The 288,358-nt window shown below is 47.8% G+C and overlaps 1 protein-coding gene across 11 annotated transcripts; it reads left to right on the top strand.

Annotated features, from left to right (window-relative positions):
• Positions 1 to 81,925: 81,925 nt before the first annotated feature.
• Positions 81,926 to 286,064, top strand: ARHGEF9 (Cdc42 guanine nucleotide exchange factor 9). Of its 11 annotated transcripts, none has more exons than XM_053273654.1 (11): positions 81,991 to 82,013; positions 213,251 to 213,430; positions 232,532 to 232,726; positions 236,424 to 236,603; positions 243,956 to 244,188; positions 255,705 to 255,834; positions 266,239 to 266,370; positions 274,966 to 275,209; positions 275,671 to 275,739; positions 281,569 to 281,728; positions 284,582 to 286,064. In XM_053273654.1, the coding sequence occupies exons 2-11, from the start codon at positions 213,305 to 213,307 to the stop codon at positions 284,592 to 284,594; spliced, it is 1,482 nt and encodes a 493-aa protein (XP_053129629.1). In that variant the 5' UTR covers positions 81,991 to 82,013; positions 213,251 to 213,304; the 3' UTR covers positions 284,595 to 286,064. The 11 variants fall into 11 exon arrangements, with proteins under 11 accessions (XP_053129630.1, XP_053129631.1, XP_053129628.1 ...); XM_053273658.1 differs by lacking the exon at positions 81,991 to 82,013 and adding exons at positions 160,215 to 160,455; positions 165,239 to 165,300 and having other exon boundaries at positions 281,569 to 286,064; XM_053273657.1 differs by lacking the exon at positions 81,991 to 82,013 and adding exons at positions 160,215 to 160,469; positions 165,239 to 165,300 and having other exon boundaries at positions 281,569 to 286,064.
• Positions 286,065 to 288,358: the final 2,294 nt, after the last annotated feature.

Here is a 288,358-nt window from a genome sequence, read left to right as displayed (position 1 = left end):
AGATCCAAAGCTGAGCAGCCCTGCACTAGAGGGGAAAACATTGGAATGGGAGAGCTGATCTTGCGGTAGCACGCAGTGGTAGTGGTCTCACTTGCCAGTCAGTGTGGACAACACTGAGCTAGTTGGAGCAATGATCTAGCTTCGTGCAAGGCAGCTTCCTGTGTTCCTGGTCTTGGGGTAGCAAGCATGAATTGTCCCCTTTGCTAAGCAGGGTCCACCCTGGTTTGCAGTTGGATGCCTAACTGTATGAGACGATTGTCTGCTGCATGATACTCCTCGTAGGGGATGGGGCTGTAACTCCGTGGTAGAGTGTCTGCTTGCAGGCAGAAGGTCTCGGGTTCGATCTCGGGCAACATCTCCAGGAAGGGCTGGGAAAGGCTCCCACCTGAAACTTTGGAGAGCCCAGTCAGTCATTCGACCAGTGGACCAGCAGAAGGCCACTTTCCATGTTCCTGTGTATGGCACAAAAGGGGCGAAGTGAGGATCGAGGCTCTGACCATATGTTAGATTTCTGAAAGGAAATTCCAGGGCCCGACATGATGAGGAAAATTACTCAAAGTAGTCCCATTGAAATGAAAGGACCAGTTAGGCATGGCGTTGCCTCACTTGTCCATTAATTTCCGTGGGGCTACCTTGAGTAATTTCCCCTACGTAGGGCAGTGCATACTGTATTGATGCTCTCTTCCTAAACAAAAACATGAGTGAATCCATAGATGTTCTTCATGTGAGGTATACAGATATATATGTAATTGATTATATGTTGAGCTTTCCATCAAGTTATCCACCAATGGGGAGCTCCTTGCTGGGGGATGCTTGCCCACCTCAAATCCCCAGCACCAGCTAGGTGAGAAATCTTCCCTTCTTATTCCTGACGGGCACAGGCAATGCGTTTTCGATTTCTCAACCTGCCTGGAGCGTCGGCCACAGTATTGATAACCCTTCCAGCAGGCGTCTTTCATAAACCTCTCTTTGTCTCTCTATCAAAGCACAGAGGAGCAGAACTGAAATTGCTATAGCAACCGTATCTCCCAACATCTTCTATTGCTTCCTCTCGAAAGCGGGCTGGCTGTTCCTTGCCTGCCTCTAGAGGACAACAGCAAAGGCCCCATGGCTGCCTCTGATTTAGAATTAAAATTCATGGCATTCTCCAGGTTTATTTTTAATCTCTGTCTTTGAGAAAAGAAAGTAACTCCGGGAGAGTGCTAGAGGGTGGGTTTTTGGGGTGTGTGTGCGTGTGTTTTTTAATGCCCATCTGCAAGGCATTTTTGGAATGAGAACAAAGAACAAATTTCTGTCTAGAGCAGGGGTGGGCAAAATTGGCCTTCCAGCTGTTGCTGAACTACAACTCCCATCACCCCCAGCCACAATTTATTATTATAAACATTTTTTGTTTGCCCCTAGAGCTTGGAGAATCTCCCTGTGCCTTTTCTCCCCACAGCATTTCAACCATATGATTGCCCTTGCAAATATTTCTGCATTTAGGGACATAGGAAGCTGCCATGTACTGAGTCAGACCCTTGGTCTATCTAGCTCAGTATTGTCTTCACAGACTGGCAGTGGCTTCTCCAAGGTTGCAGGCAGGAGTCTCTCTCAGCCCTATCTGGGAGATTCTGCCAGGGAGGAGGGAACTGGGAACCTTCTGCATGCAATGCTCTTCCCAGAGTGGTCCCACCCCGTAAGGGGAATATCTTACAGTGCTCACACATGCGGTCTCTCATGCAAATGCAAACCAGGGCAGACCCTGCTTAGCAAAGGGGACAGGGGCATAGTTAGGGGAAGGGGGGGCTGTTCACCTCTTCTCTCCTGCTGCCCCTTGGAGTGAGGGAGATAGTGAAGAAAATAGGGGTGGAACCTGGGGGGACTTCTCAGGAGCTGGGGTGTGTGTGGGGGGGGGACACGGGTTCTTTGAACCCATTTGCTCAATTATAGCTACACCCCTGGAAGAGGACAATTCATGTTTGCTATCCCAAGACCAGGCACATAGGAAGCTGCCTTACACCAAGTGAGACCATTGGTCCATCTAGCTCAGTATTGTTGACACTGACTGGCAGCGGCTTCTCCAAGGTTTCGGGCAGGAGTCTTTCCCAGCCCGACCTGGAGATGCCGCCAGGGATTGAACCCGGGACCTTCAGCATGCAAACCAGATGCTCTGCCACAAAGCTGTGGCCCCCTCCCCTTTATATGATAAGCCACATCTCACCTTAAAGTGGAGGCACTCAAGGTAGCTCACATATTATATTAAATACAACTTTAAAAAACTAAGCTCAAACAATAACACATATGTCGTTGAAAGCTGTGATGAATTCGCAGGCCAGGCGGTGGAGCAGAATCGGGAATGAGAAAATGGCAGGAGGGATAAGTGGCAAGCACCCCCCTCGCCTTCAATTACTCCCTCCCAAAACTGCTTTGCTTAAAAAAAAAATTGTGTCACTTGTAGCTTGTCCTTTTTATTTATGAAAGCAGCCCGCATTATGAGTTGTGGTTGCGAACCATTTTGTTTAGGGGGGGAACTTGCTCCTTTCTACCGGGATCCTGCTTGGTGTTAGTGTGACACCTTGTGTCGACTAGGGTGCTCTACATTTCCTGGATTTGCAGCTGGAAAACGTTTCCCCTTCCCTGGCTGCTGGAAAACAGTGAAGTGGGTGGTAAGCATCCTTGCTGAACAGGAAGACGCTTTGTTTTAACTGAATTTAAAAGACACAGCAATTACTTCATATAAAGAAACGACAAATAGGATAAGCACCTTGTCCCTTCTCCCAAAAAGGTAAAACAGAAAGGAAAAACCTTCCCATGTGTTAACTTCCCCCACTTCTAAAAGCCACTCAGCCACCTAATGGCACAGCGAGGAAACGACTTGACTAGCGAGCCAGAGGTTGCTGGTTCGAATCCCTGTTGGTGTGTTTCCCAGATTATGGGAAACACCAATATTGGGCAGTAGTGATATAGGAAGATGCTGAAAGGCATCATCTCTTACTGCGCAGGAGATGGCCATGGTCAACCCTTCCTGTATTCTACCAAAGGCAGCCACAGGGCTCTGTGGGCGCCCGGAGTTGACACCGACTTGTGCCAGGAGTCGGCACGAACTTGTTCCAGTGTGGTCGCTCGGAGTCAGCACACTTTAACTTTAAAAGCCACCCACTTGAAAACATTGACATAAAGCATCTTAAAGGCCTTACTCTAGATCAGGGCTGCTCAGCTTCAGCCATCCTGCAGATGTTGGCTTAAAGGACAGTGTGCCGTCAAGTCGATTTCAACTCCTGGGCCTACAACTCCCATAATCCCCGGCTATTGGCCACTGTGGCTGGGGATTATGGGAGTTGTAGTCCAAATACAGCTAGTTGGCCTAAGTTGAGCAGGCTTGCTATATATCATGGGTTCTCAGGCTTGGGTCCCCAGATGTTACTGGACTTCAACTCCCATAATCCCCAACCAAAGGCCATTGGGGCTGGGGGTTATGGAAGCAGAAGTCCAGTAACATCTGGGGACCTGGTAGGGAATCCCTGCTCTACATCAGTGGTTTCCAGCCGGGTGGGTGGGCTCCAGACATTGCTGAACTACAACTCCCATCATCCCCAGCCACAGTAAATTGTAGCTGGGGCTGATGGGAGTTTTTGTTCAGCAACATTTGGAGGCCCCCAGATCTCTGCTCTAGATCACTGGATCCAATTAAACTCACACTGTGCATTATCGTTAATGGACACTTCAACAAGAAGTAACAGAGACTGCAATTAATTAAGCTAACATGACTTCTTTGTTACGGCTGAACGGAGTGCCCCATTTCTCAGAAGAACAATGACATCTCGCAGGAAGTTTAACAATGTTTTTCCGCTTGCTACTTGGGATTTTAAGTCACAGAGAAGGCTTTTCCAATCAAGCTTTGAAATCTGGGCGATCTGTCTCCTCCCCCCATCCCCTGCATTGTAAAGAACAAAGAGTTTGCATGCAAAGAACAGAGTTTGCATCCAACTGGACCTGGGAGTGAAGACACACACAACTGCCTTGCTCCTGGCTGCACTAGTAAACCACGATGCTGTGCTTCATGGAGCAGGGGTGTAGCAAGGTTGGAGTGGGCCCAGAGACAAGATTTTAACATGCCCCCCCTCACTGAAGCTCAGCTCATGAAGTAAAGAAATCTTAAATGAGGCTGAATAGTGCTAACAAAAAGCAGAGTAAAGTAAGTAAGGTGTGTGTGTGTGTGTGTGTGTGTGTGTGTGTGTGTGTGTGTGTGTGTGAAAATAACCTATGTGCCACAAGAGAACATCACCCTAAATTATTTTTTACAAGGTTTTGTAAATTGTGGACGATGCAAGTCATTGATTGGTCCTAGAGAAAGACATGCTGTTCTGGGAGCTCCAGGTCTTGACACTCACATCAGTTTCAGAGGATGAATACAACTGAAGGAAGCCCGGGCGGGTGCGCGGCTGGGGGAGTCAGTCATGTGATTTGCCACTGGGGGGGCAAGGCAGTGGGCCCCCAGACAACTGTCTCCCCTTGCCCTATTCTAGTTACGCCCCCTGACAATGTAGTTTGCTCCTTTACTCCCTTGCTTGAAAACTGGTACAGAGGTTGAGCCGTTTTGGACTCTGAATGGGGAATCATGAATGAATCAAGTTTCATTGGGATCTTTGTACAGCGAAGGCTGCACCATGGTGGCTGTGGGGCAAGGGGAAAGAAAGCCCCCCCCCCTTTAGCCATGCCGCTGTGCAGGCAGTGAGTGAGAGCTCCTTCCATCTCCCCCCTCCCTCTCAAATGACTGCACGCCCCCCGAAAAGCCCACAATGGACTCTTCTTCACTGACCTTATCTTGCCGTGCACAGCAGTGATTTTTAAGGAGGAAAAAGGGAGGGTTCCCCCTCGCTCCCAGAGAGGGGCGGCAAAATTTGAGGAGCGGCAAAGTTCCGCTCCTTAAATTTTTCCGCCGTAGGCAAGTGCCTGCTTTGCCTCTGCTTAAATCCGCCACTGGAGGAAATATTGGCTGCATTGCCTCTTGCAGGGGCATTGACAATTAAACTCAAAGGGAGTTAGTTGGAGGAGACCAGTGCTGTATTGGGGGCGAGAGTGTCTGCTTTTGTCTCTTAGGTTGGAGGCAGAGAAGAGAAGCTGGTCTTGTGGCAGCAAGCATGAATTGCCCCCTTGGCTAAACAGGGGCCGCCCTGGGCTGCATTGGAATGGGAGGCTGCATATGCGAGCACAGTAAGATACTCCCCTTAGGGGACGGGGCCGCTCTGGGAAGACCACCTGCCTGCCTGCTTGCATGCATGCAGAAGGTTCCCTCCCAGGCAGCATCTCCAAGATAGGGCTGAGAGAGACTCCTGATTGCAACCTTGGAAAAGCTGCTGCCAGTCTGGGTAGCTAATACTGCGCTAGATGGATCTATGGTCTGACTCAGTAGAAGGCAGCTTCCTATGCTGCTGGAGGAGCAGCAGAGGTGACTGCCACCCTCCAATCAAAAAGGAGGCAGCTCTGAGCTATTTGTTGGGGGCCTCAGGCCCATGGGCCAGCCCCTAAGAATGCCCCGGCAGCATGCTTTTCATCTTGGAATCTGCCGAATTTGTGACGGGGTTATGATGGTAGTAGTTCAGGATACATATGTGCCTGGCTCACCATGCTTAGTGGTCTCTAGGCCACGGGTGGGCAAACCTGGCCCTGCAGCTGTATAAACTGGCTGGGGATGATGGGAGTTGTAGTTCAATGACAGCTAGGCAACTACAGGAGGGAGTGGCAATCTATGGCTGCTCAGGGTCTTTGGGACCGAGGGGGCTTTCATCGGGGCCAAGGGTCTCGGCTGGGGTGTGTTCATCTTCCTCAGAGGGTAGCCTTGCCATCTCCCCCGGAATTTAGGGTAGTCCCCGGATTTTGGCTCCGCCACCCGGCTGCTAAATTCCACCTGGATTTACATGGATTTCAAATGCGCTTCCCGGATTTCCTGGATTTTACTCTGGATCTGGTCACATGGGAGGGCAGAGGAGGCGGGGAAAGTGTACAAATCGGCCAAATAAATAAATAAATGCAAATTAGTTGCCGCGTGATTTGCATAATATGCAAATTAGGCCACCTGGATTTGGGGAACTTGAATATGGCGACCCTATCAGAGAGGGTCTTCTCTGGAGCGGAGTCTGGGTGGGTTCTGAGAGATGCCCGTGGATGGGTGCCTTATGCTGAAGCTGGCCCTGATCCTCTGCATCCTCTGCTTGGAGAAGTGGCTTCAGTTCTGGGTAGCTATAATGGGGAAGTGCTGGCAATGCCAGGAGACTTGCTGCAAGTGCCACACGAGAGCCGTGTTCCTTGTAACAGGGACTCCCCGATGGTGACTACAACTCCCAGCATCCCCAGCTGCAGTGGCCTCTGGCTGGAGATTACGAGAGATGTAGTCAACATCTGGAAATCCCTATCACAGGACGCATTGCACAGGAGTCCCTGTTTTTATCTGTGGAATGATGGAACAACAACAAATATTTATATACTGCTTTTCAAGAAAAGTGTCCAAAGCAGTTTACAGAGAGAGAGAGAGAGAGAGAGAGAAACAAACAAACAAACAAATAAATAAATAAGCTGTCCCCCTGTCCCCAAAGGGCTCACTATCTCATAAGAAACATAAGACGGACCCCAGCAACAGTCACTGGAGGGATGCTGTGCCGGGGATGGATAGGGCCAGTTACTCTCCCCCTGCTCAATAAAGAGAATCACTACATTAAAAGGGGGCCTCTTAGCCCAGTTAGCAGGGTGAGAGAGTTTCTCAGAAATGCAGTTGTGCTTCCAGGCTAGAAACAAGCCCTTTCAGGAACAGCTGAGGGCCTCAGAGCAAGGCCATCCTTTAAAATGTGGGGCCGTGCCCCTAAAAGTCCTCCCGAGTGATGCTTTCAGACCTCCAGCTTCTCATGAGGGGCAGCGTGCAGGAGGCCAGCAGCCGGCCATAAAGCATCGAGGACGAGATGGTTATTTGGATACGAATGCGTAAGGAAAAGGGCCGCCCAAAGAACAGCACTAAGGCCGCGAGGCCCTGCCCAGAGAGCCTTTTCCTATTATTTTTTCCTCTTAATATTCCTATTGCAGGATGTAAACTAATCCACTGTGCTGAGCAAGAGAGAGAGACTCGCTCATTGCTTTCTGACTCACTTCCACTCATACAACAATGGACTTGGAAGAAACTCAAAATGGCGTCATGGAGGCCACTGCCTCAGTGCCCATTGCCTCTGCTTACGAATTCAGAAGCTGAACATAAGAGCAGCCCTGCTGGATCAGGCCCAAGAAGGCCCATCTCTTCCAGTGCCCGGCTTCACACAGTGGCCCACCAGATGCCCCTGGGGAGCCCACAGGCAAGAAGAGGTGAAGGCAGGCCCTCTCCCCTCCGGCTGCGCCCCTGCCACTGGTATTCCGAGGCATCCTGCCTCTGAGCCGGGAGGTGAGATAAGCCAGCATCATCTGCTCTGCCTCGGCCCTTCCATCTGCAGGAGGGGGCTCCTGTGCGTCGCCTCCCTGACAAGGTAATTGCAGCATTGCTGAGATCAGAGCCAGCCTGGTGGTTAGAGAGTTTGGACTAGGGACGCCTGGACGACGCAAGCCTCCACTCGGCCCTGAATCGCACTGGGTGACTTTGGGACGCTTCCTGCTTCTCAGCCTGACCTCCCTTGCTGTAGTGGTGTAGCGTTGAGCAAGACAGAGGGAGGGGTACAAATGTCCCCGGGCCCCTGAGGGCGGGGTGACAGCTTGCTCGTTGCTCTCCGGAGAAGAAAGCAGGGGACAGGGGCCCATCTTCCCTCTTGGTCCCAGGGCCCCCGCCAACCTTGCTACGCCCCGCCTTGCAGGGTTCTTGTGAGGGGAAGGTAGGGCAGAGCTCCCCCTCCAGTCTGGCCATGAGATTCTGCTCAAGAGCCTGCAGGCGGCGTTAGCAAGTTGGGAACGGCTTGCCTGTCCCATCGGCCGGATCCCTCGCTGCCATCCTATCCGAGTCTCCCGAGGTGGGGGAAGCTTCCCTTCAAGGCCAGGGTGGAGGGGTAGGGGGTGACCCTGGCAGATGCTCTCTGCAAGGCTGGCCACTGGTGAGGGGGCCCGCCAGGCCAGCCGGGTGGACACCTCACTGCCTGCCTGCCTGCCCGGCCAGGGAGTGCTCCGAGAGTGAAGGGGGGCTGCGGATAGCTTGCCTTGCTCAGCAGAACTGAGGCGAGGGGCTTTAGTTCTCTTCGATTCTTTCTCTGTTCCACTAAGTTTTGAATCTGTAAGTCTGATTTCAACTTGGTCTCGTTTTTAACTGGGTTGTGTTTTTTTTTTAAATTAACTTTCTATTTTATTTTTTCTTCTTCTTAGTTTGTTTTATTGCTTGCTGATATGCCCTGAGCAGTGCTGTACTGGACGGGTGGGTGGGAGGGAGAAAGAACACAGGCACGGCCCTGCTGGATCAGGCCCAAGGAGGCCCATCTAGTCCAGCACTCTCTTTCACGCCGTGGCCCGGCAGATGCCTCCAAGAAGCCCACAGGCAAGAGCTGAGGAGAGAGAGAGAAGCCGCCCCCCCGTCCCAGTTCTGCTTCTGATCGTTCAAGTTCTTCTTCTCTTTTTTAAAACACCCTGACAATTACATTAGCCTCGCCCCCACCTCTGCATGTGTGGCCGTCCCTAGAAGAAGAGGAAGGTCCCCCCACTTTCCTTGATGGCGCCAGAGATCAGAGCCTCTGTGAGGGGTCCAGGTGGTGTCAAAGGGGACAGGCCAGCTGACAGGAAGAGGATGGGGCCAAGGGGCCTCTGTTTTCTGGGACTGCAGGGACGGGAGGTGAATCCCACTGAAAAATGCTGGAGGATCGCCTGTGGGACGAGGCAGTCAACATCCACGTCTCTCTTCTAAAAAGGGCTTCCTTTGATCAGACCCCTGGGGACAGCAGACGCCAGAACGGAACAAGGACAGAGGTTGCTGTCTCTTAGGCACCGGCTTTTTAAGTATTTCCTCCAGCTTACCCTTTAGAAAACTAAAATAACCCCCAAAAAAAGCAAAAGGAAAAAAAGCAAACCTTAATTAGGAATTGGGAGATGGAGCCTTTCTCCTCCAAGACCTGAGTTCAGAGCCTGGGGTGAGAGTTCAGTTCCCGTGGTGTTTTTAACTCTGCCAAGATGAACTAAGGGAGCATGGATCCAGTGTTTGGCTGGTGGCTTCTCTGACTAGTCATTCTCTAGGGTGCTCCCTGGAGGAATGGGGTCTGCATCACAGCTGCCTCTGGAGCCACAAATGGGCCATTTGTTAGCACTGGCCTCGGCTGTGAGAGGGGTCCACATTGCTCTTGGCAAAGGAAAGACAAGCTGGGCCGATGCTGCAGGCAAACTGACTCCGGTGTGATGCGCTCTAGGAGCAAAGGAGGCAGAATTGTGTGCACTGGTTCAATTGGCGCTGCTGTCTGCATTCTGACGCAGGTACGGAAATACAATCGGCCAGGTAGGTATGCGCAGAAGACGTGGACATCAAGAACAAGCTGATTTCTTTGAAGAGGTGGCGAGATTCTGAGAAGAGGACCCAGACGTACAGAGCCCCCGGGCCCTTAACACGCAGTTACCATGGTGAGCAATCTCTACTAAGTGAAAACAGAGGTGTTATAGTTCATAGGCACATAGGAAGCGACCCACACCCTGGGCCCGGTTGTCTACACTGACTGGCAGCAGTTGCCCAAGGTATCAGGCAGGAGTCTTTCCCAGGCCTGTCTAGAGATGCTGTCAGGGACTGAACCGGGACCTTTATGCAGACAAAGCAGATGCCATACCACTGAGCTATAAAGGTAAAGTGTGCTGTCATTCGGTGTCGAGTCAGTTGTCTTTGGTAGAATACAGGAGGGGTTGACCATTGCCTCCTCCCGTGCAGTCTGAGATGATGCCTTTCTGCATCTTCCTAGATCGCTGCTGCCCAATATAGGTGCTTCCCATAGTCTGGGAAACATACCAGCGGGGATTCGAACTGGCAACCTCTGGCTTGCTAATCAAGCCATTTCCCTGCTGCACCATTAGGTGGCTTGTAAACATGGCAACACAAGCAAAATTGAATCCAGACAAGACAGAGGTACTGTTGGTCATTAGGAGAGCCAATCGGGATGAGGAGGTTTTACCAGTTCTGGATGGGGTTGCACTCCCCTTGAAGGAGCAAGCATGCAGCTTGGGGGTACTACTGGACCCGGCTCTGCGTTTGGAAGCTCAGGTGGAGGCGGTGGCCAGGGGTACCTTTGCATGGCTTCGGCTGGTGCGCCAGCTGCGTCCCTTTCTCGAGAAGGCAGATATGGCCACAGTTACCCATGCTTTAGTCACGTCAAGGCTGGATTACTGTAACGCACTCTATGTGGGGCTGCCCTTGAAGAACATCCAGAAACTGCAGCTAGTGCAAAATGTGGCAGCTAGGGTTTTATCCGGAGCTGCCCGGTGGGAGCACATCACACCCATTTTGAAAGAGCTGCACTGGCTACCAGTTTGTTTCCGGGTCCAATTCAAGGTGCTGGTTTTGACCTTTAAAGCCCTAAACGGTTGGGGCCCGGAATACCTGAGGGACCGCCTGCTTCCAAGGGTTGCTGCCCGCTTGACAAGGTCATCTGAGGGGGCACTCGGGACAGGGCCTTCTCTGTTGCTGCCCCCAGACTCTGGAATGCTCTCCCAGTGGCTATTCGCTCCATGGTCTCCCTCACAGCTTTTAGAAAAAGTGTAAAATATTGGCTTTTTGCCCAGGCATTTATTTGATTCTCTGCAGCTGCTCTTTATAGTTTTTATTGCTTTTATGCTTTTGTTTTAAATTTTTTAAAAATCAGATTTGTTTAATATTTTTCCCCACTTAATATTTTAATTGTAACTTTTTTACCATCCTGTGTTAAATTTTTTTGCTGTAAACCGCCTTGGGATTGCTTTAATGAAAGGCGGTATATAAATTTAACAATAAATAATAAATAAATTTAAAAAATGAAACTCTTCCACACATAGACATATCCTGGCACAGAAAAACCAACTGACAACATTAATATATCATCATAATAAATGCATTAAACACCCATAACACTTAAATCCTGCACAGATATATATTCACACTGCACAAAAATGTGCTATCTTAAGAGCAGGATCCTTCCCATTTGAGCCACTGCCCCCAATGCTGGACAGGACCCATGTGAACTGTTGGGAATTCTCTCTGGTAGAGAAACCCTTTTTTCATTATAGCAGAGTGCACAGAGGCACAACACAGCGGAATTTGCTTAGGCATGCACGTATTCTCAGAGTAAAGTAATTTGGAGCCAGTTCATAGTTTCAAATCAATATATATGGCATTTATTAGAGAACTCCATTCTGGATAGGAAAGTGAGGAGTTAGGATCGCTAATCTAGCTAGTTAGCTGGATGCAGATGGATTCTGCATCTCTGCACACATGGCGCAGGGAGAGGAGCTTGCTTGCATGTTGCAAGGTAGAAGGAACAGGAAGAGAAGAGAGAGAGGAAGGAGGAAGTGTCCCTAAGATTAGCAATCTACATTCCAAAGGGATAGTGTCAGAGCAGTAGAGAAGGGATAACCAATGTCTTGACCCTCTAGCCCTCTGACTCACTAGTCTGTCCTCCTATGTCACTGAAACAAGAGACAGCGCAAAGTCCTTCACTTCCAACACCCCCTCTCGATGTCTCGTGACTCAGTTCACAAGATTCATTTTCTCTCGCAGATTTTCAAAGCAGGATCTTGGTAGTAGCTTAGTGAGTAGATCAGCTTGATTAGTCCATCCTTTTGTAGACTTCTCACTACATGGTACTTCACATCAATATGCTTGGTACGCCTCTTTACATCTTCTTGTTTGGAGAGTTGAATGCAGCTTTGGTTGTCTTCATACACTGGTATGGGCTGTGGTACATCTATACCTAGATCTTTCCGTAGTTGACACAGCCATTGTATCTCATGACAGCCCTGTGCAGCTGATACATATTCCGCTTCAGTGGTTGATGATGCTACTATGTCTTGCTTTGTGCTTGACCAGCTTATGGCTCCATCTCCATAGAAAATTATGTGACCGCTGGTGGATTTCCTTTCTGTTAGGTCTCCACCCCAGTCTGCATCTACATGTGCTTCTAGTTTTAGTTCACTGTTTGCTGGCAGCTTGAGCTTAAAGTATGCAGTACCCTTTAGGTACCTAACAATTGCATTGTCTCTTAATTACAATTGTCTCTTAATTGCATTCCAGTCCTTGACTGTTGGTGATGCAGTCTTTCTGCAAAGTAAGCCAACTGCTGTACTAATACCTGGCCTAGTGAGTGTACTAATGTATAGAAGCTTACCCAATGCTTCACGATATCTGTGGTTGTCAGATAGTGGCTCAGTTTGATCTTCTTGCTTTATGTAGTTCATTTCCATTGGAGTTGGTGTAGGATTTGCATTTTCCAGTCTGAGCAGGTTTATCAAGTCTTTAATTTTCTGTTCTTGCTTGATGAGGAAACTTCCAGCTTTTTCTCTTTGTACTTGAATGCCCAAGTAGTGTGCAATGTTGCCAAGTTCCTTGACTTCCACATCTCTGTTCAGATGATGCATTATTTCCTTGCTGTCATCTGGATTTTCATAGACAAGAATCAAATCATCAACATATGCCAAAATGTAAGTCCACTTGCCATCTCTGAATTTCGTGTACAGGCAGGGATCCGCTTCACTTCTTTTGAAGTTTGCTTGAAGCAGCATATCATTTAGTTTGTGTTCCATGCTCTGGCAGCCTGTTTTAAACCATAAATGCTCTTTTACAGTTTGCATACACAGTCCTCTTTGCCTTTCTCCAAGAAACCTGGTGGTTGTTGCATGTAAATGTCCTCTTCTAGTTCGCCATGCAAGAATGCAGTTTTCACGTCTAGGTGTTCAACATGCATTCCTTTGCTAGCAGCAATACTTAAGAGTCCTTACTGTGGTATGTTTAACCACTGGTGCAAAGGTTTCATCATAATCTTCTCCATATTTCTGTGAATATCCTTTTGCTACTAATCTGGCTTTGTAGCGCTGAATCTCACCATCAGCATCATGTTTGAGTTTGAAAACCCATTTGCAGCCTATAACTTTCCTCCCTTGAGGTAACTTAGTAAGAGTCCAGGTTTTGTTTTTCTGTAGAGCCTCAAGCTCTTCAATTGCAGCCTGTTTCCACTTCTGGGCTTCTGGTTGTGGTAGCTGGGATATTTCCTCCCATGATGAAGGTTCTGGTTGTTCTGCCATTCTTGTGCGTTAGGACAGTCTCAGGGCTGGAACACCTCTGTTTGAGCGCGTTGATTGCCTCACCTCATCCTCTGTGGCCTCTCCCATTATCTCAGGTGCATCTGGTGGACCACTGGGGGTCTCTGTGTCGAGCGTGGTTGGATCTGGATCTGCTGTCTCCTCCGCCTCAATTCCGCTGAGATCAGGAAGCATATTCCAGTCATCAGGGTGTTTGATCTGGTTGCTTGCTTCGGTGTAGGCCCCCTCTGAAGACGTAGCTCTTTCATTCTCATCACGGCGTCACCCTCCTGCCAGGTCTTTAAAGGAAACAGTGCACTGCTGCCCGAGCATAAACAGGGCGCATGGATAAGTCATTGAAATGATGCCCTCAGTGTGCACCCAGACAGTTATTAAAATCAGCTGTAGGTAGAGAACCAGCATTTAAGAGCTCAGCCCCAGAGAGGAAAAGGTCCATTTGTACCCAGCACAAAAGTACTTAAAAACTAGCCCTGCTGCTACAGCCTCCCATTGTGGCTGGTCTCCCAGAGCATGGTCTAAGGGCACATGGTACATCCACCTTGCTGAAGCTAAGCAGGTCTTGTTATGGTCAGTGCCTGGATGGGTGACCCATTATGCCACCTTTGGGGTAAGGCTGTTGCTCAGGGGTACAGTATCAGCTCTGCATGCAGAAGGCATCACCTGGAGGACTGGGAAAGACCTCCGCCTGCAACCTTGGAGAAGCCACTGCCAGTCTGTGTAGACAATACTGAGCTAGATGGACCAAGGGTCTGACTCGGTAGAAGGCAGCTTCCTACATTTCTAGACGGAACATGGGAGCTGCAGTCCAAATGCAATCTGCATATATACATACATACCAGTTCAATCAGGCTTTTAGTTTATAGGTTAAAAAAGTTTTAAGCTTTAGAGTTCTGATCTATATTTTAAATTGCTTTCATTGATTTAATGTTTTAATTGTTGGGCTTTTAAAATCATGTGTGTCTCATCGAGAGAGAGAGAGAGAGAGAGAGAAGGCAAGATTTAAACGAAGGACTTGCTGTTTCACAGGTTAGCCCTGTGGCCAGCAGACTAAGCTGTTGTGCCTCTGCTAAAGTTGTGCCGTCGGGTTGGTGTTGACTCTTGGTGACCACAGAGCCATGTGGTTTTCTTTGGTAGAAAATGCCGTAACCTGGTTTTTCAGGGTTATAAAATTGTTCTGATTGTTTAATTGTTGTTTTATGATGTTTTGATTGTTTAATTGTTGTTTTATGCCGTTTTATGGTTGTTGTTTTAATTGCTAATTGATTTTAATGGTTTTGTTTTAATTGTAAACTGCCCTGAGCCATTTTTGGAACGGTGGTATAAAATTTGAATAAATAAATAAATAGTAAATAAATAAATACAGGAGAGGTTTACCATTGTTATCTCCCGCACAGTGGGAGATGATGCCTTTCAGCATCTTCCTATATCGCTGCTGCCCGATCTAGGCGTTTCCCACAGTCTGGGAAACAGACCAGCGAGGATTGCGACCAGCAACCTCTTGCTCCCTAGGCAAGTTGCTTCCCTGCTGTGCCGTTATGTGGCTTCTGCCTCTGCCACCTACTGCAAAAAGACGATGTCGGAGGAAACAGGGGAAATAAGACCCCCTCGCTATTCCCTGCTCCTTCCTCCCCCAGGGAACAGGCCGGCAACTGGGAAGAAGAGCAGCTGATCTGTCTCCTTGACAGATGGTTGTAACCTGGCGCTGTTATTCTTTATGCAGCTCCGATGCAGGGTGGCCATCCATCTGTGCTAATGAGCAAAACAAGCATGAGCCATTAGGGGCCCTGGTGGACTATACAAAGTGGCCTTGGATCAGGGTGTCTCAGGGACCCTCTCCTTCCATGTGAACCTGCTGAAGAACTTCGGAGGCCCCTCTCTCTGCCTGCCCCATCAGAATTCCAGCACGTGGGGGGACAAGGAGGGTGGGTTGTGCTTGTGGCACCCAAAGTATGGTAATGGGTTTCCAAAGCAGACCAGACATTTCAGGCAGGTTTATAGGTTTTGCAGTCCGTCCAGTCCCCAGGTCTCATACCAGGTCTCTCAGAAAGCTACCGGAGATGGTCTTGTGGTAGCAAATATGAATTCTTCCCTTTGCTAAGCAGGGTCGACCCTGGTTTGCATTTCAGTGGGAGACGACATGTATGAGCACTGTCAGATATTCCCCTTAGGGCAGGGGTTCCCAAACTGGGAGCCTCCAGATCAACATCTCACACTGCGCGGGAGGAGGCAATGGTAACCCTTTCCTGTCTTCTACCAAAGACAACCATTGGGCTCTGTGGACTCCAGAAGTCGACAACGACTCGAGGGCAGACTTTACCTTTCCTTTACTATGTTTACTCTTTTTAGCATCTGGAATTTGTATTTCCACAATTCTGCTGTAGATGGCAGAATTTGTAGTTGCAGAATTCCGCCATAGATGGCCGGATTTGTAGTTGCCGAGAGCACAGAAAGAGTGGCGCAAAACTGTGTATTTAACAGTTACCTGTTAGAAAGAAGCTTTAGTTTACCCTGGATAAAGACTTTCCCCTGAAGAAGAGGTCTTGTCACCTTGAAACGTGTTGAGATTTGTTTTGCACCATTCTTTCTCTGCTCTCCAGTCTTTGCTGGTGTGGTGCCTCTCCCTTTTGCTACAGCTGCTACAGAATTTGTAGTTGCATAATTCTGCTGTAGATGGCTTATACTCATGCATATTATCCTTTTTGGCCTCTTGCAACATCCATGCCTGTGATATCTGCATATGTTTGGGCGGTTTTGTGGGGGGACGGGCAGGGGGGGGACTTCTGATCAGAAGTATTCTGCATCAACGGATCCTTATTGCTCTCTGGAGTTGACTGTACATGCGACTCAGGCTGTTTGTCTCTCCCCTCCGCACCCCTTCAGTGGATTTCTCACCACCACTACTACCAGATTTCTCCTGGTTTCTGAAGGAAACCTGGGCCTCCGCTCTGCCACGCTTGTGTTCTTTAGTGAGCAATTTGGCCAAACTTGTTTTATTTCTGCCAGTGTGAAAGCATCTTTGGAATGTTCCTGGGGCTTAAGCGGTATAATGATGTTATCCGCCACAGCTGGGAAATGCTGCAGTTGTCAGACCGCCTGGCAGAGAAGCCCTGTTCTCCGAAGCCATTGGGAAGCCCTGCTCTGATGCTGGAGGTGAGCATCCTCTTTCCAGCGGATGTTGCTGACGAGAGGCACCCACAAGTGCCAAGCCTATGATTTGGGGAGCACTCTCAGGCAAGTCGCCCTCAGCCCTGCAACCCGTGGAGTGCACAAACTGAGAACTCTCCTGTGCGCCCTCTTGGGTGCTCAGTGCACATTGAGGAGAGCAGTGCAGGGGTGGTGAGCCCTTTGACACGGAATTTCCCCGGGCTCCCAACCATGGGACCCAGGGAAATTCCTCACTTCCCATGGGCACCAACCTAGAGTTCTTTTTTCCAGGGGTTGGTGGGAGAAGCTGTGCTGTAATCCTATACCCACTTACCTGTGAGTATGCTTCATTGAATTCAGTGGGAATTTCTCAATCAGGGGGTGGGGAACTTACCCTCACGCCCTGTCCCCTGATGCCCATGCAAGTCTGTCACCAACCCTGGACAGCAGAGTGGTGCGGTGAGACTGATCTATCTATCTATCTATCTCTCTATCTCTCTATCTATCTATCTATCTATCTATCTATCATCAGCAGTTTCTCCAAGGTTGCAGGCAAGAGTCTCTTTCAGCCCTATTTGTAGGAACTTGGAACCTTCTGATGCTCTTTGCAGAGCATCTCCATCCCCTGTGGGGAATATCTTACAGTGCTCACAGGTAGTCTCCCGTTCAAATGCAAACCAAGGCAGGCCCTGGTTTGCATTTTATCCCACTCTTTTCTTTACCATCCCGTACCATTTTCTTTCTATCCCACTCTTCCTCCAAGGAGCACAGAGAGCAGTGCACATGATTCAGTTTATCCCCACAACAATCCTGTGAGGTAGGTTAGCTGAGAGATAAGTGACTGGCCCAGGGTAGGGATTTGAACTCAGGTCTCCCTGGTTCTAGACCAACACTCTAACTTCTGCACTATGCTGGCCCTCTGGCTGCACCACCAGTGGGCTACTTATATCTCACGCCAATGTTGAATTCTACTGTGATGGTTCCAGGAACGTTTAAGAGGAGAGTGAGTGACTAGGCTTACCATTTGGAACTGTTGTGGAAATGACGAAGCTAAGCTGGTAGAAACTAGAGGGTGGAGGATTCAGAGACGTTTTCTTTTATTCCTGTTTGTAGCGAATTATAGCCTTTGTCTCAGAGCAAGCTCTCAGAGGGGAAGGAAAAATGCTGAATCCCTGCTGAGGTTTCTGGCAAAAGCAACTCTTAAAACTTTTCTGTATTTTTGGTAGGTTCAAAAATGGCTGCCACCACGGCCGCCCCTCTTTTCAACAGAGCTTGACCCTCCCTGGGCATGAGGTAGAATCTCAGGGAAAACTCTCTTTATTCTGCTATTAAAGTTGTGCTGTCGAGTTAGTGTCGACTCCTGGAAACCACAAAGCCATGTGGTTTTCTTGGTAGAATACAGGAGTGGTTTACCATTGCCTCCTCCTGCGCAGTATGATGATGATGCCTTTCAGCATCTTCCTATATCGCTGCTGCCCAATATAGTTCTTTCCCATAGTTTGGGAAACATACCAGTGAGGATTCGAACCAGCAACCTCTTGCTCCCTAGGCAAGTTACTTCCACGCTGTGCCATTAGGTGGCTTTTATTTGTTTATTTATTTATTTAATTTCTATACCGCCCTTCCAAAAATGGCTCAGGGCGGTTTACACAGAGAAATAATGAATAAGATGGATCCCTGTCCCCAAAGGGCTCACAATCTATAAAGAAACATAAGATAGACACTAGCAACAGTCACTGGAGGTACTGTGCTGAGGGTGGATAAGGCCAGTTATTCTCCCCCTGCTAAATAAAGAGAATCACCACGTTAAAAGGTGCCTCTTTGCCAAGTTAGTAGGGATTAGATCAGTACAAAAACTTTGCACCTGTATGCCTGCATGTGGTGAGAAAACTGATAGCTGCTGAATGCCTGAGGAGATGTGTTTCCACCAGAGGAAACACCTTTCAGCCCCCACTTTCTCCTGAGTTAAAAACAAACTCAGAGAGGCTTGTAAAAGAAAAGAACAAAAAGAAAAACAGTTTTATTCAAATGCTACAGACTGCTTCCGTCTGAGGCTTTTTCGGCTTTCAGTTACAGTTAAAAATACTCAGTAGGTTACAGTAATATTTCAAATGATTTTGGGGTGGCACGCTTTAAAAATCGTGGTTACCCAGTTTCAAGGAACAGGTATGCAGGAAAATATAAAAGCACCTTAAAAAGCTTACAGTCTTTTGCAACGCCCTGGCTGGGTGGACGAAGGCCACCCACTTAGTTTAGTTATGTTACAGGTAAACAACAATAGACCAGTATCAGGGATATAGAAAGCACACAGCAACAAAACAGAAAGTCTAACACAAAATCTGACTAAACAAACTTTCCCTAGACTAAACTTCCCGAAGCCAAAGCTTTGGCTTCCTTTTTCTTGAACTCACCCAAATCCTGGTTGAGAGTTCAAGCCACTGCAGTCATCTTCCTGCAGCCATCCTCTATGGCCACCTACACCTCCAGCCCAGCTTCTTCTAACAAATAAATTCTCCTTCCTCCCAACGACTCTCTAGGTCCCTCCCTGCTGGTGTGCTGATTGCCTGAACCCTGGAGTTCACCAGCCTGTCAGTCATGACAGGGTTCATTTCCGGTTAACTCTTTAGGGGAGAGGTGGCTGATCACTACACTGTTAGATTGCAAGGTTATGCCTCCTCCTCCCTCGTCACACCCAGTTCAGTTCCTGCCCAGCAGCCATTAACCTAGTTTTAGGCAACGCTTGCACCAGTACAGACTTGCTGCTCATCTTCAGCGTATCATCCCAAACCCTTTCATCTAAGCGGGTGATTCTGGAAATGGGAATTGATTGCAGCACTATAGAACTGGCTCTCCGAAATCGTGGGACCTTTTGGCAATTTGGACAATTTTTTTGCCAGTGCAGCTTTGCAAGAGGTCAAGGCAACCTAGAGAACCTGCTCTCAGTAGGGGGTGCTGGCATTTTTGACGTTGATTGGTATAAATATATGCTCCCTCCATCTTAGGATTCTTACTTTAAAAAAAAAATTCAGACCTACTAAATATATTCCGCCTTCTTTCATTTATTGTAAATATCTGGGGCATTGCTTGACTTATTAAATACCTTATTATATACTTGACATTAAATATCTGGGGCATTGCTTGACTTGTCAATGCTTGTGTTTTTGAATGTCTTGTGAATTTTTGTGTCATTGTTTTAACTCGCTAATTTTGAGTTAAATATCTTTGTTCTGGCTATGGTTAAAAAAACCTGATTGATTGATGAGTGTGTGTGTGTGAGAGAGAGAGAGAGGGAGAGAGAGAGAGAGAGAGAGAGAGAAGATTTTTCCTGTTGGACTTCTCTGGGAGGCAAAGTTTTGAAAAAGTGAGAGAAATCAGGCTGAAAGCATTGCCCTTGCTAACACATTGTGTCATCATACCTATTTTTAAGCTGCTGCCTTCCGATAACATTTTGCGGAAGGAAAGGGAACCTAAAGAGCAGACGGTCCTGCTGGAGGAACTTTTCAGGCCCACTGAGACGGAGCAAAAGAAACTGCTCTCCACTCCCAGTTACTCCACACGGCCCAAAGGAAGGGGCCGATATTTTCCTGGCTCTTGCTTCTGAATCACTTCCTGATGAAAGGCAGGCGGGGGTGGGGGGATAGATTGCATTTAATCTGAGTAAGGCAGGGCTTCTCAGGCTGGGGACCTCCCCACCAGCAACAGCCACTGGAGGGGTGCTGTGCTGGGGATGGAGAAGGCCAGTTGCTCTCCTCCTGCTCAATAAAGAGAATCACCACTTTTAAAAGGTGCATTTTGCTCACTTAGCAGGGGACAGTTTAGATGGTGTACCTCATAGATCTATCTATCTATCTATCTATCTATCTATCTATCTCTACTTACTTCCATTACATAGGAAGCTGCCATATACTGAGTCAGACCATTGGTCTATCTAGCTCAGTATTGTCTTCACAGACTGGCAGCGGCTTCTCCAAGGTTGCAGGCAGGAATCTTTCTCAGCCCTGTCTTGGAGATGCTGCTCTTCCCAGAGTGGCTCCATCCCCTGAGGGAAATATCTTTCAGTGCTCACACAACAAGTCTCCCATTCATATGCAACCAGGGTGGACCCTGCTTAGCTAAGGGGACAAGTCATGCTTGCTACCACAAGACCGGCTCTCCTCTGCCTCATAGGTGCCAGTGAGGCAGCCTTTCAGTTGCAGGACTCGGTATCCCCCCCTCATGCTAGGAAAAGGTTCACCTGTCCTGTGGATCTCTGCTGCTGTGCAGCTGTAAAAAAGCACGGACTGAGCTTGTGTTCATCAAGAGTGGGGCAAGACACCCGCTGGCCACATCAACAACCCCTCCCCGCTCCTGTGTGGCCATATGAGAGCTAGCAAGCCTCAGAATCGTGCAGTTGTCAAGAGAAGCACTCCCTCTGTCTGCACAGGCCCACAGAGGACAGACCCGCATTGCCAGCCTGGTGGTGCTTTTGCTGAGCCCTTAGCCGGAAATGTGGTGGTGGGAGCGGTGAGGAGTATAGAGCAGACACACAATCTGTCCATTACTCAAAGTGGCTGCCCTGAATGTCGTCTTCTTCTTGAGCGGATTCAGAGCCGGAGGAGACCATCTGCCTATAGAACGTTACATGCCCTCTACTTTGAATTCTGTTCTCTGGCTGTTTTGGCCACCTCATATTGTTCTCAGGGTATGCCGCTTTGCATCTTTTTAAAAAAACAACAACGAAATGCTGCCTGAAAATAAATACAATACATGTGAATTTGGGGTATACATGCATACGCTCTGCTCATGAGATCCACCCACTCCATGCAGGGGCGTAGCAAGGTTGGAGTGGGCCCAGAGACAAAGTTTGAAAATGGGCTCGGTTTTGTAAATTGTGGACAATGCCAGGCATTGACTGGTCCTAGAGTAAGACATGCTGTTCTGGTAGCTCCAGGTTTCGAGGTTTGATCGTGGACTGAACCAGGGGTGGTTTGGTCCATGATTGAACAGGGCCTGAACCTGTTTGGAACTGTACAGGCAACTGGGTGGGGGTGGCAAAAAAAGTCCTTACCTGGCCAGTGTGATCACTACCATCATGAGTAGTAGGCAGGTATTTTTTATTATTATTATTCTCTAAGGAACACGGTTGCCTTTATGGCTGGCTCAATATTATCTCCATAAGTGTAATGGTCAAGTTGGGGTTTGAATCCAGGGCTCCCTAACTGGAGGTATAACACTTTAACTCAGAGGTGTCAAGCTGCAGCCACCCCCCGAACCTGTTGCTGGACTACAACACCCATCATCCACAACTACTGTGACTGGTGATGATGGGAGTTGTAGGGAAATAGCAGCTGGATGCGGGGGCGTAGCAAGGTTGGATTGGGCCCAGAGACAGGAATTCCCCCGCTCACTGAAGTAAAATTTATACACACACACACACACACACACACGTTTGTGCCACAATAGAACATCATCCTAAATTAGTTTTTAAAGGTTTTGTAAATTGTGGACGATGCAAGTCATTTAATGGTACTGGAGAAAGACATGCTGTTCTGGTAGTTCCAGGTCTTAACACTCACATCAATTTCGGAGGATGATTACAACTGAAGGAACCCCGGGCGGGTGCGCAGCTGGGGGAGCCAGTCATGTGACTTGCCTCTGGGGGGGGGCCAAGGCAGTGGGCCCCCAGAGAACTGTCTCCCCGTGCCCTATTATAGTTACGCCCCTGACTCCGTGGCATTCCATCCGCAGCTGGAGTTCAGGCACTTACTCCCAGGTAGACATGCCTTGGGCTGTCCCCTGGCAGGACGTAATGTACTGTACAGCACACCCTACCATGGCTCTGTCCGTCATGTTCAGACTTGCTGCATGCTTCTGGCTGGTCCCCAAGGGCTAGGATGGGACAGTGGTTAGAGCAGGGACATCCAGCCAGGGGCATAATAGGTCAAGGGTAGACCGTTGCCTGGGGGCCCACTGCCTTGGGGGGCCCCCCAGAGGCAAGTCACATGACTGGCTCCCCCAGCCGTGCACCCGCCCGGGCTTCCTTCAGTTGTATTCCTCCTCCGAAACTGATATGAGTGTTAAGACCTGGAGCTACCAGAACAGCATGTCTTTCTCTAGTACCATGAAATGACTTGCATCATCCACAATTTACAAAACCTTAAAAAAAAAAATTAGGATGATGTTCTATTGTGGCACAAAGGTGTGTGTGTGTGTGTGTGTGTGTGTGTATAAATTTTACTTCAGTGAGGGGGGGGATTCCTGTCTCTGGGCTCAATCCAACCTTTCTAAGCCCCCGCATCCAGCTGCTATTTCCCTACAACTCCCATCATCACCAGTCACAGTAGTTGTGGATGATGGGTGTTGTAGTCCAGCAACAGGTTCGGGGGGTGGCTGCAGCTTGACACCTCTGAGTTAAAGTGTTATACCTCCAGTTAGGGAGCCCTGGATTCAAACCCCAGCTTGACCATTACACTTATGGAGATAACATTGAGCCAGCCATAAAGGCAACCGTGTTCCTTAGATAATAATAATAAAAAAAAATACCTGCCTACTACTCATGATGGTAGTGATCACACTGGCCAGGTAAGGACTTTTTTTGCCACCCCCACCCAGTTGCCCTTACAGTTCCAAACAGGTTTGGGCCCTATTCAATTGCGGACCAAACCACCCCGGTTCAGTCCATGATCAAACCTCGAAACCAGCCCCGGTTCAAGGAATCGGTTCGGAACAAATGGTTCGTGCACACCCCTAAGTGTTGTTTTTCTCTTAGGATGATCATTCACTCTGAGTAGGACTGCTGCTTATGATCTGGTAATACTTAAGTGATTAACTTTAGTAACTCCCGAGAGCCGCACCCTCAATCTGCTTTGCTTCCAGCCGCTCCCCTCAGGACTTTCCCCAAAGCATTTCTGCGCTCCTGACCCACTTTCATTCTTTTGGCAGAAGGAAACGCTTCGCTATCCCTTGGGGCAGGTATTACAAGTTCAGCCTTCCACACCCTAAGAATCCAATCGCAAAATCAGCTGGAGCAAGAGATGCCTGGTAGTTGTGCAGCTGCTGAGCCACAAACCGCTCAAGGCAGTGCTTAGGAGCACGTGCAGAGTGCATGCAGAGAGGAAGAGAGCTGGAAAGAAGGAAAGCTGGTCTTGGTGGTAAAGGTAAAGTGTGCCATCAAGTCGATTTTGACTCCTGGTGCCCACAGAGCCCTGTGGTTTTCTTTGGTAGAATCCAGGAGGGGCTGACCATTGCCTCCTCCCTTGCAGTCTGAGATGATGCCTTTCAGCATCTTCCTATATCGCTGCTGCCCAATATAGTACCAGCGGGGATTCGAACTGGCAACCTTCTGCTTGTTAGTCAAGCATTTCCCCGCTGTGCCACTTAAGATGACCTAGCAAGAATGAATTGTCCCCTTTACTAAGCAGAGTCTGCCCTAGTTTGCATTTGAATGGGAGACTACATGTGAGCACTGTCAGATATTCCCCTTAGGGAATGGAATCACTCTGGGAAGAGCACCATCCATGCTTGCCTGCAGAAAGCTCCAAGTTCCTTCCTTGGTATCTCCAAGACAGGCCTGAGAGAGACTCCTGCCTGCAACCTTGCAGAAGCTGCTGCCAGTCTGTGTAAACAATACTGAACTAGATGGACCAACGGTCTGACTCAGTATATGGCAGGCAGCTGCCCATGTTCCTATGCATTTCCTTGCCCTCTGACCACGTCTGCACATATCTAGGATGGGGGAGTGAGCAGTAGAGGCTTCTGAGTGGGGGGAAACTTTGCTGCTTCCCCTGTCTTGTAATCCACCCCCCCCCTCTAAAAATCAAGCATTATTAACCTGGAATCATGGATCTGCCAGGCAAAATTATTCTTTTTCTTGTTTACACACAAAACATAACAACGTGAGTCCTGGTTCCTCCATTATGCATAGGCACTGGACAGTTTCATGGGCTTCTAAAGTACTCAAGCCTGTCACCCGGTGTACACCTATTAGGGCAGAAGTCTCTGCAACCTTAGTGGGACTTTCCTCTACCATGCCGGCATGGTGGTGTGGTTAGAATGCTGGACTAGGACCAGGGAGACGGGAGTTCAAATCCCCCTTCAGCCATGAATCTCACTGGGTGATTCTGGGCCAGTCACTTCTCTCTCAGCCTAACCTACCTCACAGGGTTGTTGTGGGTTGAAACATAACCATACACACTGCTCTGGGCTCCTGGGAGAAAGAGCAGGATAGAAATGTATGTACATACATACTGTACATACATACATATTGTACATACTGTACATACATACATACAAGGGACTGATTGATTGATTAAGTGCCATCAAGTCAGTGTCGACTCTTAGCGACCACACAGATAGATTATCTCCAGGATGATCCGTCTTCCACTTGGCCTTGAAGGACTCTCTGTGGTGCATTCATTGCTGTCGTAATTGAGTCCATCCACCTGGCTGCTGGTCGTCCTCTTCTCCTTCCTTCAACTTTCCCCAGTGTTATGGACTTCTCAGGGGAGCTGGGTCTTCGCATTATGTGTCCAAAGTGTGATAGTTTGAGCCTGGTCATTTGTGCCTTGAGTGGAAATTCTGGATTGATTTGTTCTATGATCCATTTGTTTGTTTTTCTGGCTGTCCATGGTATCCTCAAAAGTCTTCTCCAGCACCAAAGTTCAAAAGCGTTAATACTTTTTCTGTCCAGCTTCTTCAAAGTCCAGCTTTCGCATCCATGGAGTGTCATGGGAAAAACCATTGTCCAGACTATTCTAATCTTTTTAGGTGTAGACACGTCACGGCATCTAAATATCCTTTCCAAGGCCTTCACTGCAACCCTACCAAGTGCTAGTCTGCGGCATATTTCTTGACTGCTAGATCCTTTGCTGTTGACGGTCGATCCTAAAAGGCAGACGCTATCCACCACTTCAATGTCTTCATTATCAATTCCGAGGCTGGTTGCTGTACCCGTTGTCAATAGTTTAGTGTTCTTGACATTTAGTCGTATCCCAATTCTTCACTGTGCTCCTTGACTTTCGTTACTAGTGCCAGGATTTTGGACTAGAAATACAAGGTATATCTTGTCCAAAATCCGGTTTCCGGTGAGCCAGCTGCATGCTTAGAAGGGCATCACAACTGCCCTGCCCAAGGTTGCCTCTACAGTAACAGTGCTCAGAGTTAAACTGCCTCTGGATCAGCTTTGGCCCTCCTGCAGCTGTGGCCTACATCTCCCATAAACCTTTGCTGTTGGCCACTGTGGTAGGGGTGTGCGCAAAACTGGAAATCCCATTTTGGTCTGAGTGGAACTGGACTCAAACCAAACCAGGTCCAGTCCGGTTCTGTGCACACTAGAGCTGGGCCCGGTCCGGCTCTAGTCCGAACTGTTTTGGGCCCGGCTCGGTGGAGGGACAAAAAAATTATGGTGGTGGGGGCGGAGAATGGTGGACTTACCGCCATGGGCTGGACAAGTCAGATTATAAAGATAGCTTGCCGGAGCAACAATTGTGGTGACCCACCAGTTCTTAGTGCAGTTAGGGAGTTTGCTTCTCTCTTCTTGTGCTTTGATATCGAGAAGATGTTGTTCTAAAGGGGATGAGATGTTGTTCTAGAGAGGGGAGCTGGTCTTGTGGTAGCAAGCATGACTTGTCCCCTTAGCAAAGCAGGGTCTGCCCTGGTTGCATATGAATGGAAGACTTGATGTGTGAGCACTGGAAGTTATTCCCCTCAGGAGATGGAGCTGCTCTGGGAAGAGCAGAAGGTTCCAAGTTCCCTCCCTGGCGGCATCTCCCAGATAGGGCTGAGAGAGATTCCTGCCTGCAACCTTGGAGAAGCCGCTGCCAGAATCTGTGTAGACAATACTGAGCTAGACAGACCAATGGTCTGACACAGTATAGGGCAGCTTCCTATGTTCTTATGTTCTAGAATTCTATTGGCTTGATCAAGCCCCATAGCAGTTCAAGATTCAGAAGAGAGTCCAACCATCTGGAGTTTCCCCATCAACTTAGATAAGCACTTAGAGGGGGTCTGATCCTCCAGAACTAGCGAGGCCAATCTACTTGGCTGAATTTTTCGCTTTAGCCAATATTTGAAGCTTGCCAACCACCCGTGTTCTCTCTAATTTTTTTCATCTCTGTGAGTTTTGTTCTGGGCAGCAGGATCAAGGCCATGTGTGCGCACATATATTCAGAGCGGGGCCTTCCTGATTCAACCTGAGCAAGATCTAAAAATGACTGAGTGGACATCAAAAAAACATGAGCGCACACGCATGCCTTAGAAGGAACACTGCCGACCACACTCTGGTCTCCACCTTCTTCTCCCCAGCCTCCAGCCTCAAGGCTGAGTTGAGCTGGTCTTGTGTAGCAAGTATCAGTTGTCTCCTTTGCTAAGCAGAGTCTGCCCTGGTTTGCCTTTGAATGGGAGACTACATGAGTGAGCTCTGTAGGATATGCTCAGTGGGAAAGCACCTGCATGCAGAAGGTTCCATGTTCCCTGCCTAGCATCTCCAGAAAGGGCTGAGAGAGACTCCCACCTACAACCTTGGAGTAGCTGCTGCCAGTCTGGGTAGACAACCCTGAGCTAGATGGGCCAAGGGTCTGACTCAGTAGAAGGCCGCTTCCTATGTTCCTAGTGTTTCTCACTCTGACCTGGAGCAGTTGCCAGGGATTGGACCTAAGAGTTTCTGCATGCCAAGCAGACTCTCCCACTGAGTTCCAGCCCCAGGTTGATTTCAACATGAGTGGGGCCTAACAGTATCTCTTTTTATAAGGCACTGTGAGAACTTAAGTAGGCTGAATGGCTTTAAATGAATAGACAAAACCTTCAGAAATGAAGTTTGTCCCTGGACAAGTATGGTGAAAACGCAGCCAGCTTCTCTAATCTGTCGCCGGGTCCTTGTGTTTCTGACACCAGAAATCTGTGAACTGCGATACTTTTAAACTCTTGCGTGATTTGTTTAGCCAGGATCCGTCCCTGCCCTTTCCTCTGGCGCTTTCCCCCCTTTCTCCAGTTAGTTTTTTTCCCAGGCAGAAAACGTCTCTTAAAATTCCATTGCAGGAAGTAACTTTTTTTCTGGGGCTGGCAAAACACCGTCCCTTTGATATCCCAGAAGCAAGAGGAACATATCAAGGAGATAAAGGGGGAATTTAGGGGCTTTTAGAATCACAAACAAGCTTTCTGGAGAAGCTCAGGAGGCCGGTGGCCAAGGTTCTACAAGGAAAGAACTTTGCCAGTTCCTTTTGTGTTGCTAGAGCATCTATAGGAAGGCTGGCCGGGCCCTCTGGTAGCAGTAAAGCTCCTCTGCTTAGCCAATGAAGGCATTTATGCCTAGGCTGGTGCCAAGAGGGTATCTGATCTGGAATCAAACACTCCGAATCTTCAAGGGAACTTCGCCCTTGGAGCTCTGAATTTCAACATGTCCTCACCTGAAATTGAACCTTCTCCCATTTTCTTTTTCAAATGGCCACATGTTATTCTAAATCCCAGCTGGCTTTGAGAAGCTATGTCTTCTCTGGCAATCGTGAGACAAGATTGTTTAGCTGAGTTTCACTCTCCACATTAATACATGGAGCTGCTGCATACTGAATCATGTAGGTCACAGACCTCTTCTGCCCAATGTCAGTCCTTTCATGTGGCCTCTCTCATCCTGAAGCCTTCTAGTCTTGGCTCTTTCACACGGCCCCTCTCATCCTGAAGCCTTCTAGTCTTGGCTCTTTCACATGGCCCCTCTCATCCTGAAGCCTTCTAGTCTTGGCTCTTTCACACGGCCCCTCTCATCCTGAAGCCTTCTAGTCTTGGCTCTTTCACATGGCCCCTCTCATCCTGAAGCCTTCTAGTCTTGGCTCTTTCACATGGCCTCTCTCATCCAGAGGCCTTCTAGTCTTGGCTCTTTCACACAGCCCCTCTCATCCTGAAGCCTTCTAGTCTTGGCTCTTTCACATGGCCTCTCTCATCCAGAGGCCTTCTAGTCTTGGTTTTTAAAGAAGCAGTGCACAACTTTGTGGCTAAATAGCAGTGTCAGAAAGGCAATTTAGCTCCGGTTCATGGCACAGGAGCACTACTACTACAACAAATATTTATATACTGCTCTTCAACCAGAGTTCTCAAAGTGGTTTACATAGAAAAGTAAATAATACATAAATAAGATGGTTCCCGGTCCCCAGGGATCACAATCTAAAAAGAAACATAAGGCAGATACCAGTACAGCTCCTGGAGGGACGCTGTGCTGGGGGTTGGATAGGGCCAGTTGCTCTCCCCCTGCTAAATATAAAAGAATCACCACTTTAAAAGGTGTCTCTTTGCTCAGTTAGCAGGGTTGGACCTTCTTTCCTGGGGTCCCAATCTAAACCATGGTCCCAATCTTAACCCACCCCCTGCACATGGCTGCCTTTTGAGGGGAAAAATATGTTGGGCCTTTTAATTGCAGAACTCCAACATCAAATATGGTTTGACCCCTAGATGACCACTTTTCCCATCAGCCTGAAGGGCACAAGCAATGACCTCCCTTGCTTTCCAGCAGGCTGTTTCCATGACTCACCCCCCAGTGGTAAGATGGGAATCAAGCATCACCTCTAAAGCAGCACGTAAGAAAAATATAGCGTGAGCCGTAAAAAGAGGTCTACACACTGTAGTCAGGCTGGGTCGAATGGCAGAAGCCTGAGCCGCAGAATTCCACCCTGGAGCTCAGAATAGTTGGAATAGTTCCTTTCCTCACTGCCTCTGTAAACCACTACCTGCATGTAGTGATCAAGGACACTGGGGAGAAAAAGGTTGGAGCAGCAGCCTTTATTTCAATTTATTTATTTATTTATTTTTATTTATTGTTAAATGTATACCGTGCCTTTCATTAAGAAAATCCCAAGGCGGCGACTATGTTTACGGGTGGGGGGCACGTTTTATGCAGGAAAGCTCCTAAAGGACAGCTGGGGCATTTTCCCCCTTCCTTTTGTTAATCAGCAAAGCAATGTGGCCCAGTCGTTGTTGTTGTTGTTGTTATTTACATTTATATCCCGCTCTTCCTCCAAGGAGCCAAGAGCGGTGTACTACATACTTAGGTTTCTCCACACAACAACCCTGTGAAGTAGGTTAGGCTGAGAGAGAAATGACTGGCCCAGAGCCACCCAGCTAGTATCATGGCTGAAGAGGGATTTGAACTCGGGTCTCTAGTCCAGCACTCTAACCACTACACCACGCTGGCTCACGTTCAAGCTTCCTTCTTTCCAGGTCCACATCTTGCCTCCTGTGCTGCGTGGCAAACGCAGAGTCTCACTTGCCTGCCTTTTGTTTTTGACAAGACTGTTTCCAGCATCTCAGGAGCCTCTTGCGTCTTTCCTTCTGCCTTTCTCCTGACTTGCTTCCCGGCTCACCCAGAATCATCGGCTGTTTCTGCTGCCACGGTTGCATTTTGCTCTTCAGACCATCCAAAAGAGCTGTGGCCACAGCAGCGGGCATCTTTTGCCACAGTCCCCTTGTTGGGGTGTTACGGTTTTCCATTGGGACACAGGAACCTAGGAAGCTGCCTTAGGCTGAGTCAGACCATCGATCTGTCCAGCTCAGGATTATCTGCACTGACTGGCAGCAACTTTTCCAAGGTTCCAGCCAGGAGTCTTTCCCAGTCCGATCTGGAGACACCAGCAATTGAACCTGGAACCTTCTGGATGCAAAGCATGTGCTCTACCGCTAAACTGCACCCCCCTCACCCACAAACAATGCTTCTTCCAGCTTTCCAAAAAGCATCAGCCCCTGGCCTGCAATGCCTTGCTCATGTGGCTTATGCTTCATCTGCATTCCACCAAGAATTTCAGGGCACCCTACAAGGCCGCTATCCCACGTGATCCTCACAACAACCCTGTGAGGTAGGTTACGGCGATTCATCCACAGGCAGGCACCAAGCCTGCCAACCTGGACCAAAGCTATCTCTGGAGATTCCCTGCCCACTCCCACCCCCCATTTTTCACAAGATCGCTCCATTAATCCCCTGCTGCTGACTGAGCGAAGAGGCACTTTTAAAAAGTGGTGATTCTCTTTATTTAGCAGCGAGAGAGTAACTGGCCCTATCCACCCTCAGCACAGGACCTCCTGTGACTGTTGCTGGTGTCTATCTTATGTTTCTTTTTAGATTGTGAGCCCTTTGGGGACAGGGATCCGTTTTATTTATTTATTATTTCCCTGAGCTATTTTTGGAAGGGTGGTATAGAAATCGAATGAATGAATATCTCCTTGGTGCTTTCCAGATTACACGCTGTTCAGCAGTGAAATGCTTCGCTTTGCCGGGATCGTTTTGAAGACGTAAATAGCTTGTGCAACCAACCCTCCCACAATGGGGGGAAACAGATTTTTGGGGGTGTTTTTGTTTTTTTTTGTTTTGGCAATGCACAGCACCTGCAATGTTGTAGGACTAAAATGCCAGGATAAAATCCGAAAGGCGGCATCGGATCTGTGAACGACACCTTACTGACAGCCTAGGGATGGCAATGTTGAAACACAGGCTGTATGGAAACATGCTTAACGGACACGTAGTGATGTTGTTGTGGCGGGTAATCGGGAAAGGGCCCTGGATTGCTTTTGAGAGTCACCTGCAGGTTCCTGGAGACGCCAGGCTTATCCTCACCGGTTCAGAACCTAAACAGCTGCCCAGTGGGCTGGTTTCTGTGACCAGAGTCCAGGAAAGAGGAGCATGTGTGCCCTCTTGAGAAACAGTCGTCGGCTCAGGAGGAGGGGAAGCGATCATGTGCTAGCCGCAGTCTGGGAAGGACGGGGCGGGACATGCTTCTCCTCCAGCCTCACGACAGTGCTGGGTCCACCAGGGAGTGATCTGCACAGGGCTTCGTGCTGCGGGGTAAATGTTGAGCCGAGCCACTTCGAATCACACTCGTGGCATTGAGGGAAGCAGCCCCTCCCTCTGCTCTCAGGTTTTGTTTGGATGCAAGTTCAAATCCTTCCAGCCACTTGTGGAGGAGGAAATTACTAAAGAGCTACATCTGCATTTTGAAAGAGAGTATCCCTCTTATCATGCTAATGATTCTACGTCAGTGCCTCTCCCTACTTGCTCCAAAAGTCGCTTAAAACCAGCAGTTCAAAAACCCGGAAGTAACTCCAGATAAGCCAGGATTCTCAAGACAAAGCCCGACTTGTGTGTGGAGTGAGTCTGAGGACCTTGAAGGGACTCCGGGGTATGTTTGGCTGGTGTATGAATGCACACACTCTCTCCAGAAGGAGATTCCGGGTAGAAGCCCTGTCTGTCAAGCCTCCAGCCCCTCCTCCAGCCACACCTTCTGCAGAGACACATGATCATTTCTCAAGAGCACACACAGGGCTCGGAGGCTGGCTGGCTGGCTGCTCTTCTGACCTGGATTTTGACCGCGAGAAGCAATCCAATGAGTGTCCTGCCCATTGGGACCCCACACAGGCCCTGCAGCAGCAGCACTTCACATGGGCTCCAGAAGTCAGTTTGTGCCCCAAGGGAGCTGGAATTGGCGCCTCTGTCCACTTTGAAAAAGCTGGGCTCATTAAAAAGAAAAGAAAAGAGAGAAAGGACAAATGTTGTTGGCAGAGGTAGGGGCGCTGTGGGGAGCTGGGAGAAGCACCTGTGGGCAGACATGAGTCAGGAGAGCCACCCTCCTCCCCCTCCCGTAGTCATCAGGCTGAGTCACCCCAGCCTCTTTCTCACAGAGAGGAAGAAGGCATCTGAGCTGTCCCACACGGAAGGAGCAGGTGGAGGAGGAGACGCACGCCGCTGGAGGCTCTTCCGTGCAAGAAGGTCCCTGCTCAGGGCTAGTCAGCACAAAGCACCCCAGAGCAGATGCAGAGAGCCCTGCATCCACTGTGTGTGTGTGTGTGTGTGTGTGTGTGTTGCACTGCAGGATCGGCTTGGGCTCCCAGTAAGGGTTAGGGCCAGCCAACTATTGGTGCCCTCTGGATGGACACCCACCCACTCCTCTTAGTGGATGGTCTGGTGGTAGCAAGCATGAATTGCCCCATTTGCTAAGCAGGGTCCACCCTGGTTTGCATTTGAGTGGGAGATGACATGTGAGCTCCCTCAGACATTCACCTTCGGAGATAGAGCCTCTCTGGGAAGAGCATCTAGGTTCCAGGTTTGCTCTCTGGCAGCATCTCCAAGGTAGGGCTGAGAGAGGCTCCTGCCTGCAACTTTGGAGAAGCTGCTGCCAGTCGGGGTAGGTAAGGCTGAGCTAGATGGACCAATGGTCTGACTCGGTAGAAGGCAGCTTCCTATGTTTCTCCTAGGTTCATGTAGTCACTCATCCAAATGCAAACCAGGGCAGACCCTGCTTAGCAAAGGGTTACACCCTGCTAACTTGGCAAAGAGGCACCTTTTAACGTGGTGATTCTCTTTATTTAGCAGAGGGAGAGTAACCGGCCCTGTCCACCCCCAGCACAGTACTTCCGGTGACTGTGGCTGTTGTCCTTATCTTTTTAGATTGTGAGCCCTTTGGGGACAGGGATCCATCTTATTTATTAATTATCTCTGTGTAAACTGCCCTGAGCCATTTTCGGAAGGGCGGTATAGGAATTGAATGGATAATAATAATAGGGGACAATTCATGCTCACTACCATGAGACCATGTTTATTTCTATATAAACTGCTTTGGAAACTTTTGTTCAAAAGCAGTATATAAATATTCGTCACAGTCATAAACAAAGCTGGCTGAATTCAGCGGGGAAGTGCACCATCCCTGCTTACGCTCTCCCACTGAAACCAGTAGGGCTTTCGAGTGTCCATGCAAAATGTGGTATGTGCAGGTCAGGGGGAAGTATCTTATTCAGAATTCCTTCTAAACATACAAAAAGAAAATTCCCGCTTTTCCTGAGCATGTTCTGGTGCAAAACAGGTGTGGGGGCGTGAAGATACGGCAAGAGGGGGCACCTCCTCCAGTGCTATGGGGGGAACCGGCAGAGAAAGAAAGACGGGAACCCGAGTGAATGGCGCCCTGGCCTGCTGTAGTCCCCAGAGCCACCTTCCCCATCCTATCAGAGGCCGCCAAAAGGTGTCCGGAGCGAGCCCGGCCAGGCGAGCCAAGTGCCAGGAAGGAAGAAGTGTCTCGGCAGCTCGCGAGGCGCTCCGGGCCGCATCCGGACTTGGCCGGCCGGCCTGCCTGCCTTCCGAGGGGGCCCTGGACGGCTGCTGCCCCCAAGCACCCAGCCGCGCGCCCACCAGGCTCGTTGCTGGCGGCGCCCTCCTCGTGCAGGCGTCGCTCCCACGTGCGCGCTCCCTCAGCCACCGCCGCCACTTGCGGGGGATCTCCGGACAAGCAGCCGCGGGCGGCGGGAGCGGTGCGCCTCTTCCTCGACGTGTCTCCACAAGCCCAGGAGAGCAGCCGCCGCCAGAGATTCTCGCTCCTCTCCGCGCAACTTCACCAGCCCGGGTTGCGGCCGCGTCCTGCGTGCTCGGGCGTCCGCTTGGCCGGGGAAGAGAGCGTGCAGAGCACCGAGGGCGCGGAGCCGGAGGTGGCCGAGCCTTGGGCTTTGCGGACTGCCGCTACGGAGACCTTTCCGGCGGCTTGGCTGCCTCTTGGCGCCGACTGGGGACCAGCCGCGCTTGGAGAGCCCAGAACCCTGGCCGCGCCGCGCCGAGGAAACCCGACGGCCGCGGCCGGCGCCGCCAGAACTGCCGCTGGGCCCGGCAGGAGAGGACGCAGCTGGCGCCTGCCTTGACCCCCGCCTGGGCAGAGCCGGCCGCGGGGGCCGCGCGGAGGAGGAGCGGCGGCGCAGCACACTTTGGCCAGGTGAGCCGGGCAGCGCGCCGCGTCGGTCCGCCTCTCCCGGCTGCCTGGGAGGTTGACAGCGAACGGCCGAGCCTCCGCTTCCCAACTTCCCGTCTTGGCTCGGCTCATTTCGTCCGAGTTGCCCTGCTCTGAAGGGGGCCGCGTGGGGAGTTGGTGCCCGTGGAGCAGGAGGGCAGCCCGGCGAGGGCCCGGAGCGCGCCCGCTCCCCGCGGGGCTCGGCAACAACAAGGCGTACTTCGGAGCCAAGCTGCCGGGGGGGAGCAGCGGTGCCGCCGAGACTCCGCGGCCGTCTCCAAGTCAACTTGCTAGCTTCGCGCTGCAGCCAGCGGCATTGCAAGCGGCCCTCCTCGGCAGGTTTCCTCGCGCCCCCCCCCCGTAGGCTGCGTGTGCTTCCAAGGAGCCGAGTCCGGCTTCAAGAAGCACGTCCTGGGCTGCCAGCCGGTGCCTGTTTACTCGGAAGTAAGCGCTACTGAGTTGAGTTTCGTGCGGCGGCTGGCGTGGTTCCCCAGTCCCCACCTGCACGGAGCTGCTGGGAAGCTGTGCAGCGCACGCAGGTGAGAGCCGCAGGCTGCGATCCGAGGCACGTGCTTGCCTGGGAGTAAACCGTGTTGGGCTTGGTGAGAGTGACTCGCAAGCACGTGTCAGACGCAGCCCGACTGACTGGGTTGCGGCTTCGTAGGGCGTCCCCTGCACACTAATTAGGGAGTCAAGTCTATTGAACACGGTGGTGGCGTTTACTTCTGAGGAAAGAGGGCTGTGCTGTCTGTTTGTCTGCATACAAGTTCCCGCCCCCATCTCCTCCTCCTCCTTCTTTAGAGCTGGCCGAGGTTTCATAGGAACCTAGGAATCTGCCATATACGAGTCAGAGCATTGGTCCATCTAGCTCAGTATGGTCTACCCAGGCTGGCAGCAGCTTCTCCAAGGTTGCAGGCAGGAATCTCTCCCAGCCCTATCTTGGAGATGCTGCCAGGGAGGGAACTTGGGACCTCCGATGCTCTTCCCAGAGTTCTACATACTCACACATGTAGTCAAAGGGGCCACCACGAGGGATGTTCATTATCCAATTTTTGCCTTTGGTCAAGCAGGTCCTGCAGGATTTCCTGCTCACTGAACAAAGAGGCGTCTTTCAAAGTGGTGATGCTGTAATATTTTATAGTGGTTAGAGTGCTGGACTAGGACCGGGGAGACCCGAGTTCAAATCCCCCTTCAGCCATGAAACTAGCTGGGTGACTCTGGGCCAGTCACTTCTCTCTCAGCCTAACCTACTTCACAGGGTTGTTGTGAAAGAGAAACTCAAGTATGTAGTACACCGCTCTGGGCTCCTTGGAGGAAGAGTGGGATATAAATGTAATAATAATAATAATAATAAATAAAAATAATAATATCCTGCTCTTCCCCCCGACCCTGTGAGGTAGGTTAGAGTGAGAGATCAGCGACTGGCCCAGAGTCACCCAGCTAGTTTTCATGGCTGAATGCGGATTTGAACTCAGCTCCACTCAGACTTAGTCCAGCGCTCCATCTTGGAGATGCTGCCTGGGCGGAAACTTGGAAGGTTCTGCTCTTCCTAGAGCGGCTCCATCCCCTAAGGGGAATCTCTGACAGTGCTTACACTCCAGTGACTGTTGATGGTGTATACTTTTTTTCAGTTTTTAGACTGAATACTTTGGGGACAGGGAACCATTTTATTTTATCCCCCCCCCCCATGTAAACCACTTTGAGAGCTATGTTGAAAAGTGGAATATTACTAATGCAAAATATCTTCAGAGGGGACAGTGAGACGCAAGGGTGTGTGTGTGTGTGTGTGTGTACACAACACTGGAACTGATGCCTCTCACAAACTCTTCTTGGCTCTCTCAAAAGCCCTTGTGTTCCTTGCAGCGAAACCAGCAGAGAAACCAGCAGCACACCTCCCAACCCCTTTATTATGGGTTCCCAGTTTCAGTTTGTGTTTGTTTCATTTCTTCCTTTCTTTTTTAAACCCCGCTTTGCAAATCGCCTGACAGCAAGTTCAGGGCGGACAAAAGAAAGTACATCTTTGTACAGCATGTTATTAACCATATGGAATTTGCTGCCACAGGATGCGGGGATGCCTGCTGGCTTAGGTGGCTTTCAGAAGGGGATTAGAGCGATTCATGGCAGGGTTGGCCTAAACACGGCTACTTGCCAGGACTCCTAGCTGGGCTCTCTGTGTTCCAGCCAGCCTCCCCCTGGATATGAGGTGCGGAGAGTGAGCAATGCAGCTGGTGTCTTCTTGCCTGCCTTGTGGCCTTCCCCAGAAGCTTCTGACCGGCCACAGATGCTGGATTGCTGGACCCCTTCTATCCTGCCCTCCCTTGGAGGAGCCCAGGGTGATGGATACAGATGGGGTTGCCCCAGTGTATCCTCACAACAACCCCATAAGATAGGTTAGGCCAGGGGTTCTCACATTTGGACCCCTAGATGCTATTGAACTACAACTCCCATCATTCTCGGCCACAGTGACCTTCAACCTAAAGCCACTGTGCTTAGGAATGATGGGAGTTGTAGTTCAGCAGCAACTGATGAAGACCCAAGTTGGCAATCTCCTGGGTTAGGCTGGGAGAGCAGGATGGATCCAAGGTCACCCAGGGAATTTCATGGGCCAAGTGGGGATCTGAACATGGGTCTCCCTGGTCTACACACTAGACCACACTGACTCAATGGTGTGTGTGTGTGTGTGTGTGTGTGTGTGTGTGTGTGTGTGTGTGTGATACAGCGAAGATGATGCATGATTCTGTCCGTCTTCACTGTCCACTTCATCCAATGAAGGCTCTTACTCACTGGAGTACACGTCACAATACATCTGTAAGTCTTTAAACCCATCTGTCTCTTTGTGGATTTTCATATGCTTAGATAAGGGGGTCATTCACACAATCAAAAACTGTGTTCTACCCGGGTTTGGGAGTTGTATGTGCTCCCAATTTTGGGTTGTATGGAAGCAAGGTAGGAGGATAACTTGGGTAGCATTTCTTCCTACCGTCCACACAACCGAAAATTGGGAGCACACACAGCTCCCAAACCTGGGTAGAACACTTTGTGTGAATGACCCCATTATTTATTTTTAAAAAGAAGGATGTTTGTTGGGAGGGCAACTTGCAGCGGTGGGGGGGGAGTTGTTCATCTCCGGTGTAGTGATCTTTCTTGGGTACAGGCATACTGTTTTAAGAACCGATTTCCCACAAAACCCAGTCTGTGTTTCTGTACCGTTTTCTGAATTATATTTAATGGCTTTCTCCTTTTGCTAATTCTTTCATAAGCTTTCAAGTGCAAAATATGAAATCTTGTTCCAAATAAAGGTCAGTGTTGAAAATGGATCTTTAGCTGTTTCCTGCATGGTGCTATTAAAGGTAGTATTTGCATTGCCTATTTGAAGGTTGTTGGTTTTTTATTTTTTTTTAAGGTGCTGTATGTACATTTTTTTGATTCTGTATTCATGACTTTCTCATGTGTGTTTGAATGTTGAACTGCATGAGAGAGGCGCAATGAGATTTTAGTTTCTGACTTATGCATAATCCTGGTTCTAAAACATTTTTTATTCCTTCTGGTCCTCATGGAGGAAACTTCTAACCTACTAATGCAATGTACCTAAGCCCTTGTTGATCAGATGATGAAAACACACAGTGAAGACTGGTTAAATGACGTCTCTTGCTTTGCAACAGTATGATTAATAGCTGTGGAGGTTTTTGTGGTTACCCTCCTCCAAGTATAACAAATCGGTGATTTGTGGTTTTTCCAGTACAGTGAGAATAAGCCTTTCGGGGTCATTTACAACATAGATATTTATGTCAGTGCGTCTCCGCTAGCCAATCGGTGGAAGTGCTTTGAAAGGCATTTCATAATGGACTGCTCAGGTGAAGGAGGTCTGTCAGTTTAGGCTGGTGGAGGACGCTTCCTACAAGAACGCACCACACATTTGCAAGTGTGTGCCGGTCTCCATTCTCTTCCTGAGTCAATTTGTTGGAGTGGGTGAGGGAGTTATCACCGGAGCTCTGAGAGGAAGGTAAAAGTAGCATGCTTTGGGGGAACCTCCAGTTCTTCACCTGGGACAGGAGCCCCAAATGTCTCTTCTGCTAAAGTGCTGCAATGGATATTCTTGCTGCTTCGGCTTTTAGAAAACCATTGGTGCTGCTGTCATGGCATTGGCTGCCATTAGGTGCTTTTAGGAGTCAGACCCTTGGCTTTCTACTGAGTCCGACCCTTGGTCCATCTGGCTCAGTAATGTCTACACTGACTGGCAGCAGCCCTCCCAAGTTTCAGGCAGGAGTTTTCCCCAGCCCTTCCTGGAGATGCTGTTCCACTGAGCTACGATCCTTCTCAAATCCTCAGCTCCATCTCAGCTCTGTCTGCACGCTTATTGTTCAACACCTCTAAAACAAAGGAAAGGAGCAAAGATTGTCATGTTTAGCAAGCCCAGATGTGAAGGATCCACAGTGAGTGTCGGAATACAGAAATGAAAGCCAATTAACATAGCCACTGCCTGGAAACTAGGCTTGCCATATGTAACTGATTGGTTAGATAACTCAGTTTCAGAAAGCTTATTTATTTATTTAAGACATTAGTATACCGCCCAAAAGCAAGTCTCTGGGTGGTTTACAACAAAACAATAAAAACAACAAATAAAGGTTAACACATTACAACAATTTAAAATTTAAAACAACATTAAAATGATTAAAGACACAATTAAAACAGTACCTAATTAAAAGCCTGGGTGAACAAATGTGTCTTGACTGCCTTTTTAAATGTTGCCAGAGATGGGGAGGCTCTTATCTCAACACGGAGCATGTTCCAAAGCCTCGGGGCAGCAATGGAGAAGGCCTGTCCCCAAGTAGCCACCATACGAGCCAGTGGTAACTGCAGATGGACCTCTCCTGATCATCCCAATGGGCAGTGTGGTTCATAGCAAAGAAGACATTCTTTTAAATACCCATGGCCCAAGCTGTTTAGGGCTTTATAGATTATAACCAAGACCTTGTATTTTGCCCGGAAACCTATCGGCAACCAGTGTAGATCTTTTAAGATAGGAGTGATATGGTCTCTCCGAGATGACCTGGAGACCAACCTGGTTTTTATAACTAGAAAGGTGCCCTCAATTAAATCATGCGGCATTTGTAAAAGAAACCTATTTTTAATATGAGTACTTATAAAAAACAGTGTTTGGAACAGGGCTAGACAGCTTTGGCCCTCCAGCTGATGTTGGACTACAACTCCCATCATCCACAGCCATGGTGACCAATAGGGATGATGGGAGTTGTAGTCCAACAACAGCTGGAGCGCCAACGTTGTGCTCTCCAGGTTTAGAATCGCAGAATGTTTGAGTTGGAAGGGACCTCGGAGGTCTTCTGGTCTAGCTCGTCGCTCAGTGCTGGAATTTGCGACAGCATTTTTGGCAGGTGGCCATTTAGACTTTGTTTCCAAGACTCTAGCAAAGGGGCGAGCAAGCTCTTAACAACCAGGGTATTCCTCCTAATGTCTACTTTAAATCTGTTTCTATTTTTAAATTAAATTTTTATTTTTATATATATTCAACATTTATAAATATGACATTTCAATAATTTTCAATACCTCAAAACATTTTCTAAACCATCATTGCCGTAAATGTCCACATAGCCATCAAGGGTTAAGAAAATGCTACCACATTCATAATACCAACTTAATATAAACATTCAAGTCCACACCACATTTTTTCTTCCAAAAGTGGACTCCACTGAGTAAAGAAAAATGATCTTATTTATTTCAGTCTTATCAATCTTGTTAGTTTCATCATTTGAACCACCTCCCAAACTTTCCCCCACCATTCAGTGGCAGGGAGAGAACCGGAGTCCATAAAAACGTCTTGTCATTATCATTTTAGCAGCATTTAATAGGTTATAAGAGTTCTTGATATGAGTTCTCAATCTAAAGGGGATGTTTACAAAACATCCAAACAAAACTACTCAGTTTCCTTGTTATTTCAACTCACCGGTTCTAGGTCTGCCTTCAGGGACAGCAGAGAACACACCTGCTTCTCCTGTATGACAGCCCTTTAATTGCCGAAGACAATGATCATATCTCCCCGTAGTCTTCTCCTTTCCAGTCTAAACATACCCAACTCCTTCAATGGTTCCTCTTAGAATCTGGATTCCAGACCATCATCTTTGTTGACCTCCTCTGAACGATCTCCTTAAAATATGGTGCGCAGAACTGGATAGAATGCTGGACATGCAGCCTCAGAGAGGATGCCCCCGCCCCTAAAGGGAGCCTCTCTTCCTGTATTTTCACAACACTTTAGAAAGATATCTTATTTATATTTATATACTACCCTTCATCCTAAGATTCCACGATGGTTAACAAGATAAAAACGATTCAATAAAACCAGAACAAATTCAGCTACAAAATTAAAAAGCAAGGGTCAGCTCATTAGTAGAGATGTACACGAAATTCACCCAAATTAGATTCAAATTGGTTGAAGCGAATTAGACCAGATTTGAATCACTTTGAACAAACTGTTCAGTGGCTCCAAATCAGATTGATTCAAATTCAGTTTGAATTGAATTTGGGCAAATTCCATGCACATCCCTACTCATTGGCCAAAAGCCAGAATAAAAAGAGCAGTGTTCACTTTCCTCCTAAAGGCTGGGAGAGAGGGAGCCATGCAGGTCTCGGGTGAGAGCAGGTTCCACAGCCTGAGGGCAACCACAGAGAAGGCCCTGTCCCACGTGCTCAACAAACAGGCTTTGGCAGATATTAATTTTATTTTTCTGAAATTTATTTAAAACATGCAAAGCCTGTGAGAAGCAAGAGGGCTGTTCTCACAATCATTAATAGGATAGTAGGAGACGCACAGAGGTGCTCTAACCCCTGGACCTTGGGGACTTGGACCAGTCCTCCGAGGCCGGGGGGGTGGGGGGGTGGAAGGGCAGCCATTCCCCCAAACCTCCGTGACATCACAGGCTTGCGACAATCTCTAAATTGTGCAGGCGCGCCTTGCAGCTGGTAAAAGACGCTGGCCCAAATGGACAAGCCCAGCGTTCCTCCGGTCTCTGCCGCTGGCAGAGGTTTGGTGGGGCAGGCCCCCAAAGGAGGTGTAGGGGGCCTCGCATGGGGTGCCCCACTGCTGGGCTGTCTGGGCACCCAAATAACCTAGATGCGCCCCTGGAGATGCGTCCCACCCAAGTTTGGGAGATGTGCATGCTCCTGTTTTCTGCTTGCGTGTAAGTAAAAAAACAAGGTTGGAGATGCCAACATTGATTGTTAAAGGAGGACTTTTCCTCCTACCTTTTAAAAAGAGCTGGGTACAGCTGCTGGGTAGGATGCAAAGCCCTCTGGCCCAGCTGCTGCCTAGCAGACAATCGCTTCCTTCCCTTCCTCCCTTGCCACTTACTCGCAGACAATCACAAAATGGGAATGCACACACCTCCCAGACTTCGGCAGGAAGCGTCTCCTACCCTCATAATAATTGTGTGAACCAGCTTACTGTTGAGGTTCCCCCACCCCCACCCCCACCTTTGGGGGAGGATGGATCAGATTTTCCTACCTGGGTTTGTTTGTTTGCTTCTCTCTGAGTAAATTAAACGGCCTAGCCTGCAGTGCAAATATTAGTGCTAGATGTTGGCTTAGCTGATTCCAGGCTGTTTTTTTGGTTTTTTTTTAAAGCCTGACTGCTTAAGGAGGTCTAAACTTGCTCAGGCAGCCTAGTTCTCCTCTTTTTGGAATGTCGGTCCCTCCCTTCCTTGTTCCTTGAATGACTGGCTTTGGGGGAAGGAGAGCCGTGCCAGATTAATCTCAGCAAAACTTCTGCTACAGCATGGAAATTGGCCGCGGCTCCTCATTGGATGCCGTGATCTGCACAGTGTGGTGGTAGTTGGTTTTTTGGCTGACGTTCCTCAGAGGGTTGTGTCCTAAGGAAGGGAGTCATGACAAAGCACCCTTGACATCAGTGAGACAAGTTGGCTGATGTTTCCTACTTGAGTCCCTTCAGTTTCAGTGGGACTTAAGAATCCTGATCTGCTAAGCAGACAGCCCAGTGATAGTGGGGAAAGTGGTCTGTCCCAACCTGAGAGGTAGTATAGGTAAGCTGCCTAAGGTAGTTTCCACATAACTAGAAACATCCTCTAGCACTGGGAAGGACCCCACACTTTCTAGCAATCTGTGCACACCTTCCAAGATGACACAGGGGCACAAGAGGGCTCAGTTTCCCTCCATTGCCCCCTCACCCATCCCTGGGCACAGCACAGCATTGCACGGTGAGAATATTCCTCTCTGCATGGTGCTGGGGGGTCTGTTCAGAGCCCTCAGCTTCACCCTCTAAGCAGGGAGCCATACTTCTTGATTTCCCCCCCTTTTTATTATGTATGGTTCAATTTTTATACCGTCTTTCATAATGCCTCTCAAGGCAGTTTACAAAAGTTTACAATGAAATTCCATAAAAGTTGCATTTGAAACCTTAAAACCAATCAAACTTTAAAACCATAAAAATGGCAACAAACAATCAGAAACAAACACAAGGAAGCGGAGAAACCTGGAGCCCCTAGGGAGTAAAAGCCGGAGGAGTTTTTTTTAAAAAAAAGTCTTTTGTTTTTAAAAAGCAGCCCCAGTTATCCCAGAGCGAATGTTTACTGGGAGGGCATTCCAGAGTCTGGGGGCTGGCTGCCTCTGGTCCTAGGGCCTGACAGTCTCATTGGTGGCTTGGTCTCTTAGCTGCTGCCCTAGACCCACTTCCCCCCAACAGGATCTGCCTTCGCCTGCTGTTTCAGGTGCTACTCCTGTTCTGAGTTTTTAGTGGGGTGGTTGTGATGAGCTGTATGAAGATGTGTTAATTCTGTTTGTCAGCTGCCGTGAGTGCTTTTTTTGGTAAACGGGCGGAGTTTAATTATTCTTTACATTGAAGAAGAAGAATTGGTGGGTAAGCAGGTTTCCAACATCTTTCATTAGCTCATCAAATGCTTTTTAAAAAAAAAATTTGAGAGGGAAGTGGCGGGTTGCCGGGCCGGGGGGAGGGGTGCGCTTGCATTGCTAACACACTGTTTTGAAAGTCCCAGCGCCAGGGCGCCAGCCGAGAGCAAATTATGTCGGCTTTTGCATCCGTGGTTTGAATGGAAGCATGGATGGTTGAGCTCAGCTTTCCCATCCAAAGAGACAAGAGCGCCCACCCGGCGGCGGCTGCCCTATTATCTCTCGCAAAGTTGTGCTGTGTCTGGTTGAGCTCCTGCATGTGGACACCGGGCTGGAATCGCCAGGCTGTCTGTGTAAGGCAGGGCAAGAATAACACAGCAGGACAGAGTCTCTGACTCTCTCCGGAAGGAAGATCTTTGATGGGAGGAGCCTCATCTGTCAGATGCTGATGTGAATGAAATCGGTGGGAAGTGGTCAAGGGGCCGGGGCAGGGTTTGAGCTGAACAGAAGAACAGCCCTGCTGGATCAGGCTCAAGGCCTGTCTAGTCCAGCATCCTGTTTCTCACAGTGGCCCACCAGATCCCTCTGGGAAGCAGAAGATAAAGACCTGCCCCCTCTCCTGCTGTTGCTCCCCTGAAACTGGTGTTTAGAGGCATCCTGCCTCTGAACTAGCTAGAGATCACCATAAGAACAGCCCTGATCTATCTAGTCCAGCATCCTGTTTTTTCTTGCCTCTTAGGTGGCCTATAGCCCTCAGACAAGTAGCCATTGATAGACCTGTTCTCCGTGAATGTATCTAAGCCTTTCTTAAAGCCATCCAGGCTGTTGGCTGTCACCACATCTTGTGGCAGAGAATTCCATAGGTTAATTATGTGTTGTGTGAAATAGTACTTCCTTTTCTTGGCCCTAGATTTCTTGGCAATCAGTTTCACAGGATGACCCTAGGTTCTAGTGTTATGCAAGAGGGATACATTTCTCTCTCTCTCCACACCATGCATAATTTGATAGACCTCTATCATGTCGCCCTGCAGTCCTCTTTTTTGCCTACTTTCCAGTAGGCTTATGAGATTACCCAGCATTCCGTATGTCTGCCCGCCCCCGCATCAACTTCGCAATGCCTGCACCAATATGAACCAAATCGGGTACAGTTGTAGGGACACTTCAACGGCGTAGTTGGTGATGATGTCATCCACCCCGATCCAAGATGGCGGATGCATAAACTTTTGAGTTGCAAGTGGGCTAACTTGAAAACCACTTAACCTATTTGAACCAAATCTGCAGCAGCTGTAGGGGCACATGTGGAAACCTCAATACCATTGTTTGTGATGACGTTATCCACCCCAATCCAAGGTGGCAGACTTGTGAACTTTTGAGGCCCAAGTGTGCTAACTTGAGGGCTGTCTAACTGATTTGTACCAAATTTGGTACAGTTGTAGAGAGTGACACATGGGGGCACCCCAATGGTGTAGTTTGTAATGATGCCCTCCACCCCAATCCAAGATGGTGGACGCATGAACATTTGAGGTGCAAGAGATCTAAATTGTGGACCTTGATTTGAACCAAATTTAGTCCAGTTGTAGAGATAGTGAAAGGAAAGTAGGCAGATTAGTTCTAACTAGAACAACTTGTTTCTAAACTAAAAAGCCCCAGATGTTGTCGCCCTACCTTGTAATAATTCCTTTCACTCCCTCTTCAACTATCGGTCAGTTCCCATTTCACTCCTTGGCACCTTTAGTCAGTGTACACAATACTGAGTTAGATGGACCAATGTCTGATTCGGTATACGGCAGCTTCCTATGTTCCTTGTATATTAATAGAATCAGAATTTTAGAGTTGGTAATCCATCCCCCTGTTCAGTTCTGACGCAGATTTTTAAATACTGTTTTTAGAAAGCTATGGGGTTAATGGTGGAATGACTGGCTAAAACTGGGGCAAATCAGGGAGTGAGCTTGTGCATTTGATTAAATGGCCCCGTCTCTCCCCAACCAATAACCCGACCACTGATCTGGAGCCATCTTGGATAACTGTATGCCGGTTTCCTTTCGTTTATTGGGAGTGAGTTGGGGGTGGAGATGATTTAACCCCAAAGAACATGGGGTGACATACATGGTCCCCATCATTTTATTCTAACAACCACCCTGTCAGGTAGGTTAGGCTGAGAGTGGGTGAGCAGCTGGTCTGAGGTCACCCAGTGAGTTTCATGGCTGAGTGGGGATTTGAACCTGGGTCTCCCAAGTCCTCACCTGATACTGTACACAGGAAACTGCCATATTCAGAGTCAGACCCCTCGTCCATCTAGCTAAGAATTGTCTGCACTGGCTCACCAAGTCAACACCTTTCCCAGCCCTACCTGGAGATGCTGTCAGGGATTGAACCTGGGACCTTCTGCATGCAAGTATGTGCAGATGCTCTTCCACTGAGCTACAGCCCCGTCTCCTAAGGGAAATAATTTACATCCAACAGCACTCTCATGTAATCACCCATCTTAACTGCTACACTGGGTTGCTAGGTCCAGATGGTGAAAAACGTCAATATCCATTAACAAAAAAGTGGAGATAGAGGACCCTTTTCACCAAAAAAACCTCTCCACTTTGCATAAAATTTGCATGGATTGAGCCCTGCTCAATCCATTTAAGAGAACGTCTTCTTCATTATGAGCCCCACCGCCATTGAGGTCGTCTGGAGAGGTCCATCTCCAGTTGGTGCCAGCTCAGCTGGTGACCACATGGGGATGGGCCTTCTCGGTTGCTGCCTCAAGATTGTGGAATGCGCTCCCTACTGGAATATGATCTTCCCCATCTCTGTCAATTTCTGAAAAGCATTTGAAAACCTGCCTCTTCACCCAAGCCTTTTCAGCTTTTTAAATGTTTAGGTTTTAATCTGTGTTTGACTTTTAAATTGTTTAAGTTATTTTAAGTTTAGTATATGTTTTTAACTTGTCTTATGTTATTGTTAACCGCCCAGAGATGAAAGTTTGGGGTGGTGTACAGATTTGATAAATCCTCTCTAATAAAAGGCTTGGTGTCCGTCCGTGGACAACCAAGCGTGTGTCCGTGCCTCCCTCGGCCATTCTGCGCATGCGTGGAGTGCATGCGCAGAACGGCCGAGTCAGAAACGAAAAAAGGGAACAGGCGGCCATGTTGGGCGGCCAGAAGCAGCCGCTGTGAAGAAGCCGGTGAAGCCCGGCCGAGGTGGCGGCGCCAACAAGGACGGGCGGCTGGGAGACCTTGGGGCCCTTGCCCCACATGTTTCCCGCCCAGCCCTCCCAGCTGCCCGAATTTTCCTTCCCCGCACCCCCCCGCAAATGGTCAAGGGCCAAAATGGCCCATGAGAATGCCTCCGCGGCCGCTGCCACAGCCGACGACTGCCCTCCCGCCCTCCCAGCTGCCCGAGCCCTCCTTACCCGATCCAGCCCGCAACAGTTGGGCGAAGTAAAAGCATATTTTGCAAAGAAGAAGAGAGGAGCTTGCGAACAGAGCTCCTCTCTGTGCTAAGCCTGTTCCCGAACTGGTGCTTTGGGCGCAAAGGACGCCTATTGCGTCCTTTGCATCCATAGTGGCAGTTTGGGCAGTGGCTTAGCACAGAGAGGAGCTCTGTTCGCGAGCTCCTCTCTTCTTCTTTGCAAAATATGCTTTTACTTCGCCCGACTGTTGCGGGCTGGATCGGGGGCGGTGGGACCAGACCACCCGCAGACGGCATTCAGAGAAGCGGCTGCAGCAGCCGCTGAAAGGCTGAGGTGGCAGCGGCAACAAAGCACCCACGGGCAGCATTTTCCAAAAAAACCCAACCCGAAACAAGGGAGAGGGAAGAGGGGGAAAAATGGTGCAGGAAAACAAAAACAAAGAGAAAAAGAGGAAGAGACAGAGAGAGAAAGAAACAGACAGACAGGTTAAAAAGAAGAAGAAGAAGAAGCTAGCGCCCGTTATTATAACGGGTTTAAACATACTAGTAGAGAAATAAAGAAATATATTTATTGGTATTATAAGCATATTTTGATAAAAATTGGATAATTTGAGAATAAATACAGCTCACCACTGTGAAGCTGATGACCAGGTGAGCTGCTTGTCTGCTCACTCTGCTGTCCAGGTGCTGAGTTCTCAAGGCCCCGGCTGGCTTCTTCATGGTGAATTCACCTCCTGGTTAGGTTTACCAGACACTCACAGTCCTCTGCCCTCCTCCACCATGGGTCACCCAGCCTGCTCTCCCCAGCCAGGCCAGCAACGTCACCTCTTGGCTGGAGGCAGGGCAGACAGCTACCTTCCAAGCCAGCCTCGGTGCCTGCAAGGTCCCCAACTCGCCTGCTGTTCTCTACGACTACAAACATTTATAGACCATTTTTCAACAGAGGGCTTCACAGTGGCTTTCAAAGAAAAATAAATAATAAGATGCTCCACTGTCCCCTAAAAAGAAATGCAAGGTAACACCAGCATCAGCCACTGGAGGAATGCTGTGCTGGGTTGGAGAAGGCCAACTGGCTCTCCCCATGATAAGCAGGAGTAGCTGCTAACTGAGTCAAGTTGGTTAGCTCACGGCTGGCTTCTCACTGCCTCCACCACGTGCAGGAAGCCAGCGGCACCTGCCGGCCCGTGCTCCTGCATCACGTGATTCTGCACCCGGCCACTGAAGCAGAACCTCCCTTCTGGCTTCCCCGTTGGATGGATGGTCAGTAGGAAGGGAAGGAGATGTTAGAGTGCTGGACTAGGACCGAGGAGACCCAAGTTCAAATCCCCATTCAGCCCTGATACTAGCTGGGTGGCTCTGGGCCAGTCACTTCTCTCTCAGTCTAACCTACTTCACAGGGTTGTTGTGAAAGAGAAACTTAAGTATGTAGTACATGCTCTGGGCTCCTTGGAGGAAGAGCGGCATATAATAGTAGTAATAATAATAATAATGATGATGATGATGATGATAATGAAGAGAAGCTGCTCACGAGAATGTGTTCTGAGTGAACAAAATGTTCCAGCTGCTCCCCAGAACTTCAGACATCACAACACATGCACCAAAAAGAAAAAAGAAGAAAGTCATTTGTTCCCCACAAATAGTTGCATGTCCTCTATAAAGTTCCCTAGTTGCCAACTCTACTGCTACACCCCGGTTGCTCCATTCCTGGCTAATATCTGTGGATAGATCTCATCTCTCCTATGAACTGGTCTAATTCCTTTTTTAAGCTAATGAGAAGATGAATGTGGTTGGTCTACCCGTGATGGGCCTAATGTTGTTTCCCAAGAGAAATGAAAGCAATGCTTCTGAGGTGCCCTCAGGGCCTCATTACTAAAACTTACCAACTCAAATAAGCAGATGCATGAAGATCAAGAGCAAAAATCCAATAGGATGGAGGTCTGGTTCATACAGGTGTCTGGTTCTCAGGCTCCTGGGTGAACCTACCAACCTTCCTTCAGTGGCACCAAGAGATCGCTTTACATTTGGGGTTTGTGTGAGGCCACCCGCTGTATTCCAACTTTGCACCCTGTGGGTTGTTTCAGAGGCGATGTTTCTCTAATCTCATTTAAGAGCAATATTTATATACTGCTTTTCAACTAATGTCCCCCAAAGTGATTTACATAGAGAAATATAAATTTTAAAAAATGAAGATGGATCCCTGTCCCCAAAGGGCTCACGACAGAAAATGTTGGGCAAGAGGTCTTGTTCTGAGAGTTCCTCCTGAGCTGGAGATGTTTCTGCAACTTAAAACGTGAGACATTTGTGCATGCAGGATATCTGCCCTGCCTCTAAGCTATGCTCACACTTGGGATTTCCCACGTTGCAAAATGCAGATCTGTGGCTGGTTTCTGGCTGCTGTCCTGGGTGAGTTTTGCAAAATGTGTGTAGTGCATCATGGCACTGAACTGAATTTGAGAGTTGGCGATTCTTAAGCAAATCCTATTTTCTCTTAATCTGTGTTCTCCACCCCACCCCCACCCCCCATCCATACTATGGATATGTTATAATTAAATATATATGGTTGGCATTGAGGTGAGAGTTCCTAGTTTTTCCATGCCTGGCCTCCAGCCTCAGAGGCACGATGCCTCTGAATCCCAGTTGCAGGGGAGCAACTGCAAGTGAGAGGGCCTGCTCTCACCTCTTGCCTGAGGGCTTCCCAGAGGTATTGGTAGGTTACTGTGTGGAACAGGATGCTGGACTAGATAGGCCATGGGCCTGCTGGCAGAGCTGTTCTTATGTATCACAAACATCATACAACTTGATGTATGATGTTTGATGTTGAATTTGCATGGCTATCATGCTACAGTTAAAGACATAGTGATCTGGCCAGAATAAAAAAGGTGGCAATCCTCATCAACATGCACAGGGCTGCCTTTTTATCTGTCTTGTGCACAGGGGCGTAGCAAGGTTGGAGGGGGCCCAGAGACAAGATTTTAAAATGGGCCCCTCGCTGATATACACACACAAACACACTTCACAATCTAGGTTTTTTTACTCTCTGCTCCTGCCAATCTCCAAGAGACTCAACATAATTCATAGGGGGTGCAACATGTGATGTGCCTCTGGGGGGCCCCTCAAGGCAGTGGGGCCTCAAGACGACTGCCTCCCCTTGCCTAATGGTAGTTATGCTCCTGCTTGTGCATATTGACTTCCTTATGTTATTCACTACCCAGAAGAAAAAAATCTGCAAATTTTTAGCAGCACATAGAGATGAAAACTAAATCCCAATTTAAATAGAATCTTGAGTTCCACTTTTAACTCTGAGGAGACTGTGATCCTAACCATATCTGTATGAATGCAAATCCATCTTGTTAAAGTCAATGGAACTGGTTTTAAAACAAATGTGTTTAGAACTGAGGGTATTAACAAGAAATCTAGAGGGGTTTTGTTTGGGGAAGATGTTAATATGTGAGCTGGAGCTTGCCTTTTTCAAAATCTACACATTTCGCTGGTGCTACCATTGTGTGTTTGCAGAGCTTATACTGATGCGTATAAGTCTCCTGCAGCAAGAATCAACTCCATTGCAGTCCCTCCTGGCCGGTCCTCGGAATGTATCCCTTAAGCCGGCTGGAGGATTGGGGGATGCAAAAAAGACAGCATGCCGGATGTCTTTGCGAGGACTCTGTAAAACAACGGACTGTGCGTGAGAGAGAGAGAGAGAGATGCCCAGATGTTTCCTAGTCCTCGGCTCAATAATGAATTAGCCACACATGTTTTTCCAGTAGTATGGCTTTTCATCCCATTCTGCCAGAGAAGTTTGGCTGGGCCACTCTTCATCCTGAAATCCCTCTGATCATCTGACTGGAGGGAAAGAGGCTCATTTTCCTTGTGGGGCACCCCAACTGTGCTGCTTTAGGGATTTTCCATGGCCAGAGGTTTTCACTGCTGCTGAGAAACAGCACTCTGGACACAGGGCTGGCTGAACTCTATTATGTGGAAGACATGTTTGAGAACAAGGTACATGCTTTTCTTGTTTTGCTGGCAGCAAAAGAGTTTTGTTTTGTTTTTTAAGGGATGACTGCCAATTAGTTTTAAGATCAAAATGGGCTCAAGTGGCAAAGCTTATTCTTTCCTCCAATTCTAGCCATAACAATTTGATGCTTGAAATAAACAACAGATAAAGCCCCCCGACGCCTTTCCTCTTCTTTTTTTGGTTTCTATTAAATTATATATACTTACAGTTCCTTTTTTAAAAAAAATTACGAATATTTATATACCACTTTTCAATTAAAAGAAAGATCTGAAAGCAATTTGAGAAGAAATAATGTCATGGATGAATGGATATTTGGACTGATCCAGCCTTCATACTCGTCACGAGAGTTGCCCTTTTGCCCTTCATTGCTTGGGTTTGTGGGTGCTGAGCTCACCATCCATCTTTTGTTCCGTGTGTGTGTGTGTGTGTGTGTGTGTGTGTGTGTGTGTGTGTTCCATGGAAACAATGGAAGGAAGCCAGCTGCACACAGTTGAGGATGAAAAGTTTGCTTTAAAAAGATACACACATACACTGAAAATACACAAAAAAGCCAACAAAGTAGTCAGCTTTGTAGGAACAGATGAGGAATATATTTCTAAATTAAGAGACAAAATGGGAAATGTAGTTAGTACTCAGGGCCTGGTGGCGGCTGCTGGTCACATCTGGGATGGAGAGAAGCACATCTGGAAAACCTGAAATATCATGTTAACTTCTTAAAAGCATTGGTCAGTCAGGGAGAGGATATTACATGGTGATTGTGTGTGTGAGAGAGAGCACGTGCGAGCGAGCGACCGACTGCATTCACACGTAACATTTAACTGGAGGTTGCCAAACCCATGGTTAATTTTTCTAACCGTGAATCTCTACACACTTTGCAACCGCAGTCCAGCAATCTCTACATTCGGGGCAGGGGAACCCCTCCCTCTTCCTGGTCCGCCGAGGGTGCTACCCAGCAAGCTCCGTATCGCCCACATCACCAGACTATGGGCAAGGGATCAGCATGTCTCCCGGGCGACAGCCGCTGCCCACAATCTTCAAGGGGGCATGCCAAGCACGACTGTGCCTTTTCGGAATGGCTCACCACCCTCGGCAGGGAAAGGGCATTTACACCCCTTTAAATGCCATGCCATGCAAGACTTTCTTCTGACAACGATTGCAGCCTCCCCACCCCTTTTAAGAGCCCCACGACTAAACAGTCTTGCACAAGCACAATTTCTGTGGGAGGGGGGGATGCTGATGGGCACTGTTTTCCTGTTACTCGGGAAAGAGAAGGGAACATGACGACTCCCTAGGAGGGGATATGTATATGAGGGAGGGCAAAGGATCCTGGAAGGTTCTGCCCGCTGTGACCAAGGATGCTCTTGCAATGGATCACCCTGGCAAAGCAGCCCATGGAGACCAAACCACACTCCTGCCGACATGGTGGCTTGCCGCCAGGGGACTGGCACTCTCATGAGAGGCTGAGCTCCTCTTCCCCAACATCATTGTGCAAAAAATAGAGCAGAGCAATTCAGTAATTCCTGGTTGGGGCTGCCCTTTAAACCCATCCCCGGGTATCACCACCTTGCCATATATTGCCGTCCCTGCAGTCTCATGGGGTTGCCCTGTTCCTTCATTGGCCTTGGAAGAGCACTGAGGGCCCTGATGCTGCACTGGAGGGAGGACTGCCTGGAAATCAACTATCACAAAAGTAAAATCATGGCCTTCGCCAGGAGACCCAAGATCCACTCTTGGCAGACTGAGGGGCATAAGATCGAGCAAGTTGCACACTTCAAATGCTTGGGAGTGGTGTTTCATTCTGGTGGCTCTAGGAAAGCTCATGGGGAACACGTGGCTTTAAATGCCCAAAGAAGCTACTCTGCCATTCTCAAATTCCTACTGACAAAAGGAGGCCATTATGTACCTGGGGCTCTTGAACTGTTCGCAGCCAAGTTGCTAGCTCAGCTCGTCTGTGGTGCTCAACTGGGCCCCTTCCCCAACATTGTGATTCTGAACTGGAACTTGTACAATCTAAATTCCTGCAGGCAGTGCTCCAAGTACCGAGAAGTGTCTCCAGTGCCACTCTGAGCCTGGAGACAGGCCTGATCAAGCTGGAGGCTAGGGTGTGGATGGCCACCCTCTGTTATTGGCTCAGACTATCCTTTTGCCCAATTGGTCTCCCCCCCCCCAACCCTATGTGATGATTACCCATCTAGCTGGATTCGGACAACTGAGACAAAAATAGCTACCCTGGGCCTTTCCCCCTTGACCTTTCTCAGCATGGGTTACGACTAGGCAAAAGCAACCATCAAGCAGCACATTATAGACATTGGGTGCCAAACTGATCTCACCAGGGTCCCAAAATCTCCTATTAGTGACGGGCTTAGTTATTCTGCCTCTCCAGCAGCAGACCTCACCCAACTGGAGGTTCCAAAGCACAGAAGGGCGTTCACTCTGGCTCGCTGTCATGGCCTCCCTTCAGCAGTTCTAGAAGGCCATTATAGAAGGACTCCATTTGCAGAGCGACTATGCCCCTGTGGCTTAGGGCAGATGGAAACTACTGAGCATGTTCTCCTCTACTGCTTCTTCTAGAGAGACATTTGTGCCTCCCTCATCCTTCCATTGCTCAGCAAGTCTCCAGGTCGTTTGAGCCAATTCTACAGCTCCTTGCTGCTCTCTGACTCCAAGTCTGTCGTCACATATAGCGTCGCCAAGTACTGTGTGGCTGTGATCAGCATTCGTTGGCGATTGGTAGGCAGTGAGTCCTAACAGCCATAATCTGATCCTGGGTGACTCAGGGCAGGCTCTGCAATTGCTCAATCAGTACTGATTCAACAGAAAGACTTATGCTCCTCCCTTTTTTTTACTGCTCCTTATAGCCTTTAGGTCTGGCTGTTATCCAGTTTTATTACTCAGGCTTTTATGTATTTCTGTCCTCTCATGTCTTTTAATCTTTTTACATCCATTTTAATACACCCCCCACCCCATTTTATGCCTTTTATATGCCTTTTATTACTTTTTGGGTTTTTTGCCCTCATGCTTCTGGTGTGCTTTTTACTATTTTTACTATTATTATGTACCAAGGGCGCAACTATAATAGGGCAAGGGGAGACAGTTGTCTGGGGGCCCATTGCCTTGGGGGGCCCCCAGAGGCAGGCCACATGACTGACTCCCCCCGCCACGCACCCGCCCGGGCTTCCTTCACTTGTATCCATCCTCCAAAATGGATGTGAGTGTGAAGACCTGGAGCTACCAGAACAGCATGTCTTACCATTAAATGACTTGCATCGTCCACAATTTACAAAACCTTTTAAAAAATAATTTAGGATGATGTTCTGTTGTGGCATATAGGTGTGATATATATATATAAAATTTTTACTGTGCTTTTTGTTAGCACTATTCAGCCTCATTTAAGATTTCTTTACTTCATGAGCTGAGCTTCAGTGGGGGGGGGCATGTTAAAATCTTGTCTCTGGGCCCACTCCAACCTTGCTACGCCCCTGTTATGTACCTTAAGTACTGTTCACTTTTAATCACTTTTTATCTGCTCTCACTTTTAACATGTAACCGCCCTTATACTTTATGCTGGTCTATGACCGTAATGAAGACTGATTGCCCTGTTTATGTCACCACTGCAAATGCTTGTGCTTGTGCTTGTGAACAGCCATCTTGATCGCCTCATTTTTGGAGAGCATAGTGCCCATCTTGCCATTCCGTTCCCTTTCTTAAGATGAGTCGCCCTCTCTTTGCGCTCTTTGCGCTCCAGTCGTCTTTCCTGCCGCTTCAGCTCCCATAGCTCTGCCGTATACCATGGAGCTGATTTTGAAGCAGGTCAGAGAGGATGCTAAGGAGCGATCATCTCTACTGGCCTGGTAAGTTCCCTGCTCCAGGTATCCACCAGGGCATTGGCAGCATCACCAGCAGGATCAACTCCACCTCTCCAAGGCCCTTTAGAATCCTACTGGATTCAGCCTTCTCAAGCAGACCATTCTAATAGGTCCACCACCCCTGCAGGGGTCAGACTTAACCAGGAAGTGGCCCATGACAATGGGGAAACTACAGGAGACCCCCACCCATGGAACATCCCCCCCCCCATCCAAGCAAAAGACCAAATCCAGCATGTGACTGATTGGGATAGGCCCATAGTTGTCATGGCCTCTATTAACTCCTGAGCAGCACCAGACAAGCCAGTTCCAATGTGGTCATTGAAATCACCCAGCACCAAAAGCCTGGGTAACTCCAACACCAACTCAGCGACCAGCTTCATCAGCTCAATTTGGGAGCCTGTTAGGCAGCGGGGTGGATGATACACCAACCGAATCCACAATCTATCCTGCGTCCCCAACTTAAGGTACACACACTCAGTATAAATCAATTCTCTCATGGGGATCCTAGCAAGGGAGATGTTATTTTTATGGACCACAGCCATTCCACACACACACCCGCCCACTTCCCCTAACCTGCTCAGCTACAGAGTACCCTGTGGGAAGAAATTAGGCCTACGCAGGACCCCTAGCCTCCCACAACCAGGTCTCTGTTCTACTCGAGTGGAATATATCTATATCTATATCTATATCTATATCTATATCTATATCTATATCTATATCTATATCTATATATCTTTAGAGAGGAGAGCTGGTCTTGTGGTAGCCAGCATGACTTGTCCCCTTAGCTAAGCAGGGTCTGCCCTGGTTGCATATGAATGGGAGACTTGTTGTGTGAGCACTGCAAGATATTCCCCTCAGGGGATGGAGCTGCTCTGGGAAGAGCAGAAGATTCCAAGTTCCCTCCCTGGCAGCATCTCCAAGATAGGGCTGAGAGAGATTCCTGCCTGCAACCTTGTAGAAGCCGCTGCCAGTCTGTGAAGACAATACTGAGCTAGATAGACCAATGGTCAGGCTCAGTATATGGCAGTTTCCTATGTTCCTATGTTCCTATCACTGTTATTTTGCCATTATGTTATATGTGGATTTTTGCATGTGTCCCCTTCTGACTTGCATTTCTAGTGGTCAAATGTGTGGCTTGTGAGGCACAGCGAAGGAAAAACAGTGTTATCGTCACATCCTCACCTGTGCTCCCTCCAGTAATTGCCCGTTGCTTGGAAGCCAGAAAAGCCTCCTTTTGATTGCATGTGCAGACGTTTCCTCCGCTTACTAACTTTCAGATTTTTCCTGTGCTTCTTTGCAATGCTCACTCAAGGCCTTGAACTTGGCTAATTAGGCTGAGTGCTTTCTGGTGTGAATTAATGGCCTGGTAACTTTTTGTCGTTTAGGATGTTTGTAGCCCTTTTCAGGAAGGAAAGTGATCTTTGGATATTCATTTGACCACATCGGGAGTCCGGGCAGGGGGCGGGTTCATGCATGGCTTGTGGTGCCATTCATCCAAGCACAACTCCATAGCTCAGGTCATAGTCAATGCCTATCATTACAGTGGAACCAAGATACATTCACCCCCTGCAATTTAGGGATCTGATTTCTGAAGGGGCAGAGCAGAAATCCGGTGACTATTATTGCCTTCTTTTTAAAAAAGGCACTTCCCAAATCAACCCCCCTCCCTCCAGGAGAGCTGGTCTTGTGGTAGCAAGCATGACTTGTCCCCTTAGCTAAGCAGGGTCCGCCCTGGTTGCATATGAATGGGAGACTAGAAGTGTGAGCACTGTAAGATATTCCCCTCAGGGGATGGAGTTGCTCTGGGAAGAGAAGAAGGTTCCAAGTTCCCTCACTAGCATCTCCAAGATAGGGCTGAGAGAGATTCCTGCCTGAAACCTTGGAGAAGCCGCTGCCAGTCTGTGAAGACAATACTGAGCTAGATGGACCAATGGTCTGACTCAGTATATGGCAGCTTCCTATGTCCCTATGTCCCTCCCTCCCTCACCAAAATGGGTATTTATTGTTGTTATTATTTTTACATTTATATCCCGCTCTTCCTCCAAGGAGCTCAGAGTACTACATACTTGAGTTTCTCTTTCACAACAACCCTGTGAAGTAGGTTAGGCTGAGAGAGACGTGACTGGCCCAGAGTCACCCAGCTAGTTTTCATGGCTGAATGGGGATTTGAACTCGGGTCTCCCCGGTCCTAGTCCAGCACTCTAACCACTACACCACGCTGGCTCTCACCAGCGGGTAAAGATCTCCCATGGGATGTAGCACTGTTAGAGCACCAGTTTGGGATGCAGACGGTCCCAGGTTCAATCCCTGGCAGCATCTCCAGGTAGGGCTGGGAGAGACTCCTGCCTGAAACCTTGGAGAGCTGCTGCCAGTCAGTGTAGACAGTACTGAGCTAGATGGACCAAGGGTCTGCTTCGGTAAAAAGCAGGCTTCCTGTGTTCCTGTAGGTGAAATGTCTGGAATGTCTGTGACTGTGGATACAGATTCTGGAGGGTTTTCAATATAGAAAGTGAGACTTGTTTTCCTGATTGAACCTCTGTTGTCCATTTCTGTAAAATGAGCATGATTTGGTAGAGTCACTGTGGGTGGTTTCCGAACCTCCAGCAATCCCAGCCATTCTAGGTTTGGCAGAGGCAGGCAGTGAGATGGTGGCGTTGCTATTTTTTCCTCCTCCTTTTGTGTCTTCATTTCCCCCAGTAGTAATTCCACATTGCAAAGGAAGTGCAAAACAAATAAACTCACCCCAAAAAACAAAAGGCGTAAGGAAAAAACAAGCCTTTCAAATGCTTGAGCAGGAACAATAGGCTTGGATGCGCATTCTCTGGGGAACGGCTTGGGCTGAAAGAAAGAGGACCAAGCTGCCAGCCCTGTGCTTGAAATGATTGTCTGTGAGCTGTTTTGCCTAAGGGCCACCCCTGATGGAAAGGATGGTCTTCTGCCTGGTTTTGTTGAGCCAAGAAATTGGGCAATTTGCAGTCTAATCAGGATTGAGAGTTTGTCTGCAGTTCATGAAATTTGAAGCAGCAAAGGCTGCAATCCTGTGCGTATTTGATCGATTGATGAAGTGCCGTCAAGTCGGTGTCGACTCTTAGCAACCACATAGATAGATTCTCTCCAGGATGATCTGTCTTCAACTTGGCCTGTAAGGTCTCTCCATTGTGCATTCATTGCTGTCGTCCTCGAGTCCATCCACTTTGCTGCTGGTCGTCCTCTTCTTCTCTTTCCTTCAACTTTCACCAGCATTGTGGACTTCTCAAGGTTGCTGGATCATCGCATAATGTGTCCAAAGTATGATAGTTTGAGCCTGGTCATTTGTGCCTCAAGTAAACATTCCGTATTGATTTGTTCTATGATCCATTGGTTTGTTTTCCTGGCTGTCCATGGTATCCTTTCTGTGGTTTTTGTGGCTGTCCATGGTGCGTGTTTAAAGGTCAAGGTAAAGTGTGCCGGCAAGTCGATTTCAACTCCTGGTGCCCACAGAGCCCTGTGGAGTTTTTTTTGCTAAAATACAGGAGGGGGTTTACCATTGCCTCCTCCTGCACAGTATGATGCCTTTCAGCATCTTCCTATATCGCTGCTGCCCTGATATAGGTGTTTCCCATAGTCTGGGAAACATACCATTGGGAATTCAAACCAGCAACCTTCTGCTTGTTAGTCGAGCATTTCCCCACTGCACCATTAGGTGCATGTTTACCTGGGAGTAAATTGCATGGAACTAGTGGAATTTGCTTCCAGCCAATTACATTAATTAATTTAATTAAGCTAAATTAAATTTGCATCCAAATAAAATTAAAAGCGGGGTTTACTTGTTTGAAAAGCAAATCCAAATGGCATTCCACTACAGCTGTGAAAATTTAATAACAAATGAGGCAATTGGTTTCCCTCAACCGAGTCTCCAAAGTGGCTGTTCTGTAGAGACCGGAGAAGGATGTTTGCAGTTGTGGCTCCTGTGAGTGGTGTGCTCATTGCCACTAGTGTTACCAGCCCTCCAGGACTGGTCTGGATCTATCCCCAAGCAGCTATCAAGTACAGTCCTGGAGATTGTAATGGCTTTATGTTGTGAACCATATTGTGGGTGAATATCTCCAGGAATAGCTTAAGTCAGACTTGGCAACCTTAAGGGCTACTTGTTTCCCCAGAGGGCCAGATATCCTCCACTGCTACGCCGAGGGAGAAAAGGGTCTTCCTCCAACCCACCCATAGCGGGCTTCAGAGCTGAGTGGGGATTTGAACCCAGGCCTAGTCCCACACTCTTCCCACCGTACCTCACTGACTCTCAACTGTCTACAGAAACACAAACAAGAAAAAGTCCCCACTATTGACTTGGTCCAGTTGCATTTGGTGTGTGGAGATGTACATTAAAGAGATCTTCCTGTTGCTATATGACCAAACATCTGTTTCCTCCCATTTTGGGGGGTGGCAATGCATAGCAGAGGAAATCCCGGACTGTGAGGGGTGTGTGTGTTGGGAGGGGGGGGGTCGCTTTCCTTTCCTTTCCTATGCAAGGAGGAAGCAGCACACTCTGGATCTAAAGAACCTCTTCAGCAGAGAGGTTTTTCTCCAGGCTTACGTGGTGGTTTGTTCCCTGATTGCTCTGTCCCTTCTGCTTTCTGGAGGGGAATGGATATGGCTCTGTGGAAGCCAGGCAGAGCTTCCTTCGCTTGCTCAGTGCCTTGGTGAGGCGGGGAGGGAAGACTCTGCTGCACTCTCTGCTTCATCTTATGCCCCCTCCCACTCCAATAGAACCACTCATGACCCAGGGCTCCAGTCTTCTGTTTTTGTATTCCATTGTGAAAGCATGGATGGGAGGGGAGCATTTTGTCTCCAGGAGCCAAACTTGCCTGTGGTGATAGTCTGCAGCAGAGACCCCCAAATTTGGGTCACCCCTTTGGCTATCATGGCTGGGGTTGATGGGAGTTGTAGTCCAGCAACATGGACTAATGGGAGGAGAGCTGGTCTTGTGGTAGCAAGCATGACTGGTCCCCTTAGCTAAGCAGGGTCTGCCCTGGTTGCATATGAATGGGAGACTTGATGTGTGAGCACGGCAAGAGATTCCCCTTAGGGGGATGTAGCCACTCTGGGAAGAGCAGAAGGTTCCAAGTTTCCTCCCTGGCAGCATCTTCAAGATAGGGTTTCCTGCCTGCAACCTTGGAGAAGCCGCTGCCAGTCTGGGTAGATAATATTGAGCCAGATGGACCAAGGGTCTGACTTGGTATTTGTTTGTTTGTTTTATGATATTTCTATACCTCCTGATACCATCTCTAGGCAGTGTACAAAATTTAAAATATTTAAAAGTTACAGATTAAAATGCATGACAATAAAAACAATAGAATAAAATAGATATTAAAACAAGTTTTTAAAATTATGAAAATCAATTGTAATTAAAAGCCTGCAAAAACAGGAGAGTCTTGAGGTTCTTCCTGAAAACAAACAGAGAAGGAGATGCTCTTATTTCAGCAGGGTGCATGTTCCAAAGCCCCGGGGCAGCCACAGAGAAAGCCCAGGCCTGGGTCGCCTCCAAACAAGCTGGTGGCATCCGTAACTAGACCTCTCCAGAAGATCGTAACAGACGGCAGGGTTTATGACAAAGGAGGCACTCTCTTAAATAGCCTGGACCCAAGCCATTAAGGGCTTTATAGGTAAGAACCAGCACTTTGTATTTTCACCCAGAAACATATCGGCATCCAGTGCAGTTCTTTCAAAACTGGTGTTATGTGGTCCCTTTGTGTTATTCCAGAGACCAATCTGGATGCCACATTCTGTATCAATTGTAGTTTCTGGACTATATACAAAGGCAGCCCCACGTAGAGTGCATTATAGTAATCAAGCCTGGAGGTTACCAGCATATGTTCCACTGTTTTAAAGTCATTCGCCTCCAGAAATGGATGTAGCTGACATGTCAGCCAAAGTTGATAAAAACCGCTCCTGGCCACTGCCTCAACCTGAGAAACCAGGGAGAGCTTTGGGTCCAGGAGCACTCCCAAGCTACGTACCTGATCTTTCAGGAAGTGTGTAACCCCATCCAGAACAGGCAGATGTAAACTATCTCTCAGGTCCTCCCCCCCCCACCCCGCCCCCACAAGACAGTACCTCCATCTTATTTGGATTCTACTCCAATTTGTTATCCCACATCCAGCCCGTTACTCCAGGAAGGCATTTAGGGAAGAGATGCCATTTCCTGATGAGGTTGGCATGGAGAAGTAGATCTGGGTGTCATCAGCATATTGATAACACCCAGCACCAAACCTCCTGATGCGCTCTCCCAGCTGTTTCATGTAGATGTTAAAGAGCATTGGAGACAGTATGGAGCCTTGTGGAACTCCACACTTCCCTGCTATAAAGCAACTTCCTAAGTTCCTAACATCTAGTTTGAGAAACCCTGTTCTACAGGTTCACAAAGATTTTGTATCTATTTAAATGCAGTCTCTGACTTTGCTGTGCAAAATTGCATGCGCCTGTATATAACCATCTCTCTTGGTCGGGACAATCCCGATCTTCGGGTCATGGTCTCTGGTAAGCCACAATCTCGCTCTTGTCCTTATTTCTCTCTTTGGGTGATGCCTTTAAGACTCACCCTTTTTAAATGCATGCCAGACTAGACATAATATGGGTCTTCCAGGACTGGAGCTCCCAAAATCTCCCCCCTCCTACTCATGGCTTTCTTAAATATTTATGTAAGTATTTTCAGGGTTGCAGGTCTGAAATCCCTCATGAACATTCTGTACAGTTACATTAAGCTCTTATTTTTGAGCTTATGTTTTCCAAAGAGTGACAGATTAAAAATAATCTTTCTTGAAGTAAAGGGGCCCATATCCAGGTCTTTCTCATCCTAATGAGAGCCAGTGTGGTGTAGTGGTTACAGTATTGGACTAGGACCAGGGAGACCCGAGTTCAAATCCCCATTCAACCATGAAACTCACGGGGGTGACTCTGGGCCAGCCATTTATCTCTCAGCCTAACCTACCTCACAGGGTTGTTGTGAGGATAAAAATAACCATGTGCACCACTCTGGACTCGACAGAGGGAGAGTGGAATAAAAATGTAAAAATAATATAATGTGCTTCCATTATGGCAATATCCCATTCATTGGATCAGGCCATGCTTTGACCTCAGGGACTGCAGATTCTTTCCAAACCCATGCAAGACATTTTTTGCTGGTAGTCTTCTGATCCATATTTGGAATGCAGCACATGGAGGGTCTTTGCCTCTGTGCTGACTTCCCACTGGAACACTCCCGCCACCCTCTGCAAAAGCTTCTGCTTGCTTCTGAAGAATCTACTTGTTACCATGAGGGTGGGTTTTTTAAATAGCTGCTTCCCTCTTACACTCAAAGAGGAAATCTTATGTAGATTTAACTAAAGGTTTATTCAGCAACAACTCCTTTTTCTTCTTCTCCTCCTCCCTTTTCCTTTCTGACTCCTTCCACACACTCTACAAGATCTTCCCTAGGATAAATGTCCCAAACAAATGAACTGATGAACTGTGGACCCAGAAGTGGCAATGTGCATTTGTGGAGGGGTGAGGGTATTTGTATCCAACATGGTAGATAGATCTATCTATCTATCTATCTATCTATCTATCTATCTATCTATCTATCTATCTATCTATCTATGTAGGTGAGTGTGTTTAGGTGTAGCCTGTGGGGGAAATAGCAGCTTAGGGGGTGATTTTGGGTAGGCGATTGGTTTGGAGGGATAGGAATATTATGCCTGTGTGGGCCATGGTTCTTCGAATGCCACCACCACAAATATCTATATACCGCTCTTCAACCAAAGTTCTCAAAGTGGTTTACATAGAAACATAAATAACTCATGAATAAGATGGCCCCCTGTCCCCAAAGGGCTCACAATCTAAAAAAAGAAACATGAGGCAGATCCCAGCAACAGCCACTGGAGGGATGTTCTGCTGGGGTTGGAGAGGGCCAGTTGCTCTCCCCCTGCTAAATATAAGAGAACCACCACTTTGAGAAGGTGAAGAGGAGGCAGTTTCTGCAAAGAGAAGAGAATCTCTTTGAGAAGGCTTCTCTTTGCTGAGTTAGCAGGTTCTGCTATGGACCAGCCTCTCTCCCTCCACCTGCTTTTGGTTACAGAAGAGCAGTTGTCTGTCTCAAGTGTGTCCCTAAAAGATGCTATGAATGTAACATGTAGCTTTATAAGTAGGTGAATGCATGCACAGAATTGCGACGGCACCGAGCAGCTCCTGGCCTGCCCTTTCATGCACTGTGCAGTTAGTGCTGCGTGTCTTAGTAGCAATTAAGAGAGGCCATATAACTCCAGTATTGAAGGAGCTACACCGGTTGCTGATAAGTTTCCGTGCAAAATACAAAGTGTTGATTATAACCTATAAAGCCCTAAACAGCTTGGGCCCTGGGTATTTAAGAGAACGTCTTCTTTGTCATGAACCCCACCACCCACTGAGATCTGCTGGAGAGGTCCTTCTGCATTTGCCACCGGCTGGTCTGGTGGCCACTCAGGGACGGGCCTTCTCCGCTGCTGCCCCGAGGCTTTGGAATGCACTCCCTAGTGAAATAAGAGCCTCCCCATCTCTGACAGCTTTTAAAAAGTCTTTAAAGAGGCATCTGTTCACCCAGGCTTTTAATTAATATTGTTTTAATGGTTTTAATGCTGTTTTAAAATATTCTTTTTTAAAAAATTAAATTGTTGTAATGTTTTAAACTTTTTGTTTTTGTTTTAACGAATGTTTTACTTTCTGTTTTTATTTTGCTGTCAACCGCCCAGAGACGTAAATTTTGGGTGGTATGAAAATATGTTTAAAATAAAATAAAATAAAATAAAATAAATATTAAGTAATATTCAGAATAATGATGATGATTACTCATGGCTGTTACCATTAGTTAGAATAGTCACACAGCACTCTTCAACATACAGTTCAAAAAGCAGTTTACGTAGCCAAAGGAACAAGAAGGTGGTTCCTTGTCCTAAAGGGATGCACAGTCTAAAAAGAAACACAAGGAGGACCACCCCACCAGCCACAACCACTGGCAAGGGCTGAACAGGGACAGTTGTTCTGGGCAGTGCCCCTCTGAACGGGGCAGTCTTCGGCCAAACAGGGGCAGTTGTTCTGCCCCAGCGAAATGGAAGAGAGCCGCCATTTTGAAAAGGGGCCCCTTGGCCCAGCCAGCAGCAGGTGCTTAACGAGGCCGACCCTGGCCTGAGGGGGCCGCTCATTCATTATTCATGGCACAGCTGTCCACTCTGCTTCCCCACCGAAAAGGTTCCCGAGGCCGTTTCCATAGCAGAAGGGATGAGAAGACGGTTCTCTGCCCCAAGGAGCTCCAGAGTCTAAAAAGAAATATATGGGACCTCAGCAACAGCTGCTGGGAAGGACACTGTGGTGGGTTGAGTTGGGAACAGTTACTTTCCCCCTGCTAAATATAAGAGAACCACCACTTTAAATGTCCCTCTTTGTTTAGTTAGCAAGGTGTGTTGGTGTGTATGTATAACACAGGTTTTGTTAAATTCTTGATAACCTAAGCCCTATTCATACCTTATGTTCAATACATGTATAATCTGTGTGTACTGGGAGGAGAGCTGATCTTGTGGTTGCAAGCATGACTTGTCCCCTTAGCTAAGCAGGGTCCACCCTGGTTGCATATGAATGGGAGACTAAAAGTGTGAGCACTGGAAGACATTCCCCTCAGGGGATGGAGCTGCTCTGGGAAGAGCAGAAGGTTTCAAGTTCCCTCCCTGGCAGCATCTCCAAGATAGGGCTGAGAGAGACTCCTGCCTGCAACCTGGGAGAAGCTGCTGCCAGTCTGTGAAGACAATACTGAGCTAGATAGACCAGTGGTCTGACTCAGTATATGGCAGCTTCCTATGTTCCTATGTACTGTATATGCCCAACAGATCTGTGGGTATGTGCAACTTTTAACAGATTATCCTCAATGTATGTGCAGTGCTACTCTTCCTATCTGTATCCTTCATTTGAGGAGGCCGGTATCCAGGTTCACTTTTCAGTTGACCAAATGGGGAGTCATTTTCACCCAAGCCTGTAACGTCTGAACAGGACTCAGTTATAGGAACATAGGAAGCTGCTGTATACTGAGTCAGACCTTTGGTCCATCTGGCTCAGTATTGTCCACACAGACTGGCAGCAGCTTCTCCAATGTTGCAGGCAGGAATCTCTCTCAGCCCTATCTTGGAGATGCTGCTAGGGAGGGAGCTTGGAACCTCCAATGCTCTTCTCAGAACGGCCCCATCCCCTAAGGGGAACATAAGAACATAGGAAGCTGCCTTATACCGAGTCAGACTGCTGGTCCATCTAGGTCCGTATTGTCTACACAGACTGGCAGCGGCTTCTCCAAGGTTACAGGCAGGAATCTCTCTCAGCCCTATCTTGGAGATGCTGCCAGGGAGGGAACTTGGAACCTAGATGCTCTTCCAAGAATGACTCCATCCGCTAATAAGGGGAATATCTTACAGTGCTCACAGGGATGCTGCCAGGGAGGAAACCTGGAACCCTCATGCAAGCACTCTTCCCAGAGTGGCCCCATCTTCTTAGATATTCTCTAAGGGGAATATAATACAGTGCTCACACATGTAGTCTCCCATTCATATGCAACCAGGGTGGACCCTGCTTCGCAAAGAGGACCATTCGTGCTTGCTCCCACAAGACCAGCTCTCCTGTCTTATTGTAGAAGTGTATGTTTCTACTATTTAGAGCATATATGCCTACTTTTGAGTTTTGTACTGGCACTATTGCAGAGTAAATGTGGAGTAAATGCAATACTGCAGAGTAAAGGCAAGGTAACGGCTTCAACAATATATAACGGTGTGTCTGTGTCTCTCTCTCCTCGGTCAGCCCCTCTTGGTGTTAGAATTGGGGTGCTCCAAGCACATCCCTGTTTTCATCTGCAGAATGTTGGAGGGTGTGGAATAATTACGGTATATATAGCCACACGTGCACAGAACTATATAGTAGAACCGCTTATTTTAAAAGAATATCCTGTATGAACTGAATGGCAAGCTGAAGGAATTGATTAGCAGGGTGTTATGCTGGATGATGGTGCATGGGCATTGTGTGGGTGCGTGCTGAAGTGTGTGTGAAACTGCATCCCAGAATGGAAGTAAAATGTTAAGCAGAAGTATGAGAACCATTTCTGTGAGTTTCCTAGGGAAAAGGGAGATTCTTTGACTAGGGCAAACATTTTGCGTTCAGAAGGCCCCAGGAAGTTTTTCATACCTGGCTTTTAGTTCGCATCCCCTCCGGAATGGAGGGGGTACATCCATGTATCGGCCAAATTTTCTCCGAAGTTCCTGTGAGCTATCAGGGTGAACTTCACACACGATTCAGGTTTTTCACCAAGCGTTAGTGTGTAGCCCGATTTGTATTAGGGGTTTTTAAAAAATCCACTTTTTGCATCTTTTTGTTGTTGTTGTTTGGCAACTTCAGACTCACAATAAAGCCTCGCAGAAAACTTATGGTAATGCCTGCTGTCTGGGAAAGCTGCTGGTACAATCTCGCTGTACTGTATTTACCCAAATAGTAGGTGACTCTGAATGTAAGATGATGCCTTACAAGATAGAGGTTAAACACAGGTTGTACCTGTATATACTTAAAAGAAAGAGGACTCTGAATCTAAGGTGACACACACCCCCACTGCCGCCACCACCTTTCCCATATTTAATAGGAAAGAACTGTTCAGGGGGGAATTCATCTTAGATTTGGGTAGATGTGGTATTTCCAGGTAGGGCTGAGAAAGACCCTTTTCTGAAACTGAGAAGCTCTGTCAGGGAAGGCAATACTGAGCTACATGGGCCAATCATCGGATTCAGAAGGGAGCTTCATCTGTCTACCAAGAACATCCATAGTTCAGTGGCAGAGCCCGAATGTTTCATGCTGGAGTTTCGAGGTTCCTTCCCCAAGTCAAGGACCTCTTTCCCTGGGGAAGGGCTCCTGTTAAGTCCCAGGTGAACAGATCATTCTGGGCTGACTCCCACTGAAGAAGAGCAAAAGTACAATATACAAAACATATCTATTTATCAAATAATATTAATATATATTAATATAGAATCCTCAATCAATAAAAGATATGCTCAGTAATGATTCAAAATCCAATATTTATTTATTTATATTTATTTTTTACCTTTATATCCCACTCTTCCTCCAAGGAGCCCAGAGTGGTGTACTACATACTTGAGTTTCTCCTCACAACAACCCTCTGAAGTAGGTTAGGCTGAGAGAGAAGTGACTGGCCCAGAGTCACCCAGCAAGTCTCATGGCTGAATGAGGATTTGAACTCGGGTCTCCCTGGTCCTAGTCCAGCACTCTAACCACTACACCATGCTGGCTTCACGACCCCATTATTATTCACAATATATAATCACTGGTTTTAATACAGTCCCTTAATAATTTGAATATGTGGCCATTTTTGAGTTTTTATGCATTATTATTATTATTATTATTATTATTATTATTATTATTATTATTAATTCGATTTCTGTACTGCCCTTCCAAAAATGACTCAGGGCGGTTTAAACAGAGAGATAATAAATAAATAAGATGGCTCCCTGTCCCCAAAGGGCTCACATTCTAAAAAAATTATGAAGAGACTTTGTTAAAAACATTTGTTGTATATTGTGAATAATGTTGTATTTTGTATTCTGGATAATCATTGAGCATACTGTTTACTGACCGAGGTTTCTAGATTACTATATTAATATTAATTAATAAATGCTTTGTATACTGTTCCTTTGATCTTCTTTTATGTATATAGCCTTTAGATCAAGTACACACCCTGTTATTTGTCTGCTTAAACAGTAAACAGCTTGGTCCATGTTACTTCTGCTAACTTGGCAAAGAGGCACCTTTTAACGTGGTGATTCTCTTTATTTAGCAGGGCCAGAGTAACTGGCCCTCTCCACCCCCAGTACAGGACCTCCAGTGACTGACGCTGGTGTCTATCTTGTGTTTCTTTTTAGATTGTGAGCCCTTTGGGGACAGGGATCCATCTTATTTATTTATTTATTATTTCTCTTTGTAAACCGCCCTGAGCCATTTTTGGAAGGGCGGTATAGAAATCAAATTATTATTATTATTTTATTAATAATAATAATAATAATAATAATAATAATAAGAAGAAGAAGAAGAAGAAGAAGAAGAAGAAGCAGCAGCAGCAGCAGCAGCAGCAGCAGCAGCAGCTATCCCAGGTCCTTGGGAAGGACTCGATGTCTGGATAAAACAAACCAGTCAATAACACCTGTCTGACTGTGTAAATAAATAATAAATAATAAATTTGATGGTGGACATCAGGCTGTCTATTTGATGTCCACCATCTTCATCCAGTGCCACATGGACCACCATTGGCCAAGTGGTTCCTTTCTTATTCTGTATGCTCTTTGGACTTTTGCATTCCCTAGGAACTTCTGGGCAGAGCTGACTATCCCCCTCTTTCACTGCCCATCTCTTTTCTCTCCTTGGAAATGCATTCTGAATTATTCCTAAGTACCAGTGCAGGCAATTAGCTGGAAGTTCAGGGTGCTCACAGGTGAGCCGTTGGCATCGTTCCCTCTCCTCACTCCACCCGTGGAGAACTTGGGCACACAGAGAGTGCCTCAAAGTGGTGATGGGTGGAGAGCTGGCACCGCAAAGGCTATCGTGGTTTACAACTGGTTTGGAAGCCCTTGGCACTCCCACACTCACTGGGTGCCACCCAGGATCTGGCCCTGTTGCAACTTGTTCTTTTCAGATGAAGAGAAGAGCTCAGGGTTCCTTCTTATTGTTATGAAATAGAAACATCTTCTTAGAGTGAATGCTTCCTGTTGAGTCCCTCTCTCTCTCTCCCTCTCCCTCTCCCCACAGATAGTTGAAGCCCTATGCTTTAGATGCTCTACCACTAAGCTACGATCCCAGCTTCAGTAAGAAACTTTAAAGTAATTTAGTCTGTGAGCCAGGCCCAAAATTTTGGCCACTGGTACCATTCCAGGGGATGAATGCTCATAGTAATTTTTGGCAACATCAAACCCCCTAGAGATAGCATGGTTGCACTTACAGCTTTCTCTGAGTTATCAGCCCTTCTCTATCCCTACTCCCAAATGATTGGGGGGGGGGTCTCCACAGAGGAAAGTGGAGTGTTGGGGTAACAATGAACAAATGTTTGTGCTCTCTCCATGTTGATACAACTTTGTAATTGTTTTTGTATTTTTAAAACTTTTAAAAGCTTTAAAAAACAGAATTGTAAATTTGGCCTCTGCGGGCCCACCGGTCAGGGCAATAAAAACACAAAGACTAAAGTCTTCATTAAGAGACCTAAAGCTTTTCATGGAAAGCCTCACAATGCTGTCAGCTCTTTTCCATCTCTAGGGGTGTAGACCTTGTCAATAGGGATGTGCAAATTAATTCAAATTTGATTTGATTCAGTTCGAATCTGGGTGATTTGAGTGATTCAAATCCAAATCAAATCACCCCTTAAAGGGGCAATTCAAATTCAAATCTAATTTTTGAAATTCGGTTCAAATTTCATTTGAGAGCCGTTTGGCACCTTTAAAAAAAAACATTCAGGCCCTCTGAGTGGTTAAAAGGTACCAAAATGGGGCCAAATCAATTCAAATTCAATTCAAATTGGATTTTCAGACCAGATTCTAATTTGATTCAAATTCAAAATGAATTTTAGGAATTTGATTCAAAATGAATCAAAAAATTCATGTCATGCACATTTCTACTTGTCAAAACTCACAATGAGCATTCATTCCCCCAGATGGTACCCACCACGTAGCTGGCTCATGTACTTATTCTGCCACAAACACATCAAGCTGGAGAATTCCTTGTAATTTTAAAAAGAAAAACTGATTGATCAGCAGATCAGAAGTCTCTTTTTTACTACTGTCTTATTGTGTGGTTAGGGCTTTGGGTTTTTTGGTCTGTCTTATGTGGTGCTCTGCCATGGTTTCCTATGTTCTCTTTCTTTTGTCTTACTTTTGATGTTACCCACTTCAATTTCTCTCCGAAGATAAAGCAAGATAAGCTTGTATGGAGTCAGTAAAAGAAATTGATTTTCTCTTTCTCTTTCAGCTCTGCAGAAGAAAAGCATCTGGGGAAATGGAGCAGAGGCTGCACTGACGACTGGACCTACAATTAATCAATTGGAAGTATGGAACTTGTAGACAATTACCAGCATGCTTGTCCTAGGCCAGTTCCAAATGGATACACAAACAAGATTTGCCAAGCAAGCCCTAAGGAAAAGTTCACCAATCTTAAATGCTCTCATTCAGGTGCCTTCAGTGACGATGAAAGGGAGGATGCAGCCAAATGTAAAAAGAAGGCCAAGGGCAACCGTATTTGGAATTTTGTTAGCCGAAGGAAAGGATCCTCCATGAATACCAAAAGACCCCAATCCATGATTCTCTTTGCAGATAACCTGGAGATCTTGGAGCAAAATGGCAAGATGTCCTTCATGGAAAGGATGAGGTCTTTAAAGAAGCTGAGGTCCTCTGGCGTCTCCAAGAATGCGTCCAAAGCCAAGGCAGCTGCTGCCTATGTGGAAACTCTGGAGGAGCTGGAGCAAAAAGCACTCCACAGAATTAAGAACCTAAGTGACAGTCAACGGCCTTTCCGGCATTCCTATGCAGGCTACATTGAGGATTTGGATTCTTCGTTCGAAGATGTGGAGTTAAATAGCTGTGTGCTGGATATTGACACCAGTGACAATAAATGGCCCAGGAGTATTGGTGCTGGAATCAGCAATGAAGGGATTGGTAACGACCGCCACGAAACGTTGGCACAGGGGAGTGTGGCTAATGTGTGTGAACATGCTCAGGAGCCTGGGGTGGTGCATGCGGGCGCTCAAAGGAGATGTACTGTGGTTGGTTATGAGGGTAGAAAAGGCAAAAGTTCGGAGGTCTGGAGTTACCTGAAAGGGATTTCGTTAACTAGCAAAGACAGTTCAAAGCTGCAAGACCAAACTGTGGAAACCAGTTTTCTGGATTTAGAGAACACAACTGATAGCGCTCCTCCTTATTTTGACTTGGAGATGAGGTGTGAGGAGAATTTCAGTCTGCCTAAAAGGCCAAGCAATGCAGCGAAGGGTGGTCATTTTGGTGGGGTCCTTAGATTCTTTAACAGCGTCGCTGAAGCCGCTAGGAAGTGGCGAGGTTCTTCAAAGACCTTTGTGCAGGAAGATCAAAGGCCAAAGGCCGGGTCCAGGCACCAGAAGCAAGCGCACCAGCCCCATCGGCAGCCTTTGGTCATTGCGAATGATAATGTTGCAGGTTTTGATCCCACAGGATTGTCTTCAGATTCTGGGATCTGGGAAAACCATAGTTTGAAAAGCTTAGCGAGTAAAGAGCGGCCCCAAGGAAAGGTGACTGCAGAGATTTCCCAAGAGGTCTTCAGTGAGCATGATAGTTTCAATGAAACATCCTTTTCGCCCCCTGGCACGGGTTTGCCCACTTTCCCCCTCTCCCAATTTCCTGATGACTGTTGTACATTTCTCAGTGTGAATAGACTAGCTATGAATCTGTCACAGGTAAAAGATCCACTTTCGAATAAAGTGGATGATTGTGGCTTAGGTACCACTCCGGTAGATGCCTGGATATTAGCTTCTTGGGGCCAGGGTAATACTCAAGGCCTGTGTGATACGCCCGGAGGTCCCCCGAGTTCAGACACAACTGGCTTCATGCCTCAGGAGTTTACTGATAGTAAGACTGATAAAATGGAGATGGGAAATGCTCCTTCCCTGGATTACAAAGACTGGTGTGACACTGAATCAGATTCAGAAACTTTGTGCAAGACTGATAGGGACACTCTGGGCAAGGATCTTCGAAATGTACCAGATTGTACAGCTGATTCTCAGGGTTTGGACAGAAGGACTCTCTGTAGGAATGGGGCAGATATGAAGGACCTGGACAGCAGTTCCCAGGACAACACAGATCTAGAACTGACACCAGCAGGTATTTCAGACTTGGAGACGATACCAGCAGGGAGTAACCAGATCCTGGAGATGACTCCAGGAAATACTCATCACCAGGACAGTATACCAGCAGGCAGCCGGGATCTAGAGAGCATTCCAACAGATCCTCCCAATTCAGGAAAATCTCCAGCAGATGCCGCAAACATTAGCATTGCACCATCAGATCCCCAGGGTTTAGGTTGCATTCCAGAGGATGCCCACAGCCCTTGCATATCTGCCCCTAAGTTCACGTTAATGAACTGCCCGAGCCGTGACAAGCACAAGAACTATCCCACTGAAGTGCATGGGAACACTTTGCCATCCAAACATGGGGTCAAATCTCGCAAAGCAGACCGACTGCAGTACAGGGCAATGTGCCAGCCGTTCCAAATGAGCCTCTGTACCATCGTCTCCTTCAACGAATTCAACAGTGGAAAGGTAGGACACGGGGGACTCTCAAACAGTGAGCCTGGGGGAGCAAAGCAGGGACAAAGAATGTTCTTAGGGTTCTGGCCTGTGGGCTTCCCAGAGGCATCTGGGAGCCACTGTGTGAAGCAGGATGCTGGACTAGGTGGGTCTTGGGCCTGATCCAGCAGGGCTGCTCTTATGTTCTTATGAGTGAGGATTTTGCTGTACATTAGATACCTCGAGAGGTAAGGTAGTTAATGTTAGTTTATTTGCCTTATTAATGGCTCTGAATACCCAAATGTACCTACAATTTTTTTTCAGATCAAGAGTCTTTGAACACCTTTTCTTCAGTAACCAGGATTGCCAAGACCATAATATATCATGAATGTTTTGTCTGACACTTTGCTGAAAAGTTCTAGTTTGGTGGGTGGGGAAGCAAAAAGAGTGGGAAATACAGGTGAAACTCGGAAAATTAGAATATCGTGCAAAAGTCCATTAATTTCAGTAATGCAAATTAAAAGGTGAAACTGATATATGAGACAGACACATTACATGCAAAGCGAGATAAGTCAAGCCTTAATTTGTTATAATTGTGATGATCATGGCATACAGCTCATGAAAACCCCAAATCCACAATCTCAGAAAATTAGAATATTACATGGAACCAAGAAGACAAGGATTGTAGAATAGAACAATATCGGACCTCTGAAAAGTATAAGCATGCATATGTATTCAGTACTTGGTTTGGGCCCCTTTTGCAGCAATTACTGCCTCAATGCGGCGTGGCATGGATGCTATCAGCCTGTGGCACTGATGAGGTGTTATGGAAGACCAGGATGCTTCATTAGCGGCCTTCAGCTCTTCTGCATTGTTTGGTCTCATGTCTCTCATCCTTCTCTTGGCAATGCCCCATAGATTCTCTATGGGGTCAGGTCAGGCGAGTTTGCTGGCCAATCAAGCACAGTACACAGTATCTAGCACTTGGTTCCAGCTAGGACTTTGTAGTTTCACAAATGAGACTACAAACCTCATTATAACCACATTCCTGTACCTCTTCTTCCCCCTACCCTTTTAAGTAGAACTGTGTGTGCATGGTTATGCATACATTCCAAATTATTTGGCCAGAAAAAATTAACTGCACAACCTGTTTAAATTATGCCCTATATAAACTGCTCTCTGTTAGAGATGACTCTCCTAAGCCTGCTATTTTGCCGAGAGCTGTGGCCAAATCTCCCTAGTCAGTTTGCTCTTACTGTTGCTTGCATCTCAGTGATTTCCCAGGGCAGAGATGCACAGGTCTGCAAAATATGTGCTGTGTGGGTTCTTTTTCTCCCCTCAATTGTGGCTGGCTTGCCGCAGCAAAAACACTCCCAGTCCAGCAAAGAGTCTGGGATCGTGCAACAGTAAGAGCAAAGTTGATAGAGAAATCCCGCCCCCCCACTTGCATAACAACAGAACCAGGAGTCATCCCAAGAAACGGATTGCCAAGAAATTTAGGACTGACAAAAGGCAATACTTTCCCACACAATGCATAATTAAGCTATGGAATTCTCTGCCACAAGCTGTGTTGAGAGCCAACAACCTGGATGGCTTTAAGAGGGGTTTAGATAAATTCATGGAGGAGAGGCCAATCAAGGGCTACTAGTCTGAGGCTTATGCTGGTCTCTGACCATAATAAAGGATTGATTGATTGATTGATACTGCTCTGAGGGCTATTGGCCACTTCCAGCCTCAGAGGCAAGATGCCTCTGAATCCCAGTTGCAGGGGAGCAACAGCAGGGCAGAGGGCTTGCCCTCACCTCTTGCCTGTGGGCTTCCCAGCAGCGTCTGGTGGGCTACTGTATGAAACACAATGCTGGGCGGGTGTGATAGGCCTTGGGCCTGATCCAGCAGAGATGTCCTTATGTTCCTAACACGAACTTCCTCCTCCCGCCAGAGCTCTGACAATTGCAGGGATTAAGATGATAAGAACAACCTATTGACTCCTGGGTTTTCCGGCCTCAGGAATTCAGGAGCCTCTTGCTATTTTGGGCTGGAAGAATATCAAGGGCAGAAGGAACACAATAACCATCCACAGTCCAGTTTGGATAAAGGGGTGTCTAAAGAATTAGGAAAACAGGCTTTAATTCCCTGGAGCTCTAGTGAAAGAAGATAGCAGAAGAATAGCTGGCAGTCCCTTTCCATATGCTCCAATGCTGAGGAGGGAGAGTCACTGTTTTCTGTTAGCTGTCCCTGTTTTTCTCTTCTGGAAGTGCCCCGTTAATTTGTTCTTAGTGCAAATTGCTAGACTTGCCCTCGTATGGCTTCAGCCTCTTGTCTCTGTCTCCACATTCTGCCTTCCTCCCACATATCATAGAGTTGGAAGGGATTTCACAGGTCCTAGTCTAGCCCCCAGCTCAGAGCAGAAAACGGCTTCCACAGACATCCCTGTCAGACGACCGTCCAGACTCTGTTTATAAACCTCTAGAGAAGGACAGCCTACCATGGTGTGAGGCAGACTGTTCTACTGGCAAACAGCTCACATAGTCAGAAATCTCCTCTTGATGTCTAGCCTGAATCTACTTCCTTGCCATTTCAGCCCACTGGCTCTGGTCTTGAACAGCCTTTCAGGCACTTGGAGATGGCTAAATATCTTCTCCAGTATAAACAAACCCATCACCCAGAACCACTCCTCATAGAACTGGAAGGCCATTGTGTCTGGCGATTATTCGTTCGTTCGTTCGTTCATTTATTTATTTATTTATTTATTTATTTATTTATTTATTTATTTATTTTTGCATTTATATACCGCCTTTCATTAAAAACAATCACAAGGCGGTTTACAAAAGTTAAAAAACATACAATTAAATGACAATAAAAGTATTAAGCTAAAAATAGAAAAACAAACCAAATTTAAAATCTATAAAATACAAGCATAAAAACGATACAGATAAAAACACATAGAAGCCGCAAACAATTATGTAAAAGCCTGGATAAAAAGCCAAGATTTAACAAGCTTTCTAAAAGCTATAATGGAGTCAGAGGAGCGAATAGCCACTGGGAGAGCATTCCAAAGTCTGGGGACAGCAAACAGAGAAGGCCCTGTCCTGAGTGCACGACAGCCGGGTCTCCCTCATTGTCGGCACCCGGAGCAAAGCCCCCTCAGATGACCACGTCGAGCGGGCAGCAACCCTTGGGAGCAGGCGGTCCTTCAGATACCCCAGGGCTAAACCATTAAGTGCTTTAAAGGTCAAAACCAGCACCCTTGAATTGGACCTGGAAACAAACTGGCAGCCAGTGCAACTCTTTCAGAATGGGTGTGATGTGCTCCCATCGGGCATCTCCGGATAAAACCCTCGCTGCTGCATTTTGCACTAGCTGCAGTTTCCAGATATTCTTCAAGGGCAGCCCCACGTAGAGCCTGTTACAGTAATCCAGCCGTAACATGACTAAGGCATCTACCTTCTCGAGAAAGGGACACAGCTGGCGCACTAGCTGAAGCCATGCAAAGACACCCCTGGCCACCGCCTCCACCTGAGCTTCCAAAAGCAGAGCCGGGTCCAGTAGTACCCCCAAGCTGCATACTTGCTCCTTCAAGGGGAGTGCAACTCCATCCAGAACCGGTAAAATTTCCTCATCCCGATTGGCTCTCCTAATGACCAACAGTACCTCTGTCTTGTCTGGATTCAACTCCAGTTTATAATGAGAGTTGTAGCCACCTAATGGCTTAGCGGGAAATGACTAGCAAGCCAGAGGTTGCTGGTTTGAATCCCCACTGGTATGTTTCCCAGACTGTCGGGCAGCAGCGATATAGGAAGTTGCGGAAAGGCATCATCTCTCTTACTGTGCGGGAGGAGGCAATGGTCAACCCCCCCGTATTCTACCAAAGACAGCCACAGGGCTCTGTGGGCACCAGCTAAGCAGGGTATGTCCTGGTGCATATGAATGGGAGACTAGAAGGGGGTAGAGCCACGCTGGGAAGAGCAGAAGGCTCCAAATTCCCTCCCTGGCAGCATCTCCAGATAGGACAAGATTTATTTTTTTAAATATAGGACAAGATTTTTTAATTGAACCAACAAACTACCAAAGCATAGAGAGATTCCTGCCTGCAACCTTGGAGAAGCCGATGCCAGTCTGTGTAGACAATACTGAGCTTGATGGACTGACGGTCTGACTCAGTAACTTTGTAAGGGAGGAAATAATGTTTCGCGGTGCAGTTTTGCCTAAGGCTGAGTGAGAGGATGACTCCAGCAGCTTAAAGCAAAGAGTTGGCTCATGGGAGGTCCTTTCAAAGGCAAGGTCCTGAAGGAATGGACCCTTTATTTTCTCCAAACCTCCCGTGTATATATTAAATACCAATGGCTGATCCATGATTTTATGCAGTCATGGGTTTTGCATTGCAGTCTCTTACTGCCCTCTGCAGGCTGTTGGTATAATCTACATTTTCATTTTCAAGGAATGCCAGCATAATCCCATAAAAGGCACCTGGCTTAATATGCATAACAGGAGCATAGAAAACTGCCTTGGATGAACCTTTGGCCCATCTAGCTCAGTATTGTCTTCACAAACTGCAGTGTTGACTGACTCAGTACTGTCTGCAGCAGCTCTCCAAGGTTTCAAGTGTCAGGTCTTCCTAGCCGAGATTGTTCCCTTCCCCCCTTGAGTGTGTTTCTCTGCCAAGTCCTATGTAAACTGACGACCATTAAAATATCTAGCACCATAATTATACTAACAAAATCATAGTATTTGACATCTAGTTAGATCACCTTTAAGCATGTACTTTTTTGGCTGCAGTAAGGGGGCAATAAAGCTCTGAAATTCAATGCCAAATTCAGTCAGCCGGCCTGTCAAACATTTTACCCTGTCGACCAAAAGCCATTGGGCTTCACTGCAGTGGTGAAACTCTACATGGATAGTATACATGGAGGAGGACTGGAGTGATACGTATTGATCCCTTGGACAAGGGGACGCAATCTTATCTTGCATTTTCAGGCCATGCACAGGATTTTTCACACACACACACACACACACACACACACACACACACACCAGTTATCCCTCGCTTGCAAAAGAGCACAAAGCCTGCTTTATGAGGACGATTGTGTGTCACTGTTTTGTGTGGCAGTAGTAGTGTGGTAGCAGCAAACAGACTTGCTAAATGTTACCTCCAGCATCTTCCAGCTGGCCTTTAAAAAAGCGAATCACTTTATTTCTCGGAGTCTGAAATCCCAGTAAAGGAACATAGGAAGCTGCCTTATACTGAGTCAGACCATTGGTCCGCCTATCTCAGTATTGCCTACACTGACTGGCAGTGACTCCCCAAGCCTTCAGGCCTTTCCCAGCCCTACCTGGAGATTCTGCTAGGGATTGAACCTGGGACTTTCTGCATGCAAGTGTGCAGATGCTCTTCCGTGGAGCTGTGGCCCCCCAGTCTCCTAAGGGGAATATCTTACAGCACTCACATGTTGTCAGTAGTCAACCATCCAAATGCAAACCATGGTGGACCCTGCTTAGCAAAGGGGACAATTCCTGCTTGCTACCACACAACCAGCTCCCCTCCCCAAGCACAGCTATGAGATGGCCTTGAACGTGGAACCCTGACCTGGCTGCTTCTTTGTCTTCTGATCTCCTCTGCACGGTGCCAGCAAATAAGGCACGTTTCCATTTGCTCCCGTTTGTCAAAATGTCTGCAAAGTTCATGACTCCCAGATTACTTACTGTTAAGCTGAAAGGCAGCATTGATTGGCATGGAAGGAAGCTCGGGCAGCGTTGTGGATTTCGATGCATTGCTAACCACTTGGCTCTTCTGCATTTGAATATTTCACACCGTAGCATAATGTATTGTCGAGATCAGTTTTCTATAATGGAAATGTCAGCATTTAAAGCCTGACCCCTGTATGCAGGAGTATTGGCCAAAGGCATTGCAGGGTTTCTCCCCCTTATTTTTTTTGGATAGAGAGAGATTTTGTTAGGTTAGATTTACGCATTCCTTTTTTAGGTAAGCATCTAAATGTCATTTTTGCATTCAAGAATAACATGCCGTGCAGGTGTGCTCCTCAGGAAGTCACTTTGGTTCCAGTTTCCTGTTGAGTGTTGACTTGTTGGCAAAACTTGCCTTCTCTAATGTGTAGAGCGGCCCTTGTATTCCTCCAAATGCAGCCTAAATGATTTCTTGGCACTCATAAAAAGGATAGGAAATAATGCTTTCTCCTCCTCCTCCTGTTTTTTTGTTTTTAAAAACTCCAGCCTCTGTCTCACCCTCTCCACCCCTCGCCGCAATCCCCGCCTTTCAAATTCCTCCTGGACAGATGCCACTCTTTGCCTCTTTCCCAGAGTACGCCCATGGGGTTGGATCAGCTGGGCTGGAAAAGGAAAGTGCTGCTGAGCCCTGGGGGTAAGTACCACTCTTCCTCGGCCCCTTCTGAGCGAAGCCCTTCCTTTGTACGAGAGTGGTCTGGTCGTGATAAGGAGAGACAGGATTCAAATTTATTAGATGATGCATGGTGTTTGTGGGTGGGAGGAAATGGACACAGGTTCCTTTTTCTGTCTTTCTCGTGATATTAGCACTTGCTGGCTGCCATCAAAAGATGTTGCAAGGGTTTCTAGCGATAATGTCATCAGCCCTGCAGCGGATATTGGACGACAACTCCCATCATCCCTGACTGTTGGCTGCTGTGGCTGGGGATAATGGGAGTTGTAGTCCAGCAACAGCTGGAACCCTGAAGTTGTGGAGCCCTGCGGTAATGGTGGCTTGGAGCCTCCCTCCTAATGGGTCTACCTGGGAGGAGGTGGAGGCCAATTCAGGTTCTCAGTGTTCTCCCAACAGTGTTCTCCCAATTCCTGCTGTGCCAAGAGGAGATTGTTGCTGAGAGAGAGCCTGATTCCTGGGTCAATCCAAACAGGAGATTTTAATGTGTGAATCCTCAGTTTTTCTTCTCTGTCTCTGTGTTGCTCTCTGGATTCGGAAATCCTAAATCATCTGGTCTGCTTCCCCAGTTGAACTGATGCCCGAGGAATGATCCGCTGCCTCTTCTTGCACTTCCAGATTTTTCAAGGACCTCCGTGCATGCACCACCCACAGCAGCGATCAGTACCCCAGTTCATTTGTTTTCCTCACCCTGCCAGGGGTGTGGCAAGGTTGGAGAAGGCTCTGGGACCACCTCCGTCCTTGAAAATGCCCCATGCCACCAGCCATAGCCCTGACACATGACCAGCGTTCATGTGCTGCTTGTTCTCTGGCCAGGTGCTTCCTTTCCCTCTCAAGCAAGGAAGAGAAAGGAAGCACCCAGCTGGTGAATGCTGACATGATGGTATCAGGGGCTCTGCCATGCAGCAAACACACTCTGTCTGCTAACTAGGTGCCCATTGGGAGGGGTGAGGAGGTTCTAGGGGGATGAGTGGTGGCTCCCCCCCTTCAATGGTGGCTACACTGCTGCCTCTCACCCAATGTTACTGATGCATGCATACCCATGAACAAAATGGGGCAAAGCCAAATTGGTCTTGGTATGGTTGCTATGTCTGGTTGTTGTGTGTTGTGTTGCCAACATCAGGCAACACAGAGAGGGGAAAATAAACATTGATTTGGTTCATTGTCACAGTGACAATGAACCGAATCAATGTTTATGTCAATCGAAGATCAAATACAGAGTTTAAAAAACAATAAAAGGGAAAATATTACAACCAACTGGATCGTGACTGTGTCAATTGTTATTGTGTTTTGCACAGTGCGGAAATGCTTGACTAACGAGCAGAAGGTTGCCGCTTTGAATCCCTGCTGGTACTATAGGAACATAGGAAGCTGCCATATACTGAGTCAGACCATTGGTCTATCTAGCTCAGTATTGTCTTCACAGACTGGCAGCAGCTTCTCCAAGGTTGCAGGCAGGAATCTCTCTCAGCCCTATTTTGGAGATGCTGCCAGGGAGGGATCGTGGTACCTAGATGCTCTTCCCAGAGTGGCTCCATCCCCTTAAGGGGAATCTCTTCCAGTGCTCACACTTCTAGTCTCCCTTTCATATGCAACCAAGGCAGACCCTGCTTAGCTTAAGGGGACAAGTCATGCTTGCAACCACAAGACCAGCTCTCCTCTCCTCACTGCCCACTATATTGGTCAGCAGTGACATAGGAAGATGCTGAAAGGCATCATCTCACACTGTGCAGGAGGAGGTAATGGTCAACCCCTCCTGTTATATCAAAGACAACAACCACAGGGCTCTGTGGGCTACAGGAGTCGAAATCAACTTGACAGCACACTTTACCCAGAACTTAGCTACCATGCAGGTTGTGGTTTGATTTGTGTCAGAGAGCAATCGCTTTCCCCTTTTATTGTTTTTAACTCTATATTTGATCTTTGATCGAAATAAACATTGGTTTGATTTGTGACAATGAATTATATTTCTTTATTTAGAATATTTATCTCCCGCTACTCCAAGGCAGTGGGCTTACAATAAAATAAGAGGCTATAAAAGCACAATACAACCTGGGGGAACACTGAAGGATGGAAAGCATTTGCAGCTGGTGCACGTTCTGATTGCAGCATCAGTTTTATACATCCTAGATAAAGTGAAATTCAGATGCAGAGAGATGCAGGGCAGAGAAAATCCATGGAACAATAAAGGAATGGATCCGCAGGAAACTCTTCATCTTGTACTAAGCAAGGGTTTGGACCATAAGACCTCCGAGGTCTCTTTCAATGCTAAAATTCCATCATTCTATTAATATCTTCTGTCTGCCTGCCTCTCGTTATTAGGCGATGACCTCTGCTGCCCAAAGATACCCTGAGGAGCAGAATGTGATGATGATAATGAGAAGGTGGATAAGGTCCGTAGCAGGACACCGGGTACCTCCAGATGTCCTACTTGGTCCACAGAAGCATTGCTTTGTGACCTAGTGCAAAGCTCCAACTAGCCAAGCAATCAGTTTCCAGCTGCAGCTAGCCAGGTCATGCTTCCAGAAGCTGCTGAACAGGACACAATGGAGAGAGCCACCTCCTGTTTGCCTCGGAGCAGAACCGTATGCTATGAATGACATGATGGTGCTGCCATTGAAAATGGAATCGTAGGAACCAACATAGGAAGATGCTTTTTATTGAGTCGGACCCTCAGCCCATCTAGCTCAGTATTGTCTACATCAGGGATTCTCAACGTAAGGTCCCCAGATGTTATTGGACTTCAACTCCCATAATCCCCAGCCAAAGGCCACTGGGGCAGGGGATTATGGGCATTGAAGTCCAATAACATCTGGAGACCCAACGTTCAGAACCTGTGGTCTACACTGACTGGCAGCAGCTCTCCAAAGTTCTAAGCAGGAGTCTTTTTCAGCCCTACCTGGAGATGCTTTCAAGGGTTGAATTTGGGACCTTCTCTATGCAAAGCAGATGTTCCTCCACTGAGCTATGGCCCAACCCCCTAATGATGTGGGTTATAGCTCTCTCTCCATCATGTCCTCTTCAGGAGCTTCTTGAGGAGCACTGTAAGATATTTTCCTAAGTGGAATATCTTACGGTGCCCACATGTAGTCACCCATCCAAATGCAAACCAGGGTGGGCCCTGCTTAGCAAAAGGGACAAATCCTGCTCAAGACCAGCTCTTCTGTCTAGTTCTCCACTTCTAGAATGTGTATGGCTTATCATGGTGACCCATTCTCCTACATTTCCCTGCTAGTACACATGACATCGCAAAACCATTTGTGGAGAGAGAATGGGAGGTTAATTTGTTGAAAACCATAAAAGGCAGTTTCCAACAAGCTTGTGGAGGGATTCAGTGCATCCTGAATACCAGCTGACGGGGAACAACAACCTACCCTATCTTTCTGCAAAAGGCACTCAAAGTAGTTTAGCATTCATGTGACATTGCCACTGTATGGCAGTTCCAATGGTAACAGAATCAGGCACATTACCTACCACTCTTTCAATGACTGTAGCCTTCAGCAAATTTTCCAGTTAATACCATACTGTAGATATGCATTGGCAAGAGAACATCTACTCTAAGGCCATATTTTTACAAAACCCGTACGTATTATAGATAGTGTCTGAAATGCGCAAAATACGTTGGTAACAGAATCAGAATCGCTGTCCAAAAATTCTGGTTCAGTTACCAATGTATTTTGCACGTTTCAGACACTATCTATACTATTTAAAGGTTTTGTAAAAGCATGGTATTAGGGTAGGAGATGCTATATTATCAACTTGAAAGTTTGCTTATGGCTACAGTCATTGGAAAAGTGGCAATGTTTCTGATTCGTTACCCTTGGAATTGCCCTTTAGAGTTCCTCCGAAAGCAAGAGCATTCTCATTAGCAGTCATGTTTGGAAATTGAGAGCAAGGCAGAAGTGAGTTTGCAATGGGGACCCTTCCCCAAATATGTCTTCATTTCATCCCCCTTTTTCTAAATCTGACCCTGGCAGCTGAGAGTGATCTGGGTTCGAAAACACTGGAGGTGCGTCGAGATGGCAAGAACGGCAGGAGTCGATGGAAGCCTCTGAAGCCTGGAGCAGAGCAGCTGCTGCTCAATAAAGTAAGTCGCCATCTGAAATATGCTTCTAACTGCCTCAGTAGCAGCATTTATCTGCTCTCACAGTTAGCAGTGAAAATGAACAATATGGCTTGGTAAAAGCTTGAGTGAAAAATGTGTCCAAAATGCATTGAGTTTGGCAACAGGGCTTTTTCCCCCCCTTGTCTCTTTTAGCAATTAGTCTGTGAGTTATTTTATGGCCGCGCTAGGGGGGAAAACCCACGAACCTCCTTGATTCTGTCGGGTATCAATCAGGAAGTAAAAAACCTCTGTCGGTTTGGCTGAGTTGTTCTTGCAGATGGTGAAATGAAATGATTTTAAAAAACCGTCTCTGGTTTTGCTCTGCTTTGTTGTTGTTGGCAGCGGTGGTGATGAAATTAAAGTCTCTCAGTGACACATTTCTGTACAACTGTTTCTTTCCAAAGTGGTCTCCAGATGCAAAGAAAAGGATTCTTAAATGCAGAAGAGTGCCGCCGTCTCTCTCTTGGGTGAATTTTAAACTTGGCTTGATGGTCAGGGTGTGCTGTAGGGTTGCCAAGACTGACTGAAGTTCTTCCGGGAAAGTCCCCACCCCCCAAATATCTTTTCTAATATTTTCTCCCAACTTCAGGCCATTAGCATCTCCCAGATGTGGCTTTCAATAGTTACTTGGAGATTGATGTCAATTCCTGGAAGGTTGGCAACCCTAGATATGCAGAGATGCTCTGCAAGAGCTTATTCAGGTTTGGGGTTTTGAGACTCCTGCTTTATTTCATTGGCTCCTGATTGTGAGAGACAACAAAACTCTGGTCATCTCAAATGTCATCTTTGTGAGACATTAGCAAGGATTCGCAGATGGGAGCTGCAGATATGGGACAGTCCCACACCTCCCCTGTAGCATCAAAATGGGCTTAATTTTGACTGCACCCCCCCCCACACACACACACTTTAATTGTGCCACATTGCCTGAAATAGCAACAGGCTGGGCTGCCTTCACTATGCTGTGTTTCCAAGTAGGACTTCATAGAAATGAGTGGGAAATGAACAATTTCCTCATGACTGGCAGAAACTTTGAGGGCCTGTTTCCAAGTCCAAATGTCCATCCTTATTGTAGCACCTGCGAATTGTTTGTGTCAGAAATGTGCAAGTTGAATAAGAGGAGAAGCATTTGCTGGCTTAGAATGCAGCAGGGTACCTGACTTTGGGTTCCCAGATGTTAGGCTACATCTGTTGGACTGCAGCTGTTGACATGGCTTTCCCTGTGGGTTTCTCTCCTTCAGAAGGGTCTTGTAATGTTTGTAAAAAGACTTTGCAGGAAAGGTTATTGGTATTCAGGACACTCTTTCTGTCCCTGCCAGAGCTGTCACATCTAATTGTTCCTTGTTTCTCCATTGATTTTGCTGGCTGAAATATAATCCATAGAGAAGAATCCCATTTATTGGGGTAGAGGGAGAATCAGATGCCCAGCCTGTCACTCATCCCCTTTGTTTACAAAGAATGAAAGGACATCTCTCTGCTCCAGGAGCGTTTCCACACAGGGCAATTACGGTGAATCTCCTTCGGAAGAGAGTGTGTGAGTTCACACACCGGCCAGACTTACCCCAAAGTCCATTTGAGATCCTTGGAAGCAGCCCACATACAAATCGGCCGTTGTCTTCCGAAATCTCGCTTGTCTCGATGTATTTCTGGGTTTTTAAAATCCTGGTTTTAAGCAAGTTTTTCTTAAAACACATTAGCAAATGCCAGGAGGGAGAGGTACTGAAAGAGTATTTACATAGCCATTAATATGACATTAGCACTCTTTAGGAATGCAAGTAGAATTGCCTTGCCTAGATATGAAGAGTAGAAAAACCAGTTTTCAGGAAGCAAACTATTTGGAAGTTCTAGTTACAAAACCTCTGTGTATGCTCAAGTCAAATTTTTTGAACAATATTAGTCCACTTACTTAAGGTTCTCACTGGTTAAAAAGAGGTTTTACCAACAAACTGATGTAAAGCGCACAGGCGTGTAACTATAATAGGGCAAGGGGAGACAGTTGTCTGGGGACCCACTGCCTTGGGGGGGGGCATAGGCAAGTCACATGACTGACTCGCCCAGCCGTGCACCCTCCCGGGCTTCCTTCAGTTGTATTCATCCTCCGAACTTGATGGGAATGTTAAGACCTGGAGCTACCAGAACAGCACGTCTTTCTCTAGGACCATTCAATGACTTGAATCGTCCACCATTTACAAAGCCTATTCAGCCTCATTTAAGATTTCTTAACTTCATGAGATGAGCTTCAGTGGGGGGGGGGGGCATTTTAAAACCTTGTCTCTGAGCCCACTCCAACCTTGCTATGCCCCTGAAAGCACACCACACATGTGTGGAGGGGCAGGGGAAGGGAAGAAATCTGTTAGAATATACAAATGCTCCCAGTCTAGGACATGAGGTTTTGAAGGCAACATTGTGATCCTACCCAAGGAGCATGCTCTCCCTCTCCCTCCCTCCCCATTGGCTAGAAGGAAAACACGGAGGCATGCAATGTGAACCTGCACCAAAAGAAAACCCGAGAGCAGAGGGGAGGGGCTGCTTCCCTCATGCCGCGAGTTTAATTCGAAGTGGCTTCGCTCCACATTTACCCCGAGAGCTGGAAGCTATGTGTGGGAAAGCTCCTGGGGGCTCATGATCTAGGAAATGACACACAGGAGAGGAAAGAGACAGAAATTTGGGGCGAGATATAAGGTGGAGGTGGAGTAATGTGATTACTTGGGTACATGGAGCAGGGCCTCTTCTGGTTTTGCATCCAGACTCTGGATGTTCACTGGGGCTCCTCAGGGAAACAAATTAAAAAAAAAAAAATTCAAAGGAGCTTTCAGATGCAAGATGATTCCCCCTCCTGGTTTTCTGTGAGTAATTCAATCCATAAGGGTGATGATATGTGGTGTGTTTTTTCTTTCTTATGGGAGGTGATAGGAGAAAGTTCCTGATCTGCCTCCAAAACGGAGGCAAGAGCTCATTTCTGGGGTGCTGACATTCAGCTCTGGAGCACTGAAATATTTCCAGCACCTGCATTTTCTCCTTTGGTTGCAGAAGGCTTAAGTGCTCAATAGCAATGGTTTAGCAGTCCTCCCAGACAGTTTGAGATCAATAGTTCTGGGCTGGCTGTTTAGTGCTCGGTCGTCATTTCTGTGATTGTGAAGCGGTATGTAAATATTCATCATATTGGTACTGTGATGAAAGGAGGTCATTAAAACCACAAGAACTTCCAGCTTTGAAGACATCTGAGATACCGAGGAAAGGGCCAAGGAGCCCGCTGGCTTTGGGCTGTGTAAACACAGGGTGGCTTGATCTCTGCCTTTGGGTTCTTCTGCAACTGCTCGGTCAGTAGTCATCAGCCTCTCAGGAACGACTGTTCTCCCAGCAGCAAGCAATGACCAGAAGTGCAGTGAGCTGTGCAAATGGACCTCTCCCTCTTGGTTCAGCTCCATCATAAAGTTGGTGCCATCTTAGCAGTAAAGGGCTCCACACAAAAGGTGCAGAAGAGGACAACCAAGATAATCAGGGGTTTGGAGCACCTTCCTTATGAGGCAAGGCTACAGCATCTGGGGCTTTTTAGTTCGGAAAGGAGGCAACTACAAGGAGACCTAGAGGTTTATAAAAATTATGCATGGAGTAGAGAGTGGATGGAGAGAAATTTTTCTCCAATCCTAGTACCAGGTCATCCCATGAAACCGATGGCCAAGAAATTTACGACCCACAAAAGGAATTACCTTTTGTGGGTACTTTACAACCCACAACCGGAAGTATGGCCCACAAAATTTATGACCCACAAAAGGAAAGTACCTTTTGTGGGTACACAGCACATAATTAATCTGTGGAATTCTCTGCCAAATGATGTAGTGATGGCCCCTAGCTTGGGTGGCTTTAAAAAGGCCTTAGATAAATTCACAGAGGAGAGGTCTATCAATGGCTACTAGTCTGATGGCTATAGGCCACCTTCAGCCTCAGAGGCCAGATGCTTCTAAATGCCTGTTGCAGGGGAGCAACAGCAGGAGAGAAGGCATGCCCTCGCCTCTTGCCTGTGGGCTTTGCAGAGGCGTCTGGTGGGCCACTGTGTGAAACAGGAGGCTGGACTAGATAGGCCAGACGGCTGTTCTTATGTTCTTAGATATGGAATCTCATACATTCAGTCTTACATGCATTCTGGTCATACACACAGAGATTTGTATTTACCAGTTACATTCCTGTTCTGTGGCCGTGGCCAGCTTATCTCGTTGCACAGTATATTCGCTCTATCTGGGAATGCTGTTCACCACAATGTATCGTAACATAACATTATCATTTCTAGGAGCTGGTGCTCTCTGATGCATAGCTCTGGTCAGCCAGGTTTAATAAATCAAACTCTCTCTATCCATTCGGGCAACTCCCTCCTCCAAAGAAAATTAACATACTCTATGTTTCTTGCCCTTGTGACAGTGAAACATGTTCCGAGTGAGAACGCAAGACCAGCTGATATATTTTATTTACTGTCTCCACCTTTCTGTCCATGCCAGGACCCTTAATCTAGATGTATAAACACGAGGTTAACGTAGATATATTATGTCTTTTTAAAACACTCGAGTAAATCTTCGGTGATAATATCCCATGTGCTTGAGTGAATCCTCTTCCTCTTCTTCTACTACTACTACTACTACTACTACTACTACGATTTATATACTGCTTTTTGACAAAAAGTTCTCAAAGTGGTTTACAGAGGAGGGAGGAGGAGGAGGAGGTGGCGGCGGCGGCTAGTCTGAACTACTGCAGAAATGTAGTGTAGGCAAGAAAAAGACTATCGGAAAAGCCCTGTTCAGACATTATGTTTTACACATGTACTGATGTCTGTATACTTGTACATGCGATTGTGTGAATGACTGTACCTGCACTCATGTTAAAAGTGAACCTGGATACAGGCCCCTCAAATGCAGGGTACAGATCAGGAAGTGCATCTGTGTTCAACAGGACATATATAAATCCGTACCTATATGCATATCTGTACCTGTATGCAATGTACCCTCATATGAGTGTTGAACATAATGTGTGAATGGGGCTAAGGTTGGGAGGGAATAGAGTAATCTGAGTGAGTGTGTTTCCAGTGCAGATTGATACATCTCCTGAGCTTGATTCTCCTTCTCTGCTAGTGAGATGTGGCTGAATATGAATGAGAAGGCACATAGAATTCTTCCCAAAAGTATGTTAATGGCCTATGAAGCAAAAAGATTCATGTAGGATATGTAAGCATAGCTCAGGATGGTGGCAGGCAGCACTTCTGACTTCTGGGAGCCTAAGGTCATGTCTCTAAATCAGCTCTAGCTAGCTGAGAATTCACTGGAAGATTTGCAGCCCTAGGGCTTGGCAAAGGATTATCAGAATCTTTGTGGAAATGAAGCAGAATTGTAGCTATTTGTGCACACTGATTGAGACTCCTTTGAAATTGATAGAACTTACCTGCAAGTAAATGTGATTAGGACTGAATTGCCAGAGGCTTACGGCTGGATGAAGTCTGCATAATGAAGGGTTTTCTTTATTGCCAACAAAACCTTGGTCAGAGAGGAACGGAAGCATCGAGCTTCTGTTGCCAAACAAATGGAAAAGCCTTATGAATTGAATCGTAGAGTGCACTCAGGGAGGACAAATCAGGGGTCATATCTATACTATATGGACCTCAGCTAATAGAATCGTCCCTGAACTCCAGGGAGCTCTTTTGTCCACCTGTGAGCATCCTTAGCACCTTCAAATGACCATTTCTTTGAGGAGAAGTCAACATGCTTTCACTTGGTGATATGAGAGAGATGGATTCTAGGGCCGCATTCACACGTAATGCAGAACCACGGGTCCGATGGACCTGCAGTTCCCCCATCTCCACTCTCCTCTCCGCATTCACACGTAACAGACAGGAGGCTCTCTGCAGTCAGGGAGACTGCAGAGAGGAGGGGGAAGCGGCTGTGTGGCCTTCCTTCTTGAATGAAGGACAGCCCCGGGAGCCAATCGCAGCTGGAGCAAGGGAAGGAGCTTCCTCCCTCAACACTGGTTGTAGCACAGTGGGACTGCAGTGCAGCGTTCACACGTAACACTGACATCACCAAGCCACAGGTGGGGCGGCGAAACCCACTACAAACCGAAGGTTCACATCAGAGTCTCAGGAGGGAAACCTTGGTTTGTTTGGGGGTCTGAACTGTGGTTTCACATATTCAGGCAATCAAAAATTCCAACCTGAAATTTCATCTCTTCAACTCCGGTTTCACGTTACATGCGAAGGGACTCTATATGTCTTCTCCTTCTTCTGCATAAGAGCATAAGAACAGCCCTGCTAGATCAGGCTCAAGGTCTGTCTAGTCCAGCATCCTGTTTCACACAGTGGCCCACCAGATGCCTCTAGGGAGCCCACAGGCAAGAGGAATTTGCATGCCCTCTCCTGCTGCTGTTGCTCCCCTGCAACTGGTATTGAGAGGCATCCTGCCGCTGAGGCTGGAGATGGACCACAGCCACCAGATAACATCTAAGTAAACACAACACTTGATATGACACATTCACACTGTGCATTGCTTCACCTCCATCGGCAGCAGGAATGTGACCTTCGAAGAAGGAGGGGTGGTGTGGCAAGAGGCTGCTAGCCTATACCATCATAATTGCATCATCTTACCTGGTCAAGATTAACTCACATCTCATGGGTGGCCAAGACTGGCCAAGGAGACAATAGCAGCAACCTTGACTTCTGGCTTAATTTCCTCCGCTAGTATAATCAGATTTCATTGATAAAATTTCCCTGCTAACTGAGCAAAGAGGAACCTTTTTAAAGTGGTGATTCTGTTTATTTAGCAGGGGCAGAGCAACTGGCCCTATCCATCCCCAGGACATAATCCTTCCAGTGGCTGTTGCTGGTGTCTTATGTTTCTTTTTTTAGATTGTGAGCCGCTTGGGGACAGGGAGCCATCTTATTTATTTATTTTTATTTCTCTGTGTAAACCACTTCGGGAACTTTTGTTGAAAAGTGGTGTATAAATATTCATAGTAGTAGTTCATTTTTCCACCGGTTTCACTCCTCTGACAGTCCATAAATCATGGGCAGAGACCGTAGCTCAATGGAGAGGCATATGCTTGGTACTGTTATGAGTTTGACTGTCTTTATTAGCATGAGTGCACCCATGGAAGCTGGCTGATCCTTGATGTCCTGGAATTTCTCTCCCAATTAGGTAATGTGACACTCATCAAGAATTGTGGGAGGGTCAGAGAAGCAGCCACCTTTTGAATTTGCCAAGGCAGACCTGGGAGGTTTTAGCCGGAGTTGGCAAAAACAGTTGTGGGACTCCAGTATGGTTGTGCTGCTTGCTTGAGGAGTGATTATGGGACTCCTTCACATGCCACTGAAGGTGACAGAATGCTGAGGGGATACAGGTCCTGTACAGGATTCTGCCTCAAGGTGTGTAGGTGGTGAATCACATTTAATAAATAAATAAAAATGTTCCTCTCTATATTAAAAAATGTTCTGCAAGTTAAAAAAAAACAAAACTAGCACAGAAGGATTAGAAACGTTCTCCTTACTATGCTAGTTCTCTGCGTGCAAGGAGGTTTTTTATTTCCATGCAAGGAGGCATTCAAGAATTTTTATTTATTTATTTGAAACATTTGATATACAGCCCATCTGTAGTGTCTCAGTCCGCTCTCTCCTGGTTCTGCCATATGCATCCCACCAGTTAAAGTTTGTCGCAGGGCAGGTGGGCAGGGGCGTAGCTAGGAGAGAGGGCGCTTGTGTTCGCCCCTCTCTCCAGAAGCCCCTTGGAGTGAAGGAGATAATGAAGAAAATAGGGAGGGGTGGAACTGGGGCCCCCGAGTTCTTTGAACCCATCTGCTCAATTATAGCTACACCCCTGGGAGGAGGGTGTGTGATTGGCCAGCCAGCTTCACCACCTCCCTTCTGTCCCGACCCTGATGGGTTACACAAGCAAGCAAGAGGGGTCAGGGTGTGCTTTCTTCCTTATATAAGGCAAAGCATTTGGTTTGCTTATCCTTTTTTTTTTTTTTAAGATAGAAATTCCGCATCTGCAGCAGGCTGCTTTCGTAAACACCCCTCTTTGCTAATAGCAGGGAATGTGCAGACCTGCTGGGGGAAGAAGGTATTTAATATTCGCAAAGGATGCAGCACTTCTCTCTGAAGCACACACACACACAGCCTATTTCTGGAGGCAGCAGAGATGCGGGGATTGGAAGCAGCGGTGTGTGTTGGCACGGCTCCTTCTAGGCACTGCCTGCCCCCAAACCCTTCCACTTACACACGGACTTCTGGAACGAACATGTTCCCGAGGAAACCGGATAGATTTCCAGAGAACAAAAGACACCAGCAGTTGGTCTGGGGGTCTCTCTGTTTGCACGAGGTTAGAGAGGGGAGTTGGTTGCTGGCGTTTGGTCCGTCTATTTTTATCTGGCAAGCAAGTTGCTGAGTGAGCGATTCACTTGTGGGGGTGGGGGGGCACTCCTCTATGTGCTGTGCTTGAAACGTGCCTGACACCACAATTCTCTCCTCGGGGTGGGGGAGCAGAATGTCAGCTGCTGCATGGAGAGACGTGAGCTGTATTTAATCGTGGCCCTTTGCAGTGGCCTTCTTGGTCGAAGGCGGATAGACCGCCGCGAAGCCGAAAGTCCCAGGGATGTACCTGTGTGCTAATTAGTTTTTAATATCAGTGCTCCAGTGTACGGCTTATTTGTTATGTGTAAAGGTCAGCCAGAAATCTTCATCTGTTCTAATCTTCCCCTCTGCCCAACCGCCCCCTCTCTTTTCCTAGACTGCAAATATTTTGTTAAGGGACAACCTGCTCTCTGTTTTTCCGCACACTACGGATATGATGCATATTTACATACTGCTTTTCAACCAAAGTTCCCAAAATGGTTTACATAGATATATAAATAAAGATGGTTTCCTGTCCCCAAAGGGCTCACAATCTAAAAAAGAAATAAGATAGACACCAGGAACACACACTGGAAAAATGCTGTGCTGGGGGTGGATAAGGCCAGTAGCTCTCCCCCGGCTAAATAAAGAGAATCACCACTTCTTTGCTTCTTTAGCAGCGGTGACTACATGATTCCTACTCTGAAGCGGTTATGAAGCATTATTTGCACCAGTTTTTTTAAAAAATGGAAAATATGTTCTCTTAAAAAAAACCTAGTGCGAATAGATATTGTTATCCTGCCCTTTTTCCTCAGGGAAAAGTGTACATGGCTCTTTCTTCCGCTCATTTTATCCTCACAACCACCCCATGTGCTGATCTATCGACTGCAATTATCTACCTATCTATTACAACAACCCTGTGAGGTAGGTGAGGCTGGGAGAGGGTGTGATAGCCCCAGGGTCACTCAACAACAACAATTTATATACCGCTTTTCAACAAAAGTTTCCAAAGCGGTTTACATCGAGAAATAATAAATAAATAAATAAGATGGCTCCCTGTCCCCAAAGGGCTCACAATCTAAAATGAAACATAAGAGCCATCGTGGTGTAGTTGTTAGAGTGCTGGACTAGGACCGGCGAGACCTGAGTTCAAATCTCCCTTCAGCCATGATACTAGCTGGGTGACTCTGGGCCAGTCACTTCTCTCTCAGCCTAACTTACTTCACAGGGTTGTTGTGAGGAGAAACTCGCTCCGGGCTCCTTGGAGGAAGAGCGGGATATAAATGTAAATAATAAGATAGACCCCAGCAACAGTCACTGGAGGTACTGTGCTGGGGGTTGATAGGGCCAGTTGCTCGCCCCCTACTAAATATAAGAGAATCGCCATGTTAAAAAGGTGCCTCTTTGCCCAGTTATTTATTTATTTAGTTAGTTAGTTAGTTAGATTTACATGTTGCCCTACTCCCATAGGACTCAGGGCGGCTTACAAGCAATAATATACACAACAACACAATTTCATAAAAATATATCTTACATAGCCTCATAAACCACAACCCCATACAATACTCATTCCACATGACATAATAACCATGGATTACAAGATCACTCTACGACCGGCTATCTCTGCGACTGAACACCTGGCTGAACATTTCAGTCTTATATGCCTATTTATTTAGTTAGTGCAGTTGGTATTAGTTAGCAGCCGTGACACTCACAGGGACCCAGTAAGTGTCAAGGCTGGTGAGATTTGAACCCAAGGTCTCTGTGCCCCCTGCCCTGATCCAACACTCTAAGCATTACATCACTTGTGCAGCTTTTCTCTTCTCATTCTTCATCCTTGGTGCACCATTCCAGGTATAAAACTGTCTTTCAAGTGTTAGAAAGGGGCAGAGGGCCAAGATGACGGCGGGTCCCCTCGCCTTCACCGAGAGACCATTGCTGATTCTGCTGTCTCCCCGCTCCCTCTCCACCAGTGGGAATGTTGCCCCCCAAAGACATTTCCCCATTTTGTAGATGGGGAGGTGGTTTTCAGGAGAAGGCAGCATGGACTCACAGCGATGCTGCTACTTTCTCCTAGCACCCTCTGTGTGCAATCTGGCTGGGCCTCAAGGGGAAGCCATGGGCCTTTTCACTGCTTTGGACCAGTGCTTGTTTTGGTCCATCCCTAAAATCAGCCATGCCACAAATACTGTGTCCTAGTATCTCCTCTTCCTATGTCCGTGTGTCTTTAGCACTGTACCTTCCGTTCTTCTGCAGGCGTCCCTTTCCTCTGTGTAGATCGCCATCGGAACTCACATCCCACCCCATGCTTTGTTTTTTGTGCCATCGATCTGTTCTGGGGGGACATCCATTATTTAACTCTGCCCCTGGGCCCGTTTCTCAGGGGCATACAGGTGACCTGAGCAAAGATCTAGGCACTAAACTCTAAGTTGTGTTTTTCAAAAACCTCCTTGCATAAGAGTGTGTCTTCTCCACAGTGCTGGTGTTCATATACAGATTTGATCATCTCTAAATACAAGTCTGGACCCGTGTTCCCTCTAACAAGAATTCCCAGATGCTGTTGACTACAACTCCCAGGATCCCCAAGCAAAAGCCATTATAGCTGAAGATTCTGGGAGTTGCAGTCAACAACATCTGGGAATCCCTGTTAGAGAGAACACTGGTCCTGGCTTGGCCTGCCCACTTCCTCACTAGAGAGATTTCTATCCATGATATTTCTGAAGATGAGAGTTGGGGTCTCAGTTTAGTGGCAGAGCATCTGCTTTGCATGCAGATGGTCCCAGGTTTACTCCCGGGCAGCATTTCCAGGTAGAACTGGGAATGGCTCCTGTCTGAAACCCTGGAGAGCAACTTCTAGACAGTGTAGCTGATATTGAACTAGGTGGGCCAAGGGTCTGACTCTGTCTAACAGCTTCCCATGTCTCTATTCCACTAGGCTGACACCATGCATCTGGTCATGTAGACTCTAGGAGTCTACATGACAGGGAATGCCATATTTCCTTGGCCATTTGGAAATTCAGGACATTCCATGGCCATTGGGAAGGAACCAGACCAGTGCATTTCAGTAGACTTTCCTTGTCATTCCTTTTAGGATGTCCCAACACTAGTTCACCATAGAACTTGCATGCAGAAGGTCCTGAGTTTATTCCCTGGCAGAATCTCCAGGTAGGGCTGGAAGAGACTGCCTGCAACCTTGGAGAGCTCCTGCTGGTCAGTGTAGATGATACTGAGCTAGATGGACCAATGGTCTGACTCGGTATAAGGCAGCTTCTTATGTTCCAAAGAGTGTCTGTGTTGTGATGGGAAGCTAGTGAGTTCTCAAGGCTGATGCACAGCTCCGGTGGGAGCCTCGTGAAGAGCCCTGCTGTAGCTCACCTCCTCCCTTGCCAGCAGCAAAGATCACCTCTGAGCAACTTGAGCAGCAAAGGGATGGAACGGAAGCGCTGGGGGTTGACATGGAGAGGAGGATCCGTGAGGCTTTAAAAAAGGAAAGCAATTGGAGAGGAGCCATTTCGAGCTGTCAGGCTGTATTAATGTCTGCCAGCACCAACAGCTGTAGGAAGGGGAAAACAGCAGTCAAATTTCTCTCTTTTGCAGTGGCTGAACCTCTCTTTAGACTCGGGTGATGGGAGGAGTTTGCAATCAATCACCTTTATTTCGGTCTTAGACCAGCATAAGAGTAGGAGAATACATGAGGTACAGACAGGGGGTACAGTATAAAATATAAAACTACAGTTATGAAGCTATAAAAGTATAATGTGGAGGAAAGGGGGGGAGGATTTTAAAAATTTAAAATATCAATTTTAAAATAGAACCGAGACTGTCTACGAGAGAGAAATCTGCATCCTAGTAAACCGTGGACCAGAAGGGCTCGATGTATAAGAGTACTTAAAAACAATTAAGAGCGTTTAAAGGTACACAGAAGCACTCTAACCCCCAGAATTGGGGACCTGGTCTGTGCCCTCCAAGGTCCAGGGGGGTCTCCAAATCTCGGGGGGAGGGGGCTCCTACAGCCTCCCTGTGCCTGCCCGCCACAGCTAAACTACGTGTTTTGTTTTTTAATCAAAGCCGCCACGCGGCCAAGGGGTGGCCGCGGGGGTGGGTGGGGGGTAGCCGAGCAGTCAACCTCCTCCTCCCCCCACCGGCAGCAGCGGGGGGAGCGACCACTGGGCACATCCTCTTGGCCCAGCGGCTGTAGTGAACTGCAAGGCGTGCCTGCGCAGTTCAGAGGAAGATCGTCACAAGTCTGGCTTTCGGGCTGGCCCGCTAATAATGCTCCTTGTGCCGTGGCTGAGGGTCCAGTTTAAGTGTGACCCCTCACCACCCTGTGGGGCACCAAATGCCCAAGCTATTCCAAATGCAGCCAGCATCTTAGCCGGACCTCCCTGGAGGCTGAGGCAGGGCTTAGCTGCTGTGCCTTGTGGAATGGGAATTGGCGTGCTGTGGCTGTACTTGATCCCTCTGACACGAATGTGTGAGCGAGTGGGGAGATGAAGAGGACTGCTGGCACGGAGATGGCGAAAGGCTGGTGGGCTGAATACAGGGGCAGAGCAAGGTTGGAGGGGGCCCAGAGACAAGATTTTAAAATGCCCCCCCCCCCCAAGCTCAGCTCATGAAGTAAAGAAATCTTAAATGAGGCTGAACAGTGGTAAAAAGCATAGAAAAATATCTATCTATCTATCTATCTATCTATCTATCTATCTATCTATCTATCTATCTATCTAATTATAAAACCTACGTGCCACAATAGAACATAATCCTAAATTATTTTTTTAAAAGGTTTTGTAAATTGTGGGTGATGCCAGTCATTTAATGGTACTAGAGAAAGAGATGCTGTTCTGGTAGCTCCAGGTCTTGACACTCACATCCATTTCGGAGGATGAATACAACTGAAGGAAGCCCGAGTGGGTGCGTGGCTGGGGGAGTCAGTCATGTGACTTGCCTCTGGGGTGGGGCCCCAAGGCAGTGGGCCCCCAGACAACTGTCTCCCCTTGCCCTATTATAGTTACGCCCCTGGCTGAATAATAAGCAGGCTGCAGCAGGACTGGTCTGAGCTGTGGTGCTGTTACTAGGAACATAGGAAGCTGCCATTTACTGAGTCAGACCATTGGTCCATCTAGCTCAGTATTATCTACACAGACTGGCAGCGGCTTCTCCAAGGCTCTCTCTCTCAGCCCTCTCTTGCAGATGCTGCCAGGGAGGGAACTTGGAACCTTCTGCTCTTCCCAGAGTGGCTCCATCCCCTGAGGGGAAGATCTTCCAGGGCTCACACATCAAGACTCCCATTCATATGCAACCAGGGTGGACCCTGCTTAGCAAAGGGGACAATTCATGCTTGCTACCACAAGACCAGCTCTCCTCTCTAAAGATAAAAAATAGACTAGATAGTCTATTGCTGAAGATGCCTTAACCAGTCATGGTGGAAGACCACGAGGAGAAGGGAAAAGATTTGTCATGCACAATTCACAACCAGCCGGGACCCGACAGGCGAGCATCTACAAATCCACTTGCCATCTCGCCGGTGGTGGGTGCCCCCTGCCCTCTGGTCAACTGGACACCCAGCATCACACAGATTTCCTCCCCAGAGGTCATTTACCCAGAGGTCAGTTTTTGAGTGGGTAAGGAACAGCAGGGATCTTTTCTGAGCAGCAGCAGAAGGGCTCTCCCCCTGTCCCTATCTCCATATCTCATTGTAAATGATCCTCTTTTCTCCTAAGCCCTCTGCCTGTGTGCCAGAAAAAGATCTGAGGGAGGAGACGGGATTGGTGGCGGCCACAGATCATGGCTGGCTAATGAGCTAAGCCCCAGTTTGTGGGTCCTTGCCTATGGATGGTGAGCTCCAAGCATCTAACACAGCGGTCTCAAGCTGTGGCTGTCCTGAAGACGTTGACCCACAACTCCCATCATGACCAGCTACTGGCCACTGTGATTAGGGATTGTGAGAGCTGTAGCTGGAAGGCTGCAGTTTGAGACCTCCTCCCTGAAAAAAGTACTGGAGTAGACCAATGACCCATCTTGTCTCAGTTAGAACTGCACCGAATAGTTTCCAGTTTTTATTTTTAGGTGCATAAGAAGAGCCCTGCCTACCAGATGCCTCCAGCACACTGACAAGCAGGGCATGACAGCAAAGCTGTCCCCCACTGTTGTTCCCAGGAACTGGAACTCAGTGATATACTGCTGCTGAAGCTGGAGGCTCCATATAGGCTTCATGGCTAATGAATAAACCCATCCTCCATATGCTAGGTAGAACTTAGCAATTTTGTCCTCCCAACACTTCAGGCACTATCCATCATAGTGTGGGTGCAATGCTGAGTCATATAGTAATCAGCAAAGGCTGCAGAGCTTGACCCTCTGGAAAGACCCTATCTGAAACCTTAGACAGCTGCTGCTGCCGCCAGTCAGTGATGACAATACTGAGCGGGATGGACTAAGGTTTTGACAGTTCATTATATGACAGCTTCCTATATTCCAGAGGTTCCCAACCTGCAGATGTCGTGGGACTACAACTCCCATCATCCCCAGCCACAGTGAATTGCAGCTGGAGATGATGTGGGTTACATTTAAGCAACATCTGGAGTACCCCAGGTTGGGAACCCCTGCCCATATTCCTATGACTGTCGTACATGCGTATACTCTAGGGAAGCAATCTTGGCTGAAATGGGAGGTATAAATACTGTACAATAAAATCTGTGCAATCAGCAATGATCTTTCTAGGACTACTTGCATGCGGGTTCAGCCGCTGCAGGCACATATGGTTGGATGCGGCCCAAAGAGGTCACTTAACCTGCTTCCCAGCTGACCATTTTGGAAAAGATTTCTATCCATCCATTGTGGTGCTTTTGACCACACTGGGCAAAGCACTGCAGTTTTCCCAAAGAGCTGACCCTGGCTGAAAATCAGCATGCGTAACTACACGGAGAAAGAGGAGATTAGTGTTGATTTATTGGCCTGTCAATTGAATAAGATCACGAGGATCCTCTCTGCCTGCCTGCAGATAAATAACCCGATGACAGCAAGGATCTGTCTATCACAGGCCTTAAATGAAGCTGCTCTTTCCTATACGTTGGCATTAAATTAAAGTTGTACACCCTGCACATTTTGAGAAATCACTTTGGAGATTTATTTTGAACTACAGCCAAGGGAATATGTTTGCATAGCTTCTGTGTTCCTTATCTGTCATCGGGAAGATGATTGAGGGATTGGTGTACGGGTTTAATTGAGGATCAAGAGTGCAAAATAAGTGCAGCATCCTTAGAGAGCACAGAATAAGTGCAGCATCCTGCATTAATATTGAAAAATGGTGTGGAACTGAAAGAGCCACTTTTGGGGTGGCAGTTTGGAGATGCCTGCCCTTCTAGCTGGTGTCCAGCAGAGGAAGCTTTGGCTGCTAGTAGCTGAGCCCGAACTGCTGCAGGGTGAAGGGGCACGGAGCTCTCACACCTACACTTGCTAACAAATGACACCACTGTGACATAAAAAGCTGCCGCCTACAGAGTGGCGTTCTTGGCTTCCTGAACAGTTGGCCATATCTGACTGCAGAAAAATATGCAGGTGGGGAGGGGGAATATGAGCTCACACGAGAACATAGGCTCATATGAGCATGGCATATTTGTATTCCAAGCAAGATAGTGGTGGCTCTTTGCAACATTTCTAGTTCCAAGCAAAAGTGTCTTTTTCAGCACCCGGTTCTTCAAGACCTGGGTTTGCTCCCCAGAAAGGCAGGTGTTGATCTGACAAAATTCAAAGCTCAGCTACGCATTCTTATCTTCAAGTGCCCCCTTTCCTGCTTTTAATGGGAGCCTTTTAAAAAAAAAAATCAAGTTGCTTAGGGTGTCAGGTGGGCCAATCCATAATTGTCCTCGCCCAGAACTTCTAAGAAGCCACTTCCAGAATTTGCTCACCTGCTTGCCTGAGAGGATGCCACGGAATTCCCATCAGCCTCGATCTGGTGAAGTTGGATGCTAGGAGACCTCTGGGGAAGAGGTCTCCTGGGGCTTGTCACAGGACCCACCTACCGAAAGGGGTCTTGGGGCCCTTCTGATAAGTGGGGAAAGTGAAAGCTTTTTCTCTCTTAAGGAGCTAACTTGAGGGGGAGGGCAGTCCAAGCAGAGATCAAATAAGAGCCGGCCAGAAACTTTTCTGTAGGATGCAGGCTTGAACGTTTTCTGAAATCCGGGTTGGATGGCTTTTCCTTTCATGTTTGTTTTAAGCCATAGTCAGCAAGACCCAAAGAAATGTCAGAAAGTAGCTGTGCAGTTGGAGCCAAGAAGAAAACTGCATTCCAAGTGGATCTCTAGCAGATCGACATCAAACCGAAAAGCAGCTTCAAAGGAGGCTCTGCAGAGAAGGCAAGGATAAGGTCAAGGATGGCTCAGCGGCTTCACTTAAGCAGTGATACAAATATGGCCAATATTTAGATACCACTTTTCAACAAAAGTTCCCAAAGCAGTTTACATAGATATAAATAGACAAATAAAATGTCTCCCTCTCCCCAAAGGGCTCACAATCTTGAAAAGGAACGTAAGCTAGACACCAGCAACAGCCACTGGAGGGATGCTGTGCTGGGGCTGGATAGGGCCGGTTGCTCTCCCCCTGCTCAATAAAAAGATGCCCCTGGCTCCATGAGACAAAGAGATCGTGCTTTAGGCCCCTGTCCCATGACCTTCCCACACATTGGTGGCTCTATCTTCCCTTTGCTGTGCCTAATGGTGCAGCGGGAAAATGACTTGACTAGCAAGCCAGAGGTTGCCGGTTCAAATCCCCGCTGGTATGTTTCTCAGACTATGGGAAATTCATATATTGGGCAGCTGCAATATAGGAAGATACTGAAAGGCATCATCTCATACTGCGTGGTAGGAGGCAATGGTAAACCCCTCCTGTATTCTACCAAAGACAACCACAGGACTCTGTGGGTGCCTGGAGTCGACACTGACTCAACGGCACAACTTTACTTTAACCAGATTGCCTATTTTTTGTTTCATCTTAACAAAACTGACGCTTATCCTTCCTTGAGCTTTTTGATCAATTGCAGTCTGTGGGTGGGGATGGGTAGGGGGCTGCTTTCAAAGCTTGCATGGGTCAGTTCTGAGTGGGGGCAGCCCCTGCCAGGGCTGTGGATCATGGTCGTATTTTGCACCTCACCTCAGACAGCGCAATACTGCCTTTGGACTTTAGGCTGCCCTCTGCCTTAGGAGCGGTGGGGCTTTCCCCCTCAATGGAGTGTCACCTTTCACGTCAGTCCATTTCTCACCATTGGGCTCCTCGTGACACCCCATGGACCCTCACCACAAAAGACACTCCATCATCACTCACCGCCAAGGAGAGCCTCTGTGGGGCCTCTGCTGTGTTGATAGGAAGGAACCCTCAGTGGTCTGGTGCCTTGGAATTCCCCAGTGTGAAAACGGGGACTGGGAAATAAGGTAGGTGGCTGTAGAGGCAGGGAGTGAGCTCAGTTTGAGAGGAGCCCTGCTTGAAGAGGATTGTGCACCATAGATGACACTGCAGCCCTTACGCTTGAGCAGGAAGCAGACTCCAGGTTTCATGGAATATTTGCCATGTCAACACTCTTAAATTTATTTATAAAAACACGATTTGTCTTTATGTAGGCATCTGAGGACAGCAAGTGAAATAAGGATGGAATCTGCTGTGCTGAGTGATTGAGTTTGGGAAGGCCTTGTATTTTTCTTCCCCCCTCTTTCTTGCAAACCTCCATGGACTATTTGTTTGAATTACTGAGTGCAGCCATGCATGGGGCTGGCTGGCATAAGCAACAGAGGAGCACACAATGAATGAGTCTTTGCATTATCCCATTTGATCGATACATCCCCATCAGTTGCATAGTCTATTTGAAACGTGATGGTTTTGTGCTTCCAGGACTGGGGCAGGAGAAGTCGGGGCAGTGTTTTTTGAAGGGGGGGAATATCTGAGGAAGAGTTCTTGGGCTCTGCCCTTTTCTTCCTCCCTTTCCTTCTCTCCCCTTGCTATTTCGTGAAGCCTTATTTGCACCACATACCTACCCACCTGCCATTTTTTTCTACTGCAGTTCACAACTGGGGCAGCAAAAGCTTTTTCTCTCTTAAGGAGCTAACTTGAGGGGGAGGCCAGTCCAACGGAGATCAAATAGGAGCCGGCCAGAAACTTTTGTTTAGGATGCAGGCTTGAACGTTCTCTGAAATCCAGGTTGGATGGCTTTTCCTTTCATGTTTGTTTTGAGCCGTGCTTAGCCAGCGAGGCCCAAAGAAATGTCAGAAAGTGGCTGTGCAGTTGGAGCAGAGAAGAAAACTGCATTCCAAGTGGATCTCTAGCAGATCGACATCAAACCGAAAAGCAGCTTCAAAGGGGGCTCTGCGGAGAAGGCAAGGATAAGGTCAAGGATGGTTCAGCCGCTTCACTTAAGAAGTGATGCCCCTGACTCCCTGAGACAAAGAGGTCCTGCTTGAGGCCCCCGTCCCATGACTCTCCCACACATTGGAGGCTCTGTTTTCTCTTTGCTGCTTCCTGGAGGATACCACCCGGGTGGCCTGTTTCTTCTGGCAAGCACCAGCCACAGGAAGGGCGGGTCTCTTCCTGTTGGTTGCCAGGTTCTGGGAGTGAGGGGAGCATTTCCCTCCCCCCATCTCAATGGTCCAGGAGGAGATGTTGAGTCAAAAGCAGGCAAGGGTTGAGTAGCAAGGTGGCACTCATGTTTCATGGCAACTTACCTGAGAGTAAAAAGCAGCAGGGGAGGAAGTGATCATGTGTGAGGCTTCCCCTGGGTTGGACAACTTTCTGTCCTACCTTGTGAAACAGCTCCTGGGTAGACAGAGCCCTCCTTCCCAGCGGGAGCCTGACAGACAGCCACTCGCCTTCTTCCTCTCCTTCCTTGCTTTTTACTCACCGACAATCCAAAAACAGGGAGTGGCACAGCTCCTGAACGTGGGTAGGACTCTTGCTCTGTCCTCCCGAGGACTGTGCGAACAGACCTACTCTCAGACTTTGCAGAGTCAAGGCCAGGAGTACGAGTCGGGATCCAAAGCAGCAGCGGAGGCAGGGAGCAAGGGCCGAGGCAGTCTCCTCTTCTGCAAGGCACATTCTTTCAAATGGAGGAGCTAATGCTAAGGCTAGGACTTGATGGGTGGGGATTGGCCGGGGGCGGGGTATCCGCTGCCTCGTGCAGAGGCAAGCTGGCACTGCAGCCCAGAGGGCGACCTCGAGGCGCTGAGCTCAGCCTGTCGGGTTAATTGCAGCAGGGACGGTGCTTGCGGCACAGGAGGGGAGGTGGAGGGAAGGTGGCAGGGTCTGCTGGGTGAGAGCCCCAGGGAGAGAAGTCTGCTCCCAGCATTTGATGCTTCCTTGGGCTCTGATTTTTATTCTTAGGATGATGGGTGACCACATTCCAAGTAATACAAAATCATACTCTCTAAAATCCCTTGGTGGGGGCGGGGGCCGGAATGACTTTTAAAATCCCATGGCAGGGAATTGCAACATGTAAACACACCAATAACAATATTCAACCTTAAAAAAACCACACCCCCAAAACCAAGATATTCCAATTAAAAATGAAGAGCAGAATGAGATCTTGCAAGAGAAGCAGAACTGCTGCTTCTCTGTCCCTCTCCCCTCCCCCTTCTTTGGAACTTCTAGAGAAGTTTCCCTTAATTTTGGCCTGTAGTGTCCTGCCACCCCCCCCCCCCGCGCCCCCTGCCTCTCTGAAGGTTCTCTCTCTATTGGATTTCTCTCCACTAAAGCTACTTGTGGGGCTTGATCTAACAGAGCGTTTGGTGGAAGGAAAAAGACCAGCCCCCACCCCCAAGGTGCACCTAGGTAATTTTGGAGCCTGGACCTAAATGTTTTTTGAGCCCCCCCCCCATGGGTGTAGCTATAAATGAGTGGATGGGTTAAAAGAACCCAGCCTCCCGCCCCACCCCTCCCTATTTTCTTCATTATCTCCCTCATTCTGAGGGGCCACCCCAGAGAGGGGTGAACATGGGCCCCCTCTCCCCTAGCTATGCCCCTGCCCCCACACCTATGCCCACAGTATTAACAAGGATTTGGGGGCCACCAAGGGGTGTGGAGGCCCTGGACTTTGTCCTGGAAGTCCAGGGGTAAGAGCACCTCTTCCCCCCCCCCCGACCCTTCAGAGTCCTCAAGGAAATCTTTGTGTAACAGGCGGGCCAACGTCAAAGGAGAGAGAAGGTTTTGTTCTGTAGCAAGCTTTGTTTTTTAATGCTCATTCAAGAGAGAAAGAAGGCAAAAGAGAGAGGGGGGAGTATAGTATATTAAACCCAAGTTAAAAAGCGTGTTCAATTTTTAAACAGTTACATAAAACCATCACAGTCTGACAGCTTGAAAATTAAAGTTTGTACCAAAAAAAAAAGGGTGTGTGTGTTGTGGGTGGTGTGGAAGAGCTGAAATGGAAATGTTGGAGCCAATTCCCCCCCCCCCCCCCGAGGCTCATATTTCAATGGGGCTTCATATGGTAGGGAAGTAAAATCCTCTCTCTTTGTGTGTGTTCCTCATTCCCCAGAAGGTTTTGTAATGTTAAACAAGCAACTCCTTCAGGCCAAGTGAGCACGCTTTCCCCTACTTCAGTTTGCACATGGAAAACCAGGGTGTCAGCGAGTCTGACCTAGATTTCCCCCGGCATGCTGTTTTTCTATATACAGGGAGGTTCTCTTTGGTATGGTGAAGCATTCCATCAGGTTACCCTCGCTTACACCTGCAGTCTGAAATCAAAAAGGCCACGCACAGGCTGGCTATCTGAGAGAGGAGGGGTGGGTCTCATTTGAGCCACCGAAGAGGCACATTGGTTGGGGAAGTCGAATCCTGACACCCTCCCTCTGCTCTCTTGCTTTAGGCCCTCTTCTCCTGAAGCGAACTGGGCTGGAGACTTTTCCAAGGCCCATTTCACCCTCTCCGGTGGCCTGCTAGTGTGCCTCGGTTCCAAAGGCTGCCCAAGGTATTGCAGCATTAGAAATGCTGCCTTGCCCCCATGTTCCTAGTGGGGCTGGCCCCCTTTCAGAGGTGACTTTTGAAAGCTTTGAACGCGGCACAGTGCAGGGAGGAGGGGAGGGGGATAGCGACCTCTCCTGGTGCTTCTTGCAGAGCTTCCAAGGGTCAGTTTGGAGAGCGGCTTCAACGGGGTGGCCCTCTTGCTGCCCTGCTGGCACCCTAACAGTCCGCTGCCTGAGGTGACTGCCTCACCTTGCCTCATGGAAGGGAAGTGCTGTTATGATGGGTCTGGTGCCCCCACTTACCCCAAATTGTTTTGCTTCTGACTCCCCATCCCATCCCCAGCTCAGCCCCCACAGGACATACATAAGAGCAGCCCCGCCGGATCAGGTCCAAGGCCTAACTAGTCTAGCACCCTGTTTCCCACAGGAAGCCCACAGGCAATTGCTGAGGGCATGCTCTCTCTCCTACTGCTACTCCCTGCAACAGATATTTAGAGGCATCTTGCCTCTGAGGCTGGGGGTGGCCCATAGCCACCACACTAGTAACCACTGATCGATCATAAATTTGTCTAAGCCCCCTTTTAAGCCACCCAATCTGGTGACCATCGACACATCCCTTGGTAGAGAGAATTCCATAGATTAATTATGTGCGGTGTGAAAAAGTACGTCCTTTTGCTAGACGTCGGGTGAGCACCAGGAAGTTTTTCACATGGGGCTTTTAAAGCCCTTTCACTTGCATCTCCTCCAGAATGGAGGAGGTGTGTTCACATATCCACCAGATTTACCTTGAGGTATTTGCGAGGTATCGGGGAGCAGTTCACACACAGTCCAAGTTTGTCATGGCATGTTAGAGTGTAGCCCGATTTATATCCGGGGCAAAAACAATCCATTATTTGTCTCAGATTTGGGGGACAATGTCGAGTTCGCAGTAAAGCCTCCCAGTAAACCCACGGTAAAGCCTGCTTTGTGTAAAAGTCCCAGAGCTGGAAAATTCAAGATCCAGTTTTGGGAGAGGATGTCATTCCCCAGGGCAGACTGATGCCCTGGGTACAATGGTTTTGCTTTTAAATCTTGGGCAGGAGAATAGATTCAGAATTTTTTAAAAAAAATCGCTTTGGAACTGTCTGTAACATGTTGTAGAAAGAGAAGCGATTTCAGGCTGTGGTCTCTCCACCAGATGTCTCCATGGATACCTCTCCAGAGATATCAAGGGACTCATTAGATGGAGGTTGGTACTTAGCGAAGTACAGCACCCTTTTGATTTCTGAGTGTCTGTGCCTCGAAATCTTACTATACAAAATCTTTCTCATCTCTGATTGATGGATCCTTGTGAGCTTGTGAGAGGAATGGCACTACGGAGAGAGCTGGTGATGGATGCCTCTTGATCCTGCTGGGATTTTGCTGTAATTGTTAGAGATGGGGATGCCCTGCCTCATGAGGAAAGGGGGTTTCCTTTATTTCTCCCTCCCCAAATCCTGCTTCATAGGGAAAAGGAAAATGTAAGCTGCCCAGAGCTAACAGATGGGGCAGTGCAAAAATATAATAAATATCTGATGGTCCCTCCCCAAAATCGGAAAGGAAAAGCAGGAACAGTGCAAGGATGTTCTATTGAAGACACTAAGTCCCGATGCGTCTCAAAGTTGAATGACTCTTCTTCAGGGGAAAATCTTCGTAGATTCATAATGCAAATCTTCTCACAAACTCTGGGTGTTATATGAAGATTTTCCCTTGAAGAAGAGGTGCTTAACCTTGAAACGTGTTGGGACTTAGTTTCTTCAATAAATCACCCTTGCACTGTTCCTGTTTTTCCTTTTAGTTGTTTTTGGTGTGGTGCTTCCCTTCGTGTCTGGTTTCACCTTTCCCAAGATCATCACTTTTGTTCTAGGTTAGTTGATTCCAGGGTCTGAGTCTGTTCACACAGTCAGAATGAATCAAAACAGTAGTCTGGTTCATGCAATTATGTAGAGGGTAGGAGAACATAGGAAGCTGCCATATACTGAGTCAGACCCTTGGTCTATCTAGCTCAATATTGTCTACCCAGACTGGCAGCAGCTTCTCCAAGGTTGCAGGCAGGAATCTCTCTCAGCCCTGTCTTGGAGATGCTGCCAGGGAGGGAACTTGGAACCTTCTGCTCTTCCCAGAGGGGCTCCATCCCCAAATGGGAATATTCATATGCAACCAGGGCAGACCCTGCTTAGCAAAGGGCCTCTCCTTTAGAGATGCTGACCAGTATCCAGTGCAGTGTTATGTGTCATAATGCTGCATTGTGGGGCTCCTGTGCCCTTCAAAGGCAGTGTTGGGGCTACACAATAGGGGAGTTGTGCAAGCAGTGCTTCCACAGATCTCCCCATTTGTCACTATGGTGTTCCTTCTGTTAAGTGTTGCCTAGACAGTTGAATCAATTTTCAGCCAATTATTTTGGAACCCTCCTGACCATTTCTCACATTACAGAGGGCTGCATGCACAAGACCAACAAGGCTCTTTCTTCTCTGAGCATGGATGTGCAAGACCTTGCACAAGCAATATATCTATGTAAAACAGCTGACAAACATGGAACAAATTCTCTAGAATTTGCCATATACCGAGTCAGACCCTTGGCCCCTCTAGCTGAGGAGTGTCCACACTGACTGGCAGTGGCTTCTCCAAGGCTGCAGGCAGGAGCCTCTCCCAGCCCCATCTTGGAGATGCTGCCAGGGAAGGAACTTGGAACCTTCTGCATGCAAGCAGACTGGTGCTCTTCCCAGAGTGGCTCCATCCCCTGAGGGGAATCTCTTCCAGTGCTCACACATGTAGTCTCCCATTCAAATGCAACCAGGGTGGATCCTGCTTAGCAAAGGGGACAAGTCATTCTTGCTACCACGAGACTTGCCTCCTACACAAGTTCAGGAGCTGTGCCTGTGCCCATTTTCTGCTTGTCTGTGAGTTCAAGAGGAGGCTTTTCCTATCCAATTAATAGCCGTGACTAACAGCCTATATTCCTCTCCAGAGCACGTGATGAGGCAGGGAATTCACATAACGGATATATTAAGCCATGTTCATGACAGTCATTTCGGACTTCAATGGGGCCAATGGAGGTGTCTCCTACCCTATTCGTATCCATGGGAATTAGCCTGGTGGGTTTTAAGCTTTCAGGAAACCCTTTCTTTATATGCTCAAAGCCCCCTGAGCATCTGCTGTGCACTACAGAGGATTCTGGGGCATGTGGTGTCTTCAGTCACTCACTGATGAAAATAGGGACATACTTACAATACTCTGGTTCGAAACGCTGCCCCCTTTACTGACCTCCAGGATGGCTCTGTTCTTTTTCTCACCTGCTGAATTCGGTGACACCTTGCCTTCCACTGCTTTAAAAACCAAAACCGTGTGTCGTCTTTAGGTCAATGATATGGAAGAGAAGCAGAAACTGTCCTCCAAGATACTCTAAGGCTCTGCACTGCATGGCACCTGAGTGCAAGGTATAAGGCAGCATTTAGGAACATAGGAAGCTGCCTCATTATTCATCAGATCATCTAGCTCAGTATTGTCTACACTGATTGGCAGTGGCTCTCCCAGGTTTCAGACAGGAGTCTCTCCCAGCCTGACCTGGAGGTGCTGCCACGGATTGAACCTGGGACCTTCTGCATGCTATCAGATGCTTTGCATCTGAGCTCTGGCCCCATCCCCCCAAGCGTTTTGAGTGGTTTATGTTGGAATCTGCCTTGTACTGAGTCAGACCATTGGTCCATCTAGCTCAGTGTTGACTGCACTGAATGGCAGTGGGTTTTTATGGCTGCAGGCAGGAACCTCTTCCATCCCTACTTGGAGATGCTGCCTGGCAGTGAACCCGGAACCTTCTACACGCAAAGCAGATGCTCTGCCTCTGAGCTATGACCCCGACCCTATCCCCTAAGGGGAATATCTTGCAGCAGACAGGGCTCACATGTAGTCACCCATCTCAGTGCAAACCAGGGTGGACCTGGCTTAGCAAATGAGACAATTCATGCTTGCTACCACAAGACCAGCTCAATTGTGCTGGTCTCTCGGGTGCCACAATACCTTGGGCCTCCCCTGAGTCCAGGGCTTTTCAAACGTGGGTCCCCACATGTTGGACTACAACTCCTATCATCCCCAGCCACAATAGCCCTGACTGGTGAGAGCTGGGGATGGTGGGACTTGTAGCCCAACAGCATTTGGGGATTCCAGTCTGAGAACCCGTGTTTGCTGGTATAGGTGTTGGGTATATACAGGTTCAGACTAACGCTTGATAGGGTTGCAATGAAGGAAATGATATTTAGATGCCATGACATGTCTATACCTACAAAGATTAGAATCATTTGAACAATGGTTTTCCCCATGACACTCTATGGATGTGAAAGCTGGACTTTGAAGAAGCAAGGTAGAAAAAGTATTGATGCTTTTGAACTTTGGTGCTGGAGAAGACTTTTGAGGATACCACGGACAGCCAGGAAAACAAACAAATGGATCATAGAACAAATCGATCCAGAATTTCCACTCAAGGCACAAATGACCAGGCTCAAACTATCATACTTTGGACACATTATGCGATGATCCAGCTCCCTTGAGAAGTCCATAATGCTGGGATAAGTTGAAGGAAAGAGAAGAAGAGGATGACCAGCAGCCAGGTGGATGGACTCGATGATGACAGCAATGAATGCATCACTGAGAGACCTTAAAGGCCAAGTTGAAGACAGGTCAGCCTGGAGAGAATCTATCTATGTGGTCACTAAGAGGTGACACCAACTTGACGGCACTTAATCAATATACACGTTGGCCAAGTTAGTTGAGTTTCACTGGAGCTCCCTCTGTGAATGGAGAATAAATGCAGGGGCACACCCATCACTCACTTGCAGCTGCCTCTGAAGCAAAGCAACAGTCCTCTTGGGCTGTCAGTCAGGAAACAGGAACCATTTCCCAGGACTGGCAGCCCACAAAATGAACCCTAAACTTACATAATGACTCCTCTCAGGTGCTCTGTCTCCCGCCCTGTGAAGATCAAGTGGCTGCTCCCATCAAATCCTCTGAGCTGCTGTGGAGGAGCAAACAAAAGCAGTCTGGGCTGCTGGGAAGGAAAATAATGATTCAGACTTTTCAGGGCTCTTGAAAGCAGGTTAACTCCTCTCTCCTGAAAGTGTATTTGGGAGGCATCCTTTTCTGAGGATGTCTGAACATTCCCTGTGAAAATTGCAGGCCTAGCAGGTGGTTTGGGAGAAGAAGCCAACCAGGATCCCATTGTCAGCTGACACTGATGGTTTAGGGCGGAACGGCGGCCAGGCGCAAGTTTCCAGATGAATGGCTTTTGAGTGGGGTAATGTGAGTGCGGGAGTGAAAGGGGTATCTCTTCCCCTGCAATAGCTGCTGGGCCTTTCCCTCCCGCTCAGGACTCTTGTGGTTCCAGAGCCGGGCTAGGAAGGGATGCAAAAGAAACTCTCCATGTGCTGGCAGTAGACTCGTCTGCCCCAGGCAGTGGTGGGGTCTCCTCTGCTAGAGGTCTCCCAACAGAGCAGAGGGTTGGACTGGAAGGCCTCCCAAGGTCCTTCCCAGCTGTAGGACTCTACACGCGGGTAACAGGGGAAAGATGTTACTGAGCACAGCGATTGTGTTATAATAGTAGATCCTTGACCAAAAGCACCATCCTATGCTTGGCATTGAGAGCTGTGGAGGAGAAGCAGTCCTTTGCAGAGTCCACACGGATACAACAACAACAACAACAAATATTTATATACTGCTTTTCAACAAAAGTTTCCAAAGCGATATACATAGAGAAGTAATAAATAAATAAATAAGGATGGCTCCCTGTCCCCAAAGGGCTCACAATCTAAAAAGAAACATAAGACAGACACCAGCAACAGGCACTGTGGAGAATCTTTAGCAAAGTGTGGTGGTGGTCAGGGGTCTCAGGCAGCCATTTTTTTGTTGCAAACACAGGAGCGTTGCCACCAGCATGCCTCTGTTTCCATCCGAGAAATGTCGGAAGGTGTGTTTTTGTGTGTGTGTGTGCACGTGCACCACGTGGATTTTGTGTCTCAAACCCCATAATATCCTGGGCCAGTCTGCACATTTGAATCCACGCTTCCCCGGAAGTGTCGTCTCACACCAAGCTGTGTGAGGTTCCCTCACCACCACCGCTATCAAACAGGAACAAAGGCTACCTGTTGGGGGATAATAACAATCTGACCCAAGGGCGGGGGGGGGGGCTCTTTTCGTACAGCACTTCCTCAGCCAGCACTTGTTTTCATCACCTTAGCTCCGTTTATAGCCGTGTCATTATTCTTGGAATATCCAAGATTAGCTCCCCCCCTCCCATCTGCCTTTTTAGAACCTGGGGGTGAGAGGGAGAGGAAGCAGAAACCGGCAGTAATCTGGGCTCCCGACAAAACTCGGCAGGAGTTGGTTTTGCAACTGGGGCAGACTGAAGGATGAACTGCAATCCAGGAAGCTGCTGCTTCAAATCTAATCTCGGCAATGAATGCACCTTGGGCAGAGAGGAGAGCTGGCCTTGTGGGAGCAAGCATGACTTGTCCCCTTTGCTAAGCAGGGTCCACCCTGGTTGCCTAGGAATGGGAGACTTGATGGGTGAGCACTGCAAGATATTCCCCCCAGAGGATGGAGCCACTCTGGGAAGAGCAGAAGGTTTCAAGTTCCCTCCCTGGCAGCATGTCCCAGATAGGGCTGAGAGATTCCTGCCTGCACCCTTGGAGAAGCTGCTGCCAGTCTGGGTAGAAGACGATACTGAGCTAGATGGACCGATGGTCTGACTCAGCAGATGGCAGCTTCCTGTGTTCCCTATGGTGGTCCTTCTCTCAGCCTCAGCACACTCACCCTGGGACGATGTGAGGTGCTGTGATGCCAGAAGCACCAAAGAGGCAAAATGCCGCCTTGCCCCACACCCCTGGTGGGAGCCAGCCTCCACCCCACCTGCAAGCTTTGAAAGTGCACGGGGAGCAGCAGGTCTGAGAGAGGGTTGCCAGCAGGCACCTCTTCGCTCTCCATGCTTCTTTGCAGGGAGTGTGAGGAGAGGGAAAGCCCTTACAAAGCTCGCAAGGGCCGGAGTGGTTCCAAAGAGCTGCTCTGGGTGACTGTGGAAGGAGGCATCTCACCACCCTGCTGGTGCCCCGATAAACTGCAGCCTGAGGCAACAGCCTCCCCTAGCCTCATGGAAGAGTCGCCCCTGCTCTCCGCATCTGCTGTAGTTGCCATTTTGTTACCCATTCACTCAGTTTGAAGAGATTCCCTTGGAGCTCTTTGCAGTCCACTTGGGTTTTCGACCTAATTTGGTGCCTTCTGAAGATCTGGACACTTCACTGCTTACCCCTGCCTTCATATCCTTTAGGAACAAGTTATAGAAATTCCAAGTCTTTAAAGGAAACTAATTTTTCTAGGAGGAGTTGCCAACATTTTACCAACGCTTGCTCTTGTGCCTTTAGTACTAGCTTGATCTTCAGAGAGCAGCCACTGATATTTCCCTCCATGCTGTGAAAAACCTTACCTGCTGATTGCTCTGGATCACATTTCTGCTAACGGTGCAGGAGCAGGACCGGACAGTTTTTCTTGGTCAGCTGGCAACCTTATTTGCAAGTGGATGACAGACAGCTAGATGCCCATCTTTGTGGCGGGGGCGAGGAGAGGACGCAGAGAAAGCTGCCTGGCAACCTCAGCAAGATGGCAATTTAATTTCAAATGTGCATGTTGGGGGAAGTTTCAAGGCTCTTTTAGAACAGTGTGACTAATTAAAAATAAAAATACTTTAATGTTTAAAAATTAAATATGCGATTAAATATTCAACGCTCCTTATTTCCTTCCCATTGTTACGCTGGCACCATCTCTCCAGAGGCTGCAGATACTTCTCTGAATATTTTATTTATTTATAACTTTAATTTATAATTATTGCTGAAACCTCCTCTGTTGGCTCTGATCCAGCAAATCGGCAGCCGCGTATGTCAGCATGGTGGCCCTGCTCCAACTCTGGGATCATCTGGGAGCTACGCACTGCAGAAGCCTCCCTTTATAAAGAGGCAATCAGGCTGCCCAGGGTTCAGGAGGGAGAGTCCTGGGAGGGGACATCTAGGCCTTCCAGGCACTCTTTCTCTTGAGTGGTTGGTAGAGGAAGACTCATGCTTTGAATACTGAAATTTCCACGTTCCATCCTGGGCATTTCCAGTTAAATTACCCAACACCTCTTTCTCATACCTTTCCCCATCTAAACCTGTTTGAGAACTTCTTCCTTTTTTGTTGAAAAGTGGTGTATATGTACTTTTAAAACATAAGAGTAATTCAATACAAGTCGCAGATTTTTAGGTGCAGGGATGAAGCACCAAGAAAGGTTCTAGGCCCATTCACACGGTTCTCATCAGGGTTGGAGCAGCATCCAGCCAGGGCAGAAAAGCTGGGCATGTTCCCTTTCGACAGTTGTGAGAACTCAAAAATCGAAGTAGGAGGATGGGAGAGTGATCGTGTGGGAGGGAGGTGGGGACTGGGTCAGATGGGCAGACCCTACCTGGCTTCTCTCTGCAGCGTTTTGCCAAGGGTGGAACATAGGAAGCTGCCTTGATTAGTGCATTGTTTGGGCTGTATGTCTATATTTTTCTGGTCAGCGACCATAAATAAACAGAACTGCCTTGTACCGAGTCAGAGCATTGGTCCATCTAGCTCAGTATTGTCTACCCAGGCTGGCAGCAGCTTCTCCAAGGTTGCAGGCAGGAGTCTCTCCCAGGCCTATCTTGGAGATGCTGCCAGGGAGGGGACTTGGAACCTTCTGCATGCAAGCAGGCAGGGGCTCTTCCCAGAGTGGCCCCGTCCCCTGAGGGGAATATCTTACAGTGCTCACACACATCTCCCATTCGAATGCAAACCAGAGCAGGTGAAAGGCAAACCAGGGAAGAGAAAAAGCCATCCAATCCAGCTGCAGTCTCCCACATGATTGGCCTCCGGCTTCTACCTTATGTTTGAGTTCTCATAACTGCCAGTCCACAACTGCACTCAGCAGGGGTGTAACTATAATAGGGCAAGGGGAGACCGTTGTCTGGGGGCCCACTGCCTTGGGGGGCTCCCAGAGGCAAGTCACATGACTGACTCCCCCAGCCGCTCCCCCACCCGGGCTTCCTTCAGTTATTCATCCTCCGGAATTGATGTGAGTGTTAAGACCTGGAGCTACCAGAACAGCATGTCTTTCTCTAGTACCATTCAATGACTTGCATCGCCCACAATTTACAAAACCTTAAAAAAAAATAATTTAGGAAGATGTTCTATTGTGGCACATATATACCACTATTCAGCCTCATTTAAGATTTCTTTACTTCCTGAGCTGAACTTCAGTGAGGGGTGGGGGGCATTTTAAAATCTTGTCTCTGGGCCCCCTCCAACCTTGCTACGCCCCTGGCGCTCAGCTTTCTTACCCTGGCTGGTCACTCCTCCTTCCCCTCTGAGAATCGTGTGAAAGAGCCTAATGGTTTTCACACCCTGCTAGCAATACTGTGGGTGTGCAGGTCGGTTTTCAGTTTGGAGCAGTGCTTTTTCTAATGCCTTTCAGGGATCCTTTTGCAGAGTCGGCAGCTTTGCGAAGTGGTGGTGGGAATTCTCTTGCTTGACTGTTCCAATGTTATTCTTATTTTAGATCCAGCCTGGGTGAGCCTCTCTCAATAATGTTTCATGCTCTTGGATTATCACTGGAACTGGAGGGAGGCTTGCATGCCGGGTGTTTCCTCCGCCACTTTTCAGAGGGTTGTTTGTCAGCTCGGAGAGGCTCCAGGCATTGCTAGCTTCCTGTTCGATCCGTTTGTGACTCTTGAAGGCAAACCAACACGGAGTTTCCGTCTTATGGGTTCTCCAGAGAAGGAAGCAAACTCAGTCGGGGGAGGAGAGCAAGAGAGCATTGCGACTTGTCGCCTTGATAGGAGTTGTCTTATTAAAAAGCTTGTGTCCTGCTGCTACAGCATCTGCTCAGGAAGATGAGTAGATCTGGTGGGATCTGAAAGCACAAGAAGCCACAGTGCCAAGGGCTTGGGTCTCCTCCTGATGCTAACATCTGGACCTCCACAGGATGGAATGGTGTAAGCCACTCTTGGGTCTTAAGACTCAACGGGAAGGGACAGAAGCTGCAAAGTCATGGCACTTATCCAGTGCGGTGCTGGTTGATACCTTGCCTTGCTCTCTCGGGGCCAAACTGCAGGCAGCAGCAGCCTGAACCTCTTGGAACATAGGAACATAGGAAACTGCCATATACTGAGTCAGACCATTGGTCTATCTAGCTCAGTATTGTCTTCATAGACTGGCAGTGGCTTCTCCAAAGTTGCAGACATGAATCTCTCTCAGCCCTATCTTGGAGAAGCCAGGGAGGGAACTTGAAACCTTCTGCTCTTCCCAGAGCGGCTTCATCCCCTGAGGGGAATATCATGAAGTGGTCACACATCAAGTCTCCCATTCATATGCAACCAGGGCAGACCCTGCTTAGCTATGGGGACAAGTCATGCTTGCTACCACAAGACCAGCTCTCCTCCCTGCTCTTGACCTGGATGTGTTCTTTTTGTTAGGGGCAGAGGATCTGGTTGGGGCAGGTGTGTATCTGAGGAGGGGTTGCTTTTGATTTACTATTAAGACAGAAGATCTGGATGTCATTCAAACTTGTTTGTAAGCTTCCTTTTGCTGTGAAAACAATAGCATAGGTGGTAGCAAAGGGAAGGCAAGGGGGAGAAATCCCCCCCCCATGCTGAACCCATATCTTGCAATGTTGAAGACAGGGATGGGCGTGTGAATGGGTAGGGGGCGTGGCCAAGCCATGTGGGAGGCGTGGCATACAGTTCTGACGGCAGGCGCATGCAGAGCACATTGTTATTCCCGGTTCCCAAAGCACATGCACTAGGCTCATTCCTGCCAGCATTTTGCAGATGAAAATGGAGATGCACTTGTCATAACCAATTCCCATCCCAAAGATTTACTGCCCAAGCCCCCTACCTACTATTACACACTGCTGAAGGCTGGATCCCACCCAGTAGAGGCTGTGCAGCGCCTAGTTCCTTAGGGTCGTGCACCCATTTATGTGCAGGTGCGCTAGAGATAGCATGCATGCATGCCCGCCCGCCCACCCACCCAGAGCCTGAATTGCTAGAGATGCCTGGCGAGGGAGTTGACTCCTGAAAAATGACAACTCTAGGAACTTGCATGGAAAAAAAATGGAATAAGGCATGCTCAAGAGGCCCAAGGTAGGGGCGGTGATTTACAAGGGACAATTGGGGGGGAATGGGGGCAGAGAGGAGAGCTGGACCCTACATGAATCCCAATGGTTATATGATGGAAAGGACAGTACTTTTCACCTACTCAGCCTTTCTCATTATATATATGTGAATGAATGAATTTATTGTTACAGTCAGTGACTAGCCATCAAAAAATAAAATGGAAAATAAAATTAGAGTAAAATAAAATCAACAATAGGACTGAGTAATAGAGTATCAGAACATATACAGACAGAGGTCTCAATTACAATTCATCAACTGCTCCCTTCTCAGTCTGCATGCTGCGGCACAGAATCTTGCTATCCGAGCTGTAACTGCTGTTTACTGGCCTGCCAGAAGAAAGGAAGTCTAATACTCTTCTGATCAACCTGGCATGCTTTTTATAAGTGGTTCAATCCAGGTAAATATGAATCTCCCTATAATATAAATAGTATAAAAGCACATGTGAGATGGACTTGATATTGCCTGAACCGCATGGACATAGCCAGTTCCTGAGCAGTATTCTCCTACATCTGCGATCCAAAATGGCAGAAGGCAGGGCATTAAACCATGACGTGTGTGTGTGAGAGAGAGGGGGGGGAGATTTGCATATGGGGGTGGGATAGAAATGTGCATATGATTTACATCTGGCGGTTATAGCAATGTGTCATGCAAAATATTCAAAATGAAGGGGGGAAATGATCTTGGAAGATACGTGGATGGAAGGGAAACTCATCTGATCTTTTGTATCCCAGTGAGATGGCTGCCATATTCTGACGCTACATTGTGCCTGGGTACATCTGCATTATTTATTTTATGGTGCTTTGCATCTCTGTGAGGGTGGTGGGGTAAAGCTGTCCCAGATAAATGAAAAATGCAGAGAAGGAGGTTAGCTTTGTTTTCCACAATGAATTGTTTTGGAGTTTGCACAGTCATTAGAGGGCAGAGAAGGCCCCCGGGAAAGAGCAGATCATTGCTACCGACACTGATTGACATTTTGTGAGCAAAGTCTGCTCCGACATGCATATTAAAATGCCCATTTGTGTGGGAGTTTCAATGCACTCTGGGTTTCAATGCACTCTGACTCCCCCTGGAATTGATAGAAAATGTGGGTATCAGGGGCCCAGGGCTTGATCCAGGAGGCCAGGAGATGATGATGATGATGATGATGATTTTTACATTTATATCCTGCTGTTCCTCCAAGGAGCCAGAGCAGTGTACTACATACTTAGGTTTCTATTTCACAACAACCCTGTGAAGTAGGTTAGGCTGAGAGAGAAGTGACTAGCCCAGAGTCACCCAGCTAGTTTCATGGCTGAATGGGGATTTGAACTCAGGTCTCCCCGGTCCTAGCACTCTAACCACTACACCACGCTGGCTCCCCTTTACTCCCTGCATCACTTGGTCCATTGGCCAGAGCAGTGCGATGGGTAGCTCAGACCAGAAACTGTCATCACAGCACAGAATCTTCCTGGTGCTGAGAAACAGGCAGTCCCAAAGAGCCAATCCTGTGCCATTACCTATTACAAAGCTGCCAGCTGTATTGCACTGGGCTTCTGAGCAGGGGGGGGGCCTTTGCATTCTGCCTCGCCCACATCTCTCCCAAATTTGCCCTCATCACATAGGAACATAGAGAGCTGCCTTATACTGAATCAGACCATTAGTCCATCTAGCTTAGTATTGTCTGCACTGACTGACTCTCCGAGGTTTCAGGCAGGAGTCTCTTCCAGCCATTCATGGAGATGCTGCCAGGGAGTGAACCTGGGACCTTCTGCATGCTAGCAGATGCTCTGCCATTGAGTTATGGCCCTATCCCCTAAGGGGAATATCTTGCAGTAGACAGCACTCACGTGCAGTCAGTCACCCATCCAAATGCAAACCAGGGCAGACCCTGCTTAGGAAAGGGGACCATTCATGCTCACTTCTGCAAGACCATCTCTCCTCCGCATAATGGGATGGTGCCCTAAAAGCAAGTGCAGGATATTTTTCTTGTTCTTTTCTTGTATTGAAAGATCAGTGCGTGTCATTCATGCTGCTTGGTCCCTCCAGGAAATAGAAATCTCAAGCCTCCAGGAACGTTCAGTCCTGGTCCTTTGCTAACTCTATAAAGCTGAAACTGTTAGCTGGCTTGCTGGGAGAACGGCATTTGAAAAGGGTGCTGCTTAATGGCTGGAAAGGTTTTAGAGGCAGCCCAGTCAATGGTCTGTACAGCACAAGCTCACTAGAAAGGAGTTTCTAGCTAGCGTCACATGTAGCTCTTGAGGGCTCAGCAGTTTCGCTAAAGTTGGAAAAGGCACTAAACCCCTCCAGGGGGTGGGAATTAGAGCTGGTCCACAATAGTCAGCAACCCACCCCCACCCCCACCAAACACATATGTATGTATTTGTGTGGGATTTATGGGTGGGAGTGTTTGTTCATATTAAAAAAGCCCAGAATGTGGAGACCTAGCTTTAATTTAGAAACCAAGATCAGGTTTCTGGTACACGTGGCTGCAAACAGATGCTTATGAACGATGTGTGGATGACAGGATAACTAAAACCTTCATTTTTAAAAAAAAAATGCACCCTTGTCCCCAGCTCCTGAAAAGTCCACCAACACAACACAGCTTTAAAAATCTTCTGCAACAGATTTATTTATTTTTTTAATATTGTGAACCACCTTAGAAAGGTGGCATAGAAATGCACCAAATAAATAATAATGCTGAACTGGAAAAAGTGACATTAAGGCACAATGAGGTCGTTCCCATGACCATTTGTCCTGGGGCTGTGGAGGGCAGGGGGCGGGCAGGATCGGTCCTACCTCCCCGTCCTCCCCCCCCCTGCACATGACTGCAGTTTGTCTTCGGCTGTGCCACCTGTGCACCCACATGATCCACGCTATAGTGAGCGGCGTGGACATCTGGAGGGTGGTGGGACGAAGCCCAGCCTCCAGAAATCCCACAGTGCTCTTTGCAAGAAGCATGGGATTGCTCTGCTGCTAGGTGCACTTGCTGCCTAACTCTTTCTATGTTCGGGCTGCAGGCAGCCTGAGCATTCACACAACCGGGGGGTGGGGCAGAAGGTTGTGCACATATAAGTCTGGGCACCAAACCCAGGCTACCTTGGTGAAGAGTTCCAGGATCGAGACCAATCCTGGCACTCCACACGAGCAGCCCTACCTAGGTAGGACTGCTCGTGTGCATGGCCTTAATAGGTTTGTTCGCATGACTGTTAAGGGGTGAGACAAGTGTCCTACCCAGTTGCGGTTGTTTGTGAATGAAAAGCTAGGTCCAAGAGGAATATGCTGGGTAAACTGCTGGGTAGGCCTGCACCCGCCTCCCACATGTTCATTTCCCCCTCCTCCAAGCAAGCTTTTATCTCACCCACAACCAAAAATTGGGAGAGCGCATAGCTCCCGGAAGTGGGTAGGATGCTTCTGCTGCCCACTCAACAGCTGTGTGAACAAGCCTCTTGTCTCATTGGGTCACTTTCTCCTGGTCAGTTTTATCATGTAAACAAATGAAATGAACAAGGCTCAAAATCGGCAGGGCGATGGGCCAGTCTCCTGCCCCCCTGCAGTGGACCAGTCTTACAGGGAACAGGTTGGTTGTCTTTAAGAAGAGCTTGTACATGACTGACAAGCGGGTTTCACCATCATGGCAATGCATCTCCCGCGAATCGCGGTCTGTTGGGGCAGGGAGGAAGGAGGCTTGGCCCGGAGCGGCACAGCTGTTGTCTGTGTGAGTACCACGGAGTGACGGAAGGATGGATTCGACCCGGGATGCGTTCTGTATGGGTCCGCCCCCCCCCCCGCCTTTCATTTCTGAACGACACTGCTAGCCCTTTGCACTTTCCTCTTGCATAACCCGCTAATATAAATCTCCTGCTCATTTGTGGTGATGCTCCATGACAAAGGAACTGCTGGACTGGCAAAGTTGGAGCTCTGTTTTGCTGGCTCTCCCGGCCCCTCTCGCCCTAGAAGGATTAAGGTGATCCCTTGTGAATCGCAGTGCCCGGCCAATTATCGGATGGATGACTAGGCAGCGCTCGCTGGGTTGTCAGCTGCTGCTTCCTCCCAACCCAGGATGGGGGATCAAAGAGAGCTCTAGCTGGAACGCAGAGCCCCTAGGAGCCCAGCTAGCCCTTGGGTAGCAGAATGAGGCAGAAGAGGCCCCGGCCGGCTTTGCAGGACATTTGTGCCTGCACTCTGTGGGAGGCTTGAAAAGGACAGCAGAGGGCTCACTACTTCTGACTTCCTGGACTGGGGGGGGGCACCTGGGACAGACTTATGTCACCCCCCCCCCCTTAGCTAGGGGTGTCCCAAAGTGTTGCAGCACCTGAGGCAAGTTCCCAGTGCTGCCTTGCCCCATCATGACCCTAGTGGGGGGCCAGCCCCCTTTCAGAACCAGCCCTTGTAAGCTTTGGAAGTGGCAGGGAGCAGGGAAGGGGGCCGGCCAGCAGCCCCCTCACCTCTCCCTGTCTTTCTTGCAGGCGCTGCAAGGAGTGTGTTGGGAGGGGCGTGTTCCATGCAACGCTCACAGGGGCCAGATTGGTCCTAAAGAGCTGTTCTGCTGCTGGAGGTGGGGGTGGGGATTTTGCCATCCTGCTGGCGTCCCAATAATTTCCCACCCGAGGTGACTGCCTCGTTGTGCCTCATGAAAGGGACACCCCTGCCCTTAGCTAACCCCTGCTAACTGCGCAAAGAGGCACCTTTTACCGTGGTGATTCTCTTTATTTAGCAGGGGGAGAGTAAGTGGCTCTGTCCACCCCCAGCACAGGACCTCCAGTGACTGTTGCTGGTGTCTGATGTTTCTTTTTAGAACGTGAGCCCTTTGGGGACAGGGATCCATCTTATTGTTTGTTATTTCTCTGTGTAAACTGCCCTGAGCCATTTTTGGAAGGGTGGTATAGAAATCATCATCATCATCATCATCATAGGCAGGGCAACCATGTGACCAAAGAGAGAGCATCTCCTGCTCCTGCAGGCTCCTCCAGCACCTGATTAGAGGGGCCGTGGTCGTCTTCCTCCTCCTGGTCCTCCACCTCCTCCAGGTTCTACATTGCAGTGGGGGGGCAAACCTGGCCCTCCAGCTGATGCTGAACTACCTAAATTGTGACCGGGGATGATGGGAGTTGTAGTTCAGCAACAGCTGGAGGGCCAGGTTTGCCAGCCTCTACCTGCACCACCGATAACAGCGGTGACCAGGGGCGTAACTATCATAGGGCAAGGGGAGACAGTTGTCTGGGGGCCCACTGCCTTGGGGGGCCCCCAGAGGCAAGTCACATGACTGACTCCCCCAGCCATGCACCTGCCCGGGCTTCCTTCAGTTGTGTTCATCCTCCGAAATTGATCTGAGTGTTAAGACCTGGAGCTACCAGAACAGCATGTCTTTCTCTAGGACCATTCAATGACTTGCATCCTCCACAATTTACAAAACCTTTTAAAAAACAATTTAGGATGATGTTCTATTGTGGCAGATAGGTTATCTATCTATCTATCTATCTATCTATCTATCTATCTATCTATCTATCTATCTATCTATGCTTTTTGTTACCACTATTCAGCCTCATTTAAGATTTCTTAACTTCATGAGGTGAGTTTCAGTGGGGGGGGGCATTTTAAAATCTTGTCTCTGGGCCCACTACAACCTTGCTACGTCTCTGGTGGTGACATGCAGAGATCGGGGGAGGAGTAGAGTAGTCTTGTTTTACACTGATCCCCAGGAAGGCCAGAGGCAGGACAAGAGAGCTCATGCTCCCTCTGGCTCTTCTGGGATGGCCCATGCCAAGCCATGGGAGCTCTTTGCAGCTATGGTGAGCATCTTTGCTGCTCTCAGGGCCCTGACTGATGCTAGCCGTCCCTCCTGTCCAGAAACCATGGGGATGAGTGCTCTTGTCCATAAACACAGCAGAGGCATATGAGGGAGCTGTTACTTTTCCTGACAACCTGTGCACAGTGCAATAAGAGCAATCACAACACACTGTGCCACGATAATACCACGGGCAGAAACGGCTGTGTTTGATTCCAAGTGAAGGCGAACAGAGCATTTTAACAGTGGCACTGTCACAGCATTGCCGAAGGCCTTCCTGAGCTTCTCTGCCCTGCTCAGGGATGAATAATGGAATAATGCAAGCCCAAATAACAATACAAGAAGTATTATTAGCACTGTTTACTTCCTGGCCTGGCCTCTTGCACTTCCTTGTTATTTGCTGTCGAATCTGCAACATTTGGCTTCAGTTCACTGGAAGCTCAGAAAACATGCTGTATGTTAATCAGAGAGTGTTGGACCTTTTGCATCTGGGATAGCACAGTCTCCTGGGGCCTTTTAGTGTAGGTAAAAGATGACTGTGGGGAGACATGATAGAGGTCTATAAAAGCATGCATGGTATGAAGAAAGTGGATAGAGAGAAATTCTTCTCCTTCTCGTATAACACTAGAACCAGGGGTCATCCCATGAAATTGATTGCCAGGAAATTTAGGACCAACAAATGGAAGTACTTTTCCACACAATGCATCATCAACTTGTGGAATTCTCTGCCACAAGATGTGCTGTTGGCTACTAGTTTGGATGGCTTTAAGAGGGGTTTGGATAACTTCCTGGAGGAGAGGTCTACCAACGGCTACTAGTCGGAGGGCTATTGGCCACCTCCAGCCTCAGAGGCAAGATGCTTCCAGCGGCATCTGGTGGGCCACTGTGCGAAACAGGATGCTGGACTAGATGGGCCTTGGGCCTGATCCAGTAGGGCTGTGCTTATGTTCTTAACTCTCCCTCTATACCAGGGACAGTCCCTGTCTTCTGGAATCTCTTCCTGGTAAATCACAGTTCCGATTTTGTCCCTATTTTTGCCTGTTGGGGATGCCTTGTTCCATGGAACTTCCATCCCTTTTTCACTTGATCTGCCAGAGACTAGTTGGCATTCCACTGGATTCAGCCCCCTTCCTGGAGTTTCTAGAAGAGTGTTCTTCATTGTAGGGCCGGGGAGGCCCGTGGCAGCCCCTGTCAACCCTAAATGCAGCTCCCTGGCTAATTGATCATCATCATCATCATCATCATCATCATCTAGCTATCTAAGACATACCTGTCACTAATCTCATGTGTGGCAGCTCTCACGAGAGTTCATGAGTGAGCTGCTGGGAAAAGGTGAATGGGAGAGAGAAATGGGTGAGACAAAGAGGTGCCAAGGAAAGCACCGAGGACGGTGGGGGAAGGGGCTGGGGGGACTAGCAAAGGGGGGAAAGCAGCCGTGGGAGAAAGTGGTGGTGGCAGTGGGGGAGAATGTGGCAGGCAAGCAAGCAGCCCGAAATGGCTGAAAACAAGGGAAGAGCCAAGGGGAGAGGAGGGGGGAGGGCCGAGAATGAGGGTGAGGGCGGAGAACGAGGGGCAAACTAGAGGCACAGATTCTCTGCACCCGGGCCAGCTTGTTGTTGTTGTTGTTAGCCCTGTGTAAAGCTTCTCTGAAGCTGAATACTCTGCACAGTCCCCCTGGCACCAAGTGGAGACAACCGTTCTCACTGTGCAGTGTTGAACCTTTGCTCAGCACCAGTGGGGTTCTTCTTGCAAGGGAAATGGCACCCCCTTGAGCCCCTTCACCACCTTGAAAGGCTTGCACAGAGTGCTGGGAAATGTGGCCCTTCCCAGTGCCTTCTTCCTAGAGCTCTTAAGAGAAGGCTCTGTGTTTCTTAAAGGGCTCCCGAGCACTGGGGAAAGGGCAGTACCAAGCAGAGGTCAGCGCAGGAGGAGATGGCTCTCACATTGAAGGTGTGGCCCCCGCTTGCAAAACAGTGAAGATCCCTGCTCCAGAAACTCAGATTCCAGGTGGGTGGATGGGATGCCTCATGTCTCTAGCGCACCTGGCTGTCCATGGCTGCACACCACGAAGGCATTATGTCGTACAGAGCATATAGCAGGTAGAATCCAGTCTGCAGCAATGCGGTGGCCCTTGGCTAGCAAGGCTGTTATGTTCATACAGCTCACCTGGTTCTGCGTGATTTTTCCTGAGCAACTGTGTGCAGGGCTCACTTCTCAGAGGCAGCATATTGTCAGAACTGGTGACTCAGGATTAGCTTGGCAACTCACATTGTGCTGTTTTGTAGGGCTTCTTCCCCTTTTGACCAAAGTGTGTATGTGGCGGGGGGGGATGGACAGGGGGGGGACCACATTGCAAATGTTTCATCATAATCTCCAGTGCATTCATATTGAGCAAGTGCATAAAAAAACAGGACCTCTTTTCAAGACTTTCTGCCAAAAGCCAAACCTCCCACCTGCGTTGTATGTTTTCAGGGTGTTCAAGTGGGGAAATAAATGTTTATTGGACAGATTTGCCTGGCTTTAATGCTCTTTTTGAATTGGAGTCATTTGCATGAATTAGACAGCTTTGTTAGCAGGGTCGGGGCATTCTTCTGACCTGAAGTGGACCGTTTCAAAAGAACTCGGGTGCATAATCTCATTGAAAGCTCTCCCCCCGCCCCCACTTTTGCTCAAATCCATTATTTTTGAAACCAATACACATAGTTTTCCTGCAGGAAATATTGCTGGGCCTATGCTAATAAATTATAAAATGGCTTTTTTCCTGTATGAAGTTAATCTAGAATGATTGGCAGGGATCTTTTGTTAGCACTAAGCAAATAACTCCATAGATGGAGGAAGAGCAGAGTGAACAGCAGAGATTCAGAGACTTGCAGGAACATTGGCAATTCTCTGAATAAGGCTGTTCGTCTTAGTCACTGTTAATCCTCTTGAAATGAGATGCAGTCAGGAAGGTGTAACTCCAAAAAGGTCATCAAGGACTGCAACACTCCCGAGACGAACTCTTTTATTGGGATGTGATGCACAGAGAGGGCTGGAACCAGAGGTGCACCAAGGTAATGTTGGCGCCTGGACCTAAAAGCCTTTGGAGGCCCCCCTCCCCTGCAAATTAATCATAATCATGCTTGGCCGGGCGACCATACCACCCGGAACAGACTAAAGAGGATTTGGGGGCCCCCAGAGGTTGCGGAGGCCCTGGACTTTGGCTTGGAAGTCCAGGGGTAAGAGTGCCTTTGGCTGGAACAACGTAATTATGATCATTAGACCCACACAGAGCTCCATAGAGGTCTCCAGTTCTGTTACATTTCCTCAAAATCTCCCCTTCCTCGCAGGGCAGTGTCACCTAACTGTGTAAACATAAGAACATAAGACAACTTTGCTGGATCAGGCCCGAAGTCTCTCTAGTCCAGCACTGTGTGTCCCAGAGTGGCCCTCTAGGTCCCTCTGGGAAGCCCCCAAGCAGGAGATGAAGGCAGGCCCCCTCTCCTGCCATTGCTCCCCTGCAACTGGTCTTAGGAGGCAAACATGGAAGTAGGATCCAGCCATCAAGACTATTAGCCACTGATAGGCCTTTCCTCCATGAATTTATCTAGGCCCCACTTAAAGCCATCCAAGCTGGTGGCCGTCTTTGCATCCCATGGCAGATAATTCCGTCATACTGTGTGAAAAAGTACTTCCTGATGTGCATCCTAAATTTCCTGCCAGTCAGTTTCATAGGATGGCCTCTGATGTTCTAGTGTTGAGAGAGAGGGAGAGGAACTTCTCCCTATCCACTCTCTCCATCCCTCAAAAGTGCAGTTTTAATACCAAGAAGTTTGTTTGTTTGTGGCCCCACCAGATTTGATTATGGTGCACTGTCCAGATCGAGATGTGTGTCCCCATGCATTGCATTGGATCAAGAGGAGTGTTGTGTACACACAGACACAGACACAGACACAGACACAGACACAGACACAGACACAGACACACACACACACACACACACACACACACACACACCTGTTCCTCTCTCAAGGTAGCTCCAATGTTGGAAGGAGGGGGCCCCGGCTATGTTTTTGAAGTTTCCCTCCCTTCAAAGAGCAAAATGGAAGTCTGCTCTGGGAGCCAAGGATGAAGGGATGCAGGTCTTCGCCACCTTCTCAGAACCTCCTCATGCCCTATTTAGTTTTGTGGAGGAACGTGGGCAGGGCCAGCTTCCGAAAAGCAGGCTGAGCCCCATGCCTGGGTCTGGCTCTGCAGGTGCCAAAGGCCTCCCACTGCTCCCACTGCCTGTTAGCGGTGCTCACCTCTCCTGTTTTCTTTACTCTTAACCACCTGCTGTGGAAATCTTTGCTTGCTTTGGGATGCAGGAGGGCCAGGAGGCAGGAGTGTGTGTCGGGAAATGAGTCAGGGCGTGAATGAAGGAAAGAACCATTTCTTCCTTTTGCTTACACCCAAGGACTGAGAGAGGCAAGCAGTGGTTTTTACTCCTGCAGTAGACCATAGAAGAGGGGTGCAGCCAGGCTGGTGGGAAGGCAGGCTTGAAGCAGCTCCTGTCCTCTGGCATTTCCCAGATGGAAAGAGCGATGCTCCTCTTACATACTTTGAACACTGCCCGTTGCCAGGGAAAGGACCACTGGGTCACCTCCCCTTCTGCAGAACCAGGACCAGACAGAGGTTTTTTGGCACCCTAGGCAAGTTTGACTTTGGCACCCCCTAGACTGTTTTTTTAAAAGACAGTTGCATTCACTCCATGAAGTCTGGTACAAAGAATGTGTTCATCTTCTCTGCGGTCTTCCTGGCCTCAGGGAGCTGCCTTACAATCGAGTCATACCTTTGGCTCATCTAGCTTAGTATTGTCTACACTGACTGGCAGCAGCAATCCAAGGTTCCAGGCAGGAGTCTTTCCCAGTCCTACCTGGAGATGCTGCCAGGGATTGAACCCAGAACTTCCTGCATGCAAAGCCAGTGACCTTGTAATAATCTTGTGAGATAGGTTAGGCTGAGAGAAACTAGTGCAAGTTGCCACCTAGTCTGCCACATAACTGAAAAGACAGTTCGGAACGGGGCCATAGCGCAGTGGTAAAGCATCTGCTTAGCATGCAGAAGGTCCCAGGTTCAATCCCTGGCAGCATCTCCAGGTAGGGCTGGGGGAAATATATATGAACATGAGTAAGATGATAAAGTATATGAATATGGTGAATATTTATATACCGCTTCGAAAGAAGAGACATAAGATAGACACAAAATCCATCTTTCCATCCACCTAAATTGGCCAATAGACAGGTTAATATTTTGCTTTATGCAGATGATGCAGTAATTTTATCTCGGACTCCTGTCGGCCTCCGTAGAGCGCTTTGCTCTCTGGCTAATTTTTGCCATGAATACGCTCTGGAAATCAATTATAGCAAGACCAAAATTATGGCCTTTGCTAAACATCCAAAGACCTTGAAATGGTCTTTGGCTGGACATAAACTAGAACAGGTTAAGATCTTTAAATATCTAGGGGTTGTTTTCCAGGCCTCTACGAAACGCCAAGCACATCTGCAATACGTTACCCAAAATGCACGTAAATCGGCATTGGCCATTCAATCATATTTCCACCAAGATGGGGCTCAATTTGTACCAGCTGCCCTTAAGTTATTTACAGCTAAAGCCTGCTCTCAGTTGCTTTATGGGTCACAGTTGGGCCCGTATACTAACTGCACTCCACTAGAGATAGTTCAGACAAAGTTTCTGAGATCTATTCTACAGATCCCTAGATGTGTTCCCAATGTAATATTGAGGATGGAAACTGGCATGCCTAAGATGGAAGCCCGGATGTGGTTTTCCATTCTCAGCTTCTGGTTGAGATTGTCTTTCTTTTCTACAGGCCTTGCTCACTTAATTTTTATTGATAAATTTAATTCTAGCTGGAAGCAGTCAATATCTCGCCAAATAAGTTTATATGGCTTTAGCCTGGATGGTCTATTAGAAATGGGTTTTTGTCACGCGAGACTGATATTAAAGCAGCGGATCTATGATATGGAAATGCAGACTGATCGATCTTTAATCTCTAAAGAAGTTTTCCTAGGTTTATAAATGTATAATACTAAACCTGCGAATTACCTGGGTAAGATTACTATCACTAAATATCGCAGGATGTTTACATTGGCCAGATTTAATGTGCTACCTTCAGCTGAATTAGAAGGTAAATTTAGAGGGATCCCAAAAGAACAGAGACTATGTCCTTGTGGCTCTGGAGAACAGGAGTCTATCTTTCATATCTTACTCCTCTGTCTTTTTTATAGGGACTTACGAACTTGTTATATTTCCTCCTTACTGACTGATTTCCCAGGGCATACAGATGCATTTTACGTCAACTATCTGCTCTCAGATCAGAAGGAGGAAGTAACATTTAAAGTTGCTAAGTTCTGTGAGGCAGCTAAGAAGGCTAGACAACAGATGGTAAATCAGATTATGCTAACGGGAAATTGCTGATTAGGATGAGTCCATGTTCCTGATTATATTATGTATATATTATTACTATATTACGTGTATTATTATGTATGTAAATTTTGGTCTATGACCGTAAATAAACATGACTGACTGACTGAGATAGACACAAGCAGCAGCTACTGGAGGGATGCCGAGCTAGGGGTGGACAGGGCCACAGGGGATAGGACAGAGTAGACTGTATTGAGCTGGGTGGACCAATGGAAGGAGAGCCCTTTCTCTCGATCCACGAGAAGGGCTTGAAGGGGCCGGGGAAGACACCTCAAAGCCTGCCTTCCCCATAGACGATCCTCTCCTCGTTGCTGGGCGGGCGGATCGGCCACCCAGACGGTTGCTGGCTTCTGCTGGCAGCATGAGGTTTGGGGGCTGGCAGGCCACCAGAACTCGCACAATGCACTGCGTGAGTGCACGGTGCATTATGGGGAGTGCCCCGACACTGGCTGATGATGTGTGGGTGCCGTGCAGAGCCGCGCGGCACCGACGCACGATCAGTTAGCCTGGGCTAAGGGCACGTTTTCAACCTTAACCCTGGCTAACAGCCGGCGCTCCCTCGCGGGTTTGCCACTGTGCTGCTGCCACCGGGAGCGACACAGTTTCTGGCGGTTCTCACGCACTACGGCTGGGCTTCCCTAGCCCGCTTTTGCCTATGCGTGAGAACCGCCTCAGAGACTCCCTGTGTATCTTGAGTTGAACCCAGGTCTCCCCACTCATGGGGAGATGCCCAACACTCTAGCCATGCTAGCATACTGGCTTGCCACTCAGCCATGTACCAGCTTAGGAACCTAGGAAGCTGCCACATACTGAGTCAGACCCTTGGTCCATCTAGCTCAGTATTGTCTACACAGACTGGCAGGGGCTTCTCCAAGGCTGCAGGCAGGAATCTCTCATAGGAACATAGGAAACTGCCATATACTGAGTCAGACGATTGGTCTATCTAGCTCAGGATTGTCTTCACAGACTGACAGCGGCTTCTCCAAGGTTGCAGGCAGGAATCTCTCTCAGCCCTCTCTTGGAGATGCTGCCAGGGAGGGAAGTTGGAACCTAGATGCTCTTCCCAGAGCGGCTTCATCCCCTGAGGGGAATATCTTGCAGTGCTCACACATCAAGTCTCCCATTCAAATAAAACCAGGGCAGACCCTGCTTAGCTAAGGGGAGAAGTCATGCTTGCTACCGTAAGACCAGCTCTCCCTTCCCTTGCCCGGGTTATCTGTGCAGCCAGATTCGGACACCGCCAGAGGAGCATGGAGAAGAAAAAGCAATGAAAAGATTGCTCTTTGTATGGTCTAAATGGCATATTAATGAGTGTTGAAGAAAGAATGGCAGAAGGAAGCCTCTCTTGCAGGGAGATGGGAATTCCCAGCGCAACTGCTGCTCTTCTTGAGAAAAGAAGTGTCTTCTAAAAATAGGAGACCCTCTGCCAGCTGTTCCCTTTGCTTCTCGTTTCCTCTGTCCAACTACACACGTTTTGGGTTTTATCACATTTGAGGCCCAGACACAGTGCTTCACAGCAGCGTGTGGGTGGAGAGAAGGATACAAAAGCATGTCAGCTTTTGAAAAACCAACCTTAGGAACCTGTATAAAAATAGAAGTTTTGTAGGGCTTGATAAAAAGTAAACTGGGGGCCTGTCGTGCTGATGTGGGGAAATATCCTGCCATTGCTAGGTCAAAATTACTACTCGGCCATGAGCTGACCCTGAAAAATGTGTGTGTGTGGTGGTGGGGGGGGGTGTTGTCATCAGAAGTGTCCTGGGAACCCAAGCAAGAAAGTTCCACGTGGCACTCTTTATGTGTTATGTGGCCTATCCTGCCTGCAGTGGCCTTTGTTGGTTTTAGCACCAGAGCTTCCCTTGCCTTGGTTCCTCTCTGCGTCTCCAAATCTTGGATCCCTGTCATATTCGTATCTCTTCACTATGGAAACACAAGGTGGTGGGATGGTGATGTTTGTTCAGCCGTAGTTTAATGAATTCAAGCTCAATTCAAGCTCAGTGGAGGTCTTGGCAACGCAACAGCTTTATTTACAAGGTTATATACAACTCCCTGGCAGGGACATAAGAACAGAAGGAGAGACCTGCTGGATCAGGCCCACGGCCCATCTAGTCCAGCATCCTGTTTTCCACAGTGTTCCATCAGAAGCTCTTGGGAAGCCCGCAGGCAAGAGATGAAGGTGTTCTCTCTCTCTCTCTCTCTCTCTCTCTCTCTCTCTCTCTCTCTCTCTCTCTCTCTCTCTCTCTCTCTCTCTCTCTGGAGCCGGTATCCAGAGGCATCTTGCCTCTGAGTCTGGAGGTAGCCATGGGTTGCCCTATTCTCCATGAATTGGTTTGTGTCTCCTAAGGGCTCCTAATGTGTAGGCCTGCGGCAGGGTTTCTTCTGTGTCAAGAAAGGAGATCGTTTGGAGGTTGGCTTGTGCTTAAGGGGTCAGTGCACAGTGCAATGTTTGTGCCTTAATACAAGGCGGGGTAGACACCTGGCCCATGCCCTCCTCTCTGTGCTCATGCATGTGCCACCCATGTTCCAGGCTTCCCGTGGATCTCTGGCTCATTTAATTCTGAGAGGCTGCAAATGTGTGTGAGAACATGGTTGACAGCCCAGCCTCATCCACCCACCCCTCATGGCCCCCAGATGACATTTCCCACTAAATAATTGATCCCCGGTTCATTTCTCTGAATATTAAGGATTTTTAAGCTCTGCAAACTTCACCATTTTATGTAACTTGCAACCTTCAAAATGCAAACAGCTCATTATTTCGCAGCCTAAGTCGATGGGAGAAGGGAGCTTAAATCTCCTGCTTCGATACTGCTGATACTTCTCACAAGCCAGGTCCTGGGCACCGTTGTTGCCACGGACTCTGCTTGTTTAAGTAATGCTGCTGCTTATGGATGATCTGGGAAGGCAAGTGTCTGCCTGCTTGGGGCTCTTGGCGTGCCTGAAAGCATGAAGAGGCTTTTTTGTTGGGGGAAGGGCTGGCCTTTCCCCCACACTTAATCTGGAAGTGAGATGTGTGGGGAACTATGTGTGAGGGATGCAATGCTGTCTTACACTGAAGATCAAGCTGCATGTGATGTTAAATGTATCTGCTCCCCCCCCCCCTTATTAATTCCTGCTGTGGGGCTCCAATTCCAATCAGGACCATAGTGTGTGTGAAGAGGTGTAACCCTTCATCCCTGTGCCAGCTCTCACAGGCATATACTGGGCACTGTCATTTTTCCCGGGAGAGAAGCTGTTCCAGGCACCAACAGCAGGCTTCTTTCCAGGGTTAATCATTTTGGAGAGGTGGCCGTTTTCACGAGGGCTCTGTTATCCCCCCTCCTCTGCACTACTGTGATCGCAGACAGCATTAAGCCCCCTTGCAGCTCCCATGTTTTAAAAAGAAACCAACCAAACTGGAAAGGCATATTTAATGTTCCATATAGTTTCATCTTGAATCAGGTGGTTCATCCATGTGGTTGATGCACTCTGGCTCCAAGATCTTAAGACAGAGGTCTCTCCCAGCCTGTTCCTTGAAGAATCTTTTAACTGGAGATGCTGGAAATTAAAATGGGACACTCTTGTATCCACCCAATTCTGATACCAAGGGTCACTGCCTGAGCTCCATATTCCAGTGTTTCATATGGCTGAAGTCTCTAATGCTCCTGTTATGTGGTGAATTTGCTAGCTCTGCAGCAGCCTGTCCTCCATTGATTTGAATACTAAGACAGTGTTTGTTCGGTGGGCTAAAGGTCTATTTGAAAAGCTTGATTGTCTGCAATACATTATTAATGGTGGAGCTCAGCCATTGCTGACTGGGAAATGCTGGACGGTTCACTGGAGACGCATGTGCCTTCATGCCCATGCACACGGTATGCAAGCACATGCACTCCAGATAAGATGAATCCATTTGCCACTCAGAGATTTAACTTCAAAAGCACACAACTCACAATAAGTTGAGTTGCCTGGATGGCTTTAAGAGGGGTTTAGATAATGATGATAATGAATAAACTTTATTTTTTGGCCACCCCATAACAAATTGTTCTCTGGGCGACTGAGAACACGTGATTAAAACATACCATAAAGACACATAACACATTAAATCATAATTTTTAAATTAGTTAAAAATCAAATCAGATCTGAAAATCAGAATTTAAAAGGCCTGGGTGAACAAAAAGGTCTTTACCTGGACAATTCACAGAGATGGCTGCTGGTCTGAGGCCTATGGGCTGCCTCTAGCCTCAGAGGCAGGATGCCTCTGAATCCCAGTGGCAGGGGAGCAACTGCAGGAGAGAGGAGAGCACGCCCCTCACCTCTTGCCTGTGGGCTCCCCAGGGGCATCTGGTGGTGTGAACCAGGATGCTCAACTAGAGAGGCCTTGGGGGGCCTGATCCAGCAGGGATGTTCTTATGTTCTTAAGGTCCTACAATTCAAGCTTGGTCTTGTGTGCTGTAGTGCAGGGGAAGGAGCCCTTTAACCCTCTCCGCTGTGCAGTTATACTGCCCCAGACCACATCAGGCCTCTTACAGATGCTATGTCTTCTGGAAAAATAAGGATGCAAGGGTGAAACTGTGCATTCAACGTGCGGTTATGGTGCCAGCAAATCTCCGTTTATATTTGTACAGGGATATGTCTATATTTATAGCAATGGTTCTCATCTAGTGCAGTTTGTATTGTTATAGGTGTATCAATGTGTATTCTGCAATTGTGACGTTTAACCTTTTGGACAGAGTGATAGCGAATACTTTGTATGGAGGGTGAGCTATTGGGTAAAGCTTATTTAGCTGTGATATTTCCTGAAAGTATTGTGTTGACTTTGTGTAGTCAACAGATTTGTGCAAGTATGTTTGTCAACTTTAGTTCTGGAATTGATGTGTAGGCCACTGGAGAAGTCCTGGAACAGGTTGAAATGTGCCAAGCCAATAATGTATTGTTTCGTGCATACATACTGTGCAAACTTCAAGTCTCACTTGTGAGCTCAACATTGGTTATTGTATACAATACTTGAATATTCATTTCTGATAGTCAGTGGCTTTTGGGGATGTTTTAATTAGATTTTATTTGTATTTTAAAGCATTGGTTTGAATAAACATTGATGCAAAGAAGAGAGGGCTTCCTTGCATCCGTTTTGGTGTGCCACTCTTCCTCTGAGCTCCAGGCCCCCTGTGAAAATCCAGCAAAAGTGAGAAATTGGTGACAGGGTTTGCAGGTCCCAGTTGCTGAGGAGGAGGTGGCAGCCTTCCTGCGGCTGGAGACAGAAAACAGGTGTTGAGGGAGCCAAGATGGCATCATTGCCTCAAAATAGAAGCAGGGCTTGCTTGCAAAAAGAAGCTTCACCAAATCCTGCAAATTCTTGTCAAAAACGCTTTCCCCAATGGGCCTGTGGTAGCTGCAAACTGGGGCACACTCTTCTCTAAGCAGCGGCTTTAATTGGACTGTCTGTTATCAACGCTTGCTTCCAGAGTAAGGACCTTGGCAACCAATTGCGTGCCCTGGAAACAGGATTCCAAAGTGTAATTAAAGCAAGCCCTGGGAGTTGTTTTTTGTTGTTGTTTTTTTAATGGCAGTGTGGGGCTGGGAGAGAGGGGAGGGGTGGAGAGAGGGGCATTAGCGAATCATATGGGGCTGAGCAGGACTTATCTGGAGACAGCTGATGCAGAGGGGGCTGTAACTCAGTGGCAGAGCCCTGCTTAGTGGGAGAGCCCTGCTCTGCATGCATTTCACTCCCTGGCATCTCTGACCCCTGCATGGAATTCTAAAGCGCCACTGCAAGTCAATATATTATCCATCTATTCATTCATTCATTCAATTTCTATACCGCCCTTCCAAAAGGTGGTTTACATAGAGAAATAATAAATAACAACAACAACAACAAAATATTTATATACCGCTTTTCAACAAAAGTTTCCAAAGTGGTTTTACAGAGAGACATAATTAATAAATAAATAAGATGGCTCCCTGTCCCCAAAGGGCTCACAATCAAAAAAGAAACACAAGATAGACACCAGCAACAGTCACTGGAGGTCCTGTGCTGGGGGTGGACAGGGCCAGTTACTCTCCCCCTGCTCAGTAACGAGAATCACCACATTAAAAAGGTGCCTCTTTGCCCAGGTAGCAGGTTCCCTAAATAAGATGGTTCCCTGTCCCCAAAGGGCTCACAATCTAAAAAAGAAACCTAAGACAGACACCAGCAGCAGCCACTGGAAGGATGCTGTGCTGGGGCTGGATAGGGCCAGTTACTCTCCCTCTGCTAAATAAAGAGGGAGGTGCCTCTTTGCCAAGTTAGTAGGGGCAGTTTTGTTTGTCTTAGTACAAGGCAGTTCATCAGGAGTTCAGCTTCTCTGCTTGCAGGAGACCCCAGGTTCAACTCCTGGCACTTCCAGGTTCAAAAAGACCCCTGGAGAACAACTGGCAGTTGTGCAGACAATACTCGGACAGATGCCCACCAGTGACCCCTCTAATAGGGATTCTCAGATGTTACTGACTACAACTCCCATAATCCCCAAGCAAAGGCTGTTGCAGCTGGGGATGCTAGGAGTTGTAGTCAACGACATCTGGGAATCTCTGCTAGAGGGAACTACTGATGCCCACCATGTTGCTGCCACTTATAACTTTGATCCCCAACATCTCCTCCCCCAAAACGTCATCATTTTCATACCTCCCCATGAAAATGTAAGCATTTCAAAAGTTCCTCATTTCCCAAAGGCCCCCAGCATGACAAACTTGGCCAAAAGTGGGGGTGGGGTGAGGTGGGGGAGTTCCAGCATCACCACATCAGACAATCTCCTGGGGTTGTGCATTGAATGTGAATATTAGTCTCCTGTTCTAATTTGAGGCATGGTCGCCCCCAAAGCAGGGAACCTTGGACAGCTCCGAGAGCAAAGGAATCAGCACTTTGGCCAGCACCAAACAGGAGTATCAGAGCCAGGTAGGGCAATGTAGAAGAGAGGTTGCCTCCCCCCCCTGCCCGCCCGCCCGCCCCGCAGCTTCTTAGAGCAGACTGCCCAGTTTAATGGCTAGGCAGTGTGAACTGGACCCACCCCTTCCCTAGGGAAGGCTCAGTTTCTTTAAGGGACCTTTCCTCATTTCTTGAGCGCTGGTGTGATGACTCCCCTGGTGGGGGGGTCATGGAGGAGGATTCCTCAGATGAAGACCCAGAGCAGAGGGTGTAGGTTGAAACTCGGGTTGACTCAGCGGAGCCAGAGCTGACAGGCCTGCAGGCCCCTCCCCTCTGCCTCCCCCCCTACCTCCTCCTGAGGAAGCCTCCAAGGCTGCTGAAGTCCAGGTGCCTGCCCCAGATCCCCGTCAGTGACATTTGGCCAGAGTACAAGCTCAGAGGGAGGAACGCCGCAGGTTGGAGAGGCTGACCAGAAGGAAGAGGTGTTCCAGCTCTGACCCGGCTGCATCTTCCTGACAAGGCCCAGCTGCAGTGATGGGCGGGGCTCTCAGCACACGGCCTGTTTAGAGCAGCCTGAAAGCTGGCTCTGTGCTGGAAACAATGTCTGTGGTGACCAGCCCTGACCTTGAGCAACCTTGACCTGGAAATCTGGACCTGCTTGTTGTGACTGATGGTGATTCGTATTCACTCCTGATCCTGACGACTGTGGAATCCCCGGTACTGAGTTCTTGCAAAATTTTGTGACTACGCTTTGTCTCTGTTCCCGTCTGTTGGCTCTCCTTTCCCCTCTGAAAAGAGTGGTTTCGCAGCTGCTGGGCAGTTGGCCCACGCAGGTCATTACAGCTGGCTGTGGTGGTGCTTGGAGTCCTTTGTGGGGACTGGCAGGTCTTCAGGGAATTCCGCTGAATCAGAGGGTGAAGGCAGGGCTGTGTCCTCAGGTTGTGATGGAAGTGCAGGTTTGGCTTCCCTCGGTTCTCCGGGTGGGTGGGTGGGTGTGGCCAAGTCTGGGTCATAGTGTCCTCCTTCTCCTTCTCCTCCTGAACTGTCTGCCTCAGTTGGAGAGGTGGGATCCTGAAGCCAGGTGATGACAGTAATGATGAACAAGCTGTCTGTCAAAAATCTTGTCTGCCATCACTAACTTCCTTCCTGAGGAACCCCTGACAACCTTCCAAGAAAACCCCAGAGTGCTGCAAATCACAGCTTGTACTCTATGGGGATACCTGCATCGTTTTCTGGATGCACCTGTCCACCCACAGATGGATGCACAGTCCATCTCTGTGATGCTGAAAGTGCCTCCCTAGTTCCTCCAAACTCAGTTTGCATTGGCAAATTGCACTAATGACCAGCCAGGAACTCTGGACCTGAGCTCATTCTTGAGCCATGGCCCCGTGCGGGGCCCCTGATACAGCTTTGTTATTGACAACCAACATAATAAATAATAAATTAGCATGAATAATGCAATTTGAAATAATTATAATAAAATGCCGGCAGGTACCATCCTTGGATGCAAAAGCAATCCAAATGGAGGAAATGGCAGTGAGGCAGAACTCTTGGGTCCTTTTGTGTGCAGGATTCTGTGTTTGTTGCAGTGTGATATGTCCCTTTTTCTAGTCAAATGAAAACAACAATGGCTTCTGATTCATTTCTTAAACTTTGTGGATAGTCACAAGAGAAAACAGAGTCATGAACTTTCACCCTGGTGTATGAACAGGGAATTTTTAGTGTCCTCATCACAAAATGTGTAAACCATGATTAGAAGATATTTCTGGAGCTGATTAATTTTTTTGCAATATTTCAAAAGCTGTAATGCAAATCTCAGAATCAAAATCAGATGCCAGAATGTTCAGCTTGGCCTCTTTGGTTGCCCGAATGAATGAGTGATTAATACAAAATTCACTAAATCCTATTGTAAGTCTGTTGTCAAATAGTATTGATTAAGGCCTGTCTCGTAACTGTCAAGCATTGATTGCTATTGCATTTTGACTTTTCCTTATTTGCTCACCCAAAGAATATTCTAAGAATGTTTACCTTAAATTCTTTGCTAAGAAAACTGGAGCAAAAATCAATTTCAGAAAGTCAATTTCTTTTGCAAAAAGCAGTCACAAATTATGAGCAGAAGACCTTCTTGAAAGTGCCACTTCACATATCTTTTGTGCAAAATCTGTGTGGATGATTGTTTCCAGTATAACACTTTCTCATGAGGATTTCTCCATGTGAACAATTTATCATTGTTGCTTATCATACTTGAATCTTCCCTGTCCCCATTTTATTTGTTACAACAGCCACTGTGGGGGCTATTATGCTGAAAACCAGGGCATAAATGTAATATATAGATACAAAAATGCATACATTGGGGACTTCCAATCCAAGCCCAAACACTATGCATTGTTCTTTGTTTTGCCCAGTTCAGATCTTAGCATTCCTCTAGTGATGGTACTTGGCTGATTATAAAATGCCATTTGGTACCAAGGCAGTTCTGGAAATGCCTTTCCGTTAACCATGCTTTGCAAGCTCTTCTTGATCCCTTGGTCTTGGAGGGAATGGGTTGGTGTCCAGATTGTGTGATTTGGAGAAATGGCACATCACCAGTGGGCAAGTGCCAAAAGGTTGGCAGCTTTTAGCACAATTCTTCCCAAATAAACTCTGAATTAGTGCTGATCTGATCACACACACACACACACACACACACACCATCACAAGACAGGTTCAGGGAGTAGGATGGATGTAGTTGAGAAATGAGGTATATTTCTCAAGGTTTAGGGACTAGGGAGGTTCTTGCTCAATTTTTAAAATCTTGGAATTCAGTGAGAATGATGAAACATCACATCCAAATGTATTCTCAAGCTTTGGAGTCCTGAATGATCTAGTTTTGCTTTTGAAGTATAAACAACACATTAGAAATTGTGGTCCATCCACACAGTACGATTACTGGTCTGGGAAGGAGAGCTAGTCTTGTGGTAGCAAGCATGAATTGTCCCCTTTGCTAAAGCCCAGGCCTTGCCCTGGGCTTGCATTTGGATAAGAGAATACATATGAGCACTGTAAGATATTCTCCATAGGGGCCATAGCGCAGTAGTAGACCATCTTCATGCCTGCATGCAAAAAGTCTCAGGTTCACTCCTTGGAAGCATCTCCAGGTAGGTGACTCCTGCCTGCAACCTTGGAGAGTCACTGCCAGTCAGTGTAAACAGCACTGAGCTAGATAGACCAATGGCCTGGCTTCGTGTAAGACAGCTTCCTATGTTCCTGCATACTGCCTATATGGATTGACAGCAGCTCTCCAGGGTTGGGGGCAAGGCCGTTTCCTAGCCCTACCTGGAGATGTCAAGGATTGATCCTGGAGCACGTAAAACAGGGGCTGTGTTACTGAGCCCTGCCCCTCTCAAAAGACGCACATATATTTTTATTTCTTATTTATTTAACACATTTGTATTCTGCTCCAAATGCAATTCTCTGGGACTTCTGAATAAAGGATCTCAGATGGCTGAGCTGGGAGAGCCCTTTGCCCGAGTCCTTGGAGAGCCATTCCTCGAGTAGAAGGACCAACGCTCAGTATTTGGGATGAACTGTAACTCAGCAGAAGTTCCTGCCCCATACATGCATCCGGACTGTGATTCAATCCTTGGCATTGCTGATTGTTTAGCCCAGAGCTTAAAAGGAGGGATTCATCTGCTTTATCAGTTCCAAAACAAGTATGTAGCTCTAACTGCCAACCAAGCAGTGACCTGACTTGGTATATGGCAGATTCGTTTCTTCCTGTATATGTTGCATGGCAGGCATGCAGCCAGATCTGAGCAGCGTATTGTGATGTGGGTGGCAGAATGGTGTCTCATCTATGTACCGTAGCTTGGCAAAAAAAAGATGTTTAGGGAAATTCCTGACTTAAAATCCGGGCCATCTGGTAACTCAGAAGGGAGAAGACTCCAAAGGAGATAGGGCGGTCTCCTCCAGTCTGACAAGGAACTTGGGGGGCAGGGGCAGGACTCTGATATTGGAGGGAGTGGGAGAGCAGGGAACAGCAGGGAGTCCTGGTGCTCCATAAGAACAGCCCTGCCCATTCAGGCCCAAGGCCCATCTAGTGCAGTATCCTGTTTCCCACAGAGGCCCACCAGATGCCTCTGGGAAGCCCACAAGCAAGAGGTGATGAGGGCATTCTCTCTCTCGCGCGCGCGCACGCACGCACGTGCGCGGTTGCTCCCCTGCAACTGGTATTGAGAGGCATCTTGCCGCTGAGGCTGGAGGTGGCCTATAGCCACCTAGTAGCCATTGATAGACATGCCCTTCGTGACTTTGTCTAAGCCCCTTTTAAAAGCCATCCAGGCTGGTGGCTGTCACCATATCCCATGGCACAGAATTCCATATGTTAATTTTGCATGGTGTGAAAAAGTACTTCCTTTTGTCGGCCCTAAACTTCTTGGCTAACAGTTTCATGGGATGACACCCAGTTCTAGTGTTATGCAAGAGGGAGAAACATTTCTCTCTCTCCTCTCTCTCCACACTATGCATGACCTTATAGACGTCTATCATGTCTCTCTGCAGTCATCTTTTTTCTAAACTAAATGCCCCAGGTATTGGAGCCTTGCATGGTAAAGAAGGTGTTTTAGGCCCCTGATCATCTTGGTTGCCCTCTTCTGCACCTTCTCCAGTTCTATATAATGTCCTTTTTGAGGTGTGGTGACCAGAACTATATACAGTACTCAAAATGTGGCCACACCATAGATTTGTATAAGATCCTTATGATATTAGCTGTTTCATTTTCAATCCCATTCCTAATTATCCCTAGCATGGAATTGGCCTTTTCCACAGCTGCCAGACAGAGACGACACTTTCAATGAGCAGTGGACATGCTGTCCACCACAACCCTGAGATCCGTCTCCTGGTCAGTCACCGACAGCTCATATCTCATCAGTGTATATGTGAAGCTGGGTTTTTTTGTGCCCATATGCATCACTTTACACTTGCTAACATTGAACCACATTTGTCATTTTGTTGCCCACTCACCCAGCTTGGAGATATCCTTTTGGAGCTCCTCACAATCTGTTTTGGGTTTTAAAAGATAAAGTGTGCTGCAAGTTGATTTCAACTCCTGGCGCCCACAGAGCCATGTGGTTTTCTTTGGTAGAATACAGGAGGGGTTTACCCTTGCCTCCTCCTTCACAGTATGAGATGATGCCTTTCAGCATCTTCCTATATCGCTGCTGCCCAATACAGTAGCAGCGCGGATTCAAACCAGCAACCTTCTGCTTGTTAGTCAAGCATTTCCCGCTGTGCCACTTAAGGTGACATTTTGGGTTTTACTACCCTAAATAGTTTGGCGTCACCAAAAGATGCCAAATTTGGCCACCTCGCTGCTTAACCCAACTTCTAGATCATTTATGAATAAGTTAAACAAGAACTGGTCCCTGTGCATCTTCCTATATCGCTGCTGCCCGATATAGTAGCAGCGGGGATTTGAACCAGCAACCTTCTGCTTGTTAGTCAAGCATTTTGTGAAAACTCCATTGTGAAAACTCTCCATTTATACCTACCCTCTGTTTCCTGTCCTTCAACCAGTTAGCAATCCACACATGTCACCTTATCCCATGACTGCTAGGTTTTCTCAAGAGTCTTTGTTGAGGAACTTTGTTGAAAGTTTTTTGCAAGTCCAGGTATACGATGTCAACTGGATCATCTTTATCCACATGCCCTTTGACTCTCTCAAAGAACTCCAAAAGGTTGGTGAGGCAAGATTTTCGTTTTCAGAAGCCATGCTGGTTCTCACACAGTAGGTCCTGTTCTTCTATATGCTTAATAATTTTATCCTTGTGAATGCTTTCCGTCAATTTGCCCAGCACAGATGTTAAGCTAACCTTAGCTACTTTCCAGTCCTCCAGTACACAGCCTGATTGTAGAGATAAGTTACATATTTTTGCAAGGAGGTCGGCAATCACATTTGAGTGGATGCCAACTGGCCCTGGCAATTTGTTAATTTTTAATTTTTCCATACAGTTTAGAATGTCATCTCTCATCACCAATGTCTGATTCAGTTCTGCAACCTCTGTCACTGAAAAGTTTGGTTCAGGCACAGGTATACGTTCAGTATCCTCTGCCATGAAGACAGATGCAAAGAACTCATTTAGCTTCTCTGCAACCTCCATGTCCTCCTTAATAATCACTTTCACTCCCTCATCATCTGAGAGGCCAACCGCCTCCCCGGCAGGTTTCCTGCTTCTGATGTATTTAAAGAAGTGTTTGTTATCCCCCTTGATGCTTTTAGCTAAATGTTCCTCAAACTCTCTTTTTGCCTCCCTTATTGTCACCTTGCATTTCTTTTGCCAGAGTTTGTGTTCCTTTCTGTTCTCTTCATTTGGACAGGCCTTCCAATTTCAGAGGGAAGACTTCTCCTCCTTTGTGGCTTCCTTACTCTACCTGTTAGCTACGTTGGCATCCTCCTGGACTTAGTGATACCTTTCTTCCTTTTTGGTATACAGTCTAACTGGGCTTCTAGTATTGTGGTTTCAGATAAACTCCTTGCATTCTGGAGCAAAATGACTCTCTTGATTTTCGCTTTCAGCTTTCTTTTCACCATACTCCTTATTTTGGAGAAGTTTCCTCTTCTGAAGTTCAAAGTATCTGTGTTAGACTTCTTTGGTGATTCTCTCCGCACATATTTGCTGAATTGGATGGCACTATGGTCACTGTTCCCTAAAAGTTCCATGACATTTAGATCTCGCACCAAGTCATGTGCACCACTCTGGATTGAGTCCAAGGTCACCTTCTCTCTGATTGGTTCCATGACCAGCTCTTCTAAGGCGCAGCTTATGGTTGTCCCTGGCAACATCTCCAAGTAGGGCCAGGAAAGTCCTTTCCCCAGAGCTACTGCCTAGACATAGCATAGACAGTAGTGAACCAGGTGGCCCCACCCATGGCCTGCCTAAGGAAAAGCAGGGCTGTGTCTTCCTGTTTGCTAAGAACTGGTGGTTCCCTGCCTCTCCCCCAAAGATCAGCACAAAGCCAAACCGCTGGCTGTGAGTGCAAACAGATTTTGCTGACTCTGCTCATTGGGGAGATCCCTTAGCAAAAAGGGTGGGAGGGGGAGAGAGAGCCTTCAAGCAGCAGAGCAAAGAGGAGGGGTTCGGAGGAAGAGAGAGGATTATACATGCCACTTGGGTTTATGTATTTATTTAATTTACCAAAAAAAAAACACAAAAACCCACCACCACCATTCCCTCTTCCTCCCTCCCACCTTCCCTTGAGCATACCCAGTTTTCCAGCACAGGTTGTGGAGTGGGGGTGGTGGGGGGGAGAAGCCAAGGAGAGAGGGGGAGAGAGGGCGGCGGGGGGGGATCCTCCTGCCCCGGGCTGCTCCCAACAAAGACCGAACTTCCCAGGCAACAAAGAGGCGGCTCTTCTCTGCTGCTTGCTGGACTAAGGGACGGCGGCTTGAAGGGGGCGGGCAGGCTGAGCAGGGGGCTCCTTCCTCCCCCTTGCAGCCGCTCCGGCCGGGCGGGCAGATTGCTCTGGGCGCTCCCTCTGGGCTCTCCCCGCTCCGACAGCAGCTCCCGCTAACACCCGCCGGACAGCCTTCCAAGGAAGATGCAGTGCCTGAGGAATGGAGCCGGCATGGTGAGTTCAGGTCGCGCCGCCCGCAGGACTCTGGCGAAGGGGCCCGCGCCCCGTCTTCCTCCCGGCCCCGCCGCCACTCGCTGCCTCCGCCGACTCTCTCTGGCTTTGATGGGTGTAGCCATTTTAGGGATGCTCTTGGACAAAAGGCGTGAGAAGAGGCGGCGGAGGAGGGTGGGAAGGGAAGCCAGAGGAATGGGGCAACCTTCCGGAGCGGAGGGTGGGCGGCCTTCGGGAAGGACAGGTGCCCGCGTGGGGAGAGGGGCGCCCCTTCTCAGGTGTGGGCTGGCAGGCAGAAGGGGTCCTGCCCGCCCAGGGGAGAGGAGGCGGAGGCGGCAGCACGGGGGGAGACAGGAAAGGCTCCTCGCGCGCCGGCAGCCGTGCGGAGACCAGCGGAGCCGTCCGGATCTGTGGCGGCGGCAGAGGAGCAGAGCGAGGGCTCCCTCCTTGGAAAGAGGCTCCTGAGGTTTCTGCTGCAGGGCCGGGCCAGCCCAGCGCCCCGGCTGGAGGGCAGGCGGCGCCTGGGCCAGAGGGGCGAACATTCGCCACAGAAACAGGAGCGGGCTGGCCCCGGCTGGCTTCCTCCCTGGGTTGGGTGTCCCTCCCGGAGAGAGCGAGCGAGCAACTGGGGGGCGATTTAGGTAGAGACCGAGACTGGAGTTGGGGAGGGAGCGCCCGCCTGCCCGCCCGCCCCCTGCACTCTTGGCCAAGGGAGGCCCGGTCCCTGGACCACCCAGTAGCTTCCCAGCTGAAGGAGTCCACCCCCGTTTGTGCCCGCGTGCCCTGATTTCCAGCTTAAATGTGTCGTCTGGTTGCAAATCAAATGTGCGCATGTTAATTGCAGGGAGACAGACACGGCCGTTTGCTCCGATCTCGTGCTCCTCGGAGGGCGCCGGCCCCGCTTTGCAGCTGGAGCTGCAAAGATGGGCTCCCCTGCCTTTGTCTGCCATGTGCCCGGTCCTCTGCGGACTCCACTAGCCTTTCTGCCCCTGCAGCATCCCCGCGGTGGCTGCTGCAGGGGTGAGCAAGGAACCCCTTTGCAAGGGCAGGGTGAAACAAAGCCTCGCCTGGCCCTGTGGCTGTTCTTCCAAGAAAGGGCAGCTTGTACACAGGTGGGTGCACATTGGCCCCCGTTCTTGCGAAACACTGCTGGTCTTCGGGTAGCAAGCATGAATTGTCCCCTTTGCTAAGCAGGGTCTGCCCTGGTTGCATTTGAATGGGAGGCTACTTGTGTGAGCATTGGAAGATGTTTCCCCTTTGGGCAGGGGGCCACTCCGGGAAGAGCATCTGCAGGTTCCAAGTTCCCTCCCTGGCAGTATCTCCAAGATTCCTGCCTGCAACCTTGGAGAAGCCACTGCCCATCTGTGTAGACAATACTGAGCGAGAGGGACCAATGGTCTGACTCGGCAGAAGGCAGCTTCCTATGTTCCTAGGCAGCACTGGATGCACCTGTGGTTTGAATCATGAGCCTTCAGTCTGAGGGGTGGCTGTGTCTTTGTGTGTGGGTTTTTGCGTGTGTGCCTTGCTAAAGCGTTGTGCTCTCCATCTCCCTGCACCCATTCCCCTCCACCCACACATCCACCCCATGCCTCCCCCACATGCACAGAACATAATATTCCAACGACAAGCCCCTTTCCTTGTTCCCACGCTTTGCCTCAGCAACCACCCCAAGCTGTGCTGTGCCGCTTTGCCTGGTAACATTTTCAGGGGATGCTCGCATGAGAGAAACGGTGGTGGAGGAAATCTGTTTCTCCTCCTCTGTGATGTGGGGGAAGGTGGGGGCAGGTGTAATGGAACAGAATGAGGAATTGAATCTGTTCCCTACCTGTCCTCGCTGCCTCTTTCTTTCTGTTTGCTGGAGCATTGTAGTTTTGACTGAGAACTCTCAACTCTAAAAATAGGGGAGCTGTGAACAACTCCAGGCAGCAAGCCGGCTAAATTCATCATGACTGGGTCCTGTTGGAATTAGTAGGACCGAAGTTAGTCACTCTGGCCCCTGATTTTGTGAATTATGGAAGCCATAGAGATGACAATCTAATTCACAGCGAGTTTAAGCTTGGTCTGAATTTGCTATTAATATCTAGAAGATGGAGGGGGGGAGAGAGAGAGAGAGAGAGAACTTGCTTTCATGCCCATCATGAGAGAAACAGTTAACACTACCTAGTATATTAGGGGATGGAGAGCCAGTGCCATAGTGAGCATGAATTCTCCTCTTTGCTTAGCTAGGTTTGCCTTGATTTGCATTTGGGTGAGTGACTACTGATATTCCCCCTTAGGGGATGAGGCTGCAGCTCCATGGTAGAGCATGTGCTAGCATGCAGAAGGTCCCAGGTTCAGTCCCTGGTAGCATCTCCAGGTAGGCCTGGGAAAGACCCTTTCCTGAAATGTTAGAGTGCTACTGCAACCCTAACCCTTTATCAGCAAATAAGGCTACGAACCTATGCATCTTGAGTAACTCCTATTGAGTTATTTAGGACTTCTGAGTAAGCATGCTTAAGATTGCTCTCTAAAACACCATTTAACTGCACAATAGTACAGACTGTATTGAATTTAGATTTCCCCATACCTTTACAAGCTCAATCCTTACAAAAATTGGGCTCTTACAGCTCTTCTTGAGGATTTCCTATTACCATGTTCTTGCCCTTCCTTCCTTCCTTCCTTCCTTCCTTCCTTCCTTCCTTCCTTCCTTCCTTCCTTCCTTCCTTCCTTCCCCCTTACTCTATTGATGCATCTATCTAAAATTATCATATATTGATGCATCTATCTAAAATGTTTTTTTAAAAAAATGCAAAGTTAATCCTAGAATATTGCTGCGAAATGTTATATGCCAACGCACCATAGCAAAGGCCAAGTGCAACTCTGGGAGTAAGTGAGTTAATAATAAATATCTTCTTGCGGCACACCCAGAGGTGCACCTAGGTAATTTTGGAGCCTAGACCTAAAGGGCTTTGGAGGCCCCTGCAAATCAAACATCGTCATGCTTGGCCAGGCAACCACACCACCAAGGACAGACTAAAAAGGATCTGGGGGCCCTCAGGGGTTGTGGAGGCCCTGAACTTCAGCCCCGAAGTCCAGGGGTAAGAGCACCTCTGGGCACACCAAGGCAGTGCACTAATATTCTCACTGGGGATGCTGTTTGGATGGAAATATTGGACTGTGGTGGAAGGTCAGCACCACACTGTACATTGTACAGTGTACACTGATTCTCATTGGAGATTCCATCCATTCACTCCCATCGATGCTACCTCTGCTGTGAGGATCGAGCAGCCTGCCTCAACTGGGAGGCGGCGAGCTGACATTGAAGGATGGAGACACAGCTGTAGTTGAGTGGAAGAGCATCTGCTTGCATTCAGGAGGTCCCAGGCTCAATACCTAGCAGTATCTCCAAGTAGGGCTTGGCAAGACTCCTGCCTGAAACTTGGGTGTGCTTACCTGGGAGTAAGTTTGAGAAAGAAGCTTTTTCTTCCTCCCACATTATGTGAGAGACTTCAGATTTTGCAGAGCATGGTCTAAACCCAGTGGCACATGATGCAGCCCCCTTGCTGAAGCTAAGCAGCCCTTGGTGTGGCCAGTGTCTGGATGGGAGACCCATGTATGCCAACTACTTTGCAGGTAGAAAGGTTCAATTCCTGGCAGCATCTCCAGGTAGGGCTGGGGAAGACTGCTGTCTGAAACCTTGGAGGAGCTGCTGCCAGTCTGGGTAGACAATCTTGAGCTAGACAGACCAATGATTTGACTGTTTAAGGGAGCTTCCTATGTTCCTATGATAACATAGTATCAGTTACTCAGTGTAGTATTATATTTTCACCATGTTCTGTTATATATAACATTTCTATACCACGCCATACCAGTCTCGTGGCAGTTTACAAAACAAATGATAAAACCAGAAATAACACCAAATTAAAACAGTTATTAAAAATTAGAACAATTTAAAACAGCAGAATGGAATCAAAACCAACTTACAGCTGATCAAAGGCTTGATGAAATAAATTCATATTGTGTGCTCTTTTAAAACCTAGAGGTGGGGGAGCTCATTTCATTAATTCATTATTTGATTTATATACCACCCTTCCAAAAATGGCTCAGGGCAGTTTACAGCAAAATAAAAATAATTAAAATCAATTAAAAATTAAATCAAAGCTAAATCAATAAAACAGTTAAAATCATTTAAACATTAAAAACATTAACATTAAAATTATGTAAAACCCAACATGAAAAGTATGAAAAGAATACATCTAATTAAAATCCTGGGTGAACAAATATGTCTTCAGTGCCTTTTTAAAAGTTGCCAGAGATGGGGAGGCTCTTATCTCAACAGGGAGCACATTCCAAAGCCCAGGGCAGCAACAGAGAAAGCCCATCCCCAAGTAGCCACTAGACAAGCTGGTGGCAACCATAGATGAACCTCTCCAGAAGATCTCAACGGGCGATGGGGCTCATGGTAAAGAAGATGTTTTCATAAAATGAGAACCTCTTATATATGACGGGGTTGCTAGTCTTTAGTCCCCGGATGTTCTTGGACTAGAACTCCCATAATCCCCAGCCACAGTAGTTGAAGGATGGGATGGGGGTGATGAGAGTCGTAGTTAATTTTTTTTTTAAAAGAATGCCTGAGAACCCCTGATGTATGAGAAATGAAGAGTTGTCTTTTTTCAAAACCATCTGCAAAAATCGCAGTTCTGTACACCTTAACAGCAAGAGCCCAAGTTATCTTAAGGACTACCTTTCCCTGTATGAATCTGTTAGCCTTGAGGTCCTGCTTTCTGGCCCATCCTTACTGGAGATTTGATTGGAGATTTGTACCCTGGACGGTACGGTACCAGGGACAGGTCTTTCTCTGTGATGGCACCACATTTGTGGAATTCCCTCCCTCTGCTGATCTGACAGGCTCCATCTTTTCCCCTTTTCAGACAGGCTCTCAAAATATTTTATTTCAACTAGGTCTTACATCACTGCACTGCTTTAAATTATTGTATCCAGTTTCATGTCAGTATTTTCTTTTTAGTCTTTTGTGATTTCTGATTAACTATTTCATCTTGTATGCCACTTGTATGTTATATTAAACCCCCCAAATTAAATATTAAGCACCCTGCTAATAGTTCAGAATATGTTTAATTGATGTCATCAGGATGAATCAACTAAATTTAACTCTAGATTTTACCATTTTTAAGCAGCTATAGGTCAGCAACATCCCGCCCCCCAGCTGTTAATCAGGATTAGAGCATGGATAAAGTTTTCAGGTCAACCCCCCAGTATATCCAGGTGAAGGGATCTCATGTAGCAGAGCTAGGAGAGATTTCTCTCTGAACCTCTGGAGAAGCCACTGCCATTCTGAGTAGACCATATTTGGCTAGATGGATAAATGGTCTGACTCAGTGAGCCCTTTCTCATGATCGAATGCAAGGGCTGGCGGGCAGGCAGTGGGGCAGGCAGCAGAAGCTCCCCTTCCCCTCACACGTGGAGTTGCTGGGCGTGTGAATTGTGCACTCATGGTCCACAGCTGCCACGGGCAGTGTGGAGGTGTGGGGGTCCAGACATATCATCTCGGCCCCCAGAAATCCCACAAGGCACCATGCAAGTGCATGCTGCAATGTGGGGATCTCCAGAGCGACGGGCAAGCTCCCTTAACCTCATTTTTACAGCCCGGCTTCTTAGCTGAGTTTACCACCGAGGCATCACCGCACGGCATCAACCATCACTGCAAGGCATCAACCACCGCACGGCTCCCGGTGGTTCCCATGGGCAGCCAAGGCCTGACTTAGCTGCCCTAGCCTGTTCTTGGCCGCTCGTGAGAACAGCTTCAGTGTAAGGACATAAGAAAAGCCCTGCTGGGTGAGGACAAAGGCCCATCTAGCCCAGCACTGTGCTTCATGCAGCGGTCAATCAGGTTCATCAGGGAAGCCTGCAAGCAGGGCAAAGAGAGCAACCGCTCCTTCCTGTTGGTGTCCCCCAGCAGTGTTCAGGGGCATGTTTCCTTTCATCCTGATGGAAATATACAGCTATCCAGGGCACTTTCCAGGTTACACTTTGCAACGGGGTCATGACAAACCTCTGAAGTCTGCTTCCACACTTCCTGTATTGTGACACCGCAGTCCCTACGCTGACAGCAAGGCGCCGTTCAGATTTCCAATGCCTTGTTTCACATTTAATCACTGCAATATAGTGCTATAACGTCGTATATCCGGCGTAAAAGAAGTTGTGGTTTTCTGGGTTGTTAGTTTTTGTGAGACTGCTCCCCCTGCTGGGCGCTTTGCTATTTACGTTTTGAATGCGATTTGCCTGGATGGAAGCATTTTGCTGCTGTTGAGCAACAATTTGGAAAGCACCCAGGCTAGGAGCCATTGATAGTCCTATTCTCCATGAATTTGTTCAGTCCCTTTACAAGAACATATAGATTGGTGTCCATCACCACATCTGGCAGAAGTGAATTCCATAGTTTAACTGCATGTTGTGTAAAGAAGTACATAAGTAAGGCAGATTCCATGCCAGGCCAAGCTTGGGCTTCTGTAGAAGCATGGATCCAGGAAGAACACAGTGCTCTGTTAGTTCCAAGAGAAAAGGGGTCAGGACCATGGATAGTTCCAAGCAGGCAATGAAGAGAGCTGGATGTTGCTCCAGCTGATGATTGGAACCAACTGCTGCAGGCTTGTGCTCTTGAGATATGGTGAAGTAACTGGCTGTGGTTCCCTGGTTTTCCTTTTTTGGAAGGTCCCACAGCACAGGATTGCCTGGTGTCTGTGTCATGGGGTCTTCCCACCCTGTCTCTTTCTGAGCTGCCTACTCCTCTCCCAGGTGGTGGTGGTGTCCTTGCATTTGGGGTCATGATACTTTCATAGGTTTAATACATACATTAAATGCAACCTTAGTGGCTTTGGGTTTGAGTGAATGATGGCAGAGATCACAAGCCTCTCCATCCTACCCCTGCTGCAAGACAAGCATAGTTGTAATTAATTAAGGAGAGCTTCAAGGTGGAGCAAACGATGCATGTTCCAGTCCCAGGATAAATCGTCTTCTTATTATTATTTATGTATTTATTTACACAGTCAGATGCGTGTTATTGACTGGTTTGTTTTATCCAGACACCGAGTCCTTCCCAAGGACCTGGGATGGCTGAATTTTATCATCAATACTGTTGGTTATTATAGATATCGTCGCAAAATATAGGCTGTTCCCAGGAAAGTTGCTTTTTGTAATTGGCTGATGGTGATTTCTGTGGCCCCCATGGTGTTGAGGTGCTCTTCAAGTTGTTTTGGAATTGCACCTAGGGTGGCAATTACCGCTAGGATTATTTTGGTCTTTTTCTGCCACAGCCTTTCAATTTCAATTTGTAGATCTTTGTATTTGGTGATTTTTTTTCTATTTCTTTTTCTTCTATTCTGCTATCCCCTGGTATTGCTATGTCGATTATTTTGACTGGTTTTTCTTTCTTCTCGACTACAGTTATATCTGGTGTATTGTGTGGCAGATGTTTGTTTGTAGTCAAAAGGCCCATAATATTTTTGCATCTTCATTTTCTACATCTTTTTCAATTTTATGGTCCCACCAATTTTTGGCTACAGGTAGCTTGTATTTTTTGCAGATGTTCCAGTGTATCATCCCTGCTACCTTGTCATGTCTTTGTTTGTAGTCAGTCTGTATGATCTTTTTACAACAGCTGATTAGGTGGTCCACGGTTTCATCTGCTTCTTTACAAAGGCGGAACTTGCTGTTTGTTGGAAAAATTTTCAACTTTTGCTCTTATTGCATTTGTTCTTAGTGCCTGTTCTTGTGCAGCCAGTATTAAACCCTCTGTTTCTTTCTTCAAGTTGCCATTCTTAAGCCATTGCCAGGTCTTGGTGATGTCTGATTTTCCACTTATATTGTGCAAGTATTGACCATGCAGTGGCTTATTTTTCCATTTTTCTGCTCGGTTCTTGGCCTGCTTTGTTTCACTGGTGTTGAATAGTTTCGCATTATTGACCATTTTAAGTGCATCTTCTTCACTGTCATTGATATATTCTTCAAGGCCTCTTTTCTCCTCCTCTACTGTTTGATGGACTTGTAGCATTCCTCTTCCACCTGAGCTGCGAGGGAGGTATAGCCTATTGACATCACTGCGGGGGTGCAGAGCATGATTGATGGTCATTATTTTCCTGGTGTTATGGTCTTGCGTCTCTAGCTCTAGATTGTAAGACCAGGAAAATAATGACCATCAATCATGCTCTGCACCCCCCACAGTGATGTAGATAGGCATAACAACAACAACAACAACAACAAGTGCTGCCTTTGTAAAGAAGCAGATGAAACCGTGGACCACCTAATCAGTTGTTGTAAAAAGATCGCACAGACTTACTACAAACAAAGGCATGACAAAGTAGCAGGGATGATACACTGGAACATCTGCAAAAAATACAAGCTACCTGTAGCCAAACATTGGTGGGACCATAAAATTGAAAAAGTTGTAGAAAATGAAGATGTAAAAATATTATGGGACTTCCGACTACAAACAGACAAACATCTGCCACACAATACAACAGATATCACTGTAGTTGAGAAGAAAGAAAAACAAATCAAAATAATCGACATAGCAATACCAGGGGATAGCAGAATAGAAGAAAAAGAAATAGAAAAAATCACCAAATACAAAGATCTACAAATTGAAATTGAAAGGCTGTGGCAGAAAAAGACCAAATAATCCCAGTGGTCATTGGCGCCCTGGGTGCAGTCCCAAAAGACCTTGAAGAGCACCTCAACACCATAGGGGCCACAGAAATCACCATCAGCCAATTACAAAAAGCAGGCTTTACTGGGAACAGCCTATATTCTGCGACGATATCTATAACAATTGACAATAAAATTCTGGCATCCCAGGTCCTTGGGAAGGACTCGATGTCTGGATAAAACAAACCAGTCAATAACACCTGTCTGACTGTGTAAAATAATAATAAATAATACATTTTATATCCTGCTCTTCCTCCAAGGAGCCCAGAGCGGTGTACTACATACTTAAGTTTCTCCTCACAACAAACCTGTGAAGTAGGTTAGGCTGAGAGAGAAGTGACTGGCCCAGAGTCACCCAGCAAGTATCATGGCTGAATGGGGATTTGAACTTGGGTCTCCCTGGTCCTAGGACAGCATTCTAACCACTACACCACACTGTCCCTCTTAGATGTTCTTCTAGTTCAGCCATCATTTAGAAGAAGTGGAAGTTGGGACAGAGCAAACCCACAGAACAATATTGGACTGAGAAATGTGCTCATTTCGATCTGAAGCCCGCTGCACTTCTCTCTCTCTCTCTCTCTCTCTCTCTTTCCTGTACTCTGCTGTTTAATGGCTGAGTACACTGGTGTCCATCCCTTTTCGAAACAATTGGAGCTTTGCCTATTCAGACCAACTTCCCATGAGGGTATTTTTACATGCATCATTGGTACTGAGTTGCTGAACTCTCTGAGTATCTGCTTCGAACCCCATAAAATAATTGAATTGCCAGTAAAAAGAAGAAAGATAAACATCTGATCAGCGATGCAACAAAGTAATTGTCCAGTATTGATCTCTGGGACTCCGTTCAGAACACCTACGTGATGTTCTTTGGCACACACACACACACTCCTCCCTTTCGAATCTCTCCTCAAAATCTACCTTTTCTATGAAGTCTTTGTCTTAACAGTGAGAGCCAGCGTGGTGTAATGGTTAGAGTGCTGGACTAGGACCGTAGAGACCCGAGTTCAAATCCCCATTCAGCCATGATACTTGCTGGGTGATTCTGGGCCAGCCACTTCTCTCTCAGCCTAACCTACTTCACAGGGTTGTTGTGAGGAGAAACTTAAGTATGTAGTACACCAGTCTGGGCTCCTTGGAGGAAGAGTGGGATATAAAATGTAAAAATAAAGAAATAAAATAAAAATTAACTATTTAGTCCACATTCCTCTACCAAGACTAAGTTTAGGTAGTGCAATTCAATTCAAGGTATATTTTTCTCTTCTTTCCTTTGCCTGTATCTTTCTTCTTTCTGTGGCCTCCTCCTGTTTCAGTTTTTAGGGGCAGGGATTTGTCATCTTGTTTGCTACACTGTGAAGTATCATTACCACTGATGGCACAATAAGAAGCAATAGTAATCTTAAACTGCAATCTACCATCTTTGAAGTGGCATCCTTTCTATGGTAAATGCAAGGGATCTGGTGATAATCCAGACCCCCTGGATAGTGACTGGTGTGACTCTGATGCCTTCTTGTGTGCTCCATGCTTCTTCCTGCATCCCCCTGGGGTCAGGGTTTATGGATGTTCTGCAACAAGTTTTCATGTGGGTTCATGAGAAAGTCTCTTTCTGGAGCAATATTTCCCTCCAGATTTATGCAAAGGGGGTGGCATTTCCAACAATAAACAATTTATCTGTGTTTCGTCCATAGAATGGCAGTCTTCATTAAATATCCTCAAAATATCACTTAGTGAGAGATCTGTAAACTTTATTATTTATTTATTTATTTATTTATTACATTTATATCCTGCTCTTCTTCCAAGGAGCCCAGAGCGGTGTACTAGATGCTTGAGTTTCTCCTCACAACAACCCTGTGAAGTAGGTTAGGCTGAGAGAGAAGTGACTGGCCCAGAGTCACCCAGCAAGTCTCATGGCTGAATGGGGATTTGAACTCGGGTCTCCCCGGTCCTAGTCCAGCACTCTAACCACTACACCATGCTGGCTCTAAAGCAGTAGATAACCTAGGTTGTTAAAAGCAAGGCAATCATTTAAGAACCTCCTATACAGTTGACTTGGGAATTACCCCCGCTAATGTCAGCACAACTCAATTCCAGGTAAACAGACCTAGGATTGGGCTGCAGGTTTGATGAGCTTACTAGGTTTCTTCTTTAGCTTATCGCCACTTTCCACCTATCTAGTACAAACTGATAATAATATATTCCTGGAACAACAAACATTGGTTAAATACAAGGGATAACTTAAATCCTGGTCTAAGGATGAAGATTAGCATTTAATCAGGAAGAAGAGAAGAACTTACTGGGATAGCCTTTGGGGAGAATGGAATGTGCCATTACATTCTCTGTTTGAGTGCATGTGTGTTTATTCCTTTGGAGCACATTTTATTGTGTTTAGTATCTTTCAGGTTCTCCACAGTGACTGTTTTTATCGACATTAAAAGTGAGCCTCTGTGCTAGATATGCATGACAAAAGCAGAAATGTTTTCTTTGGAGCAAAACATTGATGGGCTGTTTGACGTGTTGATTGCTTTGCAATATTGATCAGGAGGGATAAACATGAAGTACCAAAAAAGTCTCTCCGTACTTTGCTTTTGTTCAATTTAATGTTCAGTGGATTCAGAAGTGGATTTTTAAACAATTAATGCATCAACTATTAAAGTGCTTGAAAAAGACTCACTTTGTGAACCTGGGTTTGAAGGTGAACTTGAAAAACTGATTCAATTGTTATATTGAGCAAAACACACATGTCTCTGAAACTTTAAAAGATTGTGTTTTTCTGCTAGGCCATTTCAGCATTACTTGTCAGAGAGGAGAGCTGGTCTTGTGATAGCAAGCATTACTTGTCCCCATAGCTAAGCAGGGTCTGCCCTGGTTGCATTTGAATGGGAGACTTGATGTGTGAGCACTGCAAGATATTCTCCTCAGGGGATGGAGCTGCTCTGGGAAGAGCAGAAGGTTTCAAGTTCCCTCCCTGGCTTCTCCAAGTTAGGACAAGATAGGGCTGAGAGAGACTCTTGCCTGCAACCTTGGAGAAGCCACTGCCAGTCTGTGAAGACAATCCTGAGCTAGCTAGACCAATCGTCTGACTCAGTAGATGGCAGCTTCCTATGTTCATCTTCATCTCTGCTGTGTTGGAACACTGTTGATGTCTTGAGCGTAAACTGTGATAAAGTTTTGCTTTTCTTTTTAAGAAAAAAAAAGGAAGAATAATTGATCCGCTTGTCCCCCAACTTTTTATCTGTTTATGGCAGTGCCACCACCTTCAAAACTATTGGTACAGAGAACATTTTGTGAAGCTTGGCTGTGGTTTGGACGTGACTAAGTTTGAGAATGACCAAGCTGTTTGTTTATGAAAAACTCATCAACCTATTTCAGTCCTCAATAATATTTTGAGGGTAAAAACACTTCTGTCTGTCTGTCTACCTGTGTAGACAGTATGTGTAGTGTGTGTGTATGTGTGTGTGCATGCATTCACAAGCTAGATGAAGACATCAGTTTTCTCCTTCTATTTCCCTTAGCAACCTTTTAAAAAAAAGATTATGTGCCCTTTGGGGACAGGTAATTAATTTCTCATACATTTTGCTATGTAAATTGCTTTGAGAAATTTTACGGAGAAGTGGTATAAAAATAAGTTTAATAATAGTATGGCCTTTGGACATGGGTGTTCATGACTGATAGCCACTGATACTCCTATCCTCCATGAATTTGGCTAATGGGCAATTCCAAGAGTGAGGGGGTGGATGATGACAATCAAAGCCAAGGAGCAGATGGTTGGAAGAGACCCCAGCTCAGCTGACCTGTTTGCCACTTGGTTACAACGTGGTTGATAGAGCACTTTGTGAATCCAAAATGCTAAAGAAGTGCTTTGAGAATAATGGAAGCTAATTCAGCATGGGTGAAACATAACTACATCCCTTTGACTAGGGAGAAGTGGACACAGCTTTGGTCCTGAGCTTTGCTATCCCAGGATGTAAATTGTCTTGCATTTCTCATGCTTCTGGGAACTATTTTGACATTTCTTTGGATCTTTTGTTTGGTGCCCAAGAGTATTTTTGTTTGGTTTCAAAGTAAGTTTGGCTCTTTGCAACTAAGGTGAGAACGTAACAAAGGATGTGCTATTTGTAAAAAAGCAAAAAACCTCCTGAGTTGAAAGTTGGACAAAAAATGCAGAGGACTTTGTAGTACACCACTTTGTGATGGAGGCTGCCGCAGCAGCAACAGCAACATTTTCTTATGCTGCATCACGGAGAGATGTCTGAAGTGGGCACCACTTGAACTCAGATGTTCTTGAATCTGCTGTGACGAGAATGGAATCTGCGGAGCGGAGGGTCTAATTAAGCCATCTCCTTCTACAAGGTTACTCCACAAATATGTGACTGAGCGGACAGACTTTATCTCTTTTCTTTCTCTCGCCCTTCTGCAAGATGTTTGTTTCTGTTTGTTACTGAAACAACCAAGTTAAAGGCATCTTATAGATCATACATGTTAAATGCATCAACATACTATTAGCGGTCCATCTCTGCAGGTAGCAGTAGTACTGATAATATTAATTAAATTTGTCCTCCCGTGCTGATAGTCCCAGAGCATGATCTAAGGCAGGGATGGGCAAACCTGGCCCACCTCCAGCTGTTGCTGAACTACAACTCCCATCGTCCCCAGCTAGTTCATCCCAGTTCATTGTGGCTGAGGATGATGGGAGTTGTAGTTCAGCAACCACTGGAGGCGGTCTAAGAGCACACAATACAGCCACCTTGCTGAAGCTAAGCAGGTCTTGCTGGGACCAGTGCCTGGATGGGAGACCCATGTGTGCTACGTTTTTGGGGATGGAGCTGTAACTCAAGGGTAGGGCATCTACTCTGCATGCAGAAGGTCCCAGGTTCAGTCCCTGGCAGCATCTCCAGGGCAGGCCGGTTTGGGAAAGACTCCTGCCTGAAGCCTTGGAGAGCCTCTACCAGTCAGCTGCTATTGAGTTGGACGGATCAATGGCCTGACCCAGTAGAAGGCAGCTCCCTTTGTTCCCATGATAACTTCATCATAGACATTCATTAGGGGCCATAGCTTAGTGGCAGAGCACTTGCTTGCAGAAGCTTCGCATGCAGAAGCTTCCAGCTCCGAGGACCCCTCCCTAAGACCCTGGCAAGCTGCTGCCGGTTAGTGTAGACAGTACTGAGCTAGATGGATCAGGATACTTGGCTCAGTAGAAGGCAGCTGCCCTATGTACCTAGGAGGTCAGGTCACCACACTGCGTGTTCCCTTCCTCTGCCCCACATCAGTGGCTACAGTCACACCACAGGCTTCCATCATGCCCTAGACTGAGGAGCAGAACAGCAACCAACCTGTGTTTGCCTTCACTGGAGGTGGCACTGCCAGGCATTTATGAGACTCCCAGACTAGCAGAAGGACCAGGTTGCTGGTCTTGTGGTAGCAAGTATGGCCAGTCCCCTTAGCTAAGCAGGGTCCACCCTGGTTGCATTTGAATGGGAGACTACATGTGTGAGCACTGTAAGATATTCCCATTAAGGGGTGGAGCTGCTCTGGGAAGAGCATCTAGGTTCCAAGTTCCCTCCCTGGCAGCAACTCCAAGATGGGGCTGAGAGAGATTCCTGCCTGAAACCTTGGAGAAGTCGTTGCCAGTCTGAGAAGACAATACTGAGCTAGATAGAGCAATGGTCTGACTCAGTATATGGCAGCTTCCTATGTTCCTATGACTACCACTTGGACAGAGTTCCCATTCTCACTGCATGGAGCACCCAAGAAGGTCATCCTATATAATAAAACCCTAAGGTACCTGCGTCCGTGTCCTGTGTCCGTGTCTCTGGCAGGTGTTCTGCGCATGCGTGGCACGTGCATACGCAGCAACGGACGGCGTTGAGTCCCATGGGACCCCAGGACACCCTAGGGAGCCAGCCAGCCACACGGGGCGGGAGAAGGGGAAGAACAAGAGAGCGAGGGCGGGTTGATGTCAGGGCGGGGAGAAGCAGGCTGGAGCCGCCAGGCGCAGGCAGTGTGGCGGCGGCGGCGGCAGGAGGAGGAGGAGAGGACCGAGAGCAGTAGGCAGCCTAAGGGATGCGGGCAGGGAGGGTGCCGGCCTTCCCGGCTATCGTGAGAAGCACCGCCAGCAGGGGAAGGGAGGGGAAAGAGTGAGGGAGAGGCAGGCGAGGAAGGGGGCGAGCCAGTGGCTCTCCTGCTACCAGCAGCTGAGGGGACTTGCAGACTGCCGTCATGGTGGGGGCCAATGGCAGCGGAGTGAGCAGCCCGGAGAAGCGGGCCACGGTGGCACACCTGATAATCATCCTCCTAGCACCCGTTAATGTAACGGGCTTCATGACTAGTAAGAACATAAAAACAGCCCGGCTGGATCAGGCCCAGGGCAGCCCATCTAGTACAACTTCCTGTTTCACACAGTGGCCCACCAGATGCTTCTGGGAAGCAGGTGCTCTAACCACTGAGCCACGGTGCCATCTCTCTCCTGCTTCTCTGACCTTAAAACACTAGAACCAGGGGTCATCCCATGAAACTGAACGTTGGGAAATTTAGGACCAACAAAAGGAAGGACATTTTCACACAGCACACAATTAATCTATGGAACTCTCTACCACAGGGTGTGGTGTTGGCCACTAGCTTGGATGGCTTTGAAAGGGGCTTAGACACTTTCACAGAGGACAGGTCTATCAATGGCTACTAGTCTGGTGGCTACAGGCCACCTCCAGGCTCAGAGGCAGGATGTCTCTCAATACCAGTTGCAGGGAAGCAACAGCAGGAAAGACAGCATGCTCTCACCTCTTGCCTGTGGGCTTCCCAGAAGCATCTGGTGGGCCACTGTGTTGTACTAGATGGGCTGCCCTGGGCCTGATCCAGCCAGGCTGTTTTTATGTTCTTATGACCTCCTTGGGTGCTTCATGCAGTGAGAATGGAAACTCTGTCCAAGTGGTAGTCATAGGAACACAGGAAGCTGCCATATACGGAGTCAGACCATTGGTCTATCTAGCTCAGTATCGTCTTCACAGACTGGCAGCGGCTTCTCCAAGGGTGCAGGCAGGAGTCTCTCTCAGCCCTATCTTGGAGCTGCTGCCAGGGTGGGAACTTGGAACCTTCTGCTCTTCCCAGAGCGGCTCCATCCCCAAAGGGGAATATCTTATAGTGCTCACACATCAGGTCTCCCATTCATATGCAGCCAGGATGGACTCTGCTTAGCTAAGGGGACAAGTCATGCTTGCCACCACAAGACTAGCTCTCCTACCTAGAAACATAGGATGCTGCCATATACTGAGTCAGACCATTGGTCTATCTAGCTCAGCATTGTCTTCACAGACTGGCAGTGACTTCTCCAAGGTTTCAGGCAGGAATCTCTCTCAGCCCTTTCTTGAAGAAGCCAGAGAGGGAACTTGAAACCTTCTGCTCTTCCCAGAGTGGCTCCATCCCTTAAAGGGAATATCTCACAGTGCTAACATGTGGTTTCCCATTCATATGCAACCAGGGTGGACCCTGCTTAGCTAAGGAGACAAGTCATGCTTGCTACCACAAGACCAGCTCTCCTCTTAGGTGAGGTGAGAGCCTCACCAGGAGATAAGCATGGAGCTTTTGATGAAGAAGTATGGGGATTCTTGGGAGAGAGCTAAAGTATGGTGACTTGCAATCAGTAGTTTGTAGAGGAAGAAAAGTGTCTTATGGCTGCTCAGAATTTGGAAGGCAGAGGAGAGAAACTGATTGCACAAGAGATCTTTTAAACTTGCTCAGATCAAACCACACTCCTGCGGCAAAATTTTCTCAAGGATGGGAGCCTGGGGCTTGTTCCTCTTCCCTTAAAACACAAAGGTTGCTTCCGGAATCTGGGGAGTCATAGACTTAATAGGCTTAAAAGAATATACCTATGGACAGCTAAAGCTGCAGTCGCCACAGAAGCTCTCTCTCTGTTCTGTGAGGCTGACCCATCCAGCTCATGGGGAAGTGTGGTGTCATGAAGAATTGTGTACTCATCCAGTACACAGCTGACTTGTGGTTTTGCATTCGTTCAGCAACTGGACTAGGCCTCGTTCTCACTGGGGTGGTTAACCTGTGTCTGGACTGTACCATGTTCAGACTGCAGGCAGGGATTCACAGGATGGCATGTTCCTTCCATGCCTGGATCTGCTGCATTAACCTTCTGATTCAAGGGTGGCCCAACCTGAGGCTTTCTAGATGTTGGGCTACAACTCCCATCATCCTATAAACTGTAGCTGGGGATGACGGGAGTTGTAGTCCGACGACGGGAGAGCTTCAGGCTGGCCACCCCTGTGACCAGAGAGCTGGATTATGACTAGGGAGGTTCAGGTGTAAGTCTTGTCCAGCGGTGGTGCTCATTGGGTGATGTGGACCAGTCCTAAACTTCCATCCTAGCTTCCCCCTTGAGCTTGTTGTGGAAACAGGAGAGCTGGGAAGACACTGAGTTCCTTAGAGAGAACGGGGAACATTTATGGCACAGGGCAGAGGAGCGGCACTCTAGGGCACTCTTAGACCAGGATATTTCCCTGCCCTGCCTGGAGATGATGCCACGGATTGAACCTGGGACCTTCTGCACGCAGAGCAGATACTCTGCGGCTTCCCTCCCTTCAGCACACATGCCAGTCAGCACCTATTAATCATGAGAGAATGGACCCTCCAAGTTCAGGAGCAGTGTATCTCAGTAACAGCTGCTAAGATAAATGGAGAGGACTGTCACATTCAGGCCCTGACTGAGCACTTCAAAGAAGCACCTGGTGCAGGCTGTCTTCTATTGGAAACAGGAAGGTGCACCAGGAAAACCCTTGGTCTGATCCAGCAGACGATATTGAATGGAGAGTGTCTGGCAGCCCTGATGTCTAAACCTCCACACATAGAAGCAGTCTACCTCTGAATACCAGACACTGGAGGAAGGCAGCAGGGACAGGGCTGTATTTTCTGAGCTTCTCAGAGGCGGTGCTGGTTGCGAATGGGTGCTGGACCCACTTGTTAGAACCCTCCTGAGCTGATTCATGTCGGCTTGGTCTGATGCCTTCTTCACATCTGTTGCCTCTGCTTCTTGGTGGGTGTTTTTCCTTTCTTAATTCAGTATTTCATCTTTCCTGGAGAGGGAGGGGGAAAGTAAAGGGGGAAGAGGGAAAGTGGAAGAGGAAGGAGGGAGAGGAAAGAAAGAAAAGTTAAAAAAAAAGAGGGATGAAGAGAAAGTGGGGGATGAAAGGAGAGAGAAAGGAAGGGATGAAGGCAGAGGAGGGGGAGGGAAGGGATCTTCAGAAGGAGAGAAGGAAGGAAGCGGGATGCGGGTGGGAGAAAGGCAGGCAGGCGACCTGTCTGAGCTGCTGCCGCCGCCCTCCGCCGCCTTGGAAGGAGGGCCGCGGCTTCCTCGGCCGCCCGGTCGCCGCCAATGGATGCGGACGGTCTGCGCACTGGGGCCCGCCTGGCGGCGGAGCATCACTCGCGCTCGCCCCGGGCGGCTGCTCTCCCGCAACTCCTCCCCCCACCCCCTCCGCTGGGCTGGGTGACTGGAGGCAGCCCAGGCAGGCAGCCCAGCAGCGCGAGGCGCGCCGCGAAGGGCAGCAGCAGCAGCAGCAAGAGGAGGAGGAGGAGGGCGGAGGACCGAGTCTGCCAGCCGCGGCGAGCAGGCGGCGACCCGCTTCCGGGCGAGCGGGCGGGCTGGTGGGGCTGGCTGGCGGGCGCTCTCCTCCCGGGCTCCTTTTCGGCGCCCCCCTGCCCCCCCTCCTTTCTTCTCCCGAGCTCAACTGGTTGGCGATGCCGCCGCCGCCGCCGCCCAGCGCAGCCTCCCGCAGGGGCTGAGCGAGCCGGGGAGCAGCGCTCCAGCAACAGGCGCGCGGCCAGGCGGCGGCAGCAGCAGCAGCAGCAGCAGCGCCGGCGACGAGCGAGGCGAGCCCCGCACCGCCGCCTTCCCCCGGGCAGCAGCAGGCAGCTCCGCTGCGCCCGCCCGCCGCTCTCTTTCCTCGCCGCCGCCTCTCTTCTAGCATGGTGGATGTATGGACAGTCTGGCCGAGCAGCGGGTGACAGCAGCCGCCGCCGCCGCCGCCGCCGCCACCGCGCCCAGCAGCCTGTCTGCCGCCGCCGCCGCCGCCGCCCCGCACCTTGAACATTACAGTGTCCTGCATTGCACCATGACCTTGGATGTGCAGACGGTGGTGGTCTTCGCCGTCATTGTGGTCCTGCTGCTCGTCAATGTCATCCTCATGTTCTTCCTGGGCACCCGCTGAGCAGCGGCGGCGGCGGCGGCTTCTTCTTCTGACCCCCCTGCGGCTGCCGAGGTGGTGATGGTGGCCCTGGCGGTGGCGGCCGCGGTGGCGGAGGAGGAGGGAGCGACCCGCCGCCAGTAGCAGGCGAATTCGCCCAGCAGCAGCAGCAGCAGCCGAGAGAGCCGCGCGGCAGCACGCGCACAGGCGCAGCCACCCCGGCACACACGGAGCGCCAGCGAGAGCCAGCGTGCTTGGCGGAGCGGGGAGCAGAGCAGCAGCAGCAGCCCTGGCACCCAGCATGGCCCGGCGGCGGCTGTGATCTGTATGACGTTGTTGGTAGTATATTCTCTCTCCCTCGCTCTTTTGTCCTGTCCTGTGCTGTCCTGTCTTCCCAGTATGCCTGTGTCAGTGTCTCCTCCGGCTCGGGTCGGCGGAACTCTTGCCTGACTGATTTCCCTGTGCCCGTTTTTGTCTTGGGCAGCGGCGGCAGCAGCAGCAGCAGCAGCAAATCTCTCTGCCGCGAGAGCGCTGGAGACCCAGGGATCTGGCGCTGCCTAGGTGCCTAGCCCTCTTGCCTTGTGCAAAGGATTGATGGGAGGCCGAGGCGGGCCCGAGTGAAACGTGGGCTGGCCTCCTAGTAAGCCCCGGTACGTTGTCGGTCCGCTTGAAACCCTACGCGCTGGCAAAAACAAAGCCTTGGAGAGAATGACACTCAAAGAAATGAGTCTGGGGCGTGCCGTGCCCCGGAAAAGCAGAGACCCTTGCCAAGAAGGCACTCGGGGGGCGGGCTGGAGAGACGGCGCTTGGCCTGCATTGGGGGGAGTGTGGGGAAAGAGAGAGGAATCCTAGGCAAGGAATGGATAGAGCTGGACCTGGACTTGGAGATGGCCAGGGAGAAGTGGGTAGCAAGGAGGAAGGAGAGAGAGGCGGCTTCGCTAATGCTGTTGCCTTGACAGTGTGACATGAATACTCAAGCTTTCGGCCTCCACATTACAGTTTTCGGTTTCAGCTCTCTAGAAACACAATCAGCTTGGCTTGGGCTGCTAGTGTGTTTCCTTTGCAGATGTTTTTTTAAAAAACAATCTCCCAAAAGCAACAGAATACCGTGTCTTGGTCTGACAAGGCTGGTGAAGTGGGTGAGTGGGGAGGTAAGAGACAGTGTGGGGGAGCAAGGAAGAAAAATCTTTGCCTATCACAGAGATAACAAGATTCCAACATGGGCAGCTTAAGATGACTTAATTTACATTGATCTTCTTGACAATGAAGTACTATATTGCATGTTACAAGACTTCTGAAGAGGTGCCCACTAGTTTACTGGTCTTTAAAGTAGCAACATAAATAGCAAGAGAGACAGGTATCCTGTAATTGTATAATGAGAAATGTCCGAGAGGAAGAATAGTGTATGTGGAATGCCAAGGGATGAAATAGAGTTAAGGAAGTTTAAAAAAATGTGTTTGGGATGGATCCATTCTATTATTATTTTGACCATTTTGTTGATAGCAGGCAGTTTGAGCTAGTTGCATCTGCTACATCTCTCCCACATATTCATTATCTGCTGTGCGCGTGTGTGTGTGTGCACATTTGCGTGTATGACATTCAGTGCACGGTTTCACAACCACCAAAATGCTGGTATTTAAAATGCACACAACTATTATTAAGTTGGCAATTAAACTGAATAGATGGGAGGTTTGGGAGGAGAGAGATGCTGGGAATTTCTTGTGGCATGAATTTCTTTGCATGTATATCGAGGAAAGCAGCTCTTTCAGAGATAGTTTTAATATTGCAGTGCTGCTCTTTGCCCATTGTTGGAACTTCCAGGGTCTTATCCAAGGAACAATGATCACCCCTTCATTAAGTCTTGCTGGGATTTCTATCTCCCAGGGAGACAGTGTGGTTTTTAATGTTTTCCATCCTGGGAATCTCATCCCACCTTGGAGAGAGATAGAAAAGACATGTCCAAACCTAGTCCATCAAGACAGAGAGAGTCTCTTTCCAAGAGAGAGAGACTGTTGAAATGAATTTTTAAAACATCTCTCTCTCTCTCTCTCTCTCTCTCTCTCTCTCTCTTCTTGTCTTAAAGAAATGTTGAATGGTCTAACTATTAGGCAGGCAGCGGGGAATAAACCCCAAGACCAAGAAATGGACAGATGGATAGAGATTTGGAATGTATTGTCTCTGAATACTCTTAGTTTCTCTGTGCTGAGATTTGGACATGTCCGATTCATCCATATATGAGATCTACAGGCAGTGCTTGGCAACAGATGATTGCCACCACCTGGGTGAATCACATTTCTTGATGTGGAGATGGTGACAGTTTGCAGTGTGTGTGTGTGTGTGTGTGTGTGTGTGTGTGTGTGTTGGGGATGGGGGGAGGAGGATAATGTATGAGCATGTTTGTATGTGAAGCATCTGCTTGGCAGACAGTCACGATTCATTTGATCCCATCAATTGAGCTTTTGCGGGGGTTGGGGGTGTTCAGGGTGTATATGAACAAATGGCAACAGGCGTATGTTTCTGCTGATTGTAATAATCATTGCCAAAGCAATTAATGCCTATGCTAAATCCACTCTGTGTATGGGAGCTTCAGAAGAACGTTTAAAAATCATTTCTAGCCAGATCTCTCCCTCCCCACCCCTGGCCCGCTTTAAAGTGTGCTAGAATCAAAGATGCCAGGTTCATCCATGCAATCTGTTGTATCACCTAGAAATTAAGAACAGGGAGAGAGAACACCTGAAATAGACTTTTAAAAAAAATTAGTGTGCAGATGGATTTTCTGGGTTAACAGCCTGATTCAATAGGTGCTTAAAATCTCACTCAGTTTAATGGATATTACTTCCAGGTAAACCTGCATAGGATTGTGGCCTTAGCCTCTTTTCACAAAGCAATTGTTAACAGAAATTCAGCAGGCATTTGATGCATATATTTTTGCCCTGCGTTTTGAAAATGATGTAGACAACCCTGTTTTTCAAGTTCTACCAACTGGTATGAATGTGGCCAGCACTGGCAGTCATCTGAGAGCAGGTGAATGTCTCAGTGATGAAGTACGAAGGAAGTTCTTTTAAAAACAACAACAACCCCAAACCAAACCAAACCCCAAACCTCATGATTCTTAAGTGCCGCCCAATGTTATATATCTTGACTTGGAAGGAAACTCCAATGAATGCAGTGAAACTCCTAAGTAAGCACTCCTAGGATTGGAAACTGAAAATAAGTGGATGAGGGGGCCTCCATAATCTCTATACCCGCTCTAAGATCCTGTGGTTCTGAGTCCTGAAAGGGGCTTATTCACCCAACGGAAGGCTTCATTCTCAAACCAGCCTCAAAGAACCCTTGGGCGTTGCACCTAGAATTTTGCACTGGGATTCCAAAATGCAAAGACTTTCCTCTCTAAGTGGCTGATGATCAAAGAGAAGATTTAAAGGGAAGGAAGATAATTTACTGCCCTTCCCCCCAGATTTGATAGGTGGGCTTGGTTTTCTTTTGCAAAATGGAGCCATAGAACTGGATCCTGCAAATAATTTGAGCAAACTTCACCCCACATCCTTCTCCTGTAAATGTGAATCTTTCGACCATACTATCTTATTTATCAGGTATTATTGGAATGTATACCCCACTGTTCCAAGTAGCCCAAGGTGACAGCCCTTTATGGCATCCGAGGGTCTTTCTCAGAATATTGCATTAGAAAAATTACTTCCTGACTCTTTATATGACTCCATCCCTAGATCGTTCTTTCATATATGTAGGGCTATGGGAGAGAGAAAGGCAAGGCGTGCTTGACCGGATTGAGACTAGTTAGTCATGACTAAACACCATTGAAATCAATGGGACTTAATGTAAATCCCATTACTTTTCCATGGGTCTTAGCAGTGGCTAATTCAGTCTAGATGTTGCCTGTTATTATTTTGTAAGAGGAGGAGTGTTCATACACAAAAGTAGGACTGTGATGTTGAATCCATTAAATGTTTTTAATAAACTGAAAATGGTGCCCCAATGAACCAGGCAGCAATTTAAAAAATGTAATAGACACATACTGGAGACGGGAAAGAGGCACCTGTTTTTCTCCTACACAGCATGGAATGCCTCTTCTGAGAAGGTGCCTCCTATGACCCAGACGTGCATTGTTTGAAAACGAAGCATGCTTCTTGCTTCAATACCACTGCCTTTACCCATATGCAAATTCACTCCATTGATTAATTGCATATGATTGATCGGCTATGACTTCTTTAACCCAGTGACAGCTTTACATAAAAGCCAACCCTCCAGCGCCAGGCTCTCCTTTCCCCCAGTTTACAAATCTGCCAGAGAAGGAGCAGGGAGGGGGAGAGAGCGAAAGAGAGAGGGATCCTGGCAATTGTGACCACATGTGTGTTGCAGATGGATGCTTTAAATGGCTGAGTGGTTTCTTTAGCAACATTCAGTATCGTCTGCTACGGGATCCAAGGATAAAGCCGTTGACTGTATCATAGCAACCCCCTGTATCACTCAGTGCAAGGGGGGGATCCATTCCTTTGGAGCTGCAGTGCACCCCCTTAAAGCTTCAGCTGCCTTTCTAGATAAGGGAAGCATGGACACATTTTCTGTTCCTTGTCTCCTCCTGATCCTTGGGGGGAAAGAACCACTTCCCATGTGAGGGCTTAACCCATTGGTCTCCTTAGATGCCAGTGCCATTTGAATCTTGTTCTTTTCGGTTGAATAGGACGGATTCTTCTTCTTTAAAGCTTCCCCTCATTTCATTACCAGCCGCTGCCTCTTTCTCTCCCCCCCCCCACCACCAACACCACCATTTCAAATTCACATGTCAAGCAAGGGAGGAGGGATGGTTCAGCTCTGAGATTTTCTGACGTTGTTTTGCTTTTCTCTCTCTGACCATTTGGAGCGATATATGTATATCTTTATTTCCTTTCGCCCTCAGAGGGTATGAGCAGCTAGAGAGCATTCTTCTGCATCCCTGGTTTAGACAGTGAGAGGAGAGCTAACTGGATTTCCGACCCACACAGAAGTGCTTTCTCTAACGTTGTTAAAAGCTGTATGTGTTCAACCTGAATCCTGCTCTTCCCTTATCCCTTTGTCTTTTCATAATGTGGTTATATTTCTTTTTGGATCAGGTATTCTGTACACAGCCCAACTGCTGTGTATAATGACCGAAGGAAAATTGCCAAAAATCAATGTAAGTTTTTTTTTTAAAACCCACAAACCATTTTTATTTAATTAATAGAAGCCCACCATTCATGGTTCATTGTGTTGTCTTGTCTGTTGGTGATTCTTTTCTTGTTCATTAATGCAATGGATGCTGGTTGTGATGAGAAAGAAATGCTTTCCTTCAGTTCACTGGACAGATTATTGCTTGCTTGCTTGCATGTATGTCTGTGTACGGAGCTCTGCTTGCGCTTTAGATCTGTGTTCAGTGTGCTGCGAGCTATTAATCTGTGTGGAGGCAAAGGAGAAGGAGGGCTTGGTTCTCTATGTTGCATTTATGATGTTTCTCTTCCCTGTTCCAAAGTGGGTGTATTTAGTATTTATTGCACATCTCAGTTAATTTAGATGCCAATGGAGTTAATGTCTTAAATATGTATCTCAGTATATTGCCAGTTGTTGGAAGATAGCTGCTAATTCTCCTAACTAACTTATTTAACAGTCTATCATAGAGGAGATGTGAATTTTTAATTATTATTTCCAGTTTCCAAAATTGGAGGGTAAGATCCACGACCCATTTAGCTACCTCTCATCTAGCTCATCTTTTAGGTGACCTAAAGCAGTCAACCCCTCTAGGGTTTTGGTGTCTCAGTTTCCCATCTGAAGGGCAGGGGTGGGGATGGCATTTTGGTGGGAGCTGTGAGGGGGTTCTGATGAATTACCCTCCCGTAAACCGGCACATGGCACTCAAAGACCAGTTTCAATGGCTTAAATATGCTGGTGGCCAGTATTGGTCGGAGCATGCATGTTTGAATGTTTAGTATTCCTTGCAAAGGAAATGCTGTGCAGGACTGTGAACTGCAGTGATTTATATGTTCCTGCCTAAAAATAGATGCTCTTAGAAGGAAAGCTGCTGAGGGAAACAGAAGAGAGCTCGCTCTTCTTATTCGGTGCACCGTGGGTGAATTTCACGAGACACTGGTCTTCTCTTTTAGAGAGTGGGGGGAGATAGAGGTTATCTTCCATTTTAGAATGCCTGGAGACAACTGGGATCGACTTGGCTGCCTCCCACCCCCAGCTCACCTTTTTGGGTCTTTGCTTGTCAATCCTAGGTTCCATTCACACTGCATTGTGGATATTACCCTCCACTTTATTGGGGACTTTCCAGGATTTGCTGAGAAAACAACTAGCCCTGCAACAGGCAGGATCCAGCCTTCATTAGTCATGACTAAGTCCCATTGAAATTAATGGGACTTTAGTTAGTTGTGTGACTTACGTGCTTTATTAGTTTCAGTGGTCTCAGTAAGGCCTAGAGATTTGCTCATGCGATTGATGAGTTATGTTTCATCGATGAGCAGGGAGCTTAGCTTCTTCAGAAGAACCTCATTAAAATTAAAGGGGATTGCTGCAATTTTAGGGGACATGAATCTGGACAAGCTCATAGTCATAAGTCTGGGTCTATGGTGAAGCTGCCACCTTAAGTGGCGCAGCGGGGAAATGCTTGACTAACAAGCACAAGGTTGCCGGTTCAAATCCCCGCTGGTACTATATTGGGCAGCAGCGATATAGGAAGGTGCTGAAAGGCATCATCTCACACTGTGCGGGAGGAGGCAATGGTAAACCTCTCCTGTATTTTACCAAAAGACAACCACAGGGTTCTGTGGATGCCAGGAGTCAAAATTGACTTGACGGCACACTTTACTTTACCTTTAGGGTGAAGCTGCATCCCAAGGGGGACAGGTTTCCATATACATTTTTGAAGGGAGCTAATAGTAGATTTGTGAATGTCCCTAGGTTTTGTAGTTCCCATCATGTGCTGCTCAGTGTATTGGGCTGCCTTGCCTCACTAAGCTTCCAATGTCCTTTTCAAGCTGACATTGAAATATCATTTGCACAGTGTTTTGAAAATCATGGACTAGAACTGTGACCCTGTTGCACCCCTTCTAAAATGGTTTCTGATGTGTTTTGGGTTCAAGGGCAGAAAAAATTAGATGGTCTGTTGAGAGCTGGGAACAAGGGCAGACAAATCACTGTTTGAACTGTTCATTAATAGAGTTGTTACAATGACCATTTTGATTTCTGTAGCTAGTCACATAGGGAAATAGGAAGCTGTCTTATACCAAGACAGACGCTTGGTCCATCTAACTCAGTACTGTCTACACTGACTGGCAGCAGCTTCTTCAAGCTTTCAGGTAGGAGTGCCCCCAGCCCTACCTGGAGATGCTGCCAGGGAGTAAACCGGGGACTTTCTTCATGTGAGCTTGCAGATGCTCTTCCAGTGAGCTTTGGCTCAGTTGCATGGCACCTGTTTTTGTCCGATGGGTTCTATGGATAGATATCAATCAGTATTTATTGTTACAGAAGAAGTGAACAGAAGAAAAATACAAATAAAATACAGATACAATGCCAGTAACAACCCCAAAACATCATCCCAACACTACAAAAGAAACAGTCTGTATATGGATGGAGGAATCTAGGGCCATGTTATGAGATCTGACCCTTCCTGTAAGAAGGGCGTCATATAGAGGGATGGTCCCTCCCCTTCTGGAGGGACCAACTGCCCCTTGTTTCTAGCACCTCATATTGGCAAGTGTTGGGAAACTCCTTAAACTACCGTAGCTACCTCTGGTCAACCTCTAGTTAACCAGAAGAGGATTTACAGATGGGTTCAGTTTACATCAGTAATGTCCATCATACAGGCACTCCAAATAAACTGGAATAGTAATGATGCTTTACAGTGTGACCTGACAGCAACAAAGGCTGAGGAACCTGCGGTCTGAGAGGGGAGGGAGTGGTGAAAAGGGTAAGGAGGGATGAATCTGAGCAAATTTGCATTTCAGCTGTTTTTCTAAGCCGAGTCATTACATATGCAGCTGATCAGACATTCTTTCCCCGCTGCAAACCGGTGCACTGTTCAATGAGAATCAATCCCATTGAATCAAGTAGGATTTTCTTCTGAGTAAACGTGCATAGGATTGGGCTCATCTCTGAACATGTGATGCTCATACAAGCAGCCTTCGTGTTACAATACCCAGGCTCATCAGTTTTCAGACTTAACATGGAACTGAAATGTCTTTGCTGTATCTCGAAAGTGGTGTTTTTGTACCAGAAAAAAAGAATCTCCAAGAAATCCAGGTGCATGAAAGATGCATGTGGAGCATCATCTACCAGTGAGCAGATATATTTGGAACACGATGGGTGTGTTTGGATTTGAGTTTTGGGAAATGTTTTTGGGCAGTTAGGACTTGACGATTAACAAAACTGGAGAGGAGGAGTGTCTTGCGAAACATGATATTTCTGGTTGCCCGTTTGCTCTCTGTAGTTGTCTAAAAATACGAGGATGTGTTTTCCAGATACTCTCTGTTTTCCTGACTTAAAAGGGGTCAACCACATCCCTCTTTGCCCTTAGCTGTAAGGCTGAACCAAAGCTGTCAGATTAAGCCGCATGTTATCCTGGTCATTATTTGGGTAGAACACAACCGAGGAGGTTGCTCTACTTAGCCTCGCAAATTTAGGAGGTAGCATCCTTCCATCAGGGTTGGCATGAAGAAAATATTCAAGATTAAGGTGAGCTGGACTTTCTGTTCTTCTTTCCATTTGTATCATTCCAATCCCGAGCATTTCACCTTCCTAAAGACATGGTGAATATTCCTGGGCAATCAAGGCTAGGCCTGTGAATGCCCAGTGGTTGCTTTGCTTTACAGTGTTGACTTCTTGGGGGAGATGACATCTGTTTTTAATGCCAATTCATTCCCCCTTTAAGGGGAAGCATAGGCTTTTGCCACCCATGTACATGCTTGTCGGATTGTGTTGCTGTTGAGCCTTGAGCCAGCCACGTCTGGCTTCCCTGAGGGAGCTGTACTAGTGAAGTGATTTTTCCCTTATACATTTGAGTGTGAAAAGTGCCACCTAGGTGCCTTGTAAGGTCCTTTTTTGATTTCTCTGGGAAAGTGGAGGCTGCATGCCCTGCCTTCTTTTAAGAGAAGAAAGAGCTACTCCACAGACTGACCTTTATCAAGGGATGCATTATTCATCATGATGATGCTATTTGTCACTGACCTTATAGGCATTCCACAGCGAACAACACCTCTGATTTACCTTTAGGCTGGGCGGTGTGGTGCGGGATAGTAAAACTGCAACTCTGTCTTTTCCAGTCCCCTCTGGCAATTTGGCATATATCTGTATCTCCTACTTTGGGGTTCTGTGTAGCAGAAAGGTGTCCGTTGCCAAATGTTCGTCCTGTACAGAGTGTTTGAATGCATAGTAGTCTTTGATTTGCGGCATCTTGACCAGCAGCTATGAAAATGATTCTAATGGCACAATCAAAAGACTTCAGGAAAGGATGCTCCTGCTGGGGCAAAATTAGCTCATAGGGGGAAATAGAATAATCCTAATTTCATTATGGGCAACCCTAGTAGGGTTCTTACAGAGGGAGGTAATGTGCCACCTGGTAGAATTTTGATGCTGACATCCTGCAAAAATCCCCCCAAACCGGGGGATGGCCTCAAGAATGTGTATTCCTGCCCTCTCGCTTCTCTTCTCTCTGACACAATCCCCCCATTCCCTTTCCTAGTCAGCTTTCATTGAGGTTTAAACTTTGCACCTGCACTGAGACTGCTCATGGTTCCTTCTTAACCAGGGTCTGCAAAACTACTTCAATCTATTGCAGTCTCCAGTTTATGACGGAACCATGGCTTCTATTAACTACAGTTTGCACCTGCGACTGCATGCTATAGCATGGCTAAGATTCCTTTGAGAAGGGAGAAGAGAATTTGGGCCAGAGGAGGAAGGAGGGCAGAGAAGAACTATATTTTTGAGATTGGCTCCCAATTTGCAGTGAAGTCTCAAGGAGCCACTATGCACCAGGCCCTAATTTTCTATGCCCATATTAATTTAATTCAATGTATACAAGATAAAATAGGCCATAACTTTTAACCTAGATCAGAAAACTAGATACAAAACATAGCCACCTCACGGGTCTGATATGGCCCCTGGAAATACAGGATGCCAGTTGGAAAACTAAAATGAAATTGCTAGCCACCCCTCCCCAATTTTTAAAAGGGGTGGGTGGGTTATGTTGCTAAGCAGCTACATTTGTATTCTGGGGATGTACGCAGAAATGGTTCTGACATCTCAAGTGAGATGCTATGTGAGCAAGATTGAAGATTTACTCCTAAGAGGATTACTTCAATAATTTGTATAGACCGGATTTTTCAATGTTAATTTCGCTGGGTTTTGTCTCATTTTGTTCCATCAATCGCTTTTTGCTTGCTGAGAGTGATTTTGAGGTCTGTGCTTTCCACAAGGTTTCTGATCTGCTAAAAGGGGTAGAATTGTGTGTGTGTGAGTGTGTGTATTCATAATCATATTGACTAAGTGGTAGCTTTTAAGACCAACTCTAGAGCTGGGTTTTGCTGGGGCAAGATAAAAGCTGTACAGAGATCCCGAGAACGTCACATAGACCCGGGATTCTCAAACTTGGGACCCCAGATGACATTGGACTACAGCTCCCATTATCCCAAGCTACAATGGGAGACCATTGTGGCTGGGGTTTATGGAAGTTTGGTCCATGGACATTGCTGGACTCTGCTGAGGATAATGGAAGTAGTAGTTCAACATCATCTGGGGACCCAAATTTGAGAACCCAGTGTGAGAGAATTCTTGATTTGCGTGCCTCACTGTTTGTAGGATTTTAGGGGACCCATTGACGTAGTTGCAGCTCATCCTCAAGAGCCAGGAGGGGCACCAGAGGAGGTACAGCTGCCTCTGTTTCTCAGAAGCATTTTGGGTGGCTCCTCTCTCTCCTCCCAACGCTGCCAGGAGGCGGGCCATTTGGCCAGGGAGAGCTGACCATGCGGCTCTACCTGATGAATGGCCAGCCTGCAGGCAGCGTGGTGGGAAAGAGAGGAGCCACCCAAGTTATGGCAAATGAACATAGTAGCAAATGTAGCATTTGCTACGGGCCCCACATTTTCAAAGGCCCCGCACACCCGGCTTCCAATCAATATCCCTTTCCTGCTAAACGTGCCTTTTAAGAGAAGGCCCAGCACAGCATCTGTCCAGTGGCTGTTGCTGGTGCCTACTACATTTTTCTTTTTAGAGTGTGAGCCCTTTGGAGACAGAGAATCATCTATCCGCTTTTTATTTTTCTATTTAAACCGCTTTGAGAATTTTGATTGGAAAACTTGGAAAATAAATGTTCATTGTGGTTGTAGTAAGTGTGAATTTGTGGCTTGGTCTCCCACACCCCAAAATATAGCAAATGAAACAATTGAATTACTTTACTATGCAAGTAAATAATTTATGTTTTAATATTTAAGTGCATTTTTAAAAATTTAGGGCCCCTTTATGACATATGCTACAGGCCCCGCACTAGCTTAATCTGGCCCTGCATCCAAGCGGCCTCCTTTGGTGCGCCCCTGTTTCATTAGCCCAAGCTGCTACTGCATTGAGGGTTTCCAAAGCGTTGGGTCCTGACCCCTCCACACGCCTGCGCTTGGCAGGGATGGAGCAGATAGTGCTGTGACTTTGCTACATTCACCTGAGCCTGCAACTGAGGAGAGGAATTGAGTTTATGTTGCACCAACATAATGTTTTGGCCTCCAACAAAATGTTGCCGCATAGTTCTAGCCCCCAGGAACATCACTTCTCCTTAGGATTCCAGCCAGCCTTGAACAGGGATCTATCTTGTAGGGCTGTCTGGAGCTTGTCATGGAGATTCTAGGACAGGGGTGTGGGCCAACGTGGCCCTCCCGCTCTTGTTGGACTGCAATTGTGGCTGGGGATGATGGGAGTTGTAGTTCAACAACAGCGGGGGGGGCCCCATTTGCCTACCCCTGTTCTAGGAGGATGGGGGAGGAAAAGGACACTTCTTTTCTTCCCCACCCTCCTAATCCTTCCCATGTTGTGCTACTCAGCACCAAGGGCCTTAAATTCTGTGTTGCTGCTAACCCCAAATCTAACTTCTCTATTCCTATTTAGCAAGGAGAAGGGGGATCTTTCTGGAGAGTGGGGAAGGAAAAAGTAAAGGTGTCCTTTTTTTCACACACACCCACCTCCTCAAATCTTCCCATGTAGCTCAGGAAGGGGAAGTTCTGAATTGCCTGACACCCCTCCACGCCACCCTACACCTCCTCTCCAGGAATTATAAGTTTTTAGAGGTTAATGAAAGCCAGTTTCTCTCCTTTCCCGCAGCAAAATAGGGTGAGCCCTGCTTTCTCTCCTAGCCCCTCTCAAATTTGAGTGAAACGTTTCTTGCAGACACTTTAGGGCCAAACTGCAATGTCCTCAATAGCAGCTCTGGGAAGCAAGGTTGGGGGAGGCGTTCAGATTGGTATTTGTGTGTGTGCAGGGGGGAGCTTTAACCCTATCTCCCTGTGAGAGAGTCCTAATCCAAATGGGGCCCTCTCTGTTGTCATGACTCTGGCCCTGACTAGTGACTTTGAGTCTGGCTCCAAAGTGGCAGGACTCATACCAGACTTAGTCCCAGGCCTCATTCATTCATTCATTCATTCATTCATTCATTCAATCTCTATACCGCCCTTCCAAAATGGCTCAGAGCGGTTTACTCTGGGCCAGAGCCTGAGAGATCTCCACGGACGGAGCTTGAGATAACACCCATAGAGCTGGAAACCCACACACCCCAAGGAATGTCCTTGGAACCCAAGCCCCCAGGAGAGCCAGGTTGTCCCCCACCTTCGCCCCCACCCCGATATCTTCAAATCAGCACTGGTGAGAGGCAAGGCAGGGTCAGCAGGAGAGGAGGAGGAGAGCCAGGCTCTAGGCCAAAAGGCTGCCTCTTTAAGATTTGGTGGGAGAGGATGCAGTAAAATTAGGGGACTCCTCAAATGCTTGGGGGAGGGAATCTGCACCTTGAAGGAAGAGCCCAGGAAGGGTAGCTATTGAAGAGCTCTATCTCCCTCTGACTGCTGTTGGACCTGTGGCTAGTTCTGTGGAGCTGTCCGTGGTGCTGGGTCCCAACCAAGCCTGCCTTGCCCCTTGCTTCATTACTCACCAGACCTCGTGGGCTCTGTGCCACAGGATGAGTCCTCCATGGCTGCTATTTGTCTGGGGAGGGAAGCATCTGTATATGCCAGTGGGGCTTTCCTCCCAGAGCAAAAGGCAGTTATGGCAGGGAGGGTGATCTGGATTGGGACCCTGGCAGAGCAAAGGGGTAACACTGCTCCTCACACTGTGGTCCTGCTCCTCTCTCTCCCCCTCTCAATGGTTGCTACTGAGAAAAGAAGAATGACCAGTAAAGAAGAATAAACAAACCACCCAACTAATGTTATATGCAGCTTGGCCTTGACTTTTTCACCGGCTTACTCAGAATGTACATGGATCCCTTGAACCCTCACAAATTACGGCCTGCGTGCTGATTGTTCTTGCCATCGGATGTAACATGTTAAAAATATGTGTGGGGGAAAATTGCATACCCATTTGAACAGCATCACCCCAATCTAATCAGATTTGCAAATGGAAGTCGGCCTTTGTGCATGATACTGATGTGGATGTGGATTTAGATTTGCTGTGGGGTGTGTCTCTGAATTCTAATGCTCACTGAAATCCCTTGAATTGGCTGGGCACATCTTTTGATGCAGATGGAGGTGCTTAGTATCATCTGGGCTACTAAGTGTTCTTTGTGACTAGTTAAGCCTAGGCCCAGCTTTCTCCATGGGAAGTGGTTTACACGGCATAATACTCAACTCCGAAACAGTTAGCTAAGCTGCTTGGACGTTCAGTACTGTGCCTTGTAAACCACTTCCCCTGAAGAAGAGGTCTTCTTGAAACACATCTGGATCTACTCTTTAAGAAGCTGCTCTTGCACCATTCCTGTTTCCTTCCTACCTGCCTGTTGGTGTGGTGCTTTTCCCTCCTGTGTGCTTCCAGTTTTATCCATGCAATGCATCTGCAAAAAATTTCTTTTAGCAGTTTGTGGGAGATTTATTTTGTGTCCTTCATAACCTACCTTTAATATATAATTTCACAAGGCATCATACGTTTAAACATAGAAACAAGCCACCAAAAATACAGTGCAATATAGCAAAACCATCTGGGCCAGCTCCAGGTTTGGGGGTGGGCTCTAGTTCAAAGCTCTCTGCTGGGCCTCACGCTGGTGATGGGGCCCCTTGGACCCCCACTGGGCCATGTTAGGTTTACCAGGCAGGGGGAAGCAGCAATGAGCACTCCTTCTCCATTTCAGTGCTCAGCCACTTGCCTACTACTGCTGCTGCCCAAAGGTGGTCACTTGGGCAGGTCTCCTGAGCTCGGAGGCAGGCCTGCATATGTCCTTGGGCACCAGGTGAGTGAACAGTTTGGCCAACCCCAATGCCCGATCTGAAAACAAACTACCTAGAACAAGGCTGCAACCTTCAGCCCTCTTGCGGATGTTGGACTACAACTCCCATCATCCCTGACTTTTGGCCAGTGTGGCTGGGGATGACGGGAGCTGTAATCCAAAAACAGCTAGAGGACCAAAGTTGTGCATTCCTGATCCTAGAAGAAGCAAGACCATAAAAACGAAGAGCATGTCAATTGTGAAAAATGTTATGAAATAAGACCCCTTTTTAACAACTGTTTAAGAGGGGATTTGGTGGGTCTTTCATAGGAAGCTGCTGTCTACCAAGTCAGACCCTTGGTCCATCTAGCTCAGTATTGTCTACATTGACTGGCAGTGGCTTCTCCAAGGTTTCAGGCAGGAGTCTCTCCCAGCCCTGTCTGGAAATGCTGCCAGATATTGAACTTGGGAGCTCCTGCATACAAAACATATTCTCTACCTTTGAGCTATGGATCCATCCCTGTGCAATTCCACCACCACCCCTCTCCACAGAGGCAATGGCACACCTGGAAATGTCAGCTGGAACATAAGAAGAGCCTTGCTTGATCAGGCTAGGAGTTGGCAGATCAGGTGTTCTGCCTCCACTCAACTGCATCTAGGACGCTCATGAGCAGCGTATGAAGCTAGTAGCCCTTCTGTGCTGGTTTGCCTGACACTTAGAGGTAGAGTGACTCGAACCATGTTGGTTCCATGTAGCCATCCTGACTAATAACCATTGGTGAGAATGTTTATAGGAACCTGAGTAAGAATTGTGAGCGAACATCCATGCCGTTATGTGGCTATTTCTGTTCTCTGTAGGGGGATATGCATTGCCAGTTTTCTAGTGCACGTCTGGGTATATATCTACCTAAAATCCTGACATTTAAAGCATGATATATCTATTATGTAAAAAATCCAGTAGGCACACATTTTAGGCTTACATGCTCTTCCTTGGGGAAATGCTAAAAATGAAGAATGCCCTCTTTCAATTACAGTCTAGAGTGCCTGGGCACAAACTGTTCATTGTAGAAGCCCTGGTCAGGACACAAAGAACTCTGCCACGAGTTCCATTCACCCCAGGAGGCTTTAGGCTTGAGTTCTGAATGCCTCTCTTCTCACCCCCACTTCATTTCCAACCACTCTTGAAATGGAGAGGAGTTTCAAAAGCTGTTCAGGGAAGGGACTGGAGTTCAGTCACAGAGCGCATGGCTTGCAAACAGAAGGTCCCCAGTCCAGTTTCTGGCATCTGCAGTGAAAAGGGATTGGAGCTAACAGAGCTGAAGGCCTCTGCCTGAGACCCTAAAGAGGTATTGTTGCTGGACGGCAGCTCCTGTCACCCCCAGCCACAATGGTCCACATTGATGCTGCCATTTGGGCTGTGCTGTGTCCTGGAGGCGATGAAAGGAAAGTGGTCCTGATATCATAACCATGGAAATGTCCTGCTAATGACCCTAACAAAGAAAGGCTTGTGCTGAGTCAGACCATTGATCCATCTAGTGCAATAGCACCTACACTGGCTGGCAGTGGCTCTCCCAGGTTTCAGACAGGAGCCTTGTCCAGCCGTACCTGGAGATGCTGCCAGGGGTTGAACCGGAGCATCAATCTGCAAGCAAGGCAGATTAGTCCACCACTGAGCTATAGCTCCATCCCCTTCATGTCCTTAATGAAGGCTGAGCTGCTTCCTTTAGGAACATAGGAAGCTACCATATACTGAGTCAGACCATTGGTCTATCAAGCTCAGTATTGTCTTCACAGACTGGCAGCGGCTTCTCCAAGGTTGCAGGCAGGAGTCCCTTTCAGCCCTATCTTGGAGAAGCCAAGAAGGGAACTTGGAACCTTCTGATCTTCCCAGAGTGACTCCATCCCCTGAGGGGAATCTCTTCCAGTGCTCACACATCAAGTCTCCCATTCATATGCAACCAGGGCAGACCGTACTTAGCTTAGGGGACAAGTCATGCTTGCTACCACAAGACCAGCGCTCCTCTCCTTTGGTGCTGCACTTCCCATCAGACATACATCTCTCCGCTGTCATCTCTCCCCACCCACCACCCCCGCCCCCAGGCCTCCCACATCAGCGGAACCCCTTTTTACTATCCCTCCCAGAATCCGGCTCAGTTTATGAGTCCCAGTGGGTGGCTATGAGAAGGAAGAGGACCCGAGTGAGTGATGGCTTGGGTTCAGCTGCCGAGCCACTTCTCCCAGGGGTTGGTCGTTCCTGCCATTCCGCTAGGCAGAGAGGCCTTTCCTGCTCTCCGGTTCCCACAGCTTGTTCTCTCTTGAAGGCCGTCTCTCGAGCTCCGTCAGCCCTCGTGAAGCGGGAGCATCAGCTCCAAGGTACTGAGCAGAGTGTTGGTCGCAATTAATGGGCAGAAGCCGCAATAATTCACGGGTGTTTAGATGACAGCCAAATGGATTTTTCAGTCCCTTTGGTCAAATTTAGATCAACCTAATCCCCAGAGCACCCAGGGCCAGACTGCACCAATCTGTTGGAGACGGATGGTTCTGCAGGCAATGGCAAAGAGTCTTTCCCATGGGATTAAAATAAAGAAGAAGATGGAGGAGGAGGATGGGAGAGATGGTGGGGGCAGGGGGAGGGCTATGGCACTTGGGAAGAAAGGGTCGTCTGTCTTTGCACCGAAATGCATGCTGTGCAGAGAGGAATAGTGATTGCTCCAAGCAGGAGATTGCTGTCCTCTTTGGGAGATCATTTGAGCCAGGAAATTTGCTTCTCCAGTATTAATAAGAGTGCTTTGATATTGTATCTATTCCATCTTGTTGGACTCCATTTGTAGTTTCCTCTCTTCCCTTGGGGGTTGAAAGAAGCGAATGTGTTGTGCCGATAGGTGGCACTCTTCTCACTCTGTGAATATAGCTGCAGGACTTGACATTTGTTCTGAGACTATAGTACACACACACACCTGCATACTTGGGTAAGATCACATTGGTCATGGCTGGAAACAAGATGGTGGGGTGGATAAATCTTTGGTCTGATCCAGGGTTTCTTAACCTTGCCCCCCCCATATTGTTGGACTACAACTCCCAGGATCCCCAGACATGGCCTTTGTGGCTGGGGATTCTGGGAGTTGTAGTCCAACAACATCTGGGGGCCCAAAGTTAAGAAACCCTGGTCTGATCCATTGGAGTTCTTCTTACATTCTTAGGATGTTCTTTGAGCAATTCTTGATCATTTCCAAACAAATAGCTTTCCTGCAACAGACCATAAGATTCTGAAGGCAGATAAAATTGCACCCCAATGCATACTTCTCTTCCTCTGTCACATGTCGCAGAACCAAAAAATGCTGTCAGTCCTGGAGACGAAGCATGAAGAAGGTCCCAGATTTGTTCCCTGGCATCTCCTGTTAAATGATCCTCGATAGCAAGACGGGGGGCAGTGGGGGAGAGTGCCTTTTGGGGACCTTGGAGAGCCTTTGCAACTAGAGTGGAAGGTATTGGGCTAGTAGCCGGACCAGTATAAGGCCACTTCGTATGTTTCTAGAGAGGGTTAGAAGTGGCTGAATAAAGGGATTGCTGCTCGTGGTGTGTACATTGGTCTCACTTGCACTTTGGGCTGGAAAGGGGTTACAGAGCTTTTTTGTATTGCTGTGTATTGCATTGCCTTTTTTTAATTAGTTGCACAACCTGTTTGACCAGAGGTGACAGTCAGCCCAGAGGGAGTAGCTGGGTGCACCATTGGAAATACAGTTTCTCCCCAAGAATCCCCACCGCTCTTAAAATGATTGCCTGTCTCCAGTCTACTATAGTGTTAATTTAATTGCACATTTGTTGTTGTTAAGAATTTCCTTTAAATTGCAAGAGAGAAGGGAAGTATGTATCTTTCACAAGCAATTCTGAATGGAATCATCACACTCCAGCGTGTGCGTCAGTGACGTGCATGGGAGCGTGTGACTGCCTGGTCCCTGGTACAGTCTGATAAACGTGGCAAGAGCGTCTTACATAATCTCTTGAAAGGAAGAATCCGTTGCAGCGGAGGCTGGGCTTCCTCCTCTGCAGGCAGCCTTTGTTAGCATCATCGAGCCATTGGGGTGTGCATCTGTGCCAAGCGGCCTTGTTTTCCTCCTATGAGTGGCTGTGCCTGATGCACAGATCGGCTTCTGCTAGGCGCTCCTATGTTGGGTCTCTCCTTCCCATCCTCCCCCAGCAAAAAGCAGGAGCAAAACTTGAGGGTGTCCCCCCCCATCTTGCATGCAAGAAGAGAGAGAGAGAGAGAGAGAGAGAGAGTGTGTGTGTGTGTGTGAGAGAGAGAGAGAGAGAGAGAGAGAGAGAGCGCGCTCTCCCCCTTCCTTTAAAACCAGACTGTATTTCTAGAAATAAACGCCTTGCCCTTTCCTTCATCCACCCACGCACTCTCACCCACTCATCCGCCTACACACAAACTAGATTGCAATCAACAGCTACTTTTAGGCAGCTCTGTAACACCTCTGTGCTCCTTCTGTGCGCTGATTTTGGAGGCTTGTTTTCCCCTTTCCACCCTCCTTCTGCTAGGTGCATGCCCATGATGGCCGTGTAATATATTCACGATAAATTAGGAATGCATTGGAGTGTTGTGTTAATGAGCGTTGCTGCTTTAAGAGCTCTCTACAGGATCCTGTGCCGTCATAGACATATCACATCTGATCATTTCAGGAGGCGACACAGTTTCTGGGCTTGCACTGCTAGCTGTTCCTGCTGTGCAGTCTCTTCGTCCTGGAAGAGGTCACCAAGCAGCACTGCTTGGTGGATCGGGCCCCTGGGTGAGCAGCATCAAAGATGGGAGCCTGCAAATAGTCGGGAGGGAGCTGGATGGTGTGCAAAGATTTGCAGTTCAAGCAGATTGGAGCAGAGGTTCTCAAACTTGGCTCCCCAGATCTTGTTGGACTACAAATCCCATCTCCCCCGGTCACAATGGTACAGCATTTGGAGACCCACATTTGACCCTGGAAAGGGCCATCCATGCCCATTTGTGCATGGCAAAAAGTGCCTCCTGTTCCCTGCAATTTCTGCAGATGGGTTTTTATTGAAGACCAAGCCAAACTGCAGACGTTGCCAGTGGTGCTGCTCTAGAGGCGGCGCGCGGGAGGGGGACGGTTGACTGCCATGTTTATTTCTCATAATCCCTCTGAGCATGACACCACAGCCTCATGTAATATCCTTGCAAGGGGACTTCTGGGAAATAAAAAAAATGGCAGCCATCCTCTGTGCAGAGGTGTGCTGCGGCCATTTCTGGCAAGGGAGGCACCACCTCTGTGGTGGTGGCTGCAGTGGTTTAGAACAGGGATTCTCAACGTGTGGGTCCCCAGATGTTATTGGACTTCAAATCCCATAATCCCCAGCCCCTGAGAATCCCTGGCTTAGAAAGTGGTGAGCCGCCCTGAGGGCAGGTGCAGTGTAACCTCCTACTCCCCATTTCCATGCAGAAAACTCTCACAGGAGAACTTTCCACTAGGCTGTGCATACACACACACACACACACACACACACACACACACACACACACCACTGAACACGGTCTCTTGAGCTGTCAGTTTTACAAAGACAGTCGGGAGAGGATTATACTTCCTCTACTTTGAAACTACCTGGCCGCTCCACTCATGTCTACAGTAAGACGCTGCTCTCGGATGAAAAGCAAACTTTCACGTATAATGTTGCTAGATTCTGTGCGGCTGCATGCAAGATCCAATGGACCCTGACAGCCAATCCATAACTCGTGATTTTAATTATTGACCAATTTATTTTAACATGTCCTTTTAAATATTTTTACTAATTTTGCTACCTTAGTTGTTTTAATCTTATAGTTATATATGTACTTACACTGGTATTATAATGGAAATAGTATTATGTTAGTATTATTCTACCTTCTTTATTTTTTGTGTTTTCTAGCTCTTTTAGTGGATATGCACTTTAACTACTCGTATAATGCAATCACTTTTAAGATTAGACCTTTGATGACCCTCTTGTACTTTTTATTCATTTTATGTAGCAGGTTTTATGATCCTATTATCTGTTTTAGTTACCTGCCTTACTATTTTAATTAGGGGTTTTATGTGTTCTTTTTGTCTATATGTATTTTAGCTACTCTGTTTGTGCTTCGTAGCATATCTTAAATATTTTTTATTAATCGGTGGCATTCTCTGCCACGGGATGTGGCAAGGGCCACTAGCTTGGATGGCTTTAAAAGGGGCTTGGACAGCTTCATGGAGGAGAGAACAATATCGGACCTCTGAAAAGTATAAGCATGCATATGTATTCGGTACTTGGTTTGGGCCCCTTTTGCAGCAATTACTGCCTCAATGCGGCGTGGCATGGATGCTATCAGCCTGTGGCACTGATGAGGTGTTATGGAAGACCAGGATGCTTCATTAGCGGCCTTCAGCTCTTCTGCATTGTTTGGTCTCATGTCTCTCATCCTTCTCTTGGCAATGCCCCATAGATTCTCTATGGGGTCAGGTCAGGCGAGTTTGCTGGCCAATCAAGCACAGTACACTGTATACTTTTCAGAGGTCCGATATTGTTCTATTCTACCATCCTTGTCTTCTTGGTTCCATGTAATATTCTAATTTTCTGGGATTGTGGATTTGGGGTTTTCATGAGCTGTACGCCATGATCATCACAATTATAACAAATTAAGGCTTGACTTATCTCGCTTTGCATGTAATGCGTCTGTCTCATAGATCAGTTTCACCTTTTAATTTGCATTACTGAAATTAATGGACTTTTGCACGATATTCTAATTTTCCGAGTTTCACCTGTAGGGCTGCTCTTGTATTCTTATGCACATCAGCAAAATCATATGGGTTGCCACTGCTCACTGAACTCAGTGACTTTGTGCCAGTTGCCATGTGTTTTAAGAGAATTTGTTGTGCTCACTTTTTTGGACTTCATAAAATCTATAACCATTTTATCAACACCAAGTCAGACAGGCATCCCCTGACTTATCGATACATTTTTTTGGCCCTAGATAGCAAAGAGCAGAGGCTTTCTATTTTATTTCCAGGCTTCCTGGAGAGGAGAGCTGGTCTTGTGGTAGCAAGCATGACTTGTCCCCATAGCTAAGCAGGGTCTACCCTGGTTGCATATGAATGGGAGACTTGATGTGTGAGCACTGCAAGATATTCCCCTCAGGGGATGAAGCCAAGTTCCCTCCCTGGCTTCTCTAAGATAGGGCTGAGAAAGATTCCTACCTGCAACCTTGGAGAAGCCGCTGCCAGTCTGTGAAGACAATACTGAGCTAGATAGACCAATGGTCTGACTCAGTATATGGCAGTTTCCTATGTTCCTATGGTTCTTATTCTTAAGTTGGTGGCATTGTTTATGCTGCCCACGTTTCTCCAATGCAAACCCACTGAAGACAGTGTTTTGCAGGCTTCAGCCCATTATTTTCATCTCTTTCATGCAAGCTGTGGAGCAATTCCATGGCTGTATTCGCACGCAATGAGGATCCGCAGTTGAATAGTCCTGTGGTTCCGCAGACGTTACGTGGGAATGCAGACAACCCGGATTACATGCAGCAACAAAACCGAGGGTTCAGATTTGGATCTCCAGCCCGAATCCTAGGGTTGTAGTGAGTTTCATTGCTGCAGTCCGAGGTTCCAGGCAGCCTGCAGTACATCTGAATTCAGAACCACAGGCTCCTTCCCGTGGAACTGGAGTTGAAGGAGGAAGCTCCTCCCTCAACTATGGCATGACTAGCTATATGGGCTGTCCTTCAGTAAAGAAGGAAGCCAGCACAGCCAGCTACCTTGCCTCTCTGCTGACTGCAGAGAAACTGCTTTCCGGGATATCCAAATACGGATGGAAGAGCAGGGGTGGAGGGGGCAGGGACTGAACCGCGGGTCCATTGAACTCCACTGTATTCGACACCACTGTATTCAGTGGACTGTATTCTGTTAATATGCCTAGGAGTGAGCTATAGGTTGCCTCTGCTGACTGCCCTGAAGTTCCAGCTGGGATAAGCTGAGCATGTGCATTTCCTGTGCGCAAATGCCAGATTATTGATAATAGTATTATGCACACACATGGTGCATTAAAGATCACTAATCTTTATTTATTTGCATTGTTTTCACACACACACACACACACACACACACACACACACACACAGAGAGAGCTTACTTTCAGGCAGCTCAACGGTTTATTTCTAATTTTGACTATGTATAATTTTTAAAAGCACTGTTACAGATATTCTTAAAATATATAGCATATTCTGACTAATGGAGATTTGTCAGTGTGGCATGTGTGCATTTAGTGCTCAAATAGCAGGCGAATGAGTATGGGAATGATTCATAAGTCTCCATCTCTTTGTAATAAGAACATAGATACTGTCCTCAAGACCCCAAGTGGGGGACGGAGAGCTCTACACTGAGTCTCCACCAAGGGTTTGGTGAAGAATATTCACTAATCAGAATGTTCACTATCAGGAGCTTTTATATATTTAGTATATATATTTTAAGTATGTTGTGTGTGTGTGTGTGTGTGTGTGTGTGTATATGAATGATTCAAACCCCCATTTTCCTCAGCTAGATCCAACAGTCTCATCACTGCATCATATATGCCCTCCAAAACAGGGACACACACTCCAATTCTCATACCAAGGAGAGGAGCTGTTCCCTCCTTCTCCGTTTCCTGCCATGTTTATCTGTTACTGAAGGCTCTACTCTGCCATCGGAATGCTGTTGTCCTTTCTACCGCAATCATCTGTCTTCCACTGATTTCGCAGCTAGGAAGGTGTTGTTGTGGTTAGAGGGGAAAAACCCAAATTGTCCTACCAGAGCTTGTCAACAGTCCAGAATAGACCTCAGCCGCTGAAGTGTGTGGAGTGGTGCGTCATCATTCCTTGCACAGGGCCTTTGTGTGAAGAGCCTTTGCCATGCAGACACATGCACATTAGAAAACACGATCTAGAGACCCTGGGGTGGCAGATGAACCCTGGAGAATGGCCACTCTAGCAACTCATGTTAACAAAATGTAAACAAGGCATCTCCAAGAGGGGAAAATCTGGCGACCACAAAACCCTGTGGTTTTCTTTGGTAGAATACAGGAGGGGTTTCCCATTGCCATCACCCACGCAGTATGAGATGATGCCTTTCCGCATCTTCCTATATCACTGCTGCTCAATATAGGGGTTTCCCATAGTTTGGGCAACATACCAGTGGGGATTCAAACCGGCAACCTCTGGCTTGCTAGTCAAGTCATTTCCTCGCTGCACCATTTTTACTTGGGACAGGAACCAGAATTAAGGACTGTCCCTGATAACATAGCAGCAGCTGCAGTATATAATCATACAGGCTCTCTCTATAAGAAAGCGTTAAGTGTTTTGTGATTTTAAGGATGGGTCTCCTGTGCCTGAAAGTAGCAGCACAGCAGGCAGAAATTCAACAGAGGAATCTCACCTGTTAAATTACTGTCTGTTGTATACAGTACAACTCTCAAAAGCACAGAAGCCCTACTGGAAAATAAGGTGGCAACCCTACCATGGTTTGGAACCCTCTCTGGGGAGAAGGAACTAACTCAGCATAGAGCATGTGCTTTGCATATAGAAGGTCCCAGATTTGGCTCCCATATCTCCACTTAAAGGGACCTTAACTGGCAGGGCTTGTGCAGGTCTCTCTGCTGGAGACCTTGGATTGCTGCTGCCAGTGAGAGCAGCCCGTGCAGCACTACATAGTTCAAGGATCTGACTCAGTACAAGGCAATGATAAAGGAATCTGAGCCCAAAGTCATCAGCTGCAGAGGAGGCAGCCTGCTGCCTCTCTGCATGATTCTCTGCTCTTGCTCTCTGCCTCTCTCCAGCCATCTTGAGCTGGTTGCTGGCTGCTCTGTTCCCCCTGTGCATCAAGACTTCTGTATTCTGCTGCATTCTCCTGGTGCAGAAATGCAGCAGACCCTTAGAGGAGTATACCTGGTGTGTTTCCATATGAATCACTGCCCTGGGCTGGCCCCTCTCCCTAGAGAGCCATTGCCAGGGCTAAATGAACCAATCGTTTGGCAGAAAATCAGACAGCGTTGTCTGCCAGTGTGGGATGTAGACAGAAGTTGGAATGGAATCCAGCAGAGGGCTCACAAATGTCCCCCCCTTTTCCCCTAGCACTTGCAAAGAGGAGCTAGAAAATAGTATTTCCCCCTTGCTTTGCTCAGTGTACAACCAGAAAGAGCATCATGAGGCTAATGCACTGGCGCTCCGAACAGATGCTCTGTTGTCTAAATGCTCAAGCGTCATTGTACGTCTTCTCAGCAGCCCTTGATTCCATTCCTGAAAGAGGCATCTTAGCCACTGGCAAACTATAAATAGGGAGATGGAGGAAGAAGAGCTTGAGCGGCCCACAACATAATCCCTAGTTAATAAAACATAAAGGCCGACAGATGTGAGCAGCTTGGCTTGAAAATGAAAGAGAGGAACAGGAGGACTGGGAGAGCCAGTGAGCTATAAACCATAGGATGGGTGATAATGAGGTCTAGGAGCATGAAAGGTTCCGAGAACCTTAGGGGAAGGAAAAAAAATCTCTCAACTGAAAGCACTAATGAAATGAAAGCACTATTTATTTTATTTATTTGAAATGAAAGCACTATTAATGTCACAGCATAATTCTTTAGGACTTTAGGACTGCATGCCAGCTAGAAAATCTGCAAGAGGTAAGAAATCAGCAGGGGACCTGTGTCTGCGCCACAGAATTGTCATAAATTGGTTTTATAATCTGGAGGACCTTGGGGAAAGGTAGCTTTGTGATGTGAGAGAAAGGGTCTCTGGCAGAGAAGTCCCCCACTTTCATCAAGCCACTCTGGGAGAAGACCCACGGAAAGGGTACAGCAGAGAACATCCTTGCTCCTCTCAGAGCTACGACTAGAAGTTGCGTTAAACATGGCATTGGTGCTGACAGGTTTAACTTTTCTTTACTAAAAAGCAGCCCCTGGGGATTTACATAGAAACACAGAAAGCTGTTGTATACTGAGTCAGACCCTTGGTCCATCTAGCTCAGTATTGCCTACACAAATTGGCAGCAGTTTCTCTAAGGTTGCAGGCAGGAATCTCTCTCAGCCCCATCTTGGAGATGCTGCCAGGGAGGGAACTTGGAACCTTCTGATGCTCTCACCAGAGCGGCCCCATCCCATAAGGGGAATTTCTTACAGTGCTCACACTTCTGCTCTCCCTTTCATATTCAACCAGGGCAAACCCTGCTTAGCTAGGGGGGCAAGTCATGCTTGCTACCACAAGATCAGCTCTCCTCCCTAGAAACATAGGATGCTGCCATATACTGACCATTGGTCTGTCTAGCTCAGCATTGTCTTCACAGACTGGCAGTGACTTCTCCAAGGTTTCAGGCAGGAATCTCTCTCAGCCCTATCTTGGAAATGCTGCCAGGGAGGGAACTTGGAACCTTCTGCTCTTCCCAGAGCGGCTCCATCCCTTGAGGGGAATATCTTAGGGTGCTCACACTTCTAGTTTCCCATTCACCTGCAACCAGGGTGGACCCTGCTTAGCTAAGGGGTCAAGTCATGCTTGCTGCCACAAGACCAGCTCTCCTCTAGTTTTGGCTCAGTCCTACCAGAAGAAGTGTGTGTCCCAAGGAGAGGAGGATTCCCAGGCAACTGTCTCTGGATGCTTGGCAACCCTTCGGGTCAGGCTCAGAAGAAAAGGGAGTCGTCTGTTCGTGTTAATAGCTGGAGTCTCTCCAAGCCTTCTAAAGAAGCTGGAACCCTCCAGTCTGAATGTGCTGCTGGAAAGCAGAGGCTCCAAGATTGATTGGGGAGCTGGCAATACAACCCATCCATCATTGTGAGGACTTTGCTGTGAACATGCCTTTACTTTCTGAGCCAGAAGCCTCTACGACTTTTGGCCTGGCTCTGAGTCATGCGCCCGGTTCTTCTCCTTTTGGATCAGAAAGCCTTGGCTCAGCCTCAGCTGATCTCTCTCCTCCTCTCTCTAGTCCCACCCCCCATAGATTTTGCACGGGGGTTTCTCTGGGGGCACATGGCTTCAGAACTTACCTTTGCTGACCTTCAGCCTTGTTTTGTGCTGATGTCGTAGATGGATAAACGTGGCCAAGGCTTCTGCATGGAGCGACGTTCCTTATCTTCTGTTTTCACAGAACACCATCCATGCGAGTCTCACCCGGGTGTGTGTATAGAAAAGACACAGAGAGGAGACTCTCGATAAATAATTTAGTTAATGCCTCTGTCCTCAAGGGAGCGGGTTCAGTTTTGTTATCGCTCGTGTCCAGACAAATGAACACGGTGTAGTGCATATTTAGGGAGCTTCTGCAGAAATCAGCGTAGGCAGATACTAGGAAAGGACTGCCTTAGACCCACTCAGCGAGACCATGGGTCTTTCTGGCTCATTGATCTGGTACCCAAAATGCAGGTTTTCTTAATTAAAACAGAACATATGAAACTGTCAGAGTGAGATTGTTGTTCTATCTGGTCTAGCTTTGTCTACACTGACTGGCAGCGCAGCGAAACTTTTTCCTTCTCGGGTGCAGTGGGGAAATGACCTGACTATCAAGCCAGAGATTGCCAGTTCAAATCCCCGCTGGGCTGTTTCCCAGACTATGGGAAACTCCTCTATTGGGCAGTAGTGATATAGGAAGATGCTGAAAGGCATCATCTCAGACTGCGCTGGAGGAGGCAATGGTGAACCCCTCCTGTATTCTCCCAAAGAAAAACCACAGGGCTCTGTGGGCGCCAGGAGTCGACACCAACTCAACGGCACATTTTACCTTACCTTTACCTGGAAATGCCAGAGTTTAATGTTGGACGTTAGGTCCTGTCTCACCTGGAGGTATCCTTCACTCTTCAACCCCACCCCCATTGGCTCTCCAGCTGTTGCTGAATTACAACTCCCATCACCCCCTGCCACAACAAACTGTGGCTGGGAATGATGGGAGTTGCAGTTCAACAGCCACTGGAGAACCAAGGCTGCCTACCCCTGCTTTAGAGTGTAAAAATGCAATAATCATCTGTCTTCAGAGGAGCTCAGCTGCTATTTCTGCACGAGTCACTGTTCTGAGTGTGCCTTTGGAATTGGGAAGATCGTGTCATGCAGGAATCCTCTGAGCACAGGCCGGATTATAGCTGCAAAGGGTAAGGAAATCAGCATCATTCAGTGTTGGAAGCTGGGAAATCTCTGTACTCCATAGTACCAATATTTGTTGTTTTTCAATGAGTCATAGAGACCTACATGATCAATGCTGAAATTAACGCATTGACCCAAACTAGCTATAAACTTCAGGAGTCTGGATGCTATTTTTTCCCTGTTCCCCTGGATTTCCAGCAGGAGGTCTAACACAGGTGTAGTGGAGGCTTCGGGGAGCAGCGCCTACTTCTAAAGTGTAAGTTCAGGTTTGTTGTGTATTAAAACAATAACCCCAGAGCTGTTCTGACAGTTTGTCACAACCACTCAGCCTGCCTTGTCACAAGCAGTGAGGGCTTAAGTTTAAAGTGTTTTGATGAAGGATCAAGTCAACTCCCTAAATGGTTTCTGAATATCTACTTCCCTGACCTCGGTCTTAACTCCTGGTTGGCAACTCATTTTTCTGGGTTGCATTTAATTTGATACTTTCTTCTTGCGTTTCACTTGAATTGGGATTTTTTAAAAAAATTGGTTTGTGGCAGTAACTGTTTCACTTTCCAGGTATCTAAAGGGCTGCCGCATAGAAGATGGAGTGGACTTGGTTTTTGGTTGCTCCTGAGGGCAGGACTAGAACCCATGGGTTCAAATGGCAAGAGAGCAGTTTTAAGTTAGACATTGGGGAGCATTTCCTAAGTGTAAGAGCTGTTGGGCAGTGGAACAGCCTGCCTCATGCACTGGTGGGTCTCCTTCGCTGGAGGTTTCCAAACAGGCTGGGTGGCCATTGGTCAGAAATGCTGTAGCACTTTCATGCACTGAGTGGAGTGTTGGACTGGAGGACTTCCAAGGTCCCTTCTAGCGCTAAAATCCTCTAATTCTGTGATTCTGTGAATTCAGCAAGGACTGAATTCAGTGGCTTCCTGCGCTGCCTAGCTCCCAGATGAACCCAGCACAGCAAAGGGTAATGTCCTCTTCCCTAGTAGGAACAGCAAGCTATGGCACCATTGGCTGAGGTCTCCCCTTATGAGTCTCATTTGCTCACTCCATGTTCCTGCCGACACTGAGTGGTACAGAGGTCACAAGCGGCAGGAGCAAGAGGCAGGAGGAGAGCTGGCCTTGTGGTAGCAAGCATGACTTGTCCCCTTAGCTAAGCAGGGTCTGCCCTGGTTGCATTTGAATGGGAGACTTGATGTGTGAGCAGTGTGAGAGATTCCCCTCAGGGGATGGAAAAGAGTATCTTGGTTCCAAGTTCCCTCCCTGCCGGCATCTCCAAGAGAGGGCTGAGAGAGACTCCTGCCTGCAACCTTGGAGAAGCCACTGCCAGTCTGTGTAGACAATATTGAGCTAGATAGACCAAGGGTCTGACTCAGTATGTGGCAGCTTCCTATGATCCTAAGTCCTGAGCAGGGGGCCTGGAGCAGTTGGGGAACTGCCTTGCAAGAGCAGAGTAGTAGTAAGAGCAGGCTGGAGGCCTGGACCAACAAGCAAGCTGTTCCAGCAGAATCCAAGTAGCCAGCGCTGGCTCTGCAAATCCAGGTCTGACTCACCCCGCAGGGCTGTTGCACCAGCACTGAGGAGCCAGAGCCTGACTGTTTTCTTGGGGGCCTATTGGCCCCACCTCTTCCTCAGGGCACTGATCTGGAGTGTGCATGCTCTTGGTTGCTGCCTCCTCTTCCAGATGCTGCCAGTTGGGCACTGGGTGGTCAGATCTGAGCTTCAGCATGCTTCTCCCATTATCCCTGCTTCTGAGATCAAAGTGTGATGTAGGACAGTCTGATTCTGGCCTGGGGGTCTCAGCAAAGGGCACTGGGTCCCTTGTTATTGCATTCTTCTTGGCAAGGTGTCATATGAGAGGCAACCACTCTCTTTAACTACCTGGGGTCCCCATCCATACTGGATCTGTGAAGGGCCCATCTCCTTGAGTTCAAGCTCTGAAAGACGTCTGCAGACTGCTTTCTACAGCTCAGGCCTCTTGTCGATTCTTCCTGCAACAAGGTCTTTTGATCACACTCTCATTTTTAATTTTGCAAAGAGGGAGGGCAGCCATCTAGCCATATGACTAGAGTCCTGGAATCCAGAGCTGCTACTGCGAAGCATGGCAGGGTTGGGACTCGCTTGTTCCATCATTGCATTATCTTCTGCATCCTGCCTTTAGAAGCAGCTCCTGTTGTGTTGCCTTTAATTTCCTATCCGTAGAAATGCTTAATTCTTCTACCTTCATGCTGTGGGTGATCAGCTGTGAGGGTGATAGGCAGAAATGCACTGCTATTTTTATATCGCATGTTAATGAGTCTTGGGCTAAAATTGCCTGCTGCATGATTGGGCCTCAGCGAAGCAAACAGAGAGGAGGCAAAGAGCGCAGCCAAATACTCAATGGAAGACCGGCTTTAATCATTGGTGTTATTGTGGATTATATACAGCCTTGCAATGTTCTAGGTGTGTTATTGTCTATGAGAGGAGAGCTGTTCCTCTGGTAGCAAGTATGAATTGTCCCCTTTGCTAAGCAGAGTCCACCCTGGTTTGCATTTGAATGAGAACTATATGTGAGCACTGTAAGATATCCTCCTTAAGGGATATCCTATATCTTATGGTTGTTGACTGACCAGGAGAAAGATCTTGGGGTCATGGTGGACAGCTTGTTCAAAGTGAAGACAGTGTGTGGCAGCTGTGAAAAAGGCAAATGCCAATCTAGGGATCATTAGGATGGGGACTGAAAATAAAATGCTAATATGATTATGCCCTAATACAAATCTATGGTGTGGCCACATTTTGAGTTCTGCATGCAATTCTGGTCACTGTATCTTAAGAAGGACACTGTAGAACTGGAAAAGGTGCAGAAGAGAGCAATCAAAATGATCAGGGGCCTGGAGCAGTTTCCTTATAAGGCAAGGCTACAGCACCTGGGGCTTTTTAGTTTAGAAAAAAGGACAACTGCGGGGAGACATGATATTGGTCTATAATATCATGCATGGTGTGGAGCAAGTGGATAGAGAGGAATTCTTTAACTCTCACATAACACTACAACCCAGGGGTCATCTCATGAAACAGATGGCCAGGAAATTTTGGACCAACAAAAGGAGGTACAGTGGTCCCTCGACTTACGAACTACTCGACATAAGTATTTTTTGAGTTACAAACGGCAGTTTTAGATCCGGTTTTAGATGCGGTTTTTTCGACTTACAAATTTTTAGATGGGGTTTCCTCGACTTACGAATTTTACATGCGGTTTCCTTGACTTGCCTGCCTGTTTACTGCCTGTTTATTCTTGAAAAGGAATGTTCCTGTGCAGTTTGCAAGCCTTACTGGGGGTCTGGGTCTTTTTTCTAGGCTCCGGAATGCATTAATCCGTTCCCAATGCATTCCTATGGGAAACCGCTTTTCGACTTACGAACTTTTCGACTTACAAATGTGCATTCGGAACGGATTAATTTCGTAAGTAGAGGGACCACTGTACTTGTTCACACTGCGCATAATTAATCTAAGGAATTCTGTGCCACAGGATGTGGTGATGGCTGCTAGCTTGGATGGCTTTAAAGGGGGCTTGGATAGATTCATGGAGGACAGGTCTACTAGTTCGGTGGCTATAGACCACCTCCAGCCTCAGAGGCAATATGCCTTTAAAGAGCAGTTGCAGGTGAGCAATGGCAGGAGAGAGGGCATGCCCTCACCTCTTGCCTGTGGGCTCCCCAGAGGCACCTGGTGGGCGGGCCACTGTATGAAGCAGGATGCTGGACTAGATAGGCCTTAGGACTGATCCAGCAGGGCTGTTCTTATGATTGGGGCACTCTGGGAAGAACATCTGTATGCTTGCATGCAGGTTTTAAATTCCCTCCCTGGCATCTCCAAGACAGGACTGAGAGCGACTGCTGCCTGAAACCTTGGAGAAGCCGCTGCCAGCCTGTGTAGACAGTACTGAGCTAGATGGACCAAGGGTCTGACTTGGTGGAAGGCAGCTTGCTGTGTTCCTATACATGGTCTGCTTCTACACTCTCAGGTCTAGTCTGTTATCCAGAGTGCTGGAAGAGGAGGAACCTCTTTATGGATGAGCAGACATATGTATATACTAGGCTGGCATCAGATATCCACTGGTTCTGATATTCACATCAGAATCAGACATGCTAGTGAAATCCACTGGCTGTGGACCTGGGAACATGCTTCAGGGATTCCGTAAATGCTTGCTCAAAGAAGAAGCTAGCATTAGCAGCCTCTGAATTCTTCTCTGACTCATTTAGATTTCCTCCATTCTTTCAATAGTGACATCAGCACCTCAGCTGAGCTCAGTAGGGAGATAGAAAGAGGCTGCAACTTCCAAAAATACCTAGATGCAAACCGCAACTCACCACGTGTTTTTTTGGGGGGGGGAGGAGGGGGAATTCCAGCAGCAGGTTTACTCCTCAGCCCAGAGCTGATGTTTGCCACTGGGGGTTGAAGAACCTTGCAAACCTCCACATCCCCTGGTTGGAAATGACATCCTTAGTGTTAGCTGTGTGGGAAACTGCTGGTCCAATATAGAGGGGCTCAGGAATAAGCCAAGCTATTTCCTGATGTAGTCTCCCATGAGCAGGGGAGGAGAGCTGGTCTTGTGGTAGCAAGCATGAATTGTCCCATTTGCTAAGCGGAGTCTGCCTTGGTTTGCATTTGGATGGGAAACTATGAGGCTCTCCACACGAGCAGTGTGGAAAGCCTAACCGGGCTTAGCCCGCTCTCTGTGCACACGAGCAGAGAGCCGTCCCTGGGTGGCCAGATCAGCTGCTTACACAACTACCAGCTCCATCATGGAGCTGGTAGAGGCAGCGGAGATCGGGGGCCGCCTGTCCCCCAGAAGTCCCAGGATGCAAGTGCGTGGGGCATTCTGGGGGGACCCCCGAAACCGGGAGGCTTGTTGCCTTCCGGTTGGGGGTCTACTCATGTGTCGCCATGACACGGAGCTGCGCAGTGGTGGCACACAATCACAAAAACAGGATTAGCAGTGCGCTCGCTATGCTAACCTCATTTCTGGGGAGGGGTACTAGCCCGCTTTCCTGCGGTTGTGAGAATAGCCTCTATATGTGAGCACTGTAAGATATCCCACTTAGGGAACATAGAGCCATAATGCAATGGAAGAGCATCTGCATGCTTACATACAGAAGGTCCCAGGTTCACCTCTTGACAGCATCTCCGGGTAGGGCTGAGAGAGACGCCTGCCTGAAACCTTGGAGAGCTGCTGCCAGTCAGTGTAGATAATTCTGGGCTATGATGGACCTGTGGTCAGTATAAGGCAGCTTCCTGTGTTCGTTTGAGCAGCTGCTGTTATCTGCAGCTTTGAAAAACTGCAGAATGTGGGGGGAGTAGAGAAGAAGGATAGGATGGGGTTGTCATTCTGTACACTTAATAGAATGAATGGTGAACTCCTGGCCACAGAAAGCATTTAAACGGGCAGCTGGGAAAAAGGAATTACTTAGCACTAGAAATCTGATGAAAGTTAATGGTCGAAGCTGTATTAGACCCTTGTGCCCTGAACTCATCTTAGCGTCAATACACCTATTTTGTTTCCTAATATCATGCCAACCAGTCAAGAACATGATCAGAGATTTTATTCGCTCACTGTAAAGACAGAAAATGATTTGCTATATCATTTTTAAATAACTAGCAAAATCCATTGTGTACATGTCTGTGCACAGAGGGTTGTATATTATGAAGGCCTGGGGGTGCCATGCATTTCTGCATGTTTTGCATACAGACACACTGCACACACATGTGCACACTCACAATTCCTGTCTGTAAGAACTGGTCATTGTCAAATTGTCCAGGGTCTTGGGCATGTTTTGTCCCAAAAGCTTTTCTTTTCCCTCCTAGGAGGGAATGGGAGTTAAGCAGCTTTAACAGAGTAGTTCTGGAGGGGAAGACGTTAGGCTGACTCCTCCAGAAATCTCTTCTTAACAAAAATTGTGCCTGAACTTCTTTTCCTTCAGGAGCCTGCAGGGGCACTGCTAGGCTAGATTGGCACCCTTAGTGTGAAGACCTGCCTCTTCATGAACTGGAAACAAAAATTGCAGAGGCAGTAGAGATGCAAGTCAACAGCAGGGAGATATCTAAATGAGGACCAACTAAATGGCCCGAAGAAGTGAATTATTTATGGCCTTTTAATGATTCCTAATAAAGGTATTAGCCTTTATGGTGCAGTGCTCCATAACGTTGGCCCTCCAACTTTCGGTGGACCCCAACTCCAGTCATCCCTGACTACTGGCCACTGGGTCTGGGGATGATGGGAGTTGTAGTCCACAAACAGCTGGAAGGCCGAAGTTGTGCAGCCCTGCCCTAGTGTCACTTGTGAAAAGGGTACCTTGTGAAAAGTGTTAACACCATCATGAGGAGTGGGGTGGCTGCGTATGGCCCTTGTTTCCCATCTCCCTCAGAGGGTTGGTTGGATTTTTTTGATGGCGGCACCTAGCTTGCGGAGCTCCCTTCATTGACTCCCTACTGCCACTTGACCAAGACTTTCTGATGTAGACAATCATTTGTCTGCGGAGGTGGTTAAGACACAGAGAGGCTGGATGTTCTAACTGATCAATTGACTTGTGCTGTCCTCTTAGATGCTTATGCTCCATGAGTTTTGTTGATTTTACTTCTATGGTTAGCTAATGGCTTTTGTGAATTGTGGAATGCTTTGGGCTCTAGTGTGTAGAAGTGGTGTAGAAAACGAAGGAGCAAATGAATGTAGGGCCACTGGGAGGGCCCCGATTGCTTTAGCAGGAACTGGCTGCAGCAGCAGTGAACTGACTGGCAGGGCTCCATTCGCTTCCTTCATTAAGGAGGCTGCTTGTAGTGTTATCTGTGGGCACAGCGGGGAAGCAACCTGCTTCGAGAGCAGGAGGCTGTTGGTTCTAATCCCTGCTGGTGCATTTCCCAGAATATGGGAAACTCCTATATCGGGCAGCAGTGATATAGGAAGGTGCCGAAAGGCATCATCTCAGACTGCGCGGAAGGAGGCCATGGTCAACCCCTCCTGTATTCTACCAAAGAAAGCCACAGGGCTCTGTGGGCACCAGGAGTCAACACCGACTCGATGGCACAACCTTTGTATAAACCAGCTTTCTAAGCTCCCCCTTGGAGCTCCCCTGAAAACTGTACCAATAGTTGGTAAAAATGAAACGATCTTCCTTCTATGAGGCTCTTGAGATTCCTGCCTCCATCTGGCTTATTTTTCAAAGCTACTGAAAATCTAACATGTTTGGCAGGTAATCATGACAACTGCACACCCGTCTGTTCTCCTCTTCTCCCACTCTTCTCCCTCCCTCCCCCCCCCCATTCATCTGCAGCATGGTACAATCCTGGTTCATGATCATCATTATTATTATTATGCTAATCCTCCCGGTAGGCTGCATTCCTCTTCCCTCCCACATGCTTGTTGCTAATATCTGCCTTTCCTGCAGCAGGATGAATTGCTTCTTTCCACAATGTTAATTATCCATACAATGCAGGCAAATGACAAGTCTCTCTTTGCCCTTTCTGCACACACGCACGCTCAGACACCAGGACCCATTTTCATGGAGCTTAGATGATTGGCAGGCATCTCTGGCCTGGCCAAAGCAAGGACACCTTCACACAATGCATAATGGAATTTGCTGGCATGAGCTGTAGTGGTGGCCACTAGCTTACCCTAGATGGCTTTAAAGAGGGATTAGAGAGATTCGCAGGTCAGGATGACAATTATTAGCCATTCAAGCTAATGGGAAATTCGATACATAGTGGCACTTCAGACTATGGGAGGAGAGCTGGTCTTGTGGCAGCAAGCATGACTTGTCCCCTTTGCTAAGCAGGGTCTGCCCTAGTTTGCATTTGAATGGGAGACTAGAAGTATGAGCACTGCAAGAGAGATGGGGCTGCTCTGGGAAGATCATCTTGCATTCTGCTTGCGTGCAGAAGGTTCCAGGTTCCCTCCCTGGTGGCATCTTCAAGATAGGGCTGAGAGAGACTCCTGCTTGCAACCTCGGAGAAGACACTGCCAGTCTATGAAGACAATACTGAGCTAGATAGACCAATGATCTGACTCAGTATATGGCAGCTTCCTATATTGACTACAGTTTCTGATGCTGATTTTTTTCATGACTCCATTGGGAGATGAAGTGGACAGTTCCAGGGATGAGACAGGATGGGAAGGTCCTGGTGTATTTATCTGAACCCAAGACTTGTTTTTCCAAGTCCTGTGATGGTAGAAAATGTGTGTGTGTGTGTGTGTGTGTGTGTGTGTGTGTGTGTGTGTTTGTAGAGGCTTACCCTAAATTCAGAGTGCTGTTCCTTTTGAGTAACTACAGGTATAATCTATATTTAACTCCTCTTTTTAATGGGGGTCATCTTAAATTCAGGGTCTTCTATTTGGGTAAATATGGTATGACCAAGGGAACCCCTGCCCTAGAGTCTGGGGGCCAATAGAAAATAATTTTGCTGTAGAATTTGCTGCCGAAGAAATGTCAGGATTGGTTGCTCCTTTTGTGCAGCATCTGTGAAAACTGATGAGGAACATTAATGTCAGATCCAATAGATCACAAGTAGATGACTTTCTGATGAGACAAGAAAGGAATTAGTTGCTGACACCAAAATGAAAAGTTGCCGTTTCTTCTGGCATTCATTGGGTGCTTAGTCCCAAGGTTCTGGAAGGGTTAACATAGAAAGCTGCCCTATACCAAGCCCAGCTATTGATCTGAATGACTGGCTGGCAGCTATTTCTCCAAGGTTGCAGGCAGGAGTCTTTCCCAGCCCTACTCAGAGATGCTGCCAGGGACTGAACCTGGAACCTTCTGCATGCGGAGCCGGTGCTCTTCCCACTGAACCGTGGCCTCATTTGTAAGTTGCCCATGTCCCATGCTTAAATGATTTTCTGATGATTTGGCTCCACTGTGGGAGACTGGTTAATTAATCTCCTGCCTGAGGATTCATTCTGAGAACAGCCATATGAAGGCCAAATACTCCTTTACTGAAGAACACAGATTTTCCCCAAACGATGGAATGTTGTAGATTTACAGTAACATGGAGAAGAAGGGATAATCGAGAAGTAATATTCCCAGGGTCATGAAACAGCTGACTTTGGTTCAGGAAAGGACAACTGCTTTTCATCTTGCAGACCTAGGTTCTTTCCCTAGCAGGTATATGAGGTCTTTAGCCCTACCCAATTAACCTTCTTCTATCTCCGCTATTACACACATTGTCCCAGTTTGCATACGATGCTCCTAGCTTTCTTTCCCTTACAGTCCAACCCCCCATTCACTATTAATGCTCATGAAACATGTGTTTCTTTTTATTTTGAATATTGCTTCTTAACTTGTATTTATATTGCTTACACTTTCAAATATTTTAATGTATTTAAGATCATACAGGTTGAGCTGAATGTTCTCCATCTCACTTGTATGTATAACCACCACCTTTCCTTCAAATTTATATGCCTTATTATACCCAATGATCACTTCCCAGCACCCCAATCTTTACCCTAAAGCCTTTCCTTCTTCAGTTTAGCTTATTCTTCTCCTTTCAGTCTAACAGCTGTGTTTCTAAGAGCAGAAATAAAGTCCTTGCCTGATATCCCTCAAGGTTACCTCTTGAAGAGGGTTCAAAGCCAACATTTTCCTTCCCCCAAGTCGACATGACTTGTTTTATTTTTATCAGTGAGAGCCAGTGCGGGTGCCATGGTTAGACTAGAACTTAGAGACCTGAGGACCAGCCCCCACTTAGTAATGGCATTCACTGAGGTGAGTTTCATGATCAGTTAGCGCTCGCTCCACTAGACCTTTTTAAGGGGAGGGATACAAAAGCGGGTCACCCGCTCTGGAGAAACCATTCTCACCTGCAAGCCCGGTGGTTCTCACTCTCAGCCAAAATCAGGCTAGGCTCCCTTAGCCCGATTTTGGCCGATTGTGAGAATAGCCTCACTGTGTGTGTAAAATCAGAATCTTGGAAGTGGGCAATCTGTTTCTGGTTTGGACAGTATTTCCTCCCATCAGCTGGCTCATTCAGTGAAGAAGGGAGACGTGCTGAGAATGTGCCCATTCTGACATGCTTTCCTGGACTTCTTGAAATACTCCCTGAGTATTCCTTTATCACATGTGGGGGAGGTTCATCAGAACAGCCTCTCTACACATGATCCAAATATTATGTAACTATCAGATGCACCGCCCTGCCCCCATGTGTTGCAGAAAGACATCAGAATGGGCACCTCCCGTTATCTAATTGCATGGGTCAGTTTGAGGAGGAGGGAGGATCATCTGAACCAACCCCTTGGACAGAATATTTTGAAACCTGAAAACTGCTCATTGTAGTTAGTTAGTTAGTTATTTGATTTCTATACCGCCCTTCCAAAAATGGCTCAGGGCGGTTTGCACAGGAAAATAATAAATAAAAATAAGATGGATCCCTGTCCCCAAAGGGCTCACAATCTGAAAGAAACACGAGACAGACACCAGCAACATTCACTGGAGGTCCTGTGCTGGGGGTGGATGGGGCCAGTTACTCTCCCCCTGCTAAATAAAGAGAATCACCATGTTAAAAGGTGCCTCTTTGCCAAGTTAGCAGGGGTTACAGCAGCAGTATAACTAAAATGTTCACAATGAAGCTTAAAGACTGAAAACGGAAACTCACTATTTCCCCCCTCAAAATTGAGCTATCCCTGCTCCTCTGAAGATGTTCATTTTCCCATTTTCAATTAAAATTTAATCACTCATCTTATATTTTAATCAATACGTGGAGAAGCAGTAATAAAGCCATTGTGAATTGTACAGAAAGTGCATCTAAAGATAATACATATTATTTATTCATCCAGACTATTTTTAGCCCGCTTTCCATCAGATTTGCAAAGTGGGGACAATTAAAAGGTGTTAACAATACAAACAAAATTGCAAGCAGAGAGATTTTGAATTCATATATCTGAGCACAATCAATTTCTTGGCTGAGAATGGAGCTAACACCTGGGACAGCCATCTCTTTAAAGTCCAAGGCAGGTAGCAAAGCAGGCATGGAGAGAGATGACAATATGGTGGTGGGGGGTGGTGACCGAAATCCACCCCCCCTTCCTTTCAGCTGCTCTCTTTTCTCCATTGACCTTGAAACAGTCCAACACAGAATTTATAGGGCAGGGTAATTTGTCTTAGCATAGCTTCCAAAACAGAAAGAGAATAGATTTTTTGGAACCCACCCCCGGGGGGGAGGGGGCATGTTTACCTCTGCTGTGTTGACATCAGCATGTGTGATCTCATGGTGCATGATGAATGAACCCAAGTTCAGAATGTGTGTTTCTGTTCTTGATTTGATGGTTGCATTTTCAACGTAGTTCTTGTATGCAATATTCTGGCACTGATACACGCATAGCTAAGGAAGAATCAGGCTAAAGATAATGTGGTATTAGTGTATCGGAATGTTTTCCGTTTTGGAACAATCCATTCTCATCACCCTCAGTGGTGTTTTGCATTCTACCGTTCATCACCTGGAAACCTGGGAACAGTTCAGCAAATTTCTCCCTTTGCTTCATCCGATCCCCAAAGGATTAGAACACCCTAAGTAGTCACCCGTACTTCAGCTTTTCTTCAGACTTGCTATTTGGATGGACTTTCCACAGAACTTTCAATTATTTAGTAGTAAAAGAAATAGCATGAAATGCAGGGCCAGCAAAAGCAAATTTCTCATGCTTTTAGCATTAGCACTGGTTGTTTCCCCCTTGAGCTTGAGGGTGGCGATTAGGTGAGGACTTTTTCCTATGGTTAAAGCAAAGACAAGATTCCATCTTATCTTAGAAGTTAACGCTCAAGATGTAACTTCTGGTATGAGAACACTATGATAACCCACGTTTGGCAGGAAAGACAGGAGCTCAGTGGTGGAGCAACGCTTTTCATGCAAACAGTCCCAGGTTCAATCCCTGCCATCTCCTGACAGAGCTGAGGAAAGCCCTTGACTGAAACCATGGCGGTCCTCTGCTGCTGGTCAATCTAGGCAACTAAGATAGATGGGTCAAACCTCTAACTCTGTATAAGGAAGCTTTGCATGTTCAGGTTTGTCATCATCTTTATGGTCTTTTGGAAAGTGTTGCGTGTTCACTCAGTCAAACTTCTCCTTCACTTTTTCTCAGCTTCTAAATATTCACAGTATCACAGACTAGAATGGATTAAGAACCCCAACCCCACCACCACCGCCACCACAGTTAGATTGACTCAAATTAGCTGAAATGTTTCTCCAAAAAATCAGGAAACAGTGTGGCTTTTTTCTCAGCCCGTCCAAATTCTCATTGAACCTGATTCTTTCCCCATGAGTTCCCAATCCCTCTTATTCACCCCCGCCCACCAATCCTCCAGACATTCCCCTTTCAGGGTGTGGGATGGGCTGGTCCTGTGGTGGGGGAGAGAGAAGAGCTCAGCTGAAGGCAATCCTGGAACTCCGGGGAGAAAGGGGAGCTTGTTCTCTCCAAGAAGCCGCACTCGGCTCTCTTCACCTGAGAGCAGCACAGTGCCGGCGACAACAAGGTCGGCTGAAAGGTGCAGCTGCCTTGGAGGGAAGAGTGTCTCTTGCACTGGAACGCCAGAGAAGGAACAAAAGGTAATTCCTCTTGTGCAAGGCAGCAGTGCTAGTTAGATAACCTTGGCCGCAACTTTACTCGGCTGTCATGTGAATCGGAAACGTGATTAAAGACTCAGAGCAATGAGGACGGCCTCACTCTGGCTGGTTTCCAGCTCTGCTCCAGCCCTTGGCGAGGTGGTCTTGAGAACAGGCCAGCAGACACTCTAGTTAGTCACTGCCGGCCCGACACCAGCCCCCTTTGCCACAAGCCAGTACGGTGTAGCACATGGATTACCAGCCCTGGGTCTCCAGATGTTATTGGGCTGCAACTCCCTGCATCACCAAAGCTCTTGTGGATGGGCGGTGGGTGGGAACTGTAGTCCAGCAACATCTGTGGACCCAAGGCTCAGAACAGGCCTGCTCAGCTTAGGCCCCCCAGCTGTTTTTGAACTTGATTGATTGATTAAGTGCCATCAAGTCGGAGTCGACTCTTAGAGACCGCATAGATAGATTCTCTCCAGGAACTAGGACAGTAGTTTTCGAACTACAACTCCCACAATCCCCCGCCAAAGTGGCCAATAGCAAGGGATTAGGGGAATTGTAAACTGATATCTGCAGGAGGGCTGAAGTTGAGCAGCCCTGGCTCAGAACCATGGTGCTTGGACTGGGAAGAGCGGGCTCCAGATCTCTGCTCAGCAATGGCAAGACTTTTGCATCAGTGGGTGTCAAGCAATCTATCCTACCTCACAGGGTAGCACATGGTTAGGATCCTTGGATCCTCATTTTCTTTCTGCAGATAGAACAAATTCTAGCCAACAACATGAGGCTCTCCTTCTTCCCTTTTTATTTGCAGCTGCCTGCAGCACCCCAAATAAAGTCTATTCCTGAGACTTGGGGGATCATCTGCAATGGGACGGGATGTGGCCCCAGGGGGCTACAGCAGGAAGAGAGATCAGGGGGAATCCCACCCCCCACAACTTGTGCTGTGAACTTAAGTGCCTTCTGTTCATATCAGAGCAATGCATGTTCCACACCAATATTTTTAAGCACTCTGACCAACTGATTGAATATTAAACATATACCAGGAAGGCAAGGTCACACCAGCTGACCCCTGCGATGACGACAGCACCTCCCTGGAACTTCTCGTCTCTCCCTTGGCAATCCTTTGCTGGAAATACACACCGTGCGGAAAGCAGAGGGCTATGTTCCACAATAAATCCCCAATCTCCTTCCAGGTCACTTCGCTGAAGCATTGCTGTCTTAGTTTCTGCTATGATTCTTTCCCTCTCTTCTTACTTAGCACTTACTGCTTTTGAAGTGCACTGAAAGTCTCTTGCTGGGAAAAGACAAAATGGAACTAAAGTTCCCATTACTTATTTACAAGTTTCTCTGACTTATTCTATTACTGGCCTCCCAAAAGGAGTTGCAGAAGCAGCACGTCAATCTGGAACCCACCACCACTGAGCCCAAGGCTAATCTTCTGCAGATGTGGCCGGTTTTGCCATTGCGCAAGGGGGAAGGGTGATTTCCAACCAACCATCTCCCCTTCCACCCACGGCCACTTGTGCCTCCTGCCAGGATACAGTTTCTGGAGGCACAGGAGGATCCAGACCCCGGGTGTCCCTATGCCACTGGGACTCCTCACCCCAGGGGAACCTGTGGAATCCAAGTCTGCATTCACATCACAACCTAGGGACATATGCCTGCCTTTGTCCTCCAGCTCTCAGAGGAGTTCCCTGAGGACCTGCCAACCTTAACATTCTAAATAAATAACAAATTAACCGAGCCTTCCCCCAGCATCTCCAGAGCAGGTGTGCAAGGAACTGGGCAAGGTCCCTTTAAGTAACACAGGCTTTCCTGGGGAAAGGGCTGGGTCAATTCAACCTCCCTAGGCAGCAGGGATAAGAACTGGCAGTCTGCTATGACTCCCCTGCAGTGCTCCCTCTAACAGGGGTTCCCAGATGTTGTTGACTACAACTCCCAGCATTCCACGCTGCAATGGCCTTTGGCTGGTGATTATGGGAGTTGTAGTCAACAACATAGCTGAGAATGCAGATGATCTGCAAGCTCTAGTAATGAAAATCAAAAAGCACAGTGAAAAATTGGGATACAACTGGATATTAAGAAGACTAAACTAATGACAACGGGTACAGCAACCAGCCCCAGAACTGATAATGAAGACACTGAAGTAATGGATTGCTTCTGCCTTTTAGGATTGACCGTCAACAGTAAAGGATCCAGCAGTCAAGAAATACGCCGCAGACTAGCACTTGTTAGTGTTGCAATGGAGGCCTTGGAAAGGAGATTTAGATGCTGTGATGTTTCTATACCTACAAAGATTTGAATCGTTAGGACAATGGTTTTCCCCGTGACAGTCTATGGATGCAAAAGCTGGACTTTGAAGAAGCAAAACAGAAAAAGAATTGATGCTTTTGAACTTTGGTGCTGGAGAAGACTTTTGAGGAGACCACGGACAGCCAGGAAAACAAACAAATGGATCATAGAGCAAATTGATCCAGAATGTTCACTCGAGGCACAAATGACCAGGCTCAAATTATCATACTTCAGACACATTATGTAAAAACCCAGGAAAGTTGACAAAAAGAGAATAAGAGGACGACTAGCAGCAAGGTGGATGGACTCGATGACAACAGCAATGAATGCACCACTGAGAGATCTTCAAGGCCAAGTGGAAGACAGATCATCCTGGAGAGAATCTATCTATGTGGTCACTAAGAGTTGACACCGACTTGATGGCATTTAATCAATCAATCAATCAATCCAATCAATCAATCAATCAATCAGTCAACAACATCTGGGAATCCCCGTTAGAGGTGGCACTGCTCCCCTTTGCACTTGACCAAGGCCTGCCTGACTCTGGTCCTCAGAGCTGTCCAAGGACTGGTGTATGTCTGAAGCCATGCCTTGGCAGAGATCTTTGAGGATAGCTGGCTAAATTTGTTGGAGAGAAGAGGCTGTGGTAGGATCCAGCGGGGCCCTCCTTATGGCCTTATGTGCGGGCGCAGACCACTGGAAGGGAATTACATCCCACTCCCATGCATCTCTCAGCCAGCACAGTGGGCCATAGGCTCGGTTTATATGATTTCTGAAGCTTAGACTGTAGAAAGAACTACACTCACATTTCTTTATTACATTTATATCCTGCTTTTCTTCCATGGCGGAACTCGAGGTGCTGTAATTCCTTTGGAATTCCAAAAGTGGCATAGAAGTGTGTGGAAATAAATCAAAGCACATTCCTTATATGGGATCTCAGTTTGGGATTTGTCACCGAGCTGCCCATTGCTTACCTACAACTGCATGGGGGGGGGGGCTTCTTTTAACTGCAGATTGGCCTTCAGATTCCCCCCATTAGTATTTATGAATTAGCTAAAGGCATGTCCAGTTCGTTGGGGGGCAGAGCAGGAAGTTCCAGTCCTATACCTAACCCCATTTCCCTCCCTCTCACTCATCATTAAGCCACAGAGCTCAACAGGAGCAACGGATTCTGTTTCTCGCTCACACTGGAACATGACAGAATGTTGGGAACCAGATGGACAGACAGACAGATTTCACAGACTTGCACATGTGACTGCTTAGTTCTTTGTTTTGCTGCATTTTCCATTTTCCTAATCCACCCATTTCCCAAATCCTTTTTCTCTCATTCTGCTTATCTTGCTGCTATTCTGGGAACATTTGCAGGAGCCGTTCATTTGCTCTGCTCTTTTTGAACTTACTTTTCAAAATGATTGCAAATCAGCCCTTCCTTCTTAAATAATTTGTCATGATTTTTTCTTTTTGGGCTCTGCAATTTGAAGGGGGCAGAACAGGCTGACATGTATCAGAAATTTCTCTTGCCTGCCATCCTTTCATCTCTGCCTCTCCTCCTGCCTGCCACACAGTTCCCCTGAACAATACTGTTGTGGAGGAGGTTGGTTTGCAGCCGGAGCCGGCCTGCTTGTTAGCTGCTCTTCAGAAATCATTCAGAGCGTATTTTGCAGAATCCTCCTCTGGCAATATGAACTGGCTATGCTGGGATAGCGGGGAGGGGCTATTTATGTATTTATTTATTCATCTGGCACATTTATATACCACCCCATACTCATGTCTCTGGGCAGTTTACAATAAAACAACACAGATTAAAACAAAATTAAAACAAAGTGGCTCTTAGTGCAATAGATCACTCCACCGCAAGCTAAGAAGTGTGGCCAGCAGTGGTGGATGAACGGAGAGGCAGAGCAGGCATTTGTCTATAGCGGCAAAATTTGAGGAGCAGCAAATTTTGCCCTCCAAGGGCAGCAGCAGCAGCTGTAGCAAGGGTGGAGTGGGCAAGGAGAAAGTCCCCCCCTTTTACCTTTTTTTATTTATTTAAAGCAAACCTTTTTGTTTAAGGTAAAAGGGCGGCAAAAGCCTTTGTGCCTATGGGCAGCAAAAAGCTTAATCCGCCCCTGGTGGCCAGCATGAGCTGTGGTCCAGGGACCATCTCATACTTCTGAATGTGATGCTAGCCAGTTAGAATCCGACTGTCAAAAACCCACAGCCTCTTCTGCAAGCAACCAGCAGTGCGAGAGAAACCAACAGGCTGCGAGTTTGCCTCTGCTGCTCCACACCATCTGATCTAAAGGCTGATTGCTTGCAATCTCCCCCCCCCCCCGCCCCCACAAGATAAAGAGATTACAGATTCCTCTGAAGTCATAACAACATAATTTACAACACATAAGCATCTTAGCCTGCACCGATAAAGGAGGCAGGCAGCATTTCTACACATGGAACAGCCCTTGAGAGTGTGAGATGCAGAGCTGGGACTTTAGGGGGGGGGAGCCGGTTTTGGACACAGGATGGCGGTTCTTCCTGACGGCAGCAGTCAGCTCCATGGAAGTCATAAGGCTGGTTCTGGATCCAGCCAGGTTTCTGAGAGCAGCTGCAGGGCAGGCAGAGATGGGGAGAGGAGGACCAGTGAGGAGGCCCCATGGGCTGTGGGGAAACACAGGACTAGGGGTGCCAGGCGGAAGGCTCATTCACCATCATGGCCAGAATGAACCCTGGAGAAGACCGTGTACAAGTGGCAGCAATGTGCCTTCCACCTGAACCTGTTTCCTACCCCATGTGTACAGATTTCCATTGGTGTCCACAAGCTCATGTGTCTGCCTTGGGGCAAGAATTGGGCTACATGGCACTTGGGTCCCTTCCAACTCTATGATCCTCCGAGCACATTCTTCCATGAATCTTCAGTACCTGGACACAACTAAAGTCAAAGCGGCTCCATTCTGGCTATTTTTTTCAGCCCTAAGAAGAGACCATCCTCCAATCCCTTAGATACTGATACAGACACCAGTGAGTCTTAGTAATGTAGGAAGCTGCTTTATACTGAGTCAGGACTTTGGCCCATCTAGCTCTGTACTGCCTACACTGACCGGCAGCAGCTCTCCAAGGTTTCAGGCAGGAGTCTCTGGAGATGTTGCCAGCAGTTGAATGTGGGACCTTCTGCCTGCAAGCATGCAAATGCTCTTCCACTGAGCTGTGGCCCCCTCCCCTAAGGGAAAATCTTACAGTGCTCACATGTTGTCACCCATCCAAATGCAAACCAAGGCAGATCCTGGGAGCTCATACAGATTGTAATCCAAGTCAAAGAAATGTGCTCTCCTGCCCACCTTCCAGCTTGATGGCAGCTTGATGGTGTGGCGATCACCGCCGTTGAATCTGCCCCTTGAGCTTGCAGTGCTCATGTTGCTTGGGATGTTGGGGCTTCTGCCAAGCTGCAGGTGGCATGCAGGGTTGGAAGGCCAAGCTCTCTGAGGCTATCACATGGGAGGGTTGTTGTTGTTGTTTTTGGAATAGTTCTGAAGCAGAGTTGCCTGCCTGTTTCCCACCAGGCATTATGGAATCCACTCTTGCAAAGGAAGTTGCTCTCCCAGGTTCTAGGGAACGCCAGCAGGCTACCCTCTTTTCCTCACTTGCAGGCTTCCCAGATGCACCCAACTAGCCACTGCATGCGGCGGGACACTGGACTGGGTGGCCCTTTGGCCTGATCCAGCAGGGCTTTTCTTGCGTTCTTAAAAGATGGTGACAGCAGCTGCCTTAGATGGCTTGACTAGGAGCTGGACCTCTGGTTTGATCCCACAGACCCGCCTTATGTGATTCTGCAGGAACACAGAACATGGTACTGACTGCGGAAGTCAGCTTCCTAAAAACCTTTTCAGGTCCATAACAATCATTCCATTATATATGTGTATGCTCAGAAGTGTGTGGGCTCTGAATGACTGCTGGGATCTCAGAAGCCAGTATGGTTGGATCAGAGTGGAGGGATGATTCTGTGCCCCTGCCATCCTCCGTGCAGGCTTAAATCAGAACAAATGCCCCCCAATAACCAGTGCTGCAGAATAAATGATGCCAGCCATGATGCATTATGCGACTTTCTCAGTTTTCAGAATGTCTACAGTTGGTGACTGTAGTAAAGTCTCCTCTTCTGTGAGGAGAAAGGGGAGCGACCCTGAAGTTGTCCACTTAGCGATCTGCGATTTCATTTCACTTTTGTTATAAGCCTTCCATTGTCACCACAAGTCATTTGCAGTTAGCTGTATGATGAAGGGAAGGAGCTCTGGCTGCAAGCCATGTTCCAGACTCCCTTGTCAAGGGGATGATGGGTTGTTTCCATGGCATAACTCTCTGGCCGGCGATAACTTGACTGGGTACATGTTTGTACTTGCTGATCTGTTTTGGGGTACAATTCATGGGGCAGGTTTTTATCTTTAAAGCCATAACTGGATTGGGACCAGTGATCCCCAAAACTGAGGTTCTCAGATGTGGTGTACTGCATCTCCCAGCATCCCTAGCTGCAATTACTTTTGCCTGGGGATTATGGGAATTGTAGTCAACAACATCTGGGAATCCCTGTTACAGGAAACACCATTTGGGATCCAGATATCTTCAGGATCACTTGCTCCCAGCTGAATCTACCCACCTGAGAAGAACTGATGTACTGATGCTGGGGAGGCACATGTGGTATGCACATGGGGCAGAGCTTTTTTGGTGATGGCCCCAGACTGCAGAACACTCTTCCAGGTTAATGACATGCTTTTCTGTTACCTTGGGTCAGGGCTGCTCAGCTTCAGCCCTTCTACACATTGTGGCCTACAACTCCCATAATACCTGGCTATTGGCCACTGTAGCTGGGGATTATGGGAATTGTAGTCCAAAAACAGCTGGGGGCCAAAGCTGAGCAGGCCTGCCTTAGGTGTTCTTCCTCTCCAGGTGTTCTTCCTTTTCTTTTCACATGGGTTTCTCACTGTCAATTGGTTTTCATTTCTGTCTGTTTGCTTTTCTTTTGCTGCTGCTGTATGTAGGTGTATTTGGTATCTTTTTGGCTTGTTTACATTTTCGCAAACAGCCACAGGTCTTAGGAAGAAGGGTGATTTTTAAATGCAACGATAAATAAATAAATGCTTGCAGGCAGGATGCAGACAGCATATCACTTTTGAACATGTGAAGTTGCCTTTTACTGGCTAGTGTTCATAGAGTTCTTTGAATCTAGGCTAAATTTGGGTTACTAACATTTGCGTGATTGTGTGAACCCACACCAAGCCAGGAATCCTGGGCTATAAACCACCTTGACATGGGTTCGCACAATCATGTCAATGTTGATAACTCACATCAAACCTAGATTTGAACGATCATATGAGCCAGGTCAATGAGTCAGACCAGAATTCCATTTAGGACTGTAGTTCCTGCCACCTTTCCCTCTAAGAGGGATTCCCAGATGTTGCTGACTACAACTCCCAGTGTCCCTAGCTGCAGTGGCTTTTGGCTGGGAATTCTGGGAGTTGTAGTCAACAACATCTGGGAATCCCTCTTAGAGGGAACACTGGGTCCGCATCAGTGTTCCCTCTAAGAAATACAAGGGCAAAATATAAGGTGCTGGTTATAACCTATAAAGGCCTAAACAGCTTAGGCCCTTGGTATCTAAGAGAACGTCTTTTTTACCATGAGCCCCACTGCCTGTTGATATCATCTCTAGAGAGGTTTGCTTGCAGTTGCCGCCAACTCATTTGGCGGCTAGTCAGGAACGGGCCTTCTCCCTTGCTGCCCATGGACTTTGGACTGTGCTTCTTGTTGAAATAAGAGCCTCCCCATCTCTGGCAACTTTTAAAAAGGCACTGAAGACTCATTTATTCACCCAGGCTTTTAATTAGATTTATACTTTAAATTTTAATGCTGGTTTTAAATGATTTTAATATGTTAATGTTTTTAATGTTTGAATGAATTTAATTGTTTAATTGATTTAGTTTTGATTTTAACTGTTAATTTTATTTTAATTGTTTTCATTTGTTGTAACCCTCTCTGAGCCATTTTTAGATAGGCCGTATATAAATCAAATCAATCAATCAATTTATATTTTAATTATCTCATATATGAGAGAGGGATTCCCAGATGTTGTTGACTACAACTCCCAGAATCCCCAAGCAAAACCCATTATAGCTGGGGGATTCTGGGAATGTAGTCAACAACATCTGGGATGCTGCCGGGAATTGAACCTGGGACCTTCTGCATGCAAAGCAGATGCTCTACCACTGAGCTATGGCCCTTCCCCAGTTACCCTCCTCTCACGGGAGGACCTTCTGAAACCTGTGAGTACATTTTGCTCACCCCCTCAGAAATGACCCACAAATTATTGGCAGAGCCCTCTTGCCAGCCCTGCACAGTTACCTAACTCCAGTTAGTTGCTCCAGTAGTTTCCCTTCACCACCCAACTGTGCTCGTCACCCAGAGGTGTAGCAAGGCAATTTCCCAGCTCTTCAGCAAATGTTTGTACCAGCCAAGCGGGGGTTGATGGAGTGTAGAACTGGACGCATGGAAACCTAGCTGTGCTTCCATTCAGGTGTGGTGCAGAGATCTGCTCCTTTGCCTGTGGTGGCCCACATCTGGAGCAGCTCTTGTTCTGTGCTCTCACCTGGAATGTAGCCACTCTTCTCGAACAGAGGGGACAACACCATAAGTCAAAGTGAGGGTGGCTGGTGCGGAGCGCCATCAAGGCAAGCAGGCAGATTTGTTTGAAGAGGAATCTTTCCAAAGCTCATCAGTCCTTTGAGGGCGATCCCTAATTAACCCACCTTCTGAGTGGGGTCACAGGCTAAAGCCATCACTTAACACTTCTGTCCCAGACCCAGCCTGCAAATGAGACCCAGATCATATTCTGTTCACCGTGAGCTGTCAAGCAGCTTATCCTAAGAGCCCAAGAGATGGGACTGGCGGACAAGAAGCCGGAGTTGAATTATTATCAGAATAATTCAGCCCTCTGCATTGGTATCTGTCCCCGGCTGTGATATATGTAGCAAATTATCAATTAATTCTCACACTTGCAACAAATGAGCAGGAATGGGAGTTAAGTGTTAAATCAACTCAAGTTGTTTTGGTGACAGTCCAAGCCCAGTTCCAAATTAACAGGAAAGCCATCAATTTTGCACAAGAAAAGGGATGATCTCCCAGACCATCCATGGAAAATGCCGGGATTGTCTCATTTGCCCAGAATGGCTTCTCTGTACATTTGCATGACTCTACCGTGCCTACAACATATGTGACATGGGATTTATGCATCCACAATTCTGGATGCATCGTTTCTCCCTCCAAAATGGGGACCGGAGATCACGTGACTATAAATGTGCGTGGCGCTTGTCACATAGAACATCATATGTGTGGTAAGAACATGCCGTCATTCACACTCCCCCTCCACATATCCAAAAAAGCATAGAGATGTTTCTTTAGCTCTTCTTGTTCTACAAGGTAACAAGCATGAATTGTCCTGTTTGCTAAGCAGGGTCCACCCTGATTTGCATTTGGATGGGAGACTACCTGTAAGCACTATAAGATATTCCCCTGAGGGGATGGGGCTGCTCTGGGAAGAGCCCCTGCCTGCTTGCATGCAGGAGGTTCCAAGTTCCCTCCCTGGCAGCATCTCCAAGACAGGGCTGGGAGAGAGAGAGAGAGAGACTCCTGCCTGCAACCTTGGAGAAGCTGCTGCCAGTCTGTGTAGACAATACTGAGCTAGACAGATCAGTGGTCTGATTCGGCATAAGGCAGCTTCCTTTGTTCCTATTAGGGATTGGAATGTGCAAGTGAATCAGCATTTTCACAGGTTTATCTCCACTCAGGGGTGCAGAATGTGTGTTCCAAACAGGGACCCACAAAGACAGGCTTAGCTGCTCATTAGCCGGCCCTTATTTATGGTGGCCACCAAGCCTCTCTTTCCCCCCAAATCTTTTCTGGCACTCGGGCAGATGGCTTGGGAGAGAAGCAGGTCCTCTGCACTGGGAGATGAAGACAGGAAGAAACAGGGGGAGCCCCTTCTCTTACAGCTCAGAAAGGATCCCTCCTGGATCAGGCCAAAGGTTGTGGAAATGAGATCTCTGAGAAGGTGGAGATCTTTGTAGTGCTGTGTGTCCTGCTCCTCAGAGGGCTTGGAGCACTCGCCACTGGCGAGCTGGCAAGATGATTTGTAGATGTCTGGCTCCAAGTAGATTTGATGTGGTCAGGTCTCTTGAACAGCTAGGACCATGGAAGAACCTTCAGTGCATAACCAGCTGGTGCTGGAGGCACCTAGTTTATACTAGGTATATACTTTTCGCTAAAAGTTTTATGCGAGGTCCTTTCTTCCTTTTCCTCTGCAACTTTTGCTTGGCTTTGACTCGCGTCATGGTTTCCCTTGCTGGCATATTCCGCAAAAAGAAGATCCAATTTCTGGTTGCTGCCCTTAAGCCCTTTAAAGCGTAACAGAGAATGATGGCTGTTCTGGAAACCGTTTGAAGCATTCCGAGGAATTTAATAAAGGGTCAAGCATGCTGCAGTGAACAGTTATTGCTCTGCTATGGGACTGAGTTGCTCCTAGAGCTGAAATGAATGTTGCTCCCAGAAATGCTCCCTAGAAGTCTCATCTGCCAGGTTTGGCAATGGATATTTTCTCAAAACATCATGAGATATTGGCAGAATGCTTGATAATTCCGTTTGACATCTCATGATAGTTTATATTTGATTGGCAGCATTTAATAGCTGATATTAAAGACAGCCAGTGTGGTATAGTAGTTAGAACATTGGACTAGGAGTAGAGAAACCTGAGTTCAAATCTCCATCCATCCATGGAACTGACAGGGTGACTCAGGGCCAGTCACTTATCTCTCAGCCTAACCTACCTCACAGGGTTCTTGTGAGGATAAACATAACCATGTATTCTGCTCTGGGCTCCTTGGAGAAAGAGCAAGATAGAAATGTAAAATAAATAAATAAATAAAATGTGAACTATGCAATTGTAAATACTGTATTAGGGCTGTTCTCATAGGCATTAAGTGGGTTGGGTAAGCAACCTACCCATGTTCAGTGGTATTTTAGTATTCAACAATGCTCAGTAAGCATTGTGAGCTGATGAGATTCCATGTTTGAACCTGCCAAAACCATTAAAGGATGTCAACAGCTCTAAGTCAGCTGAATTGCGGGGGTTGGCACTGATAGTCAAAACTTGAGCATTGAAATTAGAAATCCTGGCATGAGAAAGATGAAGTGCTTGGACAGGAAAGAGAGAAAATGGGGAGATGCTTCAGGAGGAAGACAGAAAAGAGTTTTTCAGAATTAAAAATGCACAGAAGCCCTCCGTTTCCAGGGTGCTGATAACTGGAAGACACAGGTTTTCAGACTGTTTTCTGGGAGATCTTGGGGTTCTGCGGAAGCTTATCAGGGTTGCCGCAGTGGGGAAAAAATCATTCATGGGAGGTTACGTTCTTTGGCCCATCGCGATCCATCTTCCCCTGCAATTTATGTCTGCAGGGAGTGTGTGGTGCGATCTGGAAAGGGTGCCCAGGCCGGGTTCTCAGGGAGGCAGCAAATCTGTGTCTCGATCATACCACTTCATGTTGCAGGGGAAGGCGCAGAAGATGGATTGCTCCTTCATGGGAGGAAAAAAATGGCAAAAACAGGCGCATTTGGGAGAAGGCTTGTCTAGTGCAGTTCTCCCTGACAGGCTAACCTTTTATATGAAGGGGATTTTTAAAAAAATTTGTATGGAGGAGCATTCTGCCATGTGAGCCCCCTCATACAATCTAAGGTGGTGCAACCCAGACACAGGTTGGTGGCATCATTGTGGGTCCACTTAGACAAGATGGTGGCAGATGGATAATTGGTATCCATATCAGGGGTTCTTAGACTTGGGACCCCAGATGTTGTTGGACCAACTCCCCTAATTCCCAGCCTTTGGCCATGGTGGCTGGGAATTGTGGGCCAACTGCAAAATTATTGTGAAGTCCAACAACTTCTGGGGAACCAAGTTTGAGGACCTCGATCGATCCTTCTGTGTTTTGCCAAGTCACAACTTTGGGGAGGAGTAATTTCAGTCAGGAAACGGGTGTGTGGGGAAAGGATTAAAAGCAATCCTTCACCCACCCCATGGCCCTGATCCAAATTCCCCCCAACACACAGCAGTGTTTGCCATTAAAAAGGAAAAGGTTGTGAGATACACTCAGTGATTTCCCCTTGACCCATCTAGTTGCACTTCGAGAATGATTCCAGTGCTCACATGGGGTAGCAGTGATGCCCCAACAGGCCTGACACCATGTGCAGCATCACCTGAACATGCACCCCCCCAAAAAAACCAGGGCTGCACAACTTTGGCCCTCCAGCTCTTTTTGGACTACAACTCCCATCATCCCCAGCCACAGTGGCCAAGAGTAAGGGATGATCAACATCTGCAAGCGGGCCGAAGTTGTGCATCCCTGCCCTAAATGTTTGAAGTGCAGAGGCAAGATCTTATGGGAAGGCTCCCCAAAGATAAAAGGCGTTGCAAATCATGGCTTCTGTGTACAGCTGACATGCACGGCTGAGCCTTTCTTTTAAAAAGAAAGAGCTTCTGACTGGGGCGGTATGAAAATGTAATAAAACAAAATAAATAAATAAAAATTAAATTAAATTAAATTAAAAGGTGTGTGCAGCAAAACAAACACACCAGTGCTTGGAAATGCCTGTGGATGTTTTGTGTATTGTTTGTTTGGAGGGTGAAGAGAGGGAAGCACAATGTTTTTTGTGGGGAGATCCTTTTGCTAACTGTCCCCTCTTTTGTCTTTCAAGCTGATCAGTGGAGGTTCTATTGTAAGCGCTGAGGCAGTATGGGATCACGTCACCATGGCCAACCGGGAGTTGGCGTTTAAAGCAGGAGACGTTATCAAGGTCCTGGATGCTTCTAACAAGGACTGGTGGTGGGGACAGATTGATGATGAAGAAGGATGGTTTCCCGCCAGCTTTGTGAGGGTGAGTCAGTCTCTCTCTCTCTCTCTCTCTCTCTCTCTTTTTCCTCCTTCCTTCCTTCCTCCCTGCCTTCCTTTCTCTCTCTCTCCATCTTTCTTTCTCTCTTTCTCTCTTGACTTGATTGATTGTTCCTGAGATATTATTTATGCCCATGGTTAGATTCAGGATTCAAGGAACACAGGAAGCTGCCTTATACTGAGTCAGACTCTGGTCCATCTAGCTTAGCATTGCCTGCTCTGACTGGCAGCAGCTCTCCATCGTTTCAGGCAGAGAGCCGTCTTCCCAACCCTACCTAGAGGATGCTGCCAAGTCCTGGACCTGGGACCTTCTCCCACTCTCCCTTGGATAGTTTCATAACAGTGCCATGTACCCAAATCCTCCTCCAACAACAACAACAACAATTTATATACTGCTTTTTAACAAAAGTTTCCAAAGTGGCTTACATAGAGAAATAATAAATAATTCAATTACATTAAACTGCTCCCCTGGAAGGAACAAGTGCGCAGTCTGGGGGTGCGTCGTCTGGATCTGAACCTCTCCCTGCTGTCCCAGGTTGAGGCGGTGGCCAGAGGTGCTTTTTATCAGCTTCAGTTGATAGGCGAGCTGCGTCTATTTCTTAAGATGAACGACCTCAAAATGGTGGTACATCTGCTGGTAACCTCTAGGCTGGATTACTGCAATGCACTCTATGTGGGGCTGCCTTTTTATGTAGTCTGGAAACTGCAGTTGGTTCAGAACGCAGCAGCCAGGTTGGTCTCTGGGTTAACTAGGAGAGACCATATTACTCCTGTGCTGAAGGAATTGCACTGGCTGCCAATACATTTCCAGGCAAAATATAAGGTGCTGGTTATTACCTATAAAGCCCTAAACAGCTCAGGCCCTGGTTATTTAAGAGAACACCCTCTTCGCCATGAGCCCCACTGCCTGCTAAGATCATCTGGAGGAGTTCATCTGTGGCTGCTGCCAACCCATCTGGCAGCTACTCGGGAGCAGGCCTTCTCCGTTGCAGCCCCTGGACTTTGGGATGCGCTCCCTGTTCAAAGAAGAGCCTCCCCATCTCTGGTAACTTTTAAAAAGGCACTGAAGACACATTTATTCACCCAGGCTTTTAATTTGGTTTAGAGTTAAATAATTTTAATACTGTTGTAAACCACCCAGGGACGTAAGTTTTGGGCGGTGTTAAAATGTTCAAATAAATAAATAAATAAATAAATAAATAAATAAACTGGATTTTAAATGTTTTTAATGTTTTAAATGATTTTAATTGTAAACCGCCCAGAGATGCAAGTTTTGGGCGGTATAGAAATATTACAAACAAACAAATAAAATTTAAATAAACGGCTCCCTGTCCCCAAAGGGCTCACTATCTAAAATGAAACACAAGATAGACATGAGCAACAGCCACTAGAAGGATGCTGTTCTGGGTCTGGATAGGGCCAGCTGCTCTCCCCCTGCTAAATAGACAATCGCCAGGTGAAAAAAGTGCCTCTTTGTCCAGTTAGCAGGGCAAAATCCAAAAGTGGTTTTCCTTTAGAATGAGACAAGCAGGAATAGTAGGGTACATATTGCTGGCCCATAAGGGTACTTACTTTTATTTGCATTTACTCTATTTATATCCTGGCTTTCTTCCGAGGAGCTCAGGGCCACATAAGGGGGGGTTCCCAAGTGGTCTCTCACCCAGGCATTAGCCCCCGCTAGGTCTGCTGAGCCTTCAGCAAGGTTTCTGCTTCATGCGCCTTCAGGCCAGACCACCAGTCGCATTTGGACGGATAAAAGTTCTAAATGGCCTGGGCTCCAACGTCCTCCCTTATCATGTTCTGCACAGTCAACCCCAAGAGTGTTTTCTCAAAGGTCCCATTTCCCAACTAGGTCAACCAAAGCACCAAGTGGTTCCGTGACTTTGGACTTCCCATCTGGGATGCCTTTCTCCCCTTCCTCCGTGATAGGATTTGTGCCGTATCCCTGCAGCTTCATAAGCAACCCTGCACTCGTCTTCAGCACTGAGAAGCATGTCATAGTGAGGAGTGATGGGGGAGCTTTGCTACCTTTATTTATTTATTTATTTATTTATTTAGATTTTTAGTCTCTTGAGAACAAGAGCCTGGCAGGAAACCTTCTTCCTCGCTCCCATCCATTCTTGCCATTCAAAGAGGGGTTTCTCAGCCATTTTCAGGGAATCGAGAGCCAGGCGTTAACCCCTGCCCTCTTCCATCTTCTTCCCTTCACATGCTGCCTCTGTGATAGGAAAGGTGATTATTTAATGGCTTTTGAAGCCTACGAGAGATGGCACACAAATTGAGATTTCTCTCCCCTTGTAAAATCATCTGAGGTGGATGCTTTCCTTTGTAACTTTCTAGGCAATTTGTATAGCTCTGTACTAGTGGGAGGGAACGGAAGGCAATTTTCCAGCGCTGCAAGCGGTGCCTCCTGCTGACAAGTTGCTTTTTGTGTCTTCTTCCACCTTCATGTCAGCCCCCTCAGCTTGTCTCCCGGATCTCAGGCGGAGCACCTCATCTCAGGATATTTATTGTATCTATTTATTCATTTCAGAGGCTTATATCCTGCTTTTAAATTTAGAAAAATCCAAAGACAGTGCACATCTAAAACGATGGAAATATATCACCATTATATATGGCCCCAGCTAGATGGAAGATGTTGCATTGTACAGCACAAATTGAATGCTGAAAGGTCTTCCACACCTTTCATCATTTAAATTAAAGGGGGGCGGTTGGCCCCTTAGATGATGAAGATGTGAAAGGGATTATTAAAGAGGATCAGCAGATTGCAGAGAAGCTGGATGGGTTCTTTGTGTCTGTCTTCACAGCGGAGGATGCTGACCATATATCCGCTCCGGAACTGAGCTTCTCAGGCTTGGAGGTTGAAGAAGAGGACTGGTTTGTGGTTACGGGAGAGGATGTTCTAAACTGTCTTGAAAAACTAAAAATTAACAAATCGCCAAGTCAGATGGCATCTACTCAAGAGTTCTGAAGGATCTCAAATGTGAAATTGCTGATCTCCTAGCACAAATGTGCAGCTTGACCCTACAGTCAGGCTCTGTACCAGACGACTGGAAAGTAGCTAATGTAACTCTGATTTTCAAAAAGGGATCCAAGGGGGATCCGGGAAACTACAGGCCAGTTAGCTTAACTTCTGTGTCCAGTAAATTACCCAGCACAGAAGTCACTCCTACCAACTGAGCAAAGAGGTGCCTTTTAAAGTGGTGATTCTCTTCTTTTCAGCCGGGGGAGAGTAACTGGCCCCATCCAATCCTATCCAGAACCAGCCTGGCTTCTGCAAGGGCAAGTCTTGCCTCACTAAACTTTTGAGTTATTTTGGAAGGGTCAACAGGCATGTGGACTGAGGTGGTCTTGTGGAAGCAGCAAGCATGAATTGTCTCCTTTGCAAAGCAGGGTCCACCTTGGTTTGCATTTGGATGGGTGACTACATGTGAGCACATATTCCTCCTAGGGGATAGGGCCATAGCAAAGTGGCAGAGCATCTGCTTTGCATGCAGGAGGTCCCAGGTTCATTCCTTGGCAGCAGCATCTCCAGGTAGGGCTGGGAGAGACTCCTGCCGGAAACCTGGGAGAGCCACTGCCAGTCAGTGTAGGCAATACTGAGCTAGATGGATGACTCTGACTCTGTAGGAGTCAGCTTTCTATGTACACCAGTGTTCAAGAGCAATGGAAAAAATTACTGCACAAAAAGCACTTTGATGGAATCCAACTCGTGGCCACACCAAGGTTCCTTTGCATTGGTAAGGCAGAGTGGAAGTTAACACAGACGAAGTCAAGGAAGCTGTAGCAAACTTAATGTGCTCTGTACCAGGACTGTAGCTAGGGGAGAGGGGGCCCATGTTCGCCCCTCTCCCCAGTGGCCGTTCAGAGTGAGGGAGATAATGAAGACAGTAGGGAGGGAGGGAGTTGGGGGCCCTCAGGAGCTGGGGGGTTTCAGGTTCTTTGAACCCATCTGCTTAATTATAGTGACACCCCTGCTCTGTACAAAATCTCCAGGCAGGCGGCGGGGAGATTAGAACTATGGAGAATCTCTAATGCATCAGCTCCACTTCAGGAAACGGATCAGGTCATTGTGATCAAATTCCAAAATTTGTGGAAACATTCCAAGGAAGAGTATGTGGAAAGCATCTCTTAACTCGGGGCAATGATGCTCAGATGTGTGGGGAAAGGCCCAGTTATTTGTGTCTGTGTATCAGGAAGGTAGTACTAAAGTCCACCATCAATTGTTGTTTTGAAGATTTCTGCTGGTTAAAAAAACCCCTCTGTTGTAGCCATGCTTCCTGCATCAATACTTGGTTTTGTAATAGCTGAATTCAGAAAGGGTTAGGGTGATACACTAATGCTGTTTTGAGTACCCTTATAGAAGAAGAAAGAGCTTCCTACTTACTTTCTCCTCAAGCACACTAAAACTGCTACTTTAATAAGAAGCATGGAGGATAGGCCCATCAGTTTCCAACCTGCTGTTGTATGTGCCCATGAGATCAACAGATTTAGCCTCAATTCAACTCTCACTAAGCAACCACTGGAGTCTCTGAATATTCTTCGCTGGTGACTTTGGCTGCTTGCTGTAAGGAGCTGGGCATGCTCCCACTGCACCAAGGCAGAGGAGAGCTGGTCTCGTGGGAGCAAGCATGATCTGTCCCCTTAGCTAAGCAGGGTCTGCCCTGGTTGCATCTGAATGGGGGACCCCATGTGTGAGCACTGCGAGATGTTCCCCTCGGGATAATGGGGCCGCTCTGGGAAGAGCAGAAGGTTCCCAGTCCCCTCCCTGGCAGCATCTCCGAGATCGGGCTGAGAGAGATTCCTGCCTGCAACCTGGGAGAAGCCGCTGCCAGTCCGTGTAGACAATACTGAGCTAGATAGACCAATGGTCTGACTCGGTATATGGCAGCTTCCTATGTTCCTAAGGCCATGGTATACGGGAATGTTATCTATATTGGGAGAAGAAGGAGAAGCAGGTCAGGTGGGCTGAAGGTGATAGAACAGCCTGAGCATGAAGGGAGCTGTGTTCCTTCTGGCAGCAACCCCCAAAGAGGACAACTTTCTCCTTCCATCCCGAGCTCTTCTGATAAGTATGTCTTCTGCTGGGCACGAAGCATTTTAGGACTGGAGTGTTAGCGTCTCAACTTGTTGCTAGTTTCTCACAGTGACTCCTGCGGTTTTTACAATAATTCTTCCCTCCTAACAACGATCTAAAAGCGCTATTGTCAAAACTGCTTCTCACTCCCACACGGATCGCTCCAAACACAGAACAGCTCCCTGGGAGGCAAGGCGAGTGAAGTTAGCTAGAGAAAATGTTCTGTCAAGCCGGCTGCATGGAGAGGTCTCTCAAATGCTCCGAGGAGAATTGCGGGCGGCGTGGCGGGAGGCAGAGGGTCCTGCTGTCCCCACATCTTTGCCGTACACTGAGGGGCAACTTTTAACAGTTGTCGCTTTGAATACCTAGAGAAGTTGTGTGTGTGTTTAAGCCTCTTGGGCAAAGTGGCAGCCACATCTCGTCCCCCAAGGCTCCCCACCGAGCACCCTGAGGAGGCTCCCGTATCTCTCTCTCTCTCTCTCTCTCTCTCTCTCTCTCTCTCTCTCTCTCTCTCTCTCTCTCACACACACACACACACACACACACACACACACCTAGTCTCCCAGTGCAAGCAAGGAACTGGCAAAGAGCTGGTTAACCTCTTCCTCCCAGGAGTGGGCAGCCAGAGAGCCCTCTCAGAGCCCTCCTGTTCCTCTGCTGCCGAGGCACAGGCAAAGGGCTCTCAAACCCTCCTTCCAGCCCCTGATAGGAGGGACGCTGACGCTTCCTTTTCTGCTCTCCACCTCCCTTCGGATGCACAGGGCCTTAGCCACAAGTAGGCCTTTGCTCAGCACGGCAGCCTGCCGGTGTGTCTGTTCCGTGCTGCAGGAGTGCCGTGGACCTGGGTGCCCTGAGCACTGGCAGAGGAAGCCAGCTAGCGGCCCATCACCACCACTCCTCCTGCGGCTGATGTCCGATGCAGGGGGCATGGCTTTGCTCACAAACGGGGCCGCGTTCCCCACTGGACAGCAAATACCAGCCAGCGCTGCGTTTGCAGTGGGGCCGGGAGCTGCTCTCCCTCCCTTTAAAGGCAGAGAGAGCATTCCTGGCCGCGCCGTGAATGCGGCGCTCGATGATATTTGATCCCCAACGGGGGGCGCGGCCCTGTTTGCGAGCCAAGCCACTCCCCCTTCGTCTGATGTATGATGCAAGGGATGTGGCTGGGGTGCCAGGCGTGGCCCCCGATTGGTGGCAGCCTGGGTTCTTTGAACCCGTCTGCTCCATGGTGGCTCCACCCCTGGCCTTGAGCCCTTGGGGGCTGGCCTCTAGGGACAGCTTGGTCACCTCCATGAGCAGGTGGCCGCTCTTGCCTCTGGGGCTCAGCATCATCAGTGCTTCTCCCAGCTGGGATCCTGCGTTTGTGTCCTGTGGCCCTGGTGTGGTTGGGAGGGACACCCCGTGAATGGCCAAGGTAGCAAAAGGGGAACGACCACAGGTATTTATACACCACTTTTTAAAAACAAAAGTGCTCAAAGCCATCGACACACAATACAACAGAAATAATGCAAGATGGCCCCCTGTCCCCAAAGGGATCACAGTCTTAAAAAAGGAACCGAAGGTAGACACCAGAAACAGTCACTAGAGGGATGCTGTGCTGGGGCTAGATAGGGCCAGTTGCTTTTCCCCTGCTAAGTATAAAGAAGCTATTCACACGTGCATGCAAAACCGGGCTAAGGAAACCCAGTCCAGTTTTGCACACGCATGTGTAAGCCCAATCCTGGCGGTGCCGCAGCAGCAGACCCACCTATGGAGCCGCTCTCCTAACCCTGTTTTACCAATCGTCTGTCAGCCCCAGCTGGGGCTCCTGACCGGTTTCGGGGAGAGGAGGGCGGATCCTTATAATGCACCGTGCACTTGTGCAGTGCATTATGGGAGATGGGGGGGGCAGGGGGCGATGCATCCGGAATCCTAACCCTCAGATCTACTGGCAGGAGCCGGTCATCATCTGGGCAGGCAATCCACCCACCCAAAGGAGAGGACCGGATTGTCTGCAGGGGAGTCATCTTTTTAGGGCGTCCTCCCCACTAGCCCTCTTGCACTTCCTCACTGCTTGTAAGGAGGGCTCAAAGAGTTGCCACTTCCAACGGTGCCTCTTTGCTCAATTGGAGCCCCAGTTCCTGGCGAACCAGGGGCTAAAGGACCCTTTGCCTTCCTCCGTGGGCCCACGTGGCCAGCTCTCGCCCTTTCAGAACTGGTTGCTGAGCCAGGCCATTGTGAATGGTGTCAAGTCCCTGCAGAGTGGCTCCCCTGGAGGGGCCTCGGCTTGAGTGCGAACCGAAAAGAGCACCGGAGCCATGTCTAGTCCAAGTCGAGATGACATCTAATCAGGTACCAAGAAAGGAGAGTGTCGCCCCCAATTTATCTGTTCTGCTGCAGCATTGTCTAAAGCAAGCCGTCAAGCAAGGATGAGTGAGCAGGCCAGCGGAGCGTGGGAGATCCGCTTGGCAGGGTTGCTGCTGGGTCGGCGGGCCCAATTAAAACAGCACAGGGTGTCACCTTTAGGAGCCCCAACCAGGCCTGCCTCTCGGACCCCACTGAATGAAGCCTCTGTGGTCATTTTCCCTCTGGTTCCCCAGCCTTCTCATTCACCTTCTCCCAAATTAGAAGTAGTCTTGACATTGGCAGGTCTCCACAAACCAGAGAAGGCAAGTGGGGGTTTTTCATAGAGCTGAAGCCGTTTGCTGCTCAGCGTATGAACACCCAGCCTGCTTTTGCTTCTGGTTAAACAGGCATTGCAGGTTTTTATAAGTTCCAAAACCTCTTTGACCAGAGGCAGTGATGGAGCAAAAGGAAGGTGATATGAATCTTGCAAAGAAAAGACTCTTTCGAAATATGTTCAGTTCTCTTTAAGCCTGTGTTTATAATGATTTTTTCCCCATTGCAATTTATAATCAATTACTGCAAAACAAGTCAAGGTAGTAGCAAAAACAGGCAAAGCAGAATTTAAAGTCATGCTTGGCCATCTTTTAAATGCTTTAAATTTAATCTGCAATGTTTTGAGCTACCTTCAGGGCCATATCAAACTAGATTGGGGGTTCTGTCAACAGCAGCCCTAGTGCCCCCCCCAAAAAAAAATTTGGGCCAGGGATTGGTGCTAGTAGAGGGAGAGTGGGTCCTGAGTTTTGCCCTTCCACTAATTGCCCACTGAAATCACTCCTGAAGCTGCTATTAACCATGGAGAGGAAAACATCAGGATATAATTTTTGTAAGTTTTCCTCTCTGCAGCTGGCCGTCACTTTGGGGAAAGTTTAGCACTGGCACTGCGCTGCAGTGGGAGAGGTTAGACACACACACCTCACCACTCACCCCAGTCCACTCTGTGGACCCAATCCAGGTCGCGCCAATGGCTGCTTTTGAAAAAGGAAAAGATGCTGACAGTTCCAGTCGGAGAACGTCCACATCTCAGCAAGTTCCACCCTCCAAATTCTGTCTGCTGCTTAGTGATTCCCAGATTCATGACCTGCTCTTCACTGGGGTCATTTTCATGGTCAGAATCAGGGCTGGCCAGGGTAGTGGCGGGGCTGTGCTAATGGGCAGCCATGAGTTTGCCGAGATCCAGGTTGTAGAGCGATTGTGTGGGAGGTGGGTAGGACAGGCAAGGCCAACTGGCAGTCAGTCCCCAGCATTTTACCGAAGGTAGACAAAAAACTGTCCCACCCAGCTCCCGGGCCCCACACTCTCCCTTCCTCCAACCTTATTTTATTTATTTATCAGATTTGTATACCACCCCAAACTTTCATCTCTGGGCAGTTTACAATAACATAAAACCAGTTAAAAACATATACAAAAACTTAAAAACGCTTTAGCAGTTTAAAAATAACCAGAAATTAAAACCCCAAAATATGAGGAAGCTGAGAACCTTGACCTTTGCATTCGCATGATCGGGAGTGCGTCCAGCTCTCCTACTCTGGCTGGCTGCTCCCCGGCCATGCTTAGGGTTGTGAGAACAGCCCTACTGTTTGCAAAGGGGAGAGAGAGCCAGAAGGCCTGGGCCAAGGCCAGCTGTTCCCTTCCTCTGTACCCACATATATTGCAAAGATTGTGTCGTTGGTCTTGTGGCAGCAAACATGAATGGACCCCTTTGCTAAGCAGGGACTGCCCTGGTTTGCATTTGAATGGGAGATTAATTGTATGAGCACTGTAAGATATTCCCTCGGGCGATGGGGCCACTCTGGGAAGAGCACTTGCATGCTTGCATGCAGAAGGTTCCAAGTTCCCTCCCTGGCATCTCCAGAGATTCTGGCCTGCACACTTTAAGAAGCCGCTGCCAGTTTGTGTGGACAATCCTGAGCTGGGTGGACCAATGGTCTGACTCGGTATATGTCAGCTTCCTGTGTCCTTATACACCCCCATTGCTGCAGAATTTTGCTTGGCCTCTGGTCTTCTCATTCTGCCTCCCCTCCGTGTTCTTCAGCCCAGCTCTCACACACACGCCTCTCCAAATTGCCTGTGGTGGGGGCTTATGGGACTACCAGCAGGCCCAGCACAAAGCACGCACAGCGTCGAGGTCATGATTGCAGGGCTGAGATGAATGCTTCCACATGGGGCCTGCGCAGAGGGCTCATGCCATTTGTTCAATTGCTCCTTGAGTGTTTGGAGCACTCTGCATTCATTATCCCACCCAGTAATCCTTCCAACGGACCTTTCAGCGAAGCCAAGATCCTCGCATTGCCGGGAGGGGCGGAGGCTCGCCAAAGGCTATCTGGAGAGTTTGTGTCGAGGTGACATGTGAACCGGGGAGTACACTCCGCCTGCTTGCAACGCAGCCCTCCCTGAAAGCAGCCCCCGCCCGGGGTATGTACAGTAGTGTGTTGTCGTGGGTAGAGTCCTAGGAAGACGCTAGTGGGGGGAGTCCTAGATGCTTGAGGTTCACCAGCTCACCTGGCCCCAGCCATTCTCTCAGCCTAGCCAACCTCACAGGGTGACTGTGAGGGTAAAATGGAGAGAACATGTGGCCACCTTGAGCTCCTTGGAGCTCAATGCAATATAAATGAGCAATGAAATAAATACTGAAGCTATTCCCACGATCAGTAGGAAGCGGGCTAAGGGAACCTAGCCTGCTTTCTACTGATCATGTAAACCTTGGCTTGCCTAATTCCCCCTCCCCTTAAATGAGGATAACGGAGTGAGTGCTCTGTTAACCTCATTTTTTTGCTCGTGTGCCGCCATGACACATGCGTAGACCCCTAGCCGGGAGGCTGCACCCAGCCTCCCAGCCTTGGGGGGTCTCTCCAGAATGCGCTCGCATGGGGCAACCTGGGACTTCCAGGGGCCAGGGCCCCCCGTTCCCCGCAGTCCCCACTGGCTCCATGACGGAGCTGGCAGTCGTGTGGGTGGCCGATCTGGCCACCCAGGGCTTGGAGGCTGCTTGTCTGCAGGGAGAGTGGGCTAAGCCCGCTCTCCCCACAGACCTCCCAGAAGCTCTTCTTACTGACTGTGAGAAGAGCTTCAACGATCTGTAAGCGACAAAGTGTCCTTCGATGAAGCCATTTTTGTGGTACTGAGTTCCTTGATGTTTTTCCTGCAGTAGACTAACAGAGCTGCCCCTGTGATGAGGAAGCTAGGCTGATTTCTGAATGGACTAGCCATGGCTTGGAATTGGCCTGCAACCTAGAACTGGAAACCATGTTTGGAAGTGGGCTTGCAGACCACGTTGACCTTGGTTTAACATGTCTCATTGAGAACCCAGACCCTCATTGAGAACACAGACCTCCAGTGGCTGCTTCCCTGCAGAGAGGGGAGTGCACTGATGGATTGGAGTGCTGAGGAGAAGAAGCAGGCCAGCAGCTGAAAACCAGGATTTTCCTGTTGTGTGTTGTGGAAGTGTGGGTTCTAAACTATGGCTAGAGCCTAAGAACACAAGAGGATCCCTTCTGGATCAAATCAAAGAGCCCGCCGAGTCGAACCTCTTGTTTCCCAGCTAAATGCCATCTGGGAAACCCACAAGTAAGGCAAGATGATGATAGCAATAGCTCTCTTCTGCTGTGCCCCCACCACCAACTGGCATTTGGGGGCATATTCAAGTTTCTTCTCATCAACATGATTAAGGGCCATGGATAGACCTCCTCCTCCTCCACCACCACCACCACCACCACCATGGATTTGTCTAATCCACTTTTCAGGTCATTGAAGATGTTGGCCATCACCACATCCTCCTGTGGCAGCTGCTTCCAGAAACCAGAGGTTCCTAACCTTGGGTGCTGTCAGCTGTTGTAGATGGGGATGATGGGAGTTGTAGTCCAACAGCATCTGGGCACCCAAGAATCCCTTCCCTAAATCAGCTGGGTGTGGAAACTCCTTCCTCATTTGTTAGTCCTGAATCTCCTGCCAGGCAATTTCCTTGATTGGCCCCAAGTTCCAATATTAAAAAGAGCCCCTGTGGCGCAGTGGTAAAACTGCCGCCCTGTAACCAGAAGGTTACAAGTTCGATCCTGACCAGGGGCTCAAGGTTGACTCAGCCTTCCATCCCTCAGAGGTCGGTAAAATGAGTACCCAGAATGTTGGGAGGCAATATGCTAAATCATTGTAAACCGCTTAGAGAGCTTCCAGCTATAGAGCGGTATATAAATGTAAGTGCTATTGCTATTGCTAAGTGCTATTATGAGAAAGGGAGAATAACTTCCCCTTATCCACTTTCCCCACTCTGTGCATGATTTTACCAACCTCTCCAATGCCACCCTGATCACCTTGTTTTTGAAACTAAAGCCTCCAAAGCCTAGAAAACTTTAGCCTGTTCCCAGAGGTCAGGTGCTCAACCACCTGTCATTCTGACTGACCTTTAGCACCAGTTGTGGTTTGGTGTGGTGTCTGAATTGAACAGACATCTTTATTATCAGTTTGTGGCATGTCTGTCCAGCTCTGAGACCAGTTCTGAGCAAACCCATGGCAGGACTTGGCTCAAATGAATTCCGGAAATGGAACTTGCCAGGGCGTGGAATGATGCGATTCTCTGGCTTCTTTCGTGAAAGCCTGTTTCGGTGTCAGTCACAGCCGCTGGGCACAAAGGGCTTTCTTAGAGCCTGCCGGGTAAGGAGGGCTAGTCCTTGCCCTTTGCAACAGTGGGTGCTGTCTGACCCAACAGGCGTTACCACTGGGGGTCCTCAGGATTGTGGAGGAGAGGCCATTCGTTGTGGCCTTCCACTTTAGATGCAGCAGAACATAAAAAACAGGAGCTGACAGCCGTATTCTCCGTGTTCCATTTCTGCTTCATCATGCAAGACATTAGACTGACTCTCAGCTGTGCCATCCTGGGTAAAGTACAAAGCATTAGGAGTCCGGGGATAGAGGGCTTATATAACTGGGTGGGAGGAAGAAATCAAAGGTGTTGTTTCAGGGCATTCTAGCCCTTTCGTTCTTGTTTTGCTTCTGCCTCCACTTCCTCCAGTTCCATTTTGATCTGCAGCCATACTGTTAGAAGCAAACCCCAGGAAAGCACTCAGGCCTGTATGCTAGTGCGTATAATGCTAATGCGGCCTGCATGCTAATTGCGTGTGGCTGTAGTAATGCCTCACCTGTCTACCACGACACAGGAAGATGCCATGGGAAAGAAATTAATTAAAGGCTCTTGTGAGCCCAAAGTGCTTGTGTACAGAGGAGGCTCCCCACGGCTTCTAGGGATGTGCACAAACTGTCCAGCCGATGGTTCGGCAATGGTGTGTGTGTGTGTGTGTGTGTGTGTGTGTGTGTGTGTGTGTGTGACCTTTAAGGGACCGGGAGGGTGCTCTTACGCTTCCCCCTGCTGTGTTTCCCCTGCCAGCATTCTCACCAAAATCATTGGCAAGGGGTGGCAGCATACCTCCCTGCCGCCCCGGTCAGCATCAGACTAGGAGTGCCCGATGTGCATGTGTGTGTCAGGCACTTCCGGTTGGATGCTGATGGGGGTTCCAAGGAGCTATGCTGCTGCTCCGCACCGGCAGTTCTGGTGAGAGCGCCAGTGGGGAAAACATGGTAGGGAAGGGTAAGAGCCCCCTCGCGGTTCCTTAAAGGTAACCCCCGCCCCGCCACTGCCGAACCGATCCGAATGCCGGACCTCTGAACTGGCTTAGCGGTCGGGAAAAGGACTACTGAACCGGTTCAGGCACATCCCTAACGGCTTCTCTGAAAGATTTTCTGTTCTGATCAGCCGGCTCTGAAGACAAGCCATTCTGCTAAGACTCTGCAGTGGGCCTTTTGGGATCCTTCAGTCTCTCTGTGAATGAGCAGAGTAGAATTGGGTCCCAAGAACCGAGTGAGCAGCTATCCCAGATCCTAGGAAGTGTGGTGACATCTCTCTCAGAGGGAACAGTGGTCTAGAAAAACCGCAGAAATATCCCACAGGGGCACAATTTCTTAATTTCCCCCCTTTTCAGTGAACATTGGGAAGAAGGAAGCAAGGCAGGCTCAAGGGTGCAAAAGCAAGGAACTAACTTCCAAGGTGGGCACTCATCATGCTCAGAGAGGGGGCATAGGTCAGCCTGTGGCTGTGTCCTCCGAGGCTGGGAGAGCCTGGCCCATGTCAGGCATTTATTTATTTGTCTATCTTTCTATCTATCTATCTATCTATCTATCTATCTATCTATCTATCTATCTATCTATCTAAGCTTTTATACCACCCTTCCAAAAGGCTCAGGGAGGTTTACATTAAAACACCATTAAAATCAGTTAATAATCAAAAGAAAAATAATAAAGCATAAAAACAATAATTAACAATTAAAAACATCATGAAACAACAATGACATAATACAAAGTTTTGCATAGGAAAACCTAAATGAACGATCCCCTTCTTCAGATGTCATGTTCTTGGATCACCTCCGTAAATTGGGCTGCTGGAAGGTGACCAATTCAGTGCCATATTTCCAGCCAGTTCGCATCTTTTGTTGTCTGGCCCCAAGGGAGCCTATTAGGTGATATTTCCCAAGCATTGTAGAGGGGTGATTCAGAGGAACACCTCCACACATGATTAAAGGACATCCCAAGAGTGCATTGAGATGCCTGCCTAACAGGCTTTCATTTTTAGGGCATCCCTGACCTTACTTAGTTATTTATGAACATACAGGTGAAACTCGGAAAATTAGAATATCGTGCAAAAGTCCATTAATTTCAGTAATGCAAATTAAAAGGTGAAACTGATATATGAGACAGACGCATTACATGCAAAGCGAGATAAGTCAAGCCTTAATTTGTTATAATTGTGATGATCATGGCGTGGTCACAGCTCATGAAAACCCCAAATCCACAATCCCAGAAAATTAGAATATTACATGGAACCAAGAAGACAAGGATTGAAGAATAGAACAATATCGGACCTCTGAAAAGTATAAGCATGCATATGCATTCAGTACTTGGTTTGGGCCCCTTTTGCAGCAATTACTGCCTCAATGCGGCATGGCATGGATGCTATCAGCCTGTGGCACTGATGAGGTGTTATGGAAGACCAGGATGCTTCATTAGCGGCCTTCAGTTCTTCTGCATTGTTTGGTCTCATGTCTCTCATCCTTCTCTTGGCAATGCCCCATAGATTCTCTATGGGGTCAGGTCAGGCGAGTTTGCTGGCCAATCAAGCACAGTACACTGTATACTTTTCAGAGGTCCGATATTGTTCTATTCTACAATCCTTGTCTTCTTGGTTCCATGTAATATTCTAATTTTCTGGGATTGTGGATTTGGGGTTTTTATGAGCTGTATGCCATGATCATCACAATTATAACAAATTAAGGCTTGACTTATCTTGCTTTGCATGTAATGCGTCTGTCTCATATATCAGTTTCACCTTTTAATTTGCATTACTGAAATTAATGGACTTTTGCACAATATTCTAATTTTCCGAGTTTCACCTGTACCTACTTACTTAATTACTGCTATTATGTATATACTGCTTTTAAAAGAAGACGTTCTCAAAATGGTTTACGCAGAAAAAGAATAAGATGGGTCCCTCTCCCCGAAAGGGCTCAGAATCAAAAAAGAAACAGAAGGTAGATGCCAACAACAGCCACTTTACTGCATAAGCTGTCTGGCAAAGGTCTTAAGTAGTCTGTATCACTGTGTTCACATCCGATTGTTTCATGGTAGCTCTCTGCCATTTGGGGGCACCATCAAACAACTGTGAAATGGCCCACATTGGGTGTACAAAGAAACCCAGTGCTCAGACAGAAAGAAGCGCTGAAATTAGCATAAATGCCAAGTTCTTAATTTTTCTGTGGATTTTTATACTCAAATCATTTCAATGAGTGATGTCTCATCTTAAGGTTAAAAGGAACCGTAATGTGCCTTTTCCGCTTCCTTTTGAAAATGAGCACTTGCCCATTTGCTACATCTTTAAATCTGCTGTTTGGAAAATAGGTGGGTTGTCTCAGAGATCTCCAGTTTCTTGACCTTTAAAGCTCTCTGTAGGAAGAGAAAACACTGGCGCAGTAATAAAAGGAATGTTGTTTAGCGAAATATAATCATCAGCTGGAAAAGTGGAGAACACACATTGTAGAGGAAAGGATTGATGGAGCCTTTTGCAAATTAAAAGGACGCAGCCATTCCCACCAAAGGTACATGTTGTAAACAAATGGCAGTGGCAGCTTCTTACTTTACAATGAGTTAAGTTATGAAAATTGAAGACCATTAAAATACATTTCAATGCAGAGTGTAATTTATGTGCTTTTCTTACGTTCCATGCTTCTTGTGACTTGGGCAGTGAATACTAATGAAGAGAGTTTCTACATTTGCTGCAGTTAGCTTCAGCTATAACAGAAAGGAAGTTAGCAATCTGAAGCAATGGCATGCTATGCACTTATAGCTAAATTCATGAGAATATTTTTGTGGCAGATTTCCTCCTCCTCCTCCTCCTGTTTTTGTTTTAAGTCCGGGGTGGTGTGTGTATGCACGCACGCGAGCGCGGTCTATTCAGTCTCTACTGATTGTGCCTCTGGGTAATTTTTTTTTAGGGCCAGGATGGCGGGGGATGAGGAGGAAATGGGAGATGATGAATGTCGGAGATTGACAAGACTGAAGGACTCAGTGCTCAGCTTTATAAGTCTAGGCTGCTATCCAGAGATAATTAGTTGCATTTATATCCAATTTAAATCAGACTTGAATCTCAAATTTATTTATTTATTTATTATTTATTTAATTTTGGCACATTACATGGGATTCTGAGAGGGAGAGAGAGAGAGAGAGTATTTCAACCCTAGGTAGGCTATGAGCCCTTTCTCACGAGTAGTGAGAAAAGGCAAGAGGGTTAGCGGAGAGGAAGCCTTAAAAAGCTTACCTCCCCGCAAACAGGCTAGAAAGCTTCCTTCCCCATAGGCTCCCTCTTCGGCGGGCAGAGTGCCCACCCAGACGGTTACCTGCTGTTGCTGGTAGCTTGTGGGGCTGGGTGGGGGCAGCATGCTCCCCACTCACCACGTGGGCGCGTGGTGTATTATGGGGCTCCTCCCTCCCCTCTCCGGAGCGGGCTGCGATCACAGCTGGCAGGCGAGCAGAGAAACGGGGCTGGGGGGTGCTCACTCTCCTGAACTCGTTTTACAGGGTTTGCCACCAAGGCACTGCTGGGATTGGTCCTGACACTCGTGTAGGCAAAACCAGGCTGGGCTTCCTTAACCCAGTTTTGCCGGCACATGTGAATAGCTTCAGTGTCTGCACAGGAAATGGCTGGGTGAGCAGCGGCTCCCAGACACCTCCCTGCCTGCACCAGTTGTGTTTGCAGCTCGAAATCACCTCCATCAAGCTGCTGTTCCATTCACAAGTTGCAAAAGGGCCCCTGTATCTTTCACCCCCAGGGTGAAAAAACTAAGCAGCTTCCCCTGGCAATTTCAACCTGGGAAAGACTGGGATAAAAAGGAGCTAAATGGCCTCTCTCTCCATGTTCCCTTCTTTCACACCAGATCTCAGGCTGCGTATGATGCTCTCCGTTTTTTGTTGTTGTTGTTGTTGTTGTTTAAGTGTACAGATTTTTTAAAATGTACAGAACGTGCGGTGTTTGGGATTAATCCATTCCTTGACCCAGGCCAGTTTTTGAATGGGGCTTCTTGTATTCCAGTCCTGGAGTGGAGGCAGGGCTAGCCAGCAGCAAGAGCACTCAGCACAGGAGAGCTGGGCTGGTGGTCTCAAGCATGACTTGTCCCCTTAGCTAAGCAGGGTCCACCCTGGTTGCATATGAAAGGGAGACTAGATGTGTGAGCACTGGAAGATATTCCCCTCAGGGGATGAAGCCGCTCTGGGAAGAGCAGAAGGTTTCAAGTTCCCTCCCTGGCAACATCTCCGATATAGGGCTGAGAGAGACTCCTGCCCGCAACCTTGGAAAAGCCACTGCCAATCTGTGTAGACAATACTGAGCTAGATGGACCAAGGGCCTGACTCAATATATGGCAGTTTCCTATGACCCAGTCTGCACTTGCCTCTCTGGACCTAATATCTATTTCATTAAACTATTAATATTCCTGATTCCCCTCCCCTGCCATGTCCTTGCGTTCCGCAGCAATTGCCCTTGAATTCCACAGAAAGAACCTTGGAACTTTGAGTAACATGTAGTTTGACCCTTGGTTGACCCTTGGTGGGCCACTGAATTCAATGGGACATAAGCCCAATGCATTGATCTGAACTGGTGTTCAGAGGCATTCTTCCCCCTGGACTTCCGGGCCAAAGTCCAGTGCCTCCACACCCGCTGGGGGCCCCAGATCCTCTTTAGTCTGTCCTGGGTGGTGTCTTTGCCACGCCACGTGGCCTGTGCTGCATCAGGCGGCTGGGCTTAACTGTGACATGTGGCCGGTAGCCAGGCATGACCTCTGATTTAGAGACGGGGGGGAAGTGGGGGAAGGGATCTGTGGGATGGGAGTATGTGCAGTTGCATGTTGACATGTTTCTGCTCATGCACATTTGCATCAATATACCTGTTTTATATCCTTACATTCTTGCAAGTTCAGTTGCTGTTTGTGCTCTCAAGAACCCCAGTGCAGAAAAATACTGCATGTGTCATGGTGTGTGTGTTGGGGGGGCAATGATGCTTATCTTGCAGGGGAGGGAGGGGCCCTAAAGGCCTTTCGGTCCAGGCTCCAAAATTACCTAGGGGCACCTCGGCTGGTGTTCTTTCCTTGCCATGAATGGCAGCCCGCAGAGCCAGAGGAGGTTTCTGAGGAAAGCAGACCCAGCAGGTAGGGCTGGACTGGAGCACCAGGACCTTTGACAGCTCCAGCTTTGCACTGGCCCCAGCTGGATCACAGTGGAGCCCTTTTCTCCGCCCTCTCTGGGGTGGATGCAGATGGCTTAAAGGGGCAGACCTCCGGCCAGTACACCATTGCCACTTAGTTGGGTTTAGCTGGGTGAATTGTCAGCTTTTGCCAGCTGGAGATCAAGTGTGTTGAAGTCAAGAGTCATGGCTTTTCAGGGGGTTCCCTCCAAGTGCATCAGGAGGTCCCCCGAAATGGTTTCTGATCAGGTAGTTGAACCATTAAAATCTGGGTTCAGGTGCATCTGTATTTTGTTTTTGTTTTTAACACTCTGGTTCAGTTCTGGTTCAGACACAGTCTTTAAAAAGTGGATCACCAACAGGTCCCGACACCTTGAACATGTTTAGTCACATTCTGTATAGAACTCTTTTTCTTACAATATGACTTTAAATGAATAAAAATAATGAACTAAATGGGGGGATTAAAACCTCTTTCTTTTGTATCTTTAAAAGGTTTTCATTTGTTTTTTAAAAATATGCAATATTTTTAAAACATAAAATAAAACATGAATCCTACGTAGTTGCATTTAGAGATTTGCTTCCTGTTCAAGGCAGCTAAGAGCGTTAAGGTTCAGGTTTGGTTCCAGTTGACATAAGAAAGCAAACCAAAACCTTCTCTGAACTTCTGTGTGGGTTCAAATTCAGGCTTGGTTCAAGTCCCAGCTTCTGATATGAGAAGATAGCAGGATCAATGGAATGCATATAGTGTAAATGTATAGTTTATTCCTTAGGAAAATCTCCCAACAGTAAGAGCGGCCATGCCCTGGAGGAACAGGTTGACTAAATCCAGCATGACCTCTCTCTTTCTTCTTTCCCTCCAGCTATGGGTTAACCAAGAAGATGGCGTTGAGGAAGGGACCAGTGAAGTGCAGAATGGACACTTGGATCCCAATTCTGCCGACTGCCTCTGTCTCGGGAGAACCCTTCAAAACCGAGACCAGATGAGAGCCAACGTCATTAATGAAATCATGAGCACTGAGCGCCATTATATTAAACATCTGAAGGACATTTGTGAGGTATGTAGCCATTCCCTTGATTATTTCACTGGATATAAATGTGTCAGAGACCTCCAGGGTTGTGTAGTGTATGGGACCCCTTTCCCCAAAGCCTCCAGTGTGGCCACCTGTTAATAGAGCAGTGAGGTTGGGTGGATTCAGTTGGAAGTCTTTTCCAGGGCTTTCCATGCCATCAAATAAGAGGGTTAGTAGGGTTCTCCTCACTCCAGCATTGCAACCGTACTGCATGCTCCCATGGGCTTTCAAGGTAAGGATTCTCCACCCCACTTTTTAATTCAGGCCTTTTTAAAGATTAAAAACAAGCCGTGGTGCTGTGTACAGAGGAGGAGGGAATTTTTAAAAAGTTCTAGTGAGTGTGTGTGTAAAGTTAATCTGCGGAATCTGCACTGCAAAAGAAATAGCAGCTGACATCCAGCCTAAGTTAGTCAATAGTGCTACTCAGGAATTATTCTAAAAGGCTATTTAATTTCGGTAGGACTACTCAGGAGTAACATAGTCTGTCTGTCAGCCAGCATCCTTGACTTTATTTCTCCCCATGGTTTGGAATTTCCTCAGTAGTTAAGAGAGACGCTGAATGTAGGGAGTGCAGGTGCCTGGTCCTTTAACACGCTCTCCTGGGTCATATTCTCGGTGAGGCTGATGGCTTTGTTGGAATTGCTCCAGTTTACGCCAGCCTCCGATTAAACTTACTGTGTCAAGGCAAACGATGTTGCCAGGCCTCACGCTCAGCTCTTTATTATCCCAAATGGAATCGAATGAGAAATCTTGCCAGAAGGTGGAGTGCCGACAAATCTTTCAGATGTCTTTTTAAACCAGAGAAGACTGCCACGACCATTCCCATTTGCAAAGTATGAGTCGGTCGGTGCTTCAGAAAAACTCATTTTGCCCAAATTAAATGTACGAAATCAGAGCAACGCGGTTGCCCCTGAGAGAGCTGGAAGACAGCATAATCACTCCGGGCTCCATCCAAATAGGTTGACTGTTCTCTGTGCTTAAGTGGATTCAGAGAGTTCCAGCTTGATCCTGCCTTTTGTCGCTGCAAGGCAAGCAGGAAAAGGAGGCGTGTGTCCCCCCCACTAACCTACAGCAGGCTGTTTAGGAGATGTGTGATTCCCACCCCATTCTGTGCAAGGAAGGTTAGTATTGAATCTCTTGTGATTCTGCGTGGAATTCTTGAGATTCTTCATCTAACAAGGAACCTGCAGCTTTGCTCTGAATTTTGCTTTACCCAAAATTCAGTGACAAGGGCTGTTAGCTGTGTCAGTGTAACAGGGCCTCAATATTTAGAAGCAGTTTACCTCTGATGGCCAGTGGCTAGGCACAAACCACCAGAGATGTGTGTCACCTTCATGCTTTGCCTGTGAGCACCCAAAGGCGGGTCACTGTTCCCTTTAAAGCCTAAAGTGGCATTTCCCCTGATTGCTTGAAAAGCTGTCTTCTCCCTTGTGAATTTGCCCACCTGACGAGATCTGTTGGGAGGGTCCTGCTCCGTGGGAAGTGCCAATGCTCTCTTGACGGTCTTCTAGTCCAGGGGTTGGCAACATGGCTCTCCAGCTGTTGTTGAACTATAACTCCCATCATCCCCAGTTACCATAAATTGTGGCTGGAAGCTGTAATTCAGCAACAAGTGGAGGGCCAAAGTGGCCTACCCTTCTCCTAGTCCAACCCTCTGCTCAGTACAGGAAACTGCTACAGTCTTGTGATGCTGAAAAGGCCTCCGTTTATTGCACTCCGGGCCAGGCGCGGCTCGCGAACGTGCCTCCGGGGGGGGGGGGGCAGCGGGCGGCTTCTTTAAGGGAAATGGAGCCAGTGCGCCATACCACACCGCCCAGCAGCCCCCGCAGCGGGAAATGGCCTCCGACACTCACCTGGCTCCCGTGGAGGTGAGCCCCTGCCGGCGGCCAGGTGATTCCCCGCCACGGGGGCTGCTGGGTGGCCCGGAGCACCGGCTCCGTTTACCTTAAAGCAGCCGCCCACCTCCCCCGCCGGAGGAGAGTTCACAAGCCGCGCCTGCTCTGGGCGCATGAGCAAGCCAGACTGGATTTTTAAAAAATAGTTCCTGAATTCTCTGGTCAGTCTCAAATCCTGCCTGCCCACAGGCCATCCGCCGGGTTCGTTTCTTCCCTGTCCTACTCCACACATTGGCGAGACGGAGCTGAGCTTGCAGGCAGCACCTCATCTCTCTCTTTGCGTCCAGGGCTCTGAAAACTTAGCACTTAACCTGCTGCAAAGACACCCCAACTTTGTGCAAAACCGCAGGGACTACATGGGAAAATGCTTTGAAAGGAGAGCGCCAGGTGGCTATTTTTAGCTCGTAACGCTGAGCAAAGCCTTCTCCACCATCTGACCATCCGTCATCTGTGCTCTGAATCGGAGCAAACTTGACAGGATGAGCAGTGGATGGATGACATTTGTCTTATGTAACAGGAGTAAATTTACTGGAAAATCCAGGCAGTAACCCTTCTAGGTGATGCTTGTTATCATATAGATCTATTCAGCCCTTGGGAGTTCATCCCTAAATCTGCTAAGCCAGTCTGCGCGAGGAGCCTCTGTGGCATAGCCTGCGGAGCACGCCTGTAAGATGCGCCTTCTTCTCATGGCTTGGTCTCCCCCAGTGATGGCCCAGATTCTTGGCAGTTGCACCACAGGGCAATATATTCCTGCATTTGAGCCCCCTCAGCAGGTCTCCTTTCACGGATGGATTCTTGGAAGGTGGGTGGCCGGCCAGTGGAACACAGAGTGGAGCACTGCTTGTGGAACGCCTGCCTTATACTGAGTCAGACCACTGCTCCGTCTAGCTCAGTATTGACTGCACAGACTGGCAGCAGCTTCCCCAAGGTCACAGACAGGAGTCTCTCTCAGCCCTATCTGGAGCTGCTGCCAGGGAGGGAACTCGGACTCAGATCCTCTTCCCAGATCGGCCCCATCCCCTAAAGGGAATATCTTCCCATGCTCGCACATGTAGTCTCCCATTCAGATGCAAACCATGATGGACCCTGCTTAGCAAAGGGAGCAATTCATGCTTGCTACCACTTAAGTGGCGCAGTGCGGAAATGCTTGACTAACAAGCAGAAGGCTGCCAGTTCGAATCAGCAGCGATCTAGGAAGATGCTGAAAGGCCTCATCTCACACTGCACTTGAGGAGGCAATGGTCAACCTTTCCTGTATTCTACCAAAGAAAACCACAGGACTCTGTGGGCTCCAGGAGTCAAAATCAACTTGACAGCACACTTTACCTTTACCACAAGTCCAGCCCTCCTCTGGTGGCTTTAAACCCCCATTTCATGGCCTCAGCTTGAAAGGCCAGAAAAATTCCCTCTTTTCCCCACTTGTAAAAACCACTTGGGCAAAAACAGGGCAGGCGGCTTGCAGCCCAGCACTAACCGCACTTGCAGCTCCTGTACAAAACCGAAAAAGGACAGGCAAAGGGAAAGGCAACGTTGTGAGCAACCCCTCTTGTTGTTTTCAGAAGCTATACAAGGCAGCAGAATTGTTGACTACAACTCCCAGCATCCCCAGCTCTGATGGCCTTTGGCTGGGGATTATGGGAGTTGTAGTCCACAACATCTGGGGAAACCCTGTTAGAAGGGACACTGCAAGGCAGCCCCAGATAGTTCTAGTTAGGGGTCAGGGGTCTCCTTGGCCTGTGCGTGCATAGGATTCCACCGGCAGCCTCTCCTCTCTCTCTTTCTTCCAGGGTTACTTGAAGCAATGTCGGAAGAGAAGAGACATGTTCAGCGATGAGCAGTTGAAGATCATATTTGGCAACATTGAGGACATTTACCGGTTCCAGATGGGCTTTGTGCGGGACTTGGAGAAGCAGTACAACAACGAGGATCCCCATCTCAGTGAAATTGGGCCGTGTTTTCTGGAGCATGTAAGTTTTTTTTTTTCCCCACTAAGGGGGAGATTTTCCCACCTCCCCTGGGAAGTGTGGTGGAGTGCCACCTTAAAATGTTGGACTATTGGGTCTGCTGGAGACATACTTTGCTGCATGGCCATGCTTTGGATGTAGCCCCTTTTGCTAGAAGTCAAATCTCTGAGTGGGTGAACTAGCACTGCATCTTGACTCTAACGCACGTGCGCCTGAGTAATAAGTCAGTGCATGTGCATAAATAAGAAGACACCGTGTGTATATAACCTACCATGTCCCACTTCTGCAGCTGGTGAAATTTGTCTGGAACATTTATACTTGATAACGTTATCGAGGATAATTAGGTTTGTTCCACTGGTCTATCTTTAATGCAAAGAACAAGCAACGACTTCACTTTTCAGCCATGTGATCACGCCCGGCTTATGTAATGGGCAGGAAGGAGAGCCAGTCTTGTGACAGCGTGCATGAATTGCCCCCATTTTTAAGCAGGGCCTGCCTTGGTTTGCAATGGGATGGGTGACTACACATGAGCACTGCCTGCTGTAAGATCAGGGGCATAGCTAGGGGAGAGGGGGCCCCCTGTGTTCACCCCTTCGGAGTGAGGGAGATAATGAAGAAAACCGGGAGGGGTGGAACTGGGAGGGGCCCTCAGGACCTGGGGGCCGGGTTCTTTGAACCCATCCGCTCAATCATAGCTACACCCCTGTGTAAGATGTTCCCTTCGGCGACTGAATCAGAGCATCTGCTTAGCATGCAGAAGGTCCCAGGTTCAATCCCTGGCAGCATCTCCAAGAAGGGCTGGGACAAGACTCCTGCCTGGACCCTTGGAGAGCTGCTGCCAGTCCGTGTAGACAATACTGAGCTAGATGAGCCAAGGGTCTGACTTGGTGTCAGGTAGCTTCTTAGGTTCCGGCGGAAGCAGCAAGTCGCATCAGTTATACACTCTCATCAAGAAACTTCTTGCAAGCTCCCAGCAACCGTGGGATTATATCTCTGAAGCTGATGCGCTTCCGTTTTGATTAGCACAACCAATATTTATCCCAGGCCCAACTTAGACAACCTTTAGTGACTCGGGTGTGAAAGGCTTTCAACAAAATGACAACCTTGTTTGCCGAGACTGGACAACCTGCTTTCGCCCCCTCCCCCTTCGTGGACTGATATGATGGAGAGGAGAGCAGGCCTTGTGGTAATGAGCATGAATTGTCCCCTTTGCTAAGCAGGGCCTGCCTTGGTTTGCATTTGGATGGGAGACTGCATGTGAGCACTGTCAGAGATTCCCCTCAGGGGATGGGGCCATAGCTCAGTGGAAGAGCACCAGCCTGCTTGCATGCAGAACGTCCTGGGTTCCCTCCCTGGCAGCATCCCCAAGTAGGGCTGAGAGAGACTCCTGCCTGTAACCTCCGAGAGCCGCTGCCAGTCAGTGTGAACAATACTGAGTTAGATGGACCAAGTGTTTGACTCTGTCTCAGGCAACGTCCTGTGTTGTTAACTTTCCATTATGGGCTGAATAGCCAGTTTAAGGAGGGTTAGCCACGCTCTCCATGTGCATAACAGACCCGATCCAAATGGGGGGCAGAGAAGGGGGCCACACCCTCTGAGGCTCTTCTCACGATGGAGGGAAACCAGACTCAGGGAGCCCAGGCCGGTTCCCCTCCATCACGAGAACCACCAGGCTCGCGGGTGAGCACGGCGGCCAGCCCGCCTAAGAACCCCTCCCCTAAAACGAAGTGAGCAGGGCGTTCGCTCCTCTAACCCTGCCTTACTGATCGTGTTCCGCCACAGCACGGCTCCACGGAGACACAGGAGTAGACCCCCGGCTGGGAGGCTACAGCAGGCCTCCTGGCTTTGGGGGTCTTCCCAGAATGCCCCCACACGTCCGCGTGGGGTCTCCTGGGACTTCCTGGTGGCCCCCCATCCCTGCTGCCCCTACCGGCTCTGTGACAGAGCCGGCAGCCGTGTGGGCAGCCAATCCAGCCTCCCAGGGACGGCTGCTCAGGTGCAGGGAGAGTGGGTTAAGCCCGCCCTCCCCACTGAGCCTGGTTAGGCTCCACCCGTTGATCATGCACAGAGCCGCTCTGGCTCAGATCTTTGTGTGTGTGGCTACTGTACCTTCCTCACAAGACAGGTAACTGACTTACCAGCACAGGACCTCCGGTGGCTGTTGCTGGTGTCTAGCTTATGTTTCTTTTTAGATTGTGAGCCCTTTGGGGACAGGGATCCATCTTATTTATTTATTATATCTCAGTAAACCGCTTTGAGAACTTTGGCTGAAAAGCAGTATATCAAGATTGGTTGTTGTGAGTTAAATATTTGTTGTTGTGAGTTGTATGTCATGCCACTGATTGGTGGTTATTCGTAGAATGCCAAGTCGTGTGATGTGTTTCTTTTCCAAGATGCAAAGCCTGAAAATAAACTTCCAGAATTAAGCCCCTTTTCCGTGCTGCAAGGAAAAAGTCCAATAGTAGCCTGTTCAGAGGCTTACCGAGGGCGGCAGGCCAGACAAGAGAGCTGCGTTATCATTGACTCTGTGCCTGCCACCTAGCACAGTATAGCACATTCAGCCACTGAGCAGGGGAGAAAGCAGGGGAGAAAATCAGCAGGGGAAAATCAGCAGGGGAGAAAATCAGAGCGCTCCCTGGATTTTGCCAGTTTTGAATTTTGTGCACCGCCTTGAGATGCACATATCAGCTGGTATTAAAAAGATGACAAATAAATAAATAAATAATTTGCCTCCGCAAAAGGGGTCTGTTCAGGCAGAAGGGCACAGAATTCAGAGCATGTGCCAGGTGTTGATATGATCTGTTGTTATTGGATGTTTATCCCATGCTTCCTCCAAGGAGCTCAGGATGACTTCCATGGTCCCCGCCCCCTTGCCCTCACACAAAGCCTGTGAGATATGTTGGGGCACGAGTCACCTAGTGGGTATTCTACCTGTGTGTGCATTTGTCCCTGAGGTCTCCCAACCCTCTACACTGTGCTGGCTCTCCAAGTTGCGACAGAGGACACACATGATGAATGGGGTCTTTGAACCAGCAGCAACGCAAACTCTCAGAGACAGCAACTCTGCCATAGGAACCTAGGAAGCTGCCTTCTACTGAGTCAGTCTACTGGTCCATCTAGCTCAGTCCTGTCTACACTGACTGGCAGCGGCTTCTCCAAGGTTGCAAACAAGAATCCAGTGTTTCCTCTAACAGGGATTTCCAGATGTTGTTCACTACAACTCCCAGCATCCCCGGCTGCAATGGCCTTTGGCTGGGGATTCTGGGAGTTGTAGTCAACAACATCTGGGAATTCCTGTTAGAGGGAGCACTGCAGGAGTCTCTCCCAGCCCTTCCCGGGAGGTGCTGCCAGGGAGTGAACCTGGGACCTTCTTCATGCAATGCAGATGCTCTGCCACTGAGTTAGGGCCCCATCCCCGAAAGGGAATATCTTACAGCAGGCAGTGCTTACATCTAGTCACCCATCCAAATGCAAACCAGGGCAAAGCCTGCTTAGCAGAGGAGACCATGCATGCTCGCTCCCGAAAGACCAGCTCTCCTTTCGGCCCATTACATAAGCCACGCATCACAAGAGCTGATGAATTGGCCAGGGTTGTAAATATGTCAGGAAATGTCAAGAAAATCACCCAGCCTGGCTTTTTAAGCTTTTCCTTGAGGGGAAAGAAAGTCCTGTCTTGGGCCTTACGTAAGAGGAGGCTGGGTCCCTTGATGTGTCTCTCCATGCTTCTCCATGGCTGCTCTGCTGGCCTGCACTTCACACTGGTCGCTTTTCGGATTCTATTAGAAAATCACATTGTAGATGCGAATGAAATTTCAAGAGGACGCCATTAAAACCACTCAAGGCCGCTTCTCTTGGTGTGCCGTAGATTCCCCTCTGTCACCGTCTGCGTGTGCTTTTTGCTTTAAAGGACGAGAGGGCTGTTGTAGCCATATTCCTCACTGTCTTCAGAGCTCGAGCCATAGTGATGAGTTTGCTTTAAAAAACACACACACACAACACCCTGCAGATGAGATCAACAGAGCTGGCAACTGTCACAATCCATCTGTGGGCGGAGTGGCTTGGCTCCAAGCGGAGCTCTGGCCACAGAGTTCAGGAAGGTTAACGCGAGCTGTCAGTTTCCAGACTATCAGGGCAAGGGAACCTTGTTCACCGAAGCACCTAAGCAAGGAAGGAGGGTGGAGAGGATGCAGAAGCCTGAAGGAGTCGCACCGGGGCTGCTGGACTGGAGGATTGGGGCCAGGCTGGCCCTTGCACTGACTGCAGAAACTAAACACACACAAAGGCCCTTCACACCACCAGCCCTACCTGGGTAGGACAGGGCTAGCCCAGGGAGGACTGGCCGCATGACATGCCAGGATCACTCCCAGTCCTGCTGCTTCTCCCCCGGGTAGCCATGAATGCAAACCCAGGCTACAAGTGAGGCTGAGCGCACGTTTCCTCCTCCACACCCTGGTCCATCACGCTGTCTTGATCAGAGATCCTGGGGGAAGGAGCAGCCAGGCAGCAGGGAGCTTTCCCAATGCACCACACTGCTGGCATAGTGCCCTGTGGGATGCTTGGTAGCCTGGCTTCTCCCCCGCCCACCCGCACGATCAACACTTGTCTCCTCGCTGTGCTGCTCATATGGGTGCAAGGGCGGTGAAACTCTGGTTGGGGGCTCTGGTCATCTGGGGGAAGACAGGTAAGCTCTTGCCTTCCTCCAGTCCGCCCCCTGGTGGTCATGTGAAGGACCTTACAGACTTAACAAATGAGCCCACTGGAGTACCATCTCAGGGCATGGATGCTTACCATGGTTTTGGACAAGGTCTGTACCCCTCGAGATAGAAGAGGGGCATTGCAATGCTTTCAACTTTCCGCTTTCAGTTCATTACCGTGCTGCTCTTGCTGTGGCCATCGGGCCTGCAGAGGCCAAATTTGCAATGTATTCTAAAAGCTTTGAAAAGTTTTAAAAACACAACTACTACTATGGAATTCTGTCAGTGTCATCGGGGGAATGGAAGTGGCCACTGGCAGGAAAGTCCTCCAAAGATGACTCCATGGAGAGAGGACAACAATATGTTCATTGTTTCCACTGTTTCTTCTAAGGTGTGCGCATGCGCATGCATAAACCCCCTAGCTCCCACGCAGCAGTTTCTGGCAGGTGCACAGTCTCTGCTGTGCCCAGCACCCTATTTCCCCCCCTTCCCGGCTGGGCTGCTGCTGGACTCTTCCTCCTCCTCCTCACCACCCAGGCCTCCTCCTCCAGTTCCGACTGCAGATCTCGCGAGACTTCAGTCGAGAACTGCGGGCAGTGCCAGAAGAGGATGGGAGGCGGTGGTGGCAGCTCCCCCCAGCAGCCCAGAGAGTCAGAATGTTGATGTGGGGGCCTGGGGGTGCAGGGACCGGAGATATAAAAATTTTGTGCACTGTACTTTGCACAGTAGGTTCATTCTTTCCGTGTTTGTGTGTGTGTGTGTGTGTGAGAGAGAGAGAGAGAGAGAGAGAGAGTGTTATGTGTGCACACTGCCTTGATACTGCTGCCCAGAACTGCTCACTGATGATAAAAATGAGAGGGAACACTGATTGTGACCCTGACCCTTTCCACTGTGCAAAAATGGCTGCAAATTTACCCTGATCATTTGGGGATAGGGATAAAGCAGGGGTAATAACACAGAGAACGCTGTAAGTGCAACAGTGCTTCCCCCTAATTTTCATGTCTAGGGGATAGAGATTGCCAAAAATCACTACGAACCCTTGTCTCCTGAGATGCTACCGATGGTCAGAATTTGTAGGCCTGGCCCATCAAAGACACAGACACAGTATAGATGGATAAATGGCAAAGCAAACATCTGGCCACAGCTTTCTTAATAATATCACTACTTACAGAAAGATTTTTGCACAGGTAGTTGGATTGGGGAACAGGCTGGAGTAGCGACTGTCTGGTGTTTGTTTTTGATCCGTGCCCTGTCTGGATCTGGGCTACAGGATCCCAGCCCAGAACCCCCTTGAAGAGCCTTTTGTTTTGTACAGATTTCTTATTTATTTTATTTTATTTCTTACCTTTATATTCTGCTCCCCCTCCCATGGTTCTGTTTAGCCTCACAATAACCCTGTGAGGTAGGTTAGGCTGAGAGAGAAGTGACTGGCCCAGAGTCACCCAGTGAGTTTCATGGCTGGACGGAGACTTGAATTCGGGTCTCCCCGGTCCTAGATCAGGACTCTAACCACTACACCACTTGCTAGGCAAAGACACTCCCACACCGTTGCAAGCAGGGCTTTGGGCTCCCTATTAAGCGTGTAGAAAGAGTGCTGGGCAGCCTCAGGTCTTAGAGCACTGGTGGAGAAGTTAAGGGAGCAGTGTCAAGCTGGAGCAAATGTCCCCCTTCCTGGGGCTGCGTGTTCTGCTCTCTGTTTGGAGAGGGACCTATCCTCTCAGTCTTTTGAAAGTGAGTGAGCAGAAAGGACAGCCCTGCTGGATCAGGCCCCAAGACCCGTCTAGTCCAACATCCTGCTTCCCACAGTGACCCACCAGGGTGCTTTCCAGATTACACTCTGCAACTGATCGCGACGAATCTCTGAAGTGTGCTTCCACGCTTCCTGTGTTGTGACACCGCAGTCCCTGGGCTGACAGCAGGGTGCCGTTCAGATTTCCAGTGCCTTGTTTCGAGTGTAAAGAATCTGGCGTAAAGGAGTTGCTGTTTTTTCGGGTTGTTAGTTTTTGCAAGACTGCTGGGCACTTCGCTGTTTATGTTTTGAATGCGATTTGCCTGAACGGAGGCATTTTGCTGCTGTTGAGCGGCTAATGTGGAAAGCGCCCAGATGCCTTCGGGAAGCCCACAGACAAGAGATGAAGGTGTGCCCCTTCTCCTGCTGTTGCTGAGGAGAGCTGGGCTTGTGGTAGCAAGTATGTATTATCCCCTTTACTAAGCAGGATCCACTCTGATTTACATTTGAGTGGGAGACGACACCCATGAGCACTGTAAGATCTTCCCCTTAGAGGATGAGGCTGCTCTGGGAAGAACACCTGCCTGCTTGCATGCAGAAGGTTCCAAGTGCCCTCCCTGGCAGCATCTCCAAGAGAGGGCTGAGGGAGACTCCTGTCCTGCCTGCAACCTTGGAGAAGCCGCTGCCAGTTGGAGTAGAAAATCCTTAGCTGGATGGACCAAGGGTAAGGCAGCTTCCTCTGTTTCTCCCCTGCAACTGGTATTCATAGCCACCAAGATTAGAAGCCGTTAATAGACTTTGTCTTCCATGAATTTGTCTAAGCCCCTTAGACAGCGGTGGGTTGTTTATGGCTGAGAGAGAAGTGACTGGCCCAGAGTGATGGATCGTTTATGGCATGTCTCTTATAGATTCTCTCTTTCCCACCTCTGCAGCAAGATGGCTTCTGGATCTATTCCGAGTACTGCAACAACCACCTGGATGCGTGCATGGAGCTGTCGAAGCTGATGAAAGATGGCAGGTACCAGCACTTCTTTGAAGCCTGCCGGCTGCTGCAGCAAATGATTGACATTGCCATTGACGGGTTCCTGCTGACACCTGTGCAGAAGATCTGCAAATATCCCTTGCAGCTGGCAGAACTCCTGAAGTACACTGCGCAGGACCACAGGTACGTCGGCTTCCGGGTCTGGGTGCATTGGACTGGTCCTTCCGGCTGGCACCATAGGTCTGCCCAAATGTCAAGACGCGTTTTCCGTACCTGCCTTCCCCACACTTGTGGGTCCAAGTCTTTAGACTGGGTAGGGCTGGGGTGCGGGAATCTATGGACAAATTACCCTGAAGGTTTGAGGAACAGGGATAAGATGGTAGAGGTTTGGTGTCCATGAATATGTGTTGGCTAGGCTTTATTCTTTTTAAAATAAAATTCCACATGGGTTTCTTACTGCTGCACATCTGAGTGGGATGGAGCACAGTTGTGGGCACCCTGGACAGTGGCGAAGTCCTGGAATGACACCCTGCACGCCACCTCTTGGGAAAGACCTGTAGCTCGTTGGTCAAGGACATGCTTAGCAAGTGGAAGGTGTCTGGTTCAGTCCCCGTCGCCTCCTCCTGTAACAGGGCTGGGGAAGATCTCTGAGAGCCAGTGGCATTAGTGCACTAGGTGGACCAATACGCTAGCTGAGAGCTGCTGTCACCTATTTATTTATTTATTTATTTAAAATATTTATACCCCGCCCCTCCAGCACACGACTGCTCAGGGCGGCTTACAACGATAAAATAGATATACAAGACAGAATAAAAGCAATAAAATTAACCAAGTTGAACAAACAAGTTAAAAGGTTAAAAACCACAATCATTATTAGGTTCAAATTAAAAATTATTTTTGAAAGCTAAAACCTGAAAGTTATAAAAAGTTAAGGAACCTACCAGATATAACAAAAAAGGAGCATGAAAAGGCATCCTTAAAAAGTTGTGTTTTAAGTTTTTTAAAAAAGAAAACACTGAGGGAGGGAGCATGGTGAAGCTCTTCAGGGAGGGTGTTCCAAAGCCGAGGGGCCACAACCGAAAAGGCCCTGTCTCTAGCTCCCACCAACTGGATCTCTGTTAATGAGCAGGGCCTGAGACGATGAGCAAAGGGCCCTGGCAGATTCATATGGGCGAATGCGGTCTGACAGGTACCCCGGCCCCAAGTCGTGTAGAGCTTTAAAGGTCAAGACCATCACCTTGAATCTAGCCCAGAAGCAGACCAGTAACCAATGAAGCTGCCACAGGGTGGGTGTGATGCTCATGAAACAACTTGTACCCACGAGCATCTTTGCAGCAGCATTCTGGACCAGCTGAAGCTTCCGAACAGTCTTCAAGGGCAGCCCCATGTAGAGTGCATTGCAGTAGTCCAATCTGGATGTTACCAACGCATGAGTGACTGAGGTCAGGTCCGACTTCTCCAAGGAGGGATGCAGCTGGCGTACCAGCCGTAGTTGGTAAAAGGCGCTCTATGCATGAGGGCTTCCCTAGATCACATCTCACCTTTGCTACGAACCTCAGGCAAGCAATACAATCATACTTACTTTTGAAGAGAAGGGCAACAATGGTGCAACACATGTGAAGTCCTGAATGCTTAAAAGCACGAGACCAGGGGTGGGCAACCAAAGGCTGCACAGCTGCTGTTGGACTACAACTGCCATAACCCCCCACCATAATAATGTGTGATGGGGGGTGATGGGAGTTGTAGTCCAACAGCCTCTGGGGAGTCTCCGGTTGGCCACCCTTTCACTGAAGTGTTATTTGCCTGACTTGGCGTAGTTTATAAATTTAAGAGATTTCTATCCTGCTCATCAACCAACGCAGCTACCAGAGTGACTGGCATAAAAAAATGTTTTTGGGTACAGAAGGTTAAGTTGAATGACTAACTGGATGCCACAGATACAGATTTTAAGAGGGGGCTGATGCCTCCTCTCTTTTTTCTTACCTCTGCATTCATTATTAATTTTGAACAATGGGTTTTAATATGCATGGATCACTGTTTTAGTTTTTTATGGGCAACCTCTTGCTTAAGGAACACAATCTCAACATTTTAGACCAATAGAGCGAGGCTGCGAACTCTTTCCTTGTGAGCACCATGATCTTATGGAAATGAAAAACCCCATTCAGAAATTTAAACACACACACACACACCCTGCAAAACAAAAACAAAAGAACACCTGCCTCCACTATGCATAAGAACAGAAGAATTGCAGTCATACATCAAGTCAAAGGCTTGGAATGCTGTTTCCAACTGTGACTAGCCAGGAAAAGCTCTCTCTCTCTCACACACTGTGTGATGGAGACATAGGAACATAGGAAGCTACCATATACCGAGTCAGACCACTGGTCCATCTAGCTCAGTCTGTCTACTACGCAGACTAGCAGTGGCTTCTCCAAGGTTGCAGGCAGGAATCTCTCTCAGCCCTATCTTGGAGATGCTGCCAGGGAGGGAACTTGGAACCTTTTGCTCTTCCCAGAGCGGCTCCATCCCCTGAGGGGAATATCTGACAGTGCTCACGCTTCTAGTCTCCCTTTCAAATGCAACCAGGGTGGACCCTGCTTAGCTAAGGGGACAAGTCATGCTTGCCACCACAAGACCAGTTCTCCTCTGTGGCTTGCTCTCCTCTGTGGCTTGCTCTCCTCTCTCTGTCTTGCTACCACAAGGCAGCCATCCTCACTTTATCTTCTCGATTCAGATTGATGGTACAGTATTTTAAATTCAGGAAGAGTATTGAGCTAATTTGCATGGAAAGCATTGACAGCCCTATCTCTGTCTATTTGTTTGAAATATTTATTAATCAATCAATTTATTTCGGTCTTTGACCAGCATAAGATAAAACATAACAACAGTAACATAAAAAGCAGTCTATGCCTGTCAGTAACTGTAGAGTTAAAGCTAAAATTGAAATATTTGTGTTGTGCTCCAATTTGCATATGAAGCTCAAAACCACGATCCATTAACATTTAAGCCACTCATTTCTAAAGCAGTAAACCAAACCCAAGAAGAGGGACACATCTTCAAGTCAGTACCAGTAATGAATCCCTCATTCAACTTAGATTTCCTTCTCCAAATGCTTTATAGATACGTTCCCCCCAAAGGCGAAGAGGGAGAGTTCTAAACCAACTCCCTTTGGAAAGCTGTTTTATAACCTATAGCTGCATCTTCTCCTCGCCAATGTCCCAGCATCCCAGAGAGGAGGACTCTGGAATGGGCGGGACGGCTCCACGTGGTCTGGGCTGGCAGCAAGGGAGACGCATCGAAGCCGGCAAAGCTGCCAATGCCATTTCTTCCTCTCCGTTGCTATTTTTAGGCCTGTTCAGTTGCAATAATTCTCTTAATCTCCTAGCTGCACACATTTGCTGTATAAGACATCTAAGGCATCGGGCTGGCATCCAGATTTCTGGTCATTCAAACCGCAGTTAGCACAGGATGGCTTGGCAAAGAACCCCAGCCGCCTTCTCTCCAGTGCAAGCACTGAGATCAAGTCACAGTTGCCGGTATATAATCAGGCAGCAATTTCTTCGTATTGAGCTGCAAGGCCCGGCCAAAGGTCCTGCCTGCTCTGGCATTTTTCCCATCTTTTTTTCTTTTTCTTTTTTTTTCTTTTTTGCTGTCGGTCCTACTTCTAAATTCTGACTTTATTTAACAAAGAGGTGGGGGGGGGAAACTTTGTTCAGAAGGATGTCTCTAAAAATAAAGCATCACGATGGGTGAACGGCCTAGGAAGGTGCTGCTCCCGCCAAGTGGCCCCTTGAACTCCCCCTGAGCTGCTGGCCCCAGACAAGTGTCCCTTCCACCAGAATCCCCTGTGGCCACTGCATCTAAAAGCCCTGGCCGCTATCCCGTCAACAGAGTCTGCCGCACTCCCTTGCTCTGGGCTCTTTGCCACTGAAGGGAGTTACCTTTCTGCCATTTGAGGATCCACCTGGGGCTGCTTCTTGCCTTCTGTGCCTTCCATGAGCTCTCTGGACTGCCTGTCGCTGCTGTACTTTGCTGATCCCCAGGAACCTAGGAAGCTGCCACATACTGAGTCAGACCCTTGGTCTATCTAGTTCAGTGTTGTCCACACAGACTGGCAGCGGCTTCTCCAAGGTTGCAGGCAGGAATCTCTCTCAGCCCTCTCTTGGAGATGCTGCCAGGGAGGGAACTTGGAGCCTAGATGATCTTCCCAGAGTGGCTCCATCCCCTGAGGGGAATATCTTGCAATGCTCACACATCAAGTCTCCCATTCATATGCATCCAGGTTAGACCCTGCTTAGCTAAGCAGACCAGTCATGCTGGCTACCACCAGACCAGCTCTCCTCTTGTGACCAGCGACCACAAGGACCAGAGGACGGTGGCCCTGGCTTCCTAGAGGGACTACAAGCTCCGTCTCCACTTTCCTCCTCTGCCACTGATCGCATCGGCAGCCTTGACAGCTGCTAGGATTAGCACCCCGCTGCCCTTCCCCGCTGAATGCCTGCCCTCTGCCCTCGCCTGCTTTTCATAGACCCAGTCTTTCACGGGCCCAGAAGGAACGGGGAGTTGCCAATACAGATCCACAAGAGATGAACTAAGATCTTGGTTGGCAGGAACTGGCATGCCATTCCTGCGGCAGACCGGAGAGTGGGAGCGCGCCAGGTGCGTGTAGGAGGCCAGAGTAAACGTTGTGCTAAAATGAGCAAAAGCTGAAATGTGCACAAGAACATTTTGCACAGGACAGAGGCAGGCTTTTGCCAAGGATGCTGCTCCCACCCGTGTCGTTTTGCGTCGGAATGGCAAGGCGGTTGTTCAGTGGCACGAGGGCCTGCTGTGGAGCGCCTGGACCCCTCCTGGGGGTGTGCAGAAGCTCCTGGATTTACTCCCTGCTCTTTGCAGCTCCAGAGGATCTCAGCTAGCAGGGCGACACTGGAGGGCCCCTGTTAGTCCCAGGAGACAATATGGGACTATCGTAAAATAGGCATTAACCGTGTAGAGCAAATTCAAGAGAGCCGCAATGGCTTTAGACTGTCGGTGGCTACTAGCCATTGAACACATCAGCCAGCCAGGGCAGGGGCTGGAGCTACCGTTCAGCAGTGTACTATTTGTGTGCTTAGGTGTGTCAGGGAAGGAACGGGAATGTAGCCTGCTTAAAAAGATGGGCATTTGATAGCCTGACCCCCTGCATGCTTCCTCTGAAGGCCTGTGCTGGCACTGGAGGATAGAAACACTATAGCCCCATTCACACATTATGTCCAACACTTGTACAACGAGTGCACACAGGTACAGATATGAATATAACACATAGGAAGCTGCCATCTACTGAGTCAGACCATTGGTCCATCTAGCTCAGTATTGTCTACACAGACTGGCAGTGGCTTCTCCAAGGTTGCAGGCTGGAGTCTCTCTCAGGCCTATCTCATTGGAGATGCTGCCAGGGAGGGAACTGGGAACCTTCAGCTTTTCCCAGAGTGGCTCCATCCCCTGAGGGGAATATCTTGCAGTGCTCACACATCAAGTCTCCCGTTCAGATGCAACCAGGGCAGACCCTGCTTAGCTAAGGGGACAAGTCATGCTTGCTACCACAAGACCAGCTCTCCTCTCATATTTATATATCGCTTTTCAACAAAAGTTCCCAAAGTGGTTGATGTAGCTATACATAAATAAAATGGCTCCTTGTCTGCAAAGGGTTCACAGTCTAAAAAAAGAAACATAAGAGGGGTGCTGTGCTGGGGATGGATAGGGCCAGTTGCTCTCCCCCTGCTCAATAAAGAGAACCACCACTTGAAAAAAGGTGCCTCTTTGCTCACTCCGCAGGGGACTGTTTGAGGAACAAATCTGTACACTGGTGCAGTCATTCACATGTTATGCTGAATGCAGGTACAGAAATATGCTTCCTATCTGTACCAACCATTTGAAGGGCCTGCATCCAGGTTCATTTTTAAAGTGAGCACACGTTCAGTCATGTACAGACACCTGTACTCTCATATAGCATAATGTCTCAATCATGCTTTAGTTATTATTGTCTTACCACAAGCCGATGTAGCTGTCTAGAGTTTTCGTCTTCAGGCCGTAGAATTAATTAGAAGCTACTCTTGATTGTGTAAGCAGAGAATGGCCTTTTGCTATCATCATATAAGGAATTTTCACTCATGCTTTCTACGCCAGTGATGCTCCCGTGGCAACACAAGGCCCACTGTGTCCAGTGAGATTTACTCTCAGTTAATGTCTAGAAAACCACGTTCTGAGTTTTGCAGAAGCCGTTGGCTGGAAGCACCAGCTTGGGAGAGCAGAAAGGGCAATTTGTTGTTTGCTTTTGAGGGGACTGGGTGCTCCCCTCAGGTTCAATTTCTGTATTTGGAAATAGTGCTAAAATCCCACCCGTCTCCATCACTCCCCTTGCATAGAACCAACCCGGTCGAGATTTCCCCTGGCACGTCCTGCTGCTGGGGGAGGTGAGCAGCAATGGAGTCAGGATGCTGGGAGGACCATCCTTGTTGACCAGCAAACCAGGGAGCCGTTTGCTAAATGAATCTGTCTTCATTTTCTCATTAGTCAGCAATCAATACCCAGCTCCGAGTTAATCATAAATTAGGGTGACACCGCAGCAGCTGGCCTTGTCTGTCTTCCCAACTGCAATGAACGCGGAGGTATCTTGGGAGAGGAAGCAAAGCATAAGGTGGAAATCGATAACATTGATCCCAGCATCACTTTTTCAAAAGACTGATCATTGTCCTTGCTGGCTCTGGCAGAAGGCTATTTTCTCTCAGTGTTAGGAATATAGGAACACAGGAAGCTACCTTATACTGAGTCCCTCTAACTCAGTATTGTCTACAAAGACCGGCAGCAGTTTTCAGGCAGGAGTAAGATCTTACAGTGCTCATGCATGTTGTCTCCCACTCATTTGCAAACCAGGGTGGACCCTGCTTAGCAAAGAGGGCAATTCATGCTTGCTACCTCAAAGTACCACATAATGGTATGCCAGCTGCATCCATTTCTTGAGATAAATGACTTCAGAACAGTAGTACATCTGCTGGTCACCTCCAGATTTGACTACTGCAATGCACTCTATGTGGGCTGCCTTTGTATGTAGTCCAGAAACTGCAGTTAGTTCAGAATGCAGCAACCAGATTGGTCTCTGGGTCATCTTAGAGAGACCATATCACTCCCATCTTAAAAGATCTACACTGGCTGCTGATAACTTTCCAGGCAAAGAACAAGGTTTTGGTTATAACCTATAAAGCCCTAAACAGCTTAGGCCCTGGGTATTTAAGAGAACGTCTTCATTGCTATGAACCACACCACCCATTGAGATCATCTGGAGAGGTTCATCTGCAGTTGCCACCGGCTTATCTGGTGGCTACTCAGGGATGGACCTTCTCCATTGCTGCCCCGAGGCTTTGGAACACACTTCCTGCTGAAATAAGAGCCTTCCCATCTCTTACAGCTTTTAAAAGGGCAGTCAAGACACATTTGTTCACCCAGGCTTTTAATTAGATATTGTTTTAATTGTGTTTTAATAGTTTAACTTTAAATAAATAAATAAATAAATAAATAAATAAATAAAGGCATGGCGGGGAAATGACTTGACTAGCAAGCCAGAGGTTGCTGGTTTGAATCCCCACTGGTATGTTCCCCAGACTATGGAAAACTCCTATACCGGGCAGCAGCGATATAGGAAGATGCTGAAAGACATCAACTCGTACTACATGGGAGGAGGCAATGGGGAACCACTCCTGTATTCCGCCAAAGACAGCCACAGGGCTCTAGTGGGGGCCAGGAGTCAGCACCGACTTGTTGCAGGCAGGATTCCACAAGGCCAGCTCTCCTCCCTGGAGATTTCTACACACGAGCATCCAAGAAGCAGAAGGAATTGCTCTGATCTGCCTAGGTGGCTCCTCCCTGGGTTCTCCTTGATTCATGCCCTGTCCATGAACGAATCTGTCAGGGCATAACTGAACTGTCTGGGCTCTCTTCTCATGTCTTGCGGGGCTGCGAGATCAGTTACTTCATGTGTCTTCTTTGCTGGCTCCAGCCATCAAGCTCTGTCTCTGCGTCTGATGAGTAATGAGATGGCAGCGGTAGTTGATTCTGTTTGGGAGCCAGGGAGTGTCTCCCTTTGGAATGAGCAAGTCCAGGCAGGCGATGGAGAGAGGTGTGGCTCATCCCTGCAGAATAGGGAAAGGATTTCACAAGCACCAGGTACATAGGAACATAGGGAACGGCCTTCTACCAAGACAGACTCTTGGTCCCCCTAGCTATGCTGACTGGCAGAGGCTCCCCACGGATGCAGGCAGGAGTCTCTCCCAGCCCTACCTGGAGAGGCTGCCAGGGAGGGAACTGGACCTTCGGCATGCAGATGCCCTTCCTCTGAGCTGCAGCCCCATCCCCTATCTTACAGCACTCACATGTGGTCTCCCATCCAAATGCAAACTAAGGCAGTACCTGCTTGGAAAAGGGGACAATTCCTACTTACTACTACAAGACCAGCTCTCCTTGTGGGGAAAACCCCATGACACCCACATGCAGACCAATAATATTCCCCCTGCGCAGCCCTTGGGAACATATTTCCAGGTGGTACAGAGGGCTTCCTGGGGAAAGGGAGGTTGCCAAAACTTGCCTATTCTCTGCTGCACGGCTGCAGAGTTTAGTTGGGAAGTGCTGTTATTCTGCTCCTCCTGCTGCACTAAAGGTAAAGTGTGTTGTTGAGTCAGTGTCGACTCCTGGCACCCACAGAGCCCTGTGGTTGTCTTTATACAGGAGGGGTTGACCATTGCCATCTCCCGTGCAGTATGAGATGATGATGATGCCTTTCAGCACCTTCCTACATCACTGCTGCCCGATATAGGTTTTCCCCCAGACTATGGGAAACATACCAGCGGGGATTCGAACCGGCAATCTCATGCTTGCTAGGCAAGTCATTTCCCCACTGCACTGGTGCTACCTTATTCACCTTCCAAAAAAACATGCAAAAAAAGCTTGCTTTTAAAATGCCAGCGTTTCCCCCTAGTGGCTGCTGCTTCAGCACTGCTTTTTCTAACAGCAACTGCTTTTTCTTCCTTCCTGGATTAGTCACTCGGCTGTTGCTACCCACCCACCCATTTAGCAATCGCACAGGGAGAAGCGTTGCATCACAATGATGCTATGCAGCCCACCCGTTTGGACTAGGGGGTGATGTCACCAAAGACCTGAGTCAGACAATGAGAGCAATTGGAACAAATACGTGAACATTTTCACAAGGACGAACAACTTGGCCCATCTAGCCTGCATTGTCTACACTGACTGGCGGCAGCTCTCCAAAGTTTCAGGTCGGATTCTTTCCCAGCCCTGCCTGAGAGTTATTCGCACTTGGCTTCAGGGTAAACGTTGAGCAAAGCTACTTCGAAGTCCACTTGCGGCATTGAGTGAAGCAGCCCCTCCCCTCGGCTCTCAGTTTTCTTTTGAAACAAGTTATAAGAACATAAGCACAGCCCTGCTGGATCAGGCCCAAGAAGGCCCATCTAGTCCAGCATCCTGTTTCACACAGTGGCCCACCAGATGCTGCTGGAAGCCCACAGGCAGGAGTTGAAAGGGGCAGGCCCTCTCTCCTGCTGCTGTTACTCCCCTGCAACTGCTACTCAGAGGCATCCTGCCTTTGAGGCTGGAGGTGGCCTGTAGCCCTCCGACTAGTAGCTGTTGATAGACCTCTCCTCCAAACTGCTCTTAAAGCCATCCAGGTTGTTGGCTGTCACCACATCTTGTGGCAGAGAATTCCACAAGTTGATTATGCCTTGTGTGAAAAAGTACTTCCGTTTGTTGGTCCTAGATTTCCCGGCAATCCATTTCATGGGATGACCCCTGGTTCTAGTGTTATGAGAGAGGGAGAAGATGTTCTTTTTCTCCACTTTCTCCACACCATGCATGATTTTATGCACCTCTGTCATGTCTCCCCTCTGTCTCTCTCACTCGCTCACTATCAGGTCCACATGACATGCTCTGAGTTTCCCTTCTAGTCAGTGGGAGAGAGAGAGAGAGAGCTCCTTCAGAGATAGAGCTGTGTTTCTGAAGAGAGCATGCCTCTTATCATGCTAATGATTCTACCTCAGTGCCTCTCTCTATTTGTTCCGGTGTTATCAGAAAAAGTAACTTAAAACCAGCATTTTAAAAACCCAAACATACATCGAGATAAGCTAGAATTCACATCACAAAGCCCGGCAGCTACGGAGCCTGACTGCCAGTGGCCCGTGTGTGGCCACAGCGGCGGCCCCGCTGATCCTGCCCCCTACGTCTGATGTCGGACACCGGGGCTAGCCACGCTGACATCAGACGCAGTGGGGTGTGTGATCTGGCTCCCGAACTGCACCTTGAGGCTTGTTTGGGAGTTGGAGTTCAACTCCTGCAGGGGCCACGCGGCCCCTTCAGGAGCTAGCACAGCCAGGAGCGGCTCTTCCCTGCTTTCCCTGCAGTGCCAGCCTTAGTTTAGCTCCCAAAGGGGCTGCGTGGCCCCCACTCGGGAGCTAAACCAGCACCCCCACATCTGACATCAGACGCAGGGGTTGTCGGGGCCGCGAGGCACGGCCCCTGATTGGGCGCGGCCCGGGTTCTTTGAACCCGTTGGGCCAATGGTGGCTCTGCCCCTGAAGCCCGGTCTGTGTGTGGAGTGGGTCCAAAAATTCCAAAGGGACTTTGAGGTAAGTTTGGATGGTGTGTGAATGCACCCACTCTCTTCTGAAGGTGTTTTGGGGCAGAAGCCCTGTGTGTCAAGCCTCCTGGAGATGCAGAGCAGAAACTCTAGCGCTGAGCTCTTGCCACACCTTTTAAAAATATGGTTTCTGTCAGCATTGCACATCCTGCATTTTCTGCGTCTTGTCCGGCTGATGGCTGACGTGGAAACCCAATTGAACTTGGACTTGCATTTGTGTTGTGACAAATGAGGATTGGACCACATGGGGCCCTGGTTGGAGCCATTTGTTAGGAAGCAAACCCTCTCCCTTAACGGACAGTTGTCACCTTCCCCGGACACAGGCTTGCAAATACATGGCAACTTAGGGATCCAGGCATCAGGGTTATGGATGACAGCAGCCCCCTGAACCTTCCAGCTCTCCTTCCAGCCCTTGGGCTCCCAGGCCTCACTTCCAGCCACATTTGCAGTGCATTTGCCAATGCAAATGTGTAACTGGAGATGATCAACTCTGTTCAAGAAAACAGTGAGTTGTTTTAGGGAGGAGAGCTGGTCTTGCAGTAATGAGCCTTGTCCTCTTTGTTAAGCAGGGTCAGCTCGGGTTTGCGCCAGCACTGTGAGCTCTTAGGGGGTAGGGCCGTTGCTCAGGGGGAGAGCATTGACTTTGCATGCAGAAGGGCCCAGTTTCAATCCCGAGCAGCATCTTCAGGTAGGGCTGGGAAAGAGCTTGCCTGAAACCTTGGAGAGATGCTTCCGGTCGGTGCAGACAATATTGAGCTAGATGGACCAAGGGTCTGGCTTGGTAAGTGGCAGTGCCCTGTGTTCCTAAGAAACTACTTCTGTGAGTCACACCAGAGCCTTCCACTCCATAACACAGACGTACTACCCACATATTATTAAGCCTGGAAACCTTTAGCCATGGATTCTGGTGTGTCCTGGCAATTTTGCTGCCGGTAGGTCTGGCATGAGAAGGCTCTGTGCCTCCCACAACCTTCTTTGCAGATGACATGCAGTCTTATAGGCTGTCTTTCCCCTTCCACAGCGACTACAGGTATGTGGCCGCAGCCCTGGCAGTCATGAGGAATGTAACTCAGCAGATAAATGAGAGGAAACGGAGACTGGAGAACATTGACAAGATTGCGCAGTGGCAGGCCTCCGTTCTGGACTGGGAGGTAAGTTCGACCCTGTACAGTCATTCTCTTCCATTCAGGATGATCTCTCATCCCAGATCAGGTCTTTTATTTTCCAGGAAAGCATCGTGCACCTCCTCTCCTTGGCATGGCAGCCTGCCGGAGACATCAGCTACCATGTCGTGTTTATTTCCTTCTCCATTTATTTTTGAGTAGGTGCCACTCACTGGGCTATCAGGTTTATTCTTCGACTCCTGTGCAGCTGTACATATTCTTGACATATCATGTGACTGCCCTGCTGTGTCTTTTTGAATGCATCTTCTCCTTCACTTCCTGCCTTCCAGTCCTGGGAGTCACCCCACCAGGGATCACAAGAACATAAGAATAGCCCTGCTCGATCAGGCCCAATGCCCATCTAGTCCAGCATCCTGTTTCCCAGGGTGCCCCAGCAGATGCCACTGGGAAGCGCACAGGCAAGAGATGAAGCCATGCATTGCCCCCTCTTCTGCTGCTGTTGCTTCCTTGCAACTGTTATTCAGAGGCATTTTGCCTCTGAGCCTCAAGGCAGTCTACAGCCATCAAGATTAGTAAGCACTGATAGACCTGTCCTCCATGAATAGGTCTAAGCCCCTTTTAAAGCCAGCCCAGCTGGTGGCCATCACCACATCTCTTGGCAGAGAAATTTATAAATTACTTATATGCTGTGTGAAAAAGTACTTCCTTTTGTCGGTCCTAAATTCTCCAACGTTCAGTTTCATGGGATGACCCCTGGTTCTGATGTTCTGAGAGAGGGAGAAAAATTTATCTCTGTCCACTGTCTCCATGCCATGCATAATTCTGTAGACCTCTATCATGTCTCCTCTTAGTCACCTTGTTTTCTAAACTAAAAAGCCCCAGATGCTGTAGCCTTGCCTCACAAGGAAGATGCTCCAGGTCCCTGATAATCTTGGTTGCCCTCTTCTGTAACCTTTCCAGTTCTATAATGTTCTTTTTAGATACGGGGACCAGAACTGTACACAGTTTTCCAAATGTGGCCACACCATTGATTTGTATAAGGACATTATGGTATATGCAGTTTTATTCCCAATCCCCTTCCTAATAATCCCGAACATGGAATTGGCCTTTTTCACAGCTGCCAGACACTGAGACAACGCTTTCAGTGAGCTGTCCACCAGGACCCCAAGATCTCTCTCCTGCTCATTCTATCATGTTGTTTTTACCTTCTTGTACTAGAAATTCCAGTTAATCCAAGCTTGTTCTGGGCTTTATCTCTTCCTCTGAATTCTTTTGACTCTTGCTGTGATGACGATGGGTGGATGTGTAACTAGAGAGCAAACACGGGCATATGGCACCAGTTGTGGATAAATTGCTGTGATGGATTGTTTGTTACTTGGGCTCAGAAGATGGCAGGTCAGCCGATGAGTGTGGCTTCCATTAGTGCTGAGTGAATGTGATTCATTTGAAAGGATTCCCTCACTATAATTTAACCCAGATCAAGAACAGATCAGCTTCCAGGTCCTTAATATTCATGGGTAGGTGGCCAGTCAAGGTGACCGACGCAGTGGATCAATAAGTATTTTTATTCTGCCACCATTAATATCTCAAGGCATCCGTTCTTAGCAAGCTATGGCCGCCAGCCAACACTCTCTCTGGATATATTTTTTAATGTTATCATTAGGGAGCTTATCCCAATGGAAGGAGCCTTTTTCCTGCAATGTTATGAGAATGATTATGTCTGAGTACAGACATGCCAACCATTCAGATGTTGCAGTCCATTTGTGGCAGTCTGCCACTCACAGTTTGAGCAGGCATAATTTGTATGGAATCTTCACTTGCTGAGGGAATTAGACAGTCCAAATCCTGTGAGGGAAGGGAAAGTTGTCACTTTGGGCTTGAAATCTGACATGGGGGCGGGGGGTTAGACTGAAGATAGCAAAGAGGTCCTGGGATACAGGGAAGCGAAGGGGCGGACAGCCAGACAAGAAGGATAAAGTAACAGTGCATGAAAAGAAGCTTAATTGACTAAAAACAAGGAACTTGAAGAAACCGCATGGCCTGAGCCTGGATCTTAAACTAGGAAGCTGCTTCAGTATCCTGAGATCTCAAAGCCCACAAGGTGCAAAAGGGGAGGACAACGTCAATCCTTGAAGTTGGCATACTGTGTGAAGCCCCCCTGGATTTAGTCGGTCTGCTCTCTATACGAGGAGCCTGGCCTTCTGCCCTTGCTGATCATCAGAATGGTGCTTTCTGCCTGCTGCACTTGAAGGCATGATGCTGCTTTGCACTGAGTCAGACCATTGGTCCCCCTCGCTCAGTGCTCTCTGGTTGAACTGGCAGCGGTTGTCCACAGTAGGCTTGTGCATTTCGATTCAGCAACAAAATGTTTTGTGTCCGGAAATGGCATTTTTGGACATTTTGTATACAAATTGAAATGAAAAAATTAAAAAACAAATTTTTTGGTATACAAATCAAAATGACCCTATTTTGAAGCCAAAGTTTTGTTTTGTTCTGTTCTTCGGAGCTTTGGTCTCCTGACTGCAGCAACTAGGGAGGCAGTGAGTGTCTGTCAAGAAGAGATTACCCCTTACCCCCCCCCCACTCCCTGCCCGTGTGAAGCTATACTTTCCCTGAAACCTCCATCATACCCTATGGGGAAAATCTGAAAGACACGCAAACTTCAAAAATTCACCAAAAATCAGCTGTTTGCCCAATGCCTTTGAAATGTTTGTGGTAGCTTCCATTGGGCACTCATTGGGCACTATAACTCTCACCCACTGTTTTGGCCATGTGACCCATTTTAAAATCTGAATTAATTCAGATTTTAATTAATTAATTAAAATCGGATTAATTTGGATACAAAACAAAACTGGGGTGATTCGGAAGGCTTAATTTTGGACAAAATTGGGTTGATTCGGATTTGGTACAAATTGATACAGAAAAAATACAAAACGTGCAACCCTAGTCCAGAGTCAATAGCAGCCCTGCTTCCTGAGATCCATTGAGCTGCAGTTCCCAGAAGGTTCCCTGGGACCTTCTGCTTGCAAAGCACGGTGCCTTCTACAAACTAAGCTGCAAACTAACCTACCCCCTTCTCAAGCTCTAGCCCTCCCAGGTTTTCTAGCTCTATCCCCTGGCCTTAGGGATCCTGGGTTGGAAAACCCCAAATTCCAGACCTGGACTTGGGCACAGCTGCTCGACATCCTAGCCGGGCTAAGCAAGCAAAATGTCTTCTGGGATGGAGATGGAGGGTTAGCGGGAGCTTCCTCTGCACAAGTTTGTTCTGTCAGGCTTTTGTCCAAAACATGGGGGCAGAGCCAACAGAATGGTCCTTGCCCGACAGTCTGGACCCCATAGCAATGCTTGAAGAATAAGAGGGCGAAAGACCCTTACCTTTTGTGGCAGCTTTGTTTGCTACTGTTTGTAGGAGGCTGCAAAAGGCCACGATTTGGATAAAATTGGGACAGTCCTGAGGAGGGGCATATTTACAAGTCATTAAGGGGCCCCTCTTTCCCCCATAAGTTGAGGACTGCCCCACAGCCCAACATAGACAAAGACGACAAATATTGACATCACGTTTTTCAACCCAAGTTCCCAAAGTGGTTTACATAGATAATAAATAAATAAAATGGCTTCTTGTCCCCAAAGGGCTCAGAGTCTGAAAAAGAAACACAAGATAGACACCAGCAACACCCCTTGGAGGGGATGCTGTGCTGGCGATGGAGAGGGCCAGTTGCTCTCCCCTGGCTCAATCGCCACTTCAGAAAGGTGCCTCCTTGCTCAGTGAGCTCAGTTAACATATCCTGCTTCTCTCTCCTTTATGGAGAGATACTGTACACATCTTGGGTGACTAGAGTACAATCCTGTCCCTCTGAAGCTCCAGATTCTTGCTTGAGATTGGAGGATGCAGCAGAACATGAAATCGAGGCAGGATTCTTAGCCTAGTTGTGGCAGCTTCAGTATTTATAGTCTGCTGGGCCCTCAAGGTTGCTCTGATAATCCAGTGGTTTGGAGGTTAAATCTGGGGGTCAGCATGTGGAGAAACATAAATGCCGATGTGTTAACTAGCTAGTGATTCCACAGCACCCCACCCCCTCCGACATTTCATTCAAGCCAGGCTGGGTTTTTGTTCTCCAAGTTCATCTGGTCTTAGTCTTATCAAGATGCTGATTAATGTGGTACTAGCTGGAAATCAACACAGAGAAAAGGGAACTGGTTACGGAAAGCTATGACTCAAATCATCTGGAGATGGGCAGAGCAATGTATACGTATATTTACTTAGAAGTAAGTCCCACTGACATCAAGGGACTTACTCTCTTGTCAGTGGGGTTTCCAATTGCAGCCTGGGCCTTGCATGCCCCGTGCATTGTGGGAGCCAAAATGTGAGATCACAACTCCACTTTGTGAGCGGAGGAAATTACAGCTTTACAGCTTGACGGTCAGACCTGACTCTGGGATTCTTAGCCCAACGTTTAAGACATGCGTCAAAGCAGATAACTAAACATGTAAAGTGTGAGAGTGCACAACAGGGGTCCCAAAAGAGCTGTTTTCCTCCTATAACTGCTTAGCAACTAAAGGAAAAGGCTTCCAGCTCAGATACAGGCAGAGGCAAAGCTTGAAGAGCACCGCCTTGGTTGGGGGGAGGGAAGAGAAGACACTTTGGGGATAGAAAAATACATTTTGTGGGGGGACAGAAAAACACTTTTGAGTGTGGCAAAGAGAGAAACACTGTTGGGGAGGAGAGAAATATTTTGGCGGAGTTGAAACGGTAACATTTTAGAGGGAGCTCAGGAAAATGAGACTCTCACCAAAGAGTTGGGGTTGCTGAAGCTTCTTATTGAGCAGCTTAGGTTTTGTCTGAATGCACTTGGGTTTGTTGCTGTGCAGTGGTGAAAAGAAGGGGTGAAAAGCTGTGATCCTGTTTTGCTAAGGAGGATGGAGCGGGTTACCTCCTAGGTCTCCAGGATGTGCACAAGGGGCCTTTTGTCGTGACTCTGGCACTGGGAGCACCTCTGCCTCCTACATCATGAGAAGGACCCCTGTGAGTGCAGCTCCCTGACTGGAAGGATGGGCAGGGCTGCATGGCCATAACCAGGTAGGGATGTGCGAACCGGCTCGGGGTCGAGCTGGTTCGCCATTGAACTGGTCCGGCTCAAGGGCTTGCCCTCGAGCTGAAACCCCCCACCCCCAGCTGGCTTGGGGCTGGTTTTGGGGGGGTCTAAACTTTTTTTAAAAAAAATTAACTCACCACCGTAGCACCGCGAATCTGGCAACCTCGGTGGGGGCGGGGGTGCTGGCATGGCTGCAGGGGAAGGGACTCCTTAGTCTCCTAGTCTCCTTCTCCCCCCACTGGCCTCCCCCCACCGGCCACCCCCTGGTCCTGCAAGGACTGTTTTGGTCTGTTTGGGGGCCATTCCGGCTCTTTTGCTTTTGGTGGCCCTTTGGGAGGCAGCTGCACATGCTCCTGGGACATTTCCATGTTTGGGTCATGAGCCACAGCACCACAGCGGTGAGTTAATATATTTTTTAAAAAAATTTAAACCCCTGAACCAGTTCGTATTCAAGCGGGGCGAGGGGCGGGGGGAGGGTTTCAAGCCAGGCCAGGGGGGCAGCAGCCACAAAACGGAACATGCCGGGTTTGCTTCGGGTTCAATTCAGACTCGAACCAAACGGGGCACAAATAGTTTTGTGCACACCCCTATTACCAGAGCCTGGCTTGCACCTCATCCTAAGGACTGTTGTTACTGCATGCACTGCCCCACAAGCTTCAGGGTGGCTTCAGAATAGTCTAAGCACTGGCCTTCAGTGTTTCTGGAGGCTCTCTGTGTGGGCTGGCAGGTCCTCAGCGGATTCCTCTGAGGTGAAGGCGCTGCTGGGTCCTCGAGTCACACTGGCTTTTGTTCCCCATATCTCCTGGCGGTGTGGGGAGACCCAAGTGGTGCTCAGTTACCTAGGGCCTGGGTCATAGGTTCTTCCTATCCAGTCTCTTCACCTGAACTGTCTGCATTTCGAGCTGAGTAGTTCTCACCTGAGAACTTTCATCTCACCCCTCCGTTTCACAAGGAAGGTGCTGAATGGGGGCAAAGTGGCTCAAAGCCACAGAGGCCCAGCCAGCAGCAAGACTGAATCCACACACTCTTAAGCCCAGCACCACTGTGGGCAGTAAACGTCATCGACTCCCCTTCCCCGCCAGCAAGACGGGCACTCCTTGGGGCCACTCCATTGGATTTCCTGCAGGTCTTCTCAGGGTGAGCCTGCATCATCATGTAGCATGGTTCTGATGGAATCCATAGGGAAAGGATTGGGGGTTCTTGCCACCCAGAGCAGCACTGCCATTGCTGCTGTGAAACTGGCAGTAGGGGTGAAAAAATGGTGAGCGGGGAGGAGAGTCTGCGGACAGCTTCCCTGCTCGTTCTCCCACCATAATCTGGGCTTAGCTCCATCTAATTGGTCCATCTAATTGGTCCAATTTGGCAGTCCAAGTGGTAGCCTGCCTTAGCTGGCTTTTCATATTCTCTAAGGTGTCTTTGTAGCACTCTTTCAGAATATTACATCCACTGAAAGATGAATAACTGTAGGAAAATATAATGGGTGCTGTCCTTTTAAATTTCTCCTAACTCAGATACCTTCCAGTTATTTATGGATCCTCTAATGGAAGCCTGTGTGCCCTTAATTATGTAACGTGCGAGAGCCGGCTACGGCATAACGCTTCATTATAAAATTCAAAGGCTGGCGTGAATAAAAATATGATGCAGGCAGCCAGCCAGCATCCTGTTTTCAAAGCGGGGGCTGCCTGGTGAAAGGGAGCCTCCTGGGGAAGCAAATATCAAATTGAGGGACGGAATAAGGGGGGATTCTCTTGTTCTCCCCTTCCCCAGTGTCAGGAGGCATGGAAAATGAAGCTGATGAGAAGGATGTGATTTCTCCCACTCTCCCCTTTTCAACCCGATCTCCCCATCACCCAGAATGTTAATCCAACCATCAGCCTCTCATTAAAGCGCAGGCGTGCCGGTCGCAGAAAGGACTTGCTGAATAATGTAGCCGAGGGAACAAGCTTGGTTTCACTGCTTGGGAGTAAGCACCCCAGCCCCCTTTGGGGGTAACACGAGCCGTGGTTTCACGAGCTTTTTTTCAGCCCCTTGGTCATGCATAACACTGTAGGGTAAGGCGTACTTCTTCCTCAGTTTGTCTCCTCTTTTTTGTCTTTTCCCCCTGGACATTATTTGAGGCCCTTTATTTACCCCCACTCGTCTCCAAACCCTCCCTCCACCCCATCTCCTGGTCATGGGGGGGGAGCGGGGGGGGAGAGAGAAAACACCCTGGGGCATCACTTGGGAGCCAGCCTTAAGCAGCAACAAAGACACTGGCCCTGAGGACCGTTCTGTATCCCTTTGGCCCCCAGAGAACATGGAGCATGCGCCTCGATAAGAGATGAGTGGCTTTCTGGTCTCTCCCATGGTGTGCATCAGTGTTTCTGGTGTGAACTTTTGGAGGAGGACAAGCAGCTCTTTTTCCATAGGACGTGAGAGTCTATGGATGACTTGAACACTGCACAGGACTCAAAGCCACCAGTTACAGGGCAGAGGGTAGGCGACAGCTCACCAGCTGTTGTTGAACTACAACTCCCATCATATTGTGGCTGGGGGTGATGGGAGTTGTAGTTCAATAACTGCTAGAGAGCCCATGTCACCTGCCCCGGCACAGAGTGAGGTGATCCTTTCTAACTGGCCCGAGGTCTACTTGTCTACTGGTTTCAGGGGGCTTAAAAATCTTCCTCAGACATGATGGAAGAGTCCTTTAGGGAAGGCCTGCTCAAGCTTGGCCCCCCATCTGTTTTTGGACTACAACTCCCATAATCCCCAGCCACAGTGTCCGATAGCCAGGGGTTATGGGAGTTGTAGGCCAGCATCTGCAGGAGGGCTGGAGTTGAGCAGCCCTGCAAGCTGAGAACACCCTTTGTCCGGGCTCTTTCTGGCTTTTCTATAGGCAGACGGATTTGCACTCTCTGCTCCAAAGAGCAGCCTCTCTACTGCTGCCAATGGGACTTTGCCTGTCCGAGTCACTAAATTATCTTTGCCCAATTGTCTCCGCAATTGCTTTCTCAGACTTCCCCAAGGATGTGGGGAGGATCCAGGACCTTGTGAGCAAAGCATTAGCCTCCCCAGGGAGGTGGAAGGGGAGGCAGAGGAGGAAACCATTTTTCTTTGTACACAGCCCATAGCATCTGGGTCAAGGAGATCTTGTGCTGTGCAGGCTGGCGCTTTGCTCAGGCAGGGCTTTCAGAGCTTATTATAACTGTGGGTGACCCAGGTTTCTTCTGCCTTCCCGCTGTCCTCAGATGAACTCCCATCAGCCATGGCTTTTTAGGCACTGTGTGGGAGCTGGCCTTGCGACAGTGATGATGAAGACCCTTTGCTAAGCAGGGTCTGCCCTGGTTTGCATTTGGATGGGTGACTACATGTGAGCACTGGCTACTGCAAGATATTCCCCTTAGGGGATGGGGCTGTAGTTCAGTGGCAGAGCATCTGCGTTGCATGCAGAAGGTCCCAGGTTCAGTCCCTGGCAGCATCTCCAGGTAGGGCTGGGAAAGACTCCTGCCTGAAACCTTGGAGAGCTGCTGCCAGTCGGTGCAGACAATGCTGAGCAAGATAGTCTGAGCATGAGTGGGAGGCAGCTTGGATCAGATTGTCCCATACCAAAGATGCTCAATCGAAGCACCTGCAATATACCATTTCACTTTTCTTCTGAAATGGTGCCTTTTCAGTAAATTGTAGTGGTGGGTGGTGGTTTTGCATGGGGAGAGAAATCCCAGACCTGAATATTCACAGCCACCCCCTAAATAGAGAGGAGAGCTGGTCTTGTGGCAGCAAGCATGACTTATCCCCTTAGCTAAGCAGGATCTACCCTGGTTGCATATGAATGGGAGGCTTGATGTGTGAGCACTGCAAGATATTCCCCTCAGGGGATGGAGCTGCTCTGGGAAGAGCAGAAGGTTCCAAGTTCCCTCCCTGGCAGCATCTCCAAGATAGGGCTGAGAGAGATTCCTGCCTGCAACCTTGGAGAAGCCACTGCCAGTCTATTCAGACAATACTGAGCTAGATAGACCAATGGTCTGACTCAGTATATGGCAGTTTCCTATGTTCCTAATACTCCTCCTGTGAACTGAGATAAATAGACCAGGAGCCTCTATCAGTACAATAGGCCCTTCCTTCCCCAAGCATCCTGGATGAGTGTTCCCTCTAACACAGGGATCCTCAACGTTGGGCCCCCAGATGTTCTTGGACTTCAGCTCCCATAATCCCCAGCCAAAGGCCACTGGGCCTGGGGATTATGGGAGTTGAAGTCCAAGAACATCTGGGGCCCAACGTTGAGGATCCCTGCTCTAACAGAGATCCCCAGATGCTGTGGACTACAGCTCCCAGAATCCCCAGCCAAAGGCCACTGCAGCTGGGAATGCTGGGATTTGTAGTGAACCACATCTGGGAATCCCAGTTAGAGGGAACACTGCCCTAGATCCCAACTTAAGCCCTTCTTCCCTGCATCTTTGAGGGATAATGCCTTGTTTACATGAAGTCTGAGTCTAAGAGTGATGCTGACAGTATGACGTGAAACTAGTGTGCTGTTTATACATTTGCAAATGTCCTTGGAATGCATCTATTTCTAAGCTGGATACTGTATATTTAAGTTGCATTTTCAATGTGCACGGTGTAATAAAAATCCTTTCATTTTAGATTTCATTTCTGCATCCCTTGCAGGGACTCCACACTTCTGGATTCAGTTAATCAAGCTGAAGTGTTTACAGAGGGCTCATGTATCCTCCGGCCTCCGTTGCCTCTGCTCGAGCACAACTTACTTCAGCAGCTTATGTTCTATTTTTAGCAGACGGGCTTCTTTTCTTTGCTTTTCTTTTTCCTACCTTTGCAACAAAAATTAAGATAATCCACAAGCTTGTGTGATTACCCCTGCTTTCTGGAAAAACCTCACTGGTTTTGTGGTTGAAGAGAACTTCACTCCTGTAGATTTTATGAGTACCGTTTGGAAATTGCATGCACGATTTATATTGTGTTCTCTGTATTTTATATTGCTTTTCAAGATGGTGTTTAATATAGATGTCTTCCACAATACTGTGCTTAGTTATGTATTTTTCACTGGCATGCATTTGATATGTTTTGGGGTGGTTGAATGGAAAAGATCCACTGATCTGTCTTTGTTTCCTTTTCGTTGAGGAAGGATCTGTGTGCAATTTCTTTCTGATCCTACTCCATGTGCCAGTAGCATCGAGATCTTGAGTGGCTCATTGTAGAGCAGACCTTTTCCCAGGCCTCCATGTGCCAGTAGCATTTTGGCACCCACTGTCATAGCATGTCTGCAGGGATGATGGTGTCAAACAACCCATGGTCCTACTGTGGGACACAATCACTTATCTACCAACTTTCCTGTGTCCTCTAGGGGGAGGACATCTTGGATCGCAGCTCTGAGCTGATCTACACAGGAGAGATGTCTTGGATTTACCAGCCTTATGGACGGAGTCAGCAGCGTGTTTTCTTTCTCTTCGATCACCAGATGGTACTCTGCAAAAAGGTAGTGAAATCCAGATGGGTCTAGTTCCCCAATCTGTGGAGGCCAGGCTTACTTTGAGGAGAAGGGTTAGCCTTCCATCCTGTAAAGAATGACCAGCGCCTTCCGCAGCTTCAGGCCACATGCCCATCACCACTGCTTTACCATGATATGCCTCTGGATACCTGCCAGTGTTGAATTATTCTTAAAAACCACTTTTCCGCTAGTGCGAAGCCTTCTTCAAGTCATTCAGAAATGCAGGAGGAATTAGCGTGACTGATTCACCTTTCACGATTCAGAGGCTGGACAGAGTTCAAAGGCTGTTATGCCGAGATTGTGTATGTAGTGGCAGCACTGACCAGAAATCCCAGAAAGGAAAATATGTCATTTTCATCCTCAATGTGTGCATGGAGAGAAATTCAGGATATTCTGAATTTCAAACTTGGCTTTAGTTACAATGGAAAGAGCTGGGGTTGAATGACCTAAGTCTTGCAAAGGTTCTTCTCATAATTATTACAGTTAGTACCCTCATGTATTTGTGGTTTTCCATTTGTAAAATCAAGATAGCAAGTACGTCTTTTGTGAAGGACTTGGAAACTTCTGGATAACAAAAACAAGATGCAGCTTCTGGTAACCTCTATCTAGATTTCCCCCATATGTATGTTCCAACATAGCTTGATTTGAATGTGAGGTATCACTGGCTGACGAACACATCAGGATACAATAAATGTTGTATCCTTCACATCACCAGGGAATTCACATGACAAGGAAAGCTGCGATCCTTCTGGCTGATTGGCTTTGAATCCCAGTTCTTCATGGCTCCGTCTTTCATGCTGATGCTTATTAATTTTAATAAGGTCTCTTCTGTCAAGGTGTCAGAAGTTCAGTATACAAGCCTGCGGCTTGAGCTGGGTAATTCTCTTTGCAAGACAAAAAGATGGCCCCTTTCAGATTAGTCAATTAACTTGGATATGATAGAATGGGGTTTCGCTCTTCTTCTAATTTCAGTGCCTATACACAAGTAAGGATGCGTTCAGATGACTCACTCATCCTATTGTATTGGCTGTCACTGTAAGATAAAAACAATGTGGAGTAGCATTACCATACCATTGTCACACCGCCTTGAAAGGTTTTAATGGCCATGGCACATTGCTGTGAAGGAAGCTGTCAAGAGGGTCATAAAAGAAACATTTCTTCTAGATGCTGTGCCCTTTGGAGACAGGGGACCATCTGATGTATTTCTGTTTCTTTATTTCTGTGGAAACCACTTTGAGAACTTTTGTTGAAAAGTGGTGTATAAATATTCATAGTAGTTGTAGAGATGCTTCCAAATTACCTCTCATCTCAATTTCTCTTTGGATTTTTTAAAATCCCTGGTCTGCTTTCCAAAGTGGCACCAATGTGTAGGAGCCTCCCCTGATCTGATTTTTCTAAATACTGAATTTTGCAGGGTAATATGCATGGCCCTTTGTCTTGCCTTTCAGATCTCTCAGTATTTTGCCCCTTCAACATTAATAATAATAATAATAATAATAATAATAATAATAATAATAATAATAATTCTATATCGCTTTTCAAAAAATGGCTCAGGGTGATTTACACAGAGAAATAATTAATAAATAAGATGGATCCCTGTCCCCAAAGGGCTCACAATTTAAAAGGGCTCACAATTTAAAACACCAGCAACAGTCACTGGAGGTTTGTATCAAGGTTCTTTTAGCATGGTGCATTTTGCCCATTTGCAGAAGCACTTGCGCTTGTCAGTAAAACACTGCACAGAAATAATCAGGCAGACACACCAACCATAGTCCAAGGACAGCTTAGGCTGTGAGGCTCCCCACACCATCCATGTGTAGAGCCTCCCTGCAGAAGAGCAGGGAGCCCACTCTGGGTGGCGGATCAGCCGCCTACACGACTAATGGCTCCATCACGGAGCTGGTAGAGGCAGCAGGGATCAGGGGCCGCCCAGCCCCCAGAAGTACCAGGATACCCTGCACAAGTGCACAGGGCATTCTGGGGGACCCCCAACACTGGGAGGCTTACTGTAGCCTCCCGATTGGGGGTCTCCTTGTGATAGTGTCTCACTATCAGGAAAATGGGGTGAGCGGAGCGTGCACTCTGCTAACCTCTTTTAACCGGGGGGGGGGATTTAGTGAGGTTTGCTGCCGGGAGCTGTGTGGCTCCCGTTGCAACACACAACTGCAGAAAATCGGGCTGGGCTCCCTTAGCCCGCTTTCCTGCGGTCGTGAGAATAGCCTCTGTATCTGATCAACAAGTTAGTTAGACTAGGATCCTGGCCAGAGTCAGCTGCTGTATAGACCAGATGGAACCGGTAGTTGCAGTACCACCCTCTGGCCATCTGCAGTGGTGGTGCTAAAGTGCAGCAGAGGGGAAGCCAGCCACTCCCTCGACACAAAGAGAAAGGCACCCTACTGTACGAGACCCTAACACCTTGCAATCAGGCTAGATGACTGAGATAAAACCAAGGATCTGGTAGGCCACAAAACATGTCTGGTGAACTTGGTGGGTCATGGGCAATTCCTGTTTTTATTAGTGTCCCAGAAGCTAACCATAATTTCTTCTGTGCTGCTTTAGTCACAGAAAACATTGTAGAAATGTCGTTGCTTAATGTACTGCAGCACTTCGCCTCCTTATTATCCCCTTATTAGATCTGTTTCAGGAGAGAATGACGTAAACTGTCCGTTAATGTTTTTCCTTTCTGGTGATAAATATCTATATCAGTCTCAAACGTCAGCTTCTTACAAAAAAAATTCAGCTGCCTTGCCCCTATTCTTTTCACCCAAAAGGGTCATTGCCAGCTTAGGACAGTCAGTCAATCATCTTTATTACGGTCCAAGACCAGCACAGCTTAGGACATTTGGAAGAATATTATAAAACATTGTTGGTTTTATTTGCATAACAACTGCAATTTTTATTATATATATTGATATAATGCTTGGAAGCATGAAGATGCTGTTTCCATTCTCACTTCTGCCTTCCAGCAGAAGAGCTCTGTGAAATTCAGTTAAACGGGAGAAGGAATTGCCTCAGACACAGCTATCTGTATCCACAGTTGTGCAGCTCCACAGGCATATGGATGCTGGAACCTAAATTCTGCACACTGAAAGTATCAGCAAGCTTCTAGTCCTGAAAGCTGAAAGTGTATGAGTGATGCCAGGCGAAATCCCAGAGGTCATCTGGGGACTGATCAAGATTTCAGCCAGTTAAGGATTGGGGCCATCTCAGCCCATTCCTTGCACTTCCCTGTGATTTGTGGGCCTAGAACTTTGCTTCATTCATGTGTTTGATGCAGTTCACAAATAGTACTTTTTCTTTATACAGAATAGGAGTTTAACATTAATATGGATACAGGCCCAAAGACCCATTTAGATGTTATGTTCAACACTCATACAATGAGTGTTCAATGTACACAGGTACAGTCATTCATATGTTATGTAGAATGATGGTACGGAAATAGGCTTCCTATCTGCACCATGCATTTGAATGGCCTGTATCGAGGTTCACTTGTAAAGTGAACACAGGTACTGTCATTCACACAAAGACATGTACAAGTGTACAAACATCTGCACACTTGTACAGCACAATGTCTAAATTGGGCTCATATGTGTCAGGTTTCTGATTAAATGCCTAGTTGACTAAAAATCGGAACGAGCTCTTTCCTGCGGATGCATGCAAGTGCATCAGACCAATCCAAGAACATGGGCTGTGAGTGCAAAACACTCTCACTTCCTTCAGTTTTCTCCCCATTTAAAAAAACTCTGTGGTTTATCTTTTAAATTAAGAACTTCAAGAACAGCTGTGAGACTTGTTATATTGATTCAAATTCAGATGAAATCCTTGATGGGATAGACAAGAATAGCTCCCATTAGAACTGGGAGAAAACAGGCCAGCATTCCAATGGCAGAAAGACTTGCCCAGAGGAGCCAAGACCTCTTAGATGGTCCTTTAACATTTTTCCTTTCCAGGAAAATAGCAATCATAAATACCAATATCAGTCTCAAATGTCTGATCCTTGCAAAAAGAAAATTCAACTGCCTCACCCCTGTTCTTTTCAGAGCTATGCAGTCCAAGATATGGGCGCAGATCAATTGTTCCAACTCATCTGCCTTTCCTGGTTGTTTCCAGGATGGGGGGGGAGGTGAAAGACTGGCAAAAAAACCCCACAAGTGGTTCATGGTGAAAGAAATCTCCCAGAAAGGAAAGCCAATCTCAGCATCTCTCTGAGAATGTCTTGGAGAACCCACTACTACGAATTTTTATATACCGCTCTTCAACCAAAGTTCTCAAAGTGGTTTGTGTAGAAAAATAAACAATACATAAATAAGATGGGCCCCGTGTCCCCAAAGGGCTCACAATCTAAAAAGAAACATAGGTTGAACACCAGAAGCAGCCAGTGGAGGGATGCTGTGCTGGAGTTGCTCTCCCCCTGCTAAATCTAAGAGAATCGCCCCTTTAAAAAGTGCCTCTTTGCTCAGTTAGCAGGGTTCCTCCTGTGTAGGAACACCTGTAGCACACCCAAAGGCGTGGAGGGCAGTAGAATGCAGCTCTACTTAGGAGGGAAGATTACCAGCCAGAAGAAGAAGAAGGTGGTGGTGGTGGTGTTAGAAATACCAGCAGATGCTGTTTGTGCACGATCTTCCGAGTGGATCAAATCAGCACCCTGGAGAGCTCTTCTGAGCTGGATATCTAGGCACTGTGCAGAGGGGTGGAAAGGCCTGCCAGGAGTGGTAGATGAGCTAAAGCAGCCAAACAAGGGCAGAACCATGCCTGGGATGTGTTTCTGCAATTTCCCCTGCCCTGCCCTGCCCCGCCCCGAGGGCTTTTTTTGCTAGTGCAGTACATCTGTCCTGTCGCTTCGGATGAGCAGAAGGCTCCCAGAGGAGGAGGAGCTGTTTAGTCCTTTCCTTGCCAGCTATTTGCCCCCCAGTCACCATGGACACTTTTCTCCACAAGCAGATAAACACACAGGGAGCCCTCCCTTTTGAACCTTCATGGGTGGCCTCACTCCAGTGCCTGGGAACCCCTTTTCTGCCCAGGAAGGCACTTGCAGCCTCTAGGGCTGGTGAGTTGCAGCTGTGCCCAGAGCCTTGGGCTCCGGAATCTGGTCCTGGAAGCATCCTGGCACATGCTTATGCTGCAAAACAGTGCACACACTACTGCCACCAATATCAGAACAGTAACAGCATCACGGGGACGTCATCTCAGGAGAGCGGATTGCTTCAGCCCTGAGTTCGGCCATTTTTATTGCATTGCTTTTATATGATTTTACATATTTCATGAGATGCCTTGAGGATATGTTATGCAGAAAGGCAGCCTAGAAATAGAAAAATAAAGTAAGTAAGTGTGCGCACTATGCAGCAATCATGGCGACAAAGTTACAGCTATCAAGAAGAGTGGGGGGGGGGGGAGAGAGAGAACTCTACTGCTGAGTTAAAAGAACTCCTGCTTTCACAACTCTGTACAGAGCACCATTTTAGTAATTTTCGGAGGGTGGAGAGGAAAGTAGCAGCAGCACTGGGACTCCTGGAGGGTGGCTGCCATCCACCACCACCCCCTGGCAAATGATTCCCCGGAAGAACGACACTAAAGAGGAACATAAGAAGCTCTTATATGCGGAGTCAGACCATTCCACCTGGCTCAGTATTGTCTACCCTGACAGGCAGGAGTCTCTTCCAGCCCTTTGTGAAGATGCCAGGGAGTGAGTCTTGGACCTTCTGCATGCAAGCAGATGTTCTCCCCATGAGCTACAGTGCCAAGGAACACAGGAAGCTGCCTTATACTGAGTCAGACCATTAGCCCATCTAGGCTAGTTTTGTCATCACGAACTGGCAGCAACTCTCCAAGGTTTCAGGCAGGAATCTCTCTCAGCCCTATCTTGGAGATGCTGCCAAGCAGTGAACCTGGGATCTTCTGCATGCAAGCAAATGCTCTCCCGCTGAGCTGCAGCCCCATCTCCTCAGGGGAATATCTTACAGCAGTCAGTGCTTACATGTAGTCACCCATCCAGATGCAAAGCAGGGCAGACCCTGCTTAGCAAAGGGCCAATCCATGCTCACCACTTCAGCTCTTATGCTGCATGACAGTCTGGTGTCATTTGTGAGGGGTAGAAGTTCTCACCACTGGCTGGTAGCCACCGGGAGGGCCCCACCACTGCAGGGCTGGCAGTTGTGGCAAAAAAGGAGAAAGCGGTGAAAGGTGAGCCAGTGTTGCACCCTTTCACATCTGACCGCTCCACACTCACCCCTGAGAACTGCTCAGCCCTACAATAAACCATGTTTTACTGGAGAAATTCGTAGGCGTGTTTTTATTAAAACATGTATGCTATAAAAACTGCTGCTTGGTTGGCTGTAGTGTTTGTCTGTGAAAATTGCCTTGGCGATTATTTTGCTTGCTTCTTGAATTCTCTGCCTCAGAGTGGAAGCCAGTTTAAAGACGGTCTCCACACAGGAATGGCTCTTGTGGGTCCCTAGCCCTGCTCTGTGACTGTACACCAAGCCTACAAACAGGCAAGTTCTGAAAGTTGGCTGACTAGGTCATGTGAGACTCCTATATGTCAGCTGGTGACTTGCTGAGTCATCTGACACTCCTCAAGACCAGCTGACCATCTGCTGAGTCACTTCTATGTCAGCAACCCCCATGAGTGCATCCTAGGAGTTGTTATTTTGGTGTTGTTTTTAACAGCCTTCATATCAGCGATTCTCAATGCATCTGCGCATTTAAATAATCGTATCTAAATTAACTTTGGCCCAAGATTGTCGTAGACTATTCACCATGAAATCTTGTTGATGTCTGGGCTGTTTCTAATTTCCACTGCTAAGCCGGTTATTTCAGTGCGACATTTATCAAAGTTTTTCAAAAGCCTTGAAATAAAATCTCCAGGGAAGTCAGCTCCTTACTGCTGAGATGACTGAGAGGTCAGCTCCATGTTGGCCAAGATGTGTTTATGACTCTTGCTGTAAACATCAGCCGACTTGCTTTGGTTTTTCTTGCAACTGGCTATTTAAATTTTAAAGGCTTATTACACACTTTGCCTTATAGAGCTGTGCCTTTTATCTAAACAGTCTCTCTGGCTGGTTTTTTCTTTTGAGTGGGCTTTGCTGGCCCCAATTCATGGAAATGGTTTATATGGAGGGCCTTGCATCTGTTCTTGGTTGTGTTGGCACTAGTCAAAAGATAATTGATCAGGAACAGTCAAAAATCCTTACTTCAAATTAATTCTGGGACGATTTAGTTTATACCTTGTTAACCAGATCAAAAAACAGGCCTGCTGTTTTTAGATTTCAGCATCTGCTTATCTACTCTTCCATCAAAGTATTTCCTGTAAGATCTTTCTCAATATTTATGGAGTGGCACATTCTCCCAGCTGGAATGAGCCACCAGCCAGGCTGGCTGATGACTGCGACTGAAGAGATGTGGCAGGCTATGCCAGCAAGACAGACGCAGCATTGGGGTCTGTAATGTGCCAGACCTCTCAAGCTGTTCAGTAAGCAGAGAGGATTTTTTAAGGGGGTAACCCCTAAACCAAGCCCTGAAGAATGAATGGCAACATTCTCCACCCCTCGCTTGCATCATAAGTAATGTGGGCTTTCAGAGCTTTTCCCAGAGAATTCCCCGGGGCAGAGGGAAAACTTGAATCTTTCTGTGTTTTCCCCAAGAAACCTTGGGAAAATCCAGTCTTGTGGAGCTCTGCCAGTTGCTCCTTCCTCCTCAAGCAGAGGGTGAGGAAAGTTCTCTTGCAACAGGAAAAGCTTTGTAAGCCTCCCTCTTAAGGCCTGGACAATCCTGAGCACCATTTAATGTGCAGCATCCTGGTAGGACATGGGATCTGTAGGGTCCTCCGACCCCTGGCCCATGGTTTCTCCTTGAAAAAAGCCCTGAAATCCTCTTTTGAATTTCATTTTGGATAATTTTCAGTTCCTGCCTAGTGTTGACAAAATACACCCATCCCTTCCAGTCGCCTCTGTCTCCTTGCAGTCTGGGATCAAGGTTCAGGAAATGGTTCAAGGAAACTCAGCAACTGAAGACTTGACCGTCTTAGCCAGAGTATGGCCTAAGGCAAGCCTGTTCAACTTACCCCCCCCAGCTGTTGGACTACAACTCCCATAATACCCTGCCACAGTGGCCAATAGCCAGGGATTATGGAAATTGTAGGCCAAAATCTGCAGGAGGGCTGAAGTTGAGCAGCCCTGGTCTAAGGGCATATGATACAGCCACCTTGCTGAAGTGAAGCAGCTCTTGGTATGGTCAGTGTCTGGATGGGAGACTCGAGTATGCCACCTTTGGGGTTGGAGCCATAGTTCAGTGGCAGAGCATCTAGCTGGCATGCAGAAGGTTCCCAGTTCCCTCCCAGGCAGCATCTCCAGGTAGGGCTGAGAGAGACTCCTGTCTGAAACCTTGGAGAGCTGCTGCCAATCAGTGTACATTAGATAGATGATACTGAGGTACATGGACCAATAGTCTGACTTGGGATAAGGCAGCTTCCTCTGTTCCTCTTCATATTTCAATCTTTGACATCTTAGTTACATCTCCTGAGGACATAAGCCAGGACTGAAGTCCACCTAGATTTCAAAAGGTATTTTTTGTGCTTCCCACATATAGGACCTGATAAGAAGAGACATCCTGTATTATAAAGGTCGCATTGACATGGATCGGTATGAGGTGTTGGATATTGAAGATGGAAGGGATGACGACTTCAATGTCAGCATGAAAAATGCCTTCAAGCTTCACAACAAGGAGACGGAGGAGATGCACTTATTTTTTGCCAAGAAGCTGGAAGAGAAGCTGCGGTGGTTGAGAGCTTTCCGGGAGGAGAGGAAGATGGTGCAGGAGGATGAAAAGATAGGTAAGGCCCAGGGTCCATGTCAGCTGGGAGGAAAGCTTGATACGGAGACCCAGCTCTACCTGCTGGCCAGGTTCTTGTTGCCAATTTTGAACACTGGCCTCCAAACTTCTCCTGACAGAACAAAATCTTCCTAAAAGTAAGACCCCATTGCTACATCGCTTTGTGGCCCTGTGTGGAAGGCTTGGCTTGCATGCCAAATATTTGATGGTGAGAGATGGACATAGGCCTCAGGAGCAAACTCTGTCATCAAGACTGTTTCCACCTCCAGTGTCAACAAAGCAGGGGTGTAGGGGAGAGGCAGTGTCAACAAAGTGTCAACAAAGCAGGGGTGTAGGGGAGAGGCAGGTTTTCAGGCCTCCAAACAAGCTGGTGTTTCAACTCAGTCTCAGTCTCAACAAGGGTGCTGAGAAGCTGATGTTCTGAACTCTCCGGTGTGTTCACGTTTTCCTCTCTTTCTCCAGGCTTTGAAATTTCTGAAAATCAAAAACGACAGGCAGCCATGACAGTAAGAAAAGTCAGTAAGCAGAAAGGTAACTACCGAGGCGTGCTTTTTTTTAGGTGGGTGGGTGGGGGGTGGCAGGGTAAATAAGAACCCAATCCTGCTGTTTGGCTTTCTTAACATCACACAGCCGGATGCATTTAAGGTCCACAGTCATCTTTGATTATAAAGGTGTTTCAGCCAACAGGCACATTTGCTCCACCGGCACTTTTACACACAGAAGGCTTTACTGCAAGTTTACTGGGAGGCCCCACTGTGAACTTGAAGTTATCTTTAAAAAATTAACTCAAATTAATTAAAATAGTAATGTGCATAAATGTATGAAGCAGCAACCTGGTTCTGGACCCTCCTAAAATTTAAAGATTGCATCTGTTGAAATTAAAGGGATTTGCATTAGTCATGACTAACTTGCCTCATTGATTTCAGTGATGCTTAGTCATGACTTTCATTCAGTACACCCCATTGTCTGCTACTGAGGTCACAGCACTGTTCACCCACAGTAAGAGAGCTGGTCTTGTGGTAGCAAGCACGACTTGTCCCCTTAGCTAAGCAGGGTCTGCCCTGGTTGCATACAAAAGGGAGACTGGAAGCAATGGAAGGTATTCCCCTCAGGGGATGGAGCCTCTCTGGGAAGAGCGGAAGGTTCTAGGTTTCCTCCCTGACTTCTCCAAGATAGGGCTGAGAGAGACTCCTGCCTGCAACCTTGGAGAAGCCGCTGCCAGTCTGTGTAGACAATGCTGAGCTAGATAGACCAATGGTCTGACTCAGGATATGGCAGCTTCCTATGTCCCTATGTCCCCTTAGCTAAGCAGGGTCCACCCTGGTTGCATACAAAAGGGAGACTAGAAGTGTGAGCACTGTAAGAGATTCCCCTCAGGGGATGAAGCTCTTCTGGGGAGAGCAGAAGGCTCCCAGTTCCCTCCCTGGCTGCATCTCCAAGACAGGGCTGAGAGAGACTCCTGCCTGCAACCTTGGAGAAGCCGCTGCCAGTCTGTGTAAACAATACTGAGCGAGACGGACTTATGGTCTGTCTCAGTATATGGCAGCTTCCTGTGTTCCTATTCAACAGACATACAGTTTGTGCCCAAAGTAGGCATGTGCAGTTGTTCACATGTTATGTTCAACACCCAAACAGTGGCAGGCTTCCTACCTCCCCCCGCATTCCAGGGGGCCTGTATCCAGGTTTGCTTTTAAAATGAGCACCCGTACCGTCATTCAAACAAAAACATGTACATGTGCCCACACATCTATATGCTTGCACAATGTAATGTCTGAATGGGGCTCACGTCTCCCTGCAGACTCATGAGAAATGGAAGGGAAAGGACAGGAAGCAAAATGGAAGGACACTTGCTTTGTGGGTATGGAATTCCTGGTTCCCAGTAATCTCTCTCTGTGCCTACGACTTTGTAGAGCCACCGACAGAACTGAGCCATGTTTGCCAAACCTTTGGTGCCTGGAGCACAGGATGTTTTTCTGAGTGACAACTGGAGCAATACTTTACTCTTGCACCCCCCAAAAGCTACAGAGACGTTTTCTCAAGCAACTCCCAGAAGAGAGGGGGCTCCTCTTTACATCTGTGGGATAGCCCACTAAATACTTGCCCGTGCCCTCCCTTTGCCCACTCAGTCATGGATGGGTCCATGATGGCCCTAGGGGTCCTCCTTCTAGGGGTCCTCCTGTAGCAGCCAGGATCCCCATCAGGGAATCCCTGTGTCTCTAGACTCCCTCCCTTAGGAAGGTGCCACTGCCCGAGTACTTACCAAAAGAAGTGGGGTCAGTGATTCTTGGAACTTCTCTGTTTTGATGGTGCAGAGTGCTAGATGCACCCAGCCTGTGGGCACAATTCTCAAGGCACATGTCAGCCTTTCATGCGGCACACTGGCGCAGCCCACTGCATTGGAAGATAATTCTGGCTCAACGCACCAGCGTTCTGGTACAACATAAGACAGCTTCATATGTTTACTACTGCAATGTATGTTTGCTGCTGCAAGTTAAGACGGAGGTGCTTATTGCGCAGGGTCAGAACTCAGGAGACAGTTTTGATCTGCCAGTTCTGGAGGGGGTCACGCTCCCCCAGAAGGAACAGGTATGCAGTCTGGGAGTGCTTCTGGATTCTTTCTTTCAGCTTTGACTGATGTGCCAGCTGTGTCCATTTCTTGAGGTAAATGACCTCACAACCATACTACATCTGCTGGTCACCTCCAGACCTGGCTACTGCAATGCGCTCTATGTGGGGCTGCCTCTGTACATAGTCCGGAAACTGCAGTTGGTCCAGAATGTGGCAGCCAGGTTGGTCTCTGGGTCATCTAGAAGAGACCATATTACATAGCTAGATATAGATATAAAGAACTGCACTGGCTACCGACAAGTTTCTGGCAAAATACAAGGTGCTGGTTATGATCTATAAGGCCCTGGGAGGCATGAGCCCAGAGTATTTAAGAGAACGTCTTTTTCACTATGAGCCCCATTGCCCATTGAGATCACCTGGAGAGGTTCGTCTGCAGTTGCCACCGGCTCGTCTGGTGGCCACTCAGGGATGGGCCTTCTCTGTTGCCACCCTGAGATTCTGGAATGTGCTCCCTGCTGAAATAACAGCCTCCCCATCTCTGACAAATGTTAAGCAAGTCTCTAAAGACATATTTATTCACCCAAGCTTTTTAACTAGACTTGTGGTCTTAAATTGTTTTCAGGTTTTAATTTCTGTTTTAATTTGTTTTATGTTGCTGTAAAGTGCCCAGAGATGGAAGTTTGGGGCGGTGCACAAATATACTAAATAAATAAATAAATTTATGACAACGATCACTAACAGAAGGCTTTATAGGACAATATCATGGAGGATAGGTCTATTTGTGGCTACTAGTCATGATGGTTAAGGGCCACATGTGAGATTAAAAGCATCACGGTGCCTGGCATGCTTCAGGATTCCTTAGCAAGAGGAGTTGGATCAGGGTTCCCATGGATCAGGACTAAGGCAGGTGCTAAGCAGAAGTGTGCACAAGAAAATGTTATCTTCTCCATAATATCAGTGGAAAAAACATCCTAGTGGATTGCGACCAGAACCTTGATTATTCATAATGAAGCAAAAGTTGGCTTGAGACTCTCTATGAGCATTTCCAATTCAAATTGCTTTAGATGTTCATCCGGACAAACACAGCATTCTTAATTGTATTTATTTTTTAACATTGCAATTGCTCTCTCATTTTCTCTGTCTCCCTGTGGACTCTCTGAAAAATGATGGTGTTTTATTAGTCCAGGCTCCTTTGCCTATAAAATTAATTAGTTTCTGCTTCCCCAGTTGATCAGGCACTACCTTCCTTTTGCAGAACCAGCCTCTTTTGCAAGATGGGGAATTCGATTTATGACAAGGCTTATGGCTTGGAGGAATCAAATGGAGTGAAACCTAATCATTTTTTTACTGAAGACATTAATGTGGAAATAACAATTAAACCCTTTTGGTATAAACAAGAAAGTGTTTTGTAGCATGCTAAAGACTAACAGATTTATTGCAGCATAAACTTTCATGGACTAGAGGCTGCTTCGTTGGATGCATGGCCTCGGAAAGCTTGTGCCACAATAAGTTGTGAGCCACACGACTCGACTGTTTTTGCTGGAACGGACCGACATGGCCACCCCTGGGCCCCTGCTCTCATGTGCTGTGCTTCAGTGACCATCCTAATCCAATTTTAAATTAAAGCAGTTAAATACAGGCAGGGGTGCATTTTGCCCAAGGCAGGGTTGGGTGCCCTTGCAGAGCGGGTGTCAGGACTAGGAGGTTGTGCCAAAGATCTCACAGCAAAAACTGGGGAGTGGAAGGAAGGAAGGAAGAGAGGAAGCAGCATGAATGAAAGGCAATTCAGGGAGTCAATTGCAGGCAGAGGTGTGATCCCCTTTTAACTGACAGTTGTTTTATTAACCATGTATCAGTCGCTGCCTTGGAACTATGTTCAGAAAAGTGAGGTATACATTTTTAGCAAGTAGACTGCATAAAACAAATAAGCTCCCCACATGTACAAGTTAACTAGCAGTTCAGTAGAAGGGCAATGTGATTTATTTCCCTCTGATGTGCAAGTTTACTACATGAAGGGGATTTTTAAAATTTATATAAATTTGAGGACAACTCACAGCCACCCCTGCAGGCTGAACTGGTGCAGTCCAGAATTCTGCAAACCCCTTTGTGCTTTCTGGAGGCTCCCGTTAAATGCGATGCCATTTTTGATGATAACCTCCCATTCAGCAAGGCCTTTGTTCTTGTCAGTAATTGTCTATTACATTCTCTCTCTTTTTTCCATCCGTTTCTCTGTAGTGGGTGCCCCCTTTTGCCTCCTGTCTGAGCTCCTTATTTTCGCTGTGATAAGAGTTCTTAAGGAAGAGAAAGTGAGACCACGTGAGGGATGTTTAAGGGGATGAAATAGAGACACACAAGCGAATCTGACAGAGGTGGACCTAAAGGGGTTACAATGCCCCTGAATAAACTGCAGCTGATCTCATTAATAACCATGCCACTGATCCCCCGAAGTACGAGACGAGAGTGGTATACTCATTAAATGGAAACATTTAGGAGACTGGCGTGCTTCAAAAACATCAGGAAACAGAGCGATACCAAGGAAGGGAGACACCCTCTTCCCATCCCAAATGCTGCAGGATGCAAGTAATTCAGATGCATGTAGGGAAACCTCCTGCAGCCTCTGCATGTGAGGAGAAGCAGCTCAAAGGGAGAGTGGTTTGCAAAGTGCAAGTGGCAGGTGTGTCTGTGCTTCGCCCAGCCATCAGAATAAGGAGACTGTCTCACTTGAATCAGCCTACACACCTGGGGTCATAACTTGACCCAGAAGCAGACACAGAAGGGGCAGCTGCAAAGTCTGGTCATCTCAGACCATTTGGGTGGTATTTGTAAGAAGGGAGAGCATACACAGAACTCTTTCATAAACCTGCTCAACAAAGCTGCAGAGACCTGAAGCATACCACCTTCAGCGTTCTCATCTTCCGTTGCTTTTATTGGAGTAATGAAAATTGCACATTTGTAATGTCGAAGTGTCTGGAGGCCTTAGTCATAAGCCAGGCTCTTGCCATCTTTTATTCCCATGTTATATTATAATGTGTTGCGAAACCCACAAATGTAATTTCTCTGCAAACCTCAGTGAAGCAATTGCAAAATTAGATTGCAAGGCACCAAGGCTGGTGTAGAATATTACAATGATTCCTGAAACCGTTGCACTGGTTCCAACCAAAGCTGAATCAAGTCCAATACTCTGTCTTCCTCAGTTGCCAGACAGATGGGCCCACGATATTCATAAACAGGGGCTGATGGTGCTTTCTTCCTTACATTGGTCAGTTAGATGTGACCTGTCTCTGAATATTGGAGATTCTGCTTTTAGCCATCATGATTAGTGACCACTGATAGATTGCTCTTCATTTAAGGGACATCCTCTCTCTCTTTTTAAAAACAGAACTGATGCAGATATGATTTATTCCTTCTCTAATCTGGCTTGGTTTGACATGTAGCAAAGAGCAGTCTTCGCTACAGCTGCATAGTTCTGTGCCTTGTTTCATTGATTAGCCTTGGCTTTTCTTTCATCTGTATTCATTCATGAACTTTCTGCTTTCACCTCCCTCTTCCATACCCTCCAACCCATCGCTTAGGCCACAGAACTCAATGGGGAACCACTGAGAACAAAGTGGGTTCTTTCTGGCAAAGTCCTCCCCTGGATTCTGCTTCTTAAGTCATGCTAGAGAGTCACAAGACAGTGGGAACCAGCATGGATGGGTGGATGGATGTGTCGACTTACCGAAAACATTCTGACGGAATTCTTTTTGTTTTTACCCCCTCGCCCCTGACCCTTTCTCCCCACCATCCATACAGGTGTTGGCTACTCCCGCTCAGTTCCTCCAGCCTACCCACCACCCCAGGATCCACTAAATCAGGGACAATACTTGGTGACCGATGGCATAGCCCAACCGCAGGTCTACGAATTCACCGAGCCCAAACGCAGCCAGTCCCCATTCTGGCAAAACTTCAGCAGGTTAACGCCATTCAAAAAATAATATATAGAGATGGAGAATTTTAAAATAAATTTAAAAAAAAATTAAAAAACAAAAAAAATTATATTTATAGATGGACCTTTTTTGGAGAAGCACTGTTGCAACTTAAAACAAAACCATTCATATGCATATATGTACATATATACAGATATATGTATATATATGTGTATATATATATACACACACACACACATACATATATGATTTTTATATATCTCATATATATATATATATATATATATATATATATATATATATATATATATATATATATATATTTGGAAGGACCAAAAACATTTTTGTTGTTGTTTTTGGGAAGCAGTCTCTGCTACTATATCCTAGGACTCACCAAGTACTTCTGATCATATAGCCTTTATTTTGGCACCATCGAATCATTTGTTACTGTTCATTATTTCTTTTTTTTTTTTGGTATGTCAGAGTTTCCTCCCAGGATGATTTACTGTTTGTTGTGCATTCCGCCCCTGACTTGCTTTACCTGGGGCCATACTGGTGTATATTTACTTTTCTAGATATGAAATCTCCTTTCCTACATCTCATTCCCGCAGCCCACCACGGATGCAACCCACTGGGAACCTATCCTGCCTGAGCCCCATTGAGACGAATGGGAGGTCTCATTCACTTCAATGGAACTTGCTCCGATGGTGTGCTGGGATGATTGCACCGCATGTGCGTTGAATGTCCAGTAGTCGTTGCTGTTGGTTTGGTTCTGTTATCTCACCAAAGCAAGCTGCATTTTTATTTCCCAACATTCTTCTGTTCTGCGCCCATGTTCTGTCGCGCATTGTAATATGCTGCTCAGTACTTCTGTTGCTTAACAACGGTTTTGAAAGAGGGAGACGGGGCACGAGAGGCACGTGCTGCTGTGCAGGTTCCCGCCGTTGTCCCAGGAAAGTGGAGCTGCCTGGCAGAAGTGCCTTGGGGGTGCAGAGAGAGTAGGAGGGTGAGGGGGCACCCAACTCCTCCTTAGGCCAGGATTTGCCTCGGTGTGGCTGATGTCGTTACACTTCTTAACTTGTGCTTCCCCTCTCCTCCTCCCTGTGTGGTTTTTGAACTTAACTTTCTCTTCCTTCATTAAGGGTGTTTCCATTTTGGTTGTGCATCTTATTGCATACACGCTTCCCTTTTGATTCAGTTGCTTCCCCTTTTGTTTTCTCAATGGAGAGATTGTTTCTTGGAATGCCCAGTTTGCAAAACTGATGGAAGGCAAGTGGATAAGATAGTGTTGGCTCTCACCCCGTAGCCCAGCTTAGAGCCAAAGGGCTCTCAGACCCCAAGACATGGCCCACGCTCCCAGCTGGAAGTCCCATATGTTGGGCCACAACTGACCCACGCGTAGCATGGCTGTTTGACGTCTTTGGTTCCGGTTTCGAGATGCATTGGGTCTAGTGGAGATAAATGACAACATAGTCGTTTGGCCTGTTCAATTTGTTCCACTCCCTAGCTTTAGCCTTAAGTCTTTAACTACCAAGCACAGCATTAGACAGTAATAATGAGCTGTTAGCTGTAGGATTGTTGCCCCAGTAATCAAAAGCATTTATCTGAATGCTAAGGCATTGTGGCCGGAGTTTAACCTGCCTGTAGCAGCAATGTTGCTCGGGACAGTGGAATGTGAGGAGACTGATCAGCCCAGGATCTTGGTCATTATGCTCACCTAACAGCCATTCAGTAGACGGGCATATTGTCAATCGGTTCGCACTCAAGTACCCAGCCTCCCTCTGCCTTCTCTCTCTCTCTCTCGCTCGCTCTCTCTCTGAAGTGACATTTTCCAGAGCCATCTCATACATCTTGCCTTGGATTTCCCAGATACACTCTAGTTGAATTGCACTGAAGCACTCCAAGTTCTTCAACATTTACATTGCAAACAAACAAACCCCAATGCCCTGTACTATATATGCATAATCAACAGAGCATGTGCAAAAAAAAGTGTAGGAAAATCCAGAAGCCAGGGTGCAGATCCCCCCACAAGTCTGAGTCCCCCTCATTTTACTAACCCTCACCAAACCCAATAACCTATATCTTGAATCCCCTAAAATGCCCAAAAAGTGGCTTCCCCCTCCCGCCGCCCAAATGAAGTGAGAAATTGCTTCTCAAGCTTTCTCTTGGTCTGTCCCCCCCGCCCCCGTTCAGAAGTGTGCTTGAGGTTTGAGCGAGACGTTACAGGGAGACGTCGTGTGGCTTTCTCGATGCAGCCTCTCTCTGTCTTTTCCTCTCCTTTCCCCCAATAATATCTGGTAACCCAACATGTGTGGGATAATGTCAGTTCTGCACTTCATTGGCTGCAACGGAGGACGGTGGAAGCTGCAGTCCAATGACAAGTGGAAGGCTTAAGGTTAGCCACCCCAACTGTGATGCATCATGGGACTTTGTAGGTCTTTCCACTTGACCTCAGCCAGGATTTCAGTCCCGTGCAAACAGCAAAGGAAAGAGTCAGGAACAAAGTTTTGTATCGCAACAAGTATATATTTTTTAAACTCTTTTTCTACAGCTGCATTTTTACACGTCTCAGAGCAGATTCTAATATAAACTCTCTTGTGTATTAGATTGGGTAGCTTAGCCTGGCAGATGCTTAAGACGGAATTGTGTTGCCCTGCACAGGTTTGTGGCAATGGAGATTGAAAAACCTACCATTTAGGAATGCCTGGAGAGAAACTGTGAGAGAGAGAGAGAGAGAGAGAGAGAGAGAGAGAGTGGAGGGCAGGAAATTAGGGACAATTTGTCAACATAATGAAAGTTTTACCTTTTAATTGCTGAATGGGGGGGGCAGGTAACAAGCACATTAGTTAAGCCTGTTCATTTGCTGTTTTGTGCCTCAGAGAGCGAAAGTGAAACATCCATTATTTTTATGAGAAGATGCTTCCTAAATATTCAGCACTAGGAAACAAAAACAAACAAACAAACAAAAGAAACCAACATCGTCACACCATTATATGCATCATAAGTCAAGACTCGCCTTGGTCCGATACGGCCACTTGTTGGACTCGCAGCTTCTTTCTTAAAGTGGAAAATAAACCCAGAGTGGGGAAGAGTCCTGCCGACCGAGTGCCAAAGCCAGCCATCGGGCAGAGCGGATGCTGGCAGGGGATCCCGCCCGAGGGAGTGCCTTTGCCCTGGCCACTGGCATGCCGAACACTCCTCATTTCCAGCCATGGCCCCGGTGCTCCGAGGAAGGAAGCCGTGCTGCCGCAAAGGACCAACAGTGGGCTGCAGTTTGACTCATGGCCAATGTCTTTGCTGTGGGGTTTGGTGTCGGGTGGAGTTGTTTTGTAGACTCAAATGCTTACATCTGATTGGATTTGGGGAGGGGAGTGTTGGCGGGATATTGATGATTACGCATGTTCTATAGACTAAACCATTTCTGTGCCAGAAAGCAGAAGAAGCTGCTGCCATCTCATGTGGTGCCACAAGGTATACAACAAGGATGTTGTTAAGACACTTACTGTATACAGGATTTCTCTGGCGGAAACCAGAAGCATAGCTCTGTTATATACAGGGGGAAACAATTGACCCTCTTTCCTTAGACCACTGATATGTGTTCCCCCACCCACCCCGCCCACCCCTTGACTTCGCAGATACAAAGGATTTCTCTTTGAGATAACTGTCTCCCTAACTTCTTTTAAAATAAAGAAAAAGCAAATTAAGAACCAACCTAGGTGCATCGAACAGTTGTAAATAGACAATAAATAGAAGAAATATATATATATTTGAAACTTGTTTCAGTTCTTGGATGGATGGACATTAGCCATCCTTTGCAACGTTATTGATAGTCTGCTGTGGTGCTTTGGGGTTCTGGTTCTGTTCTCTTTATGCTCAGTCATCTTTTCAATGCAGCTACATTTCAGGGAACATGTATATTTAGTAGCTATTGTAAGTTCTGCATGGTATCACCGAGCTTATTTTTCCTCCAGAAGACAAGAACGAGCCTGCCAGAGCTTAAAGACACAAGAAATAGAGAGGGACTCATTCCAGAGGAAGAATGGAAGCAGGAGCCGGGGGGGAGTTGGGGAGCCTAGTGTGGAACCACGTGCTGCGTTTTTTGTTTGGTGGGGGCGGGAGGGGAAGAGGCTTGAACAGCCAGAGCAAGCAAACAAGCAGAGGATTTTGGTAATCCAGTTCATTCTCACTTGCCAGTTCTATTTTTTGTTTCTATTGGACTGTTTGACCCTGTCAAACATATGTCAGAGTTGTGTGTATTTAAAAAACAAAACAAAGAAACAGTGTTTTAAAAAAAAGTGTTGTAAAGACACTGAGCCTTATGAGAAAATATTTATGGAGTTAAATAAAAATAAGTGAAAAGACCTCTCCAGGCATTTCTTAAAAAAAAAAAATCCCTATACAGATCAGACTTATGCTTTATTTTGAAAGATGTGTGAGAATCGCCTGTTTGAAGAGCCACGTGGCTGGAAAAAGTGATGTCTTATGTTATCTGTGTCTTTGCTATAGTTGCCAAAGATAAGAATCCAGAAAACCATTCTTTGATTGGACCTCCACTGAAGCAGTGACTTAATAGTTGGAAGTTAAATCTTCAGGATATACAGAGATTTGGAGCCTTTTATTATTTAGAAGCCAGCAGTGTGATACAGCAGCTAGTAAAGCCAATGCAATCTTGGGCCACATACTGTCCAAATCACAAGAAATAATAATTCTTAAATGAAATGCAGAGGAGATAAAGGAAATAAAGACTCCTCAGTGAACTTGTACACAGAGGATATGAAGGCTCTGAAGTCTACACATCTCATGCAGGGATTATACTGTTGTTAGATACATTTCTGTTTTATTATACTGTTCTATTTTCCAAGTGACCTGCAATCTGTATCTCAACTAGTTCTCACAACAACTTTGTGGAGTAGGACACTCTCACTTCCACTCTGATATAATTGTATACAGATAATTTTTTGTGTGGCATTTACTGATTTTACTGATTTACTGATGCATACAACAGCACATATGCATTATCACAACACACACATGCACTGGTAAGGTTGGTCAGGCGGGGAAAGGCATCAAGGCCTTGCAGGTTGTGGCAAACATCTTGCATGGGGAGTGAAATGGAACAACAGAGGATCATAACATACCAGCTCTGCTTTGGAAACGGGTAATTTGAAACTCCAAAATCCAAGGAGGCATTCAGAAGAGGACGATTTTGGAAGTACCTGGAAAACAAATACTCGTTCCTCACCTTGGGCCATAACTATGCGACAAGCTGATATGACCTATGTCCCAGTTCAGCTCAAAGGATCCTGGGAAGTATCATTTGAGAGCACTAAGACTGATCTTGTATAGACCTCTTGCTCCCCTGACAGGGCTCCTGTTCCCAGAGCTTCTTGGGGAAAGGGATGCCTAGTCAACCAGCTAAGGTTAACGGGAGTGAAGGTGCGTATTGTTGTGCAGCCCTCATTTCATGTTCTGAAGAAAAGAGCTCAGGTTCCTCCCTGGCTTATTCCATTGGGAAAGGTTTAACTGAGGCTCATCCTGGTGCATAACTGCCGAATGATGGTTGGTTGTGCCAAAGGGTTTGAACCACTGTTAAGAGCAGAGGCGCGGCTGATATGACCTGCTTGCATGCTGCACCGAAACCACCTCCTAATGTCGCCATGTGAATTGAAGACTTGAGCTTGGCCTTAAAACTTCCTTTTGCCTTCATCGTGGTCTAGTAAAGCACTAAAGACTATCCTGAGATCTATAGGACTTAATGTCTCATTTGGATTTGGGCATGTTTAAGAGGTTTTCTGAGAAGGAGCCCTTGGACAGAACTGAACCGAAGACGCCTTGTGCAAGGAACTCGTTGCTGCTGCAGTGGAACTGTTTGATTCGCAGAGTTGATGTTCAGGACAGTTAGGAGACTGTGTAACACAGGACTTCTCCACAATATTCTTTCAAAGGACCCTACTGTGCACCACAGTGTGGAGTCCAGGTGCGTTGTTTTGCCTCTAGGTTAGGAGATGTGATGCAGGTGGCCACAAAGTGCTCTTGTCCTCCTGCTTGGTGCTTTCCAGACTCGACCCTGCAACAGGGTCAGGGCGCCTCTCGGAAGGGTGCTTCCCCACTTCTGGCATCCTGACACCGCAGTCCCTACGTGGCCGGACAGCAGGGTGCCGTTCACATTGCCAATGCCTTGTTTCGAATTTAATCGCTGCGAAATGCAGCTACGGCGTCATACCTCCGGCATGGAAAAATTGCTGTTCTGTCGGGTTGTTGGTTGCTGCGAGACCGCTCCCCCTGCTGTTTCCACTCCCAATGCGACTTGCCCGGACGGAAGCATTTTGCTGCTGATGAGCAGCTTGTCTGGAAAGTGCCCTTGAGCATGTTATTAGTGCAAGGGCCAAATTACATGGCCAGAATGCCGAATTGCCAGAATGCTAAACGCAAATAAGGTGTTTTCCAGGGGTGTCGCTATAATTGAGCGGATGGGGTCAAAGAACCTCAGGACCCCGCAGCAGCCCCCCTCCCTGTTTTCTTCATTATATCCCTCACTCAGAGGGGCCACCAGAAGAGGGGCCAACACGGGCCCCCTCTCCCCCTAGCTCTGCTGTTGTGGGTTTCTCTTTAGCATGTGAGCCCTGTGGGGACAAGGAGAGGACCATCTTCTCCCC

The sequence above is a fragment of the Hemicordylus capensis genome, chromosome 11 (genome assembly GCF_027244095.1).
Source record: "Hemicordylus capensis ecotype Gifberg chromosome 11, rHemCap1.1.pri, whole genome shotgun sequence".
NCBI lineage: Eukaryota > Metazoa > Chordata > Lepidosauria > Squamata > Cordylidae > Hemicordylus > Hemicordylus capensis.
This window is presented reverse-complemented; position numbering and strand designations above follow the sequence as displayed.

Coding starts and splice junctions, on each gene's coding strand:
- ARHGEF9 (XM_053273660.1), top strand. CDS start 141,223: ATGCAGTGCCTGAGGAATGGAGCCGGCATG. Junction 275,210..275,670: donor GCAGGAGGATGAAAAGATAG/GTAAGGCCCAGG, acceptor CTCTTTCTCCAG/GCTTTGAAATTTCTGAAAAT. Junction 275,740..281,568: donor AAAAGTCAGTAAGCAGAAAG/GTAACTACCGAG, acceptor CCATCCATACAG/GTGTTGGCTACTCCCGCTCA.